The sequence below is a fragment of the Colius striatus genome, chromosome 5 (assembly GCF_028858725.1).
Source record: "Colius striatus isolate bColStr4 chromosome 5, bColStr4.1.hap1, whole genome shotgun sequence".
NCBI classification, from domain to species: Eukaryota; Metazoa; Chordata; class Aves; order Coliiformes; family Coliidae; genus Colius; species Colius striatus.
The window spans coordinates 50,803,935-51,037,646 of NC_084763.1; the positions used below are offsets into that span (position 1 = coordinate 50,803,935).

Genomic DNA, 233,712 nt, shown 5'->3' on the forward strand with positions numbered 1-233,712 from the left:
TCCCTGTCACTCAGATTGCAGTCACATTTAATTTAGGCCTCGTCTTGCAGACCTATGTATCTGTAAGAAGTCCTCACCCTCTTATTGTAGCTGTGAGGTTTTGTGCTATTTCTTTACTAAGAATTTCAGTCAGTGTTGATTTTTGATATAGTTTTAGAGTACTCATAGCAGAAATTGTCATAAGAATTTACTCACCCATGTGACTTTTTTTTTATAGGCTTTTTTACCACAGAACACAGAAACCATTCAAATACAACCTTATTTCAGTCTTGGTTAGCACTGTATATTGATTGTGCGTCTGCTCAGTTAGGCCAAGTGGGAAACATAATTAGGAATAATAACACCTTATTGTTGTATGATAATTGATCTTATTAAGTGGTTTTAAGAGCTGCAGTACTCTTGAGGGTTTTTCAGTATTCAACCCTGGAGATACAATCCATATGACGTGGAGAAATGAGATATTGGTACCCTTTAAGAATGTAGTATGTGGGCTTACATTTTAAAGTAAGTAGTAATAAATATTTCAGGCACCTCCATCAAAAAAAGAAGAATCCTAGTTAATTTTCAGCTTCTGTCCTTGCAGTTTTATAACCCATATAAAATAAAAATATATAGTTTACAAAATAGGATTTTTATATATATATATATACTTCCTTTTGTAAAACTATACCTATTTAAATACATTTGAAATGTTGCCATAGGTAAATTAGAAATTCTGTTCTAACACTACGAAAAAGGCAAAATACTTTCACTTTTAAACACACAGCTTTGTAAACTCTGCTTCTCACTGCCCCCTCCCACTTCCTCCAATTTGGTTTTGTCATCATTCTGGGCAAATTTTGCATCATTTAGTCTGATTGTTTTCAATTTAAAGTAGTCATGGTGTTAAAATTGGGGATAAAATTTAAAGCATCTTCTGTTCTTCCTGATTTGTTTCAATGCAGCTTTTTGTGCAGCTAATTATTAAGGAATTATTCTAAACTCAGGAAAGGACTTTAAAGGAGCCATGTTTCTTGATTTTAAACTGTACTCTACTCCAACGCCACGATATAGAAATAGATTTACTTTGGAACAAACTACAAATACATTCGCACAGTTTGTGACAATTGTCTACTTAGAGGTCCAGGAACAGACTTTCACTCCCAGTTATTATAAATCTTGTCCTAGGCGTTCTATTTCATCAATCAGGAAATCAATGTCTTGGTGAGTTGCTGCGGGGTTTGAGATGACCATGCGGAAGAAGTTCACTTTGTCTCCCAGGGGCTGATAGCTCACCATGGTTGTGCCATATTCCATCATCCTGGCTTTTATCACTGGTGCCACCTGCAGCATCACAAAAAGTAGGGATGATGATGATGATTGAATATTGTTTTCATGATTACCATCATCCTTATTATAACAAAACACAGAGTACATTTTTACATTTAAAAAAAAAGATGAAGAGCTAGAAGAAGCAGCTAAAAGGAAATGACATCCAATATTGATAAAAATATTAACTTCCATTAAGGATTAAATGTATCACTGAAAAGACAATGGGTTTATCCTCTTTCTTTGTCCTGCTCTTAAAATCACCGGGACTTTCCCCCCCTACTTTCTCATCTTGCTGACCGGGACACAGAAGCTGTTTTTTGTAGTGCTCAAAGCATGTTCTTGTAATCATTTGCCATCTCTTTTTTGTATATAAGAATGCCAGAATGTATGTCAGAAAATGGTATTATTGAGCTTTTGTTGCACTTTGCTGAGTTTAGTGACTGCAGTTCACAGCAACTTCAGTAAATACACACAGAGCAAACAGGCGCTCTAGAGATGAGGCAAACCCAGGGAACACCGAACCTGGAAAACAGAGTCAAGTGGTGCCAGACTAACCTGCACTAAAATGACCACAGAGGTGGCATTTCCCAGACTATCATGAGGTAACCTTGCTTCAGGAGATCATTTTAGGGACTGCCTGCTGCAAGGGTTTCACTGCTCACTGCATGATGTCCAACACTGCTTACCTTCATGAGGCGGCTTGTTCTTTCCTCACTGTTTTCCATGCTGCGCAAGCTGGGAGGTATATACCAGAAGCAGACGTTTGTGTGCTGAGGCTAAACACAGTATAATAATGGTTTACACTGTAAGAAATGCTCATAATATCTGAATTGCAATTAAATTCACACCTTCGCTCTCTCTCATACATCACATTGTGACAGCAGTCAATGGTTTTCATTATTGTGGTCCACTGAGAGTCATCATCGTTATTAATGTAGAAAAGATAATTTTAGGCAATTTATTCCCAGGGTGTCAGATGTGGAAACACATCATCCAGCTGTGCAAATTTATTTATGCCCTACTGAGAGGCATCTAGATTTTGTAGGTGTTGTCCCCTGAGAGGCTGAAGGGATTGTGTGGTTAAGGCAAGAGTCTGTTAGAGACTATTTAGAGGTGAGTACCATGCCATTTACTTTTATAACATGACAGAGCAAAAAAAACCCCACAGGAGCCACAGCTGGTGCATGTGACAGTCTAAGATTTTCTTACATTCAATTAAGTTTATTACTTTTCAGTTTGATTCAGCTAGCTGCTGTATTAATATGCATGCATCGCTACATCTTAGCTGGTTTAACTTAGATGGGAGCACCAAGTAGAAAGGCATAACGTGGGAACTAGTTGTCATTTTGTGTATTTTTGCAATCACCTAACAATTGCCTGCCTTGCTATGTTCCTCTTTGCTTGATGCTAAATGTGTGAGTTACAGCAATTCCTACAGCTGTCCGTTCCTTTACCCTTCATAAGACCCAGTGGACCAAATGTGATGATGTGTGAGGTGGGAGAAATAAATGACATAGTGGCATGTGGGTATGAGCCTGTGATCTCTGTTTGAAGAAACATAGTGACATTTATCCCCGTGCTGCAGAGCACTTAGGTATGCAGTAAGTGATCACTACCAGTGACCAATGTTCTCAGAGACAAAAACCTTCCAGGGCAAGTACAGAGAGTAACAGTCGTCATAAGTAGGAGGAAGAAAGATAAAATCAGATCTTTTTTCTCTCTTTTACAGGCAAAACATCAGTTAACTTTTTAACAGAGGTCTCTGTTGGGCCTCTCCCCAGCCATCACATCTGGAAAGGGTTGCCCACAAGGAGATGGGCAGACACAGGACAGGTGGGTGCAGCTCAGAGGTGCAACCACACAACCCAGGCTGTACCATCTTACCCTGGGCATTGCACTCCAGTGGAGCACCTGACACCCAGGGTCCCACCTCAGCTGAGCTCCCTCCACAGAAATAACATGCCTAGAGACATTTGCACCACACACAGAGGGGTCACCTCTGCCACATGAGCCAGGTGGGCTCATGGTGCTACACACCATCAGAGTAGGGACTGCAGTGCAAATGGTCCCTCCAGGTCACCTCAGGTCTCTGCAGGTCCCCTGTGCCTACCCACTTGAGAATACTGACAAAAGTGCTTTGCACAACCCAGTTGTGTGGGGCACTGTAACCCCCACTTGTAACAGACCCCATTTTTAGGAAACTGCACCTTGGTTTTATTACTTAAGAGCTGAGTCTAATTGAGTGTGTGCTACATTAACCTGAGATGTCAGAGTTTAGTTTTAGCAGGGTGAAAATGAGCAAACTGAAATTTATGCACAGCTGCCTCATCTCCCTTGTCCCTGGACCCCATGAAGAAGAGAGATATCAGCACAACAACAGGTTTTGTTAGAAAGGACACTGCCTTCTGTCACATGCTGTTTGGTTTGAGCTGTTGGTAGCATCTCAACAGGTGACTAAGGCAGTGCTGTTGACTAGCTGAGAAAAAGAAGCTGGGATACATACCTTTCCATCAAACACCATTTCATACCCTTCTCTGTTCTTTATTTTGTTGTATAGGTATTCTGCAAGTTCCAAGCACTTATCAATTTGTGCTTCAAATCCTGTGGTTCCCTTTAGAGAGAGAGGGAGGAAAAGTTATCTAATTATCTGCTCTGTGAATTGAGAAAGTGAAAGGACCACGTAGCACTTACTAAATCATCACAACTCTCAGAACTCTCTGTGGGACTGATTAAAGGTATGATTCTACGAGTCAAAGCACACTTGCTAAGCAGAGCTCATTTGTCTCTAGCTCTCGCCACTGACTCCTCTATACTCATATACCCTGCAAAATAAGCACTGAGTACTAGTTTGGTTCTCAGCAAAATACTTCTAACATATCCAATGAAGGGTGCCTTCGGTGGATTTTTGCAGAGGCTGAGAACAGTTTAGGACAGCCTAGACTGGCACAGAGACAGTCTGTAGAATTTACAGAGTTCTAGACATGAGGTCTCCTGCTATTTTCAGAAGAGGGGATTTTAATCTTCCATGGATGATGAGCTGGGGGATTTTCCAATAATAATTCTTTTTTTTTTTAGTTAAACACAGAAGGAGTAGATAGTAGATAGCTTTTAGAGCCCAGCCTGATGCCTGTGAAAATGGATCATTTTGTTTAGATACTGCCCTGCCTCTGTAGTGTTTTTCTCTTTTCTTTTCTAACAGATGCCATATGAACTCAGAAGCTGGTTTTAAGAACTGCAGCAAATCTTGTTTTTTCTTGTCTGGCAGAAGTTATAATCCTTTCTTTGTGACATCATAACTGTTCCTGCAATCACCAGCTGTGATGCCACAAACAAAGGATCCAGTTTTATGAGGGATGAAGGGGAATAAACAGCTGGAATAGATAAACTGTTTAAGTAATTCACATCCTATTTTGTAACATTAATATTACAAGTGAGGTGTGAGAAGAGGAAAAGCAGTTCAAAGGATATTGAAAAAATGGGGTTCAGAAGAAGAAATTGCTCAGAAATGGATACATGTCCCTGCTAAATCTATTCTAGCAGTGGAGAACTGAGTCAAAAGCCCATGTCATTATCCCTATATATAGAGATCTCAAAACAAGGTAGAGGTAGCACAGCCCCAGGGGAAAGGCTTGGAGTAAAAAAAGAGACATGTGGCTAAAATTGCCTTCCACCAGAGACCTCAGTTAGCACAACAGCTATGTGACCACAGAACTTTGCATCCTCCTTTACAGAGTCTCACAGCCTTCAGCTACATTTAATGTCTGTCTCAGAATTGTTTTCAGCATTTTAATGAAGCACATGAGGATCTTTAAGGCTTTCTGGAAATGAAAACAGTGATGTCATCTCTGAACAAACCTGAGGCAACTTGACATAACAGATGGAATAAATATATAGAACAAGTTATTTAGAACAGTTCTACAAATACAGATGAATTAATCATCAGAGCTGGTGTGTTCAAATTTCCCAGCAAACAGGTTTTTGATAAGTTTTCCTCTACTCCTTCAAAAGATGACTTTGTATCTGCTGCATACAACGAAACTAGGTATTCCAGTCATTAAACACTTGCCATATTTAACTTCTGAACGTCATTAAAACATCTTTTGATTTCCAGAAGTCTTTGTAGCAGCATTCCTAGGTATATGATTTATGCTGTTAAGACTCCTACAGTTACACAAAGCAAATGCTATGCAAAGCCATGGAGTTCAAGTTTCAAAATCATGTGTGCTGCTTTGAAGCTCAATTATTAAAAGGAGCAAACCCCAGAAAATAATAATGTTCTTTCTTTCATGTTATATGTGGGAAAATCAGGTCAGATATTTTCTAAAATGATGATTACAGGAAAAAAAAATCCTTGTATCTGGTGTGCATTATTTGAACACAAACAAATGTAGTGCAGGCAGTCCTACCTTTGCCCTCCACATCAGCCATAGCTTGAAGACATCAACATGCCGTCCACATTGCAAAGCTTTGTCTCCTGTGTCATAAGACAGGTCATAGTGCTTGTCTTGTTGAAAGAGGTAGGAAGCATGCATTTGATTGCAACTCTGCATCAGTCCCTTATAGAAATAAAGAAACAATAAGTGATCTTGGTACAGAGGTTATCACTGTTTTAAGGGTTGCTTTGGATGGGAAATTTGCTCAGTGAACTAAGTTTTTCATATACCATTCAGTGCCCAGGACATCTTGGTACCTGAGCCAGTAATATGTAAAAAAAGAAGAAGCTGGACCTAATGCTTCCTAGTATCATTATGCACAAGTTCATTCTCAGATGTAGCTTTTTACTCTTTGTTCCAGTTCCTTTTCCTCCTTTCCTTGGAAGACATATCTTCTAGTTGAATCAGACCAAGCCAATTTTGTGACTAGTCTAAATGAGACCACACCACTTTTCTAATTGCTTTGGTATCTTAAATTCTGATTTTCATTGTTTTCCTTCTTTGTAGGCACAGTTGTTTTCTGCAAAGCCCTCAGATGCAGATTGGATGCTGAAGTGGTGTGGAAAGCTTTGAACAGATAGAGAGCACGTGGCCTTCAAACAGCTAGCTAGAGCTATTTCAGGGTTGCAAAATACCATTCTGAGAGGCAGCTTTGTGGGAGGGCCAGAAGCCAACAAGGTGAAGAAACCCAGGTCATGAAAGTGTGAGGATTCCTTTTTACCTTTTTTAGTGGAATGCAGAGAGTCACATTCTAGCTCTAGTTAAGTCCTCAACCAAGTTTAAGCTATACCTTTGGGCTGTTTCCTAAAACTGCAAATTTCAGTCCAAGAAGAATCAAAACTTGGCTGTTTATCATCAAGTCTAATCTTTATGTGTAACTCAAAACTGAGATAGTAAAATGGGATGGGAAAAAAATTACTTTTTCCTAATCTGAGCCATCTGTTCTCCCTAGACAAGGATGGTGCTGACTTCAGCCAGCCAGGATTTGTCTCAGGCAACTGACCCAGAGGACAAATAAAAGCCAGCTTCTCTCTTCCTAAATGCAATCACTTTGTGTACAATCTGTTGTACAGCTGTTATCAAAACAGCAACCAGCTTTTTGATAGCTGGTCTAGTAAGTGGTGGTTGTGTAACAGCTGTCCCATTAACTGATGGTTATGTGAAAATTAAGGCTCGAAGTGCAATCCAAATTCTAGTACTAAATGAAATGTAGTACTAGAATTTTATTCCAAGTGAACTTTGTGTTCCATTTTTAGTTCCATGTTCCCCAAAGTGGATAGATGGATCAGAGCTGGGTGAAAATATCAATCATAAAAGACTAGAAAGTGTAATGCTGCCTAGATTGTGAACCAAATGTTTTGCTGCATGCAAGAGGGTTAGACTTTGCCTAAAGTTACACTTTATGGTACATAGTAACTAGTGGAGTTATACAGCTATACACACACAACTTAACTATGGACATTTGGGATAGAAAGCCACAAAACTAAATAAAGATATTGCCATTGATGGATCTATCATTTCTGCTTGACAGCTGCTTTAATTCGTTCTGCAGTTCTAGCCTGAGCATGTAACTAGTTCTCAGTTGCTTTTATAATCCTCATCACAGTTATGAAGAAAACATCCTGAATTTTCAGAAGCAAAATATAAGAAAGGATCTGAGAAGCAAGTATATTGGGACATACCTCTTCTCTCACTAGCAGGGCTGAACACTGCAGTGGGACGCCCATCATCTTGTGAGGGTTCCAGGTCACCGAATTGGCCCTGGGAGAGCAAACCACATGAAACTCAGACATTGTACTATGGTGGCAAAACCATGGAGACATTTAGAAATAAGAAGAATAATCATGAACATGTAGCAATGCACATATTTTTCTGAGCAAGCAAAGCTGAAAATATTCATGGCTGATATTAGGAAAGCAATGCCTTCACAAGGGACCTAATCTACTCTAGTTGGTTTTTGGATATCAATCCTGGCAACTTACCATGGGATAATCGCTCTATCCACTAAATCAGTGTTAAACTTTCTGGGGAATCATCTATACTTCATAAACATAGGGTAAACTTCCTAAAAACACCCACTTGACTGATGAGCTTTGTAAAGTCACGCAGCTGATTAAAGATGCAGATAGGAAATTGGCAAATTAGCAGATTCTCTCCCATTGATTCCAGTTTCAGCAAAATGTTAGTAAGTAGCTCGCACTGCAATTTCCTTTAAATACTTCTGCATACCTCCAGGTCTCTGGGTAACTTGGAAAGCATGGCCCAAAGTAATTTTTTCTCATTGCTCTGCTGATGGTAAATTTTCATAGCTCCTTAATTTTAGCTTGACTATGGCAATTCACACAACTGTAGGACTGGGTCCAAAACTAGCACAGTAATAAACATAGAGCTGATCCACTCTTTCACTAAAGAGTCTGATCTTGCCTTCCTTCAGGACACATTCATTACAAAAACAGCTGTCAGCCCAGATCATGTGAACAAACAAGGTGCTGTCACAATACAGCCTAGAGAAGAGGCATTTGGGACTGTGACAAAGGGCTGAATGGAAGATTGTCCAGTTGTTTATTATTTTGATTTTGTGTTATGCTTGACTGGATAGTTTTTAATTACTATTATTACCTATGATCATTAGCTGACAGATTACATTTGCATCCTATTTGGCAGGCTGTCAAAGATTCACAGTATACAGGCTTTAGTGTAGTGCAGTAATTTGAGTTTTGATGGTATAAATTGGTATAAATCAGACAACCAGGGCACTCAAAAACTTACAAGGCCCAAGACACACTTGCAGGGAACATTCATAGGAAAAGTGGTGAGTATGTTAGAATCTGGCAGTATTTTCTTTTGTAGCATTTGGAGACAGTGCTGTAAGTTTAGGCATGTCCTTATCATTTCCTGCCAAATTGCTTCCTCTCCTTCAAAGCAAGCAATTCCAAAATCCACATGGACATCAGGCAGCATTTCTATGCTTTATTCTCCGCTATTTAAATAGGACTGTGCAAGTGCCAGATGCAAAATCTGTAGGGAATAGTCTTCCACAGGCAACATCCAGCTACTTGGCTTGGCTTTTTGAATATTTGGCAACCTTTAATCATCTCAGAGTCAATTGTCTGATTACAACACCAAAGCTAATGATTCTGAACATGCATTCAGGTCTATGAATTTTCTTTGATCTGATCCTTTTTAGCTGTGCCTATGAGGAATCAGGCAGAAATCCTTTAACAGACTTCTAGGTAATAGTAGTGGCATGGGTTTTCTTGAGCAAAAAGATTATTTTCTGCCAACAGCCAGATGTTAATTATCTGCCTAAGGCAGATATAAATTTGCCTTAAAGGCCGTTTATTTCCTCAATTACATCCCAATTGCACACAGAAAAAAATTAATTATGTCAAATAAAAATCCACTATTTTTCATTTGTTACCAGTTATTCTGGGCTGTAGTCATCAGCATGTGCTTGAAAAAATTGGTGACTGAGACAATGAAGTGATAAAGCTACATTGGACCACAAATGTTTTTTAAAAGCATCTCATGTTTGTCCACATAACAAAGCATTAAAAAGAGGAACATCTTTCCTTTAGAGAGTTCAAATGAGTGACAGGAGAGATTCAAGACTGTCAGAACCTGGCCCTCAGCCATTATTAAAAACAGACTGAGGTACATTCACTGACCAGCCACTGCCCCAGGAAGGATGCCCAGACCCTGTAAAGGAGTGCTCATTCATCTGCAAACATGTTTGTCTCACACAGCTGTCATCCTTTCCCAAGTCTCTGGGAGAGGAACATCAGACTGAAACTCCTGATGGTGGCCAAACCTATCTGCCCCAGAGACCAGGGGACATGTTTCCTTCAGGATACCTCGAAGCAGCTTGAAATCTGCCATGTGAGGTCCAGGAGGCATGTGAGGACTGGTAAAACAGTCTTGCAACTCCTCCTGGCATTGACAGGAATATTTTTACTGGATTGGCTGTTACCACAAGGATGTGGATACTCAGAGAAGAGCGTGCTCCAGTTAACACTTGCTCCTTGTACCTTTCTTCCCTATCAAACATGAGTACAAGCTCCAGGTCTCTTCTATCCAGGCCTGTAGTGACTGGGTTGTACTGAGGTATTTACCATGAAATGTCACATTTTATTAATTCATTGCCAAACATATGGAGATGGTGCTTATCAAAGCACTAGATAAAATCCCAGTGCAGTTCTGGATATAAAGCATATTAGCTGGAAAAAAAATTCCAATATAGATTCAACCTGAGCTTTGATTCCAGAAGAATTTGGATAAGGATTTGGGAGGCACATTCTTTTGTTCATACTCTGTCCACACAGTCAGCTGGGTAGATTTTTTGAACTTTCTGAATATTTCAATGTATGTTCTCTTAATGCACAGTATCTAAGTTTGGAGTGCTAGAGGCACTCTTAACTAAAGCAAATTCTTAGAACCACTGGCTGCTTTCCTGTTTTTGCACTCGAGATGTATGAGAAGGGAATTGAATCACCAAGGTATCCTCCTAATCTTTAGAAGTAGGATGGGGAAGTTGTTTGTAATTTTAATTGGCAAGGAACAGCAATCTGGTTTAGAGATAAAAAAGACAGAAGGGAGTAATAATTTACTCTCAAACAGCATGAGCTGCAGAAAAGACACAAATGTGAGAGTAACTCCATCTAGCCTAGTATACTGTCTCTAGCAAGTGGCCTAAATAGGTGCCTGGGAAGAACTAAAAAGAGGGCAAACATATATAAACTTTATCTAAATATTCTCTGAGCTCCTACTCATTTGTGGCTCACAGAAGTCATGAATGATTTTTGTTTATCTTTCCTTGGACACAGGTAAATCTTAACACTTTATGACAAGGAGTTACACAGCTTAACTTTCAGAAGCTTTCAAGTTTCTGTATATCATCTGGTTTTAAACTTAGTCCTTCCAGACTCTGAAATGGATTATCATCACTTATATTAATCTATGTATCTGTAATGTTCATGAGCTCATGAACATAACTGTATATACACATCCAGACAGTGTTTTACTCTGAAGATGTCACTGACAGCCTGGAATGGGTATTCTCTCCAGAAATGACAGAGCAGTGGGCAGTGACTGCCAGGACACACATTCAAACTGCAGATGCATCCACCTTTTATACTTAACACTTCAGCATACAAGACCTCCAAGATTCATCTCTTAGAGAAATGCAATTGCTAAATCATGCTGGATACCGAATCAGAGAATACTGCAGAAAGCCCTCTGGACCTGTGAGTGTATGCTGGAAGGAACAGAAAAGCAAAGAAGAAATGCCTGCTGTATGTGCTACAAAGCAAAATGCCACACTACTGTAGCATGGAACAAAGACACAATGATTCTTCAACTGAAAGGACAGTCTGCATTATTTCTTCATACTGTATCTTTGAGATAACAATGATTTTTATTTATAGACATTGCTGTGATAATCACATGTCAAAACCCACTTTAATAATGTTTAACTAACGTTACTAAATCATACCTTTCAACGCCATTTAACTTCCATTTGTGTTTTCTTGACATCAGCAGTCCACCACCCCATGCTCCCTGGAACACAAGACACATTATCTTAATGAGAAAAGAACTCTGCTTTTCTCCATGATGACATCTGTGCATTCACATCAGTTTCAGGCCCTTTCATTTTTCTCTTGCTGATGTGGCACGTTCTAAAATGATCAGGCAGATGGGGCCTGAGGCATTAATTGTGATAATGATTTTCTTCCAGTAGCTTGGAAGCAGTGGTTTATAGCCCCTCATCTTATCTCCTGCTAACCCCTCCCTTGCCACTTCCTCTGGCACTGACACATTGGGCAGCCCCACTCTGTAATTTGTAGAGCAGCTCCCCGGCAAACGCCCTTTTCTCTTTTAGTGACTAAGTGATGATAACAAACGAGACCGAGATCTCAACTGCTCTGGTGAGTTTTCAGCACATTTCAAACAACTACTGCTTAACCCTACTCATTTCACTTTCACACACAGAGATCTGGGACAAGGAGGCACTTCATGTGACTGAGAAGTGCTCTAAGGTAAATGCGAACTCTTCCTTTGGGTTGGACGCTTTTGGCTGACACAGTAATCCAAAAGCAAGATATCTGGCCCTAAGGAAACTCAATCACCAAACCTTTCTGGAGAAAGAATTTGCAAAAATGACACAAAGCCACTCTAGGGCTGAAAGATGGTCTCTCAGAAAGATTTATTGGCACGAGGCCAGATAAAGCTAAGTAGCCAATCTGATAAATTTCTCGAGCATTTGCATTAAGCTGATCAGCAATTTGTGGTGCTTTGTTTCAGACAAGTGTAGACTTTTCCTCATGTATACATTTTGCAGCTGCTGCAGAAGCCAGTGCTCAGTATGGTTCTTACATATTACTAGTGGCATTTAGAGATAAAGCTGAATGCCAAAACCACTCAGACTAGGTAATCTTAAGTGTCTCAGTAGCTATACTATGACACAGTCACAGGTCATAAAATGTCCCCAGCTTTGAGCCTTTCAGAGGAGTGGGAAGTCAGTGCTTGTGTGTCAGACTTAATTATGGGATCCAGATACAATGGGGTTTGTACAAGATTACACAGTACAAAATGAATACATTAATGCTAACACAGGAGCATTCATGTAATCCAGCCCACCACATGATACTCACATCCACGTGCATCCAGACTTTGTACTTCTTGCAGATGTCTGCAATAGCTATGAGAGGATCAAACGCCCCGTACACTGTCGTCCCAGCTGTGGCACTCACCAGAAAAGGAACAAATCCCTGCAAGAAAGCACACAGGCAAAGTCAGAGTGCTGCAGCCTCCTCCACCTGCAGCAGCCTGAACTCCTCTTGTGAGCCTCCACAATGAGCCCACAAGTGTCTCCTAGAGGACATTCCTCCTGCATTACACCGGTTTTCCTTTAGATGCCAATGATATTATAATTTCTACCTTAAGGTGGCAGCAAACTTCCAAACCAGCAACCTATTAGGCTACATGAGACAAAGGTTCACACGAGCAATTCTGCTCCACACCATCACAAAAAAGTGTGCTCTTCATGATATCACATCTAACAAATCTCACCCAGGCTTGCATTCGGTTGAAGAAATAACTCTGGTGGCCTGTGCCCTGAGCTGCACTGTAACTAACCCAGAGTGTGTCTGAGTGTGTGGTGGCCCAGTCCTGTCAGTGGAAGCATCATGTTTGATGATATCTCCTGGGATCAGTGCAGAGGGCAGGTGAGAGGATAAGATGGCAATCTCCTCAGAGGCCAGGAACCATCTCTTGGATTCCCTGTGCTAAACACCGTCCCTCACACAGGAGCGCTCACTGCCTGTCACGTGGTTTTTATACTATGAAGTCTTTAGTCTGCTATAATTTATAGCAAAGTTTAATTTTAAATTCATTTCTAATTCTATTGATTTCATAAACAGTACTCAGAGCAACAAAGGCAAAGAGTAGCTTGACTTTTTGCAGAACTAGGGTTTAACCTGTCAAAAAGGTTACTAACTTCCTTCTGCAATGGTCAGTAGGTTTGAGTGGCACACATTTTGCCTGATTTTTTTATCTACCATATTGCTTTTCTTAGAAAAAGTGAGCTTTTAATGAAGATTTGTGTTATTAATGAGCTCTGAATGCTGTGTGTATAATGAGTATTTACATAACTGTTGTTGAAGGCACAGGGCTGAGTTCACTGCATCTGATGCTTTAATTCTAGCTTCTGTTAATGAAGCACACAAGTACTGCATTTTTAGAGATGAGTGGGTTTTAGTTTATCTTCCTTTGGTTTGGTGAGTCTATGAGCAATATTTTCAATGCATTAAAATACATACAAATTCCCCAAATGATTACTCTGTTTTTGTCAATATTCAGCTGAGAATCTGCAGCAGAGGCTGATAATACAAAAAAATCCCCAGGATGTTCTGCAGAACAACATATTTAAAACAACCATGGAGATTATAAGGTAGTTTTAAGCCTATTTTCTCAGCAGCTCTTGCCTCATTAATTGTTGGGCTATATTTCTGAGAAATAAATCAAAAGTTAATGGGCAAGCCTGTGTTGTTTTACCAAGGAAAGCAAAACAACTAGCTGTAGCTGGTTTGGTGTTTTGGTGGTTCTTTTAGGAAGCAAGAAGGTTAGTAAACTTACTTTTTGTTTGGCTTCAACAATTCTTCTTTCAAGGTCTGATGGGATCATTTTCCCTCTGGAGCAAGAGAGAACTATGTCAGAAATCAGCTCTTGCTGTTGACTTCTTCACTAATAAGGAACAAAGCAACTTTTTCACCCAAGGCTTATATGGCATTGAAGAACACAGAAAGGCACCGTCCATTAGTTAGTTTTTACCCTAATGATTTTGTCAACCAGTTACTATATGGTGATGGTAACTAAGAAAAGCTATCTTATGATCACCCCATTAAAGACAGGCTGCTCCATCTCCTGCTCCTGTTTGATGTCACAACCCTGGGAATATACTCCAGGCTCCCAGGGAGAGGCTCAGCCCAGGGTCTCAAGAAGCTTGTTGTGCATCAAATGCCACGGTTCTCTTTCAGCAGATACAGAAAATGCCAGCTGAGCTGCATGGCCTTGAGCAGAGTTGCCCAACTTTGGTGTAAGCAGTTGTCTCTCGTGTTTCCATCCCAGGGATGAATTCATATCAGGGCAACTGTCCCATGGTTTGGTGCATTACATGTTCACATTTGCTTTAAGCAGGATACAAGAAGCTACTAGTCTAGACTCATTAAAGACACTGTTAAGCCCTTTATATTGAGAGTGTATTTGCAACATCTTTCATATGAATCATTTACCTGAGACTCAGACACAGTGATATAAAGCTTGAAGAATAATTTATGAAGTCCTGCAAATTAATTAGGCACAAGATAAAGCAGTGATGATAATGAGTATTGCAATTAAGATTTCCTTGGCTTTAACAACAAACAAGACTATCTAAGAAGAGGTAGCACAGGTAACAGCAGTAGAAATGTTGGAGCTCCACTGGCTTTAAATGTTGTCCATTTAGATTAACATTAGTTTTTGAAAGACTTTCAGATTTTTTTCTTCCATTAAGCACTGATTTTCTATTGTTATTTAAAGAAGAGTAACAATTACTAAAGCTCAAAATAATAGTTTCAGGGAAACTAACAAAACCATTGGTTGATTTGGCATAAAAAATCCTGAAGTGTTTTCATGATATTTGGACAGATGTAAATTAAAAAAAAATAATAATTAAAAAAATCATTTATATACTCAAAGGGTTTGTAAGTTTTCATCCTTACACAGCTCACATTAAGGCAGTAATTATTTCAGCAGAAATGGATTTGTAATTGCTGAGGTCCTTGCAAAATCTGTCCTCCATTTCACTTAATCAAAACACTAGAGGAACTGAAAATAAAAAGCTCTGCAAGTTTAAAAATTAGCCCTGATTTTTCTTTCAGAAGTTCAAGGTCTAAAGAGTATTCAACTCATTTGGATTGGGATCAATAGGGGCATAATGAAAAAACCCACAAACATGCCAAAGTAAGGCCATGAGTTCTTCCTCCAAACATAGTTTAAATGTTGGTCTTTAAATTATGCTGACTTACTGAGCTTCTATGGTTCTACTGAGCACAGAAATACACCCAGAGCTGGGCAGATCCCTTCATTACCCAATTTTTTTACCAAGGCAAACGATAATCCAGTCTCTGGTCACATCTTGTTCAGGACTTCATGGCCATGAGAGAGCAATGTGAGAGCAATGCCAAGCTTTAACAAAGAGCAAGCAGTAGGTTGGCTTTGAGTATAGTCCAGGCACATGCTGGAGCACACAGCACCTCCACTTGAAATCTAGCAGAGCAACCAACAGCATTGCTTACTTGCACAGTATTTTCACATGTTATCCCTGAGCTCAGATGGCCTGCAATAGCTTAAATGCACTACAAAATAAAAGGCTTATCCCTAGACAAACCTCAATCAGATGATGTATCATGATTTGTGCTAGGCAGCATCAGAGACAGGAGGGCTACTGGGTGAGGCATGAGAGACAGCAGCAAAAGGGCACTCGGGATAGAATGAGTGTTAGTGTCAAAGTCTTCTCATATTACCCACAGCTGTACACAACCTTCACTGCTGCCACATGAGACTGAAGTGTTTTGACCCTAAGCTGGCAGCTCATATGCTACTGCTACCAATATGTCTGTGTGGTAGTACAAGAATCAATGGAAATGTGTGGCTGTCCAGTCTGGGGTATGAGCAAAACCACTATTTTCTTCATGTTCTCCTGGCTTAAAATTCACCACACCTTTACACAATCCCATAATACAGCAAAACCAGGCAAACTTGTCAGGTGTGGGTCAGGATAGGGAACATCAGGAAGCATGTTTGGTCATGCCAGAATCATCAAAAAGATCTCATGGTGTTCCTTCAGTCTCCCACAGGTCCACACATGCACAGAGAGTCATCTCCACTGTACCAGCCCACATCCTGTGCAAACAATCAGCTTTGTCCCAGGGGCATCTGTTGGGATCTGGCAAGACATGCAGTAATCAGAGTGGGCTGGGTAAGCATTGTGTTCTTCACAGAAAATCATCACACTCCATTTGCACAAGAAGAAAAGGAAGGCATGACTTCATTGAACCACATCTGCCTTCAGTGAATAGAAACAATCAGAGTTTTAATTTTGATGTGTGTTGGTTGCATTGATGTTATTAACTCCTCTTCAAGGTGTGCTCAGTCTTTTCTTAATCAACAGATATTAAGTCCATAAGTCAATCTGCAGGTGTTGTGATTGCACTGCAAAGCACTTAGTTGGCTCTCTTCTTTTAATGTGAGAGCAGAATATTTTGATAGCAGTAAAATGTTCCATTTATGTGAGAGCCATAAAGAATTCCAGACCTTATAACAATGATATTTGGGAATCATAGTAAGAGCATTTTCTGCTGAAAAGAATCAGTATGGATTGTTGTGGTTTTGTCTCACAGAAAGGGTTTTTCTCCCCTTAAAAGTGGAAAATCAAGACATCTTGATTTTGTTAATACATCTTTGTTTTATCAAAATGGGCTTTCATAGAGAATCTAAACCTTTTAGGCCAGTGAGTTAAACAAGAAGTCATTTACTAGCAGTTTTGTAGAGCTTATGGGACAGGTAGGTTAGGCACCTGCTGTGCTGCTCCTTTCCATGAGCCACCATCCTCCTTGGCCTACGCTGCCCACAGTGCTGCCAAGACCCTTCTCTCCACATCCCATTGTAAGGGTATCCCCATGAAGAGCACCACAGGAATAGTCCCCCTGAGAAAGACGATGGGGGCATGAAGTAATAGAATCACACTTAGCAAATGCTCCTCAATATTTTACACCTAGAAAAGATCCACTTCATCTCATTTTAACAGATCAAAATGTGAGTCTCCAAACGTTCCATTTTGACCAAAACAAGCTTCTCCCTGGTTTCTTAGCAGAATATGTAAAAAAAAAGATTGTTAGTTTGATATTTTGCTGCCCTTCATGATGAAAGAAGCATCAGAAATCCCTGAGGGAGGGATTTTAAGATTTCTGATGAGCTCCAAAACCTGACTTGTAAAGAAGCTACTGACAGAGCCACTTCCTCAAGCTGGATAAACCAGTGTAAGGTTGCTGAAGACAACAATGCTACAACGAATTACACCCACTGACTGCATCCTATATGATCTCTACAAGTTGGACATCTGATGATCCTCTTCTATGTAAGGATAAAAAGAGCTGTGTTGTTTGGCATCTTTACTTACCTTTCATCGCATCTAATCAAAATCACACTATCTGTACCAATACCCAAGGCTGCAGCTCCTTTCTTCACAGAAAAGTGACTCTGAAAAAAAATAGATTTGCTATTATTTATTATTTATGTTATTATTTCTTATCTAATTTAATATACAGCACTACACTTGTAAACCCTTCAGCAAGTAGTCCCACACAGACAATAATTTGATTCATGGCCTTTTTTGGAAACTGATCACTGGAAATTGAGGCTTAGTATCAGGTCACTGCAGTCAATTAGAGAAACAGCAATTACTCTAATCTGGATTTACTCCTGGATTATTAAATGTACATTTGTGGCTGAAAATGGACCCAAATTCTGTCCTTGATGCACACCTGCAGCTTCTACCGCTTGTACAGATTCAGCTATGAATTTGATTTACTCAAAGAAAAAATTATCCCCTAGGGAATTCATTTAATTTGTGGCATCCAGAGTGATCTGCTTCTGCTATGTAACTTCTGGACAAAAAATACACTGAGAGAAATTAAGATAGGAAGTCTAATTGTGGTCTCATGCCAGTGAAAGCTAGTAATAACTCCCATTAATAGACCTACTGAAGTTTAAAATCAGAACTAGGCTATTAGTGAGACTATTAGTTAATCTTTATGTACAGAATAAAATGTGGAAGTTATATACAGGAGAGCTATTCAGACTTCTCTAGCTCATAGGACTTTACTCCTGAGCCAGTGTTGCCTTATAATTCTAATTTAAATCCTAAATAGTTTTAGATCAAATTATATCACCAAGAATCTGATTTTGTATTAACTCAAACATGGCTATTAGGGTTATAATACTATAAAAAAGAGCCAGGAGATAAAACCTAACAGGGCTTTTTAGGCATCCACAACATTATAGAAGAAAAGAAGACATATAGTCATCAGAAGACCACAAAGTAGAGAAGTAATCACTATTGCTTTGTCAAGGGAGTACTGGGCTTCAACAGTAAGACAGCAGCAGAGAGCTGTAGAAAGAGAGAAGAACACTATGGTTATACACATCTGCTTCACTTAAAGGCTGTGAAGTCAGTGGGATTTTACTGCACACTACGGGGCTCCATATGTAACACTTTGAGAAATGAAACTAAATTCTAAACCAACTTTATGAAAAAGAAGAGTAAAACTGCAACATGTGCATTCAACTTAAGTGAAAGAAACCCTGTGTTTTCAGAATTGTTAGAGGGGTTAGTTTTCACTGAGACTTGACTGCCATGATTAGGTTTGTTTAAGAGTTTCCACTCCAAATTCCTTCTTTCCTATGCCTGTATCTCACCAATTTTGCTGAAATGCTTCAAGTTTTCTTGATGCCCACTGACTTTTTCAGACATATTGAAGTTCAGATTGCTCTTGAGCCATGGTTCCCTGAAGATACATGGACAACATGAAAACACTTCTTCAGGTAAACTATTTTTCCTACTACATTAATTTTTTTAAGGCAATGAGTTGGGACACTCTCACCCATGAGGCAATATATGAATCATGTGTATTGAGCAGACATTGACCTTGTTACCTAGCCCTAAAATTAGCTTTTAAGGTCTGAGTACAGCAAACCAGCTTAGCCCCTGAACCAAGCACATTCTAAAATGTAAACATTTTGGACTGTCTTTTGCACAAGCTGACCAAATGAAATGAATGCACATTTTAAGTGTTCTGCTGAGTTAGTCTGGGTTCATTGGGGGCTTCCTCTGCATTCTGGAGGAAACGGGCACCTCCAGGGAAAGATTCATCCAGCATCAGGGCTGCTCTTTTGGAACAGGTGCTGAATGACATCAGGTGAGGAGATTTCTGCCCTGTGATATATGCTGTCTGTAAGAGTGGAAAGTGTACAGCACCTGCACATGCCAGCACTCTGGAAAAACTGGTAGATGTTTGATTTTAACACACTGTTATTGTCTAGCCCATTAAAACCACAAGTTCATGGTATGCTGAGATTATATATGGAGTTGTCCTGGTCTTTCACGTGGGGTCACAAGGTCCTAGGAAGTACTTGTGTATTGAACATCACAGGCCTGCTCAGTCATCACATCGATATTTCTCATGGCACGCTCCTTATTTCATCAAACCAAACTTTTGAACAAACACACCTCCACGAGCTTCATCAGCTCCACTAAAGTCAGTTCACCTTTTCCAAGTAAAAATGCACTGTAGATTAAAGCTTGGGCTGTGGCCAATCAACAAACTTCTATACATAGAAGATATTGAAGGCACTTCCCAGCCTTGTGGGTCTCCTGAGCCCAGTGGTGCAATAGTGCAGCTTTATGAGAGGGAGGAGGAGAAGCTGTGGGGAGATTACCAGCATCAGGTGGCTTATAAAAAAATTCCAAGTTTACAAAGATATCTTTGAACTTTGCAAAAAATGAAACAGAGATAGAATATTGCCAGAATAATGACAGTTCATTGATATGCTATGTGAAGCCAAAACTGAATTTATATACTTAAAAAGAAAAGAATCTGGGTTTTATGAATGTATTTAAAAATTAGTTAATGTATCATACTGGGTAATATATAAAAATAGGTAGAGACATAAAAGTAAAGAGTTACAGTTATATTTCACTGGATTTTGAGTCAATGACACTATATTGATTAATTTTACTTCTTATTCCATTCTAGTAAAAATAGATTCACCATTGAAATTTGTTTTTCTGATAGAAAATGGAACTATTCAAAGTGCTTTAAAAAGAATATACAGATTTGAATAGTTTACTATGAGGAAGAAGATTGAGTCCATGTGCTCAAAGGCATCCACTGGAACATGGCCAAGCTCAGCCAGCTCATAGAGAAGCCTCATGGTACTGCTAAAACAGCACTGGGGAAAAAAAACAATGAATGTAGTACTGATAGCTCAGTTGTCTGAAAGCTTTTTAAAGACTGAAGGGAATTCAGTGGGCAGGAACCAAAACAGGTTTAGGGCTAAATTGGGAAGAAAGACAGAAGTCTATACACAGAAAGGCAAATGCAATTACAATTTCTAAGCAAACTTTGAATATGAAATTGCTCAATCTGTGTACACAGTCACAGATATATGACTGCTGTTATGTTTTTGTGCCTCAGAGTAAGATCAGAGGAAGTACTTCAACTACCCCAGGATGAAAGTAAAAATGGAAAAAAATATAGTTATAAGAGCAAAGAAAACTTTCCTAATGACAATGAATAGTCAGATTTTTCATTTTTTAAATATTCCTGGGATGATGCTGAAAATTTGTTTGCCTGGGTAATACAAAAGGTAAACATAGTAAAATATAAAGCTCAAAAAGAAGGAAAGACTTGCAGAAATATGCCCAGTTAGACAGAAATACTGACACATTCATCTGGGTCAACGGGGAAAAGCACATTAATTGTGACCCCTTTGGGAACACAGAGGCTACAGGCTGTTCAGTCACACAAGAAGGGAGCTTGAACATCATTGTTCACCACACACCCATGTGGGAGTTATGTCTTATGGTGGGAGAAGAAGAGTCTCACCATAAGGTCTCTGTGGCTGTCACTGCAGCTTTTTCCCTCCCTCCTTTCATGAGCTGCTAAAGAATGCATGGAAGACTTCAAAAAACATTCCCATAAGAGGAACTTAAGTTTCTATCTGGAAAGAAGTATGGCTAAAATTCAGTGGTGAAGGAGAAGGTAAAGACTATTAGCCAGTATTAGTGACAAAAGCATATTGTTGGTCAGGAAAAAATTTGATGCTTTTGAGCTAAGGGGATTTTATTTTTGCCTAAAATTTCAAATGCTGTGAGATCTATTTGCCTGATAGCCATTTTTTCATAGTTAGTTTCACAAAGTAAAAACACAGTGTAAATGTATTACAAGTGCAATGATTAATAAGCCTTCTGAAAAAAGCAAGAATTAGAATGATTTAAAATGCTAAGATGCTGAAAAATATGGCACTGTTATCTTAAATGGACAGAGTTTCAATGTACAGATGCTTCTATTTTTATAGCTTGCTAAATTACTTGCTCATAATCTGGCATAGTTGAAGCTGTCAGGAAGAACCATCCTCATGCTGTGAGCCCCAAAGGTTTTTCAAATTGCAGTTTCTTGCTGCTCACACAAATCCAGAACAGCACAAGCTCTGTGGAGCATGCTCATCAGAAGTGAGTTCCTAAATGCTGAGGGAATTGAGACATTCAGAAGATGAATCTTCTCCCAGGTCTGCAGGTTTGGTCGCTAGCAGCCTGGTGCCCAGTAGACCTTAATTCCCAGCCTCACCCCATCAGCTACATACCTGTAAAGGTAATGAACATGCTTTCCTCTCCACCTCTCCTAGGCTTTACACAATGAGGGATCCCTGGGTGTGTAGGCTGAGCTACTTAACTTTAATCATTTAAAAATCTGAGATAGGTCTAGGCTTGCTGTTTGGACTCCCTCAATAGTAGGGAAGAAAAGGTACCTCCAGAAGGCACTTCATCCCTGAGGCTTTGGCATACATTTCAGAGTTGTGTTCTGCAGATCTTTTTATGGACTATAAAAAAATGTACAGACTAACTCAGAATATATGTTTACACTTTAAGTGATTAATGTTAAACAACATGAATCCTTTCTTTACCATCTAATTGTAAGCTATAGCTTTTCTTTCATTTATCTACAAAGAGAGTATATGGTGTCCCATCACATTTTTAAATACACTGTAATGACATATATGTTTGCTACTGTTTCCTTTAGCTACTGCTATTCGGTTTTTCAAGTTGTTTGTTAATATCAGGAGAGAAATGAATATAGAAATGTTCCTGCACAACATACATTCATTGTTTAAATATATAACTTGAAACTATTTTTCTAATCCAGAAGACTCAATCATTTTTTTCCATTATCAATAGTTTTACAGCATTATCTATGGATATGAATTGTTGCACTAAGTTCAGGAGGATCCTGTGACACTGTAAAAGTCATGAGATATTGACCAGATGAAGGATTAGACATAAATGATGAGTGTTTCCTTTGGGATAGGCTGTCCTAGAGCACTACTCTTTTTTTCCTGGAAGATGGTTTTACTTTGATTTGAATGGTGTTACCTGAATTAAGCTACTCCTTGAATAAGATCAAATTTTCAGTGTTTCTTCCTGGCTTTGAACACCATCAAAAAGTTCTTTTTGAGTTATTATGCATTAGGTAATGCAAAAGAACCCCCAAACAAAAACCTCAGAAGTGTGCACCCGTTTAGTTTCCTTAAGTGGAAACAAAACTACTCCCTATGCACTCTGTACACTCAGAAGTTCAGTTTATGGAAAACATCATCTCCAAGCTCCTCAAATCTTTCTCTGGAAGCCTCACCACATGGGTCACCATTTGGACTGCTTCTTGGGCATGGCAGTCCTGCAAAAGGTCTCCTAAGTCACCTGGTCAGAGGGTAACGCTACATGCCATGGAAGTGGTGGGACTAGAGGTCAGCTTCCCGTTCTACACAGAAACCAAACCAAAATCTTCCATAGATTGTGTGAAACGGAGGTCTATCTGCTTTGAGACAGAAGCAATTTTAAAATCTCCTTTCTCTAGTGTCAAGAACTCCTGTATCAGGCTTCAGAAACTGTTCAGACAAAAACTTTACCAAAGCCAGCCTTCTCCCATAGTGATCAGTGTAATTTGCTGTATTCCCTGCAAGTAATGGGGCTTGTCCACAGAGGAAATTCAGCATGCAAGAAGCCAAAGCAGTGATTTCTTGCTAACTGCCTCCTCTGATCTAGTTGCTGTGTGGATGCTACATGTCATAGAATCACAGAATCATAGAATGGAAGGAGTTGGAAGGCTCCAACCCCCCTGCAGAAGCAGGTCCATCTAGATCAGGTCACATAGGAACATGTCCAGGTGGGTTTTGAAAACCTTCAGAGAAGGAGACTCCACACCCTCCCTGGGCAGCCTTTGCCAGGGCTCCAGTAAAATAGTCTTTCCTTATGTTTAAATGGAACTTTTTGTGTTCCAGCTTCATCCCATTACCCCTTGTCCTGTCACTAGATACAATAGAAAAAAGGGATGCCCCAACCTCCTGACATTCACCATTTATATACTTGAAAACATGTGCTACTGCTGTGAGGATACTCCCCTATCATCATAGACAAGCCACCTCTCACAGGCACTCCGGTGCTCCCCTAGAGTATGAGGTCCCTCTCAGCATGTCCAGCTGTTCTACAGTGCTGTCACCTCATACTTCTGCAGCAAACACCCTGCTGTCACAATCCACAAGCAGCTGTTACAAGCCACAGCAGCTCTCTGTGTCCTCTTGGGTCTCTAACTGGGTGAAGAGTCCCCTTTTTGTCAGATCAGACTCAATCACCTGCTAGTTCTTACTCTTCATTTTCTTTTCCAAAACTTGGACAAGAGTTCTATTGGTGTTTCCTTGGAGAGCACCTGAAAAGGCACTCAAGGAGCTGAAAGAGGAGTGGGAAATGAGGAAAGCTGATGTGGACTACATGAGCACAGTCTTGCTGGGCTGGGGAACAGAAGAGATGAAGAAATCTCTATGTGTTTCCAATTATGTCCAGTTTTTTCTTCAATCTCTAAACTGTGGATTGAGTCCATACAGTCCTCAATTAAGCACTGAGTCCATGGAAAAGCTGCAAGTCTCTCAAGCTATTTTTATACTGTCAATGAAAAGGACAAAGGCTGGTTTTTATCCTGAACCCAACTATTTCTCTACAACTAAACTTTTCCCTTCTGCACCCCTTTCCTCCTCAGCATAGACAAGTTTGACCTTTTTACCTGCCTGGGTTGTCCCTGTTCATACTTTTCTCAGATATTGCCGTACACTGTTTTAAGAGAGTACTGGCTGGCCAGGTCAAAATCACAACAGTGAATGGGTTAAAATTCAGCTCTCCCTTTCAGCCACTTTCTCCACCCTGAAAGAGGAATGTGCTCAGCTGAGCACTCACAGCAGCCTAAAGCTGGTGCACTGGGACACAGGAGGAGGCCTTCATCTTAGATTTTTCATTGTTTTTGAAATGATAAGACTATAATAGGTTTTTACAACTGGCATCCATCACTTTTACCCCTCTGAGTCAAGGTCTCCTGCGTCATGTGCAGTCCAGAACAGCTGCCCTGAAGGACATCACTCTGCTGCACCGCTGCAGATGAATGAACCACTGACAATGTGTTGGTGAATACAGAGGACCCAATTAAGTCCTGACTGCAAGTGCATCTCAGTGAAACGATACCTGGGCCAAGACCGACCCAAGAAGTTATAGTGTACTTCACTGGTGAAGCAGAATGAGAGATAAGTCACAGTCCTACTGAACAGCTCGGGAAGGATCTGCTTACTGGGAATGTTCACAGTTGGAATAGTCACATAACCTATTTTAGGCACATAATGTAGGTTGTGTATGTCAGGAGGCTGATATGTCAGTATGCCCAATGCACAAAAGTAGGTGAACCCCTCCCAAAGGTGATTTAGAAAACCTAAATTAAGGAATATTTAGGTTCCTAATTTGGATGGTCTGAGTTTCTCTCCAGAGATGTCTCTCTTCACTGGTGCAGAGCGTGAGGCTCCTAATTTAGGAACATGGTGCACTTCTAAATTAGAAAGGGAATTACTCAGGATCTGTGAATTGCTCCTGCCTTCCCATCTCCCCCACTGGCAGCTGAACCTATGATGATATGAGATTGAGGGCAGATTCTGATTACAGTATCTGGAGGTAAATGTGGTGTAACTTCATCCATGTATAGCAATGGAAGCTCTAGACTGGTAGAAATGAAAGAAGTCTGATCTGAGATGCTGGAATTCTTGTCTTAGGATTGCTGATATTGGAATCTTTGCTTCTGACTGAAAATTTTGAGACAAAAATCTCCAATTTTCTAAACATATACAATAACTCCAGGCTTTGTTTACTGTCATGCCATTGCATGGAGAAATGACAGTACCCTGCTTATAGTCTGCTTGTTCCATGGCCATCATTTTAGAAGAGCATCCAGGTATGTCAGAGAGAAACCAAAATCAGACTGGGGAGTCTAAAAGTAGAAGATCATCATGATGTGATGAGACAAATGCCATTCTTGTATCTTAGTATCTATTCAGGTTCTGCATGACATTTTCTAACCAAAAAGAGATTGTACTTTTAAGCCTCTGCAATTCCTGTTACAGCCTCTGCTATTTTGAGGCTCATCCTCATCCCATATCCTTTAGGCAATTAAGGGTTAAAGGGTATTGTCTTCACTTAGCATGATTTCTTAACTTTCCCAGAAGATGTGCCATTACATAGTTTACAGAAAAACTCAACTCAAGAAGGGCAAAGCTGCAATTTCAAGATACTTTAAAAATGTAATGGGTTTCAGATGCTGTTCTATGGCTTCTCTAGTATATTTGACTTTGGAATGTTTAACTTGCTAAGGGAATTGATTGTTCCCTGGCATGAAAACACAATTATTTAAGCTCATTTCAATATTTTTAAATTGATAGCACAATTTGGTTCATTGTTTAACATTCCATCACTGTGAATATGATGAAATTTTCAAATGATTAATAGGATTGGTTATTTTAAATAATCATGCTGAAACTTATCTGCAGGACTTATTAGGTCTGTAACCCCCATATGAACAAATGCATCTCTAGCTGCACAGCCAGCTTTGGAGAATTGCTATTCATTTGTAGAATATCCCTCTTTTGGACTGCTTTGGGGAGGATTATTCTGCCACACGGAGCCCACAGTTGGGTATTGCATTTCATCCTACTGCCATGAAATGCAATCAGACATTTCTGACCTGGTTTTAAGACACTTAACTCTTCACACTTGTACAGAATAGAAATGTGTTCACTGATAAGTCAAAAAAATGGCAGTGAGGAAGCTGTTGTTACCCAAGATGGACAGCATGCTGCTGAGCCTCAGCCACGAAAGAGTGCTTTTTGGCTGAGCCCACACAGCTGGAGAGACATTTAGAAGTGGACTGTGAAGCCCAAAGAGAGCTCACAGCCTCTGCCGGGTATAACCCTTCCTCTTTCTCCTACATACACATTCTCCACCATAAGCTGCTTTAATTGGCCATAAATCCAAAATAAACCTTCCAATACAGAGAAAGATATGACCTGTGTGGCTGTTCAAACAGCAAAAGCCTCTGCATTTCTCCTATGCATACCACTCTGATTTCTCCTTTGCCCACCTCCCCTCAACTCTTGCACTGCCAGACCCCATCAGTGTCTATGACAGAACCCTGTGTGCTGAAGCTTTTGCTTACAGGAAGAAACCCACAGCAAAGCCCAGCTCCCTCCAGGCATCACAGCTGCTTTCCAGTACACACCCCATGTATTTCCATCCCACTGTCTTCACCTGTGTTATCACCCTCTCATTAAATAACAGCAGAAGTGGTTCTGGCTAGAAAAACTTTGACTCAAAGTAATTTGATGTTCCCCTAGAATGACCCAAACAAAAGACATTCCTGGCAGGCAGAAAGTGCTGAAGCCTGATGATGAGCTCTCATTGTTTGATGTCCTCACCATTCACATTGACATTTATACAGACAGGAGTGAGAACAAAAGAAATGAAGGTGACTTGTAGACTGCTTTCCCTGGGTTTCAGCCACAGATAACCACACAGCTCATCCCTCTATATACCAAAAAGCACCCCCTTCTCATTTTTTATTCCCAGTGGAGTAACAGAAATGAAGACAGTTGTCTACAAATCCCCCTTTAGCTATTTTCTTCATCATAAATTCATACAAGCAGACATAACAGGAAAAAACAGAAACACATACATGTTCTGATGTGAAGGCAACCAGTCTGGGAATAGCTGCCATTCCTTTTTCTTTAACTTCTGGGAACATCTTGAAACGGGCAATCAACATAGCATACATGTTAGATATGGCACCACCTGGAGTCCACAGTAACATACTGTTACTTTTTCTATGCATTGTAATACCATTGCAGAACAAACCACAAGTCTTGCTACAGTTTTTTGCAACTCTAATGTTGATGTTTCTGCCTCATGGCAGCCATGTAAATTCTTCCTGACACTCCTCACTGCAGGGTTGGATAATAACAGAATCTACTACACCCAAATAACAGTTTACACAAAAAGTGCTACTGCAAAAAAATATTGGAGCTTCTTTTCATCCTTCTTTTTGCTACTATTTCTCCTTTAGTCCCCAGTCTTATCTTTCCCTATGTCATCAACACATAATCCTCACTGTGTTTCACCTCCCAAGCAGATGCCAGCACAAGGCAACTTCCCAAGGGGCTTCCAAGTGCAACCTCATTTGTGCTTTCCCCTCCCAAATCAGGGTGGCATTTCATGACCTGGCTCTGAGGAAACCCACACAGTCCCAATAGACACTATCTTCTGGATAACTGGAGTGGGGTGTGAGAAGGGAAAATGGTCATTCTAACAAATATTTATTTGTCCTCTGATGGGAACAAGAGGAAAAGATCCTTAACATTAGCCTTAAAATCACTGCCACGTCTTAGCCTCAAAATACCCATTTCAACATGAATATTTTAGCCACTTTGAGATGGGTATCAGACAACAGCTCTGCAGTATTCTGTTCCCATATTTCAATTGTCAATGCATATATTAAAAATGAGCACTTTTTTTTCCTTTGAGATTTTTTACAAGCCAAGCCTCTGTGTCTACAGTGGAACAATGTTTGGTTGTACATTAATGCTGCATGAGCACTATGGGAATACAATGTAGAAACTGAGGCAGAGACTGAGTCCGGGTACATATTTATGCACACAGACACACACACACACAGACCTGTATACATAAAATCCATTGATTTTATGCATATATATCTTTTTAATAAAGCAAAGTTTTATGTTGTTCACGGTTTTAGGCTTTTAAATGAACAGGTCAGAGTGCAGCTGAGGTAGAGTTCAACTAACCCAACTTTCACGCATCTAAGAATGGAGTGAAGAGCACATGACATGCACTTCCAGAAGATGATTCAGCTCATCCTAAGGTAGCTTTGTGGTAGGTGAGATGACTTGCCCTGTGGATGCATCAGCCCCTCTCTTGAATATATATAAATATGGGAGCTGCTGTAACTAGCCCAAGGTAGACACTCAGTACTTGGACAGTTGTAGTGAGATAAAATCCACCCTTTAAGCAGATGAAAGTAGCTCTGCTGAAAGTAGTGACCATGCAATGAAAGCATTGCAACATGTCACACCAGCAGGGTATATGTCCTGGGAAATTTGATATGATTTTGACTTTTGTAAGATTTGTATTTATCCCACTGGATATACATATTCTGGTTTACAGCCCACGGAAGCTGTGCCCTTCATTTCCAATCAATGTCCTAGCTCTGCTCTTGCAGTGAAGCTGTCCTTGCTCTGAGTTTTCCCTGATCTCACTGGTCCTCCTTAGAATCCAGGTGAAAATGCCACAGAGAGATGGCATTACTGACATGGGGGTCAGTACAGCTCAGGCCTTTTCTTACTCTTTCACCTATCTTGAGAGGCCTGAACATATTTCTACATTTCCTTTCACAAACAACAAAACAAGAAATAGAGAGATGAAGAGGAAATGCTTGGATAGATGCCATATAACAGCTGCTGTTGATGATTTAGGTGACTGAACTAAGGTGACCAGGTTGAAGCAATTTGGCCTATCTTGTCCAAAGTCATTGGCTCAGTGTCAAAAGAATGAAGACTGAAATGTTAAGTTTCTTTAATAAAAGGCTTTTTTATTAGTATTTATAGCCTAGTTATTTAACCTCAGTCTTACTAATAAGTCCACATTCTGCATTTAATTTTACAGCTGTGTTTACACCCATAGTTAATTGCAGGCAACAAAACACACCTACAGTATTTGGAGAACCTAATCAGGCCTTTATGTTCTGTATGTATTGATACTCCATATTTCATTTCAAAGAATGTGGAGAGGAAGAACTTTTTCTTCATAACAGCGAGGTCTTCAGCTGAAGCAGTGACAGTTTGAAACAAGAAGACAAAAAGCATAGGGATGATTTTGATTATTGACTAAAAAAGCAGAACTTGCACATTGGGTACTGCTGCTTTAAGAGAGTGAGTTAGAAAAATGGACTTTGCACAAAGCAGAAATTGCAGAGAAAAACAGGATGAGAGGTGGCAGCACTGCAAACAAGCAGCACAGGTACATGCCTGACAGAGAGCCTGTCCACACGCAGGTTTCAACTAGATGAAGTGAGCTTCTACATCTAGCAACACCCTGCACCAGGTCAGGTAGAGACCTCTCATAGGCTCAGGAGGGACAGTAGTTCCTCCTCAGGCACCCATCTTGAACATAGCCAGACTTGGGCAGACCTTTCAGCCCTGCCTGCCACCTGTGCCTTGTCCCTGCCCAGCAGCTCTGGCTGAGCAGCATTGCTATTGCTCCTCTCTCCCCTCTTAAGACCCCGACCAGCACGGTGGGGCTATTGAGGCTCAAGCCTGTGAGGTGAGGAATTGAAGACCAGTTGTATTGAGTCAGGCCAGGGACTGGACAGTGACCAACCACTGTCCAGTTTTCAAAAACTTTGCCTTAGGTCCTGGGCTTGTGACACACATTTAGATGCCGCCCTATATGATGGAGGCCATGATTTTGGTCAGGATCTCTAAGCACTACAGTAAAAACTGTCAGAGCGCTTGCTCCATTGCTTTTTAATTAAGATCTCAAAAAGAAGTAATGTAAATTCTTCTCATCTTTTTCTCCACTTCTGTGGAAAGGCCCATGACAAAACTCCTGCACCACTTCCCATGAACGCATTCATACGTGAGAAGTTAAAGATGAGCCTTGCCCGATCTTTCACACAGCATGAACTTGATCCTTCAAGCCCTGGGAGAGCTGGACATCCTAGGCTGTCGTCAGTGAGGTCTTTCCTTTTCTCAGTAGTCCAAACACTCTTTCCCCTCTCCATTAGGTCAATGAGCTTTCTTTCCAGAAGGGCTCCTTCCCCATCAGCTCTCAGTCTGTTCTCTTTTGACAAGTCAAGATGCTTTGGGCATTGTCAATTCTTGTAATTTTTTGTCAATTTTCTGACATAAATAGGCCAAAATTTTTAGCAATGAAAGTCCAAAGTAAGATAGGAGGTGACAAAGAGTATAAACAAAAAGACTAAGTGGAATGATTAAAAGAAAAAAAAGGAACAGTCTTAACAATGTAGTGTTTGTCAGAATCAATGGTTTTTCTACAGTTAATCACATTCATTTTTTGCCTTACTGACTTGCTCTGAAGGAACCAGGTTTCTGAGCCTTTAAGCAGCCACCCAAGAAGCCCCACTGAGCTCAACAGGCCAGCTCACACATGGGAAGCTAAGCACATACTGTAATGTTGGCAGGATCTTACCAACTCCTCTAAAATTGCTTAAAGGGATGCTACATCTTTACCTCTTTCCTCCAATTTCCCCTGCGGTGATGGAGAGCATTGTTATGTTTCTTCCCTTCATTATTAAAACAATTGTCTTTCTATGTCATGTAATCCATAAAAAGGGGGGGGCAAAGCAAAACTGTAAAGCAAATGTCTCTTCTGATTACATTCCCCATGTGCCATTACAGCTGCTCATAATGCAGTGCAATTTGCTCAAACAGACCCTTATAATCACATCCCTGAAATTCATGAACATGCAATACTTTATCTCAAAGAGGCCACTGGTGGTTATTAGCAAGTGTCCTCTCAAACATGCACATTTAATTATGTTTACTCTTTAACTATAGGAGATGTCATACAGCATAGTCTGAAAAAGAAAGAAAGCTTTAAATGTTATGTACCAGGTGAAAATATCCCATCGCCACAGCCCCCTGGCCAGCCAACCATCTCTCTCATTTTCCTGAGTGTGACATATTCCAAAAGTACAAACACTGGAGCAATTTCATAGGTGAACCTGAAATGTAGTAATGTCCATATTTAATGCTTTCATCTACAACACTAAAACATCTTTTTTCCAGTATTATGTTACATTACAGCCACAATAAACTCTATCTTGCACTGGGAAGAGTTCTGTTTTACAATGCTTTTGTTAAACTTCCTTCTGATTTGACCTCAAATGTCTAAAAGGGTAATTGCTGAGAGCATTTGATATTTCATTTACACACATTTCAGTGAAATAAGTCTTGCCCATCTCCTCCAGGCTCAAGCCTTTGCCCTGTGTTCAAGTGCTGCTGGGCAGAGCCAAACCTTCACCTTGCAAAAACCTGTGTGCATGTCTAGGAGCATACACATCTGCAATCTTATTCATGATGACAAAACAGTGCATGAAGCTAAGCAATTGCACAAAAATGCCTCCTAGATCCAAAGTTGAAAAAATTCCAGAACTCCACAGTTAAATTCTGCACTTGTTTCTTACAGAAAGCAATGGCTCTAACTGCTCTGAGTATCGATTGTTTAAACTCCTCTGCATGAATGCAACTATTCACTTAATGCATGTTTTGTTTTATATATTTATGCATGCAAAAATGCTACAGTATTTCTTTCTGCACATTTTTTTTGCAGGTATCAAAATCAACATCTTAGTATGATGAAATTTTGCAGAAGACAGCCTACAGCAAAATGTTGAAAGCCTTCAAGTAAAGAATTGCAGTAACCATTTGAAAAGCAGACAATTGTTTTGCCACCACCTTAACATAAAAGTATTCTTCCTTTCATTGAGCTACAGCAGCTAATATTTTAGAGTATACTGTAAAACTACAATAAATATGATTACAGAAAAAAATATCTGCTACTTACATATTAGTATTTGCTGCTGATGTCAGCCAGTCTGCTGCCAATCCAACCATGTCCAATCCAGTTGAAAGTTGATTAAAATATCTAGGGTGCCCTGCATAAGATGGAAAATGTTGTCAAAAGGCTCATCACTCTGAATGAAACTATTCAGTGCTGAACTGTATGTTTACCTCTGGATTTTCTATAGAGAAGGAAGTGCTTTTAAGGTATGAAACAAAGCAAACAGCAACAAATACATTTCTCGGATAAGGCAGGATTTCTCTTCTTTCTCATTCCGGACTCAGTAAAATCAGAGTAATTACACTGAACGCAGAATAATGAATTCCAACATTCCCTATTATCCTCTCAATATGGCTTGAAAATTAGCACATCATTGCCTCACAAAAATAGCTGTTTGCTCCCGTTAGTGTGTCACATGTTGTCGCTGGATGTGTTTTTGCCTGGCTAGGTTTGAAAGGCGTGCACGAGACACCATCTGAAGAGCTTGCCAGCACATATAACATCAGTGATGAATGGCTAATGATTATAATAGACAGGGTGAAATGAGAAAATGGAACATTTTGGTGACTGTTTTGCACATGACTCAATGGCTGATGATTGTAAGAAGATGGCAGGGAAGGTGACGGTCCTTGTCGTTTCTTCTCCGTGAACTTACAAATAGCCTGGCTGCTCACAAGAGTGATTTTAAACAAACCCCATGAAAACCAGTACTGCTGCCCCAGCGGAATTATGCACAAGATATACTCAATGAGCTGAGGATAGTCCACTTACCTGGTAATCTAAATGGCTCTCTATTATTTTCTAAATCCTGCTAGATATTTTTCTTAAAAACTTGCCTAGAGCCACTAAACCCAGGAACCATTAAAACTCCATTTTTACTAGTTGCTCCCTGCAAGCCCCTGTTAAGTGGCATAATCACCAGTACAAATTACAGATTATTCACAATCACTCCGAAAGGAAAGCAGCTTCTGCTTGGAAAACATCTGTCCTGATCCACAGACAACCTACTATCATTGCCATCATGGAAAACAAAAGACAGAGCAAGGTGATTGAGGAAACACAGACCCAGTACCAAGAGAAAACTTATCTTTGGTCTCCAGTGGCCTCTTATCAGGCACGGACACATGGCTGGCAGAACAGCACCAGGAATTGCTCCCCAGCTTTCACCTTGTGGTTCACAAAGGCAGAGGAATCAGGCTGTACAGACAGGCCAGAGCAGGGAATAAGGGCTGGGCAGAGGCACACACGCAAAAGCCAGCTCCCTGTATCCTTAACCTGAGACGAGCCCCATGCCACTGCCATCCAGCCTGACTTGTGCTTTGCATTGAGCCCTCCCTACGTGAGACAAGAACTGCCACCTTCCCCTGGTCCAGGCTGCCCAGGACAGGTGGCCAAAGCCCCACAGGCTCTGAGGAATGCTGCTGAGAGGCAGCAAAATGGACTAGATCTAGCCTGCATGCTCTTGTGTGGAGTAGCTGGGCCTGGGGCACACATGCACTTTGCCACTGCTGCCAAACCCACACAAGAGACTGCAGCTCCCCTGACAAGGGGATTTTGAGAGAGATTTCTGTATTTATAGCTCAGGTTCAATCTCACAGCCAGGCTCCATGTGGGTTCCCAAATTCTGCCAGAAAGAAACAGAAAATTAGGAGCTGAAAAGCTTTTGGTGAATATGAGCCACAGGAAGGTTCAAAGAGGCCAGAAAAGAAACCCCAAAGCCACACTGAAAATAGCAGTGGGGGAATAGCAGAATCCATATTTACAGCTGCAGCATCTCAGCAGCCCTCCATCAGCCCCGTAACCAGCCCCAGGCAACAGCCCTGTTGTCACTGCTTGTTTCTTCAAGGAAACCTCACAGCACACCTCCTGCTTTGAGAACCTCAGCAGGAACAGGGCCAGCTGCATGCAAGGTGTCAGGACAGCCGTATCCTGGAGTGAGTAAGGTATGGGAAGCAGCATTGGACTCCTGCAGAGATGTTAGCAGAGGCAGAGCAGGAGCTGCTGCTGCTGGCACAGCTGCTGGCAGAGCCTTCGATACCTGCACCTGTAACACAGCCCCCTCCACCCAGCACCCTTGCCTTCTGCACCATGGATGTAACACATAACAGCTGAGAACCTAACACCTCAATCTGACCCCAGTCTCAGCTGCAAGGGTTTGTCTGTCCTCATGACACCCTAATATGTGAGCAAGCTCTCTTCCCTTTGGCTAGGTGGCTGCAAAGATGTGGCTTTGCTTAAAACACAAGCTGCACTGGTCAGGTAAGAAGGGTGTGTGTGAGATGCTCAAAAATTGCCCCCCATGTGCTATCTGCCTGAAATGTACATCCTTTGTCACGGTTGTCACTGAACAAAGAGGTGACTGGAAAAGAGGCTGACAGGGTGCAGAAAAGGGTGAGGGGTTGAAAATAGGAAATTACTGCTTACTGGTTGGTTTAGCAGCACAACATATTCACACAGATCCCAGAGTAACTGGGCAAGAATCAGAGTTGAGGCACTGGGACAGCCAAGGCCAGGCTTTCCATGCCAAGGACATGCCTTCACTCCATGCATCCTCCTCTCATGTATGCTCCTGCCTCCACCTGATTTTAGGCACAGACATCCTGTAGCATGAACACGCATCCTCATGCAGCCTTGACAGGGTAAGTGATGAGAAAGGCCACGCAAAGCCAGACAGCACAGACAGAGACACAGCGACAGCACCAGGCTTGGCCTTGCTTGCAGCCCCACCACATGCACAGCCTGCTGCCGGCATCAGGGCCGGCCAGGGAGCAAGGCTGGGCCAGCACCAGCTCCTCACACCCTTCCTGGGCTTTCCAAGCCACTCATGTTTCAATTCACCAGGGCAAACATTGCACAGGAACCGAATTTCCTATCCATCTTTCTTTCCATCTTTTTGCAGGTGTTGTCTTTTCTATTCTCTCAGACAAAATCCTCACTGGGGGTGGATGCTGGTACCTGGTAAGGGGGCAGAAAGCTGTGTGTGGCTCCCCTGAGCCATGGCATGCAGGCAACACCTGGGACCATCCCACACCCACCCCTCAGCCAAAAAATCAGCCATCCGGCTCCTCGAATACCAACTGGGGACCACTGCTAGGACTTGGGGATCCAGCTGTGAGACTAATTTAAGTAATAAAATTCATTTTCCAATCAGCCTCCCGGGCCCCTGCAGCTAAATGTAAGCCAGCCCCCTCCCCCTCCTTGCCAGCCCAGGAGAGGCGGTGTCCAAAGGGTCGATGCTGCCTGGAACCTCACCACATTGTCTTCCCTCTGAGGGTAATTCAAACCTTTTGCTCTGAAGCACATGCCAAGAGCTCCGGGTGTAAACTCTGTGTATTTTGTGAGCTTCCCACCTCCTCCAGGTTGCTGAGGAGTGTCGGCAGCTGAGCAAGGCAGCTCTGCACCGTCAGCCAAACCCCATCACACTGTCACGTCTCACACAACCCCCCCAGCACCAGTCTTTAGACCTTGGAAACATCGTTTCCATTAAAATAAACAAAAAAAATAAGAATAAGGGAAAGTCTCATACATTTACAGGGAAGAAAAGAAACGGTAATATTGTTTTAGAGGGTCTCTTTTTTGGATGCACAAAATGAAATAGGTCCATTATGTGAAACAGGCTGTAACAAAAAAAGGTTAACAAAAATCGCCTAAGAAATGCTATTTGATTTCCCAAATTCACAGATTCTGCGTTTCACATCCTTCTGTGAAAACATGTTCCCTGTGCTCCATCCAGACACATCACATGGGTCACTGGACTGATCGACTTTGTTCCTCTGGACATCATTTATCTAACTATTTATTCTGATATTTTACCGACAGCACCCGACTCATGCATCAAAAACATTCAGCTGGACATTTCTGCCTTTAATAGTGGAGAATTACTCAGATTTCCCGCAATCTTTACTGCTAGCAGCCTGTTCCGTTCCCAAAAGGTGACAAAACCTGGTTTTTGTTTCCCCCCCAATCTCTATTCACAAACCAGCCTTTTCTCTCTTTATGTAACAGCCACGCATTTATTTTAAAGCAATTTCTCAGCAATTCAAATTCTCACCAAGAGCTCCCCGCACTCCCCATTATTTCTCAATCGCAGCTGTAATTGTAGCTCCGCTTTTTGTCTGCTCCGCCGCGGTTTATTTAAGGTGGCCCCGACCGCGGGACCGGGGGCTTCCCCATGGCTGGGTGAGCCTCATGCTGCCTCCCTGCAACGAAGCCCACACGGGGCACGACTAACAGGAGGTCCCAGACAGATAGGAATCAAGCCATCCCTGCCCTTGCCAAATGAAAAAACAACAACAACGAAAGGCTAGTAAAACAATTCGGGTTTTGTTTTTACTGCTTGAGCTTTAAGTTGGAAAAAAAAAACCCTCTCTGTTCTCCTGGGCACAGGTTTGTTAAATTCTCCTAATTTTATGTCCTGCAGGTAAGGAGAGAGACAAGCAAATGGCCGCTCAGGGCTTCCATTTACAGGATATTGACTGCGATTTTGGCTGTTAAATGGGCCGGTTCTTGCTGCTCCCCTCCCATTATCTGCCCCCGGTCCCGGCTGCCTCCCACGCCCCACGCAGCCCCGCAAGGGCCGATACCGCGTCTTCCCGCCTAATGTGAAGGGGGAAGCAAAGAGGAAAGTCGCCAAGGGGGTGAAAAGGCTGCTCGGTGGCACAGTCGGCAGCTCCGACTCACAGAGGCGTTAATTGTACGTGAGAAAGAGTGTGCGATGCTGCCCTGACAGTTACAGAGCCGCGGTCGCCGGGGTATTTCATCATTTAGGGAAACAATTTCTGCCTCTGCTAGAAATTGCTTGGAACTGGCAAAATACAGCCCTTGCTTCAATCTTTAACATTTCAAGAGAAAACGAAATGATACGTTGAATCAATGGGTGAGACTATATAGGGTAGAAAATGAGCATGGCTATTACCTGTCTTAATTGCATACTTCAGAGTTGTTCTGCAGTTCAATAAAATTTCTTCCAAGGTCTGTGGCTGGTCTGCCAGTTCCCAGTTATATTCCTGGAGCAACTCATTTGGGTAGTGGAAATCAATAACTTTTGTCGATCTATCAAAACTCTTCGCCACATACTGAAGTAAAATGTCCACAACGTCTTGTAGGAAAGACATGGTTGTTACTTCTGCATTGCATGCCGGCAGAAGATCTGGGAAGGGAGACAGAAAAAGTTAACTTCATTTTACAACCGTACACACATCTTTAGGACAAAGGCATCTCCCGTTTCTGTTTAGGAAATCTTTTCACCGTGGTCAATACAAACAGACTTCGTTTCATTTAAGCAAATTGGTAACACTGTATTTTAAGGAATTTTCAGAGCCATAATAGTTAGGTTTTAATGTCCTGTCCGACGCAGCAAATGTCACCCACAGTATGTATAAGACCAATTTGTAGGACAATGAGAGTTGGAATATTAAAAAAAAGGGAGGGGGAAAAAACCTTAGGGAAAAGAAAGGCTGGGAAATAAACGCTACAAGAAGCTTGCTAAAAGCTGCTGTTTGTCTTGTGATAAAACATCTTCATTATGACTCTCCAATGCAAGTAACTTGTTGATAATTCAACGCCTTTTTCCGAGACGATACTACACAGTCTCTCAAGCGCACGCACTGACATCTTTTGTTTCAGGGCTGAGGCAGAGCCGAGCTGTAATGGAAGCCTCTCATTCAGGGTAACCCGGGAGGGCTCGGCCGGTAGCAGGACGGGCGAGGGGCGCCTGCTGCAGCTCTCCCTGCCTGCAGCGGGGCGGGGGGCAGCGGGTCCCGCTCCCCTCTGCCGACGGCTGCGCTTCTGCCGGTGCGTTTCCGCGGGGAGCCGGGAGCGGTGCAATAGTGGAGACGCTACCTCCAAGGTCAGACAAGATGAAGTGCAAAATTACCTCGAATTAAAATAAATCAGGAAGAGCGTGCTCTTTCTCCCTCCTCCCCTCAAACCTTAATTACATCGTAAGGACTTCAATGAGAAGGTCTCTGCTGTCAGTATTGCTCAGAAAGAGCAACCTGCAGGCTTCAGCGCGCCGAGATTTTATTGTAGGTTTTTTTTGGGGGGGGCTTTTATTTTTGTTTGTTTTTTTTGTGGCGGGTTTGAGAAGCGCCCGGTGAGGTGCCGGGGAGGCAGAGGAATGGCCCGGGACCGGGGGCTCGGAGCTCCGCATAGTTGCATCCGCGCAACGCAGACGGAGGCTATTTCCCCACTGAATCACTGGCTTTCAGTTAGTTGTAGAGATGCAGCGCGGACCAGGAGCGCCGTTACCTGTTGAGTGCAGAAAGGCGTAATTCACCTCCGCTTTTTGGCAGCCGCAAGGTTTTTTGTCGCAGGTACAGGCCGGTCGCGGCTCCGCTGCCCCCGGGGCTGCCTTGGTACCGGTTTCCACGGGCTTTTCGGCATCTCCGTAGAGCAGGGCTTGACAGTGACACGGACACACGACATCAGTACCAGCGCATCATCACCCGTACCCCCCATCTCGCCCCGGGGCATGGCCCGCGGCCGCCAGCCAGCGCTCCGCGGGCGCGCAGCTCTGCCTCCGCCGCGGGCTGCCGGCGCCTCCCTGCCCTTACCGCAGAGTTTGTTCCCGATCCCTCCCGTGAACTTCTGGGCAACCTGACACCAGGCTCTGGCTGCAAAACAAAACCGAACGGAGAGTCCGTGGGGACGGGTGGAGGCCAGGGGCACCTCCTCCGACACCTGGTACTGCTCCCCAGGCACCCTCTACCCGGCCGAGCCGGCGCTCCGTCCCGCCGGTCGAACTGCCACAAAGCGGCCTCGGGCGACCGGGCAGCGCTGCCACGGCAGCTCCGCGGCTCCGTCGGGCCGGTCCCGCCCGGCTGCTCGGCGTCGTTCCCCTTCCTACCTGTGCCGGGGCTCTCGGCGGCCGCTGAGCCCTCCTCGGCCCCGAAGGGCCAGAAGCCGGAGCCGGGGCTTGCCATGGCGCAGGCGAACCGGCGGGGCGGGCGAGGAGCAGCGAGCTGCAGCCCAGGCGGCCTGAGCGAGTGTGCGTGAGTGTGAGTGTGCGGGTGTGTAAGTGCGCGCGTCTGCGCGAGGCGGCGGCAGGCGAGGGGGCGGGGGGACCGGGGCACGCGTGGGTGGGAGAGTCTCCCGTGGGCGCCCCCGGGGAGCGCTCCGCCGAGCTGCCACGGCTGCTCTCCGCTATCGCCACCGGCCGCTGCCCCCCTGCGCGGGACGGGACGGGGCGGGCGGCGCCGCGGGAGCCGGGGGCCGTGCCCTGCCGAGACGGGCGGTGGAGGTGACAGTGAAAGGTCCCCCGCACCCTGCACTGAAGGGCCGAAGGGGACGTTCGGGGCAGCCCCGAGCCCTAGGGGCAGCCTGCCTCGGGGCTTTGGCTGCCTCCGGCGGTGGAGGGCGAAGCGAGATACCTTCTGTCTCCTCCACCGCTCCGACGGCCCCGCGGCGGTGCAGCCCGGTGCCCCGAGGAGAAGGCTGGGACACCGGTCCCTAGGGCGACAGAGAAGCCCTAGTCCTATGAGAAGTCACCCTCCGCTCCTCACCCTCTGCGCCGGGGCATCCCCGTGGCTGGGAGCAGGGGACTCCTGGGCGGCGAGGTCTGCACAGCCCCTCCGCAGGCGGCGAGCAACGCGGGGAGTCAAGGGACGGGGCGGGTCGGTCATCCCGAACCCCCGCCGTCCGCGTGGCCCGGCCATGCCCGCGGCGACCGGCAAGGTCCCGTCGGGCCGGGCAGCTGCCGGAGAGGCCAGTGTGGGGCTGGGGCGGGGGCTGTTCTCGCTCTCCCCTCCCGCTCCCGGGCTGGGCAAAGGGGTCTCGGCAGCGCTCCCGGGGCGGAGGTGGAGGAGCCCTTCGTGACGCCGCAGCTGCCTGGGGCGGCCCCTGGCTCCTGTGCCTGCCTGCTCCTGCATCTCTCCTGGCATCCCCGGGGCGCTCCCCGGGTCTCCCTGCAACCCCCCAGCAAACAACCACTTCTTATTTATTGCTCCCCGACGTTGTTTCTCAAGGCAAGCAAGACTCCCTTTTTCACCCAGCTGGTTCTCCGTGGAAGCATTGAGCCTTTCCTTGCCATGGCTGCCTCTCCTCCTGCACAGGAGGGAGCTCAGGCCTTAACCCCAGGATGGAGGCAGGTGAGACCATGACAAGCCAGGCAGTCCCCCTAGCTCCTTGCAGCCAGGCCTTGGGCTCTCCCAGGCTGTGGTCAGCTGCAAGCATCTCCCTCTGCTTTCTGAGTGCACCCATACTAGGACTGTTTACCCATGAATCCCATGGAAATATCTTGATGGATTAGAACACTGGCATGGTGGGAAAGTAAAAGAAAACCAACCTAAGCCCCTCTTTGTGTGAAACGACAGGTTTCCAGATCACATCAGCTTTAAGGAAATGCAGACAGGAGCTTGGGCTTTCCATGGTGAGAGGCTGCTGTGAGCTCTTCTCTGTCTTGCTTTCTCATGCCCCCATCCACAGTGTTTCATCAGACCTGGGTGTAATTCAGACACAACCAACCGTATCACTGCCTTGTGCATTTTTATTTACTTTACCATTTTAATAATACATGAGATAGCAACTTCCAAACATTTCAAAATTTGAAACAATGCATTGCAAATTTTACATAGCAGCAAAATTTACTTCCTTATACATAGCCTTATAACTAGTTAAAGATCAGGAAGCAATGGCTACCTGTCTCTGGGGAAAGGGCCAAGTGTATGTGGGGAACATAAACCCAACCCCTGTGGCTCACTGCTGCTGCCAATCACAGTGTTTAGGAGAGCTAAGCAAGGGAGCAGAATGAGGCCTTTATACAGGTATCACAAAATTTGCCTTCTCTTGCTTTGCAGCTGGGAACATGCAATTATGAATCCTGTAAGGAAGCACAGCAATTATGTGTGTGGTTTCTGTGAAATAAGGTCTTTTGAACAAGGAATTGGGGGAAAATTTGAACATGGTGGCCATTGTTTTGATTTCCACTTAATTTCTACTGGAAATAATTAAGAATGATCATTATATTTAGGCAGCAATCAGCCAGACAGCATATTTCTGTTCCTTTCTTGGCACCCCAGAGATTCAGATTCCTAAAGATCTAATGCAAAGGAGAACAAAAAAATAAAATCACAATTTAAAAGTTCATCACTTAGTCACAAAGGTCAGAGGCAGAGGAGAGGGATGGGTATACTTCCCATGAATGGACATCTCCAACATAAAGATTATACACGCAATATTGACCTTTATAACTTGCTACTAGCTTTGCAGTAAAGTCAATAATGAAATAAAATGCCATAGGATGCTATCCAATTAATCATTTATGTTCATTTTCATTAGAGGGACACTTGCCATAAACAGTTCATCCCAAAATTTAGGCATTGTAAACCTAAAATGAGCAGAAATTCCCCTGTGGTATTCTTGTATATCTTTTTTTTCATGTAAAACAATTTATTGGAAACAATAACTAAGGTTTTCTGAAGGTGCATATGGGAATCTGAAAGCTCAGCTAGGGAACTATAAACTAAATGATCTATTTTAATTGGATGAGGCTGATGAAATGCAAAAAGAAAGGAACACACATATAGGAAAGTAAACTAGATTTAAGCTGTTAATATCTAATAATTTGAAGGTATAGCAGTGGTATCCCAAAGAAAGCTGATTTTTATGTTCATTTGTTTTTAAGTATATGATGTGTGACTGGCAGTGTCCCTTTGCAGTGGTGTTGGGCTGTCAAACAGTAATTCGTATTCACATGAACACACATGTAAACTTGAAACATTGGAGATATTCTTTTTTTTTTTAAAAAAAAGGAAGCACATGGTATAAAATGATAAAAAAGATTATGCTAATAAAAGCCAAATGGCAGCAGGAACAACAGCAGCAGCTAGAACTGCTGGATAAGGCGCCGGCGCTGTGAGGTCTTCCGCAGCAGTCGTCTGTAGTCATAGGGATTATCTTCGGTTTTACTCTCTTCCAGGGGGCTTTCTGTAACCCTCGACCTAGGGATTAAGCACAGAAGTGTTTTAGAAATGAAAGTAAAAACATTTGACTTGGCAAACACCCCTAATCGACTGCTTAACCTCCACCCTCCTGGGAAGCGGGGGAAAGAAATGACTTTGCTAGGCCTCTTCCTGTGCTGCATAAAGCGGGCACCTGGGAACAAACACATTGTATACTAAAAGCAGATGAACACAGAGAACAACATGTTCTTCTGTGAAGGGGACATAATGAAAGGGCATAAAAACATTGAGAGCATGGAGGTTCTTTGCAGTAGCATTTGCCTGATGGTTACTGAACCAGATTTTCATTGGCATAAATTTGTTTGCTCTGTTTTTAACCTGCCTCTGGAGCTCTGTGCTAGTGTCCACCTAATTTATTGGGTTTTTTATCCAGATAATAAGATGCATTTTAGAAGCTACTTTTGACAGGCTGGAATGGTGACCTGGCATGAGGTCTTACCACAGAGCGAGATTAAAAATAAAACTCAGTTATTGAAAAAGTATATTACTCTGCAATACTCACAAAAAATTGGATTGTTCTACACTAAAGGTGTGACCCACCACTGGGCCAACACCAGAACTTTAGCTACACTGCCAAATAAAAAATGCTCAAGGATTCACTTCTGTGGAAATGACTGTAGGGTCTTTAAACCCAAGTGACCCCATACTGAAGTTCAGAAATGCTTAATAATTGCATTCATCTGCCCTCAGAGGTAATAGTATAAATTTAAAAGTTACAGAGATTTTTTTTCCAGTATGGCTAATGAGGATGCAATCAGAGCAGCACACAGTAAAAGGCAAGCAATTCCTTCTAGTAAGCTCAGTGGCAAAATTCTCATTCATCTTAACCAGACTTCAGGCTGACAGATTTGGTTAGCCAAATTTAGTTAGCCAACCTGGAAATGCAACATTTTCCAAGGGATGTAAACTACATGGTAATTCCTTTATATTGTTATTTTTAATTCCATGCCTTCACAACACCTTCCTAAAATGAATTTAGATCCTACCTGAAAAAATGCCAAAAATAAAATACATAAGGGGCACAAAATATCCTACAAACATTTTCTCTATTACTATGGATACATTTTCAAATTCAGCAATCATTCCAGGTGCAGTGTTTCCCTTAAGCCTTTGACCTACATATATAAAGACACAAGAAAATACAAATACATCAATATACATAAATGTGTGTTTGCATGTGCTGTGTGTTCATGCACTGGGAAGAGTGACAATCTGAATTCCCTTAGCCCAAGAGAGGCCACCCTCTGTGGGAAGAGAGGAGGTTGAGCAAACCCTCTTAGGGTTTTTTGTCCTGGCTCTCCACCTCAGTGGAGTCCATGCAGGCTATGAACACATATGCTGCTACAGGGCAGCAGGAAAAAGAGGCAGCTAAGCTGGTGTCTTATCTGCAGAAAGCAGGCAGAATCTCTAAAGGTCCCTTCCAACCCCTACCATTCTATAATTCTGTGATTCTACGATCCACTCTATTTAAAAGCTAACTGTTCAGAAATACCATTTATAGGTTCTGTTTTAGTTTGAATCGATTTTAAATCAGAGATTTAGAGCAGGATGTCTATCCATCTCATCTGGCATTTGTGAAGCCAAAAGGTTGCAGGTAGGTTGAACACTGATCATATACCAGCATTTGTCCCTGCTGCAGAAAGGCAGGAGATTTTCAGCTATTCATTTTACCAGGTGATTTTTCAAGATTCCACTAAATAAAAAATAGATTTATGTCTAATTTGAAAATGTATCTTCCTTTTCGTGAATCTTTTGAATATCTCAACAAGGATATAGAGCATTTTTTCCCCCCCTGTTACCATTTTTATGAATTACCTCTCAGTAGCTCTTAAAATAGAAGTCCTGCGCTGAAGTGGGTGTCTCTTCTTTCTCGTGGTAGAACTGCTGTCCTTTGAGGTGGAATCAGTAGATGAAATTTCTTGGTAGTAGAAATCTAAATCTAGCACTTTGCTGAGACTGTCAATAAATAAATGCAGTAAGTTAACAGTTTCACTTTGCAATATTACAGTCAACATTCAAAATCCAGGAAATTAAATATCGTTATTGGTGTTCACGTGTTGGGGATGAAAGGAAAAAGATGTATCAGCAGAAGAAATCAGTTGCTGAAATGTGACTGCTGTATGATGCAGAGATTGAGAATTTTGAAAGGTTAAATACTTTTACATGTTCACAAAGCAGATATATATGATTGAAATTGTTTGGGCTTGCCATTATATTGAAGGGAGAGGCAATTTATGGTGTAAACAATCTGATCTATTTCAGATGCCTCTTTGATGGACAGAGAAATAATTTTGCTAAAGATGACTACTTTTTTTCTCTTAGTACAAGAAGAGTCTAAAGCAACTAGTTGAGATATCAGTGTCAATAATGCAGATGTCCTTTATTTTGTTAGATGAAAGCTATCCAGGGTAACATATGCACAGAAAAATTGCAATCACAACATCTGGTTTAGAATGGCTAGGGAAAAAAGATATATGTTAAAAGACATCTGAATGAAGCTCAGGATTTAATTCTGCTGTTGGTAGGAAACATTAATATCTCATTGATTTCAGTTGTTATGTTCCACTAATACAGTCAGCACGTGCTGAAAGAAGATGCAGTCAGTGAACTGGTTAACTAGATTTAAGATGAGTGAAGCCTAACTGAGGCCAAATGAGAGAAAACACTATTTTGTTTGTTTTTTTTGTTTTTGCTAAACAGGAAACAACAATAGGTGTGAGATTTTTTACAGGACCTAAATCACATCAGAAAAGACATAGGCATTAAGTGAATCCTTTAAGCAGTGACATAATCAAATGCCATTTAGACTGTGTCTCAATGAAGCTAAATGGTGTGAGCACATATGATGTGCATATAATCCCTTAAGATACATATTTTAGATACAGAGTTTGTGTTCTACAGCCTCAGTGGAGGGTAGTGCTGAGCCCACTCATCTTGCATCTATGGCCAGGCTGCCACAACATGCATGCTATGGTACCTCAGCAATGGCACTGGGGTACCTCAGCAGTGGCACTGGGGAACAGCAGGAAAGCTCAAGTATAGAAACGCAAATAAGAGAAAGCTGTGATGTATGTCAAGGGCTGTGAACCAGGTCTACACCACGTGTAAGGATCTAAGATAAAGAACAACAGTGTTTGTCTATCACTTGCTTATTTCTGCAGAGGACTTCAAAATAGGTTGGTTACACTATGAAGAGAAGACTTCTGGTGGAAATTTCAAGGCTACTCCCCTTTACCTGTTATTAACAATTATTAGTTTCTTGTGATTGATTTCCAACCAGTCATCTATTTTTAGGAGACAATTTTAACAATCTTTGTATTTTTACTAACAAAAAAAGAGAACTGGTTGCTCATTTACTTTGACTGGAATTTTAAGCACCTTCAATTATTTTCTGTGTCAGAACTATCTTTGATGTGGACCTTATCTTAACATATTATTATGCTTGTGTTGCCATGGTGAAGGGCCGTGCTGTAGTAAAACTGCACAGCTGATTTCTAGAATGGATTTTTCTCACTGAAAATTGTGTATTTTAATTTTGTATATGAAGTCCCTCCTGTAAATCACCAAATTACCATGATTTTTAAATGCTTTATTCTCCTGGTTGAAGTACAGCTAAGAACTGTTTCTAGGGTACTGAAACAACAACAGCAAGATAATGAAGAAAATTACCTTTCTTTTCTTGGTTTCCGTTTTTCGTCTTGTATTGATTTCTGAGAAAATACAAAGTAATTAAAAAATACTAAAAGGAAAACTTATGCAAAGATACAAATTAATCAATATGTCAAGTGGGAATTATTTGTGTATCTTTCATTAAAAGAAAATATAGGTAATCTAATTTGCTAAGCAAGAAAAATCTCTTTTCGGAATCTTTGAGACTGAGAATGGGATTAACAGTGTTACTCCCAAATTTCAGTTTCCATATTGTGAGAAGAAGTAAATAAAAGAAGGAAATAGAATAAATAGAAGAAGTAATGTGGATCAGACAAAAGAAAAAAGACCTAAAAATTTCAAATAGCTATAGCTGTTTTAATGAATTTGACAACACTGTCTCACTAAATTTACTGTGATGCCATGAGAATTTCCATGAATATAGGCAACACAGCAGGAGCAAGCATAACCCTCTTCTCATTAATGTCAATGCAGCCTTGTCACAGGGTTTAGTAGAACAAAATGGACAAAGGCCCTGTTTAAAGAGCAGCCTTCTAGGTGGCAAAAGCACCTTTAGGATACAAGAGATCGAGAAATGCAGAGGAGAGGAGACTTAGAGGGAATGTGAATAATTTCTGAGAATAGATTGCTGTCCCTACAGCCAAAACAATGCAATGCATCTAACACATCCCACTTCAAAAGCCATATGTGTAAGTGCAGATAGTCTTAATTTTGGTCTTGTGTGTATTTCTTGCAAATGGGTGAAAACTTATTAGAATTACTGACTGTAAAGTCACCGAGGATCAGAAATCCTGATGGACTCAGTAGGCAGGCAAATGGGCAAGACAGAACTGAAAAATGATAAGCAATAAGATGCAATTTTAAAATGACAGGCTGATTTAAAGAAATATACTCCAAAATAAACTTTTAGTGCCTTGCATGAGCAGTGGGTTATTACCAGGCTTCATTTATACCTCTGTACCCCCTTAGCTCATTTGATATGCAAGGAGATGAGTGATAATGGGAGGTGTGTAATTAATATCGGTAACATGATGCAAGAGAAATATGTGGTTTTGGAGAAGTCAGGAAAAAAGTAATTTAAAAATGCACTGATATTGTGTGCCTTCAATTTCAGGTGATCTGGGTTGGATAATCATCTCTGAATACTTGCAGGACACAGAGATTTTTACGAAGGTAGAAAATCCCTGATAGCTGGGAAAGCTGACTGCCCTCGAGTATCACAAGTTAGAGCTCAAGGACTTAAAACTAGAGTCTAAGAATTTAAGAACTAGTGGGTCTCCTTTCTAAGCTCCACTGTACAGATATTTAAGCTGAACCTTTCCCTTACCAGTGAACTTAATGTCAGGAAGACAGCCTTCTCTCTTCCACATCTTCTTGAAAAATACAACTAATTGAAGGGAACATTGCCTAATACCTTGAAAAACTGCTGCTAAAGATTTGTTTGAAAATTCCCTGGCATTACTGCAGTTTTTGTTTGCACTGATGTGATGGCTGGTATCTGATATGGACCTGGACATGTAATAAATTAGCTTTCAGAAAAGACTATGTTCCTGACTATTTAGTCTTGGCTTTCTAAATATGCATTTAGTTCAGAATTAACCTTCTCTTCAGAAATCTTATTCTTAGATGGAAATTGAAGAAAATGTTTTCTTTTTAGAATACCACTGTTCCAAAGCTGTGTTATTTCAAAGCCTTCATAATAAAACATAGCCATATTTGTCTTTTTTTGCTATGCCAGACGCAACTCTCCCTAAAGGCCCTGGTGACACCTTCTGTTGAAAGGAGAAGCAATTGCTACGGTTAGTTTATTAGCTGAGCTCTCACCGGCTGTTAAAATAGGTCACTAAGATACAGGCACCTCGAGCAAATGAGTTTAATTGCTTTTTTGTTGGAACTGCTTTCTGAACCTTTTATACATTTCTCTCCTTCTGCTTACTTTTTTCCTATATTTAAGGGCACTGAAGTCAAGAGTGGAAAGCTGCACTTGGTATCTGAACTTGGACCAAAGGCTATATATAGAGGCACTCAAATCCATTAGTCTCCCAAGCTGTTTGTATTTGCCAATTCCTTCATAATCACAATCTGACACATTTGTAAAGGAAGTTACAGTGTGCATACTAATACAGCCTATTTTAATATTTGCACTCTCTGCAAGATCAAGCACTAATTTAGGTGCTCAAAATAGCTCTCCGAATGAACCTGTTTCTGTCCCACAATTTACACAGAAACTACAGAGGCCAGGCACTTAATTTGGATATTGAATGTTCAAATGCTGCTTATGCATGTAACAAATACACATATGCTTAGGTACAAAACTAAAATTTGGACCTAGGTCCCCAATCAGATTCACCTCTGAACCTCAATTTCAAGTCTAGTTTGAAATGTGAAGTTTCTGGCTCGCTTCTTTTCAGCAGGACACAGCTTTTATGCTGCATTAGAAAAGAATATAGGAAATTGGGCAATTAGAAAGAAAGTTCAGGAGGGAATTATTTGGCAGTTTTAGCTTCTAAAGCTTGCTAAACTCACATGTATTAGAGTGTAGTAGCTGGAGTCTTCTGGATTATTTAATGTCTTGGGTTTTCGTGGCCTCCTTGGGGGTCTCTGCATTGGGCGAGAGTCTTCTACTTTGGCTGCAACTGTAAAAAAGCAGAAGATAGCAATGCTTATTTCTTCACAGAATGGGAGAAGCTTTTACAAAAACAGGAGAGAACTTCACCAAAGACAGCCAACAAAAATCCATGTAGCCACTTCTACTGGCTGCAGTAACTCAAGAAAGGAAAGGAGAATGGGTTTATCCATTTGAGTCCTGACTATCCAGAGGAACATAGGCCACATAACAAAAGTCAGGCTGGAACAGCCCAGCAATCTGCCTGTCACAGGCTTCTCCTTCTGAAAAGGGCTGGTGCTCCACATTCAGGGTAATGCTGAAGGGTAGTGGCTACTAGAAGGCTACCATCGAGGAATAGGGCCCTGAGCAGCTGCGACGATATTTTTTTCAGACTTAAGTCAGTCATAAAGGTGCTGAATGAGGGAATTACCATTAGACATCTGATTCAGAGGTTGGTACATTATCATGGTGTAAATTTTCCTCAATGTCTCCTGCTGAGGCTGTCAAGTCAAATCATGTACTACCGGGCAACACAGTGTGACCACGTCCATTGCATCCAGTGTAATCTAGTTTAGTGTACACAACTTCTGCTTTCCATTTCTACAGAAACTTTCAGCAAACATGTAAAAAATGCTTTCATTGTAAACAAACACTGGAAGCAAAATCAAGATTTTAACACAAAATGGAACTGATGTCCTCTGCAGTCTCCAAACTCAGAGTTAGCCACTGACTTGTGGATTATGTTGGGTGGCACATGGACAAGTAGAAAAATGTCTTGGATATTTTCCTGTTAAAAATCTGTATGCAATTCTGACAGTGCTAAGATATGGGAATTCTAAGGGTTCATGGGCTATTTGTCATAGCAAACATACCTTACATTTGGAGACCACAGGACTGGCTCTGAGGGGCTGAGAGACCACAAATGGTGTGTTCAACTTACATTCAGCTTCAGCTATAGGAAAAGTTAATTAGAGGCTACAGAAATTCCTTCCTGATGATGGAGGAGGGGGTTGCATGGTGGCAGAGCACTAATGGTAGAGATGGGTCATAGGGACACGTACAGGGTGATGAAAGAAGTCACAGCATAATGTTCAGGTATGGTGAACTGTATGTCCAGGTATATTGCATTATCCAGTGAAGTTTTATATTGTCCTTATCCCATCACTGAAGTACTCAGAGGACAGTCCATGAAAAAAACATCTCCTTATTCATAAGTGAATATAGTGTGAGGGTGGAATGACAATCCAGGTTCCAGTGAATTACTGAAGTGTGTTCTGCTGATCTAATGTTCTCAAATATGAAGCAACTTTAACTCCATAACCCAGAGATACTAACTATGTGTGATTGAGTCTTGGAAGAAAGGACGTATTTTGTTCTCTAATGACCACCAGAAACTCTTTCACACAATAAAAATAAAAGCTCACCCTTGTACATCAGACATATTTTTAATTAAGGAAGTAGCACAATCACATAAAAGGAGAAACAATCAGTAATACATCAGTGTTGACTCCTGCAAAATTAGCCACGTAAGTTGTGTTATGTGTGATAAATAAAGGCTTGTAAAGGTCATGGATATGCAGAGGAGCCAGAATGAATAATGTTAATTCCAAATGTAGCTGGATAATGATTCCATTTATTGTTTTAGTTTCTTATCTGAAATGCAGACTGCTTCTAGTGTAATGAATGAAGAAATATCTTTTAACATTTTGTACTTAAGAGAATAATGGTGTTTTTCTAAGCCCCGGTACAGATAATTCATGTTGAATAATGAAATTCAGATGCAATAAATTCATTTCAGTAACCTGTATTAAATATAAATCACATTCTTTGATTTGAATAGGTATGGCAGGCCTGACTGTGCTCTTATGTGGGCTGTTGTTACTTTGCTGACCACCTGGTGTTATTTGAGTTTCCATTTGAGAGAGAGTAGAAGCATATCTTCCCTATTCTATTTTTAAACACAACAGGAGCCTAAACTGGAAACAATACAAGAAAAAATCCCCCTTAAAATACAGTGTAGCTGAATAGAAACACCTAACCTCTTGTCTGTAGGACAGTATATAATTGTGTCAAAGATCATGATTACATGAAAATCTGGAAAAAGAAAATTAAGCCAAATTGGGGGCTTTAGGAAAATCCTAAAGAGAAGGTTCTCATAATACCTAAAAGATGTTTTTTTATTGTCCCTTAAGAATTCATCACCATATATGCTGTTAGGTTATTTAATTCATCACTGTCAGACACATAAAGCATTATTGTATTCTAGACTACAATTATGCCCACTGAAATGACTTGTACACTTCTTGCACATGTGCTCTTCAAAGATGACTCCTCTTACACTCAGCAAACATCATTTTGGCAATGAGAAGGGCTTCAGTAAAAAATAGCTTTTCATCTTGGCTCATGTGTTGTGCATGTATATGAGCTATGCAAAAGAACTGAGGGGACAGAAATACCATGTTAGGGCAGAAAGCCTTCTAAGCTTGGACCTTCATTGTTCCTTTGTAAAATTACACAGAGGGCTGAAAATGTGATTCTGAATTTTGTCTCGAAATTCCACAGTAAGTAAAAAATAGTTTGATGGGTTTAGCTTGCTTTGTTTCATGAGAAAGTGAACCTGTGATTTCCTTCTGCACTTAGATTTCTGTGTTCATTGCTACTGAAATACAACTGAGGTGGTAGTTGTTCTCCTAAGTAAAAAGGAACAGGACAAAAGGAAATGGCCTCAAGTTGTGCCAGAGGAGGTTTAGCCTGGAGATTAGGAAAAACATCTTCACTGAAAGGGTAGTTAGACACTGGCACAGGCTGCCCAGGGAGGTGGTGGAGTCACCATCCTTGGAGATATTTGAAAGATGTGTAGATGAGATGCTGAGGAACATGGTTTAGTGATGGGCTTGGCAGTGTTACGTTTGGGATTGGAATTAATCTTAAAGGCCTTTTCCAACCAAACAATACCATGACTCTACATTCTATTCGATAACTCACTGCACAAAGTAAAATTTGCTTTTTTATTAGTTGCTAACAATTGCAGAAATCATTTCCTTCATAGAATTAAAAGGGGAAGGAAAATTAAATACCCAAGCCTGATAAACAGTGAGTTTGCTGCACTTGTTTTCAGATGGCCTGTATCTTTCTCCAGTAGGCAATGAAGCATAAAGGAGTAAAATAATTCACTTATTAATAGACCAATTATGTTGCTTCCAGAGTCCATTACAAAGAAAAGGCTTTTATGTAAGTCCAGATTCTGCCCAGTGAAATGTCTTATAATCTATTTTTACTTAAGAGTTCAAGAATCTCTAGCAAAATCTGGCCGTGTGCTTTGTATTTAAGAGGAAAATGGATGCCTTCTATCAAACAAACATTTAAATAGATATAAATATATATAAATAAAACAACATTGATATGAAAACCATTCACAACAGTAGCTGTCAAAGCACTTTGGAAATGTTGGGTTGATGCTCTCATCCCTATCCTACTAGCAGAGCAAATGAGATGCACAAAGCAAGACACACCAGGGATTATTTATGTCCCAGTTAGTCATTAACACAGCCTAAGGAGCTGGACTGAAGGACTATGTTGTGACTCCTGGCTCTGCAGCCAGCCCATTGCCTGCAGTTACATCTACCTGAATAGGTGCTGTCAGTGCTGTGACACATGCCTTAGAAGCAATGTGTAGGAGAAACCAGAAACAAAAGCAGTTGATTCTGCACAGAGATTCCTTTTTCAAGGTTTTACTAAGAGGACGGCAGGTCAAACAAGTCGAAAGGAAGGATTTTCCTCAAACTGCCCAAGTGCAGGCAGTCAATACTCACTCAAAAGAAAGAGGATTCATCCTTGTGACCTGGATGCTTTGCTTTTGAACCTCAACAGTGAATGTCAGCCATGCTGTAACTCATGCCCAGGAAGTTAAATCTCCCTAGTGTCCAAATCTAAAGCAGACTTTTAAAACACTTGATCAAGTGATAATGGAAAGTTTAATAAAAGTTAAGGTCACTCTCCATGAGAATGGATGAATTATGGAGTTAAGAGTCAGCTGTGGCATGTGAACAGCGTGGTTGCCAGTTAACATTAAAGGTTTAGTACATCTAAGGAAAATCCCTTATTTCTATCAAGTATCTCAGCTAGCTCATTTAACACTACTCAAAAGTTTCTACCTAAGTTACACACACACTCTTTGATCCTATAGTGTCCAGTCACAAGGTATTGCTACTTTCATACTCAGCCCTCACTGAAAGCTCCAAATACACTGAAAAAAAGAGAAATGGGACAATGAAATTTAGGAACAGCTTATTCAATATACATATATCCTGACCACCATCACAAACTACAGAAACTATGGAGAGCTGCATGTGCTTCAAACATTCAAGGATGAACAAGAAATGCTTGAATAAAGATGATTCAGCAACAAAAGGGCTGCGTCTGTGCATTCTGACATACAATGATAAGCTCAGAAGACACCAATCTTGAGGAATCAACATCTGTGAATGCAACGTCTGACTTACAAGAGATCTTATACTGAAGACTGGAGAAATAGTGTGGTTACAGCTGTGATAAGCATCTAAGTGATGAAAGGTCTCTATTTATTAGGCCAGCTGGAGAAACAGATAAACCTGTCTTCATGTCATTTAAGTGAAATATCACGTGTTTGATTCAGCGTTGTCTCGCATCTTATGAGGACAGGAGTATAAAGCCAGATTCAGAATAAAGCAGTAAGAAAAACAAGAGTAATGATTGTATGGGACTTGGAAGGAATCAGAAAAATGCAAATATAGCAACTGGAATTCCAGGATTTGATAATGAGAAGTTAACAGGTATTACTGCTTAAAACATTTATGTGCATAATTTTTATTGTTCTAGTTGTGCACGGTGTGAGAATGTAATTACTCAAGTTTGGGATTTGTACATAGAAAAATAGAAAAATAGAAAAATTTGTACATGCTCTGTAACATTCTGGTTAGTAACTTTTAGGTACTTTTAGGTACTGTTAGGTACTTTTAGGTACTGTTCATTCATGGGATATTTACCACAGCCAGATTTCGATATTATGGTTGACAAGTGCAAATTCTTAGCAATCTGGAAAAAACAGAGGGGTTATTCTGGCACAGACCTAGAATTAGGAACTGCAAGTGACCAAGAGCTTCCCATCTGAATACAGGAGGATATGAGAGTGTTTGATCTCTCACACCTAAGTCCCACCAGCTCCACTAAGGGAAGCAGTTTCAGTCTCTGGCTGACACTAATACTCTCATTTCTGAGAGTCTGGTGACCTGAGATGATTGCTATTTAAGAGTGGATGTATAACGAAAATATCTGTACTCCACTTTTGTGGATTCCTCAGTCTTATGCTCTGACACACATCTGATTGACTCCCAACATGTCCTGACTGCATGGTGTTCAGAGAGCCCAACAACACAGCAGAAGTGCTTGACTATGCTTTTCCCCAGTACCATGTCTTAGTGCTTTCTGCCTAGCTGTTCACTTGCAAAAAAAGACCTGCTAGTGAATACTGCTCTGCTCACCCGGTACTACACAGGCTTCCCTTTCCCTGCAAAGGCTGTCCGTGAAATGCCCATAAATAGTGCTGTGGCAGCCTACAACAGGAGGAATCCTGGATGAAAACCCTGCCTGTCTCACTACTTTGTGTAGCTGAAAAGATCCTCAGCTGCACTGGAGTTCCTCCTATCACGTGAATTTCATTCTAAATATAGAAAATTCTCTTCCTGGGATTTTGTACTTGAGCTGTCATTTACTACTTAGAAGGATGAGCACCATTAGTCATCTGGAGAAAGAAGAAAAAATTTGCTGTCATCATGATCAAATATCCCCCACTTCAGGCTTTGACCTCAAAAAACTTGACAGCAGCCATTTGTGCATCTATTCTGACATCACAGTAACCTAAGGCACATTAGCAATCCAAAGGTGCTGTCCTGGGATGCAGCCACTACGTTTAGCTGAAAGCATTTAGCAAGCAAATATAACTTAATCAGAAACTTGAGCCACAGGGAATATTGTTTATACCAGGAACCATGTGCAGATTGCTTTATGCATTTTTCAAAATAGAAATAAATTCACTTAGGAACAACTTCACCTTGTGGGTTTAAGATTCATTTAACCTTTTTGATTGTGTTCTTTAAACTGCAGGCTTTCCCTTTTTATTAAAACGCACAGTTTTGAAAATCTGAACATTTACCACAGTACTCCATCCAGCTGTTCCACAGTTCCTCCCCTTCTGTGGGTTGCAATGCAATAAAATATTTAATCAGAGGAGTCAGTAAGTTCTCAAACTGAACAATGGCCACCTACCCATGGATGAAGGGGGAAAAATATTCCTGTCTGGCATACTGCTCTAAAACAACGTATAGAACTAGTGAAGCTGAGGAATCAGTGTAAATAAATGTAAATGACTGAAGCAATTACAAATAGGTAAATATTACATGATTTAAAGAACAACTAAAGCTCAGCAATCCTTGCCTTCATAAGGCAAAGGTAGCCTTAGAGGGAAATCTGCAGTAAAAGCACATCGTCCTGTGAATGCGTGTGTATAAATTGTACCATAACACATTATGTAGGCAAGAAAGCAGGAAGGCTCCTCCATGTTTAATAGACAGTGGATCACTCACGACATCTGCCTGCGTCACTTTAGCATAATAGCCTCTTGTACATTACCTTCAGTCTTTGTTTTGTGTAGTTGGCTTCCTATATTGCACACAGGAAGAAAGAATGATAGCCAGAATGCTGATAACTTCCATGTTGTAGACAATACAACCTAAACAAACTGTACATAGGCATATTTTTACTTAAACGTTCTCTACATCTATTTAGACCATGTTTGCTATAATAAATAGCTACTTAAGACAATTCAGCTTTGTGACTGAGCTCTGCAATGCTTAAGCTCCATCTGGCTCAAAGGCAAGCTGGGGAATTACTGCTGTGTATTCTCTTAGTTCATTACCTTGTGTGTTGGTCCTAGTTGGAAATGAAACAGTTCTTCTGCCATGTGAATTATGTTCGAATGTAGAAAAAGAAAGTCCACATCCCATACCAAGAAATATCTTTCAGTGAACAGTTAGAAGTTATAAATATGGCCACAGGGATGTGAGAAACTAAGGCTCAGGTCCCTGCAGCCATTGCTCCACACTCCAGATGAGCAGCTGAACCTGGTGTCTATTGTCAATCCCGTAGTGTTGTGGAGAGTGAAACTTCCTATCACAGTCAGGAAGGCTGGCAGAACACAGCACTTGGCTGGAACTCAGTTGGCCTTCCTTCATGCTTTTTAAAAGAGTTTTAAAGCTTTAAAGTTTGGTAAAAGTCACTTTTATGTTTATCATGAGTAGCCACACACACAAGTTGTACAACGTACTTGGGTTGACAACAGGACACAGAAAACACAAACTGGGGTTGCCCAGCTGGGCAAGAAGGGCCAAGAAACCAGACCCAGCTCGAAGTATAAATCTACTACTTGCATGAAGAAAAAGATTGGGAACAAAGTTCTGTCTCCTCCGGGAGGACTGGCTTTGGGGTGGTTTGACTTAGTGGAGAAGAGCATTCAGCAAGCGAGTTGCTGGACAGCAGTCGATAGACCAGAAGCGCTACATTGGCTTGAGACAGAAGGGTCAGCTCATGCTTTACAGTGTTTAAGGACTGGTAGGACAACTTTAGGTGGGCTGTGCTTTAGTGGCACATTTCTCCAGTGAGTTCAGTCATTGCTTCTTAGTCAAAGAGCATCCACTATTTAATTTTAAGTGCATTCGGCTTTGAAAAGAGTAACTCTTCCTGAGCTCTATAATCACCTTGTCTAGATGCTAACTTGCAGCAGTTTAGTCAAAATCAAAAACATGTATTTACCATAGGTATTTTGAAAAAAAAAAAAAGCTAAAATTCTGTATGAATCACCTTGGAATAAGCATGCCTTGACTACAAAGTATGTTTTAATGTATATAAACACGAGTATTTGGGACTCTCTCTTTGACTGTTTTAAAGTTCATAGAATCAGAGAATAGTAGGAGTTGGAAGGGACTTTTAGAGATCATCTAGTCCAACCCTTCCCCAAGTTACAATTACTATTGCTGACATTTCTTGTAAAAGGCAATTACTGAAAATAGCAAACTTTCTTTTTTTATATCCATAAGAAAAAAAAACCAGAGAGGGCTTGTAATTCATCAGGATTTTCTTACAAATTTTGCCTGATGCACAAAAGACTGCTGTCATGTCACACATGAATACATTTGTCAGGAGAAAACAAAGAAAAAACAATCCTCCTGTTGTTAAGACCACACAACATTAGCTTGTAAAAATCCCCTTTTATTTGCTTTTATTTATTAAAGTGAGGCCAGTTTCTTCTGCAACTCAGCAACTGTTTCAGTGTTGTTTTAAAAAGCCTTTTGACTTGATTCAAAGAAATGTATGACATCTTTCATGTCAGTGCTCAAAAGGATACAATGCAGCACTTTCAGACATTTTACCATTGGAAAACTTCTATATTATGACAGCACAGAGATTTAAAGCAGTGGGACATTTTCAGAGACAAAGTGCAGTGGTTGATTGGTAACCACTTTAAACAGGGTTGCATGAGCAGGTGACAAACTCTGGTATCTTTTTGCCTTCTGAAGCAATGTGAAGGGTAGACTATGTTCCATTTTGCACAAGGCATGAACGTTCTGGTATATTTTCACCTGATTTACTTGCATAAGTAACAAGATCTTTAACTGATGAAACAGGGATTTGTGTATTCTCTTTCCCTCTAGCTACCTTTCTTCTCTGGCTTCTGCAGGAAAATGTGTAAGAACAGGAGTTACTTTCCAATGGATGCATTTTTAATTCCTCAGGTTTATCCTGTCAAAAATCATCAGTATTTAATAGACAACTCAGTACAAACCTATTAATGACAGTCACAAACATTGCCCTGTCTTTAATGAAAGATCATGGCACCTAGCTTTCCATTTGACATTTGCTTTTTCTTGCAGACTTTGGTTTTGGAAACAGACAACTACACAATCTACCAACAGCCAGTTTACACTTAGAGGTTTAGCTTTTGTAAACACCAAGACCTCATTTTAGCAGCTGACCAGTTTGAGAGGACTGCAAGTGAAGTACTTTTAGGATCTCTTCAACGTAGCTAACACGTCTCAGCATACATGAGAAATGAATCCACAATGTCATATTGAAAATAGTACAATTAGCTGTGGGCAGGGAGGGACAGTCCTGGATCTGGTCCCAGCTGTGCAGAGGCAAGCAGAGATCTTCCCCAAAGGCAGTGCAGTGGCATGGGCTGGCACAAGCCTCCCTGCAGAAATGATGACCCACCAGGTCACCTGCCACATTTGCCCTCATCTTCTTCCACATCTGTGGCCCAAAAAAGAGGCTGACGAAATCTCTTGTTACATTTATTCCAACTGAAGAAGCTTGAGTAGCTCACTCAGCTCCTTGTGGGGCATAGCTCTTAATGATCTGCATGCTCTAAATCCTGTGCCTTCCACCTTTATTCTCCTGGTATTCCTTCCCACTGCCACCTAACCTACTCCAGGCATGCTTGCATTTTGGGAACTCCCACTGCCTATGTTAACTGGAACATAAATAACTGTGGAGCCTGTTTTCAGAGGCAATGTCTACTTAAGTGTTTGAACATCCTTCACATGAGGAAAGGCTGTGGGAACTGGGGCTGTTTAGTCTGGAGAAGAGGAGACTGAGGGGAGATCTTATTAACATTTACAAATGTCTAAAGGGTTGGGACATCCCTTTTTTCTATAGTAGCTAGCAACAGGACAAGGGGTAATGGGATGAAGCTGGAACACAAGAAGTTCCACTTAAATAGAAGAACAAACAAATTTCACTGTTGAGGTGAGGGAGACCTGGCACAGGCTGCCCAGAGGGCTTGTGGAGGCTCCTTCCTTGGAGGTCTTCAAGACCCACCTGGACATATTCCTATACGACCTGATGTAGGTGAACCTGCTTCTGCAGAGGGGTTGGACTAGATGATCTCTAAAGGTCCCTTCCAACCCCTACCATTCTATGATTCTATGATTCTATGATTTAAATGGATGGCAATTGTTAATGAAAATTCTGGTTTAATTTTAAGGATATACCCATCAACACTGGCAGGAGTTACAGGTTTTGATAACCTTAGTTGCATTTGTAAATAGATAAAGCTTTACTCAGCATACACGTGACAATAAACTGTTTGACATATATTATCTAAAAAATATTTTATCTCTTAAACATAGTCCCCTGTCTTACCATCAGCACACACAGTTGAACAATATATGAATAAAAAAGAGACAAAGTGGAATTTTTAGCAAATAAAAGTATTCCTAGAGATGCTATGTCTCAGTCTCACAATGATTACTTTACCAGACTTAAGGAGCACTGAAACAACATCCCAAGAAAAATCATAAATATGTAAATCTCAATGAGCCTTGACTACTTCTCTGGAAACTATGTTCCATATGTGTACTGATCTGGGGCTCAGTCTGAGTTACATGAGAAGCCAGAGGTAACTTGTACTACTTCCTTTGCCTTTAAAAACACAACTAGGAGTCACTTCTTGACAGTCCTGTTTAGAAATTCTGCTAACAGTAAGGTTCAACGTTACCTGACTGACAAACGTGAGAAGACAGTCGGCCATTAGCTTGCTTATCTTTGGACAGCATCACAGGTCTCAGCTGATGTGACAAGATCATTTCATTCAATTTTTGCTGTAATGCTAAGTAGTCTTCAGATAACTTTGATATCTGAAAAACATAACACAGTAACACAATATTTACATTATTCTATAAATTAGTATCCATGTTCCAAGGTAATTAAAGGTAAAATAGTGGACTAGAGAATGAATTTTAAAGGTATTGCTCTGCCTACTGCAGTGTAAATCCCCACCACACTTGCTTCCCCACCCCCTTAAAAAAAACAGGACGAAAAAAAAGGTATATAGGAAACTCCACATGCAACTCCACTCCTGCAGCTACTTTATAGTGGTTCACACGTGAGCAGACAGTGCACGCTGATGCAAAATAGCTTCTACAGCTGTAGGCTGCACATATGTGAGTCTCTGACACTGACACAGCAATTTTTAGTTTAATTTACAGAGACATTTCACAAGTTGGCTGAATTAAGAGCCTTGCCTTGCAACAAACAGAGGAAAAGCTTCTGCATTTAACCTAAACCAGGTTAAAACTCAAATAATTTTTGCCAGTGCTCTTTGTCCTTCTCTCCATCCTGAAAAGAGTATTTTCTCTTGCAGCCCCAAATACTAATTTTTATTGAAGACTCGTTAAAAAAATGTCAGTCTTAGTTTAGAGAGTAAAATCTTGGTGCAAATGAAACCAGTAAAATAACTCTGTCATTTTGTTATTGCTCAGAGTATGCACTTAGTATACAGCTTACAAGCTTCTTACCTGCCGCGAAAAGGCTGCCAAATCACAAGCTTCCTTCTCCGAGTCTCCTTTCAGTGTCTTGGAGCCTTCAGTCTCTGTAGTGGTGCTTTCCCTATCTTTTGTTGTTTGGGGGTCATTATTTTGAACGTGTACTGCTTCTGTTGGCTCCTTTATAGTTTTCTTTTGACTTTTGCAAGGTAGTTTCCCTTCTTTTCTGAGTTGTCCCCGCTTTTTGTAACCCCGGTAACTGCTCTGAATGACCACTGCTGCTTTCTCTTTGTCTTCTGCATCTTGTTTTTCTGCCTCAACTTGCTTCCATGAGCCTCTTCGTGACTCTTTTATTATAATTCCTTTACATCCTGTAGGCATCACTGCTTGATGTTTCAGGTGGTTTCTTTCCACATCCCTGTCAGTGTTGGGCTGGACCACAGCAGATTCTTGCTTTTGCCCATATGCATTGAGTATGTCTTGCTCATCTTGCTGGGAACTGGGTGAATCACTTGTTGTGATTTTGACAGATTTGCTGGACAGCCCATCCAAAGAGGCCTGTTCTCCATCTTCACCAACACATTCAACTGCAGGGTTCTGCTTCCCAGATGCTCCCTCTCCTTCAGTAGATGTTTCCTGTTGCTCCTGTTCGTTCTCTGTGTCACTGCATCCAGGGCACTCGCTGTCAGTAACAGCATCAGCTTCATCTTGAGTCTCCTCATCTGTTGCTTCTTCTAGTGTATCATTTTGAGCTGGCTGCAGTTGTGCTTCAAAGAATTCCACAACAGATAATTCTTCTTCTGATATTTTTCGGTATTGTTCTTTTGTTTTCTTACGGACTCTGTAGCCTCTGTAATGGCTTTGAACAATGACAGCTGCTTCTTCCTCTGTTTTAGGAAGGGCACTCTTCACTCCAGCTGGACTTTCCTCATTATCTTGAAGTTTTTCTTCCTCTTCCTTTTCACTAACGGATGCTGCATTTTCAGCTTGTTTCTTTCTAAGTGAATCCCTAATAGAATACAGTTTTGGGGGAAAATTATAGCTGAAGAAGATAAGTGATAGTGCCAACTTTACATCTACCTTTGGTAGTGCTTGTGTACTAAATGGCAACTTGATACATTGCAACATGGGAAAATTATAGTACATATAGCTGGAATTAGTTCTTAAAGTGAAAAGGGACATCCCTCCATTTAGGTTGCATGAGGGCTGATAAGTTAACCTAAATTTTAACAAAAATACATGCTAAACTTTTTAGCACCTCAAGTGTGTATAAATACTCACAATCCTAAGTGTATTAATAAAAGAAAACTGCCTCAAGTCACATTAGGAATGCAAAAATAATGCTCCTAGGCATAGATTCAGGCCAAATTTAAAAGCTCTATTCCCTAAACTGTCTTTGTCACTACCAATAAAACTTCAGTGCCAGATGAAATCTGCCACTCTGTTGCTTAAGAGTCTCTGATTCCCTCTGAAAGATTCTGGATTCCTTCACAACTGTTTTCTACCTCTCTGGCCTACTTTCCACCTACTTAAATGCTATCTCTGAAAAAAAGGATGGTGATGGGGAAAGTGTTATTATCTCCATTTCAGACTACAACCACATTGCAGAGATATTCTAAATATGATTCACTTCACCTAACTTTTAGCTGTTGGATCTGAACAAGATATCTGGGTTCCTGCTGTCATCATCCTTGCTTATCTCAGTGATTTAGACGAGGAACTGTTCCTTGTAAATGTCTATTTCTCACTCTTGTCTGAGCATTTTTCATGATGAACTAGTTCCAAAAAGAGACTCCTCTACAAATTACAGGCAAGCACAATATTGTCAATCTTTCTTCTAAAGAAGCCTTTATTCCCTGAGTTCAAAAATATGAGAAAATTTACTACTGACATTAAAAACCTCTATATCAAGGTACATTACCTCTGCATACTTATCTAGAATATTCCTGATTTGTTTCACTTTTAGCTTACATCACTGTTCTTCAGCAGTGACATATTTGAAAAGTGGCATATTTGAGTGACACAAGACAGAGAGAATAATATTACCTCCTGCTTTTGAAGCTCTTCTTCTCCTTATACCCTCTGTAGTGAGACTGAATTGTTATCGCTGCTTTGTTTCTTGTCTCAGTTAGCTCTTTTCTCTTCTTCCTGATTAAGTATCCTCTGGCAACTGATACAAATTGTAATACAAAAGCCTCAGGCAACAACCAATGCACGTCCCACACATTTCAGAGAGTCAAATGACAGCATTGAACAAACAAAAGAAATACAGACCAGGGTGGTTATTATGATTACGTTTCATCTGAAATTATTCTGTCCCACAAAACTTTTTTGGAGATTCAGAAGGCTGTATGCATTCTATATGAGGACAGAAACAAGCTCTTTCTTTGTATTTTTGGACTAAATACAGGAAGATGAAGAATGAAGCAGAGCACAATGCTATAGAAGTACCTCTGGAATACTGCGCTCTCAGCTTCCTATACCCGCTTTGCCTGAGTCAGGCAACTGATTTGACGAAGTCTTTAATTTCCCATGGAAATGTCTGATTAGCAGGTTGTAGAGATTACCAGACTCTCTTCTGGCACAGGTTTGGAATAGCTGAATATTCAACAGATTATAGAAGAAATGTAAATTTCATAGCTCAGCAGTTACAGAAGACTTAGCTTGTCCTCCCTTCATAAAGACTCACTACTCAAAATGAAAAAGCTCAGCATGAAAGATATGCTAAGCTCCACAGTAACCAGGTGTGCTGTGCCAAAGTCATACTTGCTATTTGTGCTTTCAGGCAGTTACAAGTTCAATTTTCTGGTCTGAACCAGGATGAATAAGGACTCAAATATAGTTCTTTCTTGAGTCATGTCAGTCCTGACTAGTCACTAAGAGCTTGATGCAGTTGCTGGCACATAGCTATCTAGTGCCATCTGAAGTGGTCCAGGATAGCCAAGCCATCTACGTGGAGCTGGCAGAAAGAACAAGACAGATGGGACTCTCTGGAGAGACAAAGTTTGGTATACCATATGAAATAAAGCTGGAGGCCAGGCAAGGTAACCTAGAGCATCTCAAATGACACTAGATACCAGTAAGGGGCAAATCAGACGAGCATTTGGTGCTTTGGAATAAAATGAATCAAACACTAGGTACCTCTGACTGTAAGAGTTTAGACACCTAGGTCACTTTTAGACATCTACACTGAAGTGTCTTAATCAGGAACAGAACTGCATTCAGAACGTTGCTTCAAAAATTCCCAAATTTGCAAATAATTTCCTAATGGGAACCAGCACAGTCTCCACAGTGCTGTGATTGGTACAAGTCTTCAGTTCCATGGATTCTGCACAAATCTGCTAATCCCTGGCAAAATTAAAAGAACACAATGTTTTGTCAAAATATTTCTGTTGAACTCTAACTCCAAATGTAGTACCGAGACCATGGGAACAGAGGACTCGGGTGATTTAAACAGCCATAGGAGATAGTAGGCAAGGGAGCTGTTACTCCAACTGTGCTGAGAGTGTTTTCCATCACAGAGAACGGTCAAGCTCACTGAAGAATACGAAGGGAACATAAGCAATGTGTTCTAATACATCCATATAGCTTCATGCTAGGTTTTATTTGCTTTAGCATTCCCATAACTTAGACAACCTTGGGCTCCACTAGATGCGGTGGTTCCGTGTAAGACACACCATACAAAAGCGACATAAATTCCATCTTGATATCTGGATACACAGTAAAGCAACCCAAATACTTATTGAAAGTGGCACGATTGGTTTTTATTCTGCAGTCTGACAGGGACTTAGAAGAGCACAAATTGTAAAGCACTTGGAATACTTCTAGAGTTTCTTGGACATCTGAGCCAATCCTCATTCCACTTTCATGCAAAAGCAACTCCAGAGGACTTATTTTGAAATAGATCAAGACATTGGTAACAGATGTGACAACATAAGCTGGCTGGTCTTTTAAGTCTTATTCTGGTTCACCTTTGACATTTCCTGAGAACTTTGCTGTGCTTTCAAACTGGAAGATGACATTTGTATTGCTTTAGAAATGAATGGAGGGGACAAAAGTGAGAGCACTAAGTAAAAATGGACTTCCATTTCGTTCTGGCTTCTCATGCACTGAAAAAAGTTGAAATGAAACTGCACACAGGACAGAGAAAGTAGACAGGAATAAACATTGGAGAGATCACAAAGTGTTAAATTAATACTTCTGCATTTCCTAAATATCCTACTATAATTGATAACTTTCAGATGTGTAATTATTTTTGGCACATTACTGGATTTTATTCTGGTTTTAGATTGTTTTTTGTGCCAATGAAGTTCTACCAACTGCAATGAAATGCTCTTTGGTAAACACTAACATCTGACAGTGATTAAAACCAGCACTGGTGTTGGTGTATACTTAAGAAGATGTATCTGAGGTAGCTTACATCTAGATAGCCTGGATACCAGCAGCACTGGCTTATATTTGGATTTGCCATCTTTGTAATTACTGGAAGTGCTGTGCAGATTTGTGTCAGCTATTTCCAGACTCATGCCTTTCTAATTGTACTGCTGCTGATTTCAGAGCTGCCTTGACTACTTCAGTCTCAGGGACATCTTTGCAGGGACAGGGGAGACTGAAATGTAGGGAGGAAAAAGGGATGTCACATAGTATACATCTGGGCTCAAGGTGGTTATTGTTGCAGAAGATAAGTGTTTTGCTAGCTTAGATTGAGTGATGGCAAAAAAGAATCAGTGTTGTGAGAGAAATTACAGCATGCAGTCTTCTCAAACACAACTATTACTGATATATAACAAAATCTATTCCTAATAGAACAGCATGCACACACACATTATATGCAGACAATGTCATACGGGGCTTCATCAATACCAGCTGTACTACTTAGATATATCTACCAGACTAGGAGTGAAAAAGCTTGCTATGGCATTTAACCAGCTGTGGAAAGTGCCTCTAAGCCATTTTGAGGTACAGGTAATGGAATACATTGACCCATTTTAATCACTGCATATACTTATATGATAGATAAAAAGAATGTATAAATGAGCATAGTGAATCATCATAGCTAGGTAATAGCAAAGAACCTGAATTGACACATTGGATGGATAACACAGTGAAAGCCATGAAAGCAAATAATTCTTACTTGCTTGAAGCTTAGTAATGAATTCTTCCACTTTTTTATTACGTTTTGCATTTGCGTATTCTTTACGAGCAACAAACCCCCTGTAAGCTGAAAAGAGATGTCTGAAATGAAATAATGCATTGGACATACAAGAAGCTGTAAGATTAAAAAAAATCTGGAAGGAATTACAGACCTCCATTAAAATATTCAGAAATATTTTGCAGGCTTTACCCTTAAAAAAAAAAGCAAACAAGCACAAACAGTAAATTGACATAAAAGCTACATTTTTCTAGTGAGTAAAGTTACTATGAATTAAACAAATACAAAACTCAAGAGAATCAGAATTTAAAATAACAAGTTGTTTGGAATATCTTAGAAATTTCAGTTGATGTCTCTGTCAATATTGTCAACAGTGTAATTGGTCTTATCAAGGATAGTTAATACCTTTTATTTTCATTATTATATTATACAACCTTGTCAGTGTGTGCCAGAATATTATTAATAACAGCATCATCTGTGCAATCATATCCTCCTGTTGTCAACATTGCCTTTTAAAAGCAATGCTGATAAACATAACTGCAGCAAATAGATTGTCTTACCTGGTTAAAAGAAATTTTTCTTCATTAGAACAGATATTACCGAGTATAAGATATTTTGTCAAATGTAACAGCAGGAAAAAAGCAAAATTCACATCCAGCAGGCACGTCCATCTATCAACTGCACACATGCACTAGCTTTAAGCAAAATGTTAAATGTTTTAAAGCCATTACCTGACTGTATTTTAATAGCACTCCGTTCCCTTTGTTCCTTTATCTTTTTGTATCTCCTTGAACCCAGCCACCCTCTGACATAAGCTTGAATCAAAATAATCATGTCAACTGTCTCCTTCCGCATTAAATTTAGCTGCTCCACGTGATAATATTTGAGAAATACCTTAAAAAGAGTAGGCAGACAAGCAAAAGTTTTAGTTACCCTCACAAGCTCTGTGTTCACTCAATCCATTTAAAATCAACAAGAGCTACAAGCTGGTTTGAAATGATGAACAGATTCTTTAGCTTTACTACCTAAAGGATCATTCTTGTTGAAGATGGCAATTTGATTGTTTGGGTTACCAGTTTATCTTATTCTCTCTTTCAACACCTTTTGTCAGTCTCCTTCTTCAGGCCTTCATGGAAAGATGTTTTAAAGTCTCAGTGCAAAACCTCAATCTGTAACTGTGAATCTGTTTTCAAAACTATGAGGCTGGCAGTTTTGCTAGCCTTACAAACTTGACATATATTACACAAATGTGATCCAAATTCAGAACCTTCAACCTCTCTGCTTTCCAATTTCAAATCCAAGGCATGGTTTGTTTATGAAATTGCTTTTGTGAAGCATGGAACTCACATAAACTCTGCAAAACTAGTCCAGCAAAACAGGTACAAATACATTCCTGGTGTATATTACAATAAAATAAAATGTGTAGAAGGAGCTCAGGCAATTAAGACAATAGTTATGCTTATTTTGTGGAATTCCCCTGATCTTTGATGTCTCATTGGTACATACACAAGTTAACCCTAATTAAGTATAAGCAATAGATCCCATATCTCAAGATATGCTTTGGGTGCATGTTGTGTATTAGCCTCACCGAGATAGCAGAGGGAAATAAAAGTTGAGGAGGAGGTAACTTCGTGGCTTTTGTCCCACCTATCCAGGAAGATGTCTCAGAAGAACAGTTGATTTTCTACACTGAAGTTAGTTTGAATAGCTTAAAATCCATCTCTGTCTCCATATCATTCTTGAGCACTTCTGTTACATTAGCTAAGAGTTGGTGGAGTACTTGTCTGATGCTTCTTTTCTGTTAGTTGTGGGTGGGTGGGTATCCCTTTCTAGCACACTGGAGAGACTAGTGAGCTAGGATCAAAAGCTTCTCCCTACTTCACATATATGGGTTCATCCTGCTATGTCCTCCCCTGGTGCTCAACAGTCTGCCACTGGGGCCTCAGGCTGGAAAGCCAAGAACTTTTCTTATCCTTTTGTGAGTCTGACTGCTCCAGTGAAAACGCAGAACTCTTTTAAGCTTGGACTAAATTCACTGGGATACTTACTTTTTTTAAAGAAAATGCAAGCAGTGTTGTTGTCACATACTGCTTAGCACTGTGGCCTCACTAAAGCTCATCACAATTTAAACACTTCACAGGATTTCAAAGAGATATCAGGGAACAAGGGGTGGGTTTTTTTTTAAACCAATAAAGACCAAGATCTAACCCCCAAAAAGGCAGCTACAGTATAATAAATATTACTTTAGTTTTTCCAAGGACCCAGTTGTCAAGGTGAGCCTTTTCCAAGATGGCAGCACAGGTTTCTGGGCTGACTGGAGGATCATCATTTGTTTTGTAACAGATGAGGTAATACCTAAAGACAAATAGATGATTATTCCAATAACAGCGAGCAATAGGTGTGAATACATTTAAACCATTAATTTCAATAATAAAAGGCAATGCATGAAAAAAAACATAGCACTGAAAAAATCAAAACAGCATATGAAAGAAAGTGCTGTGATTTATATGCAGTACTGAGAAACTCAGTCAAAGTGGATGAGTGACATATTGCATGCCCTGGAGGGCTGTTTAATTGTATACCAACACCAGAAGGCAATCAAAAGTGTGCAACGCAAGTGGAGTTGTGCATGAGTTCTTTGCTGCTCTGCTTCTAAGCATTATGTGAAAGTGATTTCTGTGGCAAAAATAGAAATAATTTTAAAGCTTTCCCACCTAAATTAGCTTATTTCATAGCAGAAATGCCAGGAAAATGTCGTATCTCATGGGTTGTACCATCTACCTTTGAGATAACTTGATCTGAGATGCATCCCAGCTCTTGTTACCTGCTTGGATTCAGCTTTGCAGATCCTTTTGGAATGTATACATGCTGTTATGACATATCATATATAAGCATTTAATCTGCCAGACTCATACATCAGAACTAATTCTGACTAGGAAAGGAGGTCAGGATGCTCACGCATAAAAATTACCTGTAACGTACCAGCTCAGCTGCTGGGTACGAGAGTTCTTGTGTGTTCCAGGGCTTTCTAAAATGCTGGATGAATGAACCATACCTACCTTGGGTCTCTTAATTCAGGAAAATTACATTAATTATGTCTGCTTCCTAAGAGTACATTCAGTTTTTTTATGGTGATTCAGCCTTTACATACCAAGCTTGGATTGTACCAGCATTAAATAATGGGAACAATTTCCTCATGGAATAATAGAAAAATAATGACAATGTTTATTCCTGCATTATCATCTATTCCTACAGCTCCTTTTTTCCCTTTTTGCTACACAATGAATCTTCTTGATTTTTATTCTAATAGAGTAATTTTTTTCAGGTAAAAAAAGGCAAGGAGATAGATTCTTAATAAAAATGCTTTTTTTTTTGAGGGCCATATCCTCAGTGCCAGAGATTTGCACAGTCTCACTGCAATCAGGGGCAAGCTCTGTTGAGAACTACCCTATCTTCACTGTTCCTCTCTTTTACCTGAAAAGTATTTTTTTATAACAAACAGTGACCAAAAGCACACCTTGCTAGGGGTAACTCCTTTTCCCACATTGCATTCCTCCAAAACAGTAACAGTCCCAGGGTGCAGTGGTTTTGTCTGGGACAGGTTTTGGTAGCAGGGGGGCTACAGGGGTAGCTTTAAACAACGAGCTGCCAGATGATTCCCCTGTAGCTGATAGGGCCAGTGCCAGTTGGCTCTAAGATGGACCCACTGCTGACCAAGGCCTGGCCAATTAGTATTTGAGGTAATGCCTCTGTGATTAACATATTTGAGAAGGAGAAGTTGCTGTATAGCTGCTAAACTGCAGCAGCAGCAGAAGGGAGTTCAGAATGTGAGAACAACACCTCTGCAGACAACAAGGTCAGTGGAGAAGGAGAAGGAGGAGGTGCTCAGGCACTGAAAGAAAGACCCCCCTGTGACCTGTGGTGCAGCCCATGGTGAGGCAGCTGTACCCCTGCAGTCCATGGAGGCCACTAGGGAGCAGAGATCCACTTGCAGCCCCCGGAGGAGCCCACGCCAGAGCGGGTGGATGCCTGAAGGAGGCTGTGACTCCATGGGAAGCCCATGTTGGAGCAAGTTGCTGGCAGGACCTGGGAGCCTGTGGGTAGCGAGGAGCCCAGGCCAGAGCAGGTTTGCTGTCAGGACTTGTTATCTTGCGAGTGACTCATGCAAGAGCAGCCAGTACCTGAAGGACTGTTCTCCTAGTGGATGACCCACGTTGGGGCAGGGTGTGAGGAGCTGCCCCTGTGGGAGGCTCCATGCTGGAGCAGTTCATTAAGAACTGTAGCCTGTGGAAAGGATCCACATTGGAGAAGTTTGTGGAGGGCTGTCTCCCATGGGAGGGATCCCACACTGCAGCAGCGGGAAGTGTGAAGAGGCCTCCCCCTGAGAAGAAGCAGTGGCAAAGTCCATCTTCAATGAATGGACTGTAAAACCTGTTTCCTGCACCTCTGAGTGGGGAAGTAAGGAGAGTCCTGGGAAAAGGGAGGGGTGAGGGGAGGTGTTTTAAGATTTGTTTTTATTTCTCATTTTCCCTGCTCTGTTCTGATTATTCATTCATATATCAAACCAATTTTGCCCAAGTTGAGTCTGTTTTGCCCCTGATGCTAATTGCTGAGTGATCTCTCCGTGCTTATCTCGACTCACAAATTCCTCATTATATTTTTCTCTTCCCTGTCCAGTTTAGGAATGTGAGTGATAGAATGGTGTGGGCATCTGGCACCCAGTCAGGGCTAAACCACCACACAGGGTTATTCTTTCCAGAAACCACGCTATAAACCCATTGCTTTGTCCTTCCTCTCTTTCCTCGTGTACTTGCAGCGCTGCTGCTAGCTCTCTGTTTCTAGTGCGCTACTGCTTTGAAGTGCTTCTGTCTGAATGGGTGTTCCTTGCTTCTTGCCAATTCTCAGCTCCATTCCACAAATCTTATATCTGATTGAGGCAAATACTCATCAAGTCTTTATTTGTCTTGTATGAAACAAGTACAGATTAAGTACTCAGGATTAATTTTTTGGGGTTGGAGGAAGGAGAGGCAGCTGAAGGAATTCTAAAATCAGAGTGAGTATATTAATCTTCTTAACGAGTGAGTAATGGTGGGTTTAGTGACTTAGTGGTAGGCTTGGTAGTATTAGGTTAGTGGTTGGAGTCAATGCTTTTAAAGGTCTATTCCAGCCAAAACAATTCTATGATTTGAATACTTAGAAACTATATTTTAAACAGAACTATGCACTTAAACTTTTCAGCCCTAGATTAGCGATATCAAATCATCACTCACTGTGCAAAAGTAGATGCTGGACAGTTGTAAACATCAGGTGATAGTGAAATTCTAGTGCTTCCTGGATGCTAAAGCTCCAAATTTTCAGCTTTAATTTGAAGCATTACATTTCTAAAACTCAAGTTTTGATGAAAACTTGCAGATTATATGCAAGACAATTTTAACCCAAATGCACAGAGAGCCCGATGAAACAATCATCCTGAGATGCATCATCTTCCCCTACCAATCCAGAACATGTCACTAACCTTGTGCCTGAACTACTCTTTGTTACCTAGTCTGTAATCATCTTTGTCACAGGAAACATCTTTGTGTTTTTTTCTTTAAGGACCATGCTAAAGACGTTGCTGATGCTTAACAAACAATGGATAGCAATGATAGGAGAGAAAAAGGCTTCTTCACATCAATGTTACCTTTTTATGAAGTTAGCAAACAGAATACGGTGTGAATAACCCTGTCTTCGAATTCTGGCTGTCTCCAAAATTCCTGTGTAACGCAGCTGAACCAGCACTTTTTCTTTATCAAACTTCTTTGCCTGACGGTCATTGTTTGGCTTGATGCATCTGACAAAATGAGGCTGGCCAACGACCATCTTGGATAACAAATCCATCAGAGAATACTGCAAGAAAGTAACAAAGTAACTGCTACCAGGATATTTATAAAACTTCTATATAGGCCTATAAGTAGCCAGACTTTTACTTCATATGATCAGAATCATATCCAAATCTGTTCACACTTCAGTAAGCTGGTACTTTAAGGGTAAATGAAGTAAATGACCCAACAACAATTCTAGCTTTGACAAGATCTCTAGGTTACTAGCATATACTACTTGGGAGAAACAGTGATTCCAAATGGATATACCAAATTCCACCCAGAATATTCTCACAAGCTGCTAAAATGTCTAATATAGGAGAGAAACTCCTCTTACACTTATTTGCTTCAGTTGGAGCCTTGTTAGGTAATTACAGCCCACATTTTCTTTTTGCTGTTGTCACCTAAAATCCTTATTCACCCAAAGAGTAAATCATCCATCTACAGATGGGAAGTGGAAGGACAACAAGCCAGTAAATATTTCCATCACTTCGTCAGACTGGAGGAAACTAAGGCCACCCCAGAAAGGGGCTGCTTAAACTGCTCTAATCTAGCACATTCTGTTCATTGTATAGGCTGATGGTAATACTATAGCTGCCCTGCCAAGAGGAAACTTTAGATGGGGGGCAAAACTAGAAGTACACAACATCACAATTCCAAAGCTGCACTTTTCCCCATCTCACCAGGGCACCAGGCTAGGAGAGGGGAGGCAGTCTGTAGCTTCCCATACCAACTGAGGCAAATCTAGCAGTAAACAACCTTAACTGTGTTTGTAAAATTGTCCCATTGGAGGATCTTATTAAAACAGAAATGAAGAGATTCAACCTGACTTAACAGAAAGAGGCAGCCAGGAGATAATGAAGTTCAGCAGTAGGTTGCATACATGAAACTAGTGTAGGATGTCAAGAGCCATATGTTTCCTATTAAAATGTGCAATTCCATTCTGGACAGACACTGCACCACGCAGCAAAGTGCTTAATTAGCTTCCTGAGTAGTGTGCCAATAGAATACAAACAAGTAGGACATACTAATGGATGATTTTTTTAACCACTTGGTCTGATGTGGCAGATGCTTTTCTCAATCACTGGTACATTTCTGTGTATGAGTAAACCAGTGGGGCTGAAACTGAATCTTCCATTAAGAGCATTACCTAGCATGACCTGAGCAGGGATTTCCACTACAGAAAATAACAACAGAAAAGTGTAAATATAATTAACTCATTTACAGCCTCTGATGCTGGATGTGCTGGTAATGCATTGAATCACAGAAATTAGGTTTGGATGGGATTCAATAATTTTTTCCATCAAGAGCTTTAGAACATTATGCAGCTTTGGGCTACGAGGACACCTAGCCTGAAATAAGCCTTTGTGGTCCATGAAGCTGCACAATTTTATCTACTAAACAGAGATCTTGCTCCTTACCGTTCTCTGTCACAGATATAAACAAACTCTTACACATCATAAATATCACCTCAGTCATTTTTGTGTTTTTGCTGGGACATATGGCTAAATAAGAGTTGGAAATTCAGAGATAAGTCCAAGTGAACCAACTCTGTACAGAACTTTGGAAGAAAGAATGGTCTTCATGGCTATTTTCTACTGCAGGACTAGCAACAAAGTCAGTCAAGAGAACTGCTAAAGAGTCACAAGGATGGACTCAGGACAGCCTCCTAGCAGTGAATACTAAGATCTTTCTCTGGAGCTCATGCTTCAAATTAATTTTGCTCTCTTGCTTCTTAAACTCTTAAAGAAATGCTATACAACTGATGTCCAACCTTCTTTTACCTCCCTTGGTGGAAAAACAAGCAAGTGAAAGATTAATATCCATCATCATATATCATCATGACAGAAATGCAGCTGTGTAATCAAATACAATTAAAGATGAAACATCACAAGCTCCTCTAGATATTTGTACTGCACAGACCAGTGCACCATACACGCAGTTCACAAACATGGTTCACTGTTGACTCTAAGTCAGCGGGTGCATTTCAAAAGGTGAATGAATAAACATTCATTCTACTCTACAAAAATTTACTGAAAGATCTGATATCTTACTCTAAAATAAGAAGCGACTGTCTGTGTTTTCATGCTGGTTGTCTCTCTCGGGTGATGTCCAGTATCTCCCGCTTCATTCTATACAGGTGAAGAAAGAAAATCACATTTTAGCTCTGTTGAGTCTGTAGTGCCCTTTCCAGTGCCACAACAAAGCATCCCTCAAGAGGACCTCTTTAATTCTTAAAAAAGTATTCTAAACAGGAAAAGTTACAGCATGATCACTAGCACAAATCAGTGAACACCAGTACATTACATCACTTTGCTACGCAAGACACAAACGTTCACACACAGAGGACACAATTTGATAACGGAGCATCTAAATGCCCACCACAAATAACCTGACAATGTCTGAGGTCTTGTTGGCTATTTCATCACTGTTCTTTTGGTAGTTCTCTAAGAAACTTGACTATACTGCACACCAATATCTTAATTTGTCATTTTGCTACAAAACTGCTATTTTTCTCTTTTTTTTCCCCCTGAAGTTGTCATAAAACTATATCCAGAAAGAAGGGAAATGTTAAGTTTTTACCTCACGGAAGGAATATGAATTGCACAACACAAAGATATCCAGCTAAATAGAAAAGAAAATAGGAGAGGGAGAAAACCAAGGAAGGGGTTACTTGCTTACTTTTAGTACCAATAAGAGTATTGCCTTTCTAGTTCAAATTAGGATTGGATGCAGAATCACAAAATCAGTTTTCTTACCTTTGCATGACTGATTGATTTCTGAGGGGTCCACATTTGGTAATTGATTGTAGTTTTGCTTTTAGTGTGTGCCAGGTTACCTATAGGAAGATAAAAGAAAGTAACCTACCAAAATGCTTAAATCTCATCTAAACTAAAAACCATACTAAACCACCTCATTCATGCCCCCAATGAAACCATATGATTATAAAGGTCATTGAATTTTTGGAATATGTTCTCAATTCCCCTTTGCCTCTTTGGATGGAACAAGCTCTGAAGTTGCATGAAGACAGAACATGGGCTGAATTTTCTTCTTTCAGCACTTATGTCACCTCCTAGAGCAAAAAAAAAAATGAGCAAATAGACATCTGCAGAAGGTAAGAGATACACCTTAGAGCATCCATGTGGTTTTATCTGAAGGATATTTTTGTACTGGTGTAGTTATAAGGCTACATATATATTAGTTTAAAAAAAAAGTGCTAGCATCTTTCTCTGTCCCTGAGGGCAAGTGACATGACATGACTGAAGTCTATACAGCTAAACTCTACATTTCACTATTGTTTTAACCTCCTGGTAAAACTAAGGTTGTATCTTTCCACAGAGCTTGTTGGAAACCATTCCTGGCCTGCGCTTTCTCTTGAAGTGTTCCTGGGTAGTTCTGGGAGGCATGATAACAATCAGATTGGGCAACCCTGTGGGAGTGTTTCAGCTACTATTCACTGGCCCTGTTTGGTTTACTAGCGTAGACATATTCTTAAGACACTAACCCTGGAACTCTTAATTAAGTAATACCTTTATTATGATGCCTTGAAGGATGAGGTGCACTGGAGTGGTTTAGACAGACACTGGTCTTTTAAAGGAATAATGAAAATTCTGCAGATCTTTCCATCATGTCACTCTATGTTGATAAACTTCAACAGTACTGCATACTGACATTGCTTCTGCTGATAATACAACACCTCTGGAGTCTCAGTCTCCACTAGGACAGCCTGTAATCTCTCTGTGCTCTGCTAATACCAGTGAGAGGCAGATAAGTGTTGGATAAACAGCTGTAAATATATAGCATGCCGAGCTAATGCATCACATATTATGTGATGATATCAAGTGCTAAACTTCCCTTGGGCTTAGCTGAGTATCACAGGGTGGGAAGGAAAGAGAGGATTACTCACACCTAACTTTACCTATCTGAAAATGAGATGTCTACAGGATCCCTGATAAATTCAGTGGAGTGAGGCACCTTCAGAAGAGATTTATCCCATCACAAGAGAAACACCTGAGACAGGCAAGATGGGTTGGTTGAACTGAGCAAACCTCTACATTTCCACTGATTCTAGACTAATAACAGATCAGAAATCTAACTTTCAGTTTGCTACACCTAGATTGTTTCAGTTTCAAAGGCTACACAGAATGTTTCATAAAATCTAACAAAAAGACTAAAACAACCTTCACAGTTACCTTGCAAAACATTATATAAGAGTTGAGATCAGTTCTTGGGACTATCTGGGCCCTGAATTTAGTTCCACAGAAATTGTAGCTTATTATCTTAGCAAATATTAACAAGCCAAAAAGTTCAGGCAAGGAAATAAAGTTTTCCCAGGAACATTGACTTAAAACAGACCTTCAAGACCAAATTTTGCATTCTACTAGCAAAGCTGCCTTTGTGAAGAATAGGAGGCTTGACAAAACCCTGGTTTCTGCAAGCTACGATAACATTTTAGAGAAATTACCATTAGGCTCTTATCAATTCGTTTTTCTGTTCTGCTACTACTACATCTCCCATGTATTTGTAGAAGAAAGTAATGTTGTAATATACTTACTGTATGGTGCCAATGCCATTACATAAGGAGTAATACACAATGATAGCAAACTGGTTGTAAGGAGACTTACCCATCATCCTAAAATGGCAGGTAGGACACTGTGTAAGGATCTGGTTCAGCTAAGGTGCGACTTAGGAGTAATTTCTGTAGAGTTAGTCATATTCCTTCACCCTAACTTACAAACTCCCCAAGGAAGTGCTCACTACTAGGACCCAACTAGTTGCCTATTGTAAAGGATTACAAGACTTGGGAAATAGAGGAGTCTCTCCTCACTCTTTGCAGCAGATGTTAGGAGCTCCAACATTGGTTCTCTGCTACTTTAGAGAAAAATTGCACTGAGACAAAACAGGCCATTTACATATGCCCTGTCCAAAAAAGGCTAGTGACTTACCTGATCCTTTCTGTCCAGTTCTCAACTCAAGGGATGCACTCCACTCCCTGTCTTGCTCCCCTACCCTGAAGAGAGGACCCTGAAAGAAGTCTCTACCACTTCCTTGGCACTTGACCAGACCAATCCCTCCCCTGCAGCTTGAGATGGTTGGGGCTCCATTCTGTATAGATTCTAGGGTTGGAAAGTTAAGCCACAAAGTGTATAATGTCATCAGCAAATGGTCATACGAAACCTAGCAGTGGTCATCATGAAGGTTAGAGAAGAAGAAGATTACCATAATAGCAATACCTGTTTTTGTAAGAGGATGGGTTACCAACTGTCGTGTCAGATTGTTTTCAGATGATCGCAGTAGTAGCACAATATCAGCTGGCAGAGTATCTCTATTTTTGGCCAGGAATCCACTTGCATTATATAGAACCTGTTTAAAAGGTGCATTTATGCATCTTCTGGATTTTTTAAAAGTAATTATAAATTTAAGCACTCATATAAAGACACACAAATAGCTTTTCAGCCATCAGACTCACTCTTATTTAAGTCTTTCTTTTGATCCCTGAAAGTTCTAACTTTTTCATACTGAGAATCATTATGATGCAGATCACTAAAAGCAAATCCACCATTCCAAAGTAGCCTGAGGTATTTATTTTCCTAAGGTATATATGTTAAGCTTAGTTTTAGCCAGTATGGGTTTATCACAAGGACAAGCATATTGTAGTCCTCCTTTATACCAGCACAGTTAACAATGCACTTGATTTCAATCGTATCACACAGGATTACCCATATGACTTAACAGTCTTTTTATCTCATCCATACTGTGTCATAGTGGACCCAGGATTTACCACTATTCCTAGAGATCTCTGAGTTAATTGTAGAGGAAGTTTGCAAAATCACAAACTGCATACAGGCAACTGAAATATCTCAAAGTTCCAGGAATGGCATACCTAACTCAAAATGTACTTCCAGGGCTCTTAATGATGCTATAAAAGGCTTATAAGAAAACCTGGTCTGTAAAGAAGGTTAGAGATACTGGTGTATTTAATTTAGAAAAAAAGCCCTCATACAACAGCCAAGGAACAGTCTTAAATTCCAAAAAAAGTCTTTGAAAGGAGGAGGAAATATCCAGTTCCACAGTATACAGGACTAGGAATAAGGAACTTACAGTACAGAAATGGAGCTATAAGTTAGATAATAGGAGAAACTTCCTAACAAAAAAGCTTGTTAAACACTGGACAGGGTTGACCGGGCGCTGGTGGAATCCTCATCTACAGGTATGGTACAGAGAGAGCTGGCTCTCCACTCCTCAGTGGTGAGATATGTATGCTGGTGAAGTACAGATCATCTGGAGATGAGGTTCGGAGGGGTTACTGCAGGCCTTTTGTAGCTGGCTCTTATACAAGGAGTAAAGTATCTTCCACCAGCTGACGTGCAGTATGTTGCCTGTTTCTAGGCCAGCTGCTCCAGCACTGGACAGATCCAATACAGTTTCCTATGTTTCCTCCTACAGTTTCCTCCTGCTATTTTTTAATTTTTCACGAGGGAAAATAACTTTTCAATTTACTTTTGATGTGTAAAGAAATGACACCATTTCCATGTCAGGCCTGAATAGATGTAAGCTGAGAAGTAAGCCAGCTGACCTATGCTATTTCCTTCCAACACCACCATTCCACAAGCCCCAACTGATATCATTTCATCTCTTACCTTTCCTGCATAATGATAAATCCCAAAGGTTAGATCTACTCTTTTGGGTCTCCAAAAATATTTTGACTTCAAATTATCTTCAAATTTTTCTGAAAGGAAACACATAACTTCTCTTACTAGAGTTACTGTACAGTAATTGTCTTCTGAAGCTGTGTAACTCTAAGGATATTGCCCAACTTCTCAGACAACACAGAGGCACAAAAAGACTGTTTTTTTTTAAGGACAAAGATATCATAATGGTCTTGTAACAAAAGGCCCAGGATAGAGAATATGGGAGCTCTTGGATCAGTTAGTTACTTTGTACTGTTTTTTTTCTGTGTGACCTCAGAAGATTGCTTCCCTTCTTAAACATTTGATCTTCATGTCTGAAACAGTGTAGTAGTCCTTCCAAAGGATTACCTGGGGAATTGTTAGGAAACATTTACCAATTGATTGAGGACCTCTGTACTGTAGACCATAACGTATGAATATAGAAAGACAAGCAGCTCATATCATTGCTTTAGTGTGGGAGCTGTTACTGGATGTTGTTAGGTTTTGTGGTTGGGTATTGTGTTTTGTGAGAGTTAAAACACCCATCTTACACTTTGCATGCTCAGAAATGAGGATAAAGCTCAAAAAACAAGGAGAAAGCTGCATAGAAACCTGTGTGAAATTACTCAACTGTAACTACTCAGTGGCACTGAAATATTCAGGATCTGAACTACAATATATTGAGGCATTTTGATTTTAATTTCCAAATAGAAAAAAACAGGAAGCATGATTTTCTGGAAGGCACTGAAGTAGGTTTCAGCCATTACCCTTAAAAAGCACTAAAGTTTGAGTTCACATACAGCTCATCAAAAATCTCAGAGCTGAACACAACACAACTTTAAGAAGCGTTTCTGGCATAATAACCTACAGTTTTTGTTCAATTTGATCTTTATCCTTCAAGTTCTGTAGATAAAAATTCCTGAAGGCAGAAAAATTCAAAACCTGGGTCAGCAGCCTAGGTTCATTGGTATTCTTGATGTTTCTCAACTTTAAAGATACATCCATCCCTGCATGTGTGCCTCCGTCAAACATCCTGCAAGCCTGGAATGTGGCTCACTTAAAAACATAAGTAGCACAGAGCCTAAACTGGACATGTCCAATGGAAATCTAACAGGGAAACATCATGCAAAACTGCAAAATACATCACATACTCACCTACAAGTGTCTGATCTGTTGCTTGTGGGAATCGACTCTCCTCATCCAGCAGGGACAATAAACCCATTGGTTTCTGCAGGAACATATCTAAGAGGGGTCTGTTGTCCTCATATTCTATAACTCTTGCATCAACACCTTCATACAGGTATTCATTCTGTAACACACAACAAAAGGCATGTTTTCTCCATGTACACAGAACTACTTCAGGAAATATTTCACAAACCCAATTGTAGTAAAAAAAACTACACTGAAAAAAGTATGATCAAGGGATAAATAAATCAAGGTTTTGCAGGAACAAATGTCAGTCGGGATGTATCTCATAGCTGGGCTATAGATTTTAATCTGGTTTTGGATATGTAAGTGCTTCCTATGGCATATTTGGTAAAATAAGATGCTTTCCAGTAATATACAGGAATTAAAGGCACTTAGTGGATGAAGATAAAGTACACTGTTTGCAGATGGACACCTCAGTGTCTATTTACTTCTCTCTTCTACAATGTGAAAAGCATTTTTTAATCATTTAGAACTACATTTACATTCCCAAATCATTGCTCAGATCTATGTGATGTAGGGAGGCTAAGATTTAGAAAAGTGACTACAGATTACAGTGGCCTTCACTTGTTTGATCCCCCTCCTCAAACAACTGAAAAAGTTTTACATGGAGAAGAATGGTGCACAGGCTTTCTAATAAAGAATGGCATACAAACCTTCTAAAAATTAAATTGTCTCAGGTTAGCTTCTGTAACATTTTCACTCCATTTAAGGAACTAGGCAAAGGGCATCTAGTGGGGCTGTTTTAGGGTTTTTTTTTTTCCAAAGAGTGCAAATATCTTTGGATTCCCACTAGACTGAGAAAAATCTGTACACAGTGTACTGTGATGGTTTTATCTTGAAAATAATGTAAATTATAGCTGAGGAATATAAGAATTGCTTTCTTTAATCTTTCAGTAAGGCAGAGGAGAGCTTTAGATTTACCAAGAGAAGGATGCTCTACAGACTGACACCTCGTCATTATTTTTGCCTGCATTATGTTATGCAAAGGCAGGTGTCCACTCCACCGTGTTCTCATAGATACTAGAGCTGCCTTCAATCCTGTGCAGGCTATCCTGTGAAACACTTAATTAAGCCTTTTGTTCTACTTTAAAAATCATCCCTCTTTCAAAGGACAGGAGTTTACAGAAGTGTTGTATTAATGTATGATGTTAACATCATAGTTGTCCTACCCTAAATTCATTATGAGAAGAGTTTCATAAACATGAATGATGGTTGATATCAATGAGCTCAAAGACCTCAAACCCTGAAAGATCTTTCCTTACGTGTCATTCACTTGAGTCTGAATGAGTGAAGAAGGCAATATATTGAGCATTTTAAAAAGAAATTAACTGCCACATACAATAGAAAAAGCACACATTACTGGACTTCCTAGTCCTTAATCTCTAAGACAGAGAGAAAGTGCAAAAATGAATAAAATCAGTAACACTGTTCCAGAAATATAGGCCCAAAGAAATAAATCTGCTGATTCATTTGAAAAAGAACACAGAATATACACTTAAACCCTTCCAATACCAGATTGATTTAATTTGCCAGGAAACTCGTTGCTCTAAGTGGAGGTTAAGGCTCAGTTTATATGTCTGTACAAGGCTGTAAGCAGTAAGAATGTCTCCTAAAACCCCACCAGGGCTCCTCATCCCAGACACATAATATTAACTTCATTCATGTCTCCCCTGGAGCAGTGGACAGGTGGAGTTTTGCTTTTTATTTTAATCAATGACTTGAGTAGCAGGACAAGACAGGACAGTAATAAAGGTATCACTGATAGAGGCAAGAAGTTAATTATATACCTGTAGGAGCTAGTGGTAAGAAGGGAATGAGTCCCTGTTATCTTCCAAAGATAACACCAAAGTAGGGGCAGCTTAACTGAGGGCTACAACTCTACCAACATAGATGTTACATTCATGAAACCAACAATTACTGCTCAGGATTATCAAGACTACACTTATCAAGGGGGGAAAGGGAAGAGATTGCCCAGGACAAATCTATCAAAGTGTTTCTGTGACACTCAGATGTCCTCAAACAAGCTCTCATAGACAACCTGTCTAACGATTAACTTTTTCCAACCTCAAATTGTGAGGTTATGAGATAGGCTGGTTTAGAGAGTTGATAAAAAGAGTTCTCCTTGAAACTGGAAAGAGGTCTATAATAGCTGTATTACTACATCACAACAGCAACATCTGCCCCTCTCCATGCTCAGCCAGTGTGCAGGGCCTGACCTCCATGCCTGCAGTGTACATGACCATTCAGTCTCTTGTGTCTGCACCTCGACAACTGGATGAGTGTCAGTGCTGACAGACTCAATGTCCACTAGGATATGGAAAGAGTTCACTCCATCACTTCCCATGGGCTCCTGAAGGATGGCTGATAACCAAATCTTCCAGCCACCAGTACAACAGATGGGTCAGAAATAAGAGACCATATTACATTTTCTTATGCAGTGATGGTCTTCAACCATATTATTAGGATAAAAACAGCAAGGATAAAAGCCTTAATGATGCACAGCATAAAACCATAATGAAATAGATCTTATTTGAATTAATAAGCTGAATCAGGTACAGGATTCTGTAATCCTCCATGATGTTTTATGACAAGAAAACTCCTTAAAATAGCAGCTGCTCATTGAAATTCTAAAGCATAATCCACTAGAAAGCATTTCTATGGATGGGATGTCAAAAGGAATGACTGAGTTACACTAATACTTGGGCTCTAATCTCATCTCAGTACTGCATGGTATCTTTTCTGTGATCAAAACTAGGAAATAATAACTTTTGCAACCTGATATCAGTTAATAACAAAATAATTATTGAATGCATTAGGAGATGGCCCTCATGTTGAATAAAAAAAAAGTCATGGCATTTTTCTGAAAACACGACATGATGATGCTTTGGTTTAAATGGGAACACTGGAGACTTGTTCAGAATGAACCCCTTTCCAGCTTGAAGCAGAAGATTAACTTGTCATATGAGTGTAAAATAAACATTGCATATACCGAATGCAAAAAGTAGCATTCTTCTTACAGTGAACTTGTCACTTCCCAAAATGTTTTATGCATTTGACATTGTAGCTCTTACTTTTTATGGAAGAATCACAAATGGGAAAGAAATGGGAGGGTTGTTTTGCTGGACAATGTTATCTGCAGATCATGGAGATGACAGAATTAACTTACACTGATGCGTTACATGTAAGGGAAACACCTTGAAGGACAGGACTAAAGGTGCAAAAGTTGTGCTTTGTTAAATATTAACCTAAAAAAGCTTGTACAAGTATTCATTTCACTTAACTACAGACACAAAAAAGAAGTGACTAAATTGAGATCCCATGTTTCCTTCCCAGCCAGTGGAGACAAAGATGTACCTATTTGTCTCCACTTACTATCAGGAATTTAAAATTATACTCTCTACTTCAGCCTTTTTGTTAAATTAGGGAAATGAGATTCCATCCAGGCCTAAAAAATTGCAAACATTAAGTCAACAGTAAAGAATATATTCTCCTAATTTTGACTTGTGTTCTCCATGTTGGCATGCAAACACTCTGCTCTAGCAGATACCCTGAGATTTGGGAGGTGTTCCTTCCTTCTATTCCTTCGCTTCTAAGGCCATATTTTTTTGTGCCACAGTTCCAAGAAGAGTAAAACCGAACACTTTTCAGATTCAGATACCTTCCCTAGTTGTATGACCACTATTTATTAGGTGGACATGGGTTAACTGACAACTAGACTATAATTAACTGATTTAGGTCTTGAATTCCCACTAGATAAGTAAAATTTCACGTAATCACACGTGGTATGGAATTGAATAAGGCAAAACAGGGAAAGAAATGAAACAAATAATGTACCTGGAAGTTTTACTTCTCGAGGGAAGTGTAAAAGAAATTAAATTCTGCAGACTTCCTTGAGTAAATCTGCAGGGTGCAATGCCATGTCAGTCTGGGCTAAGCAAAAATCAATGTAAAGGTCTCAGAGACTGCTGCCATCAGCCTTCACCTAAACATAACTCCTGTCTTTTAGTATTAAAGATGCAAACCCTCACATATGTGTAAAGCCAGGCAGACTCATCAACAAAGGGCATTGATCATCCTATTGTTTTGCTTACAAAGTGATAATTTGTATCATTAACAAGAACAATTTCAGTCATATGTTTTTAAAAACATTTCCTTCCATGCATAGAATATTTAGTAATCATACTTTATATTTCCCTGCATTTGCAATCTTGTATTTACAATTAAAGTCCATCACTGGTGTTAATACAGGAGAGTCCTTACAGTGAGCAGAAATAATATTCTCAAGCCACCTGCTTTCTTGAAGACTGCTCTTGTGATATAAAACTGGAATGACCACGTTATAAATAGTGAAAAGTGATGTCTAATGACTATGAATCATGCTGCAAATCATCCCATGCCATTAAAATGGAATGCAGAATAATATATTTGTCATTTCCTGACTCTAAAAGGGGGGGGGGATATACACCCATACTTGCATGAACTTAATCTACATAGCTCATTCTGCACTGCCAGAGTAATATTTTTGCAGACTGATACAAGATAATATAATGAAGTTTGATATAATCTGGTGTAGTGGTGAGTGGTGTCATGTAAATTAGACATCTTACTGGGTTGATATTACAGACAGGATGTGGACACTTGTAATAGGAATATTAAGACTGGTATAAATGGAATATGAATGGAAATGTGCATATAAGCACCAGAACAATGGCTTGTGATTTGAATGAAGAGCATTTGTTCACAGCAGTAAAATTGAGAAAGTGGTGTTTACATCGAGACCAGAAGGTCTTCACTCACAAAAGAACACAGCGCAGACAGCAAGTGGAACTCTCTGAACATGGCAACAGGAGAGTGACTGGAAGGTCACAGCACATCACATACATCCTTCCTTTACCAGTGAGCCCACTAAAGAAACAGACTGTAGGTATAAAGATGTATATATTACAAATAAGCAAAGACAGGTAATGACCTTGCCTAAAGATTATGGAGGTTGAGAAAAGTCAGGTTCTTAGGCAAAGAACTGCACTGTAAGAACAGATGATTGCTAGAGGGTGTAAGAAATCTGTACAAAACCTATTTGAATATGAAGAACCTAAGAGACATGATGATTGATTTTCCAGCTGGTATCTGTTCTCTGTGTTGTTTACATGTGCTCCTGGTCAGGTCATTGGAACAGTGGGAGTGGGTAAAATCGGCATACATAGAGATTCTATAAATAAAAGTCACCTTCCCCTTCCATAACCTCTGTAATTGTCAGAATTTCCCACAGAGAGAAATGGGTAAACTCTGTGTTGTCAAATTCAGAAGTTTACTTTTCCCTTGATCTGCTCAGTAGCAAATTAAACACCCTGACCTCTCCCCAGCTAGGCACGAGCAGGAGAGCAAACTGTTCCTACTAGATGGTGACACCACAAACCTCTGCATTAATATAGGACTGGCCAAAATGTTCTGTATTAGAATACCTAGAAACAAGTACAGGCAGATCACACCAAGTAGGAACAAAGTCTAATTAAAAAGAGAAGGAATCTAAAGATAATATTTGGTTGTCCAGAGGTAGGGTCAGGAAAGCCAAGGCAGGTCCACTAACAGTAAAAAGGCTGCAGAATGGGTATGGATGACATGGAAAAGGATGAGAGAGGAAATGTTTTCTTTGCCTTGGTTTTGACTGATAATCACAGGTTTCTGAGACCAGAGAGAAAGTCTGGAGTGAGGGTTACCCTTGGTGAGGGTGGACCAAATCAAAAAACATCGGAGCAAAGTGGATGTATGCAAGTCCATGGGACCTGATCAGTGCCCGGATTTGTCAGTAATAAATAACATTGTTGCGGTCTGTGTTATTTCCATCTTCCAGATGTTACACTCAGCAGTTGACAAGTGCTTTTGTGTGAATTTATGTACTCTCACATAAAACTTTAAAAACAACTACAAGGTCTTGAACTACAAGATAGCATTTCCTGAAATAATCATAAATGGGATAAAACATTTATCTGGTTTAAAATACACATAGATGTATACAACTCTAGACTGATACGTCCATGTACACACCCACATACATAGACACATTCCATATTTGCATCTGTCTCATCCTTAAAATAAGCAGTGGTTAACACTGAAAAAATATTCTTTTTCTACTCATAATTAAAATTAGTATTCAGAAGGATTTTCATCTCTGTATCACAAACCCCAATAGCTTCAATATAATAGAGAAAACATTATTTCAACTAAAATTTGAGTTTTGACTACTCTGCTTATACAGAATTCTGGAATATTTCTATTTTCAGCAAGAGAAAGATGTTTTCCTGGACATGTTATTTTTCCAAATAACAGTATTAAATAACAATTTAAAATTGTTCAATTTACTTCTTTTGGAATTATTTACAAATTTGAGATGGTATTTTTTGAAGTTCTTCAAACTCCTCTTCAAGTTTACAAACTTTTATAATCATGACTGTTCCTTTTTTCTGTTTTACATCAAACTATTTAGATTAAATCTATCATTATTTAGCACAGATGGTCTAGTTCCTGAATAAGAACAAAATAATTGTGAGATCTTCAGTTTTTAATAATGGAATTTTAGTGTTAATTAAGCTTCTTAGTAAGCTATTATGAACACTGCACTTTAAAAATTATGCTACCACTTCTTTATTTTCCTGTAGAATCAAACATCTCTCATTCCTCAAGAAAAAGCATCTGCATCAAACCGATTATCACTGTGTCATGTTGCTTAGATACTGTAAATTTCAAGTGTAATGCATTTTATGCAGGCATTTTACTTGCAAATATCAACCACTGCTTCAAAGAACACATACCCAGAAAACATTTGTTATAATCTGTAATTTACAACCTATTTTGGAAAAGGAACAATGTAGTTTCTAGAGACAAAGTTTTACACGTTCAGCAATATTTAGGCTTTATTAAAATATTTCAACACATACCTGTTCCCAGGCAAAGACATGTTGATTGAAGTAGAACTGAATTTGTTCGTTGGCAATGTTGATACAGAGTTGTTCAAAAGAATTCTTTTTGAAATTCTCAAAGCCAAAGATATCAAGAATTCCAATGTTCAAACCATCATCATTTCCACTGCAAAGATGAAATAAAAATTTCTCTTGTGGTATCCTTGTTTTACACTGACCATCTTAATTATTATTTCACAAATAGAAAGAATTGGACATTATGCTCAGTTAAATAGGATAAGTTTTGCTAAAACAGATATGTCTTACATTAATTTTTTTGTTTGGAATACATTAAATGACCATCAGTTCAAAGATGACTGTATTTGCAGACTAGATACACTGAATCACATTCTGAGTCAATTGATAAATGTATAGATGATTAAAAATGTTCTTTTTAAACTAATATTCCCTAGTTACTATTCTATTGTAAAAAGCTAACTACTGTACAGAAACAACATGTTCTTTCTGTTTCTCTCGTAATAAAAGAGGCTTTACTCAACAGCATCTTGAAATTCAGATTTGCTGTTATTAAATATTATTTCTTCATATTATTTCCCTCATGACTGATCATTTTAACATGAAGGTCAAAAGAATGAATGGCTAGACCTTTTATACATCTAAATGATCACTTTAAGTACTAGTGTGTGGTATGCATTTAAATTACTAAGTATTAGTAGTAAGAACTTCAGTATGAAATTTTAGCCAGGGCATTCTGAGAGATGTGTGGTCATTTCTGGAAAAAAAAAAAATCTAATATTTGTATTTATTTGCTGACACAAAAAAATTAAGAGGATCTAATTTTATATCAACCCGAAATTAACATTAGTGTCTTTTCCTAGCTAAATTAAACAAATAAATCACATTCTATCTCTAAAAACCCTTTGAGGGGCTATCTGTCATCAATTAATTTTTTTAATAAAAAGTTTAAAACATAGCCTCAAGATGCTTATGAATAACACTTGAACCTCTTTGTAAAGTCCATCACAAAAAATGGAAGCTTTTCTATGTGAAGGGACCAAATCATAGAACCATAGAATGGTGGGGTTGGAAGGGACCTTTAGAGATCATCTAGTCCAACCCCCCTGCAGAAGCAGGTTCACCTAGATCAGGTCGCATAGGAACATGTCCAGGTGGGTCTTGAAGACCTCCAAGGAAGGAGACTCCACAACCCCTCTGGGCAGCCTGTGCCAGGGCTCCCTCACCTCAACAGTAAAGTAGTTTTTCCTTATATTTAAGTGGAACTTTTTGTGTTCCAGCTTCATCCCATTACCCCTTGTCTTACTGCTAGATACAACAGAATAAAGGGATGTCTCAACCTCCTGACACCCACCCTTTAGATATTTGTAAATGTTAATAAGATCCCCCCTCAGTCTCTTCTTCTCCAGACTAAACAGCCCCAGTTCCCGCAGCCTTTCCTCATATGAAAGATGTTCCATTTCCCTGACCATCTTGGTGGCTCTGCACTGGAATGTATTTGTTGATGTTGCCCTGAATTTGGTGAGTCTTTCATTTATTTAGAAATACAGTTTCAGTGAGTAGACTGTTGAAGTCTGTCCATGCCATTCCTCCTCAGAGCTAGGTAGATAAAAAACAGCAAATACAAATTATTTTTCCACCACAAGGTAGAATTCTGAGGGGTGTTTTTTTTGGTGAACGTTTCAGGTCAAATCTTCTCCTGCCTCACCAGCATAAGCTGGAACACAAAAGTTCCACTTAAACATAAGGAAAAATTATTTTATTGTGAGGATGAGGGAGCCCTGGCACAGGCTGCCCAGGGAGGGTGTGAAGTCTCCTTTGCAGGTTTTCGCAACCTGCCTGCACATGTTCCTGTGCAATCTGATCAAGGTAGTACTGCTTTAGCAAGGGGGTTGAACTAGATGATCTCTAAAGTTCCCTTCCAATCCCTACAATTCTATATAAGTATTCAGTTTGAGAAGAGCTCTGTAACAGGTTCGTGAGAGAGGCACACTGGCTAGCAGTGCTGCTCCATCTATTGTGAATTTTATTACTTAATGATTCAACTTCTGTTTATTGCTGCTGTGCTGTAAACAAATATTTGAAAGTGTAGAGAAATTTTAGGATTGCAGCCTTGGCTTCCCTCTGATGTTAAAAAAAATCCAGAAAATACAGATTTGCACATCAATGCTATTTATTACTGAAATTCCTCTTCTGGTAGTTGTAAGTTTGCCCCTTTTCACTGTTATTATCAGCCCAAGGGGCCCTGACCTATAAGGTCTGTAACACAAGCTACATCATTTCTTCTTTGATTAATTTGCAAAATGTGTTATAGTATCATTCCAAATATCTTTCCTGTGTCTGTGTTTAAAGTATCAACTCGTAAGGGTAAGGTGGACATTAACCTCAGTAAATGTGTTTGGAAAATATTCTTACAAATATATGAAATTATTCTCATAACAGAAGCAACAGCATCAGTGCAAATAAGAGCAGAATTTGACCTATATAATTAACAGATCAAAGTCAAAAGTTGACCCTGAAAAAGTACACAGGAATAAGTAGTTGTTATGTAATTCACAAAAAGTTAAATGAGTAAAGGTCAAGCAGGAAAACAACAGATGCCTGTGCTATCCATATCTACTGTATTTTCACTGAATACTATGAACAGGATAAAACCTTCTTTTAACATAGTAGTGTCATAGTAAGGTTATAGTTGGAGGCTCCTTCCTTGGAGGTCTTCAGGACCTGTCTGGACACGTTCCTGTGTGAAATGATCTAGGTGGACCTGCTTTAGCAGGGGAGTTGGACTAGATGATCTCTAAAGGTCCCTTCCAACTCCCATCATTCTGTGAATACTAAATGCTCTAGTGTAGATGACCTCACTCATGTAGAAAAATCTCTATTATGGAGAAGCTTCTTTTACCTTAAATGTTTGTCAGGTTTGAGTAAAGTGTTGATGCGATTGACTATCCAGCTAAAGAGGCGTCCATACAGTGCTTTGGCCATGGCATCTCTGACATCAGTGGCTTTTTCCACAGTGTTGGGACGAATAATTGTTTCTCCTCGAGTCACTACACAATGAGAGGTGAGAGCTTCTTGCAGTTCATCTGCCTGAATACACAGCAAGGATGCACCTTGGAAGGAAAGTTACAGGCATAGCTCAGAGGCATATTTTGGAAGGAAAAATACACATTTTTGCCATCAAAGTTACGAGTGCAATGCATTATGATTAAGGGACAAATCAAAGCCTTGAACTAGGACTGCTGAGGGTGTTCACACCAAACAATTGTCAGTATTTAATTTAGCCACCAATCTTTCTTGCTTTCACTGCAGTCAGAGAGTGATTTAAAGCAGAAGCCTTTAGGTTCTAAACTGCTTTTTCAAAGAGGCTATTTCTCCAAACTGCCTACAGAGAAATGCTAGGGATTCTAGGTGATTATATCAGGACTACATGAACACTCCTCTCCATTATAATCCACCCATATAAGCCACTGCTGTTCTCCTGCTCTAAAAAGGGGGTACATCTTTCTCAGTTCCATATATTTTTTTCTCAGAATCAGACTGTCAGGGGTTGGAAGTGACCTCTAAAGATCATCTAGTCCAACCCGCCACTAAGGCAGGTTCATCTCAATCAGGTTGCACAGAAATACATCCAGATGGGTTTTGAAAACCTCCAGAGGAGAATAAACACCCTCCCTGGGCAGCCTGTGCTACTGCTCAATAAAGAAGTCTTTCCTCGTGTTCAAGTGGAACTTCTGGTGTTCCAGTTTGTGCCAGTTACCCTTTGTCCTATCACTGGACACTACAGAAAAAAGACTTGCCCCATCCTTTCAATACTCACCCCTTAGGTATTTGTAAGTCCTTTATTTATAAAGGTATTTAAAAACACCTTTTGCTATTTATAAGGTCCCCTCTCAGCCTTCTCCAGGATAAACAGCCCCAGGTCTCATAGCCTTTCCTCATCAGAGACATGTTGTAGTTCCTTTATCATTTTGTCCTCCACTATACTCTTTCCAGAAGTTCCCTGTCTCTCTTGAACTGAGGAGTCCAGAACTGGACACAGGACTCCAGATGAGGCCTCACCAGGGCAGAGTAGAGGGGGAGGAGAACCTCCCTGAACCTGCGGCCACACTCGACGCATCCCAGGATGCCATTGGCCTTCTTGGCCATGAGGGCACATTGCCTATTTATAGCAGGAAAATATGTAAGAAGATAGATGGAGACTTCATCATCTCACCACTTGAGATTCTCTTTCTACTGAGAAAGAGCAGCAACTTCCTTGAGCATCTTTGCCCCTTTTCCTCCTCTGCTTCCTGGTAGCCTTATATAAGGTAAGGAGTCCCTTCCAAACAATGAGAGACATATTTCAACAGGGACATGTAATGAGAATCTGAGAAAGAAACTGGGATAAAACCTGTTCAATGAGATAATGAGGTTCTCCATCAAATCTTCTAATAACCTTGGAAAAATTCCAAAGATTTTCTTTTTGGGCACCTGCAACATTAGTCATGTTTCCTGAATGCCAGTGAACTGGGTACTCAAATAAGGTGCATAACATGGACATTCTTTTCTTTTTGCATTTAATTATTCTTGCAAAATTTCAATGTGAATACAGTTTTCACTGATAACTCCCTTGCAATGAATTTGCTATCAAAGCACTAAAGAAAAACAATCTCAAATGAAGAAAGAAGCCACTCACAATTCTCAAGGGCTACTGGATTGGAAATGTTGCTCTTGTCAATCATATGTTCAGATACCACTGCAGAAAACTCAATGTTACCCACGTTTAAAATGGCAGCCAGGATACTGTACACACTTCCAAGTTCCTGAAAAATATATATTAAAAAAATCAGTACTTAATAGTCAGATAGATTCATTACTTTGGTTTGTAATGAATGAGTTGAGCATATATGTGTGTTATTTCCTGTTGTATGCTATATCCCCACTACTTCTAAGAATACTCTTCTCAGCAGTTACTCTCTGTCCTATACTCAGCACAGTCTTTTAAGAGAAAGATGCTTGAAGAGGGCAGGACAAACTATAGCCTGATCTCTACTTGTTGCCAGGACAGGAGTGACATGGAGTAAGGGAAGCACAAAACAGCATTGAATATTATCCTCTAACACTGAAAGAATTCAGAGGTTATTTACATCCACCCTTCACTGTGTCTTCAGGCACAGTTGTATCTAAAAATGTAATTACTTAGATCAACCAAACTATAAAAAAATCTGTATCAGTGTTTCTTGGATCATGGAAATGAAGGTACTCCAAAGAATAGGTCTGCAATGGCTCCCACCAACATCACCAGAGAAAGTTCCACCAGGAGAAGAATGAGACCTCACATCTCTGATTTGGCAAAGCAGTTTATCCTTCAAAATGTCAGTTAGGAACTGTGTACTCACCAAAGCACTTTAGTATGGATTTTACTTAAACATATTTAAATTTCAAATGATTTAGTAGGTTCTGACAAGGGATTCTGCTTTACAAAAGGCTAATATTAGTCTTGACAGTGAAATGATACATATGGGAAATTATTTAAAGTACTTACTTAGACAAATGAACTAGTCTTTTCAATTAACAAAATAATCACAGAATGGTAAGAGTTGGAAGGGATCCCTACAGATCATCCAGTCCAATTCCCCTGCTGAAGCAGGTCCATCTAGATCAGGTCACACAGGAACAAGTCCATGTGGGTATTGAAAACCTCCAGAGAAGGAGACTCCACACCCTCCCTGGGCAGCCTGTGCCAGGGCTCCCTCACCTGAACAGTGAAATAGTTTTTCCTTATATTTAAGTGGAACCTTTTGTGTTTCAGCTTTTTTCCACTCTCCCTCATCCTGTCACTTGAGACAACAGAAAAAAGTGCCACTCCATCCTCTTGACACACATCTTTTCAATACTTGTAAGTATTAGTGAGATCTCCCTTCAGTCTCCTCCAGGCCGAACAGTTCCATGTCTCACAGCCTTTCCTCATAAGAAAGATGTTTCAGACCCCTCATCATCTTGATGGTGCTTCACTTGACTCTCTCCTGAACCTCTCTGTCCCTCTTGAGCTGGGGAGCCCAAAACTGGACACAGTATGCCAGATGTGTCTTTACCAGGGCAGAGTAGAGGGGTAAGAGAACGTCCCTCAACTTGCTGGACACACTCGTCTTGATGCATCCCATAATGCTTTAATTGCAGGTTTGACTTGGAGTTGAACTATGACTTTTCACCTGAATTGTGAACGTTTATCACTACACTTGATGACTTCTGAGTACTTTCAATTCAGAAACGCTGAGGTGTTGCTGTAAAGCAGGTTTGGTTTTAAGCTAGAAATCTGTGACAGTATATATTTTGAGGAATGTGGCAATTAGTATTCTATAAATAGCAGGTTTGTAAGTTTTATAGTAGATTTTTAAGAAGCAGTTTTGTAAATTTGATTGGTATTTTATAATAATAGTTTTTTTCATAATTGCAAGCATTTTATTCCTCATGTTCACTAGCTTGCTGGTACCATGTCAGGCATCATTTACTGAGATAAAATCCTTAATTGCCCTAGACTACTTGATCTTGTTTTCAGCACTTTCAGAAGTTAATTTAACTGTTAGTAAATTAAGTATTTCAGTGACAGCAGGACAAATTAGACAAGTTCACTGTAAAAAGTTATTCTTAGTATAACTGGCACACAGTTTACTTTGGTTTTAAGCAATCATGTTCATTTTAAGCTTAAGGACACAGAAGAAATGCAAAGAACTGGATATCTTAACTTCTGCCATTATGCTGTACAGTATGGATAGCTGCTGATATTTTTGTGCCCTTTTCCAGAGTGTTTGAAATCTGGCTTGATCTGTCACATGCAACATGATTTTTGTTCACCTCAGGCAGTCCTTTCCTATTAATTTTGCCATGCGGCATGAAATAAAACTGTGTGATTTTAAGACAGGGAATACTGACAGTAATTACTATCAAATCCTGCCAGTCAGTTAAAAACAGATTTCAAAGAAATAAAGCACTGTTTATGTCTCAGTTTTAATTAAAGCAGAGAAGATGTTCTGCTCAAGGTTTTCTCCTAAGAAAACATGGAATATGCTCATATAGAACCTCCTCTGTGAACTGTGATGAATGTGAAAGCTTAAAGTTGCACTGCTAAAAGTGAACTTAGAAAAGGAACTCATTGTCTTACAGTATATTTTTCTCATTGAAAAGAAATTGTCTCTGCACATGTATCCTATAGTAAAACCTCAGTGAGAGAAGCAGACTTCTCTGTTCGCCAATGCAAACACAGCCTCTGACAGGCAAATACAAATGTGGGCAATGTAAGACAGGCTAACGTGGATGAGGCTCACATGTACCCACAGTTAGATTGCCTATGGTACTCAACCTGCTTTTGGAGCTGTGGGGGTTCTACAGGTAGGTAATTCTTTACAGATTCTGCTCACGATGGCTTGCTGAGTTAATCAAGTGAAAATCCACACTAGAACTGCACAATGCAGCCAGTGACCTAGTTCTAAATGCATCTTCAATATGTAAGGAAGGTCTCTTTTGGATGATCAGAATTGTTGTTTCCATCCATCCAAGTGAACAAAAGAAATGGGAACAAAAACACACTTGCTGCTTTTCATGGTATAAATTAGGCTTTATCAGGGTCTCTGGTGCTGTGACAGAACTGGCATCAGTGCTGACCTGAGTACATCCTTCCACACTGCTCTGAAAAGGTGCAAGTATGGGTGTAGATGTGATAGAAGAGGTGTGATGTTACTAAGTGCACTTGTGAATAAGCATATAGAGAAGAAAGAGACTGTGAACTCCACTGCTACTATGACTTAATGCAAAATGAGTATGGAAGAACTGAATAGGTGAGTCACAGAATCACAGAATCTTAAGGGTTGGAAGGGACCTCGAAAGATCATCTAGTCCAGCCCCGCTGCCAGAGCAGGACCTCCTAGAGTAGGTCACACATATTTACATTGAGGGAAGACAGAAATATTCAACTGAAGTGACTAATTTTCTGTGAAAAGCTCATTACTACATGAAGTTTTGTCAAACAAATTAAAACATACATACATTCTGCAGCCCTAGTGCCACATTTCACAGGTACTACATGGATCATACTTCTACTGTAGTTTCTGATAAATAAAGTCAGCAGTAAACTACAGCTGTGATTTCCCACTTCTCCAGAGAAGAGAGAACTACCGTGCAGGATGGGGTTTCCTTCCCTTGCATCCTACTTTACAAATCCAGAGGCCTGTTTTTATTCTAAGTACACCAAAGACAGCCTGAGGAGAGAGGTTTAATGGCCAGCAGAGCAATGATATAAGATCATAAAGAAAGAATGAGTTCAGATAACGTTTAGTGATGAAATTCACTCCAAAGGGATGTAAAAATCATCATTCAATTTTACCCCCGGAGTAGTGAAAATGTATTGAGTTCATCAAAACTCAGATCAGTCCAATGTATTTTTAAAGCTCTCACCATGGACTTCATCTCAAAACAGAGATGAGGCTTATATTCACAGGCTTAAAAATTATAGGCTAATAAACAGTTATAACATCGTTTTCTATGCATTTAATTTGCAAAAGCCTTTTTCCTCCAATTACTCAGCTGTGCTGTGTTCACTGATTTCAAAGTGTTGTTGACTAATACAATTTTATTTGTTTATCAATGCCTTGAAACCTAAAAAAAATGCATGTGGCAATATAAGTTGATCATGTAATATCCTAAAACATAAACATTCTACAACTAACAGAAGAAAAGAACAAGGGAGATTATTTGAGTGCTTTATATATATTTTTCCTTATTAAGACAGCCGTTAAAGTTGACCAAAATAAAAGGTTAGCAACTCACCTCCAGTGTAAAACCTATGACTTTGAAACACTGCTCAATTAATTCAAATTGAGACTTATAAAAGCTGTTGTTCATGAAATCTTGCACTATTCGGAAATGATCATTTTGCAGATATCTGGAAGAGTTGATGGATACAGAGTTAGAATGTAAATAAGGCTGAGAATTCAGTGCTGCATTTCTTAGTAATCAATTCACATGAAAACAAACTGCATTACCTGGGAGGTCTATATTCTGGCAGTTTATAATGTGCCAGCTTTTTCTTTTCTGCCAGACCAGCATAAATATAATAAAAAATATGGAAATTTTTTTCTCCTCTGAAAAAAACAGAAAAAACAAACTGGTTTAGTAAAATAACTGTGTTACACTTACTGATGACATACATGCTGTTATTAAATGTGATTTTAATAATGGGAAGGCTCGTGCAAACTGACAGAGAACACTGACAGAAGCTTTATTACACAAGTTCCTGTGAACATCCTTTCTGTGCCACAGTGTGTTTGTTCTGAAGCTTCCAGGGTGATACATACAAGACAAAGATGGATCTGTTCTGCATTTGGCCCATAATCCTTTATAACTAAATCTTACAAGATGCTCCAAAATGGAAAATGAGCACTTTGCAAACAAATAAACAAAAGAGCTACAATACTAGGGGAAACTTAGAGGAATTAAATCCATGTGATACACTTCACATATTACTTCAGATTTCCACAAACTAATAGCTGAACTATTAGAAAGTTTTTCTCTTTTTAACACATTCTGATACACTTTATATATCACATGTGCATTTAAAAAAAATGTTTGAATAACCCATGAGGCAATGAAAAAAAAGATCAGGAGTAGTTTTCAGCCAGCTTATAGATTTACAAGCTATTCATATATTGCTGTAAGAAAAAATCCCAGTACTTTATTCCTGTGTCTTGATCCAAGATAATTTCCTGCCCTGTAGGCCTGCTCTGTAATCTCCAAATGAGGTAAATGATAATTTTTATACTTACACTGCCTGATGGACAACTCTGGATTTTTCAAGGAGATACTCTGATATCTGAGCTCCTACTACAGTGCCACCACAAGTAAATTTCATTTCCAAGTATTTTCCAAATCTGCTCGAGTTGTCATTGATGATAGTGCCTGCATTCCCAAATGCTTCTACAAGGTTATTCACCTGGAGGATCTTCTCCTGTAAGGTCCTGTTATTTGCCTGGATATGAAAAGATACTGCTTAAAATTATCAGTAATTGTTTAAATATATTCATTCTGAAGTGTTGTTGTAATATCATGTCAGAAATCCCCATGTGAATCATACGGAAATGCATGTATATATCATGAAACCTCTCAGAATTCAGCAATTTGCAGAACTAATGGCTGGCTGGAAGAGATAACACCACCAGAACTAATCCATTTCAGTGGTTCAGCATTCTGAGACGGCCATGCTGCTTTTAGGATCCTTGTTAGCATCTGCTTACTGCTGCACTGCACCATACCAACAGATCAGTTTCCTTGCATCTCACCAGTAACATGTAAAAATGACATTTAAATTAGACAATGTGTGGAAAATCACTACCATCCCAGACCCACTACACAATGATAATTGTAATTTCCCAGAATGACTATGTCCCACTGATAGCAATATCGTTGTGATTTTATTTACTACAGTTCAGGTGATTTGAAGTCTCAATTAAACAAGCAACAGACTAAATCATAGCCCTCACTGCAATGGGCACTTCCTCGTGGAATCCCCAAATTATTTTCAAGTGACTCTAGTTCAGAAGGGAGGGAGGGGAAGATAGATCAGTGTCCTGTTCCAATCTGACCTTGCAGAAGTTCTTTGGAAAATGTTTTATGGTCTTGCTCCCCACTGCCCAGTCCTTAGGTTCAGCCAGTTAGGCCTAAGGCAGCAAAGCCTTACACAGGCATCCACTTTGAGACATACCTTGCCCAGGACGGTGAGCTGCTGAACCAGAAGATGGGCACTTTGTGTCTTGCCAGCTCCACTTTCTCCAGAAATAACAATACACTGCAGAGAGTAAAAGTGCGACTCTGAGCTCATTACATATCTTTCAGCCTAGTAAAGGATATAATTAAGAGATCTCATCTTTACCTGATCAGAATTGTAGGTCACCATGGACTGATAACCTATGTCAGCAACAGCAAAAATATGAGGAGGGTTGGCGGTTCGTTTGGCTCCAATATACAGTTTGGAATGCTAAGTGTAAGAAAAATGAAAACATTATCAGTGCCCCTGAACTTTTTTTCATCAGAGTTCAGTTTAATTTTCAGATCAGTGTACAGCATGCTGAGGTTACCAGCAGTGATGTGTTCTGAGTGAGCTGTTACTGCTCACTATACCATGAATATGTGTGTACTTAATAATATAAGAACCGCTAAAAAAGATGAAGCACAATGTGATGTCAGCCCTGATTATGCTATGAAACTCAAATTACTGGAAGAAAAGTTAATGTTGCCAGACATCAAGGACCACTTCATAATTTTGTTTTGTTTGTACTTCACATCCTTTTAGTATTTCTGCATATTGACATTGAAACTCCAGACATTACTGCACTTTCAGTATCTGATAATTAATAATGTCAGATTAGTGTGTGATCAGATGTCATATCTATCTACTTTTGTACAATGAGGATGCAAATTAATCAAAGTGAAAATTGTACAGGGTTGCTTTGTGAACTGCCTGATCAATTAAATAGCTAGGGCTTCCCCATCTCTTTTGGGAGGAAATACACTCTGACTTCTAACTTCAGATGTTTACAGAAGTAATCTTTGGGTAGTGGAGGAGAAGGAATGTTCCCTCCCACAAACAGAGGTAAGATTCACCTGAATAAATGCACTTATCTGTACAGATACTACTTCTGAACTAGCTGCTATGGACAGCTAGTGCCTTTACACTCTGTGGGGTTCTAGTCAACAAATCTCATGAAGTTTACAACAATTTATCTAATCCTAGAATGAATCTTGAAAGTCACTAGAATAGTAACCTCAAAAATTCTATTTCTATCCATTGATTTAAAGAGATGACTTGCTCAGATATAGATGTTTGCACCTTAAACATGATACAAACATGATCTACACTAAAGACATAAACATGTAAAAAGTAAAATCAGTGCTAGTTTAAAAGAACCAAACCCAAATTTTCATACCTGTGAAGAATAAATATCTATGTTCCGAAATGGATTGACAGCAATGAGAATGTCCCCAACATATGTGTAGATCTGATCCTTGGCGTAACCCTTCTGCAACTGCTCTGTTACTGTATTCTGATGGAGAAAAAATAAGAACATTGAATCACATGGAGAAAAAAAAAAACACTAGGAAAATGTTTAAAATAGTTCTATAGTTACAATGTGTGAAGATAGAGAGGGGAGGTATTAGTAGTCAGGAATACAATTGATAGCGATAAAAAAGTGAATAGTACTTTCAAACATACTGTCATTCCTAATTTATGTCCAAACTCACTTTGGGCAAGGTATACTTACAGGTTGCTAAGTAGCTGTAGAAAAATGAGTTTAAAAGTACTGCTGTAATTCAATTAATCAAAGGTTTCCATGAGACAGTCCTGTTTTCATTTCTAACACTGGAGCTTCATGTAAGTCATCAAGAAAGAGCCATATGCTCGAATTCATAATATTATTTCTATATTTACAACCAGTCTCTACTGTCATTCTTTGCTGCTTCAGAGCCAGTTCTCTCTGAACTAAGAAAAAATGGAGTCTCACTACCTTCTGCAGACACATACAGGTATATATACATTTCACACAGCATTCTCCTAGAGAAACTGGCTGCCCGTGGCTTGGACAGTCATTCTCTTCATTGGGTGTAAAATTGTCTAGATGGCCAGGCCCAGAGAGTGGTAGGGAATGCAGTTACATCCAGTTTCTGGCTGGTCACTAGTGGGTGTTCCCTAGGCCTCAGTGCTGGGGTTTGTTCTGTCTAACATCTTTGTCAATGATCTGGATGAGGGGATCGAGTGCACTCTCAGTAGGTTTGCTGACAACTCCAAGATGGGTGGGTGTATAGATCTGCTTGAGTACATGAAGGCTCTTCAGAGGGACTGGGAAAGGCTGCAGCAATGGGCTGAGGCCAGTTGAATGAGGTTCAACAAGGCCAAGTAACGGGTCCTACACTTGAGCCACAACAACTCCAGGCAATGCTACAGGCTTGGGGCAGAGTAGCTGGAAAGCTGTCCTGCAGAAAAGGACCTGGGGGTGTTAATTGACAGTCGGCTGAACATGAGCCAGCAGTGTGCCCAGGTGGCCAAGAAGGCGAATGGCATCCTGGCTTGTAACAGAAACAGTGTGGGCAGTAGGACCAAGGAAGCAATTGTTGCCTTGTACTCAGCACTAGTGAGGCCACACCTTGAGTATCATGTTCAGTTTTGGGCCTCTCACAACAAGAAACACGTTGAAGTGCTGAAGTGTGTCCAGAAATGGGTAACAAAACTGGTGAAGGGTCTGGAGAACAAGTTTGATGAGTAGTCACTGAGTGAGCTGGGGTATTTAATCTGGATAGGAGGAGGCTGAGAGGGCACATGATACCTCTGAACAACTACTTGAAAGGAGGCTGTAGTGAGGGGGGAATTGGTCTCTCCTCTGAAATAATGAATGATAAGACAAGAGGAAATGGCCTCAAGTTATGCCAGGAGAGGTTTAGATTGGACATTAGGAAGAACTTTTTCACTGAGATAGCTGTTAAGCACAGGCTGCCCAGGGAGGTGTTAGAGTCTCCATCACTGGAGACATTTAAAAGATGTGCAGATGTAGTGCTTAGGGACACGGTTTAGTGGTAGGATTGGCAGTGTAGGATTAGTGGTATGCCTTGATGATCTTAAAGGTCTTTTCCAATCAAAATGATTCTATGATTCTATGTAAGGTGTCTGGTTAGGTTCCCGATCAAAACAGGAGATCGAGCTGGACAAAGAAATTCAGATCAGCCTTGAGGATAGTTTGATATGCTCAGAATGACCACTGGAACAGAACAACCAGCAGCAGAGGACTACAGAAGGAATTTCTTTCCCTCCACATCCATCTGTTCAGTGTTGTGCACTGTGTTCTGGTTAATGCACTTAAAACCTGAATTCTCAAGAGCTGAAGAGGTTACATCTTCACAGGAAAACATAAGGAGAAAACCTTGGTTTTCCATAGCTTTGATAAACTCTTCCCTTTTTTATTTTGAACTCTACCTTGCTTTTGGCCATAACCAGATTCACATCAACAGAATTACTTAGGAGATCTTCTACCCTTTTTGAAATAACATCTTGCACTGATAGGTCTCCTTCTGATGAGGTTATCTCAACTGGAAGAAAAATTTTTAATGGGAAAAAGGAGACAGTTCTGAGAAGGTGCCATTCCTATGTGAAAGAGATTTTAAATTGGATTTGATTTAGTAAAATATCACAGTCAAATGATGCCTTTAGGTAGACACTTCCTGAGGACTTTCCTGAGTATGCTCCACCTTTGTGGAGATGGGATATATGTCCTTCTGGCTCATCTGGCTTTTTCTGTGTCTTCTCTTTAGCTCACATTGTTTATATGCTTCATGGCAAAAGTTAAAAACTGGTCTTGCTAGCATATGGATATTCCTAATATTTAAGAAGTGCTTAGAGCTGAGCTTTGTGCAGTAGATGGTTTAGATTAGCTCAATTAATACTGACTAAACATTAAGCTACTATAATCAGGCTCTTGGATGACAGAAGATGTTCTGTGGACTGTCAGCATTATGTAGTTTACCAGTTCAACAAACACATTTAGTATTCTGGACTGACAAAAATACAATATACCAGAGAAGTTTTACAGATAAGAGAATGTGAATCACAGTCTGTGCACAGCCCATTAGAGGAAGAATGACAGTTTGTTTACAACATTGATGGCCTCTAAGACCTGCAGATAATGTCCTATGGCACTTCTTTCTGGTTTGGAAGCTTAAAGCATAAACACAACAGACTTCCCCACTCCCTTACATGTCTTCTTCTGCTCCATTATTTTTGAATTTTGACAAACCAGTGAGATTTGTATCTGTAATTTCATCAAAAGTTCACCAGAAGGCACTGACAGGTCAGAGCTTCAGCTGACATAAACTGGTCTCAATGAATCTCCACACTAAAGAAAGACCATGAGAACCCAGCCTTTGAGAAAATGGTAAGCTACTGTAAGAGAACTCCAGATGTCCAAGCAACTGGGAAGAGAGTGCTTGTTCTTGGACCTGGACCAATTTCAGGTTGACACATCACTGCAAACCAGATATTTATCATAGAATCATAGAATGATAGGGATTGGAAGGGACTTCTAGAGATCATCTAGTCCAACCCTCCTGCAGAAGCAGGGTCACCTAGATCAGGTCGCATAGGAACACGTCCAGGTGGGTCTTGAAGACCTTCAGCTGTAATTTAGCTGTAATAAAATCCAGTGATATGAATCCTGTTAAGCAAATGATGCTATATAGTGCTTGGTCTAAGGCTGTAACTGCAGAGGATGTTTTAGCTTTGAGTTGGAACCATTCCTGACACAAATCTCATCTAAAATATTCAGCATAAACTCATAAAATGTCATTGTACACTTACACAATTCAAGTGTGACAGTATAGTTGAACTTGAAAATCAACAGTTCACCACTGTGTTTGAATATGTGATTACATCTCTACAGGAAAACATGAAAAAGGAAGTTCTTACCTCATCCAATACCTCCAAGGTTGCTAAATCATCTACCTCTTCCTGGTTTGAAACTAGTGACTTACTGTAGTTTCCTTTCTTTGTATGAATACGTTCAAATCTAGAAAAGAAAGACATGCAATTTCCTGATGGAAGGAAACACCATAGTGCATCTAGAACCACCCTGAAAGCAATTCAGCCAAAAAAATTCCCAGCTTTCCATTGTTCTAAGTTAAAACAAATGAATATTTCAATAACAGCACAAGATATGACTTCTTAGCGCAGCATAACTATATTTGACAGCTCAAAATCTATAGTTTGATCCCACAATCGATCTTTTTCACTCTACAGATCCCTGCTTGATCACATTCCTAGATCAGCTGCAAGACTGGAGCTATGCAGTACAGAAGAAAAAGAATATGTTTATAAAGTGTGTAACAGTCAAACTCTGGCACCTACCCATAAAAAAGAAAAATTATGCAAATAAAAGTTATGAAGAGGACAAACCCAAAGGTTTGTCATGAAGTAGTATGGCAAGGATGATGCAGACAAAGCATTCAGAATGGAAAAATTTCTAGCTTAAGTAATGACAGTGTTCCAAAGCCTGGATGAGAGAACCACGTTATACAGAAAAGTACTGTAGAACCACTGAGGTATATGAAATACATCACGATTAAGAAGAATTTTCTTGGAGTCTAACAGGAAAAAAAACCCCAAAATACATAAAATGTAAATTCTCATACGGGTTAAACTTCAATTAAGTTTGGCTTAAAGTGAAGTTTCTATTCTTTTTTACTCAAACCAAAGAAAACTTTATGCAGTCTTCTTAACATTAGAAAGAAAATTCCCAGAGACTTGGATCATTCTCCATCCAAGAGGAAAGGTATTGCTAAACAAAGCAAAAAGAGCAGAAGATGCAAGGTTTACAACTTGCATTAGACTTGCTTCATGAGGTGGGAGAAAATCAGGGAAAGGCAAATTGGATAAATAGCAGCAGAGTTCACAAATTAAATCAAGCTCATATATGCAATATAGAACATACTCAGAAAGATTATCAAGTAAATCTGGTCTCTTGACTTGACCTCACTCCTCTTGATACTATACGTACAAAGGCACTTTTGAAACACATGGAATGTATACCTTCATAAACTGAGACAGTAGGGAAACTGTTGTGTGAAACATGCTCACCCTTTACCTTGATTCCAGACAAGACTGGGAAAATCCTTTCTATTTAATATTGATGTTTGGGTAGGTTGCATGAGTAAAAGCAGTTAGGTGTTTTCTACACAGGCAAAAACTTTAATATACAGTGAACAGAGGATGGGAGAAAGAGGGCAGCTGCACTTCTTTCAATTACTCTTGTCTCTAATAAAGTTCTCTGAGGGTGATAGAATGTCCTGTCCTCATTCAGGCGCCAGTAATGGTACAGTTTCTTCCTCCCTTAGGCAGGTGCCAGCTACCACTGGACTCTTTCCATTGTCCATAGTGCAAAGGCAAGAGTTTCACACCCACAACTGACTAATTCTGCAACCTTAATATCAAGACACAAACATGTAAGATTTTATTACAAGAGATAGCATAATGTCATGGTCTTTCTGCTAATATTGCAGCCCAACACCTCAGGTGGATGTTAAGTGACCAGGAAGAACAATGAACAAGATGGATCAACAGGATCTACATTGCCCTGATGGAAGAGAAGGACCAAGTTTTGCCACTTTTATACCTAGCTATTTTGCAGATGACTGTCAAACTGTTGTTAAGGCCATGGAGCTGCATGGGAAAGCAGTCTGCTTTCAAACATTTTATTCAGTATTTTCTATGGGCCAAAAAAGCCTGTTGTAGATAGTTGTAAGGATGATGGTGAGACCAAATTACATGGAGGTGAAAAACCGTGGGGATACTACACAGCAGAATACCAGAGCCTTATTACTGCCATGCAGCACACAACATGCAACACATGAGCCTATTCCAACATGAGCAGTGTAAATACACAAGAGATGTAGGAGGGGTGCATGTCTATAGGGGAAGAAAGACAGCTTTTTCTGTGACAAACCCATAACTGGGCTGTAATTTGGCATGTATTGAAATATATTGAAGGCGAAAACACAGGAACACAAGCAGGCAGCATCAAAAGGGACGAGTCTGGTGTAAAACAATCACATCTCTCCCAGGTTTGACCAGTTCTTTGCTTTCCTTTAGAACACGTTTGTACTGTGAGAGCTGTCCTGGTAGCAGTGTCCTTGCAATAACACTGTGAGACAAATTTTGGTTGTGTGTATACCCAGGCTAAATTAAAAAGTATGTGGTAACATACTCTTCAGCCTTGCATAGTCTGCTGCTGCTTGGTTTGCATTGACCAGCTAAAGGTTATTACTGCATCCAAAGCCAGAGGCGCAGGCATTATCCTACTCCCTCGATAGAAATCTGTCCCTCTCTAATCCACACTCCTAATTATACATCCTTCTAAAAATTTTAGTTGAAAATTTTAATATGCACAGTTGAAACAATTTCTCTTTTGTTCCTCCATGAAGGTCACTTTGTGTCCAAAGGATGCATCTAATATCAGCATGACTTTGAGAAAAACCTATCAACATGTACACATCAGAAGGATGCGAGAACTGCAGGACTATGTCAAGCTCTGCTATTCTATTTTTCCCATTGCTGAAGGAAGATCCAAAACAAGATATCTGTCAAGTTATGCTTTCCATTCCTGGTGGAACTGTTACACATTGAATGTTACTGCATATCAGTGAGAGAGTGATATTTCCCAAGATTTGTTTCAATTTCCATGTATCATTTAATGTAGGAAGCCATCCTTCCTTGCAGGAAGGAAGGGGAATGCTCCAGGGATGGAAACTTTTCTTTTTCTATTTCTTTTTCTGTTTTTTCTTTTAAGGAAACTATCTCTACTTATGCCAGGAAAGTTTAATTACATAAAATTGGTTTTCCTGTAATCCTATTCAGCTGACATTATAACACTAGTGCTTGTTAAACCAGATTATATTCTCCACTTTCCAGAGTACAGCAGAGCACCAGATTTGCAGAACACAATATTTTTCTGCTTTGCTGTCAAAGGGCACAGACCCCTCAAGGACAGTTATACTGCTTCACTTGCTAAAACTCCAACCACTTAAAAAAACCCCACATCAGTGCTGTTGACATCAATGCTGAAATTTCATTATCGTCATGCACACAGACATTGTGAACTGAAATAACCACGTTTCTCTGTTCTGAAATTATTTGTTGCAGGCATGCTCAGCAAGCAATTCAAGCAGCTAAAGGCCACAAACATCAACCCAGTATGGACAGCAAATATTAGTTGAGGCAGCATTGTTTCTGTGCATCCTCCTTCACACCCCCCTGACTTATCTTTCAAGATTCAGTTAAATCAAAATGAAGCAACTGCAGCTTTTTCTTCTTCCAATTGTCAGAATGTATTTAAAAGATTTCTGATAGTTCCAAAAATACCATGAAAGGAAAGTGTGACTCACGATGCCCTGTTGAACTCTCTGCCTAAACTGGTTGGAGAATCATCTAGGGACTAAAAAGTGACAGGAAAAGGGTTGGCCTTAGACTGGAGGTAATGCAGAAACTAAAAATAATCAAGTTTTCTGTAAGGTGAAGGTGGGAACAGCTGTAGACCTTGCAGCAGTTACAAACAGCATTAAAAGTGACAAAGAGAAAATAAGCAACATAGAGAAACCTTGCTGGCAACTCTATTTCTCTGGAAGCTGCACAGTGCGATATTAGTTCATACTTCAAGTCCAAATTGTGTCTTCAACAGAAGTATCTGTTGAAATACACTCAAATAAAACTATAGTTGTATATTTATGCAAAATCTTTACCTGAATTTAGAAAAGTGTATTGGAAAGGCTCCAGCTTTGTCTGCACAGGGCTTTGCAAACAAACCTGTGCTCCCTCTATGTTTAAATGATTGCACAGCACCAGCTGCAGTCTCAGGCAGCTGTACTCAAGCTTATGCAGTGTTGCTGAATGCACACTGCTGCCCATCAGAGCTCCAGGGCTTTAGATTCAGAGGTGACCCATATTCAGTCAGTTGGGTCATTTCCTGCTCTGCACAATCTGTTTGCTAAGCCTGTGCTGGTCTACCATGCTCTGCAAAAAAAAAAGCAGATTATTGGTCCTTCATAACAGCCTCAAGAAATGGCTGTATCCTTGACAAATTGCAGGGAAAAATATGTGTTCTTAACTGAGCAAATAAGAGACCTCTAAAAGGACTCTTTGGGATTAGTTCTTTATTGCCCTCATGAGTCAGGCTTATGGTCTTTGGTCAGAAGCAGATTGAGAGGATGAAGGAGAAGCTCCAAAAGTAAGAGATGTCTGGAGAGGTATCCCACCTTCAGGAGAAATGGGTTGCTGGGCAAGTAGACTGACACAAGAGTAAAGTAGCAGTTGCAGAGTATTACTGCCAGGAAGCCCTGAACACAGGAGGAACTTTCTTGGCTTCAGGAGGTAAACAATTCTTCATTCAGGTATGGCTTCTGTCTCTTGTATTGTATGGAAGGATATTCTTATTCTGCTGTAGAGATGTGTATTAGAAGCATATGGTACTGGAGATCTGCTTATTCTAAGGCCTGTGTTGCCAGAAACTCTTTATTGCTTCTACAGCCTGAGGGCAGTTTTGCAGCATGGCCATCCTATATAGGAGTGTCCTCAGTGCAGCAATACACATTCCTTGTTGGTACAACAAAGCCTCACTGAGTTATAGGACAGGAAGAAGCGGCTTGAAGTGCTCAAGAATTAGTCTGGAACTCCAAAGCCTCAGGTTTAAGCCCCTATTCTGATACAGATTTTATCTGGAGACCTTGACCAAGTCAGCACTGGACTCTGCTCCTCATACCGCCTTTGTCAAGCTAGTGTGGTGATCTGCTCTCTGCTACAGTTTGTCCTGCAGGGCTGAGCTTGAAGGACTGCTATCAGCTGCTTTCTACTGGCAGGATGAGTCAGAGAGACAGAGAATATGCAGAAAATAAGTGACATAAGGTTGGCACAAGCAAGGAAAGTCATGGAAGGAAAATATCTGGTACTGCCTGCTTTTACAAAAGGGTGACTAAATTGATAACCGCCTTTGTGCATGTTGTATGTGAACTTACCTCCCTCAACTTTCCAAATAGTTAAATAGAGCAACTGCTTAGCACCCTGTCACTAGATTTCAGTGCTATCCTATATGGCCAATATAGAAGGACAAAATATTAGAAGAGTGATTCAGCTCACTCAAAAACCCTTTCTTTGAATCACTTTTCAGTAGAATGGGTCTCTTTCAAATAGTTATTTAAAGAGCATGCAAAGATGAGGCTCTTAACTTGGGGACCAGAGTCAGCTGCTGAATCCTAGGTGCAGTGAATATCCCTCACATATGCAGCTCATTCTGGAATGAGTCATAATTCCCAGGAAATACATGTTGTACTAATCACAGCATATTTCTGCAGAGATTATTGTAAAAGCAGTCAAGATTAAGACAGCCAAATAACTCACGATAAAAGTCTTACAAGCCTGACTGTCAAGGCGTAGATGCGACAGTTCTGAAGGCCATTTCAAAGACAGCTATTTCTGTTGCAAAGTAAAACTCTTCACAATGCAGGTTTTTTCCCCTCATTTGGCCTAGCAAGAAGTATATTTTTAGAACAGTTTTTTGATGTATGTTGCAGCACTCATTTCTAATAATTATTTTCATCACTGATTATAAAATTTAACAGTTATATTGTGATTTATAAGAACCTAAATATTGAAGGATTTGCTAACAATTAGGGGGAACTTAAGTTTCCAAAGGTGAATGATCAGGCTCAAATGAGGTTATTGTTTTTTCATTAGAGAATTGGTCTTATTTTCATTAAAGATTGCACAATGAAATCCCTTATCATGCTTTTTTTGTCACTAGGAACACAAAGATGAATTGGAATACAGTATTTAATGAGCTAGGTGGTCCTGAGGATTGGAGTAAGAGACACAGGGTGAAGTTTATTTGTATAAAACCTCAAGATCATACTACAACAGACTTTTTTCTATTAGCTGTTAAGTTCATCAATTTGAAAAGACTGAAGAAAAAGAAGTTTGAAGATGACTATGAGCCATGAAGCCCTCTGTAAAGAGGCAAAATCCACTTTATTAAGCTGCACAATGCCATAGGCTTTTCTTGCCATAGCCATGACAAAGGCAACTCTTTCAGAAGCCCAAGACCACTGTCCTGAAAGTGACTCTCCTCACTAGGAACTCACAGTTCAGTGAGAGCCCAAAAGTTAAATGAAAAAAGCCAAAAATTAATCATACTTAGTATGCAACTTTGCCTGCTTTATCTCCTCCCTAACACAAATTTATCTCCTATAGCTTAATTCATTATTCCAAAGAGTGGATTTCAGAGAAGTTTGGTCAACATGCTATGGGAAGATGTTAATGTATCAAGGGATATTTTCTCATGCTCTTCCCACTGTAACTTCAGTCTGAGGACTGAGCTAGGAAAGGTTAAGTTGAAAACAGATATTTTTAGCACAAAGTGATGACTTTAGAGAAAAATGTATTGCATTTGCTTGAAGTAAAAGTGGCATTTGTAATGAAGTTCATTGCTAGTATTCATGGGTTTTTGAGTGTCAAGACTGCTCAAAGACTACTGAAAAAACAGCACAGTCTTCCATTGCCTTCACTAATTCTGGAGGAGGTCTATGGCATACTGCAGTTTAAAGTTTTATCAGCTTAAGCTGAGATTTCTCTGGTTACTCAGGTTAGTGGACTCTCTTCCTCTTGCTATGTGTTTAGAAAGGATGCAGTAAAATGCAGTATCTAAAACTAGGTTTCTCTTCACTAGAATAACAATCATGGGAAGGTTCAGATTGCCCAGTGAAATGCCCTAATGACTCAGTGACTCATAAACGCCAGAAAATATCTCAGGTATTTGGTACTAATGGGAGTACTTGTAGGACGGTTCCACTCTCTGCCTAGAGATCACATACCCTTCCTGAGCAGACATAGCACACTAAGGTTGCATCTGATGATCTGGTCTTCTGCAAAAACCTCTGAAAATGTAACATAACCTAACATGATCTTTTGTTTTTTAACTATATTAACTGCATGTTCAGCAAATAACAAGGTAAGATCACAAGCACATCAACAAACTACTGCAGAAGGCAGTCAGAACCAAACTCCACCTCAGCATGCTGGGCAAAGAGAGTGATTTGATTTTAAGTGAAAATAGGAATAGTGCACACAGGAAGATCTAGTGGTTGGACCTCAGGTATTAACTGGAATTTAGTTGAATTTGGAGAGGAAACATATAGTGAGAAAGAAATTGCATTCTTTACCTTCAGCTTTAAGTCAACATTACCAAATTTCCTTGAGTTTATATGCCATGCCCATTTATACAATGTGACACAAGTGAGAGGGTCCCTTTCATCAGTGGAAAGAAGAATTCTGTAATCTTAAATGTATCTGCCTCCCAGTGCCAAGTAGGAGAGCTGTGCCTTCAACTTATGGCCTGAGAGAGCATGAACTGGAGCTCAGGGGAGAGCTGTACAAAGAAACAACTAGTGAAAGTCCAGGAATTCTGCAGTAGGGCCCCAACAAGCCAGTGTAAAAACAGCTCCAGAACAGGATAAATGAGAAAGCTAGGTGATTTTAAGATGAGACTCTTCCAGGTGACTTGTTACACAACCTATGCCTTGACCCTGCATCAGATCTACACGGCACTTCTGTACAGACAGTGCTGTTGACACCATTTGCTCTGTGCAGATTGGAGGTCAGAAGATACATATGATTAATATAGTTTTTAGAAGTATGACTACTGAATTCAAAGATCTATGTATAATCTTTTTATCATTCAACAGCAGAAAAAACAAATGCTAGTCTGTAGCAATTCCTTTACAGGTCTGGAATAATAATTTCTTCTGAAGTGAAATGATCTACACACTTCACTACAGTTTCAGCTACTGCAAAATAATGTCTGCTCTTCTTGCTTCTATAGAGATAGCAATAGATGTTAAGATAGGTATTCTTACCATTTCTAGGAGAAGGCTAATCTTTTTATGCACTGAAAGATAATATTTCAGCAAATGTAGTCAATAAACATGTTAGAGCTGAGGTGATTATAGGTACAATGTCTTCAAATTGCAATTTTTACTTGCAGCCTTTCATACTACCTTCATTGATCTCAGATATGAAAAGATTTGGTAAAATCAGTTCAAATGAGAGATAAACTAGTGTCAGCCTACTTGTTAGTGTTGTAAACTACTAAACTGAGACATGGACCAAGTTTAACCATGCTATTTAAATTATACTCTTAGTTAAGTAAGTTTGGGGGGTTTTGCACGGTTTCAGATAATAAATTATTACTTCTTTTTCAGGAAGAAAACTCTATCTTCCTTTGGGAAAATGTATGTAGAAATTACACTCCATCAACTGTAAATGCATGGGTAACTTCATTCCATAGAAATATATTCCCTTAAACTCTGATTCCTGTGAAGAGTGATCAGTTAATAAAATATGTGTAAACAGGATGGAGAAAGCACCAATAGCTCATCCTATTCCTGTGCCATTTGACTGCTCTATGCACATGAAATTGGGCGACTGTCTTTATGTTTGTATTATCCAGGAAAAGAAAGGTTATGTAATTTGTTTTATGCACATCTACATGAAAAAAATGAAAGGATTTTGGAAAAAAAAAAGAGTAGGAGTTGATGGAAAACAAACATATGAGTTCTGTAAAATCAGTAAAAAGCTGATGATGCTTGATGGACTTAGAAACTTGATTTTCAAAAATGACTTATGCTTTGAAAGGACCAGTGTCACAAGCGTTATCACAATTTAAATTCATATAATTTAGTGTCTTATTGTTTCCCTGTGTTTTATAAATAGATACTTTAAAAAGTCTGGAGTATGTTGCTTTTTCATGCTCAGTATTGAAATGGGATAAGCTTATCTCAATTTCAGGATCTTTCTGGATTAAGCAAATGTCAAGTGTGCACCATAAAGAATATACAAATCCCGTCTATGGCTTCAATTCAAGCCAATATTACGATCTTTTACCCATAAGCATAGGAAGGGTCACACTAGTAGTATATTGATACTAATCTACTACAACTTACATCTAATACATCAGCACAGTGGCTGGATTTTTTTTTAATTGTAAAACTGAGCCAAGCCATTTTCAGTTGTTTTCAATGAAAGCCATCAGGTGCTAACTGATTTATTCAGAATTGATGTTAATAAATACCAGTAGAAGAAGGAAAATATCTATTAAATAAAACACAAGATTTGAAGTTTGGAAAACAAGGTCTGGTACTACTTTCACTTCTTTCAGTTGGTAGCATCCAATTCTTGCAGGCACCTGACTAGTTATTTTTAGCATACTTGCTTAAACTAAACATCTGACCATGCAAATGTAAGAAAATATGAAGTATTAACTTCACCTAGCCTTGGCTTTTTGATATCTGTGATTCTAATCTGCATTTTGAGTCACAGGAGACAGAAGAGATACTTCTCAAGATTGTTTCATCCCATGGGTGGAACACAGTGCCCTTCCCTTTCCATTGGTTTTACAGGAGGCCCCAAAGTTTAAGCTATCTATTTTTTGGCCAGCCATAGTTAGGAGAGGTGAATCTTTCTCTGAGTGCCAGCCATTCTGAAACAATTAAAGTACCAAAATTGTCCCATCCAGCCTACTTTTTAGCTACTTTTACCTTGCCTTTTCAGTGACTCCCATTTGTTGATGAACATCAATAAATTCCATGAGTTGCCTTTGTAGCACGTTTTCTTTTCCTTCAATTTGCTTAATAAAATCATGCTGCAAAAGACTAGATACTGTCGGACGCTTCTCATAATCTTTAGTCAAGCACCTGTGCTGGCAGAAAAAGCATGTGATCATTGAGGGATTGCTGTTCAGTTTTGAAATCATAGAATCATAGAATGGTAGAGGTTGGAAGGGACCTTTAGAGATCATCTAAAGATCATCCAACCCTCCTGCAGAAGCAGGTCCACCTAGATCAGGTTGCATAGGAACATGTCCAGCCGGGTCTCGGCTGTAGGTCATTCACGCTTCTGTAACAAATACATCCATCTTAATCACAACAGCTCTGCACAGAACATTGTTAAGATTTCACAGAACTGGTGAGTACAAGAAGTTAAATTACTGCATTTTAAAATGATATATTCTTTAAACTGAGAAAAACAGAAGCATCAAGTGTGTTAAACTGTTATTTCATGTTTTAAATCTAGAGCCTCACTTGGAAGTCAAACTGGATTTGCAAACTGTGTTTTTAAGGAAATGTATTAGTAGTAACACATTACCACAAAGAATACAAAGATATTTTACACATGACATTTACACATGTTCCATATTCAGCTACAGTGTTACTCACTTGTTAATGAAGTCATTGAATTCAGGTGACCACAGTTCAGGCTGCTGTAGCGTTGGAGGAGGATTCCTGCAAAGGTCAGTGTGGTGATAAGTTAATAAGCTACTCACTTGGCAAAAACAATGTGTGAAAGCAGGCTGAGTAATGAGTTTTAGAAGGCCATTGAAAAAATATATTGATTTCCACTGGTAAAGGAGCATGGGTAGATGACATAATGTCTCACCAGCTCTCCTTTACATAACTAACAAGGAGAATTAGCATGGAGATGCTTTACCAAGCATAGCTCAGAATCACTGTAATTTCTTCAAATCGAATCTATAAATGAAAATGAAGCTAACAACCCATTAGTCACTTGTAACGGCAACTTTCTCTTTTCAAGCCTGAAACAATACACTTTCCTAGGATAATTTTTAAAAGAAAATTCTATTTTGAGTTTTCCCAGAAGGACTGAATTAATCAACTTGCTGCACAAAGTGTCAGAAGCAACTAGCTCCTTATTAACTATTTCTCACTCATCGGAAGGTAATTAGAAGTGAAAGACTAAATACAGATCTATTGGAAAGAAATACAACTACTTTCTTTTCTATTGTTAGAGCTGTTTATTTTTGGTGGCAATTTGGCCCAAATTGTTTTAACAGCCTTCCTCCATTCAAACAGAGGTTTAACTTTCACTTAGTCATGAAGACAAAAGGAATGACCTATAGAAAAGGTAACTTTTCTGTGTATTTTCAATCAATCATCATAACTGCCTTTCTTTAAGTGCTGAGTAATGTTTACTCTTATCACTTTCAAGTTTTTATGTAATGTAGTGAAAGGGTGTTGATCTTACATTTGCTCCCAGGGCAGAAAGGTGCCAAGTATTTGTAAGGACATAAGCCAGACGCTTTTTTGAAGGCCTAGCTGAAATTGACTGACCACAGCAGTTTATACCTGCTTTCTCCATAATAAGTTAAGGTAAGAAGAGCATTCATGCTCTGAATCAGTGCCAAGGCAGACAAGATTTCTTAAACCTGAAGGTAATTTAAACCAATTTGGGTGACTTGGCTGAAAAGGACTTGAAGCACTCATGTGTACTATCTGGTCTCTAGTTTTGTGGTACTATTAAGAGCAAAATCCACAAACTGCTGTATGATCATCCCCTACATGTTTTTTGAAATGCTCTAAGTGGCACTTTGGGTACTTTTATCTCCAGCTTCAAAGAAAACACAAAAGAAGTTGCTATTTGCACTGCCCAAGGACAGCAACACTGAAACTGCCAGGAAAAGCACAAGCTAATGAAAAGTGGCAGCCTAAGTGTATGTGAGTGGTGGAACAATACTTTGCTTCAAAGGACACGACATAACTCTGAGAACAGGTATGGGGACTGTTCACCACAGTGGTATATGCAGACTTTGCATTTCTATCATGTTATTCTTTGTAAGAGAATATGTGGGGGACAGCTAAGTCCTGTGCTCATGTATTGAGCAGCAGCCCACTCAGAAGGCCTTAGGGGTGTTTCTCAAATGTAGCCACAGACAGTCAGCTCTGAACTTCTCAATGTGCACAAATAGTTGAAGCAGAGGCTGCAAAAAATAAAGTTGGACAAAGTTTTTCTCAGTTCCTCTAGTAAAATAGTATGAAGAAACTCCACAAACTTATAGTTTGAAGAAAGCATCAGTTAAGAAAAAGTTTGGTTTAACCTGGGAGAAAAGAGATACATCAAGATATTACCTTGGTATTTTGAAGAGTGCCCTCATAGGGTGCAGATCAGCAAGGGGTGGATCTCCATCTCCCAGCTCTATTGCCGTAATACCTAGTGACCATGCATCACACCTGGCATCATAGGAGCTATCTAGCTGCTGCTCACAGGCAATCACCTGTTGGAATAAAAGATTGGAATGGTTATTGGATAGCCAAATGCCAGTTGGCAGAATCTTTTTCTGGATGGAGAGACTCAATGAAATAAAGAGACTTGCACACATTTAGCAAGGTAGAACATCATTTTAATGAAAAAAAGCAATTAAACTAGAGAAAGCAAGTGTCCATGAACACCAGGTTCTCTGACCACATCCTCTGTAATCCTTGCAAAGCTGCAAATCCTTGGCTTTTTCAGCTAAAGGTGGGAAACTGCATCCCTGGGCTGAGAGAAACAGAAGGAAACTCAGCAACCCTGAATCTCTTTCCTATCAGTTATTCCTGCAAAATAACTAACAGAGCTCTACTGCTCTATCTATGAAGTGAAACAAGCAGAAAAGTGGAAGCTGAATTTGCATCTCCTACTGGGTCCTTATTCAGCTGAATCAACCAACTTCAAGATCAAGCTAATTTCTCTACAATGCGTTTGCCCCTGGATCACAGAGAATCAATCTTATTTTTATCAGAGTAGTTTAATGTGCTATAAATAGATGTATATGCATGTGTTTGTGTATGCACAAATAGTGTAAGAACATAGGCTTCTTTATAATGAAATATTTTTCCAGCCTCAAGTTAAAATGTATCTTTATATGCTTCAGTTTCACGCCAGAAAATTCTCCAAAGATATAGAGGACATCCTGATAAGTTGTAATAACCTCTTTCTTTCCCTGCTGTCAGCTTTAAAAACTTTCCAAGAGTAGGAATCAAAACCAGAAGCTACAATGTGTCACACTTCTGTCCACGGGGAGATGAGGTACCTATAGTTCCACAGCTTGGAAGGCTGGAAAGTATCAATGGTAGTACTCTCTCCTCTTTAACACTTTAATAAGCAATACAACATCTTGCCCTCTGGCTCTAACCTTCTAATTTCAAAAATAAACCTTATTTTAACTTAATCTTTGCAAATGTGTAAGAAAAAAAGGTTTGAAACATTTTTTTAAAGGACATTGCTATTTCATTTGGTGAAAGAGCCAGTGGATATTATGACAAAGAAAGCAGAAATGCAGAATGCAGCAGCTTGAGTACCAGTGACAAAACACAAAAGTTTTGAAACATGAATCTAACCTCTGGAGCCATCCAGAACGGGGTACCCACGGAGGTGTTCCGACGGAGACGAGTGCTGGTCAGCTGAGCAGACACACCTGGAAGAACGAAGGGAAGATGTAACCAGAGCAACTGCTATTTCCATCCAGGACAGCTCTTCTGCATGGTGACATCCTCATCTTGTAAAGCTATGACTTCCTCTGCAGGTGAATCTCAAATACAACTTTCCAGTTATCTGGAAAGAGAGGCTGAGTTCTGAAAGGTACTCAGCGCTTCAGGTGAGGTTCTCTGCATCCTTTGCTTCCAGTGACTTTTGCAGGACCAGGATTTAGTCTCAAATGAGCATTTCATTATCTGGCTGCATATATTTTCACTGTCTAATTACAGTTTTTTGATATCCTGTTTTAGGAGAGCAGTAAAGCACTTTAGGGGGAAAAATAGTACTGTACCTTCCAGAGGTTCCTTTTTTCTTTTAATGCTCAGTACTGACACTAGACCTTTGTTTCATTATTTATATATTTCACATTTAACACTATAAGATACTTATCCCTATCTCTTAGCTGCTCTGTCATAAAAAAGAATCAAAACAGTCAAAGCCCAAAAATTCTTACAAAAACCAGAAGTCTCTCCATGCTGAAAGCACATTCTCAAAGCAACATCAAATGCCTGCAAATCAGCTTTGTAAAATGAGCTGTACTTTAAGGAATTAACTATTTCAGGACAAGAGCTGGAGAGTGAACTCTGAAGTCTAAAACCTTCTTATGGTTTTAACTTAAAAGATGTTGAAACATTAGGAATTCAAGTGGGCTGAAGCACACTTTTAACAACCTGCCACCATTTTCCTTCCTTAGAATGCAAAGGTGTAGTTATTGAAAATATCTCTATTGTGTGTCTAAGGGAAAAAACACAGGAAAAATACATGGGCAAAACCAGCCTTCCAGCTAGCATGTCCTGAACTGTTATGGATCTATCTATTGCAATCACCTGTGAGGTCCACACTAGGAGAAAAACGGCCTCTTCACTAGCAAGACCTGGATTTGGGTAGTAGCCAACTGTGAGTTCCACAAAAGCATTTTCTGGAGTGTTCAGCTCTGATTCCCAAAGTATCTGCATTTGTCCACTACAGAAATGCTGGAAATAAAGCAGCAAGAAAGATCTCACCTGTTCCTTTGAGGCAAACACAACCATTGCTTTTGTGGCTGCCTTCCTCTAGTCTATTCCAGGCTTGAGAAAGTTGAATATATTTCTCTGTGCCTGCAGAAAATCTAACATACAGTGTTTGCACCATAGAAAGGAAGGACAATGTGAGTCTTGGCACAAAGGCCATCAATCCCATTTCAGCTCAGCTAAGCAGGAGCTTTGTTTTTGCCACCTCCAGGAGCTGTCTAAGGTCCAGCTTCCAGCTTACGGGGTCTGTGGCTGCTCCAAGCCCTCAGCCAAACACATCATTCAGAAAGCAAGGAGTAAGCACACATCACCACAGGTCTTGTCACCATTGCAGTGATGCCAAGGGACATCACTATGTGATCCTCAGTTTTGGAGGGAGAGAAGGCTACTCTCCCCTCACCCTTTCTACATGTTGTGGGAGTCCCCTGAGCTAAGCTGTTTTGCAATCTTGGATGAGTAAATGGGAATCAGATCTGCAGGCAAAGAAAAAGACTAATTTTGTATGATTCCAGTGTCTGATTTTATAAATAATCATAACTTTCTCTAGAGAAAAGTAAACAAAAATAATTAATAAACAAATCTATTTTGTAAACAAAATATAAAAGGAATATTAATGTGCACAATCTTCTCTTTATGCACACTTGGTTTTTTTCTCTTTGAACTGTAACTTTAAAATAAACAGAGATTTTTTCTTCTTCCTCTCCCTTTTTTTTACTTCAGTGAAAAGCTGATTTAATTTGAACTGTTCACCACTACTTTCTTTAAGCTCTTGGTTTTTTTGGTGTGTTTTTTGCTTGTTTGTTTTTATCCTTTTGCTTTCAGCAGTAAAGTGGCATTTCAGATTATGGAATGTAGGTCTTATGACAAATGATATTTCCTTGGGCTTTTTCTGTGTATAGAGGAAAGATGATGTAATTCCACACTTAGTAACATTTCTTCCAGCATTTCAGTAACCAGTCAAGCATATAGCTGGCCAGCTTTTTTTAACTTGTATATTTTCTAATAAAAACATCTTGCTCTTTCCCCTTTACTATTTCTTTCTTGCAAAATGAGTCAAATTTTCTCCTATAAAAAAACTATGTCAGAAACCAGTGTTTTATGACACATAAATTGTAAATCTTATGAAAGAGACGAGCTTAATTAATAAGTGTATTAATAGTACCAATGTATACCATACCCCAAAAAACGCCATTGTGCATACAGATGGAAAAATTGTCTTTTTCAGGGAGTAGCTTACTAATAAAAACTGGAAATTAGCAGACTTACACCACGAGTATTACTCAAGCTTTTCATTGCAAAAATTGGCAGATGGGAGTAACATTGAAAGTAAAGCCACCTACTTATGACCCTGGCACTCAATTAAAAAAGAACCAGGGTAGAAATGAGCTCTGTGTTATGAGGAAAGATTTGTCTCACAGTAGAACCCAATCTGAGCAAATGCTGTTCTGAGCTATGCTGCAAGGCAGCACTTTATCATTTTATGATTATGTTCCATGACAGAAGTATTCACGTTGTAGTGGTTGATGATAATGGTGAGCCCTAGAAAACTCTACTAAATTCACATTCAGTATGAAGCAGTGAGACTGCATTCCCAACAAACTAGCCACTGTATTGATGCACAGAAACACAGACCCTACTCCAAAGGGCTTACACTCCAGCTATCACACTACCTCTGGCTACCTCTTCCATAACCCTTCATTTGCGCCTTCAATGTCCACTTCCTTACCAAAGCATCCTCTGTGTGACTTTCCATTAAGAACCTACAACTTGATAATTCCTCAAGCTAGTCTCTGGACCAAAAATTGCTCACACTGTTAACTCTGCAGATCTCAATAGGTTCAAATGCTTTGAATTATTTTCCACCTTTTTAATCTCCTCGAGAAACAGTCGTAAAACAGCAGCAGCATCTTACACTGTATTCCCCTTAAGGCTGCTGACAGATATGTTTTGCTGTTCATGTTCCATGCTGTTTGCTGAAAAAAGTGGTCTCTCCCTTCTTGCCTCTCTGTCTAATGGTATGAAGGCAGTCCTTCATAAACCACTGAAGTCCACATTTTCACCTGATCTAGAGGGATGGGATTCTAACTGTTTAAAGATTTCCTTTAGCATCCTAGGCTTCACATTGAGAAACAGTTGCAGTTTTGGTTGGGATGCAGATGGGGAGGTAACTATTCCCCATGAAACAATGGTGGGGCCATAATTCAATTACTCTGTAATTGCTGTTATCTTTGACACTGTCTCATTTCTTTGTTTGCTTTTTTCAGCTTTTATAGGTGTAATGATACATACTCAGATAGGACAATTTCTGACAGATAAGACAAAATATATACAAAATGCTAAGAAGAAAAATACATATAACTCCTTCATACTTCATAACGGCAAAAGAAAACAGAGAAACAAGAAGATTAAAACAAAGCAATTCTGATAATCCAAATGGCAAATGTCACAGGACACCAGGCACACAACCACAAGCAACTGCACTGCAAGCATGGTGGTAGCACCCCCACTAAGACTGTAAAGGGAGGTCAGAGGGCTTCTCCTTTGTCTACTTACCATAGATAGAAAGCATAAAGGTATTTAACAGAAAGTGTTACTAACAGGCCATAAAGACTCAAGTGGTTGGTTTGATGACTTTACAAAAGATGTTGCAGAACATTTTTGAAACAATATCAATACTCAGAATTCCTTACAGACTATCAACTGACATCAAAAGCAAACTCTTAAATGAGAAGAGCACATAAGCAATATTGCTTCCTAGGTGAGCTGCTGACAGTTCATGCTTGAGAACTTCTGCCTAGTGATAAGTGCTCAGATTAAAACCAGAACTAAAATGGGTTCTGATAACTGACAGAAATCAAGAACAGGAAATGAAATTGAAATGAGGAGCCAAAAATTAGAATGTTGAGCAGTATTTTACGTTGAAAGGCGCCACATTACATGACGATGAAGCGTGACTTCCTTTTCATAAATCCATGCTGCCCATTTCCAATCACTTTCTTGTCCTTCATATGTTTAGAAATTATTTCTAGGATTATGTGCTTCATCACCATCCCAGGGATCAAAATGGGGCTGACCAGCTTGTAGTTCTCTGAATCATCCTCCTTGCCCTTCTTGAAGATAGGAGTGACAGCAGTTTTCTTCCAGTCCCCAGGAGCCTCCTCAGTCTCCAAGACTGTTCAAAGCTGATCAACAGTGGCCTTGGAATGACAACACTCAGTTCCCTCAGCACTCTTGAGTGCATCCCAGAAGATCCCTTGGACTCGTGTATGTCCAATTCATTTAAATGTTCCCTAATCTGATTCACCTCTACTGATGGTATGTTTTCTTTGCTCCAGACTTTCTCACTGGTTTCAGGGATCTGGGGTTCTTTAGGCCAGTCTTACAAGTAAAGACTATGGCAAAGGTGACACTAAGTGCCTCAGCCTTTCTCACCACATCCCCTGTCATAGAATCATAGAATCATTTTGGTTAATAAAGACTTTTAAGATCATTGAGTCCAACCACTAGCCTAACACTGCCAAGCCCATCATTAAACCATGTTACTCAGCACCTCACCTATGTGCCTTTTAAATATCTTAGAGGATTTGTGCAGCTACACATCATCTTGTGCAGTATGCTGGTGAGGAAAAACCTGTCTTCCTTACATATTAGATTTCACACTCTCTGTCACTTTTGAGACACAAAAAGGACTTTTTTTTCTCCCTGTATGACTGGGAAAACCCTGGAGATTTTTCTCCTTGTTATGTGACATATTTTTCCTCATAAGATTATCTGTGTTACTGGCAACATCTCTGCTGATGGGATAGAATATTTAAAATACCTAAGGATGGAATATTTCAATACAAATGAGTCATTGGGTTCGACTTTCAGATAAAAATGAGTGGTGGATTTTAGTATATACAGGGTTTCTAATAACCTCAAGAGATGACTATTTTGCAACCCATAAGAAAACAAAAAGGAAGTCTTCTCTGGCCAGAAAAGGATATTTTCTCACTTCATGTGTCTCTGGCATACGACACCAGTTTTCTGTGTCAAGCTTCTTTAATTTTTAAGCCATCAGTGACATCTTTATGTGACTTAGTTAAAAAACAGATTTGAAAGACCAAGTGAACAGCTTATCCTGGATACAGCATTTGGCCACATGATTTCTTTTTTTTGTTACTGGACAGCACAAAGGTTTTCATTCACACATGGCCCATAAAATACACTTTTAAGGATTAAGCCTTCAACAAAGAATTAAACATTCAACAATGAAAATGCTCCACAGCTCAAGTCAATGCAATCCATCTTAGCCCTGCTAACCCTGGTTTGAAAAATTTGGAATGATTTGATTGGGTTCAAAGCAGTTTGACAAGTTGCTCATTAGGAAAGCTTTCTTCATTGTCTTTTGCTTTTATTGGCTTCTGCCATAGTCCCCTAGTAAACGCTTTTTAGAAGCAACACGTGAATGTCATGCTATATGGTATTCAGAAATGACAACACAATAATAGTCTGGTTTTGATCTGAATCAGTGAAGCAGACAGCTTTATTATGGATGCATGCTAGAATGACTAAGGCAAATAGAAGTCTTGCTATGATTCATTACTCCAAGCAAGCTGAGGGCAGAAAGAAAATTATTTTCTTTTTGAATACTTTCAAATTAAATTATTTCAATTAATTGTTTCATATTTGCAGAATGATTCAGACAGCATTTATAGCTAATGCAGGGTAAGAAGAGACACAATAGGATATTCTGACTACGCTAGAGTAAGTAATACACAAAAGTTTGGAAAATTACTCAAGGTCGTGGTGAGCTCCCCTTCAATGTCAGCAAGACACACAAAGCTGGGAATCATCATATATATTTAAAGGGACAGAGATCAAAACATCCTTCCCCAAAATGCCCCAGTACTGAAACCTGGATCAGTCACAATTGACTTCTCAACCTATTCACTGAGCACAAGGTGGCTCTAGACTCCCAATCCATTGCAGCCCAACCTGTACTGCACGGATTTGCAGCACAGTCCTGTGAGCTTTCTCTCACTCTGCAACGCCACGTGCCACACAAGGCTTGCCAGACTGATCTGTGATCAACAAACTGCATCTATCAAGCCTGGTCAGGGTAGGGAAAGACCATAGCACTGTGTCATCACATTGGAAGACAAGAGTTGGTGAAGTGCCACAATGAAAGGATGAAGCTCAGTACTGTACTTCCCTACTCAACATCTGACCTAAGATTTCAGATGCTTTCCTCACAAGCAGAAAGCTCTCTCATGCATCAGATGGCTGAGCATTGGGTTAAGTGTCAGGTCGAGCATCAGGCTGCAGGCAGTGAGCAGTTACACTGGGCATCACTCATTTTCTGTATTCCTTTGCTGCTGTTCTCTCTTTTTGTTGTTCTATTAAATTGTCTTCATCTTAACCTGCAAAGCTTTACTTTTTCCTCCTGATTCTCCTCCTCATCCTGCCAAGGTGGAGAGGAGTGAGCACCTGTGTGGTTTGGTTGTTGTCAGTTGGGTTTAAAACACGACAATCGTAATAAAACATAACAAAACTACCTATGCATTCTAACTTTATGTTAACCAATTGTTACTGGTCACTAGTAGTGGCAAAGTACTACTAACATTCTATAACTTATAAGGAAGAAATAGCATATCACTACTGAGTCTGTGAACAGAAAGTGTTCAGAGTATTACTACACACTTTTTCCAGAGGGAAATAAACCCTAAGAAATTGAACTCAATTGAATTAAGACATTAACTTAATACTTTCATTTATTATTTTCTAAATTAACTTATGTATGCATTTCAAAATAAAAGAGAGTTATTATTAAATGCAATGAAAAAACAGTGTCTGTCAATTGGCCTGTTTCCATAAATTGTGATTTTAAATAACAGTAAGGCCATCCAGAAATGCCAGCACTAAGATTTCCTTAGCTCTTAACTTTGGATGACTTCAAATAGCTTTAAAAGAAGAATGATTATTCATTATTATCAAAATAATAATCCCCTTACATTCCAAGCACAAAGGCTAACCTCTGTCCACCTGCAGTTTCCAAACTGCATGGAAGAAATGTTTCAAGTATTAGACAAAGTAATGCCAGTTTTCAGTATGTGTAAATAGAGCAACAGAGTATTCTCCCCTCAATCCATTTTTTCCCTCAGTGACTCATACTTAGGTTAATCTCTAGTTGACTTAAGATTCTATATATCTGCAATAAAATTGTGCTAGCTACATGCAAAGTGTGATATCAGAAATTGCATTTGTAATGCCAGGATAACATTCACACACACTTTCAAAATTCAATAGTTTTAACATCTGAAACTACAGCAGAAAAACTCAAACCAAGCATGTTGAAGTACAAAAATCACCTTACTTTCACTATATATTCCATTAATGTTACATGTTTTAATGATGCAGTCTCTTTATCCACAGTACTAAAGAACTCCTTGAAGTCATTCTATTAGCTGCACGCAGCACAGTTTGTACTTTTCCACAATCTGCCAGCAGCAGTGAGATTGTGTTACCTTCTTTCCATGTCTTCCACTGGAACCTGCTGTAACTATAACAAAGCCATAGATCTTTCCTATGTATTGCTTACCCCAGAGACTCTAATGATGGAGTATTTTAGATACCGTTAATGAACTGCCTATGAAGAAACTGAAAATGGACAATGCCAATCCTTTTCCATATCCTCTTTCCCACAGTGACAGCACTGGGCAAACTGGGAAGAATCATGAGATCTCTGCAGTTAGAAATAGGCTTGAATTCCAAAGAGTTAATGAGTCTTCCAATATTTTTATTTTCATTACGGGAACCTGAATATTTCTAATATCCATCTAGAGACCTGATCTAGGTGAACCTGCTTCTGCAGGGGGGTTGGACTAGATGATCTCTAAAGGTCCCTTCCAACCCCTACCATTCTATGATTCTATGTCTGACTTTTTTATTTCCCCAATGACCTTTCATAGTAATAATATCAGTAGTCTAATTACATGTGGTATGAAAATGTGTTTTCTTTTGATACACAGAAGACTATGGCCTTCAGCAAAGAACAGTGCTGCTATGCATTTGCCTAAGTGGCAAATGTACAACTTCTGCTTACATTTTTCCTGGAAATTTCCAAGGCAACAATTGCTCATCCTGAGATATTTCTAGTTTGTGACAGAAGGCTTCAGAAGTCCCATAGAAGTATGAGCTACCTGTCTTCTTGTTCAAGACGGTCAGCCTACAAGGTCAACCTTCAAAAACATCAGCATTATACTCTGCTCTGTTTAGCTGAAATAATCAGTTGCCACATGACTGCAGATATTTCAAAACTTTTAGTGGAAAAATGGTTCCTTCCTCCATGACTCCCCACACGTCAGTGACCTGTCTATTTTGCTGACAGGGAGTTGTGTCCTCCAGGATCCTCTCCTTTCAACAACATACAAGCATGTAAAGTTCTGGCTTTCAAGCTCCAAGACTCACTGCAATGGCAGGGGTTTTCAGAAACATATCAAATCTTTCAAAATGAAATGTACTTGGACTTTTTCAGACCAAAGTTAATATAGTCCTGTGTCCAGTTCTGGGCTCCTCAGCTCAAAAGGGACAGAGAACTTCTGGAGAGAGTCCAGCACAGGGCCACCAAGATGATCAGGGGACTGGAACATCTTTCATACGAGGAAAGGCTGAGGGAACTGGGGCTGTTTAGTCTGGAGAAGAGGAGACTGAGGGGAGATCTTATTAACATTTACAAATATCTAAATGGTGGGTGTCAGGAGGTTGGGACATCCCTTTTTTCTATAGTAGCTAGCAACAGGACAAGGGGTAATGGGATGAAGTTGGAACACAAAAAGTTCCATTTAAGCATAAGAAAAAACTGTGAGGATGCGGGATCCCTGGCACAGGCTGCCCAGGGAAGGTGTGGATTCTCCTTCTTTGGAGGGCTTCAAGACCTGCCTGGACACGTTCCTATGCGACCTGATCTAGGTGAACCTGCTTCTGCAGGGGGGTTGGACTAGATGATCTCTAAAGGTCCCTTCCAATCCCTACCATTCTATGATTCTATGATAATAACAATAATAATCATACAGCTAAGTTTCTTTTCTCCCATTTTTGAACAGTACACTATTAGACATCTTACAATCTCAAAATGGGAATTGTGCCTTAGACCAACATTATTTAATACACAAAAGGCCCTGTGCATCCTCCTGATTTCAAGAACTCAAATTGAACTGAGAGAGACTATTTAAAGAAGTAAGTATTTGTAAGCAAATGTTATACACTCAGCTCCCTATAAAATCGGTTACACATTGCAAGGTGCAGATGAATAAATGAATTTTTATTACAGATGAGGTATGCTACGTGTGCAAGTGACTTCAGGCCAGTTCTTCAACCTATGAAACAAGGTCAAGCAATGACAGATATTTAGGCAGTAAAGGCTGCACATAAATTTGTCACAAGACTTTCAAGAGGTATCTAGCATAAAATTAATTTAGATTTACATGCTAGAAGTTTTTGAAAATTTTATCAGATGTTTTTCTGCACCTTTAGCGGCTGAAATTCCTTTTTAAATATGGATCTTTAACATCAATCCAGAATTCTGAGAAACAGATGTAAAATATTTCCTTCCCAGAGCACTGATAAGCAACTATGAATACAATTAAGAATATTTATAAGATGGGAATTTAGGTCACACATTGCTTGTTTCGCTTCTATACAATATATTGTATATCTGTCATCCTTAAAAGTGCTTCAGGGAATTCACTTTAATGTAAATGTGTACTTTTTTAATCAAATCTCTATGTCATCCTGAAAAGGTAACAGCTACACTTGAACATAGTGCAGCTATTTATTATTTGTATTGATGTGGCAGAGGGTGCTACTTCCCTGAAGCATAAGTGCTGCAATTCTCAGCCACAACATCTTTCCACAAAGGTTTTCTACCAGATGAGCTTAACAGCTAATTCCCACAAATGTCCAGGCATTGAAACTGCATTCAGTCAACTTCCTTCTCTTAAAAGATGGACCTTTAAGGTATCTACAAGTTTATGAATTCAGAGACCAAAGCTGTGATCATGGTACGTCTTTGGCTTCTGCTATTTGTTATCTGTAGTAAAAAAATCTATTTGGTTTATCTGTGCTGATCTAAATTACCACAGTGGATGGAGAAGACAGATATGCCTGATAATAGCATTTCCAACTTCTTGTGGCTTGGGCAGTTTAAACTAAAACTTCAGCTCCTTCATAAGTAATTGAGAACCAGAAGCATTGGTGTGAAGTTATAAACTCATTTACTTGATTTTATCATTAATCTATCAACTGGGATTTTTTTTCTTGGATATGAGACTGTTATTGGAGTGATTAAGCAATACTACAGCAGAATATTAAAGGAAAGCAAAAATTCCATTCTTCAAAGCTGTCTGCCATGATAGTCTTTCAAAGTCTTCCTCATCTCTAACTACCAATATGTCTACCGAAGGCAAACAGTTCAGACACTTAGGACTTTGAGAGAGCTTTTCTACACACTTTCTGTGTCACCTCAAGCAACTCTGTCTCTCAAAGCTTCAGCTCTCCAGTTGTTAACTGGGATTTACAGTAATTTACTTCCTTATAAGTGTGTTGTGGAGGTCATCCGTTACAGACTGTGCAGTATTCAGAAACTATCGTCCCAGCATACATAAATACCTATGACACAACAACCATAAGGCAAAGAGTATAACTTGTGTCACAAAATGAAGCTTCTGGAAAATCAGTACTGCTGCTCAAGAAAGGGCTCATGATAGTGGTACATTAAACAAAGTACAAAAAGAAGAAAGGAAAAAAATCACTCTAAAATGTGATTTAATTCACTGCAAGTTAACTCTTTTCCCTTATGACTCTTAACAAGTTCCTAACTGTACTTAGAAGACAGAACAGGACACAAGTTTAAGTAATATGACCACATAATCTATAGACTGACAATAAGTCCTTTTCTAGTATTGTGCTGCACAAGACACATCACAGCTCTGTCTTTCAGATATAGGTTTTATCCACTTTTTTTACATGAAAATCATTATAAAGAATACCAGGGAAGGAGAGCAAAAGGTTCTTTAGGAACATCTCATCATCAACCAGTATGCAGGAGAATGGAGCACGCAAAATTATCTTGGGAAGGGCCCACTTCCTCTGTCAAGTGTGTTTGGTGGTTGAAGGAGTCCTTGATCCACTGCCTCTGCTCCCCTCTCCACAACAGAAAAGCTGTGTGCATGCTAGAAAGGGCTATGTGATTATTTGGGTTGGTTTTGTTTGTTTGCTTGGCGCCATGGAATAATTGGTTCAACTTAAACCCAAAATTTTGCTTCCACTGAGTATTTACCGGGATCAAGTGAGTTTGTGCCTGCACACCCATTTCATTCTGTAGCCTGCAGATTCACAGCCTTATATAATAAAAGGGCTGTGAGTTTCAGCACCTGATCAAAAAATTATGTACAACAATTTGCAGCAGTGCCAACATGAGAGATTTTGATCAATTCCCATTCCTGGCTAAAAAATACTCTTGGAATCTGACTAATGTGGGGTTTAATCCTCTTAACTAGAAGACACAAATCTCACAAATCCCAGCTGAATACATTAAACATCAGCCTGAAGGGTGAATGGTACATCTTCCATGATGATTTTGTGAGGACTCTATTTTTCCTATTTGCACTTACTCATTATTGGCTTACAGATTGGTTTTGGGGAAGAGAAAAAAAACCCAAACCAACAAACAACTAACTCAGAAAATTGCTATCCATTCCTAAAGGGCAGTTCCTATATTCCTTGGAGAAGCACTGCAGATACTGCCTCTGTTCAACCCATATAGATGTTTGTGTACGTCTTTTTGTTTCTTGTGCACGTTCTCATCTGTGCTTTGGCATCACAGTTTTTCTCACAAGATTTTAAGATTAGTTTTCAATTACAGCCTTAGCAGTAGATTGCAGTAACTATGGAATCAAGAATTCAAGTCCTCATCCCTACAGTGTGTATGTTTTGACATCTGCAAAACATTAATTTTCAGAAGCATTGATCCTCAACAGCTCTAATTGCCTTTAGCACCTTAAAAAAACTAGTATCCATTGCACATTCACAAAAACCTGTGGGCAAAAATACCGATTTTGCCTCAAATTAAACTTTCAGACTATTGGAAAATAGCAGTAAGTGTACAGCAGATAATTTTGGAAGGCTGAGGCTTTTCAACAGAAGATTTGATGTGAGGAACAAAATCATGAACATTAACACATGAATTTTCAGAAGAATTAGTAACCATAACTGTTGTGGGGCTTTTGTGTATGAGGTAATGAGAGTTGCATAAAGACAATCTAATGGCAGGAAGATATTGAGTTGAAATCCCATGACCACTTTAAAGAATTGGTATGTATCAATTGAATAAATCTCATTAAAAAACAGGATGATAAAGGGAAACTAAAGATAATTCATCTGCTGAATGGAATTGTGATACTTAACAATTGCCTGCTTTGCTATGAAGTAGTGACCCATAAATGGAATTTAAATATTACAAGACAGTGTGCTACCAGAATAGAATAGTTCATAATAACAAGCACTGAAAAATTTTATATTCTCCTTATATAAAACAACAGCCAATAAACTTTTAAGGCAGATCATTGTGGTAAAAATGATATCACAGTGACGAAGGTTGCATCCACTTACCTGTGTCTCTGCTTTTCCCTTTTGGGGAAACAGATGAGATCATTCAAGAATCAATTTAGGCCTAACACACTTGAACAGATCTTTTTCATTTCATGACAGTTCATAGGTTTAGAGTTACCAAAACTAACTACCTGCCCTCGGGTAATAGCTCATCATTTTGTTTCAAATCAAACTAAGGAAGTATATGTGGCTGAGGTGCAGCTCACACATTATTCACAATATCTAGTAAGTTCTAAGTCATCTCATATACAAAATGAAGCTTTTGTCTATCAGCTCCTAATTCCACTGAACCAGCATATGGTCCTGGAGGAACTTAACATCAACTTTATTTTGAACCCTATTAACTTGCTTTGCCACTTCATTTACTTTGTCTGCCTCAAAGCATTTGGCACTTACTATACCACCGTGTTATAACTTCTTCTTGGTCACTCTATCAAAAGTAGCATTAGCAAAATTACTAGAAAATCCAAAATTGCAAGAACATGGAGTCTTTGAATATTTTATGTCTATCAAGTTAAAAAAGTAACTTTGGTTATCCAAGTGTTTTTTAATGAATCATAGAATGGTAGGGGTTGGAAGGGACCTTTAGAGATCATCTAGTCCAATCCACCTGCAGAAGCAGGTTCACCTAGATTAGGTCACATAGGAACATGTCCAGGCAGGTCTTGAAGACACTCCAAGGAAGGAGACTCCACAACCCCTCTGGGCAGCCTGTGCCAGGGCTCCCTCACTGAAACAGTGAAATTGTTTTTTCTTACATTTAAGTGGAACTTTTTGTGTTCCAGCTTCATCCCATTACCCCTTGTCCTGTTGTTAGCTACTATAGAAAAAAGGGATGTCCCAGCCTCCTGACACCCACCCTTTAGATATTTATAAATGTTAATAAGATCTCCCCTCAGTCTCCTCCAGACTAAAGAGCCCCAGTTCCCGCAGCCTTTCCTCATATGAAAGATGTTCCAGTCACAGAACTCAAAAACTTCTTAAAAACATAATTAACTTTTTCTGACTTGCTTACTCTATTTTATTTTCTATACTTCATATGTACAACCTTGGTTGTACATATAAGTAAGCACAACATACCAAAATCCACAAGCTTGACTCCTCCTTCAGTGGTCAAAAGGATATTATTTCCCTTAATATCACGATGTATGGTTTTGTTTTCATGTAAATGCTGAAGTCCCTGGAAGGTGAGATGTAAACATTAACTTATTTACTAACAGCTATGTTCTCTGTATGACATTTGCAGAAACAAAAAGGTAGCAGAAAAGTATGGAAAACCATTTTTTTTGGTGTTTTAATCCAAACCCACGGAGATGTCACTCTTACAGGAGAAGCACTCGGCACACCAAGAAGAATAGATATTTTTTAATTGCCTCACTTTATGTCAAAAAGAAACTTTAAGATAAAAGCAGAAAAAAAATCCCATGGTAAATCTATATTATATGTTATACTTTTAGAGTATAAACTCCAAGAAAACTGCTAAGGCCTAAACTTCACTGCAGAAAGACAAATCAACAATGAAAGATACTTGATTGTGATTAACCAAAAAAACCTTTCTTGCAGCAATGTTTGAAATCAATAGATTTGTTTATCATTTTGCTGCAAAAATATTTTGGATCCAGACATAAAAAGCTGAAGAGTATTTTGGATATATTTCTTCTATTTCTCAAAAGAAAAGCAATTTTGAGAAAGAACTGTATTTACTGAGGAAATTAACAAATGTTCAGAAATCAATTTTCATTGTCTTAATAATGAAACAAATATATTAATTGTTCTGTACCTTGCCTGTTCAAAAAGAACTGTCTGAATTACACATTACTTCAATTTCATTAAACACTGCTATAATACAAGATAGTGAGCTGTGTCAATATGGCCATGATCTTCATTCATCTGAAGAGAAATATATGAGCTGAATATTGACCGAGAGCTTATCTTACCATCAGAGCTTCATGTAAAATGTAAGCGATTATAAGTTCATTCATTCTTTCGCCTCTCTTCAGAAATCCTTTCACAAGATCAGTCACAGATCCACCATTGCACAGCTGCAAAACATCAGGGGAATACAAAAAAGAACTATTGCATTAGTCACCTGGTTTTAGTAGTTGTATTTGTAACCAAATGAGCTCCTATTAAAGTGGCAAACTGTAACCTTGTCCTTATGTCAGTTATACAAACAACATACATAGCAACTTTTGCCATTTTTTTCACTGCTTTCTGCATTTAATTCTTCTTACCCAAAGACAAGTACAGCAGTCTGTCTCTTTGTTTTCCTATATACATGATTGCTTTTCACTGGAACACAAGTAGCTTATAGTGCAATAAATTTGCTGTGAAGGCATGTTCTGTGGGGCATGCTAAGTGTTATATTCACCATGTGCAACTCCCCAGCAATGCAGATTATTAGAACATCAACCCTCATGTACAAAAGCTACAAACAACATAAAATGGATTTAAGGTACCAGAAGATAGGCAGAAGAGAAATCCTCCCAGTAAGAAAATCTTCTAAGGGAAAAGCTGCCTTCTTTGCCAAACAGCACTTAATTCCTAGTGTAGAAGGATGTTACACACAAGGTATGGGCATCATGGAAGATGTTGAAAGCACTGTGGAAAGAAAGATCTCATCTCCCATTGAAATGAGTTGGGCCACAGGTGTAAGAATAATTATAGCCCTTGTGGCATCAACACTGTCAGCCTCTTGTTCCAGAGGTAGAGCCACACTCTACTCTGGACAATCCTTATTCATGTTTAAGGTCCAGTTAGACTCCTCTAAACTCCTGTCCAGTACATATAGGAAGCTGAGGTTTGGCCTTGCTCTCTAAAAAAATTAGTGACACACATGACCATCAGATCAGTTTAGACTTGCAATATTTCATATGTTCATTTTTATCACTTGGAATTTTTCTGCAGGAAAATGTAACTTTAGTGACTAAGTGTAGCATTTCCATATCCACAAAGATGAAATTGGTATTTAAGCCCTTAAACTATCCATAATTCACCTAAGAATACTCAGTGACTGAAGAGCTATTGCCTCTGTAAAGGAGTAGTGGCTTCCAATACAACAGCGAAACAAATTGTAAGTTTTATACTGTATCATTCAATAGCTTTTCATATAAAATACCCACATAAGACATTTTACCAATGTGGCATAATACACTAATTCTTTTTGACTATATATTTAGAAGTATATTCAAATTGAGGGCATAATTTATTAATAAAACCTTTCAATTGCAGAACTCTGGATATCAGATATTTTAAATATGATTGTTAAGACCTGCTTTTGTATACCTCTACATTTTTTTTTCTGTGTTGCAATTACAAAGACTTGTATCTTACTTAAAAGCATTTTATACCCCTTGGCATCCAAACACAGCAATAATTTTCTGACTACCTTTAGAATCCCTGATTTGCACTGAACTTGCACCACATGAATGCCTACCCAAATACTGTTCAATATGTAAGCTTTGTTGCAAGATGTATCATCCATCAGGTCAATGAAGGTTTTAGTCTGATAGATGCTGAGATCTCTGGCAACAATCTTGGAACTCAATCTCACACTTACTTCAGTGGGACAATATGCATGCTTAGAGAGGGACGTACTCATGTGATTTAATGTTAAGATTAAGCATTGGACCAGGGTCAGATTCCCAAGCAGGATTTCATTTACTGTCTTAGCCATGCTGGTCTGCCTTCTCCACTGACTTTTTCTAGTTACCTTTTTTAAACAATGACTTTATCTTTCTGAGGTCTTTATTGTTTTGTAACATTACTGACATGTTTAATCAAACTGAATGGATGATGACAGTTCTTGTTAATGGAATGAACTTGCATTTCAGGGCACTGAAACTGCCTGACAAAAGAAAAACTGATTGTGAAATAAATTACACATATGATGTTCTTCAAACTATTTTTCTTTATTTTCTAGTATTAAGGTTTTGCTTGTTAAAATTGTTTTCTCTCCATCACTGGACATCTTTCTGTTCAAGGTAAAGAAAACTAATCCAGAAAGGAATATACTCTTTTTGTGAGTGGGAAAAGGTAGAAACTATACCTCTGAAATCACCTTCTTCAATGTTTAGGTGGTAAAGCCAAGACTGAATTTATTTGCCTGGGCCAGCAATGTCAATTTTTACTTTCTTAAACATGTCACTTAGCTAATTTTTCTACCTCTCTCATAAGATATAAATCCCTGTTATGAGAGAAACACCTTTATTATTAGACAAAACTTATCTAAAATATCAAGGCAAGTAAGATACCAAAACTGTGATTATTTTAGACCACACTGAATCTGAATCTGGTTGTATAAAAGGTCAACTGAGCAGGTCTTGAAGAAAAAAACAGAAGACATCTACATCACCACAAAATCCTCCACTGACTCCCCAAGGCAGAGCAGCTGCTTAGCAAGATTTCAGCTGAGGATGTCACAGACACGGGTTCTTGCACGCACAGGGCAACTTTCCTTTTGCTACTTCTGTCTCAAAGAATTGTACTTACGTCGAACAATTTGTATTTTTCTGAGCCCACCAGCATAGAAGGAAAAGGGTAAAAAAGACTAGGTGTTAGAATGCAAGTAGCTATAAGGAGGAAAGGGATTACTGGAATACAACTACAATTAGAAAAGGAGATTATGGCAGATGCTGTAAGTGTCTGCTTTGAGCTGCGTGGGGCAGGAGGGGGGAATGCTGACGACAACAATGACACAGGTTAGTATTAATCTTGTTTTAGTTTGCTACAGGCTAAACAAGCCCTCATGAGTAAAATCTTGCATCTGGTTTCATTTCCTATTTGTACTGTCTGTTTTTGGCAGGTGAAGCTGCCACGTGTTCCTATAATCATGCACATAACTACTACTATACACCTGCTTGACACAGTGCTGGATCATGTTTGCTTGGGAATCTGAGTAGACAAGGAAATTATCCTTGGGTATGTTGACCAGGATCCAGTTCATGATATTAAAACTTAAAGGGGAAAAATATCCTAAACCATTACAATAAAATAATCACATTTTCTTACGGTCCTACAGTAAGAGATTATGGGATAAATATTATTTAGCAGTACTACCACACTGAAAGTTTCCTGGGCTGTTGTTAAATGTTGCAGCTTATAATTATGATCTCTGCTGCTTCTGAGAAGCATGCTGTCCACAGTGAGAAAAAGCAACCAAACAAAAGCCGCATGTAACCTCTTATCAAAGTTACTGTGTTTGAGTTAAGCAAACTGTAATGTTTGGATGACAAGAAATCATGAAGTCAACAGAGATGTTTTTTTAAAAGATCTTTGTAGCTTCCAGTGAAGCATCCAGAGAAAATTGGTGCTGGTAGCTATTATTTTGTTGCAAGCACTGTGAATTTAACATGGCCAAATAGCTAATCAGTCTGTGTCATTATTCCACATCATTTGGCAAAATTGCTTCAAAATACCTTGATGAAGGGCACTAAAAGCAAAAAACAAGAAACACATGGAGAACTGAGTTGTGCCACAGGGCAGCTTCCTAACCTAAAGGACAAAGTAACTCACCAAATGCAAATGTCCTTCAACCTGTTATGAGATATGGGCTCTTCTGGGAGGGGGAAGTAATAATTCTCTTTCCTACACTCCTCAAAACACAGACATACACACACATTCTCTCTTGTATGCACAGACCCATTTCTTGTGGTTTCTATCTGTTTTATGCTATCTATTTTTAAGCAATTAGTAATCCCAGGAGGAAAATGAGGTATGGGAGAAGTGGTGGTGGTATCTGTTAACTCAGGTTGGACAGCACAAATAGTAGAAGATGTAAACTGAATGGATTTTCTGTTCGGTTCTCAAACACCATATACTCTGGTATGTAAAATGCATTAAAAAACAAAGCCCTTCAGACTGAACTGTTTTTAGGAAGTCTCCTAAGACTATTTTCTCAGCAAAGGTCAGAAATCCTCTTTTGAGATTTATACATGTCCAGCCTATGAGACGTGGTAAGGGAAGATATTAATGATTCTCCCACAAGGATGTTATTTAGAAAGGTCATCTTGATAACTTTACACTGATGAAAATTGCTTATGTACAATGTTAGTGTCATGGTTGTGTATGGAACCATTTCTGGTAAGGGGGAAGGGGCTGTAAAGATGTCTCCTGTAAGAAGGTACTCAAAACTCTCCCCAGCTCTGAGCCAGATCCACTGCTGGGGCTGAGCCAATTAAGTGCCTCTACAATCACTTTTTAAGAAGAAGAAGCCAGAAGACGAGGCTTCTTTCTGTTCCTTCTGACTGTCTGTTCTTCCTGCTTTTCTGGCTGGTGGTGGTGCAAGGAGCTGGAAGAGAGAAATGACCATGCAGACCCCAAGGGTAGTGAGGGAAGAGAGGAGGAGGTGTGCTGGAGCACAGACCCCGCTGCATCCTGCAGCGAGGAGTGGTGAAGCAGAGGTTTGTTTCACTTCATAAAAGTCCCCATGCCAAGGGTAGTGACTATGCCCAGGAGAGGGCATGTCCCATGTGAGGGACCCTGTATTTGCAGAAGCTGTAACTGCTGGGAAGAACCCACACCAGAAAAGTTCATTAAAGACTGTGTCCCGTGGGAGGGACTCTGTATTGGAGCAGGGGAAGAATGCCGGGACTTCCCTACTTTCCTCTCTTGAATACTGGAGTCTGTTTTGCCCAGAACTGTAATTGGCAGTGAGCCCTCCCTGCCCTTGTCTCGATCCACAACAGCCTTGGTTATCTTTTTCCCTCCCATCTCGCTGGGGCCTCTGCCATCCTAACAAGGGTGGGGGTGGATGGAGGCAGTCAGCAAGAGACTTGTGGTGCTTCATTGCTGGCTTGGCAAAACCATGACAGTTAATCACTTCTTCTATTGTTCCCTTGTGCTTTAGAGGTATTTTCTTTACTGACAGTATTTTCACTGCCTGTATGGACAGAATGCAAATATTACCTACAATCACAAGCAACTAAACATGGGGTAAACTGAACCTCTCAGGCTACTTTAAAAGGAGTGGAGAAAACAAACGTGCTTCTCAGAGGCACACAGCAAGGGATGAGAGGCAACAATTGCCAACTGTGTGATAGTAGATTCCTATGGGACATAAAGGAAAAATTTTCCCACCAAAAGTAGTTAAGGGCTGGAATAGATTACCCAGCAAATCTGTGTTATCTCCATCCTTGGAGATATTCAGAACTTGAAGAGAAAAAAAAAGGCCCTGTACAAATCTGTAACATTGAAGTTAGTCATCTTTGAGCAGGGGGCTGGAGCAAATAACCTCCAAGGTTATTCCTGCCAAGGTATAATTTTGTATGATTCATAATATTTGGATTTTTAAATAGTCCCTAGTTTGGATATTTATACAGCAGAAACACAGGGAACAGACTAAGGAAATCTTGCATACTCAGACCAAGGGAAAGCATAATTTTATAGAGGGCTTGATCCATGTGAAAACACGCCAGAGAGAGCTGTAGCTCTGACGGCCATATATAGTTGTATCAGGAGAGCTGCTTATGTCTTGGATGGGTTGTGGAGTCTCCTTCTCTGGAGACATTCAAAACCCACCTGGATGAGTTCCTGTGTGACCTACTCTAGGTAGTCCTGCTGTGGCAGGGGAGTTGAACTGGATGATCTTTCAACATCCCTTCCATCACTTAAGATTCTATGATTCTGTGTGACTCCTCTACAGTTAGCAAAAGGCACCTCCCTTGTGATTTTCTAGCACTCAAAAGGCAGCATGACATACAGTCCTCCACCCACCCATCTGCCACAACCCTGTGCTATTGTAATCGAGCTATTAGCATGCAAAGCAATCCTCAGCTATAGATTTATAAAACAGTATGATCTTAACACATGAAATGTCAGTTAAAATTGCCATCACACCACAGTCATCCAGGTGTTCTTTGTAGGTCTTACTCATTCCTCATCTGACCCAGCCGAGATATTTCTCTCTGTTCAGCTCTCCTAGATTCTGATGACCATTGGATAGGGATTCAGTATCAGCTTCACTTTTAAGAAAACCATCAGTTACACTTTCATTAGGACTATTACAGCCTTTAATCATCCAACTGCTCCTGATTTATTCATCTGTACTAAGCTGGCAGGTAACACTTGCTTGCATCCTGCAGTTGTCAAGGTGCTTTCATCTTATTTCAGTAGCATGGAAGTGAATAGCAAGGCAACTACAATTACTACCTTTCCTAGCTTTACAGGCTGCACAGACATAAATGACAGGGTAGCACATCACATATGCACAACTTATGGCATGTGTGAACGATAGCTATGAAAAAGTCACATTGTCCAGTCTTGTTTTAATGTAATCACACATAAGAATGCTAAAAGCATCTCAGGCACTAATATCTATTTTTCCCCTGTTGGAATAGATGAATAATCTCATCTGTTCTACTGAGAGGTACAGCAGTGCTACCAGTCTCTGAGCTGGCTTGTACCTTCCTTTTACTATTGACTCCTCTAAGAACAGAAGATTTGTGGCTGCTTTGTTGCCACAGAAGTACAGAAACATAAGGCTAAAATGGACCTTGAGAAATAATATAACTCTCTGCATTTGTACTGTGTAGAAACATGGTATTTTCAGATGGTCCCTGACAGATATTTGCCTAACCTGCTCCTAAGGGATCTGAGGGAGATCCAATCTAAGTAGTTTGAACTGCTATCCAATCTGAATCTTTTTTGCTTCCAATAAAAGTGCTTTATTTTTGCCCTTCCCTCCAATAAACTATCATTATTCTATATTTAACATCATCTCTGTCAGACTGCAGTCACGATATACCATTTTCCTCATTTCTAGGCTGTACAAAGTTAGCTGCTGTGACCTTCTGAAATCATCTATGTTTCTAGATTTAGACTGCCTGTAATTTGCCACTGATGTTTGTGACATGCTTTGCCCCAAATTACATTCAGAATTCCTTTGGAAGCCTTAGCTGGGAAAAGGAAAACAGAACAATGTCCACTTTGCAAAGAATCCCTTTTTGCATTCCCATTGCCTAGTCAGGTACATCTCATCTCTTCTCCCTACTGATAGCAATACTTGCATATGATTCTAAAAATTCCCTCTGGTATTCACAACTGTGATGTTATTCTCCAAGGAGACTGTAATTAAACTGGTTGTCCACTCCTGACTTTTTATGTGGACTTTGTTTCATCACCCAAGCTGTTAAAGAACAGAAACAGACCAAAGGTAGATGCCCACTTGTGATTCCCCCAGCTCCAAAGTGAACTACTGAGTCCAGTTTTATGAGAAAGAGGTTATCTGCTTTTATGTGAACTCTCTCTATTTTTCTCAGAAGAATGTCAAACATGGTAGGGACCATACCAAATTCCTACAAAAGCTACAGCTCATCTATTGCTTCCTCCTACAGCTACACTAGTTACCCTGTTAAAAGAAGAGATCTTAATTTGATTTGTTCTGGTCCAATCCAGGTCAACCATTTACTACATTAGTGGGCACTGGGTACTTCTACAGTGGTTTCTATTAATTTGTTCTGGAATCATTGTGGGTATCAAAGTTAAATAGACTGGTATTTCCCTAGCTCATTATTTTCCCTTACTTTGTAAAGACGTGTATTAAACATTCTTGTATCTCATTTCTATCTCTCCACATTAGTCTTTCAGAGCTTATCCTTATATGCCTGTACCTCAGCCATGAACTTTCTTTTTGCTGTATAAAGCATTCTGAAATATTAAAAGAAGCAAACCTGATGCATTCTTGCTCATCTCTTACTGTGCTTTCATCTTTTATCTGCGTTAGATAATTTGCAATTTTATGTTTGTTGTCTTTCAATAACTGCCACCTACCCTGCTTTCCTTCACTCTTGGACTATTTTTACTAAGCATAGGCATCAATCAGTTCACCAAGCTAGGTGAGACTTATCCTACAGTCCATTATCCTTATGCTGTTGCTCCACTGTCCTTTCCTCAGGAAAGTGAACAAATATTTTGGGACCCTTTTCACTCAAATTCCCTTCCAACCTCAGCTTTTCAGAAGAGATCTTCTTTATTTGAACAGAATCAACCTGATACAGCCATTTCTAGCATCACTTTCTTTGCTTTCTGTCTCCAAGACAGAACTTGATGGAGTCTGTCCATCTCACAATCCTGGCTGTCACACAAGGTCAGCTGTAACCAGATTAACTCCTATTCTCTGCCTACAGTGTCTTCACAACTGTTACTGCCAAAGAACATACTCCACTGACAGCACCTAACGCCACACACAGATACTTGAAGGTCTTTGGGAAGACATAAACCAGTTTCTTCAGTGGGGCAAGGGTTTCAATACACAGCTCCTCTATGTGTAGAACAGTTTTAATTTCACCTTAAACATAAGAAAGATGGGCACTGTGGCTCCTATTTTTCCTAACAGTACAAGACATTCCTTAACCAAAATAAACCATAGCAAAGCTCTGTGTTTTGAGGTAAAGCTGATTGCTTTCAATGTAGCGTGAACAAAACGTATCACTGAAACAGATATCTTTCCCAAGTTATTTAGCTTCAGTGATCACAAACCATGTGATATTTATATTTTTGCTTTCAGACATCATCTAGCACCTCCAGGGCTGTGTTAGTCACAGCCTCACGGGTGTTTGTTTGTTATTTCTCATTTCTTCACCTTCAGTTTGGCTTTAAACTTCTTATTTTATTTGTCATGTGCATGCATGGACAAGACAGTGAGCCAGAGGAGAAGTTTGCTTATTCCATCTTATGTAAAGCTGGCCTTCACAGCCTCTTATATTTCCCAGTTAGGATATTAATACCTCTACCTCACATTATGGCCAAAATGGAAAAGCCACACATATGCCAATATTGTATTTTTCTATTTTCCTCTTTCAAACTCAGCACAATTGAATGAAACCACCAGGCTTTACACATACAAGAAGAAAAAGAAGTAATTCCCTAAAGATGGATTTTTTTTTTCTGTTCTAAAACATTTGTAAATGTTTTTATCTCCAACAGAATAAAAAAATGCAGGTAGGTGGTAGAGCTGTACAAAAGGTTTACTGGGCACAGAATTCCTCTACTAGCCCCTTCCTGAAGCAAATTTCATCTTGCACCATCCTAGAATCCACATTCTTTATGCTGTAATACATTTACATCCCCACATAGTGGCTAATGAAGAAATTAATGTATGGCCTGTGCACATCTTCTCCCCAAAAGCATATACAGCTGAAGTGGTAGCAAGCTATTATTATGAATAGTGTTGAGAAAAACAACTGAGATTTACATTAACAGATGATACATTTACAACAGAAATTCTGAAGGAGCTTCAACTGTAACTTCACATTCTAGCAACAGCACAACACCCCTGTCATTTAAAAAAACCCCACACAAAGAAATGAAAGGACCATTTTTCAAAATCAGAGTTAACCTAATTACACAACTGAAAGGCACTTGTTGGTAAAGAGTTCAGGACTTTCTGAGCAAATGCAAGAGGTAGCTTACCAAGACAGAACATTTTGATACAGAAAGCAGCATAATTCATCATTTTCTTATTCACAAGAAGCAATGGTAAAAATACCAATTGAGAATGCAAACCCAGTCACTTGGTTAGGGAGAAAAGGCAGGGCCTAAGTTTGAGATCAGTAATGTCAACAGAAGTATTTTTATTGACTGCTGCAAACATCACCGAGGCTCTGGAAAGCACATGGGGCAGCCTGTGGTAATAATGAGCACTTCACAGCTTTTATTGCCTCCTCAGAACCGTGTTGCTTTTGTTCACTTCTCACCAATTAACAAGTGTTTCAAAGCACCTTCCTCTTTTATAGTATCATTTCTATACAACTCAGGCTTCAGAGAGTAGTTCCAAGTACTACCGTGTCCACACTACACAACTCATTTTATGTCTGTGTTCCTACATGAAGACAATAATTTAGTGTAATTCACTGCAATTTAAATTACTGCCATAGAACTCTTCTCTATTGAGTTTGAAAGCATGTCTGGGGAAGCACAGATCCAAATAATGGGGCTTGTCTAAAGGCTCATTTTACAAAAGGAGTAGATCTGAAACACAGCCAGAAGGTAATTCATCTCCACACAGAAGCATGGACAGGTCAGCTTAACTACTGCAGGAGCTGTCTTATTCTCTCTGGTGACTAAAAAAGGAGCTATGGCAACTCTCATGGGACCCTGATGCATCAAGAACTTCCTAAAGGACATTCCAACACACTCTTAAAGAGAATTTTGTAAGAACAAAAGGGATGCTAAACCCAAAATACTTCTTTTTCCTTGTCTAAATAAACTACTGGAATGATTAAGTGGGAGAGACTAGGTCAGATAGAATTGAAATTACAGTGCTCTGTAAACCAATCTCTTCCTACTTACTGTCTGTGGAAGAAAGTTTCTTGCTTCCAGAGTTAGCTTTCAGCAAAGTCAGCAACTTTCTGAACTGCAAGAATGCTCACATTCTTTCTAGAGCCCAGGAAACTTCTTTTTGTCACTACTGACATCTGGCTGGCTGCTTTCTGCACATCCTGGCTCCTTATTCCTAGCTATAGTATTCTTCTCCCACTAATAAAGAATGTTTAACAAAGAATGAGGGGAATCCTCTCCCTTCAAAGTCCATTTACTCCAGTCACTCCCTTTATAAAGGGAACCAACATGTAAACTGGGAACAAACAGAGTAAAATTCTACTTTGAATTTAAGCATTTAACCCTCTGACTTAGCTCAAGCATTCTTACAATGATTGAAGTGATAACCCTCTAAAGCTAAAAGTTGGGAATCTGGGATGTAACCAAAAGCTATGCAAATGTGGGTTTTTTAAACAACCTCATATCTTTAGTAAAGATATGATCAAATCTAAAGTGTACAGAAAGTGATGTGAAATAACAGAATATGAGAGGCAAAGTATTCACAGGCTATTTAATTACATAGTGGAATGATAAAATGCAGCATTTTTTTCTGGGCTTTTGCTGTATTCCATAAGGAGAAAACTTGTTAGATGTTACTCAGACTCAGCTTTTTGTATGTGTAGTAGTATCCAGCAAGGTGGGCCATAACATGCTCACCAGTTGTTGAAAAAAAATCACAATGTAATATGAAATACTCATTGCATAGAGAAATTACAAGTATTTACTAAAACTTCGAAGCATCAAATTATAGTTGTAGCCACACATCTTTGATCTTGAGAAAATAGGATGAAATTCAAGAGTGAAAAACTGCTATAATTGAGAAGCAAAGAAGGATGCATTAGAAATGGAGAAATAAAGGCTAATGCAGACTTGTAATGGATCAAAATACTCAGTGTTGGTCTGAATGGAGCAATTACAACCAAAGATATTACTGAAAAATGACCCATGTTGAGAAATACGACAAAGCAATTTCCAATTGTTTAATTTTTCTTCTTGATATGTCACTTGGAAAATATGTGATAATAATTAGAAAACTGACAACTCCCTTCCCCCCACCCTCATAAAATGAATGATGCTAATTCTGAGAAAGTTTCTTGTTTTACAGTAAATCTTTCATATAAAAAAATGGTCCAAATCTGCTTTAATATTATAACTCCTCTTATATATTCCATTATACAGAACAACTTCCACCCAAAGCTTCTTTTAAATTCCACAAACTTCCATTTATTCCCTCAGATGGAAACCTCTGCATATAGCAACTGTTGCATCTAACAAAAGCAAACTAAACATGCCAAAAGAAAATCCTAAATAAATTATCAACCTGTACCACAAGGCCCTCTATTTAATGTAAAAGAGAAGTAACCAATAGAGTCATGTCCCTAGTTTATCTCAGGTAGACTCATCTCTTTGAAAGACAAAATGAGACCATTGGGTGTTGCTTCTAGGCATTCCCACAGATTTCTATGGGACACACACCAGCCAGGGCTTGTTACTCATAGAAAAATGCATCTCACTGAACTGGAATTTTCCCACTTCCACCAATAAGAACAATTCTAGTTTCCAGACTCTTGGCCATTCCTTACAATTGCACTATTTTTTAAAGACAAAATCTTCATTCAAATGGAGTTAAACAACTGAAGTGCTACCAATGCTTCAAGGACATGAAACTGCCTGCTAAACTTTAGATATACTTGTCTAAGTCCCACCATGCAACATTCCAGAAGGAGATTGCATGATCAGTGTCTGCCCAGGCCCTGAGCCTTCCTGCAGGCTGCAGGCTCTGAAGCTGCAGATTTTTTTCAGCCAAACGTCTTTTCACATCAAGAACAAGCATTAGCTGCTTTGCAATCCTGACAGCAGCTCCTCTCCCTCTTCCACGCACTGAGAGGTGACATGAGGAGTGACAACGCCATTAGCTGAGGAAGGAAAGAGCTCAAGCTAATGGAGAGAAAAATGCTTTACTGCTGGCCATCAGGACTCCTACACAGGGCTGGAAAGCTCAGCAAGAGACAAGGAGAGAACTAACTACCGTGCTCTGAGCTTTTATTTTCTATGCCCAGCCTGCTTTGGCACAAACAGCACTCTGAGGTGCTAGTCTCTGTCTGGATGCAGAAAAAGCGCAGTGTCTAGTGAATAGTCTCGCTCTGTTGCCCATGCTGGGGTGACCACACATTCTCACTGTAAGAACCATACCATACCCCTGCCCCACACTCCTTGCCCTTTCACACTGGGATATGGGAGGTAAAGGCATGGCACTCCTCGTCAGGGAAGATTATCTAGATAAACATATGTTTTAACATATTGATTTACTTAGCACGCAGAACTTCTCAGTCCCTCTACAGAGCCCATAAGATCAAAATTAATGAGTCAGAAGTAAATATATTGCTGCCTGTTGCAAAATTTTAGTGTCTTGTATGTTTGTGGGTGTTTGATTGCTTTTTTAAATACAGTTTCTTGTCTCTTCACATTTTACATAACCCAGTCTCCTAACCCTCAAACAGCTGAAGTCTCACCCATAGATGATAGATCTCTGCCTTTCTTTATGTGTGTGCAGGTAGGAAACGGATCTGAATCTCATAATACATAGTTACAGTTATCCTGATCCTTAAAGTTCACATTATGTTTCTGACTCTTTTAGCCTCACTTTTAAAAATATATCAATCTTACTTTGGACAGTGGTTGCTGCACTTTTGTTGCTGTGAATCACACAAACTCCTAGTATCTCAGCTGAAAAAAGGAATTAATTCTTACTTCCCCAATGCAACTGAACCTGCTACTTCTTTAGATGCATAAGGACAGACAGGACCCTCACAGACAGGACATTATATAACTGAGCAGACAATTTCTTATTTATAAAAACAAACAAACAAAAAGAACAAAAAAAGCACTTCAGTGAATTATTACGTGTGATGTTGAAAAGCAACAAGCTCAAGAACTCTTCCATGTATAGTAGGTCAGTGAAGGATTCAAAAGTATCAGCCACACAAGATCAGGGCATTAATTATACTTATTTTTCTCTGACACAAACGGAAATTGTGGTGTCACTGTTCATTTATGAAGATGTGAGGAAAGCTTATACATATTTCATGAATTCTAGGGCGACCACAGTTAACATTTGCAAACACCTGGAAGCATCCAATTTGCTAAACTTCCCTCTCCAAACACCAGATACAACAGAGTAACAGCATAGCAGACTTACCCCAGGCCAGATGCAGCAATGCAAAAGTATTGTCTGTCATTCTTTACTTTACCCAGGAGTTACTGAAGCACTGTCTCTTGGCCTTGGTAAGTTCTTATCCCTACTGAAGCACTATCTCTTGGCCTTGGTAAGTTCTTATCCCTAACCAGTCACCTTTGACCACGCCACTGTCCCCCTGGAACCTTCATGCTGGCTGCTCCTTCTCAATCACATCAGATAGGAGCTAATTTCTTTTACTGTCAGTACCTGTAGCAGTTCTAATACCTTTCTTAAGGCTGCAATGGGTCTACCCCTATCCTTGATCAACTCACAGCACTGGCATTCACCACTGGCATCCATCTCTGGCTAACCACAGGACTAACATTTTTTCCCCTTCTGCTTTTCATTTTTCCTTTTCTGCTTTGAGAGAACAGCCAAAACAAACAGAAAACCACACTGCTATCCTCCTTCAAATCCTCCTTAATAACTCAATGCTGACAAAGGCTTGCAGCTGCTTGATATCACAATTGATTTCAGTTATGCCCTTGGTTCTCCACCTCTAAATCCATTTGTTCTATTTGGCTTAAAGCTTTGAAGGCTTGCTTTTAGGATTGGAAACAAATGATATCCTACATTCTATGCTGGGCTTTCCATCTCTGGACAAATTCAAGAATGGTAGTTCTTCTAAAGATCTGCATAAAACTAGAAAGTATTTATATTGGGGGATCTCAGTTTGCTGTATACTCAGTATATGGGACTCACCGGACAACTGCAACTGCCCTTAAAGGGCAGTTAGTGACTGAGTATGAACTACACTGGTTTGCTACCCTGTGCTTATCACAAAGTAACAGCCTTTGTCAGAGGGGTTCCTCACAGTTCTTCTTTGTCTAGATATGCAAGCTTTCCCAGGCCAGGCAAGCCACTAGAGGTAATCTAGTAGCAACAGACTGCCATTATCGTGGTACAGTAGGTTGGCAGCTTGGTACACTGGCATTTAATTCCTTTTTTTCCCAATATGAAGCTACAAAGTCCTCACTCAGATTAAATGGAATCCACACCATGTGTCTGTACTGTCTATGATTGTGAAAAGAGAACCAGGGGAATGGAAGCACTACAATTTTCTGTGTCCTAGTTTAATTCAGACTCCTGAGAGCTTCTATTATCTGGGTTTAATGGTTTTGTTCTTTCTGAAAAAAGCAATACAAATAGAAGAGTCCCAAGGATTTAAAAAGATCATTTAGGTATTTGTGGATTTAAAAATTATCCTCTTGATTTTAAATTAAAAAAAATAAAAGTCAAGTAATGAATTTGAATCAGTTCAGGTAACTTTTAAATTAGCAAACATAACTGACAACTGTAGCAGCATCATCCTTCACGATAACTTTTATTTTGAGCTACCAGTGTCTGGTTAGCAGGTTCAATTAACATCAAGAAACATCTAGAAGACTGAATACAAAGTATACCACTTTGAAAGACACAAATAACTGATTTATTTAATGCACTTCTTTTCCCACTTTATAAGGGTGAGGGCAAAGAAAAGACTAATACATTGCTTCTTTAGAGAAACAGGTTCCATACACAATCTATTCTACATTTCCACATGATTTCTCTGATGAAGACTCAGGCTTATTTCAATATGTTTTGAATAGCCAAGCACCTCTATAGATTGTACTAGCTACTCAAATATTGTTTGTGAAGGGATTTTTAAAGTATCTGGTCAGAAAACAGAGCTTGCAGTCCATTGCAAATTGTCATATATTCACATGAACAGGAGTCTCAATTTCTTACCACACATTTATTTTATCTGAACCGAGAGTCAAGAGTATTGTTATTCTGTACACATGTATTCCTGTTTCACATACAGTCCTCTAGGCAGTTTCCTTAAAAACCTCAACTGAGAAAATTAGGTTACTTTATAACCAAAAAATGATAATGTTGCTAAAAGGTTTCATATTATTAATTTTCCTCTAGTTTTTAATTATCTTTTAAAACCCATGTTCTATACTAGTCTCAGATTTAGGTCCTTATCAGTGAAGATGAACACAGCATACTAACTTTACACTTCTACTACAAATATACAGATACTTTTACTGAAAGGAAAGCTTCACTAAGCTCACCATTGGAATCTATTTTAATACTGCCACATATCCACATGTACATACAGCTGAAATCCATTGCATAAATGGACCTAAAGCTGCAGTGACAGAAAGCATCCACACACTCCGTACTAGCTCATGCACATATAGCTTGGCATGCAAAGAGTAAATATAAATCTCACAGTCCAGATGTAGGTTTGTGGTTTTTCACATTAAGAAAATAAATCCATGTAAAATTTAAAAGTTAGAATATAAACACTTGACTGTTTCCCCAGTCTGTACCATCCTGGCTGCTTGGGATCCATCCTTTTCAGGCAGATGTTTCACAGACAGAGTTTCAAATGCCCAGCAGACATAACAGGAGCTACATTTTCAGAGATGTTCACTACACAAAGATCTGACATCTTCTGATGTCATTCTAACCTAATCATTTATTGTGATTTCCAAAGCAAACTGTTCTTAAAACCATCTTCCCAATACTATCTGTAAAAGCTTCTAGAACTTAAGTGGTTTATAGAGCTTGTTTCCAGGATTAAATACCATTATATCACTGAGATATTTGCAGGAGATTTGCATTCACTTAGTTGAAAAATAGAATTAATTCTTCAATCTCAGCCTTATCAAACACTGACTAAACGTCAATAAACATCCTGATTGTTATGAAAGGAGGGGAGGAAGGTTTTGCAGAATAGGTGAATCTATGAGAACAGTAACAAGAAAGCTCTTTACTTCTAGATTGGTCAAAATTAAAGACTGAAATACACAAATTACAGTCCTTACCTTCCTATGACTCCATTTGAAGAAATCTTGCTGGTTTTAACAGTATTTGGAAAGCAGCCTGGTTGTATTGGCTTATTTATCTATTTGTGTATTTACTTGCATGAAAAAAGCAATTCAATTAATTAATTTCTATCATTTCATTTAGGAAAAAAAGTCATCATAATGTTTTCTTTAACTGTTAGGTCTTAGTCAGATTTAGGGAAATGTTACTAGAGGTAGATTCTCATGACAAAACTTTCACCAAAGAAAGATCTTAGGTACCAAGTCCTATGAGGTCCTATTAACTTCACACTATCAGTATAATGTCAAAATAAGAATACTAAACTCAGAGAAGACCATTAATTCAGATCAATGCAAAGAAAACGATAGCATTTACCACGTCACATGCAACCACTCTAAAGAAAAATATCAAACAAATGACTTGAATCTTATCCATTGAATTTGTACTCAGCATAGGAATCACAACTGGATGAAAACTCTTATTTTGAGAGTTATTTACCTCAAGAACTAGCCAAAGTTGGTCTCCATTTTTCACATCTTTCTTATAGTACATGCCGTAGAATTTGACTACATTGGGATGATCAGAGAGAGCTTTCAAAATGTTGTACTCAGCTTCAATTTCTTCATCAATATCCTAGAGTCATAAATGAGAAATACATAGAGTTAACAAGTAAATAATGATACCCATTTAAAAAATAGCACATAGCACTTTCTGGCTATTCAAATATAGTTTGACACAACACAAAGAAAAAAATCAGAACATGAAAGTACCATTTTCAGGGCTACAAAGCTCAGTTCTGTTTACTCTATACAAAAGAGTAATCTGGTTTTTTCACTTGGTCTTTATAATTTTCAACTAATGAACATGTCAGGTTGACAGCAGCCTACAGGAAAATGGAGAAGGAGCTTTTCAAGGCATCTACTGAGCTATAAGAGTTGTGGGTTTTTGTCAGTCTTTCTGGTTTCTTACACAGTGAGGGAAACCCATTTGGAGATGAGAGATGAGACAAATTTTGCCAACTCATGCACAAGGTGCTCTGCAAGCTCTTACAGACTAAACATGGATGCTAGCAATAGCGTGCACTGGATGACTCAGGTAACCTTTGCATCTATGCATTGGAATTGCTCATTGAGGGACAGTGTCAAACTGTGTTTCAGTCATGATGAGAAAACATTCAATCTATCACACTATAGGTTTAGGGCAGAAGAGCTGCAGTCATTTCCCCATGATGTTCAGATCTCAAAAAATGTTAACATGCTTGTTTCCAGACTTAAACCATTTGTAATGCAATTTGTTATTTACACCCACTCAAAAAGAAACAGAAATGAAAAATCAATTCTAAAGGAATGCCACCTATGAAGTCCACTATCCTTACAAAAGGATTTCATATCAATGAAAAGCATCTGCTCAGTGCCAAAAGCCTGTCTCACCACGACCAAATGGAAGTGACCGTGGCAGAGATATTGGATGCTTTTCATTCCCAATGAATGACACTCCTTGTAGTTTTGTCCACCACCACAGCCATCTGCCCCTAAGAGGACTTTGCTCACTTGTTTCTTATACAGGTTGCTCCAATGCTAAATCCAACTCAAGTTCCTCACAATACCCTTTTGTCTTGAGGCCAGCTTGACTGGTCTCAAAGAACTTTGCCTGTAACCAGTATCTTCAGGAACTGGGCCATTAAACTTTCATATTGAGATTACAAGTGTAAGTCTTCTCACAAGCAAAGGTTATAGAGATTTTTTTGAATTAGAGTAGCTGAAAAATAGTAGAAATAAGAAAACTTATTTTAAGTTAATTTTCCCATAAGCACAACACAGAATACAGCAAATAAAAGGGAGATGCAAGAAAGGAAGAAAGAACCAAGGCCCTGAAAGTAGCAGAGGAAGGAAAGGAAACCAGTGGAAGATGAAAAGTGATGGACAGAGAAAATGCATCCAGAAAATCAAAAGATTATAAAGCAAAAAAAAAATCCACAAGCAAAACAATCAAACAAAATTGAAAAGAAAAAAAGAAAAAAAAGAGTCAAATGCCAAAAACCTACACACAAAATATACAATAGCCCTGGCTGTCATGGGGAAATTGGAAGACAATTAGCCCACTGTTCTAGTATGATTTAATAGGTTTCCATCTCCTGAGGAGTATTCAGATTTTATGAGATTTTTACATTATAAGGAAAATCTATGAGAGAGAATGAAATGAATAGAATATTCATTCTGTGCATACTAGAAAAATCTTCCTCTGCATTTTATGAAGGAAGACAACCTGAAATGTTTGGTTGAGTTGAATGTATTTACCTGCATAGGATTGCCTCTTTTAGAAATGGTAAAGGAATTATTTTCATGTGAATTTGGATACAGGACAATTTAGCTAAGAGCCCTGAGGTACAGTGGTATTTACTTAATAGCTCTGAGGACAAGACAGAACATTCTTAGTTACATCTTCATATATTCTCATTTCAACACTTTGATTTTCCTGCTTCAGTTTCAAAAAGCTGAGCTGTTATTCAACACAAATAATCTGGAAGCTCTAAAGGATTAAACTGACATCACTCAGGATCATGTAGTTTCCCAGTTTAATTTGGAAATACCAGTTAAATTAAGTGATATAACCCCACATTTTTTTTCTGCTTATATTTTCAATCCACCTCTCAAGTGGCACAATTCTGGAACCACTTGCAGGAAAAAAAAACCACGTAAAATTTTTAAAAGAAAATACAGAAAGTATCTTTTTTTCATTGCAATGGCTCCCTCTGCAGCCATTAATAATACTTTCAGTTAAAAAAAATAAACCTGGTTTATTACTTTTACTCTACCTCTAAAATAGGATTGTCATTTTAATAGTGACACAGAGGTACAGCAGCTACTCCAGACATTCTGTAAATAGGAGGCAGCAAAGAAGAATAGTATTCACAGAACAAAAAGAATATATTCAGTTAAAAGATTCAAGTCTTGGAGTGTGATGTTGATTGCTTGACTGATTTTCATTTTTTCATTAATAGAAGGACCTTGTTTTCATCCATTATACCTTTTCCCTTTCTTATGTTGCATCTTTATCCATTTTATTTCACCCATCCATTCTACTTCCTTATCTCCTACTTAATCTATTTCTCTTTTCTCTAGCATCAGCTTTACTATCTCTTCTTTCCTCTTGCCACCATCCTTTACCTTTTTCCTACAACCTCCAAAGTCTACACATTATGGAAAGTTTCCCTGATGCTTTCAGTAATCCCTGAGACTGTGCAATCCCAGAGACTGTGCAATGGAAGCACAACTCTACACTGCGAGTACAACAGCTGAGCTCGAAGGGGCCTCTTGAAACAGTAACAGCTCCTTGTCCATGTTTTGCTGGTTATTGTTCTCAAGAAAAATCCCAAGCCATATGCAGCATCACTGAAGTTAACGGGGTGTGCCTTTACAAACCAGACTAATGTTCTTCCTTCCCCTTTGAGTATTAATCTACCACCTAACAAATGTCAGTTATTGAGAACAAAAACATACTCTACACAATAATTCCACCTCCCAGGCACCTGGTCCTATGTGTGCAGGAGCTATTGTCTTTGTATTTTCCATTTGAAAAGTTGAACCCCTCTGTATTATCTATGTATTTTGGCAGGTTCTGAAAACACAGAACCAACAAAACCAACAAGAATAAAGTATGCTATTTTATTATTAAAGGATCTCAGCATGTAACTCAGCTAAAAGCATGTATTCAAAATAGATGCTTGAAAGTACATCTAAAGCACTTATGCAACTTTCTTACTGACTTAGTATGTAAAAAACAAAAAGAAAAAGGGAACAACAGTAAAATTAGGAGAAGCTAGGACTCCTGGTACTGAAAAGGAAAATAATCAGCTCTGTCTATAAAAGTAGGAGATAAACAATGAGGATTCAAAAGTAGAAGTAACAAAGTGTTGGTATACTTCTGACTTCAATCACCTCTAAGATCAGTTATGATATGAAAAATGCATTCATAGCTAGCCTGATACTTAGCAAGTTGAAGCAGTTTCTTTCACTATCACTTCTACTGTAAATGATCTACCAAGATTAAAAGAAGACTACATACATTAATTTACAATTAAATAAGCACAAACCAAGTAGTTGAAGTAGCTTACGTGAACAGGATCCAAAATTTTGACTGCTGCTTTGCTGCCATTTTTCTTATTTAACACCTTGAAAACTTTTCCATATGTTCCTTTGCCAATAGTCTCAATTATTTCCCAGGTATCAGAAGGATCAGGAAAGCTATCAAATATTATTGTTTTCCCAGTCAACGGAAGCATCTCAAATGATGGCTCCTAGGATAAAGAAATTCCAGTGTTCACTCAACAAATGGATAAGAATGATTGGTTTCCTACAAATATGAAGAGAAAGACATTCCAGTCTCAATCACTAGAAATGTTTTTGCATGTAGTGCGCGTGTACTGAAAGCACAAAGAACAAGAAATGCTGTAATTCATACAGATATGAGCAGTAAACACAATGTCAAATGAAGGGAAATTCAAATAGTAATTTGAATAAAATGATAATAAAGTCCATCACAAAATCCAAAAGAATTTGACTTCACAATCAAGAATCAGTCAAGAAGGAAAAAAACCTCCCCTAAAACAAAACATGTTAAATAACAGAATTAGGTTCATTTAAACTTTTACAGCAAACAGTTTTATAACATCTTACTATTTCAATTTTTATCTAGATGTCATAAGGCCAAGCAGATTGAAGTGGCAGATCTTCTCACAACGTTATAGTCTTTCGACAGCCAAAGCAGCATCATGGAAAATGTGTTTACTAATGTACATTCATTAACAACTGTTTTACATACTGTAAAGGAAACACCTTTTACAATGATGGAATTGTATCCATCACTGACCAGGTTACACCTATGCCCTGGTCAATGATGGATACAGTTCCCTTATACATGCCTTCAGAATGACTAACTTTCCAGCAGCCATGGGGATAAAAACATACTCCTCTAGACAAACAACAGAACAGAAACCTCACCTTTACCCATTGTTAAGAGCAATCAAAACCTCAGTAGAAATGTGTTAAAAATTACACTATTATATTCTTAACTGCAGAGCCAAGACTGAAAATGAGAAGGAGCAGGGAAAAAGACTTGAACCCTTAGCAAGTAAGCAAGCAATAAATGAGTGACCCAGCTACTGAATGCTTAAGTCCCTCCTAAGAACAATATGCAGTAAATGCACCAAGTTTGAGGAGTCATATTCATATATCCATTTTATAATTTTTTATGTAATACTTTGGAAACAGACTACAATGGGATCATTCCTGAATTATTTCTTTATAGAAACAGCACAAATCTACACATGCATCAAGCATTTTATATGATATTACTCCATTGCCAGAAATTGCACCATAGTACCATGATACCATAGTACTAAATTTTTTGATGATGAAGGGAATGACTTCAATTTCACTTTTGTCCATGGCTTCCAGAACACTAGGCTCACTTTCTTTATTCATCTTCTTATTCACATAACCATGTACAACTCACTACATCTGCAGCATGTATATCCACTACACATACAGTATCCATATGAACTAGAAGCAACTGAAATGGGCAGCTATGCAAACATACGTTGTTCCAGCTCTTTCAATTATCTGATATGCATCCTGGCATGTCTTGTATGCTCAGACTAATTTTCTGCTGGATAATACAAGCTCGCCTGGGGAACACAGGGCTCAGGATTTCTCCCATTATTCTGTTCTTGGTTGATTAGCTCATTGATAAGTGTTTTCCTCTCCACATCATCCTTTTTTTTTTTAATATATACATTAGTATTACCAACTTCTATACCCACTCATGCAGAAAAGGGGTGAAATATCCTTTTAACATCAGGAAACCTTCATCACTCTGTTGCATACTGAGGACAGCAACCAGTACCAGCCCAGCATTTTGACTTCAAGGGCTCTGGAAAAAAAACAACCCAATTTTATCTGCTACAATAAAATATTCCTCAACATAAATCCAGGTTTAGGTCAAAGTAAAGATAGAGGATCAAGATCCAGAGACATGGAGCTGTAATATGTAAATCCTCAAATTTCTATTCCAAATTCAAACTTTGCTTTTTTTTCTGTGCAGCCCTCCTCCTGGGATTCACACAGACATAACTCAGCCAGGACATTGACTGCATTCTCTTCCTAAGGCATTACCTTTTCAACTCATGCCTAGTATTTATCCATGCTTGTGAGCTTCACCACTACCAGGCAAAGTCATTTTTTCCCCAGAAAATATACACAAAGTAGTTATTTTGTAAAAAACATTTCTTTTTTTTACCTATAAAATAGCACCCAAATATACTCCTGGGTATTTTTTTAAAAGAAAAACCAAAACCATAACACTTTATAAATAACTTTGTAAGTAGTTCATAATTGGAATTTCACAAAATAATACCCAAACTGGGGATGACAAAGGGATTAGGATTCATAATCCCAAACTCTTGCTCTGAGAGACTTAACAACAATAGAATTTTCAACATTGCTCTAGCTGAACTCCAGTTTTTAGAACTAAGGTTAACTATTTGTTTAAAGTTTTACTAGATACTCAATACGTAACTAGTGGTTTTTGGGGAGAAAAAGAAACAGTAGAGAGCTATCCATGGGCACCTTCATATGAACCTAGATGTCCAAATCATATTGCAGTCTATCTACATAGAGATGATTTTCAGAGCATATTGATGATTTTCATTCTTTTACAGAGTAAAGAGTCTCTGACCTGGGCAGCTTACAGTAGGAGATATGCAGGAGGTGAAGAAAGGAAGATTCATTTCCTCCCCTTCAAAGATGAGTACTTAAGATGCAAAAATGCAAAGACCAGCTTCACATATGTGCCAGAGCCAAGCAGGGAACTCTGTTACCTTGAATCTCCAAAACTACCTTTAAGCAAAAGTCCACTCCTCTGCACAGAGGTTTTACAGCAACTCAAACATTCTAAGAAGAAAAAGTATATCAAAACCTGCCACTTTGGACAGCTTCCCAGGCTTCATTATCTTCCTATACATTAATAGAATGCAGCTGAAATTCATTGACTCCCAGTATGAGTTGCTTATTTGTCTGTAGAGACTGGCACAAGAACTGAGAAAGGGCTAAGGAAACATGATGCTGCAGGTGAGTGCTACCAAAGAGTGGTAGAGACACTGTCATATGCTTGTATTTTCCTCTGCAAATCACACCAGTTGCACACCATCTTATCTTAAGACAAGTCACTACATACTTAATAATAGTGCATTCAATAGCTGTCAAGCTTAGTTCAATAATTTGAGTGCTACTCCAGAATTATACACCCTAATCCTTTGTCTTTTGACTCCAAAATCATAACTTGAATAAGTTTTATTGAACATCATATTTCCTCAGTTCTACCACATTTAAGAACAAGCCCCTGTGGATAAATTGTTTAGCTTCCACTTCTATTATTAAAAATAGATTAAATAGAATGATTTCAAATGTTCTGTGCTGGGTGATGAATAATGTTTTATTAAATCTCAGTGAAGTTGAGGAAGCTGATAATGGTTGACCTCATATTTCAGCAATAAATTGGACTGTCTCTGGAATACATCTGGATGCCCAAACAACAGGGTAATTTATCATACCCCTCACCATTAAAAGTTTACTTTAAAAAAAACCCCTCAACTTACAACTTGATCTGAACTTCTGAGCTAGGAATGTACCCTTGACTCTCTACTAAAAACCCCTTTTAACACTTTTGGTGTTTAAAAGCATGACAATTTATTCAACTTCTCCTCAGATTTTGGCTAACCTAGCTCCTGCCAAGGCCTGATGGACACTGGGAGCAGTGCCATTAGGTCAAAGGAAGAGCATCATGTAGGCAGGAAAAGTGGCCAGAAAGAGCTAAAGGGCCATTATGCACAACTGTCCCCTGCAAATTGCTGTCTCCTGGAGCCATTATCTTTTGTCTGGTAGTTTCTTCAGAGTCTGCTAACTTAGAGAAATGGTATAGGCCAAACCTCCAAACTGGAAGGTATAAAGCATCATCTTACCCAAAAAACTTCTGAAGCAGATCCAACAGCAGATGGATTGCTGAGGCTTTCTTGCTTCCCTGGTGTGATACAGTGGATGCCTGCACCATGATGGAGGAGGAAGGGATGAGCATGCTCACCCCCAGCTAGGCAATTAAATTTGGTTGGGATTTTATTGCTTCTAAGTGCATGAATTAAGACCTAATAGGCTACAAGTTGTGAAACCTTGTGGCTTGGATGGTGAATAAGTGAATTCACGTGACAGACCAGTCTGGGCAAAAGGGGACTGAGCCCATGTTTGATTGCTGTATTTCTTAATGAGTTCATGAAATAAAGTTTAAATCATAGAGCACATTGTACTGTAAACTTTTAGAGATCCAAATGCACCATGACAGTGACAGTGTTTCAATTCAGGGTATTTGGGACAGGAAAAAAGAATTTTGTGTTCAAAGATGACAAGCCAATATGATTGGGTTTTTTTGGTTTGTTTGCAGTTTTTGTTCCTCTGAGAGTGGAATCTGGTGCCAGTGATCTAGCTGCCAGTTATAAGAACAAATCAGGTGAGAATTCTTATGAGTCAGCTCTGGGTCAAGGAAACCACAAGCCAGCCACACTCATCACCTGAAAGTTGGCAGGTAATGTGGATATTGATGATGCACAGAAAAGGCAAGAACCATTGCCAGGCAGACTTTGAATCCAACGACCAAACCCTAAATTAATGTAAATGCAGAAACACTTCAAAGCATTGGGAGTCAAATGATACATTTAGCTTAACCTCAGACAACATGTTTCTTGGGCAAAATTCAGACCATATATATATTCACCTTAGGGTTGCTTAAGGAGCAAATTGATGCATTTTTGAGGGTACTTTTTAATGTCCACTCTCTGAAGGGCTGGGTAAATGCTTCTATTTCTAAAAACAGTTTTCCTCTTTGCTAACTGTTAACTAGAGACAACTTTTCCAACAAAGCAAGACAGCTTTCAGAGAAACTTGATGCCTCAGGACTCCTTGACCTTTGTAAAACTTCCACGTGCAGTAGAGAAACAGTACTGTGTGGTATCAGTACCTGATCTCCTTCTATTGATAAATGCATATTGGGTGTCCACACTGACATTTCATCTGCTGATTATTATTCAGCTGATCATGACACTTCGACTTGCAGACTTAAGTGGCCAGCCCTGCTCATGGGAAGCTCCAGCTCTTCACTCTCTGAACATTCTCAGAAGGAAATGGTGGAAGTATTAGGTTCCACCTTGGCTTTCTTCCATTTTCCCCATGCCCTGCAACAGTAGATGTCCTATTGCACACTGAGGTTTACAGTTCTTGGGAAATTCCATCAGAAGAGGAGTTTTGTAAGCAATAGGCTAAAAAATCAGCAAGGTCTGTAAGCATTCAGTCTAATCTCTTGCATAAAGGCTACTCACTGGATGATAAACCTTCATATCTGAAACACGAGATCAGTATGGGATCCTATTTTTTTAAGGCAACTTTTAGTTCTAGGAAGAAGGTGTGAAAAGAACACGGGAAGAAAATGCTAAATTTCATTCTTGTCATCAATTCTAAAAGCTCTGATATTTTGGAAACAAGAGCTAAAGATTTTTGTGGCAATTGCCATCCAACAGACAATATTTATGCAAGTGCATTACAATCATTAAAACAAGATTAATAACTGAGGGGGGAAAGGTTCATTATCAAATTGTATTTGGACCTTGTGCCACTACAAGTAATGAACTGACGTTAGCAATCCATGAACCGAATATTATCCAACTCATATTGTGGCTCCCAGAAGAGCAGCATTGCAAGTGATGAAAATAATTTTTCAATGACTCCACACTAGATCAATATATTAGCAAAGAACAAAGCTAAAGCATCACTTAATTTTCCTATTTTAACACAGTAAAACTTTATAAGGTCATTAACAATCAATATGGTGCAATCTCATCCCCTATTTCTCAGAATTTCAAACAGTGAAATGTCAACTCAAAATTCATTTAGTGACCATATCAACGAGTTTTTTGCACTGCTTGAAATTAAGGTGATGTAGTAATTTGATAGCAAGATAAGGAAGGCATTACAGATAACAAAGGAAATCTGCTGGCTCTTAACATTAGCAGGCAAGAAGTTCGGAGTGTGAGAGCACGAGGATGCGTTTTGGGCACTCTGTCCTGCTGAGGTCACTCTACCAGCCTGACTGCGAGCGCTTGCCCTGCTCTAGCCGTGCTGCAGCCCTGTCAGCGCTCCGCAGTTTGCCACAAGCACGAAGCGCTCCAGACATCTCTGCTGAGCACCCCACACAGCTTCCTCACTCACTCATGGGAATAAAGAAAAGAAACTAGAAACAAGCTGGATTCACCCTGGGGCCGGGACGCGAGAGCCCAGGGGACGGGGGCGGGGGCCGGTGCCAGCCCGCATCCCCCACACGGCTCTCGGGCCGGGACCTGCCCGGGCCAGGGCAGCCCCGCCACGCACCCGGGCTCGCCTGCCCGCCCCGCACCGCAGCTGCCGGCGGGACGCAGCGGCGCGGCTCCTGCCCACCACCCTCCGGACGCCGGGCCGCCGTCGCCAGGGGATCGGGCGGCCCGAAGCCCCCGGGGAGGCGTAGCCGGCGGGCAGCGGAGCTCCCGCTGCGGCGGCCGCCTGCGGAGCGGGGTTACACAGCGACGGCGGAGCCGCCACTCATCGGGTCATCGGCCCCAGGACCCCCCTCCTGCCCGGCCCCGCCGCTCCCGGGCCGGGGATTACCCGCAGCGAAACGTCCGGATTCGCCCTCCTCCTCCTCCTCCGGACGGCCCCGGCTCGGCCGCAGTCCCGCCTCGGGGTCAGCGGCGGATGAGCGGTTTGCCCTGCTAATCCCCAGCAAGCACGGGCAAAGCCGGGAGGGCTCGGCCCGCCCCGGGCAGGGCGCGGCGGAGGGCGCCGGGAGAGCCCGGCATCCCCTCCCGGCGGGGAAACGGGCAGTTGCCGAGCTGGCAGCGGAGCCGTCCCGGCCCCGAGGGCCCGCAAGCAGCCGGGGAGCCAGGGCCAGCCCCGTGCACGGGGGATGCCCCGCTCTCGTTAGCCACCGAGCATCCAGGCAGGCCACGGACTGAGCAGCAAATCGCAGCCGTGGGGATGCCGATGGCCACGCTGCCCCGTCTAAACCCAGTGGGCTTACCTGGTCCACTAAAAATGTTTGAGATCTGCTGCACGCAGAGCTCACGTTATTACCCGTTGCAGAGAGGTAACTAGCCAGCACCAGAACAGCATAAGCAAGATACAGGATGAAGTCACAACAAAAAATACTCAAAATATGGGAAACCGATGAGTTTTATCAGTACAACTCTTATGTGATACATGAGACAGGGTTTCTTCAGGGGACCCCTGCCACATCCACTGCAAAGCAGCAGCCAAACTTAATCAGCACCATGGACCACATACCTCTACCAAAGACTTCACATTGAATTCATCTCCTTCCGTTTTTCTAGTAACATGTGAATCTGTTTTGTGTTCCCAGACAGGTCTGAGAGTAGGGGAGTTGTTTCAGAGCTACCTGTGCTCTATGTCTTTCACAAAAGAAGAGACCAGATGGTTCATGGTTGACCTTTCCACGTGGATATATCCACAATGGGAAAGGCTGCCATCCAGACATCAGTCACATGGACAAAGTACCTGATTTTCTCACAGTAAAGAGTTTTATAATCAATAGAAACTCTGGAAACCCAAAGTTAACAACCATGAGCCAGATATTTGTAAGGACAAGAGGCCTCCTTAGTTCCCTTCATCAAAGCACTACTTCTTTACTCTATAAAAACTGTTAACATTTTTAGTGTGTGTGCAGCATTACACACATGGGAATCTACAAGGGAAGTCTTAAGGTGCCATATAGTCTTTATTAGCTCCTTTCATTGCTGGCTGCTCTGTCCCTTCATAACCATTGCTCCTTATAAAAGTACAAAATGAGCTTCCTAGTTTTATTATCCCATTTTACTAATTGGGGTTGAAAGCACTAGCAGAATAGGCTAGTTGTAAAAACATCCATATTTTTTAGGTGTGAATCGCTACAGGAGCAGCATTGTGCAAAGCACCCAGTTCCCTGAACAAAGCTCTCATCTATTTTAGTTGTGTTTATGAGTGCCTGGCACCCACTGCCTTTAGGCTGTGTGTCTGGCTGGATGGCAGGTTACATGCAGAAGCATAACCAGAGTGCTCCATGAAAAACTGCAAGGAGCCCCTCAGGGAAAATCCAGGAACAAAAATGGGATAGTGGACACTCATACTTCTCCTCCTGGGTAGAGCTGGCATGCATACAAGGCCTGGTGCAAGGGGCTGAGAAGCACTTACACACAATCTTTAGAGCCAAAAAAAATATAGTAGCTTCAGCAATAGGTTCTCGTCTCCCTTTCCACTCCTAGCAATGCTGTTCTTAACCACAGCTGCCCACTTCATCTGCTTTCAGTATCTGTGTGCCAAAGTCACTGTCCCTTAGCTCTGAAGACCTGAAATTCCCTATGAGCATTCTCTCTTCTGTCAAAGGAGCCTCAAAGGCAAAAATCCATGGTGTGACTCAGTTAACTGAGTCAATTTGGAGTGAAGCGTTGTACACAATTTGGTCTTCTGCATCAATTATTCAGGTGAACTGGTCTTTGAAACTCCCCAAAACTAATATCATTTAGATGATGCTGAATGATGTGCAAATAATGACAGCCTGTTGCTGCAGAAAGGACACTAGTTTAAACCATTAAATGTCATAATCATCCTCTGAGGCCTATAAAGATAGACACTGTTCAAAAAACCAAGTTTCAACCCTTAGTGAATGACAATGTATGTGTCAAATAGATACTAACTGTGCTCAAAAACTTAGGCAGGAATTAAGTGATATTCAGTGTCATGCAGCCTAGTCATGCTTCTTTATTTTCAGTCTTTCATGTTGTTCTTCAAGGAATGGCAGGGGTTGGAAGAGACCTCTAGAGATCATCTAGCCCAACCCACTTGCTAAAGTAGGTCCACCTAGATCAGGTCACATAGGAATGTGTCCAGGTGGGTTTTGAAAGTCTCAAGAGAAGAAGACTCAACAAGCTCCTTGGGCAGCCTGTGCCAGGGCTCCCTCACAGTAAGGAAGATATTCCTCATGTTCTAGTGGAACTTTGTGTCCTAGCTTGTGCCCATTACTGCTTGTCCTGACACTGAGTGCTACAGAAAAAACACCTCATCCTCTTGACACCTAGCCTTTAAATATTTATAAGTGTTGATAAGATCCCCTCTCAGTCTTCTCCAGGCTATGCAGCCCCACATCTTCTTTCTCAACAACAACATGCATTGGCTTTTGCCTCTCTTTCCTAAAAATGTATTGCTTTGCTTTCTCTAGAAAGATTTCAAAGTTCCTGAGCCCATGTGTATCCTCCCCCTCCCCTCAAATAAATTTTACCTAAGGATAAGTATTATATATTGACAATATGTAAATATACTTGATATGAAGTTGTTGTGCTTAATGCCATGAGAAAGCAACTATACTGCACTATCTTTTTAACAGATTGTAACTAGATTGTTTTCAAATTGTCTCCATCCCTTTCACCATAGTTTTTTACTTCAGAAATATTGTAGGTGTAAATCTAAAATCTGGTTTAAAATTACTATGTGAGAAATGTGAGAGCAGTATAGACAGGCACCTTTTCAGAGCATCTTCAACACTAGCTCACACTAGACAGTTGCTTATAGAATTAGTTATTACTCTTCATTGTAATACAATGAACCAGGAGTATACATAAGTAGAATGGATCTCTTTTACTTCAGGATTGATAAACTAAGACTTGTGTGTTCCAAGAAGCTTCTAATGACAAAAGAAGAAAAGATACTCCCATGATTAAGGCACCAAATTAAGACTATGTTTTGTTTAGTAAAATATTTCTTGTATTGTGAAAGTCCTTACTACATCCAAATGAAGTCAGAGTCCCACGGTGCTGCACACTGTGTGGACTCCCCTACAAAAGCATCCTCCCACTACTAGGCTCTGAATTCTGGATAGACCTCAGATATGAAGGGTTGATGGGACCTAAAGCATATGTTCTCTCTTTTCATCTGTTTTCCTTATAATTGAGCTTTTGATACCATTCTATCAATGCAGAGGTGTAATGGCTTATTATGTACATATTCAAACAACAAGTGACAGAAAAAGTTCAGCAGATATATAAATGACAAGAAAATAAACAAGCACGTTTAACTAGCAGAAGAGAGACAACCACCACTATAAGAATGAAAGAACTTACCTCTCTGGGGAGCTGCTTTTTGACCTCTCTAGTTGCTTAACTGAGCACAGCCTGTAGCAAATATGAGGAACTCCTCCCCTTTTGGTGTTTATTACCGAGAAACAATACTTCCTGTGACACCTGAGTAAATATCCTGTAGGAGAACCACCACAAAGTTTGTCTCCAGCTACCTTATTTATTCCTTTGATCATAAATACCATCCACCATAATGAATTACCAAGCATGCCCAAAAGTATGAGTTATTGGTTGAATGCATAGATTTCTCTGAAAGCAACCCTGAACTTTACCAGACATTTTCTTTAGTTGATAAAAAGAGCTCTGTAACCCCTTTTGAAGGTCTTAGATGTGTGATCCTTGTAATCACATTTAAGGGGCTGGTTAGCTCAGGAGATTTTTAATAGGATACAAAACCTTTCACATCAAACCCAGATCAGTGCAGATGAAAAGTTGTGACTAACAGCTGTTTCATGTTTTGTGATCTAACCTGATTCCTAAATGAGAAATATTTGTATTGCTTCAAGTTTGCAGAGTGTGTTTTTCAGGCTTTTTAAACTGCACATGTAATAGAGAACATTTGACAAACAGGAAAATCATTAAAAATCTTGGTGGTAGTTAATGAATCCAATTAAAACTGCAACCAAAAGAGTTTTGAAAATTCCCACTCCAAAACTATCAGCAGAGTCTCAACAAGCCTGTCAGCACAGGTGAGGGTTATAGGAAGCAAAAAGCAGGAACTGCTGGAAAGTAGGAGTGATGTAGCCTTCACTAAAATTTCCCTGTTTCAGCTCCTGTCATTAGGCAGGTAGCACAGCAGCATTGCCTTTGCATGGTGGTAGCCTAACTCACACGTATTGATTCCCACTCAATAGGGAAATATATGCAAGGTATTGTGTTGAAATTTCACAGCTCTTTCTACTTCACTGGGTTTGAGGTAGCAAAGTTTTAGGGCTTTGCAGGTATTGTTTTCCATCTAAGGCAAACCCAATTTGAACTCATGTTTTAAACTCAATTTAAACAAAATACTTTTACAAAAAGAAATAATCAGGAAAATAGGCATTGGCACGTTTTGTATATAAAAAGTACTCTAGTTGTTCTAAGGAAACACAGGAGAGAAGATCAGGGAACAAGTGATAACTGTAGAGACGATCTACGCTACAAAATGGCTTCTGGTGTCAGCAGTTACTTAGAGTACACTTATCCCTTCCTTGGAATGCACTGATCATCAAAATAACCTTAAAGGATTTTGCTTACGTGCAGTGATGTGAACTAATAAGAAGGTGGGCGGGACTTCTGAGGATTGCTGCTTTCTGCATACCTGGCTGCAACATAAAGTGCAGGGAAAGATTTAGAGTTGTTGTACTGCCAGTTCCAAGTGTGCACAAGAAATCCCTCAGAGTCATGACACTGGCTTGAAAATAGTGGGATTAAAAAGCTAAGCAATAAACACCAGCCATGTGGTAGTATTGGTCATGTAGGTCATCTTGTTAATACAGCAGTTCCCCTACTAACTGCTTCAAGATTTCAGGTTTGGAACTTTATAGTTTTTTGCACAATATTTTGGAATCAGTTGTATAGAGAGTCTGGTTTATATCTTGGAATAACAATGCCTATCTTATGCACAATCCAAGTGAACAAAAATGTGAAATATGTGAACTGTATTTCTTTACAGGTGTATTTATAACCCCTGAAGGTTTAGGAAATCAGCAGTCTGTCATTAAGAAAAATACCCATTAAACAAATGTCACTATTGACATTACTAAACAGAAATGTACTTTGTTATATAAATGGGACTGAACTAATCAAGTATCACAAGCATCAACATATTGATAAAGCTGTTGAATTGATGTTGGGTATAGACATCCCAAAAAACCCAAACAATCCAGTAGAATCTTTCTATAAGTTTATTTATACTTTTTTTTTCTACCTTGAACTAAAATAAGACCTAAAACCCAGAAGGTGTTCAATGTAGAGGCTCCTACATCATATATAGCTGGTATATGTGTTCACAGAATCACAGAATAGTAGGGGTTGGAAGGGACCTCTAGAGATCATCTAGTCCAATCCCCTGCTAAAGCAGGTTCATGTAGATCAGGTCACACAGGAAAGTAGACAGGAAGGTTTTGAAAACCTCCAGAGAAGGAGACTCCACACTTTCCCTGGCAAGCCTCTGCCAGGGCTCCCTCACCCTCACAGTAAAGCAATTCATTGCAGCCCAGGTGCTGCCATGTAACCACGTTTATTGATGGGACAAATAGAGGATCTACTTGACCAGTAGGTCTCCAAATCCCTTGCTTGCTTTTCTTCTACCTGACATGATTTTTTTCAGTCAGCTTTGGCTAGTACAGAAGATTCTCCACTGTCACAGTTCCCACAAACACCCCTCACAACTCTTCAAAGTTAAAGACATTATAGTTTATGTAAGACTGACTTCTCCCAAGACTGAGTCAATTCCAGTAGCCTTGTCAAGAGTCACAAGGGACCAGCTCCTTAATCTGTGGATTAGCGGGACGTTGAGGTTACCATTTTGAAAAATTAAGCTTCTAATCCTCATGGTATGTAAGACACTGTAACAGTTATTCTAAATATTGAAGAACAATATGGAAAAGAATGAAAACCTTAATAAATTTCCTTAATTTTGTTATGTCTTCTTCTTTAATACCACCATTTTAAAAGGAAATATTGTGATCTTGGAGGGATATGACTTGTGCAAACTTGAGGCTGGAATGCCTCAAATTACTATTCATGAACAATTTCAAGTTCAGAAAATCACATAATATGCATAATACTTCCAGTGGATGCACAGAATGTTTCAAGTGTTCATTGTTGTGCTCATTTTTCTTGTATTTTACATTGTTTCAGATGTACCAGGAGCTTGCTGTCAGTCTAGATCATCCTTCCCTTGGAGCCAGAGGTAACAAGCACACTGACACTTCACAAATCCACACTTCATTAATCCCAACAGTAGTAAAATAACAAACAAACAAATAAACTAGATAATTCTCTTTTTCTCTGAGGTGAAAAATAGATGGGTGGTTTGTATCCCACTAGCTCCAAATGAAGAATGACAGCAGAATCCGAGAATAATCCGAAAAGTTTGTTTTGAGGTTTTTCTCCATTATTCTGGCGGTGCTGTTATGAATTCCTCTGCTTCCTAATCCAAAGGCACGCCACAAATGAGTTTTACAAGCAGTTTCCTATTTGTGAGCCTGTCACTAATCTCTGAGGATGTTCCAAAGATAGCCCTCAGAGGATTTGGATTTGACTTCTTCTTTTTCTTTTTAATCCAGTTAAGGAGTGTAGCAAACAGTGACACAAACAGGATTACATTTGGAAGGGCCTCATGACTGGTTACGCGAGCGGCACACAGACACGCTGAGCTCCAGTTTCCTCATCTGCAGATTGCTCTTTTCTTAACTGATTGTAAACACATTTGAAATGAAATATTTAATTTGGAAAAATTACAGAGTTTAGGGAAAACAAAAAAAGGAAGAAAGGAGGGTGGCTGTGTGCCATTGTGATTTTTAGCCTTTTCTCTGTCTCTACCCTACTTTTGTCCCAGTGATCTACCAGTTAACCATGTGTAACACCTCCAGTACTTCATTCTCCTGAATGATGGGATGATGGTCCCAATTGCTCTATTGATGTCCATCTCCATTATTTATAGATCCTCCAATTTCTCCCATTAACTGCAAAATTTATCAGAAAATATTTGTGCTTCCCAGCTATTGTCAGAAAAAAATATTTCAGGACCAAGACTAACTGATACAGGCTTCCATTAGAAACATACCTTGTTTTCAATTGTTTTTAATTTCACAGTACATTTTTAACCTACAAGTATCCAGTTTTTAATCTGTCCAATGGTGATGGACTGAGTTTATATATTTTTAGTACTAACATAAGCTATCTAGAAGGACTGGCTTTGATGTGTCATATAAGTGGCTGCAGTTTGTAGGGGTCCACATTTAAGAAGATACCTGATAATATATTCTGTCAAAACCACATGTAAGACTTTAAAGATAAACTTAATAGTCCCCCTGTGTTTTTCCAACTAGAGTCTGAGTCCTCAACTGTGTATTATCTTTGCTGTGTTATGGTTGGCATTATAGAAAATGAAAAAATGTTTTACAGAATGTGTTTTGTATGTTGATGTGTAATTTCTACATAAGGTAGTGCAGGTTTGTTGCTCATGTACACTTACGCCTCAAATGGTATCTGACACGGTTCAATCTGATCTGTAAGTCAATATGGTAATGTAAATTGTCTGGAGTAAAGCAACTTACTGAATAAGACAAGATCAAAAGGATTAAATCAAAAGGACAATAGTAAAAAATCCCTTGTTTTCTCCTTTACATTATCTAGATAACAAAGACTGTGGTGTGTGTATTTGTTAAATAATATACCTTTGCAAAGCTGAGGTAAACTTATCTGTCTGTTCTTTAAAACATTTAAGTTGCAATTAGTGTAATGGTCCAGCAGTTACTGTCTATAGCTGGTCTTCAGTGCCAAAATTAGATCTTTAGTTTGCCTTTTAAAATTGCTTTTTAAAAAGGATTGCTAAGCAAACCTGCCAAGGAGAAATAATGGATCTAACCACGTGCAACTTTTCAGTCCTGAAGATGAAAATGGTGTTTTTGAAGGTGCTCTAATGTTCAGTGGCATAAACTTTGCTTCTAAATTCAGCAGCCTTTGCAGCTTTTAATGCTGGACTGTCTCTGATGAATAGCTCATGCAAAGTGAAATTTAATTTCAGTCCACCCCAAATGATGAGCATCATGTAGGTGACAGCTTTTCCCTCACAGAGTCCTGTGGGAACTGGCCTTTGAACAGAGTACAGTGTCTCAAGAGATAAGAGAATGGGAGTGGAAATATGTTGCTAGAAACAGAGGTTTTGGATGTTTCACCTCCTGCTACAAAGCTAGGCACTGAGAGAAAGAGCATTTCCCAAGGTACAATCTGACCTCAGTCCCAGCAGGCTGAAGCACAGCCTGTGCTAATGACTGTTCTTGACTTTGCAATCATAATGATGTTCACTTCAACTAAGCTGTAATATAGAATCATAGAATGGTAGGGGTTGGAAGGGACCTTTAGAGATCATCTAGTCCAACCCCCCTGCAGAAGCAGGTTCATGTATAATAAGTTATAATAACTTAAGCTATTTCTCCTTCACCTTTCCTTATACAACTGTGAACTCACAAACACACTATTGTGAAAGACCAGCAGAAATTCTCATTTCAGTTGTCAAGCCAGACCCAAATTAAGAATTAGGATAGGTCATTTTACATGGGGCTGGCTTATTCTGCCTTTGCCAGTTACAATGCTTTTGTAACTTTCTTTGATGAAGCTGAAATTGGTCACTGCTGGAGATCTGATGCAGGCCTGGATAGCCCACAGGTTGTTTCATGGCTATGGAAATTCATTGTTCCCACTGCAGCCACTTGGCCTCAGGATTAGAGTGTTTTCCTGCCCTACTGTTGCCTGCCACAGTCTCCCGTGGAGAGACCGTGCAAAAGTCTCAGCAAAAGCCAAGATTGTCTCATCTTTCCCCTTTTGCTAAAACACAGTAGTTAATCACTGCTTTCACACACAACTGAGACAACAATGCAATTTTTGATTGTTTTACTAAGCCATGCAAAGGTCAGAGCTGCTGCTGCTATCCTGTGTGCTCTACCATCCTCACAAGGCCTGGCTGGTGCAGAAGAGGTTGTTTTTCCTGGAGACAGTTTTGTGTCCTGAGGTTCTAGCTTTGATTGTGGCAACTACATTACTTAGCAGGGACCACAGGACACAGAGAGAAAAAGAGCTCAGAGCAGCAGGGGGTAGACAAGCGTTCACTGCAGAGGCACAGCAGAGCAGGGCCACCCGCCGTCTCGCCTGCTTGCATCTGACAATTGAGCTCAGATTTCTACCTTCAATTCTGCACGAATCCAAAGAAAGGAGCTGTGTGTAGCAAGCAGAAAATTGCCCCCAAACTTTCTGGAAATATAAACAATTCATTTTTCTTTTAAAAAGGGACTGCAGCTTAAATCTTGCCATGCAATGCAGACCTCCTGACTGCTCCGTTCCTAAGGACAGTGAGCCTGATTCTATGCTACTGGTACCTGTCTGACTTGAGAAGGAAGTCCAATTTGCTATGTGAAAGCTATCTTATCTGGCTTAATGTTCTGCTGCATGCAAGTAACGCACAGCTAATTACTACATTTGTATGAGGGAGTTCAACATGTGACTATTTTCTAGTTGCGGAGCAGATGTGAGTTTCTGATTATCAGATACACCTGAGATTTACATTCCTCACCCCAATCACATTGAAGGCAACTGTAAAACCTGTGTTGCTTTGAAATGGGCTAGAGATTGATCCTTGACAACCAATATGTTTAAATGAAATGAAGTTCTTTCTCTTACTGACTCTTTGGATACATGACAACAGTAAGGAGCAATACTTTACATTTCCTGGCATTTTTTATTCCTAAGATTTCTGAATATGCCACAGTCTACAGACACATCATCAGCCCATTGCAAAACGGGTGGCAGTAGGCAGTAGAGATCTCCATGCTCACAGACAGTAGGCAAGGTTTCAGTTTTGAAGTCTGATACAGAAGACCGACTGCACAGAAAGCCACAGGGCACCTCGGATGGCTGCCTCGGAAGGAACAAAGCATGGGATGTGATGTGTTTTGCACCTGTTATGCAACAGAGAACAATTTGCCAATTAATTCAGGTAGTGTTAGGGAGAAGAGATAACATGTCTTGGATTTCCTGCTCTTAATTTATTGAACAGCTAGGCCCTTGGGACTAATAAATAGTATGTCATCAGCCTGCAGGAGGTCTACAGCTTCTGATATAGTAGAAAAACACTGTCTTCCAGAATGGAAAAGTATCATTAACTGATGCAGATCTTGCATAAAAAACAACTCTGATGACTATTCAAATAAATGTTCTTCCTTAATTTTAAACTTTGTGAGCAAGGTACATGGGGTGAATGTTTATTCATTTCTTACCCCTCTATTTCTCTACAGTGACCAGCCATGAGAAAACAAGTTAGGAAATAACCTTTCCATCACTTTCTCCTGGCACATAGGTAACAGGAGACTCATTTCCAAGGTAATTCTTACATGGAACTGTGTCCTAAGACCTAGGTCACAAGCTGACGTGACTTAGGTCCTAAACCACTACTGAGGGAATATGAATATAGAGGACTCTTTGACTTTGTGTATTTATGTAGGAAATAACTGAGGAAATAATTAATGTAAGACTAACTCAGTTGTTAGCTTCTTTCTCTCTGTAGCTTCATTAATAGAGATTGGAGAACAGGTAATACAATAGAAAGTCTTTTGGCTTGACAGTGAATTCCCAGAATCTTCTCACTTTCAAACTAATAAATAAATCAAATGTTCCTTATTCATGAAGATGGCAGTACCATCTTACAGGGCTTACACTGATGCCAGGTGCAGTTAAACTAAGACAGAGGGTCTTACTTTTGTTTTTTCACTCAGGAGTAGAGAGCTTATTGAGGTACTGGCTGTTCTACAAGTGGTAATATTTTTATGCAAAAAGGCATTCCAAAGTGAACTAATGCTGAGTTCAATTCAATTCAAAGAACTGCTTCTGGTTCATTCTAGTTTATACCATATTTATCAAGCTTGTCTCAACTATCCTAACCATATTTATCAAGCCTGGATGATTTTACACCTCCTAATTTGTAGTCCTCTCGTGAGGTACACTAAGATGGATTTATCAAGGACTCAGTGGAGTTGTGGTCAGTTTGAACAATAAACAACTATCCTGTCTCTTCTTAGTACATGCATTATCTCTTCTCCTCTCTTTTAAAGTAGGAAGCTCTGTCTTCACTAGCTTAGGAACACATCCCCAGCCTGCAAAAGTTGTTTCACAATGTGCTGAGGTTCAAGTTTTATCATGAGATTCAGGACTGAAAGCTTTAAATCAAACTGTAGACATGTCATTTTCTAGTTGAGGTAGTTATGCTTTTTTTTCTGAGAGAGGAGACTATCATCTGAGATGAAAGATGTGTACTTCATCCTACAGAAAACTGAGAACTAAACAAAACCTGTATAGTTTGCAAAGAGGATGATGTGGCAGCCTGTAAAAACCCTCAGTGTTGAAGCACCTGGTGGTGAAGCCCTCCCAACACAGACTACAGTGCTTACAGTCAAAGATGCAGTGACAAATCAGAATTATACCCATCTTCCAGCCTTCAAACAGCTTCTGGCATATCAACATGATTCATGTGGCTTCCAGGCAAACCTTGTAGGTAGTAGCTTTCTTAAGGTTCTGTCTGGAGCTGCTAAAAAGATTCATTCCAGCTTCTGTCAGCCTTCTCTGAGTCTCCTTCACCTTTGTCACCCTGGGTCAGAGCGTCAGGTTTGTTGTAATTGAGGTTGGTTTCTTTGGATTTCCTCCTGATTTCTAGATCCTGCTAGCAGGATCAGGGCCTGTGCTTTTGTTCTCCAGACAGCTAAAAATATCTTTTCTTCTCATCTATCATATGTCCTGCAGTTTATAAATCCAACTAGATAAATTGGGATGATCAATGACATTGATTATAAGTTATAAATTTGCCTTTACAACTTAACTGTGAGCAACTTCTTGTTCAAGAAGAAAATCAAGAAAGTTACTTTAGATAGACAGCAGAAACCTTTGTCCAGCTGCATACAACACCAGTAGAATGAAGACAAAAAGTGTGGAACACTAAATTCAAGACTCATTGTTTTAGAGAACTGTCCTTGGTGCCAAGATAGTTTCACTCTCAGTTCAAGAAGATGACTTGCAAAGAATGCAACAGAGCACACTGACTCCACAACACTACTTTAATTAATCTCACAGAGGTCTGTAGACAGCATACAGCTGCCTCCAGAGCAGAATTTGTCCTACATTGCTATTGAATGACCTGTCTCTGAGTCATCAGGAGATTTTTGCAACTAGCTCCTATTAACGCTAATGGGAATGTGACAAATTAATCTCTCATGTAGAGATGGGAGAACAAATCAATTAAGTTGCAGAATAAAAACATTGTCAATGTTTGAGGAACTACAGAAGCCTGAACCATATAACAACTGCAACAATCAACACAATAATACTTTTGGCTTGTTAGTACCCTCCACTCTAAGATGAATACAGGTACAAAGGCAATGCAATGTGTCTCTCTGCTCCTCCACCTCTGCTGGGATTTTTCCTTGTTAGATCGTATTGCTAAATGGCAAAAGCATTATCTCAGCTTCTAAGAAATCCTCAGAATGAGTAACATAAATATTTAGCCTGAAAACCACATTGTAAGGGCAGAATTGAAAATAAGACAATATAGCAACAACATTAAAAAATTAAAGAAAGAAATGAAAGCATTAATTACATTTTCTTTAGTAAAACAACTTTTATATTCCCTTGTTTACACTTTAAGTATAAGCAGATATTTGCATCATAAATGCAAACATGCATATTTGCACTACTCAGTACATTACTTTTCAGCTACTCTCTCTTTTTATAGTGTGAGTTCATAGCTTTTTTCCCAATAAATATTATGTTTACAGCTGGGCCTTTCAGTCTGGTTAAAGCAAAGATTCTTCTGAAATCCTGCATATTTATTGTTATCTGGGAATGAGTCTTATGAGTATGTCTTTCAAATTTCTTGCTCCACTCTTTAAAATGGTAACACTGGAAGGGAACATCATAGGGACAACTGTGAGAAAGATTCAGATCTCTTGACTGATTCGTACAGCACACATAGGTATCTAAACCAGGAAAAAGGCAATAAAGTCAAATGTTGGAGACATCTGAACATGCTGCAAGGACAGATGAGATTCTGGGTCATGGATGTTTAAATGTTTCATATCTGCCCGTAAGAAGCAAGATGTTTATTGTCCTGTTCTGCCATTTGTATATCAGTGAGTAAATTACTGTATTATAAGAATGTGTCTGGTGCACTATGTGAGCCAACACAAACCTCTGAGATGCAATATGTGCAAGGGTGCTGGATGGCTTCAGGAAGGCCATCCTCTCCTGACTGTGTCTGCCCAGTGAAGGTGAGCGACGTGTGCTTCCATGGGTGTCCTTGCTGATGCCTTGCTGTTTATGGGTGGGACATGGGTTTGAACAGGCTCCCTGAGGGGCCAGACTGCAAGGACCAGCTTCTCCTCAGGTTTCTCCCTACTAGTGCAGTGGGAGTGTTTATAAGACATCCCAGAGGCAGCCCTGGTGACCACACAGGAAGATTTGGGAATGCTCTTCAAAGGCTCTGTCTGGATCACCCTGTTAGGGCAGCCTTCCTGAAACTATAGGTATTTCCCCAGGAGACATGTAACCTTGCTGGATTGACATACTGGCAGCACTTTTCATCTGAAATGAGGAGTTAACCAACTCAGCTAATTTTGCTGCATACATTTAAATGTCAAAAATAGTGCTGATGCAAAAGATATAAATAGTGACTTACTACTGTAGCTTAATTCAAAGCCAATGGAAAGGTACTGCAAAAGACAAAAGAAAAAGTCTCCTGTGGTGCACCAAAAAGTCACTCCTGTGGAAATCAGCAGGTGCCTGGATGGTCTGGTTTGACATTGGTATGCTGTTGAGTCATGAAGTGTCTCTGAAGAGTTCTGTTCTGCTCTCTGAACTGAGAATGATGCCAATGTGGGTGAAGCTCAGAGTGGTTCCTCAATGTTTGAGGACCTACCTCATGTAGTCTGTGGATGCCTTGGGGATATTTCAAAATACTGAGGATCCCAGACAGAAACATCATAGATGTCATAGAATGGTAGGGGTTGGAGGGACCTTTAGAGATCATCTAGTCCAACCCCCCTGCAGAAGCAGGTTCATGTATAATAAGTTATAATAACTTATGCTATTTCTACCTCCTTCACCTTTCCTCACACAATGGTGAACTCACAAACACTATTGGAAAAGACTAGCAGAAGTTCATGATATCAAGGCATTTCTTGAGGAAATGAAAGCAGAGACAGCATAGAAAGGAAGAACCAGTCAACCATGCTTCAGGAAGCTCTTCAGGCACTAGAATAAGCTAGCAATCATCCATTTCTTGTCACTGCTACAGCTGCATGAAATTTATTTCTGTTTAAAAACTCCAAAAAGTCCAGTCTGGCCCCATTGAAGGAGCTAGAAATGGTTGTGAACTCTTAAAAAAATAGTTTTGGGATGACAGTTCATCTTTCAGCTTACCTACTTGTATTTCATTTGCTATATTTTTCAAATCTGTAGAATATATTCTTCTTGTGAGTTATACTGAACTTTTTGTTTAACTCAGATTTGAGTCCCTCAATTTGTCTTCTGGCCAGCAATTCAAGCAGCATCCATCATGCAGTTCTTTTGCTAGACCTTAATATTTTTCCTTCTAGCAAGGTAAAACCTCAGGACTCTGGGAGTTTTGTGTTTTAACATAATCTTGCTGTGCTTGCCCATGCTAGAGGCAAGAGCAGGGCAGCTTCTGGTACTAAACTCATAAGCTACCTTCTTGGTTTGTAAGATCCAAAATGGAGTTTCTAGATTTTGTCTAGATAAAGTTACCCATGGTACCCAGCTACCCACCTGTTTTTATGGAGATGATGTGATACCTCACAATGAGTTTTTCACTTTAAAAAATGACAGGCCATGGACAGGGATTCAATATCAGGTCTGTGGCTTAGCTGCATTAGTCTGGTTTGCCTTAATAACTATCTATATAAAGGTCTAAGTTCATTTAATGTGTACAGAAAATAGAGACATCTGCAGCTAGCTAGAGGCTACATCTAGGTGCTTCATCTGTTGCTTTGGATTTACTTAGCAGCACTTCACAGGCTGCTAAAAGGATAAAGAACTGTGCTTTTGGAAGGGGGAAAAAGGCTGTTGCTAGGTGCTTCATCTGTCACCAAGGCTTGAAGTTCAGTAATTTATTTTCTTCCCTTTTAATCTATGTCCTGTAGAAGGTTTAGAACTTAAGCACAATGTAGTTAAGAAACTTCACTTTCTCACTTCTGCCTTGGAGCTGCACTCTGAGATTATGAGCTGCTAAGAGAATTTCTTTCAAACTGCAGAAATGAAAAGAGGATCTTGTAATTGTCTCATCTATTTTATTGCATTAGCCCTGGGCTTAAACTTGAATGTGAGGCCAATCTCCCAATTTACCCTGCTGCCCCAGTTTTGGCACTTTATCTTCAGAATGAAGTGAGACAAGTAAGTCAGGAAACAGCAAAATATGGGAGGATACACTTGGCTGAAGCTCAGCCTCTGTCACGACAGGCACTGCAGCTGTAACTACCTTTAACAATGTCTGTGGAGAGCTCTATTCAGCACTGGACTGAAAAGAAATATCAACTTATCCACTTAGGAATACCAAAATGAAATAAGTGGGATGGTGATATTCTAGATAAAAATGTATCTGGGAGTTCCAAGGCACTATTTCATTTCAGACAGGGACCTGGCCCAGGGGATGAGTCTGGAGCAATCATGGTGTGTCATTAGGTAAGAAACATAGCTTCCAGAGATGAAGATAACTCCTAATGAAATCCAGAGGAAATACAGAAAGCAAAGTGAGTAAGAGTTGTCCAAGCATACCTACATTTCTGATTGAGTTAGCAGAAACTTCACCTGAGTAGAGACTAACTAATCACATAGGTTTGGACAGTCGCACACCACAGACCAAGAGATCTGCAATGGAGTTGGAACCACAATATGCTCACTCTGCATGGGTTTCCAGATCTATGAAAACCATATAATGGCTGCAACTGATCATTACTACATTTTCTTTCGCTACATCATCTGAAAAAGTATATATCTATGCCTGCCCATGTGCAGTCACACGGGACTGCAGAAAGTCAAGACTGAAGTGGTAAAGTGTGCTTGACAACCAAGGCACACTGACATGTATGAGAGATCTGTATATTGAGCAATGTTAGAAATACACACCATCACTTTTTTAATTGAAATAATCCCAGGAAGAGGGCCAAACCTTCAAAAACATCTTGGGTGAGGTGCAATAGATCCTGGGGTAGTTAAAAAGAGCTGTAATATGTCAGGAAACTAAGACAGCAATGACTACCTGACAGATACCCTGCTGCAAGTGGGAAAAAAAATGTGAAGCCAAGATGGAGAGGTGAACCAAAGCAACAAACAAGTGTTCCTGTATGACCTGATGTAGGTGAACCTGCTTCTGCAGGGGAGTTGGACTAGATGATCTTTAGAAGTCTCTTCCAATCTCTACCATTCTATGATTCTATGACACGAAGCAAAGCAATACCTCTGTTCAGGAAAAATCATATATAGTGAACCATAACAAAATATTTTAGAGCAATAGAGTATCACACAGTGCTTTAAGCAACCCAAGGCTCTGTGAGATACCAAAGGGTAGAAGAGCCAAGTATCAGCTATCCAACCATGAATTAATATTATCAAAGATCTGACCACTGGTAACATGTGTCTGTATCCAAGAAGAACCACAATAGCTTTTATCTCACTCCTGTCTTGCTGAATCAACTTTTCTGACTACATTAAATATCCATTGAACTGGTCTAAACCTTTTGTAAATGTCTCTCTTCCATAAAAAATGGAGTTTTCTGTATTAGCTCTGACTACATTTTTATGAAGCAAGATAAATGTGAGTTGTTAACATACTTGTAAAGCACTTATTCAGGTTTCTAGGCTTGAAGAATCAAGCTAAGTATGTCAGTAAGAAGTCTGCGTGTAGCACACACAGCATCTCTACCACCATATCTTAATTCCTCCCCTCTGGGATTAAATTTTAAGGGAGATTGTCCTGCAGTGCTCCCAGAAAGTAGTTAATGTAGAGTGGATATATGAAAGGATATCCTAGTTGGACATAAAGATGAAAGATCACATTTAAGGCACCAATATGTTTCTTGATTCCTGTCATACTTAGTCTGTAATTACTTGCTGAAGGATAGAAAAGAAAGAATTTCAGGGGGTCTGTTAGCTCTGTGTTTTCTTTAAGTGCCCAGCAAACTTTTGCTTCATTCTGGAGAAACCTCATCCTGGAGTTAAAAGTCTACAACTCCAGTCAACTTTGTAAACTCACCAAAACTTCTTTTTAACTACTATTTATAAATAAAATACCATTTTTCCAATGAGTAAGAGATGCAGTTTTCCAAATTATGTCTGCATATACAAATATAGATATTTTCTGATATGGATGCAGGTTGCCCTTCAGAACAGTCACTGGGTTGGATTGGATGTTTCTTGGCTACCTACAGTTTTGTGATTCATACCTGGAGCAACGTACACACTTGTATAGTAATTCATTTTCCCCTATTAAGACTCAGCTTGAAATTCCAATCAATAATAAAGTAGAAATGCAAATGCTCTGACCAGCTCTCTCAGATTACCCACTGCACAAACATTTGCAAAGAGCATCCTAAGGTACTTAACTGTGAAGCCCTGTGCAGTAAACTGCTCTAGTAAAATGCCCTACGTCAGGGGCAGGTTACAGCTAACTCTGGCAAACCATGTGAAACAGGTTGGGAAACTGTAATGATCATAGATTACCTTGTGTCTTTATTTCTAGAAATTACTTCTATCCACTCCCAATATTTTTTTATGGGAAGTACTAAATGAGCCTACAGTTCAATAGATTTATGTGAAAGACTTTTAAACGTTCCAGATGAGGCAAAGGTAATGGCAAGTTACAATATACATATGTGCACATTAACCACAACTGAAAGAGAGTTCATTAGTGTGGTTCCTGGCAGATGAGTAGTAATGCACTCCCTATCTTACAGTTCACACCGAGATGCACAGAGGATTGTTACAGCCAGATGAAATTACAAGGAGCATCTCCCTACAATAGGGCATAATTATGCAAAGAGAAAATGGGAAGTTGGCCCTAATGATCCTTTCTCATTCTAAATTTATATGGGATGGGAAATCACAGACAGGTAAAGGCACAACTCTTCCTTGCCCAGAACATCACACATTGTTTTATACAACTACATCAGACAGGCACTACCTGCTGCCTTTCTGCAGGATGCAGATCTCCTTCTCTCAAACACTAAACCAGCCTGGCCATATTTATCTTAGAACTGATACAGTTACAGCAGGTCTAGGAATCCAGCATGTGCAGCATAGCTGATGCCTCAGTTCACAAATAATAACATTATTATTTATAGGAAGTCTCTGAAGGCACCTTTTCCTTATGCACACTTAAGTAAAAATGACTATGACCATTTAGGTTTTATGGTCATGAAGGGCATATAATTTTGACTGTATTTTTACTGTTTCCTTTTGTAGCTGTGTTATTCTCCAGAAGTGTGAGTTACTTACTGATCACACACTATATTTATCTAGCAGCATTTCTAAGAACATATTGGTCTCAGGTCACTTTTCCTTTCCTGTTTCCCACAAGTCATTCCCCACTATGTTCACCCACAGTGAAAGGAAGGAAGAACTTATGTAACCAGGACAGGAGTTACCAGGCTGAACATCTGAGCCCTTAAACTAAAAGCATCAGACAGCCTTTGGCTTAGTTCTCTAGTCTGTAGGAAACTCTCTTAACCCTAAACATGTGGACAGCAGTAGACATAGGAGCACTAGTGCTGACACACAGAGGCTTCCTCTCCATCTAGCACCCTTTCACTGTCATCCTGTGATGCAGCAAATGCTACACAAACCCTTTTGTTCCTGAATCCTACTTTTCTCAATACTCATCTTCCTCACAGGGCTTTTGTATTTTCCTCAGCCTTTATGCCCTAGTGCCCTGTCTCTCAGACACCTTCATCCCCAGAGCTGGCTTTGTGGCTCCAAGGAATGGCACAGTCTCCTCTCCTCTAGAGGGTTTCTTCAGGCCAGGAAGGGAGGCATCAGGATGAAGAGCAGTCTTCCACCCTGCTGCCCTCTCTCTCATACCCTTTCACAGAAACATACTAACACAGGATAACCAAAGAAGCATTTTAAACAACTGTGCAACCCATTCCCTCATTTAAGCCAGAATTTCTAGATGGGGTCTACTCTAGCTAGTATGAATTACACTGAAACAGATACAATGACAGACAACTACTAGAAGACATTTCAGTTTCCAGACCTGGGACATTTTGGTAGATATCAGTGCAGTTTCAACTTGCAGTCTCTAGATGAAGAGACCAAAATTTTGCAGGAGGCAAGGCAGGCTGCAAAGTGACTGGGCTTCCTCCACATCAGATCCCCTCTCTGCTCTTTTCCCAGTGACTAGAGGAGACAATAGCAAAGACTTAAGGAGCGTTTCCTACAGAGATATTCAGCCCTGCTTTAGAAATCACTGATGTCACTAGGCATCACTTTTTCAGAGAGAGACCATCAAGACACGAGGAGGGTAATGACCAGTGAGTCAGGAGCAGTGATTTTGTTGGCTCTTGAGTGCCTGCCCAGCCCAGCAGGTGGCAATCCCAGCAAATAGCTCAGAAATCAGTGCTGGTGTTGGGGTCTAATTCCCCTGCAAAAGGGAAAGGTTGAAAAAGTACCAGAGCTGCAGCCACCCAGCTGTCTGCATCTCTTGACCACTGTTGCCTGCACTAGCCCGTCGGCTAAGTGTGAGAAGGGAGGTGGGAGCAAGGAACTTGAGGGAATAGTCCTCTTTCTACCCATTTTGGGTCAGCTTGTGATTCAAGAACTCTCCTCTTTTCAAAGATTTGTACAGGTTTAGGGGAGTGATGGGATCGAGCCCTGTTAGAAAGAAGAGTTCTGCAGAGCAGTGAGATTCTGCAGACATGGGGATGTGGAAAGACTCATCCTGGGAGGACTGTGAGTTAAATCTTGTTAATGTCTCTCTTTTTTCTCCTGCCTCACTTTTACAGCTTCAAACCTTTTCTAGGCCCTCCTGGAAGAAACTTTGCAGGTAAGAGAAAACCAGAGCAGATTAGTAGTCAGGCAATTTCTGGATGCTTATTTCCTCTACTAAATAAAGTGACTCACTTCTAAGCTCCCAAGTACACTGAGTGTACATTTCCCATGCACTGTGGTATCAGCAAACATTTTTACCATAAAGCATATTAGCTAGTCATAAGCTTTTTTTTTGTCTGTAATTCAAAGGAATGTGTGGAAACCCTTGATCATCTGCATAGGTATTTGGTTTTTATTCTAGGCAGTTGATTATCACTGAAGAGCAGAGACAGCACAGAAATCATGCAATACCAAGTCCCACTATATCACTTTTCTATATAGAAGGGAAATTCACTATTAGCTGTGTAAATACATATGACAAATCAAAGAAGAAATAACGTACCTATATGAGGCAATCTTTCAAGGAGTCATTTGATGTTCTCTCCATCAGCAGCCCTGCTCAGCGAATGACTTAAAATAGTTGTACTGTAGTAGACAAATCTCATGGAGACAGAGTCATGGATGAATGCTGTAAGGTCTGCAGTCTCTTGGCCAGCCAAAGGTGATTAACAGCAACACAGACTTGTGTAATGTTCCTTAAAAGCTGCTGCAGGCTTGACAGGGCAGAGGTGATTCCAGGAAGTGTCGTGAAGTGGAGATCTGTAATGTCCTAACAAGACTCTCTCTTCTAGGGACATTCCTTGTTCCATGCTAGAAAGAAGTGATTGCCTGTGATGCCTTGTCATTGTCATACAGGCCATCACTTACAGCACCAATGGATTCAGGAGGGAATATTCAATGTTCTTTGAAGTACATCTACTATTTTCTCACTAACCTACAGTAACAAGATAGGATCAACATGAGCCCTCAACAAAGGGGTGCCATTTCTTGACTCTTCACCTCCTCTTCTAAACTGCAAGTCTTCATCCTTCTGATTCATCCTTCATCCAATGATTCATCCTTCTACAAAATGTAGGATTCCATCCTACAAATATGTATGTATGGAAATATGTTTATGTTTACATATATATGTAAACATATATATGTTATATATAAATGTATGTAACCAATACCCTTTCCCTAAGCGTCCTGGTGCACTGTCATAGAATCATCAAATTGTTTTGGTTAAAAAGACCTCTAAGATCATTAAGTCCAACCACTAACCTAATACTGCCAAACCCATTACTAAACTATGTCCCTCAGCACCTCACTGTCATGGCCTTTCAATATTTCCAGGGATGGTGACTCCACAAACTCCCTGGGCAGCCTGTGCTAGCAACTAATAATCCTCTCAGTGAAAAACTTCTTCCTAATGTCCAATCTAAACCTCCTCTGGCACAACTTGAGGCTGTTTCCTCATGTCCTATCATTCATTACTTCAAAAGAGACACCAATCCCCATATCACTACAACCTCCTTTCAGGTAGTTGTTGAGAGCGATCATGTCACCTCTCAGCCTCCTCTTCTCCAAACTAAACACTCCCAGCTCCCTCAGTTGCTTCTCATTAGACTTGTGCTCCAGACCCTTCACCAGCTTTGTTGCCCATCTCTGGACAGGCTCCAGCACCTCAATGTCCTCCTTGTAGTGAGGGGCTCAGAACCGGAGATAAAGGAGATGGCATGAGTGACAACACTGACTTTCCCATGTAGTGCAGAAATATGCTATCTGATCCAGAGAAAAAGTCAGAAATAATAATTAATTTATAATAATTATGGGGTGTGAGGTGGGGAAACTGGTCAGAGTAAGAGGTTCAGTGCTTTGAAAGAGCTGATGATGTCACTTTTGTTATGACCTTCTATTTCACTGAAGGGAAATGCACAGGGTATTTCATACTGCCACTAAGCCTGGGAACAATTATTGCAGTACATTGGACCAGGCATACAGAAATGTTTAGGCAGAAACCTGTTAGTTTTATACAGTCACATATTTAAAGTCTCTTCTACAAGCTAGTTGACTCCCTGGTTTTCACACGGCAAGTATGTGCAGGCAGTGAATAGAGCTCAGTGTTTTGTGGTTGTGTTCTACCTTTGAACTTGATAATTCGCCTCTTAATCGCCTTTTCTGTAGGAACTGGCAGCCTGCCTTTAGCCAGAAGCAATGCCAATGAAATTGCATTTTGGCTTTTGAATTTTTTTGGTGGGTTGGGGTTTTTTTTTCCATTTTTGAACTTTTAAGGCACTGCTCAATCTCGAATTTCATCTCTCACTACCTGATATTCAGCTGCAATGACAGAAATAGGGAAGGAAACAAGTTCCAATCCATCTCACAACATGGGAAGAAGTTATTCCTCAGAGTCCTATGAATCACAAGATCTTCTTGATTGTTGTTTGGGAAAAACAAGAGTAACAGCTATATATCATAGCTGTCTATTGTTGGGTATAAATGAATAGGTATTTCTAACTACCACAGCTGATCCCTGGGGATATTTTGTAGTGCACCATTAGAAGAGTGGCAATATTCTCACCTCTTCTTGTAGGGCAGCTCTTCCACCCCTGTGACTCCTGGGCACTACAGAAGCCCTGAGATGAGCTCACCAGAAATGAATGGGCTGCTGAAGATGTAGGAGTGCCAACATGCAGAACATGTAATGCCAAAACTCCATCTTGCTCTTGGCATTGTTTCTATTAATGTGCAACATTTTGTTGGCTTTCTTGCTTGCTGCTGCACTGTGAGCCAATGACTTCAGATCACCTGAAGATCAAAGATATCCTTCCTGTATTGGGCTAGCCAGTTCCATGCACCAGCATCTGGCATGGTTTAGGTTGTATATCAATATGGACAGTTTTGTCTATCTGCAAACCTGGAGATTTCACTGTGATTGGTGAAGATGTTGAACAAAATTCATCCCAGGAGTGGTCCACATTGTTGACTTTATTCCATCCTCAAAAGTGATTGTTAAGCACTACCACTAAGTTCTTGCTCCTGTAAAAGGACCTTTACTCCAATCCTATGGAAACCTAATATATTTTATCATTTTGGGGAAGAATATCAGGCACTGAGACTGGTAGGTGGAAGCCTGTGCCCTTGTGTGGATGGTTTGTCAAGTAAGTTTGTGTCACTTGGTGATACTGGCACAGCAGGCATGGTAAAAACTGATATTATAGTGAAGATACAAAATGGGTCTGAATGAGGAAAACTGCCAATGGACAAATCCCACAACAGAGGAGATCATGACTGAGAAGAAAATTTATCTGCTTTCCAGAAAAGGAAGGAAATTGACAGAGAACACTGTAGGGCTAAAAATGTGGCATGTAAAGTTAGTAAGAAGAGATGCTGCCATCAGTTACATGTGACCAAGGTACAGGTACCACACATAAGGTTTGAGAGACATCTAGGCAGCCTCCCTGACTTTATCTGAGGAAGCTATAAACATCAATAGGTCAGCAGGATATAAATGCAGTAAAAACCTTCGCACTCAGTAATAAAAACAGGGATTTAGAACTTTTTTCCATTGAAATTTTCCAGATATCAATGCTGTGTCAGCTGTAATGGGACATTGCTTCACCATCATAGAGACATATCCTACCAACAAAACAAACAATCCCCTCAAAATCCAAACCCCAAAGGCTAGATTTTAGGGGTTTTTTTGGCTACACAAATTACAGCCAACATGAAGCAGAGCTTCAGCAAGATGCTCAAGTACCTCATCTCTGAAAGGGGCAGAGATCCAGCCAAATAGAGTGATCTTTGGGTAAGAAGCAGATGTAGAGCGATGCTGACTTTGATAAGGTTTTATCATACACACCTGCATGTACCATAACATATGAAAAATGATGAAAAAAGAAATCAAAGGCAAAAGTCTGTGAGAATCATTAATCAATGATGAGGAATAGAAGGATATGAGACAAATCAAAAAAGCACATAAGAATGACTGACACTTTATCACATAAGACTGATATGTCACTTAATAGAAAAGAAGGGGAAAAAAGAAAAAAATGAAAAGGATCATACTAGCACAGTTGACACTTTCTGTCATAAACTGTGAGGAATGAACAAGGACTATTCCTACAAGAGGAAAATGGGGCTGTTACTGCCGTCTGGGTAGGCAACAGTGGAAAATTCTCAGCATGTGCAGGTTTCATCAATGGTGTGAGACACAAGACAGATGGTGATACAGAGATCTGCAATAATGACTATTGTTCTATGTTTTCCATAGTGTAATCATTCCCAGGCTAGAGGTCAGACTGAAATGATGTGTGGCTCAAAAGATTAATGTTTCAAGAAAAAATATTATACAAGGCTTTATGAAGTTGTCCAAGATAAATAAAATGATGGAAAAGTATGTGTCAGAATCCCTAAACACCTGGGGAGAGGTTTCCAACAAATTGGTATTTCTGCCTAGATGGCAGATTGCTGATAGAATTGTGTTTGTCATGGTTTAACCCCAGACAGTAACTAAGCCCCACACAGCTGCTGATTCACTTCCCACTGGTGAGACTGGGAGGAGAATCAGAAGGGTATAAGTATGCAAAACTCATGGGTTGAGATAATGGCAGTTTAATAGACAAAGCAAAAGCCAGATACACAAGCAAAGCAAACCAAGGGATTAACTCCCTGCTTCCCATTTTTGAGTAGGTGTTCAGTCATGCCCAGGACTGCTGGGCTCCATCACACACAACAGTGACTTTGGAAGAAAAATGCCATCACTCCAAATGTGCCCCTCTTCCTTCTTCCCCTAGGTTTACATGCTGAGCATGATGTCATATAGCCCTGGATTTCCCTTGGGTCAGTTGAGGTCAACTGTTCTGGCTGTGTCCCCTCTCAGCTTCTTGTGCATTCCTAGACCAATCCCTGGCAGGGCCGTGAGAGGCAGAAAAGGCCTTGACACTGTGCATTGTTCAGCAACAACATCTCTGTGTTATCAACACTGTTTTCAGCACAAATCCAAAACATAACCCCATACTAGCTCCTTTGAAGAAAATTAACTCTATCCCAGCCAAAACCAGCACAATCTTTTAAAGGCAGAAGGAGACCCTTGTCTTTGGTTATGACTTCTTGCATAATATAGCTGCAAACTTTCATCCAAGAGAATATTCTTTAGAAAAACAGGCAATCTTAAGACTTCAGATGGAGCAGCCTCTACCTTTCACATGCATTAATTGGAATAATTAACTACTACACAACATTAAGGTTACATATATTATCAAGTTGATATTGTCCAGTTTTAACTTCTCACTATTAGATTATATTGCCTGTCTGTAATCTGACATTTTGACTAAGTATCCTTTTTTCCCAGAAACAATGAACCTTGGTGCTGTAAGAAATCTTCATCCCCTCCAGATGCTTACAGACAGCAGTCAAGTCAGACAGTGGTCTATAAAAGGTAACAAAACCAATTTCTAACATATTACTGTTCCACTTTGTTGTATTTGATAACTTAAAATTCCCAGAGATGAAATAGCTTCTCTCTCTTATTTCTTTTTTCTCTAAGAGTTCTCTCTTTGCCTCCTATTCAGAATTTTCCTATAGAAGAACAGATAAAGCTAGATTATTAGTGCATCATCTTGCCAGAAGACATTGAAAATTGCCTTTTGTCAACAAGTTTCTGGGTGATATTTCTCTCTCAGTCTATAATAGTGCCCCAGCAAAGCCTGCCTGCCTAGATGAGCATTATGAGAACACTTTCTATGCAGAGAGGGTAAAGGGAGAGATGTCTTTGGAAAGTAAACTAGTATTTTCTCAAATATTATTCTTTTTCCTTTTCCTAGAGGCATCTCCTTCTCCCCACCTTGTTATATCCATTAGAGATGCATCTTTGCTCATTGATTGCATTGTTTCTAAATCATCTATGAAATAGATTCTCCACCTTAAGCTGTCTTAGTCTCCATAGAAGCATCAGCCACAGAAATGTATTTAATTATATTATCTAGAAGGACCTCATACCAATGTTTGCTGCCTGCCTTGTCTTGTACTAGGCACCAGTGTGCCTCTGCTGTGCTTCTCAGATATACCTGCCCTGCCATCACATCCTTCCAATGGTACTTGAGTGTTGAAACATCTGTTCTTTCACAGCCAGCATCACTCTTCTCCTTCCCACTTTCTCATTCATCTCCTGGTGCCCTGCACCAACAGCCTACCTGGCCCAGCCCCTGCCACACTTCAGCACAGGCTGCCCCTGAGCCACTGGCTGCTGGAATTCCTCTTGAAATTACTGCTTCATCAATCAAAGAGGAATTTGGCTGATTAATAATAGGTACAAACATAACTGAGTTAAAATAATATATTATCTCTATTAATTTTATCATATTTATGTTTGAAAAATACTTAGAACAATCAGAAAAGAAAACCTGCCAATGGCACAGCCTTAGCCAGCAGGGCTACCCCTCTGTATCCTCAGGGACAGAAGACAATGCCATAGAGAGGGAGATCAGACAAATCCCATCCTTCAAACAGGAATTAACTTAAAGATCTAAAGATCAAACAGATTTCTTTGGAGGACAGTCTTGTATTGAATTTCAAAATATCTAAGGAAGACCTTTACAAAGTCTATGAGAAGCAAAATGTCTGCATTTAGAGTACAAGTTAAGAATGCAGGTTATTTAATTGTTCTGTTGCCAGGGGACACCTAGTCATACAAATGCTCTAAAGAAGCGCTTTACAGGAGGAAGGAGTAAATATGATCATGCAGATGAACTTCTCCATTTGCTGCTGGATGCCCAGAAACTAGAAGAAAGAGTAGTAAATCCTACATGACACACAAAGACCTTTTGGTGAAGGAAAGGCCTTGTTTATGTAAATACCCATTTCTTGCAATTTAGCAGCAGCTGCTAACGACAAGTGTTTTAATTGCCACTGCACTATTCCAATTACTAATCTCTGCTTTGTTCCTTACTCTCCATGGACATGCTGTAAATTATTATAATTTATTATGATGGACAGCATTAGAATGGCATCTATTAGCACTTCTATAGTTGAAAGACCCTCATAATGTCTATTAGCCACCCTTGCAGGTGATGGCAATGATGAAGGGGAGGGACACCATCATATATCTACTGTGAGTGGAAATTCAGACAACTGAGTAATGCATAATTGCACTTTTCTCTTTTTTTAATTCATTCATTTTAATTCATTTTCCCCTTTTTTTCTCTCTTCCACACATAAATATTGAAATATATGTGAACTCAGTCATGCTAAAATCCCTATAATAGGGTTCTGCAATATTTCATTGCATTCCAAAGTGTTTGAAAATCCAGCATTTTACAGACAATGAGTTCCTCATATGCTTAGTGCTGATTTTTAGTACTTTGTTTCAAATATTGAAAGAGAGTAAATTAGCACTTTTAAAAGGTAGCAGAGGGCTTATTGCACAATGAGTGGCAACAGAGTAGGTTAAGGACACAGACAGCTTCCCCATAACCTTGCTGACCCCTGCAAGCTGTAAAAATCAATAAGAGAATAAAACCAATTAAGGAGTACCAAGAAGTTTACAGAGGCTGAAAATGGAACTACGGGATGCAGTCATTGATTTATTGTCACAGGGTGATCCCAAATAATAGATTTATAAATCTATTGTTTGCCATTGGTTTAGTTTTCTTCTTTAAAGCAATAAAATACAAGGCTCTCCTGATGCAGGTGTGTTAGGTAATTATCCTTGGGAAAGGTACTTTTGTCCTCATTGCTCTTTAAAATACTTGAAGATTCACTGAGACAAAAAACAAATGACTGAAAATGGTTTATGGCTCAGTAGGTTAGAGCATCATTCTTATTCTGTTTCTGTATGAGTGGGAGGAGATATAAATGTTAAAAAAGATCTGTAAGAAAGGGGCTTCCTGCTATCACTGGTTCCCTAGTGATAAATACTTTAGAGAAGAATCTCTTGAGAGATGTCCTGGTCTTGAATCCATGCAGAGCAGAGCACCAAACCTTGCTCACCTCCACTCCACGTCCATTCTCCTAATGACCTAGCAAGGTGTCGTACTTCTTCCCTCAGCTGCTCTGTGCATCTATCCCTTCACAAGGCTCCTTTTTTTCTCATGTGTACCAAGATGTGATGATTTTCCTCTGCACCAAAGGGAGGGATTTGCAGCAAAGTGAGTGTAAGGTTTTCAGGACTATGGTTGTAAATGCACAAGGCCAAGCACTTTGTGAAGGTGTTCTGGTCCAGGACACTGACTGTCTGATATTCAGTTTAATGCCACTGGTACAGGGTGGATCCCTTCTCTGCATGTTTGAATTGGCTTCACGTTGCACAAATTTGATCTCTTGAATTGTGGCATTAAACAGAGTTACCCTTGAGTGAAAAGGTCCACAGCTATGAATGCAGGAGTGATAGCTACTTGCAGTCAGGATGTCACAACCATTACACAAGGCAGTTGCCTTGATTTTATTTGAAATATCTCTAGATTTGGAGGAAATTTTCCAGAATTATGTCATATTTAGGCTCTCTAGCATCCCTCCTGGGTAACATATTGACTGTTCTTTCTCATTTCTTGGAAATGGGATGCTCCAGCCCAGTGTAGGCATCCTGCCCAGATGTGAGTTGCTCATGTGTAGTCCTCTGTAGACCTCCAAAGTCAGAGCTGCTGTGGGATACAGCTGAGCAATTCAGGAGTGCTTTGGCAAATGAATAGTTCCATCCTTTGCAAAAAGCCCTTTCTTCACTTTTTATTACATTAAATGTACAGTTCTGCCAAAGAGGTCAGACACAAATGTGTAATCCACATCCCTGCCCTCATTGCTTCACTGTATGACATGGGGACTCTGTACCTGGAGAGCTACACCAAAATGCAATTTCTCCTCTGAACTATTTCTGTGCTCTATTCCCATAGGTGCCCTGCTGGTGTCCTTTTCTTCCCAAACACGATGCATTTGGGATATGCAGTTTCTCTTTCTTGTTAACACAAGCACAGGAGGTGTATAAAGTACAACATAGCTGACAATGTCAGTACAGGCACATTTAATTATTTAATCCCCCTCTAAAGGAGAAGGGTTAGTGAAGGTGTCAAAATAGCTGAACAAAGATCAAGGTATGGCTGAGTTTTGGAATGGAGAAGAAGGAACAGAGAAAGGTCATTAATGCAATTGCTCTGCTGCTGGTGATATGAGAGAGGGTAGTAAGTGCTTTTGGGAAAATATATCAAAACTCTTTGCAAGTAATTTCTTTTCTGTCAGTCTTCACATCTCCAAGACACAGGCAGTTCACAAGATCAAATTGGAACTTGTGTGTACAGAGAAATCCCTTGTCTTAATACAGGCTTTTCTAAAAATCCCTCTGAGTTTCTTGCATTGACCCTTTAATCTTGCCAAAATACATGAAAATTCTGCCATGAAGGTCTAGCAAACACTTTCAATGACTTTGGTTATGTTTGATAAGAAGTTATAAAGATTATTTAGTTAATCTTTGCAAACATTCTAACGATAAGAAGTGTCAACTACATGTTACCAATAGCAGTACTTATATTCCTAAGTTGTTCTCTTTAGTAGAGAAATAGGTACTTTAGCTAAAGCTGAGAAAGAGAAGGGAAGTGAGTGCCAATGGGCAGATTGATATTGATCACATCCCATCACCAAAACTATTTCAATGGGAGGGAGATGGAGCCCTGGCACAGGCTACCCAGGGACGGTGTGGAGGCTCCTTCTCTGGAGGTTTTCAAAACCCTCCTGGATGTGTTCCTGTGTGACTTGATCTAGGTGGACCTGCTTGAGCAGGGGAGTTGGACTAGATGATCTCTAAAGGTACCTTCCAACCCCTACCATTCTGTGTTTCTATGACAATCCTTTTTGTAAAAAAACAAATATAGCCTTTTGTAACATACAGATGAACTAAAGAAAGAAAAATATCCCATTCTCCCAAACACAGAAGGATTAAAAGTTCCTCTTGAAAATAACTATCTTACAAAAATGGGGTTATGCCTTGATAAACAGTCCAGAGTCAGCACTCCATTCAGTGATATTATACAAAATCAATAGACGTGGCACGTGCCTGGTGATGAACCATTTATGGTTTCCTGCTAGATACTAATAATGGTATGAATTTTCTTCTAATTAAATTGACAATAGCTATTATTTTCAAAACTATCTCGACTGATGCAGTTTCACATTAGCTAATAACGTTCTTCCAATTGGTTTCTCACCAATTTGTATGTTACCACTTAGTGCTAGCGAAGCATGACACTGCCAGATGTGCCTGCAGAACTGAAACAGGGGCACACAAGCAGTGAAAACCTTGCAAGTTCTTCAGCTAATTGACATTATTGTGTGTCTGGGAGGATGGAGAGTGATCAGCAGAATAGTAGTTTGTTCCTTGGACAGACTTCTACTGCAAAGCCCCAGTCACAGTATCTTGTTGAACTGAAGGGCCTTTGGCAGGAAACATTCCCTGTGGTTTAGTGTGAACTTTTAAAAGATTCAAGTTCTTTATTGACAGGAGGATTTTAATCTTTACTATATTTACATGTTATATTAGAATCCAAGTAAATCTCCTGGGTGAGATTATTAGATTTTACCTTATCTGGTTGGATACAAGGGTTTTGACAGTGGGAACAGGAGAAAGATTCTCTCCTTACCCCATACACATATCCCCCATCCAAAGACCATCTTATAGGAGAAAATGACAGATAATTTTTTTAAACCAGTGACACACAATTGTCTAACTTCTTGTGGTTCTTTTCTTTTTTTACTTCTTAAATATACAGCTAGCATCTGCTTTACATTAGAAACATGTGTGGGCATTGATACTGAAATACAGAGGGATTATTCAGGTTAGGTAGCAACTCCTCACACAAGCATTCCTCAGCTCCAAAGGTGAGAGACTGATTTGCACTTACCTCCATGTCTCAGAGCACGATGGTAGCACCTGCAAAGCCACTTTCTAAACTACACACATTGTTTTGCCCTGAGCAACCAGCCAGGTGGTGCCACAAGGATGCTCTACTGGCAAACCAGCTGGGAAACCATCTAGTCACCTGCAGAGATAACACACTGTCCTTGCCCTTGTTGTGTTCAGGGAAATGAACTTACTCCTCAGATTACTTATTTCCTTCCCAAGAAATTCATTTGTTGCATGTGGCAGGGATGATAAAGGCCAGGAATGCAGTGACAGCCCATGTGTCAGCTGTTACTGGGGGCCATGGAGAGGAGCTGGATGGGGCAGAGGTGGGACATGGGCAGGACACCCTGACCAGCACTAACTGGCTGCTACAGAGATGCAAAGATGAGCTGTTGAAGCTCAGCAAACAGGAGATTTGAAATGAGTCTTTCTTAAAACAGAGAGTGTAAGAAGACATGGGACCAAATTGTTATAGGTGAAATGTCCTTGATACCACCACTTGAAAATGAAAAGAAATCTTGGATTTCTTTTTGAGATATTTGCCCTGTTTCCTCCAACTATTGCAAGTGTAATGAGTGGATAGTACAGATATTAATGATGGAGAGATCTTCCTCCTTTGAAATATCCAGAGTCATACAACAGCAAACACATCAGCCTCTTTCTGCCCTTACAATAGACTGATATTGCAGTCCCATGATGCCCATCACTTACCAGCCACATCTCAGGTCTGTCAGTTGCTCATCTAACATCATTTTTCTTGACAAAAGGAATGGGTGGATAACCACTTTCTGTGTTGGCAGAAAGAGTGCCATTGCAGTCGCAGAGCTGATGAGTGAAGCAGCTGGTGCTGAGGGCCAAATGTCAATGCTGCCTGCAGCTGGGGGCTGTTTTGGGCTGCCTCCGAACACCTAGGGCTGGCAGAAGCACCTGCAGAGCCTAACTTCTGCTTGACTTCAATCAAAAGAGAGAAGGCTCTCGGATTATATGGCATGATAGGTGGTGATGATTTGCTTAAACAGCACTCTCCTGATCAAAACCATGTTGCTGATGTGGACACACACTAACTAACAGAGCACAGAAATGGCTCAGTCAAGGAGAAGCCCTGTCTATGACAATGGTCAGCTCTGGGTCCTCAAAAAGCAGGAAAAAGTACCTCTTATGATCCCTATAACCAATAGTATAACACTTTAATATGCATTTGGGCTTAATCAGCCTTGTCACGGTAGCAGGATCTGGCTATATGAATGAGGGATGTGTCTTTTTGGATCTTTAGGACATGTGGTTTAAGTGAGTTATATAAAAAGAAAAATATTTACACTAGCAAAACTAGAAATGCTGAAACATATGGAATATCATTTCTAACAATCTGAGAGGAAACTGTTGCCTAATAGCAGTTCTTGTCTTCTCTTTAGCAAGGCTAATCTTAGTCTTCATTTGTTTTCCAAATGACATTACTATTCAGTAAATAGAATATGAAGCCAAGGAAAGAAATTGCACAGTTTCTGGCAAACTTTCTTCTCATCTTGCTCAATAATAATTCTTATAATGATTTTATTCATAAGACACATTAAGGTTTTCCTTATGGTAAAATTAAGTGCAATGGGAGGTGAATGATCTGTTCCCTAAATGCAAAGCTATAAACAATACATCTTGCTCCTACATGAAACAACCATATTTATGCTCCAGACAGTCAATGACTGAATCAGAAACAACCATTCTGATGAACTCTGGCATTCAATTCTTCCTTTTCATTTTGTTTAATGGCAGAACAGAATGTTGGTTTAATAAATTAAAGCATTGAGATGTCTACATACAGAGATTCCAGAATGTCAGAAAGATTGATACTGAATTGCTGGGTGTAGAGTAATCAATGTCATCTGAGACATCAGGATCCAAGAGTCAAACATGACAGTGAACAGATGAATTTGTGCCCTGTTTTATTCTAAAACATGTGCCATCATCTCTACTTTTCCACCAGACTGAAGGGGACTGGCTTCAGGACTAAAAAGATACTGTGGTGTGAGCATTCTACTGAATTTGGGTGTCCTATAAAAACAGAGGCTGGACATAATTTGCTGAGATTTTTCTCTAGCGGAAAGTAAGTTCTTAGAATGGGAGGGAATACTCTGAAAACCAGACTCCTGAGGAAAGCACCTGGGGTCTGAGGCTAGAAAGCAACATGTAGAAAAACCAAATGAGCCCTCTTAGTTCACTATTGCCTAGTAAAGGTATGTTGGGATGCACCAGGACATACTTTGAGGGAAGAAGGATAACTGTAGTAAAGCCTAATAATCTTTTCTGAACCAGTTGGTTTTTGGAGGAGGAGGGCAAACAGTGACATGCTCACTTGGGGTTTGACACAATCCTGAACCCAACAAAGGACACAGAGAACAAAAAGTAAGCAAGGCAGCAATGACTCAGATCAAAACCTGGCAGCTTTGGGAGGTGAGTGATTGATGTGCTGAGAGATGAGTGACTACTGTGTTTGTAAAAGGAACTGAAATTGTTTTATATTTGCTTGGCATTTGTGGAGGGTCAGTCTTCTGGGTTTATACCTGTCACCTAAGCATACTGAGGAGATTTGAGGGAAGAGAACTTAATAATAAATCTGCTCAGGCTGTATGAGTATAAAAGGTTCTGTAATAGCAGTTGCAACATCTACCTGCATTATTTTTGAGAAGTGCTCACATACAATTTATGGTGTGATGTTTAACAACTCACCAAACCTAAACTATGTTTAATTGTACTTCAATAATATGTATTGCTTTAATCAAGGCTATGGCATGTCCATGACACAGCTCTTGGAGAACAAATGTCCTCACAGATATTTTGAAGGTAAAATTAGTTAAATGCATGGGGTCATTAAGCATAAAGAGGACGTGTAGTCCTATTCACGTTACCATAATAGAGTGATAAAAGGAGTATGTTGGAGAGCAAAGCAATATAGCTAGGCATGCTACATTGTGTCTGTCTCACAGAGCATATTTTCCTGAAGTATGCTGAATTTTATGAAGTTTTGCCAGTGAGGTCATTTTAAGGATTATCTTTTGTTAGCTTGGGAAAATTGATGGTAAGACAGAGAAAGTAATGAAGACAACTCAGGAGCGTAGCACCGTGTCACCCTACTCTCCTGTTAGTGGAGAAGGTGGAAAGCAGCTCTGATGAGGCAGATGTAGGCCACTCTGATCTGAAACATGCAGAGCTAGGAAGCCATGCTCAGCCCCTAAGCATTGAAATGCCTTAGGTAAGCAGAAAGAAGTTAGAGACCAAAACCATCAAAACCATGCTGAGCTCTGAGCAGTACTGCAAATATGACTGCTTGGCTTACTCAGGACTCTGCTGCCTGAGAATAAACCTAAACAGCTAATGATATCTACTTCTTTCTTTGTTTCTCTATCTGATTTCCAATAGACTAGAGGTCAGGAACCCATGTCTCTTTAGTTCATGCTGGTTTCATTTTTATTGGTGGTGGCTGAAAGAGAATGTGATCAGTGATGAAGTCATGTCTCCCCAATGAATGCGTTAATCACCTAGTTCAACACAGAGAAACAGCACATTGAAAAGAAAGAAAAGGTTTTGACTACCTTATTTTCATGTATATGTATGCTTATGTGTGTGCAGATGTATAAAAGCTTATGTTTATTTATACCTGGTATGGCTGTGGAGTTCCAGATACTTCCTTGAAGGAAGGAGTATATACTCTTTTTCTGCCATGAATTTACCTCCTGAACTACACAAGGGAGAACATTAAGACTTACAAAGCTATTATAACTGACAGATTAAATTTCATGGGGATATGTGTTTTAATTGATAACCATAAAGACAGTGCAGTAAAGGTTATCTTGCAGCTGTATTTGGAAATCCCTTTCATAACATCACTTAATTCCTCTAGAAGTCATCTTTAATCAAAGAAACTCTTTGCTGATTTTATTACATATATTTTATCTGAAAGTGACCGCATTTTGTCTTGCTGTGACCTTATCTTATGTGTGATCCAACAAGAATGGGAACTCATTTACTTCCCACAGATCCTTTTACGTCATAGATTTTCTATCCCCAAATAGATTAACCCAAGCATATAACCCTTTGCTATGATACACTGAAACCCCTGCTCAGGAAATGGCTGGCACATAATGGTGTCCTCAAGCAGTTAACTACAAGATGTTAGAAAATTGTGACAGAAGCTGGTTTTTTTCCTCCCATTTTTGGAAAACTGAGATGCTGCAGTGGGGAGGTGTTGACAGAGAATCAAAATAATATTGTTGTGTCACTTGCTACATATAGCATGGAATCATTTTCATCATTAAAAATAGAAGAAAATAAAGACTCTGTTTTTTGTCCTGCAATACTGGGTCATGACTCTCTCGAGCTGTGGGGGGAGAGCCCTCATTTCCCCATCAGTGGCACAGTTTGCCTCCCTTCACTCTATCAAGTATCCACACCCTGACTGATGGCATCATGAGAAATAGCAATTTAAAAATCTCCCTAGGCTGTATAAAAGCAGCACCATTTCAGGGAAACACAGCATCTTGGAAGGCGATTGGACTGGCAGCTTTGGTGTTTCGGTCTGTGTTTCCCCGCTTCCTTTGTTAAAACGTACCGTCTGCTCAGCTGTGTGAGGCTATGGGACTGACAGAAGAGAAGGAGGACTGCAGGGCAGCTGTAGGGGTGACCCTGTGAGCACCAGAGAAGTCAGAGAGAGCCCATTTCCAGCTACAGGACAGGCAGTTGTCATCACATGGCTCCTGTTCTGACATGCAACATTGAAGAGCAGTGAGCAATAAAGACGGAGGGCCAGCACCCTCTCATTATGGTGCTGAAGATAAGGCAGAGAGGCAGACACCTGGGGGTGTCAGAGGCATGATGGGCAGCAAGACTGTAGAAGAGGTCCCTAAACCAGGAGTAGGACATGCAGTCTCTGGCTCCAGGGTTCATGGGATGTACACATGACAGTGTCCCAGTGGCTGATGGAGTTCAGGCTTGTGGATCTCAGCAGGAGCCAGAACACCATCACTGACATCCTCTCAGCAAAGCACTGCCAACCTTCACTTTGGCATCTCACAGCTTTTGAATGTTTCTTCCATCCCACCAATGTTCTGTTACACTAATTTATTTGTGTGGGGTATCAGCAGACACACCGAGCTGTTGAGCTTTTTTCTATCCTATTCAAAGGAGAACGAGGATTTGTACCATTTTCCTTGCACTATTTTTTTCTGGGACAGTTACTGTGTTCATTAAACAACATATCAAATTGTTAGCAAAGAACAAGTGTGCATTAGGCAGTATATCCATATTTTGCATGAAAGGACAAGTGTTAGAATTACTTTCAGGGGTGAGAAGATGTGAAACGAGCCCTGTTAAATTCAGGTTGCTTTACCTTCATTGTCCCTGTACAGCATGTGCCTCATATGGCCTGAGCTGCAGGTGATGATTAAGAACCATCAGACTACATTAGAGATATTTAGTACCAAATATGTGTGGAAAAAGCATCATGAAAGGTCAGTGGGAAAAATTATGGAGCAAATTCAGACAAACTAAACTGCAACAGCTTGCTCAGACCTGATGATTTCCAGCCAGTATCAATAGATCTAGTTATCAAGTGATGTCATGCATTTAGATATCCAAAAGTTATTTGACAAGGTCCCTTATCAAGGGGCTTGTCAAGTACTTCAGCTGTCAGGGACAAAGCCCTGGCTTGAATAAATTGATTATTTAAAAGACAGTAAGAAAGAAATGCAAATAAATGGTCAGTTTTAACAGTAGAGGTGGTTACCAGTGGTGCTGCATAGTCACAGGCAAATGGAATAGAGGTGAGCAGGGAGGTGACATGACCTGATGGTGACACAAAGCCTTCAGGGAGAAAAAGGCAAGGGCTGATTGAGACAAGAGCAACAGATGAACCTGCAAGTGCTGAGAAACTGGGCAAAAAAGTAGGAAATGATGTTGCATAAAGATAAATATAAAACACAAGGAAAACATTTTTAACTGACTTGAACAAAAACTTGGGCTGTAAGTATCCCACTAAAACTGTCATTTCAGAGTTACCAGCAGTTGAAGAAATGCACTGAACATGAGCAGTTACAGGAAAGGAAAAGAGATCTAAGCAGAGAACATGGGTGTGCTCCTCTACAAATGCATGATGTGTTTGCATTTGACTTGTTTATGTCATTCTGATCCTCAGAGTCCAGTCCACAGAGGAGTCCACAGAGTCCATACTGGAACTGGAAGAAGTTCAGAGAAAAGGAGTGGGGTGGTTATTGGTACAGTGCAGTTTCCATTTAAACACTAATTAAGTACAGTAGGATGCTTTTGTGTGGAGTAGCAATAAATGAAAGAGTAGTCTGTAAAGGCACAAGTGACCTGAATAGAGTGAATATAAGAGTGAGGAAAGAGTAGATGGACTTCAGCTGAAAAAAATTGTAGGCTTCAAGAAGATGAGATGAGGTACAGCAAAACTGTGTTACTCCTTGCTGCAGAATTATGACTTCTAAGTGTTTTTTTCTGTAGGAGGAAAAATCCAGGAAGAAAAATCCACAGACAGAGACTAAATATGAAGTTATTACTGTCTCAAGAAGTGTCTGAGGGTCAAATTTTCAGACACCGGAATGACAGAACCAGGATGCTTCATTCCCAACTTGCCCTTACCGTTTCTAGCTACTAGGCACTGCTCAGGGCAGAGTCCTGTGCTGGCTGTGGCTGTGGCTTGGCCACTAGTAAATACACTTTTCCATATTTTACATTAATTATTTAAATACAAATATAAGAAAATGTTTTTTAAAGTGGCAAACTAACAAATGTCTTACAGTGCAGTAATGGATCCCATGGTAGTTGCTGTCCTACTAGTGTCTACCTGGAAGATACATTTTATTATGCTTTGTCCATCTATAGCAGGCTTGAACACTTTAACCAATGATAAGACTCAAAAAATGGACTTTCTGTAAACCTGCACTGTTCAGTCTGGTAAAGGAGTCAGAACCAGTGCTTTGTACCTGACTAAGCTCCACATCTCTGCTGGTTCAGAACAGATTGGAGACTGAAGAACCACTGTACTCATGTTAATTCACCAGCTAGGATAAATACAAATTATTTGCTTATGTAAGATTAACAAGTTAAATTATTGCTGGCCTTTATGCTACTGTTTGCAGAAAGTACACTGGGGCTTCATTATTCTTCTATTACTTTTTAGAATTGATTCAGATTAATCAGAAAGCTCCTGAAACCTTTACATAGTATTAGAGAGATTATGCTAGTTCATCAGCATTTTTAGCCTGAGTTGTCTGACTGCATAACAAGTATATACCCTTTCCTGTTCCCCTCTGAGAACTGCACTTTCAGTGAATTAAATATATGGAGATTGAAAAGTTCAGAGAAGTAAAAATGTATTAGGGGGAAAAAAAAGAAAACAAACAAAGACAAGTACCTACTAAGTGACTTCAGAAGCGTATAACCTCCCTTTGGTCACTGGTTAGAGACCAGACAGTGTCAGTGAAAACATGCCTGACTTGAATGAGCAACATGCACACTGAGGAAAATCTACTGTAAGGAAAGGAGATGTTGCAACACACCTCTTTGGAGATAAATTGAGGAAACAAACATTCTCCCCAGGCTGATATTTTTACTCATCTTTTGGCACCACATACCATGTGATATATTTAGAATATATCTTGAAGCTGTGGTGGGTACAAACCCTATAGAAATCCATCCCACTACATTCTGAAGAGCTTTTCCATAAAATAAATATATTCCTTTCCCAGTTGTTTTCTTTGTATATGTCTTTTTTTAAAGGTTTGTGTTTGACTAAAGCTTTCTCCTTCAAAAAACAGGCACTGAGAAAACATCACTGCCAAGAAATCCTAATCAAGATTTAGAAGAGCCTGTTGCTATGGAAATTGCTGTGGCTTCGTGTGCTCAATTCTGCTGTGCTGAAAAACAGGCTGAAAAATCAGAAACCTCTGCCTTGAGTAAAATAAATCTACAGAGTAAACCGATTGAGTTCATTATGTCAACAATACATTAATGGTGAATAATTTGCCTTTATTAATTATGCTTTCATTGGCTCTTTTTATCTGTAGGCAGAGGCGCTGCCTCCCCCACAGGCAGGGGGATTGCAGCAGAGAGGATTATTGGCACCCAAAATGAGTTTGCTGTTTTGCTGAATATATGTTTAGTTGGAGTGGTTGTATCTGCTTTCACTCAGCAGTGCTGACAACAAGGGCTGAGAAATCATGGCTTAACTGTGCAAAAATTAAGAAGTGTTTGGAAAGCAAAGGCACCCTGATCCTGGGGAGTGTGTGTATGCAGGCTGCAGTCAGGGCAGATGTTTATTCTCGTGAATGGGCAGGGTCTCACAAAACCTCAGCAATGCAAAATACCTGTGGCTGTTTATAGTATATCTGAAATTAATCCAGATACACTGTGCAGGTACCATTCCTATCCCATCAAAGTCTACACAGCAGCCTGCATCTCCATCCCATCTATCTAACAAGTCCCCTGCACCAGTTTTGTCCTTTCAGCTCCCTCATATTCCACTGATTCACTTAATTTTGGCCTTCTAATAGTCAATAAATATGCTTCTCAAATTGAGGAGAAAGCATCACTTTGTACTGAAAAAATTGAGCACACATTCAGAAGTAACAGAGTCTAATCCTCAGTCTATGGCAAGGTCAGTTCTTGAGAATTTAACAGCTTTCATTTTGTTCAGTTTGACCCCTAGGTAAAAGATTACTGAAGATATGAATTGTTGTCTGTACCTGGAGAGCTAAGGGCTCTGGAGGTGAGTCAGAGTGATTTGCACTTCTCTTTGCTCCTGCCTCAGGATGTTTTCTCTTCCAGGTAGATCTCACCTCCCCACTTTGGCAATGCTCAAGGATGTGGAATCTAGAAATGAAAGCTCAGTGCCAAGTGACTCCTGTGAAGCAAGATGAGCAGATTCACAGCCATTTTAGGGTTGCTCGTGGGCACAGTGAGATTGTGGGTGCAGTGGTAACTGGGTCCTTTACAGAAGTGGCTTTACCCTTTTTCACATGCTATGCAGGATTGTCCTGTGCATGTATAGCTCAACTGTACTTACAAAGTGCAAAAGTTGTTCTTCTGGTTACCCTGCACCTAAATATATGGTTTTTAAATCTGGGCAACCACTTGACTACTGCAAAGCCTTCATGCAAAAGGTTTGTGCATCTGACCTGCAAAGCCTATGTGCAAAACTACATACTTTACAGCAAAATGTAGTGTTTGATGCAGAACATAGAAAATCCCATATTATACAGGATGCCTAAACCCAGTGTTGTCAGACGGATGTTGAAAGTCTTTGACCTGTGTTGAAGGAATCCCCACCTTACCACCAAGCAGATTCAATGCAGCTCCCTGCAAGCCATCTCATACCAGAGATAACTGGAGTAAAAGTACTTTGAGAACTAGAACAAAATTGTCTAGTTATCCCTACAGAAATGCTGCACCTTTTAAATTAATCTGATACAGCCACAGGAGATAAAAAAGAAACAGGAAGAGTTAAGTCCAATGTTGGTAGAAGGACATGCTCTAAAAGCCTGATTATTGAGATGGAACAGATAAATCTGTTACTCTTTCTCTAAATATCAACACTGCATAATTAGCAGCTGCTAAAATAATGGAAGCCAATTGAAGAAAAACATGGTATGCTCTACATTCATTTATTAAATACCTTATGTTTCCAAACAGAGCTTTCCATATTTGCTGCAAAACTAAGTAGCTTCCTGCTCTACACTACCGAGCAAAGATGACAGCACTGAAATGAGCTATTACTATTTCCATCAGGAAGATATAGGGAACTAGGCTGTGTCTTTGAGGCAAAAATATATATTCATCAAATAGAAAAGCTTTAAAAAGCAGCACTATCTAAGATATCAGCATCCCGTCTCCCTTGGAGACAGCTAAACCCCCCATTTATCTAAATTATCTTGGTAATATGACAGAGTGATTGCTCACTAATGGTCAGTAACAGTTTTCTTTGTCATTTTCCTAGTCATTACCTCCTCAGAATGAACTCCAGAATAAACTGCTGATGCGTCGTGACTAGAATATAAAGCGTAACGTTACAGCACAGACCCTTTCTATTAAACTCACAAACCCATCCGTTGGACTTGTGACACTTTCATTTATGAAAAATAATACCCATCTATTACAAACCCTGATGAGCTTAGAGACATTTTATGCTTAAAACAAAAGTAAAGTAATATTTATTTTGCATAGCTGCCTTCTGTTTCTTCCTTGTCTCCCTACAGCTACTCACACATAGGAGCATCATTGAAAGAAGGCTAGTTTTGTAGATACTATATTTCATGGTCCATTCAGCTGCATGTTTTAATTTGGATGTTTAAGTCTATTTGCCCTTTTTCAGGAGCTGGAGAGAATCACTGATTACACAGTCTGCCCGAAGCTCATTTCCCCTGCTGAGTTTCAGAAAAGCCCTCACAGAAGGCTTGTGCATGTGGCAGCTGCTTATTGACTTCTTCTCCCCTTGAAGAGTGGAAATTTTCAGTGCTGAGATGCACTGCCTTTATTTCAGATTAAATGGAGCTGCTCTGTTGAGCTTCAAACACGGAGGAAACAAAAAACTCAAGCAGAAGTAGCAAAGGAGACAAAGTGCTGCCATGTGAAACTGCATGGTTTTGAAATACTGCTTCAGCCTAGAAAAACAGCATTAAGGTGACCATCAGGTAGGATTGTGCCACACAGTCCAGGATGCATACTGATCATTCAGGGTGTCCTGAAAGCTGTGGAGCTTCTACACTGCATCATCTGACCATTTTTCCAAGAGGGGATCATGTGTGCTGTGAAAACGAGCATTGACAACATGGGCAGCCATAGAGGGCTAGAAGTCCTTCATCCTGTGAGCTCTCAAATGCTCTTGCAGCCTTCCTAAAAACCACATGCACAGTAAAGTTATACATACAATAAGCCATCAATACTTTTCTTTAACCTCTGCTGTAATTTAAAGGGAAGAGAGGATCATAACACTCTCTGATTCCAAAGAAGTCAGCCTACCTGAAAAAGCTGATATTTCTAAATCATTAGGGCTCAAGGACTTGAAGAGTGAAATCCAATTTATCTTTCTCTGAAACAGGTCACCAATCTACATAATTCCCCTTGATTTACAGAAGAAAACTGTTTATCTTTGCTAGCCTAGCTTGACCGTGGAGTTTAGTTCAGGTCCTAAGTTTAGCTAATCCAGAGGTGCACAGTTTACAAAAAGAACAAAGGAAAACAAGGCATAGGTCACTTAAAAGCATGCAGAGTGTTGTGAGGTGCCTTTCAGAACTGACCCCTAAGAACAGGCAGTGCTTATTTAAATGCAATCAGTTTCTTCTGAAAAGTGCCATCTGGAAGTACCAGGAACTCCCCTGCATTGGGAGCATCAGAGCAGAGAGCCCAGAGGGGAAGAAGACTGTAGCTGGGCTTATGTGCTTAGCATTGTCCCAGGGCTGCACAACACTCCCCCCACTAAGGTTTTGGCTTGCCTGTGTCGGTGTATGATGCAAAAAGATTGTTGCCAGCAGGCTTCAGGCACTACTTTCCAAGCAATACAGCCATATTCTTTCTGTTTTAAAGGGAGGGAAAAAGACATGGAGTTGAAGTCTAACTATGATTAGACTTTTTGAGTCCAGTCTGTCTCATTCCTGCTGCCTTCTCTGAAACACGGTGTTGAAGATTTGCATTTTTCTGTGTGTATGCAAACAGTAGATCTTCTTGGCAGGCAATCTATTTACCTTAGAGGACAATGAAGGACTGGCACAGAAAGGAAACATTTTCCCCTGCCAAACTGTCAGTGCATCACAGCTTGTCATGTCTATTCAAATTCTGTTTTCTTATATTCAAAAAGACATCTACCACTTAAGTGTGATCAGCCTCCTTGAGGGCTAAGAAACGAAGCAGTGCATCTGTTCCACATGCTGAATGGGCCATGAAGCTAGGGCTGGGAAGGGCTGAAATCATCCTGAACCATGAGAGTCCTGCCCCATGGGGTGAGGGAGTTATGCCTTCAGTTTATACAGTAAGAATTCCCACCAAATCCATGGATTAGCATGGACTTACTTGTTATCCAGTATTCTGAAACTAGATGAGTTACTAAATTTTCTAGGTGCAGAGTAAGAAACACAATAGGAACCTGAGAGTACAAAACCCAACAGGCTGAGCTGGCCAAAAGCTCAGACTAACTCATTGTCATATCTCTGGTGCCCAGCATTGTGTGGGCATCCACATTTGGCATTTTGTGGCAGCAACCGAGTTCCAGTTTAATTATGTATTCTGTGTCAAATTGCTTCAGTTTTTGAGACTTGCTGGAAATGTTATTTAATGCCCTTTAGATGTTGCATGTGAGAAACAGTCACTAATTTTTCTCCTTCTCTACACTCCTCTATCTCTCCCAAGTCAAGTTTTTTTAAGCTGGTCTTATAAGGAACATATTCACATAGACAAGACTTGAATATTAAATGACCAATTTGCAAATCAAGTAACTTAATGAAATGTTTTAAAACAAAGCTAATATAACTAAGAAGAATAACTATTTGAAGATGGAGATCAGTTCAGATAGCTCTGAGATGGATAATTTCCACTCTTTAGTCCTCTGCTCTTGGAACAAATTCAAGAACTTGCTGATGTTAAAAAATACATATTGCAATAAAGGAGCAGTAAAAATATCAGCAGGAATCACCTAAGTATGTGTGGGAGAGGTGAGAGAAGGCAGGAGGAAAGGGAGAAGAAAGAGTTTAAGCTAGCACAGAAAATTGCCTTTCCAAAACCATTTGAACTCAGTAAGAAATTAATATATTCTACATATTTCCCACCATAATGAATTATTTTTGCCTCAGGCTGCCAATCAGTTCTGCTAACAAAGATCCCAAACCTTCAAATGTCTTGCATCGTGATTTTACACAAACTAAAAATCTGCACTTAAATTTAACAGAGGGTTAGGGAGAGCTATTGTGTAACATTGCTAAATTTATTGACTAGAAAAGTGGCAATGGCTAATTTATAAGAAAATAATTTCATTCTACAAGGTGATTTAGACTCTCTGCCTTTTATCACTGTGTCTAAGAACTTAGCAGGCTACTCGAGCACAATAGCACTTTTCAAAATGCACAGTAGATCTGCAGACAGATATTTTGGCCCTTGAGGAGAGTTTAATCCCTGTTTACACAATCCTGAACCCAAGCTTCCCAGTGGTTGTGCCTGAGGAGGGAAATGAGGTAAAAGAAATAGTAATACTACAAAGAAACACCTCTATCCCAGCTTGGCAAAAGGAGAAGTCTAGTAAGAAACCAGCCATATGCCTGGGATATGTCCTGATGGTGTTAGACCTAGGTGCTAAAGGAAATGCTCACTCACCAGCTGAAGGCTGGGGAGACTTCAGGATATCTCCTTTGGAAGTGAGAGCATAGCATAATCATCACTCAAAAGTACCCTTGTCACAATATATGAAACATTTAGAGGAACTCCATGCTATGGAGGTTATCTGTTGAGCTGCAAAGATGGAGGAAAAACAGCTCAAGTAGAAGTAAGTAAAGGAGCCAAAGTGCTACCTTGTGAAGCTGCCTGATTTTGAAATACTGCCTCAGCCTAGAAAAACAGCATTAAGGGGACCATAAGGTAGGATTGTGTCACACAAGCCAGATGCATACTGATCATTCAGGGTGTCCTGAAGGCTGAAAGGCTGGGGAAATGCTGTGGAGCTTCTACACTGTGTGTCTGACCGTCTTCATCCAGTGAGCTGTCAAATGCTCTTCCAACCTTGACAAAAACCACATACACAGATAAGCTATACATGCAAAAAGTCATCAATACTGTTTTTTTTAACCTCTGCTGTAATTTAGAGGGAGGAGAAGATTACAACATGCTCTGACTATGAAGAAAGGAGCAACTTCAGCACATCACCTATGGAAATGAGAGCACAGGGTAATCATCACTGATCCCATAGTGGATGCTTCTCTTAACAGATTGGCCTTTGAAGTAAACAAAAGATACCTCAATTTTCAGCATTATACATAGGGTTGTAATTGCAAGGAAACCAAATTTTAAGGAAGTTTTGGTATTTTGAAAATGAACAGGAGGCCTTTTTGACCTTAAACGACACGCACAACTCTCTAATCCTCTCAGAAGCACCCTTGTCACGCCACACAAACAATTTAGAGGAACTTCAGGCCACTCTAAAATCAGGTGGCATATGATTAGCATTAAACTGAAAAACATTTTAATCCTGCTGCAAGATTAAAAGAGCTGAAAAACAAAGTGGTGCTCCTGTCTCCCTCTGAACGAAATAGTTAATTCAACAGAAACGGGAAGCTCTAGAGAAAAAGTACCTGCACATTGGGGTGGATGAGAGTGTGTCTGGAGGACTTGTCTACTTTTATACATCCAGCTATTGTCTTCAGGGAGGTTGCTCTGAATCTGTGTCAGTGTTGCTGAGAACAGACTGGTCTCCAGCTGCCAGACCTTGCTTGGTTCAGGAATGGCTTATCTGTAGCTCCCTAATAGAGAGGCTTACAGATAAGTGGCTCAGCTTGGTAAAAGCCACTTTATAAGCTGCCTGCTACAATACAAAGCTTCCTTCTTTGATTAAAAGGTTCTAGATTTATAGGAAGACATCAGCAACAGGCCTTCTTGTCAGCTGATGAGAGCACACTGTTTTATTAGAGCAGAGAAGTCAATAGAAATTTATAGGCTGAGTCAAAAGTACTTTGATGGAGCTGAAAAATCTGATTTTAGATATTTGTACATTATGAGTTGCATCCTGGACCTAAAGACACATATTGAGCACTTTTTAAAATCTTCCCACATTTACAATCTCTGAACACAAAACTGAAGTTATGCTGTTTAATTGTGACAACAGGCTGACCATGGTTGGCCAAGACTTCCTCTTGGTGTAAAGGGATCAAAAGTGCTCTGAAGGTGACTGTTTCTTTAGGCAGGACTGAGGGATCCTTGGTGATAAAGCTTATAATTCTTGCAACCCAGAAAAATATTTGAAGTTCCTAAACATAAGAAAAAACTATTTAACTGTGAGAGTGATGGAGCAGTGGCACAGGCTGCCCAGAGGGGTTGTGGAGGCTCCTTCCTTGGAGGTCTTCAAGACCTGCCTGGACATGTTCCTGTGTGACCTGATCTAGGTGAACCTGCTTCTGCAAGGGGGTTGGACTAGATGATCTCTAAAAGTCCCTTCTGACCCCTACCATTCTATGATTCTATGAAATCCAGGTCATAGGCTGAAAATATGAGGAGGTGTTACTGCCATCCTACCATTCTTTCATTATTTGATCCGTTTAACTGGGTCTTGAACCAAGACTGGACAGGGATTTTCTCTTACTATTTGTTTGTACAGTATCTATAATATGTGTAATGATAAGAAACAAAATCCAGCATGCTGGGCTAAAATGGAATACCTATATTTATTCAGCGATCCATGAGCCATATATCATGGCATATTTCCATTCCAGCTGATGGAAATAATAATATATTGATGGAAGATGACAATTCAACATATAAGAGAGAGAAAAATCAAAGGGAACTTGCAGGTTCCACATCCACACTACTTGCTCCAGATTCCTGGATTTAAGATTAAAAAATCTTAACCAGCATTTGATGGGAAATGTGCTGCAAGAGGAGCCCTGATGCTGTGGTATCAGCTGCATGCCTGTGTGAGCCATGCTGATGTAAGCACCACGAAACACCAGCTTTGCTCCCATCAAGTTCAATGGGAAGAGTCTTCACGATTTCAAGTGTCATGAAATCACTCCTTTTATTTCTATGTCAGTGTGGGATAGTCCTTCTCCAGGCAATTCTCCTTCAAGGTAATCTTTGTAAGGGAGCATGCACATGAATAACAGACATTAAATTGACTTCCTTGAAAAAAAGATTGAGCACCCAGATACCTACTTTTGCTTCAGTTACATCTTAGCTTTACTCATGTTCCTATCACTTTACTTTGAAATTAGTGCATGAAATGTAATTTAAATATGTGCCAAAGATCTAAAAAAGCCACACATGTTTTGTCCTGTATTTACCAAGTGACCAGCAGCCTCCTGAGTCTGCATTTTTGAAGTCTGGTTTCAGGTTCTATAATAGATGTGTACAGGCAAATAACAAATCCTTAACATTAAGCTTCAATGATCACTGGTCATTTTTTAAAATATAAGCTGCTGGCTGTGTGCACGAAGGTGCTGATGGGATCAGGGTCCAGAGGTGACTGATGACTGATATCTTCTCAATAGTCCCCAAATCCCTAAGGAGATTGCCTGACTTGAACTCTAAATCTCTTCAATTATTTCTCAATCTGCCTGTACTATCAGTTTTACTGAAAACAAAGAAACAAACAAACCAAAGTTGCTAATTTTAAATTGATTGCAAATGCAGCAGTAGAGCTAATTATGCCTAATGTTGCAATGCAATAAATGGGTCACAGCAGAGAAAGGAAAGTGCTTCTGGCAGCTCAGTGTTTCTAGGATGAGTATGAGGTGAATGTAGCCTTTATGTTAGGAATGTAATTCTGATGCCGTCTTCCCAGAATTTTAGGGGAGGTGTTGCTGACTCCTCCTAAATTCTGTATACCCATGGAGAAAGGCACTGTAGGTAGAAACCCAGCCCATCTTGTGTAGGAGCCTCTCCCTGCACCAACTGGTTGGGGAGATCTAAATAATCATGAGGGTCATCCAGGCCATTGCAATGGGGTGATTGCCCCTTCCACTGTCATAAATAGCCAGAGGGATATGGTAGGGGCCATAACTTCCTGGGGGTTTGGTCTGCCTGAGCCTCTTGTGAGGGCTGAGTACTAGTTAGGGTACTTCTCCAGGTGTGCAGGACCTGCTCAGCTTGAGTGGAATTGATCTCTGTCTCCCATGTTTTAGGAGAGCATTGAACCCATCAGAGCAAGGGATGTGCCGATGAAATGACTTTTCTTCTGAGTGTGATCCTTGGTACAGGAACTCCTGAGCCACATAGCCTAATGAAGCCCATAGAGGAGGACACCTGACTGAGGACATCTGCTACCTGAGGCAGGTGGCTGGGACCCTGTCCCCAGCCTATATTACTTTTCATTCCCTCACAGTCCCATGCAATCTGGGAAACTGGCACTGAAAGCCCGGTAGAGTTGAGCAGTAGATAAAGTGTAACTTTATCCTTGCTTTAATACACACGTTAAAGAGAAACTTACTGCCTCATGATTTTAAAGTGGCTCTACATCAAGTCTTCCTTCATCTTTTGTCAGACAAGATAATGATTGTGGTGCTCATTTTTCCCCTTTAAAAGAAGACAAATGGAGACTTTGCAAATAACACCATGGCCCTTGAAAAGATGAAGACGTACATATTGAACAGATGTAACAGCACTTCACTAAAGATCTCCAAATACATGAAAACCAGCCCCAGTATAATATTCAAGATGGAAAAAAACAGGATTCATTTTTTTCAGAGATGTTCTCTGAAGGAAAATCATCTCTTTTTGTTTGAAAATTGATCCTTGGAAAGTTTTGCCCAGGTCTGCATACAGCAATAGTGCTCAGGGTGTCATGGCAGCATTTTCCTCAGAAGTGAAAGCAATTTGAAAGCAATTCATTTTGAAAGCAAAACGCTCAGTCTGGAACACAGGAGGTACCAACGCAGAGATGGCAAGACAGTAATAGGCTGCTGTTCATGCAACTTCTTTCAAGTGTTTTTGCACGTGATTTGAGAACAAAATGTGGGCTCCAAGACCCTGGTGGGACTTCTCATTTGCTAAAAGTTAAGCAAGTGCAAAGGTTGTAGGAAGAAGTGGGCCCACATCAAGATAAGAATATTATAAGACATCTTGAAGATATTTGTAATGACTTTCAATCTCACCCATGTTTATGGTAGGTGCTGCCCTTGCCGTCTTCAGTATCCCTCTTGTATCTTCCTCTTTTCCTCCTGCAGTGATCAGGCAGCTGTTTCTCTCCTGCCTCTCAGAGGTCAGGAGCCTACAGCTGAGTAGTATTTAGCAGCTTCAAAAAGCCAATTAGTGAATGAGCAGCTGAGAGCAAAGTCCCATTGCTCAAATGCATGTCTGATGTACCGATCTAAAAACAAGCCCATGCAGTCTGTGAGATGTGACACTCCATCACAGCCTCCACTTTGCCTTTGCTTGCTGCATCCTCCCAAGTTATGAAGCAACGCAGCTTCAGAGGATCACCTGAGCTATCAAAGTAAGCCTGCCTACCTCCCAAGAAGTAAAACAAGTAGCCATTGAAAAATGAAGGAAGATCTTTGTGTGTGTGTGTGATGATTCAACGCAAATAGTTGTCTAGACAGAAGCCTAAGACAAATCAATACCTGTAATAAGGCTCGTCATGCTCCAATAACTGCTGCAATCTGCATAGAAAGACATGCTGGACAAAAAGGAAACCCATGCTCCTGAGGGAGAAGCACTTAAGAATACATTTTCATTAAGTGAAAATGATTTGCTGGTGAAAGATTAAGCCAGTTGGCAAGCAGACAAAAGATGGATGTATGGCAGGGAAAGAGCACTAATAGGATGCAGCTGACTTTGTGGTGATGGTGGTGTTCAATGTAATCACCAGGAAACACTGCAACTTTGCTCCTTTCTTATCAATCACAGCTTCCTTTCAATTCCTTTTTAAGACTCTTCCCACTACTCCTACAGAAGAAATGAAAAACAGATCTATCAGAATATAGCTGGAAAGATTATTTTTCTATGTTTAATTAAATATTATAAAGAAGCACATTTCTAAAAGAAAAATGTGTTCATATAGTCTGGGTTGGTTTTTTTACCCTAAATGTGTGGTTAGGCTATTAGAGATAAGAGCATTTATATAAATCTGATGAAAATGCTTTTTCACTTACATTTCAAAGAAGGAATTGGATGGATGAATCATGCAAGAAAAGAAAATGAGACAGAAGAAAAGGAGGAAACCAAAGAAAAGGAAAGAAACCTAAGAAAAAAGAGCATCATAATTACAAACAAAAAGAAGAGTGTTCACAGCTCACTGTAGCTTCATGCCTGACAAAGAGAAATTAAAATGCAAGACATTTTGACCATTTTACTGCAGGAACAAGAGCATGAATCGCGTGTTAAGGGACTGAGGAGGGTTCTGAATGCTTTAATCACTGTCCCTGGCAAACAACTCCTCCTTGACAAAATGTTCCAGATGGAGCCTGACTCCCATTGATGTCCATGGGTCCCATCAATGTCCTTGGGAAGCTGAACCTGAAGAACCTGGCACCTTTTAAAGCTGATCACCGTCAGCATCGTGTTCCTGCATTCGGTGTGACTCTGTGCTGTGACTGCTGAGAGAGCTGGTACAGAGGAAGCATTTGCATTCCCTCTGCTCGCTCTGCTGTGACTAAATAACAGACTTACAGTGGGGAGGGTGGCTGTCTCCATCGCTCTGCCTCCTGCCAGCTGATCTCCCAGCCATTAAATCCCTCCCTCTGCTTTCCAACCAGCAGCAGGCAAGAGCCAACAAGCCCCAGCCCGAAAGAGAACAGCCTGGTTGAGACAGAGTGAGTACTGTGATTTAAATGGAGAAAGTCAAACAGTTGTCGATGGAAAGGAAATGAGTTGGAATCTAAATCTAACTAAAAGAAGCTACACAGATTACTGAAACTGTAAAGTGGATTAAAATTAGGTCCTACAAGAAAATCAATGGAAAGCGATAAGGAAGTCAGCCAAAATGATGGCAGAAGCAGACAGATGTTCCCGGAGAGCTTATTCAAGAGAAGCAGTCAGAAGTAGAGAAGAGAATTTAACTGAGTCAATGACAGAAAAAGAAAGGAAAAATGGAAGAGATTAGAGTCAAAGTCCAAGGAGCATATTTTTGAGAAGGTTTTAAATCAACAAACAGAACAGAAAATAAGGGGGAAAAATGAAAGAAAACAAAGAGGCAATTTCAGTTACATCTAGAGCAAGTGGAATTAAGTGCCTGTGAATAGTTTTGTATACCATACCTTTTTTTTTACATAGAAGCAGACTTTGATTGACATGCAGCTGTTGTTTGTCAGAAAATAGGCTGGGGTTTTTTGCCCTGTATATTCAAGTATAAAGCCTCTGAAATGCATGTGTTCTTATTCCATATTCTGGAAAAAAAACCCACTTTTTTCTTTTTCTCTCTCTTCCCTTTTATAGGTTCATCCATTACAGAAGTGCTGCCCCAGGTTGTGGGCAGCTGGAGCTGCCTTTGTCCTGCCAATCTCCTCCAAGGGGTCAGGGCACAGGGAGCTTGACCCAGGGCAAGCCACCTTGGCTCAGGAAGGCTTTACCTTTCCTTGGCTACACCTACAGTACCACTGGATGTCACTGTTGTTTCAGGAAAGACAAAATCTCACAGCTTTTTGACAGTGTTTAGCAAATAAATACATATGTATTGGTATGGATGGTAAGGATGGAAATTACAGAACGACCCAGCAACCTCTGGCTCTCACTCCCATTTTTGATGGCTATTTTACAGTGATTGTTGTTTATGGGTCCTTTTGTGGCAGTCTGAGAGACACCTTCACCATAAAGGGTTGCATTCTGCAATGTAGAGTGTGCTAGAACTGCCATAATTGTGGGTTTGATTTTTTTGCTTCCATTTGTGTTATTTCCTGAGAAATATTTTAACTCACCTCAGCTGGGCTGAGTGCTGATGGAGGAGTGAGCTGCCTGGGGAGCAGCAGCAGCAGCCACTGGTGTCTGTCTGCAGCCCTGGAGAGCCCGATAGTGCCAGGGCACAGCACAGCATCTCAGTCAGGAGTTCACTGGAGCTGCCTGTTTCTCTCCACCATTACAGAAACTCTGTCCCTAAATCAAGCACCTCCTGTACTACAAGGCAGAGAGAAGCTCAAAGCCCATTTCTTACAAAGGGAAAAGCTTTCTTTCCCCCCTACCAGTTGCCTGAGGTGGTATTCAGCCAGCCAAATGAAGACATATAACTCTCTTTAAAGTCAGTGAAGAGGAACAGGCAATTCCAGGAAGGTGATTCATCCCATCTGAAGGAACACTTCTAGCAGACAGGTCAGGTAAGTAAAGGCTTACAGGCACCTATTTCTGCCCACTGATGCTGCAGGAGCCTTAAAAGGCCAGCTGAAGGGTAGATCAGTCAGACAAGAAGATTCCTACTCATTTTACCTGCTATAGGCACCTCTATAGCACTGTGGTTTTTTTAAACAGTATGTACACCTTTCCCACATAAACGTCACTCCACTATTAATGATCTTTGAGAGCTTTCTAGGTATCTCCCTAACACTAAACATGTCAGAAAAAGCTTGCAATGCTGAGTGACCAACGCCAGGAGCTTTGCTATCCCCTCTGGGACTGAGACTGGTTCAAGACAGTCCTTGTTAGCCCTGGTTGAAAACATGCCAGGAGCCGATCTGACCATTTAGCAGAATGAACAATGGCATTCTCATGCCCAGCAAGGATCCCAGTGCCATTTCATTATTAGTGCTGCAGCCTAGGTGTAAAAATATATGTTGGTGGCAAGTACATAAAAACCAGTTTCAGGACAGCCTCCAGCTCCCAAAGGCTCATCTCCTATATTGAGGACAATAAAATTGTTGTTACCTACAACAAGATATGACATACAGTGCTAAGAATTGATCCTCTAGTTGCATGTAATTAGTCTGGCTCTGTCAGCTTTCTCCAGCTCACATCCATATGAATTACAAGCAACACTGTTATAGACTTCTTTATGACTTCAGTGACCTCATTCAGCAGAAATGGTCTATGCAATGAGATAGCAGCTGTGGACTTCTACACAGAAGCACGATATCAATGTCCAGCTCCTCTTAAGAGAGTCAGGCATGTCTGAAGAGAATAAATAAGAAGAATAAGAGATTTCTGATAGTTACCTGAATCACTTCATGGAAGATAACTAAAAGAAGAGGCAAGGCTTGGGAATTAAAGACTAATTACTCCAGTAAAGACTTTGCAAATTTGGAGCTAAAGGTCATGAACACAGGCTGGCCTAAGAGATTTGCCAATTTTGATTAAGAGTAATGCCACAACCACTAAGTGAAATAATGCGTGCTGTGCAAATTGAATCAGAGCACTCCTCAGTCCCTGCTGTTTCTAACACTGCTGTTTTCATCCTGTGTCCATAAATAAAGGATTGTGGAATGGCTGCCATCATTTAACAGGGATCAGCAAAATGTGTGAATCATGCAAAGTTAGTTTCAGTGAATCAAAACAAGAAGACATTTCTGAAAATGAGACTTCCAGGGGTAATTGCTTGGAGTGGAGCTCATCTGGGGTGTGACAGGTAATTCTCTCATTTCTCCACAGCACATGCTTCTAATATCATCCATGTCTTTGGGCTGCTGGTCTCTACAGAGACAGAGAAAGGAAACTCATCTCCCAGCTGTGTGTACACATACCCTAGTTGCATCTTCTGGATATTATTTTAATTGCCATCAGTAGGCTTGTATCTGTCAGGCAGCTGAGGGAACTCCTCAGAGGTATGTGGTGCTTCTGGCCACACAGCTGTGGGCAGCTGAACGTGCCCTGCTCACCTCATGGGCACGTTGCCAGTCCCAGGGTGCCTCAAGCGGAGACAGCTGTGCTGCCTGTGGTGTGTATAAAATTCAGCAGCATGCAGAGTGCCCAGAGATACGCTGCAAGGTGTGGGCCAGGTAGAGATTACAGCCCTTTGCCTCCTTCAGGGCCATAGTGGTTGCAGGAGAGTAACATTCCTGCACCCTCACTCCTTCGCCCAGTCTGAGTCTCCCCAGGGCAGAAGGCAAAGTTAAAAATGTCAGGTTTTGCATAAGTGTCTTTATATGTGTTTTCCCCCAATTTGCTACCATTATTCCCACTGCCCAAAGCATAACTAGTGATTTATAGGAGATGGAGCAGCCTAATCCTGCCTGGGAGAGCTCACACATGTTTGCTTCCCAAGCTGTTTCATGGTACACCTCCCCATGGCTGCCTTGGAGCTTCCATCCTCTTCACGCTCAGGCACTTGGAGACAGCCCCAGGCAAGAAGCTGAGAAGCACTCTGTCACACTCCACAGCTCAGGGAGGCTTGGACACTGTCCACTGTGGTGCAGGACTCCCACCAACCTGGGAGCTCCTCCTTGGGGCTCTGGGCATGCAGAGCCATGAGCCATGAGCCCTGGCCGTGCTGAGAGTGTTGTGGGGGCAGGTACACCGCGAGCTTCAGTGGGAAGCTAACGGCATCATCACTGCCTGGCATCCCTTCAGAAAGATTTTGCATCTGCTGTTATCTCCCCGAGTTCAAGGGATGCAAATTAAACAGCTGGTAGCCACTAAATAGGTATTTCTTGCCAAAAATATCTGCTCCCTGGGGTCTCCACCTCTCTTGCGTTTGCAAACTGCATCAGATGCGTTAGTCATTCTCCAAAATGTGCTGACGCTGATACCAGTATCAGGCAAGAAGTTCCCAGCTCTCCCTGCTTTTTCCCTTTAATCTCTTTTTTTCTCATGATTTCAGGCTTTTGCTTTTACATTTCTAAGCAATTAATTTTCTGGCTCCCACGTAGGTTCAACAAGTGTGGAATGACTGGCAGGGTCCTGATAAGGCTCCATCTGGTTGCTACTGATAAGGTAATCCTGTGGGCTGAGGGGCAATATCTCCAATAGGCTTAAGAGGCAGCAGCCTAATCTATTTGCAAGAGAGAACAAGCCCTGCAGCCTGCATTGTTATTCCATGGGAACAATTGGGCACAGACAGCACTTTCACAGTCGAGGTGGGGAGGCTTTCACCCTGGCTATGTTTCCCCTGGGAGTGATGATTCACCCAGTGCAGTTGTATCCTCTCCCAGAAGGAAAAGCTTTGCTTTGTAACTTGCCCCCCAAACCCAGGATTTCTGAAACAAACTAATTATCACTTTGATGCTTTACCTTCATAACCTCTCGGGTCCTTACTTAATCCTCTCCACAGCAATGGGAAAAGATGGCTGTTGGCTTGGTGGGTTTGGGGTTTTTTTATGTTACTTACATAAAACTGTTGCAGCTATTGGGTTGAGAATGTAGGGCATGTTGAGAGCAATCGGGGTGTGCTCAGAGTGCCCTCTGCAGATGAAGGGCTCTGTCCTCTCCTCCATGCAGATTTGGGTCTGTGGTCACAGCCTAGAGAGCTGTGCAGGCATGCAGTGCACCACCTTGCCACCCTCTCTGTGTGGTCATGGCTGGTGGCATGAACCACAGTGAGCCATGCCAAAAGCATCACAAACCCACACCTGCGCCGCTCTCAGTGCCGTTTCCCATGGATGTAATTTTGTGGGATTTCTTCCAACAGCTTTGCAGTTTATTTTATTGATGATTCCTATTCCTGGCTTTCACTGTGTGCTTACCCTATTCAAATGCATCCTGTAGCTTCCCCTCAGCACAACATGCAACCGTACGCTGCAGATCCGGCAGGTGAGTCGTCCTCCCAAAGGCAGCCAGGCAGCCAGATGGTCCCACTGTAACTCCTTGGGGAGCTACAGGAAATAAGAACCAGCCTGGGGAAAGTGAAGAGCACATTTTCAATACAGTCCTCACCTCAGCAAACAAGAGGGCAGTGCTCTGGCAGAGGAGTTTACCCATGTGCAGATCAAGGTCATCGCACTGCCACCACACCAGGGCAGGCATGACATTGAGGCACCTGAAATGGAGCAACCACCCCATCCCGGACTTCATGCTCCAGCAACGAGCAAAAGCCACGTCACTGGCAAACACAGCACTGCTTGCAGCAATGGGAGTTACCACATCACTGCATCAGGCTCTACCTTTGCTTCTGTCAGCCACAGTCGTTTCTGCTCTGTGCACAATATGTTTGCCTATATCTGAGAGGGCAGCAGCCAGCAGCAGCCATTCAAAGGGTGGGAGCAGGGAGCATTCTGGCTCTCTTTCAGGATTAAGCTTTTCTTCTTTTGTGCCTTTCATATCTGCTGGTGTCAGATATTCCACCATCTGCTGGTGAGTGGAGCAAAGGAGCTCATAGGAGCCAGAGAGGATTTCTGCCATTGTATGTCTTCCTGTGGGAAGGAGGTGTTGCAAGGGTACCTTGGCCATTTCTGGTGCCAGGGCTCCCTGGGGGTGCTGAGAGCCCCTCACCCTGAGAATCCACTGCAGAAATCACTGTGCCTCCACCCACTGCACAAGAGAGGGCTCAAACCCAAATTCATCCTAGAACTTGCTGAGGGCACCAGCATCATCCCATGCAATCAAGGCATTGTGATGCCAAGGTGATGGACTTACTGAGAGATCACAAAGTGAAGAGTTGAGGAGGAGAGTAGGCAGGTGACCCAGGGAGAGGTGGCCCTGGCAGAGGATGCATAATGGGAGATGAGATTGCTCATCATGGGCTGGTGGTGGTGGGCTAGAGCTGGTGCTCACCCTCAGCTGTGGAGGGAATGAGACCAGGAGTCTCAGTTTTAACCAGATACATTTTTTTTGTCCCCAAAGTTTATGGCATTAATGGATGTACCAGATAAAAAGTTATTATCAGGCTAAAGCATACATATTTGATTCTCCACTCAGAGAGTGCTGCACCTCTACTGCCTCCCTTTTCAATCCCCCAAGGGCATGAGGCCACTGAGACAAGACTTCCAGTTCCCAGTTAAGAAACAGGTCACACCAGTACTTTTAAAACTGACAGCTTGGAGACACAAAGTGTCTCTTCCTCCTCCCAGTTCTCCCCATGCCCAGCCCCAGACAGCCCCAAGGAGAAGAACTCTGTATCTGCCTCATTTTTCTGGGCTCCAGCAGAGCCTGTGCCACCACCAAGCCTGCATTCACACCACACACTCTGCTGGGGTGCTCATGTTTGCACTGGAGACAACAAGTAAGGTGGGAGTCAACACCAATAATTACATGGAACAGTTTATGTGTGGCTAATACACATGGCTTTTGGGATGAGTACAGGGCACAGAGGTGATGGGAGAAGTCTGTGTGCTGTCATCTCTTCTCAGAATGGATAAGGCCAAACTTCTGACTACTTTTGCACCTGGGTAGCTTGTCTTGTGTTAATTAGGTGGTGGAAATTGAGGATCCATGTAAACAAGTTTTAGATCAGACACTGCTATTTAGCTCTGCTTCAAGTCCTCTCTATAGGGTCGCTTCTTGTCAAAGTGAAGAATTAAACAAAGGGGGAAAAACCTAAATAGTGATTATGAAGAACAGTCCGTATTTAATCACAGCTTTCAATTCAGACTTTATAATTTAAACTTCAGTAATTGTCTTCATGATTTTGGCATCTGCTTATCCCAGCCTACACACTATCTTTGAACTAACAGCATGGCTTATCTTTGCAATTAGGCATTCAGTGTAGCAACAAATCTTCAATTTGATGTGAGTCAGCTGCTAAACCAAACAATGTGTCACTAAACAAACCAGTTTCCTCCTGACCTCATATGATGATAATAACGACTTGTGAAACCATCTTGAGATTTCTTTGGTATAATTTGCTGGTTCTTTCTGACACACTCATTTTTATAAGTGTAATTGTGTCCTGTATTAGAAAAGGGATATAGCAGTATGCAAACAATTGATAGTAGCCATTATCATGGAAATGCAGGCAACCCACCTTGAAATCAGTTGCTAAAAAGCATAACTTTCTAAAAGTGTGCTGTGAGTGCAGGATGAGCCAAAGTTGCACCTGCCTCACCTGTGATGGGAGAGTGGGGATGTGGGCTCTGGCTATGGGGTTTGGCAATGCTAGGGCAAGCACTCCTGCTGCAGGTGGGAGCCCTGTGCCTCTACAAGCCAGCCACACGCTTGTTCCTCTGCATCACAAGTGTCTGCATGGGCAGCCTTCATTATAAGTATTGTGTAATCTTTAGTTTATTATAGTCAAGGTGACCTTTGGTGACAAAAGGTTACAGTGCCTAGAAACTCTATCTCTGCACTCAACCAGAGAATCAAAGAATGGTAGGGGTTGGAAGGGACAACAAAGAAGAGCGATGCTGGGGCGAAAGTTGTGATCCACAGTCCCAGGGCAGCTGGGGCTCCCAAAACACACACCTCTATTCCACACAGCTGGAGTTTCTCAAAGCTGGATTTGGAGTCTTGGTGGCCACAGGCAGCTGCTTACAGCACCCCATTGCAGCCATGCATCCCTGAAGCCTGCAACACACAGAAATTGGTAGTGTCATTTTGAGTGCTTAGACTTTTAGTGCTCCTTCTCCTCAGCTCAAGAAGCTCCACCACAGCTCTTTCTCAACTGTAGCTGAAAACACTTCAGAGTTTTTTCACTTCAAAGGTCCAGCTGTGAGACATGAAAGTGGCTCTGCATGGGTTTTGCTGTTAGCTGCTGACACAACATAGATAGTTGTCCTCATTTCAGGCAGAAACACAGGCTCCAGCATTGAGCTGATGCTGCTGCCTGCCACCTGGGTCTGTGCCTCAGGGCTTCCAGGAACTCATAGAGGCTTATCTAAGCAGATGCTTTATTGCAATGTCTTTAGTGGCATACTCTCTCCTTAGCTGGAGGGATCCAGGTAGAAAGTCACTCCTCTTTCTTCCCATTCCTATCTCTTCCCCAGCTCCTCGTCCCTTGGTATACACTCGCTCCACTCCTTTAGTGACTCTAACATGCACAGGCAAGTTTTCACATCCATGTGTCAGCTGGTGTCAGATGAATTTTGCACCTTCTGCACAGCACAGAATGAACTTGGCAATTTGAAAAATGTGGCCCAGAAGCAGTGTAAGAGGCAAGATGTAGTCATGGTGGTCTTCTGCAGTCAGGTGAGCATGTTAACCTAATCATAGTATTTAATTAGCTGAATTGGATTTTTTCATTGTACTGCACTGCTTTACTTCAGTTCTGAAAATGATTTCTAAGGGTTAAAATCCTCCTTTAGCTTGTTTGAAGCAACAGAGGATTCAGCATTAGGTACGGGCCATTGCCTTCCTGAATGAGCAAATGAACCCTAATAAATAGGCAGGAGAGAGTTACTTAGTAACATAAATTCACATTTCAATCAATGGAAGTAAGGTGAAATAATATGTCACTCAATTTTGATAGCAGTGTCAAGAGAAATAGGCTTCATGCTCTATATTCTCTTTAATTACTGTCTTTGGCTCAGAAACTACAAGAAGTACAGTGAATACTATTACTTACAGCTGCTGACCCATAAAAGAAGCAGAAGGATCAGATGCAGCAGGAAAAAGGCAAGAGTTAAAAACTCAGTTGCTTCTCATAGAAGTAAGGCAGATTCCAGGATAGATGACATTCACTACAGAAAAGGCAACTGCTTAGAGAGACCCTGAAGGGATGGCAAATCTCACTTGCTTGGATTATATGCAATTTAAAAGTCTGACTATTGCAAACCTTCACATTTGTTTAAGTGCATCAGCATTACTTCTGCAGCTTTCCTGGAACAAAGTCTCCTCCCAGCCATTGCAAGCCTGGAAATGCTGCCAAGTTGCCAAACTGGCTCATTAACAGACAAAAACTGAAACAAATCACCTTATTCCCTTTACAATGGGAGCATGATGAGTATTTTCAATTTTGTACCCTCAGATTAATTTGCATCACATTTCCACATCTGTCTTCACAACTGTAGTGATTTTTAAAAACATGATAGCTGAGATGTTTATATATCCTATGGCTTCAAGAGCTGGAAGAAACATGCTGCATGTCATAGGGCTCCCAGTCAAGTCGTGTCACATAGCTGTAGGAACATTCATGCCATTACATGTTGCCCTAAGAAAGTGAAGCTAAATAGGTCACACCTCTCTCAGACACTTCAGAGAGATGATCACAGAATCACAGAATGGTAAGGGTTGGAAAGGATCCTTAGAGATCATCTAGTCCAAATCCCTTGCAAAAGCAGGTCCACCTAGATCAGGTCACAATAATGAAAAGACATGGTTTCCTCCAAACTTGTGTCAGGGGTTGTTGAATAGTACTAGCACAAAATGAAGACGTTTCATGCAGCTCACTCCAGCCAAAATCAGCTCAGCTGTTGTGAGTGGTGGGTTTGGGGTAGGAGGATGCTCCAAGCCTCCCTATTTACTCATTCAGACCACCACAGCTGGTGTGGGATAGGGGATTCCAAGAGTGCCACATCCTACCACCGAACCCACATCCTTCATCTCATTTGCCTGAATGCTCCTAGGAGCCACCCCTGCTGGGACAGCCAACAACTTACTTACTGTAAATGTTGCCCAGGAAAAGTTTAGTGGCAGGCAGGTTTCCTTACAGAGCTCCAGCTGTAAGGAAATGGCAGGCCCAGCGAGTCTTCCAAATATCTCTTCAATGTTCTTCTAAGAAAAGTGTGTCATACCTTGCAGCTTAAGTCTTCTAGGACTTTGACTTTAATTAAAGTGGAAGATACCAGCTCATCACCTTTGTCTAGTCATTATAGCATAGAGGATGTGCTGCTATGACTTCTTACAGATGCAAAACCCCTGGGAGGGAGCTCCTCTTCCCTGTCTGCCTGCACGAAACACACAGAAACAGCACTTTTGACATTATGAATCCATTCAACTGAGACACAAGTGATGTGCCAAGTGGAATGACACCAACAAGGCTTTTCTTTGCACCACTGACCTGAGGGAAGCTTCTCAGAGTGATACTGTTAGTCAAGCAGCTTTGCCTCCACAAAGTACTTGGCTTGAGCAGTACATGATCTTGGGAGGTTCCCATGGGGGTTACCAGGGCACTGCAGAGAAGGAGGACAAACTCGACCCCAAATTCTTCAAGCAGAAACTAATATTTCAGTACAAATTTCCATGGTAACTGTGTCTAAATTGATGGTTATGAGATGTTGTCAAGACTGAAGTGCCTGAGGGCAGTGAAAGGCTGACAGGGAGAAGTGTGCAGTGATAGAGCTGGTACTGAAAACTGATGTCACAGTGTGTGACATCTTATTAAAACCCCACTTTGCTCAGCTTGACAAAGTAAGTATGGTCCAGGGTATGGTATCACTCTGCCAGCTCTGCTGAGTGCTGCAGCAGGTACAAGGGCAGGCCCTGCTTCCCTGCTCTGCCCCATCACCCCCTGCCTTGCAGTTCAGGTTCTTCTAACTCTATCATTGCAGGTATGATTGACTTGGAGCACATGTTATCCAGCTCCAAACAGGGGACAAGAAATATAATGCTTATATCAAGCCATCTAGGTCTGAAGGTACAGGAACTGCCCATGGGTCTGGTCTTTCAAACCTCACAGTGCACGTCTCTTCCCAACCAGCAAAGAAGGAGAACTGGCACCTTCATGAGTGATTACATCTGCTGATGGCTCTGCTTTCTCCCTTTTACATAGATAAGCCCAAAGCAAAATGCCCTAGATATGCTGCTTGAATATCAGCAGATGCTACTGGCATAAGAACAGGAGGTTCATGAGCTTTGCAATTTTATCACCAGTTTCACCTGCTCAGGAATCCCAACACATGTGTATAACCTGACAGAGCTCTGACAGGTTTGCTGTGCTTTATTTACCTGAGTAAATGCTATCAGAATACTGAGAGCAGCCAGCAAGGGCAGTGCTTGTACACATGGGTGGTATAGTACAGGAAGGAAAGACAAATGCATCATAAATCTGTATTTTAGAGCTGCAAGGCATCCATGCTCACAGCTGGCACATTTCAGGATGTTGAATCATTTATATTGAATACCCATAAAGATAAGAAAATTGGTGATTACAGTATCTGATTTACACTGTCACCATGCCACATGTCCTAGAACATTTAGTCACCTACTTTACACTTGTACAGAGGAGTACCAATTTTAGGAGCAAACATTTAAGGTGGAGCTTCTTTTGATTATTACTTTTGTACAAGGGACAGCAGAGCAGACTCTGTCTGTGTTTTGGATACTGCAGGAAAGGGCATGGGCTGTCAAAAGAAAAAGCTAACTAGGCTGGCTCCATCTTATGGTAGCACAGAAAATATTTGAGATATGAGATGGAATTTAATATCCCTGAGGATTACTTTAAAATCATGGTTTAACAGCAAGCACAATCTGCTTTTGAAGTCAGAGTACACCAGCCCTGAGGACTGTTTCATTAGCCCCATGCAGCCTTTCAAAATTCAGCCTTGTTTGTTGAGCATTTGGTGCCATATTGTATTTTGCAGCTGGGATCACTTACACTTGCTTGGCAACTGTATTCTGGCACTATATATCATTCTATGATTTTCCTACATATTATGAAATGAGTGACTAGAACAGTGGGAGCTGCAGAGATCTATAGTGTCAGGGTATTGACACAGTGAAAGGTGTGCATGTCCCACACACAACAGGACAGGCATCCCTACTTGAACACTCGGTGTTAAATGGGCATCAAAATCTGAGCCAGACAAGAAGATGACAACAGAGTGGACAACAAAGGAAGCAACCTGAAACTGATGGGAACTCATGACCTCAGTGCTCACAGTGACCTGGGAACAGGCAGCCCATGAAGCTTTGGTACAGCAGAGCAAAGCCAAGGTGTTAACTCAGGTGGCTCTGCCTTTATACATTCAATACACTGTGGCTGGGCAGAGAACACCAAATGGCACAAATACAGACAAAACAAACTCCATGAAGAACTTTTTGGTCTTAATCAGCCACAGTTATAATATCCATGAAGCTGTGGCTGTCCTTGCAATCTCCAGGAGAAACCTGATCCAATGACTGTCAGTTGGAGGGAGAGAGCTGGCCTGGCCTTGTTGGCAAACCTATGCATCAAACTGTGAAGCCCACAAACCACCTGCTATAGCAAATCTTAATGAAAAAAAGAAAGAGGAAAATGCATACACAGAGAAGTGTTTTCAAACAAGGACATAGAGAGGACCCATGTCTGTGTTTTCTGCAATAGCTACTCAGTAAGGTGGAAGACAGTGGCTGTGGTGCCACCAAGTATCTGGCAGCACACAGGCTGGCAAGAGGTAGGCTTGTGGGGATGCTAGAGGGACATAAGGTAAGGGGGAGAAAGAGAGTCCTGGGAGGTGTGTAAATCCACTGTCACTACTGCCCCTGTCAAGGCAGATAAAACTGCCTGGAAGTAGTGAATAAACAATATAAACCACAGTTGACACTACTGTTCCTTTTCACTAAGACAGAAACAAAACCAAAAATTTGGGGCCTTTTTCACTTCTGAATTAACAGTAGAAGTTTCTGAGTTTATTCTGTCTCTTTCCAATTGTATCCATCATAGGAAAGCCAGACTCCATTAATCTGTCCCCCTTGTACCTCTCCAAATAGGACCATGTCAACTGTATTAGCATCAGGAGCTTTCCACTAGTGCTTGGCCAAAGATATCTCTGAGCTCTTGGACTAACCATAGCAATCCGCCTTACTGAGAGCAGCCTGGAGGAGGCCATGGAGGCCAAAGCAGACGTCTGTCTGGATGTGCCATTCACCTCAACAGTGTTGTCAGAAAGGCAACTACATTCTGGTCTTATTTACATGCAAAGGGATGTCATTTGACCAACCTTCATTCACAGCAGCAGGAGACAAAGTTAATGTTCTCCTGAGGAGGAAGAAGGTGGCAGTTGTGCTACCACAGTTCATTGCCATCACCTTATGAGGGTGACATCCACCAGTGATGACAAGAGTGAATGAGGCAAGTTCATGTGTCACTATGGCCAAACCATGTCAGATTTGTCCAGATTTCACCTTCTAAAGTAAAATTTGTTGCTATTTGACTTCTGTCTTTTCTTTGCTGTTGAACTGGGAATAGGCAGAAGATGGGCTTGTAACTGTGAGGCACAGAATTTCCCCAGATTCAGATCAGACACAATTCAAATGTCAAATATAAACTGAAGGAGGAATGGGGAGAGGCAGCAGCTGCCAAAAGCAGAGCTGGCCCTGATATCCACTCTCCTTCTCCTGCAATGCTCTCTCATGCCAGAGGAGAAAGGAAATCCACAGTGGGCACCCCAGCCAGCATGTTCTGTCTGGCATATGCTTCAGAGCACGACTTATTTTATGTACCTCCTTCTCCATGGACTGATGGAGACTGGCTTTAAGGAAAGACCTCACACCTTCATGGGCAGTCACACACATTTCCAGCACTTGTCTTGTCACATAACTGCTTGTCTCTGTGGGTGTTATTGTTGTGTGAAAAGCAGATTCATTACCTGGTGTGCAACTCGCCACTAATCACATGCTCAGGAGAGACATTGATTATTCCTTTCAGGTTTTCCCAAGCCCAGGTGCTCTTGGGTAATGCCACAAATCAAGTACACTGACACAAGTTTCTGTGCTGTATTTATACACTAAAGTTACAAGGTTATATTATCCTAATTATGATGATTGGCCAGTAATTTGCATACAATTATGACGTTGCTGTGTCATTCTAAATGTCCACTATACATGCTTTAAGAGTGTCTTCAGTGGTTTGTGGAGGTCCTTCAGGGCAGGTGGTTGCCATCTCTCCCTGTCAGAATTACCATCCAACTAGTTTCTTCATGGTTTGGCAGACATAGGCTGTTGATTTCAGTCTCTTGACTCTGCTTCCCATTAATCCTGCACAGGTTTCTGCTCTTGAAATGCATATGCAATAGTGAATTGTTTCAAGCTTAATTGTTCTTATGATGTTCTTAACAAAATGCTCCTTGTTCTTTTGACATTTCAACATCATTATGACCTGGAGTTTTAGTGGTCTTTTAAAACTTCTTCAGAGTATTTTCATTTGGTGTCAGAATTTACAAGGGTGACAGAAGAAGATGAGAAATTGTATTTAGGTTTATTCTCCTTCTGGCCTCTCACTGAACTTCTCAGCTGAATGCTTCCTAGTGAAATCTTATTTAAATGTATCTAAAGCTCTATGGTCTACCTTGGCAATATCAGAATGCTGGGAACTAGATAGAAAGAGTTAAGATCAACACCATACTGCAATTTCCATTGCTGCGATGCAAGCATGTGACTTTTCCTTGCTCTAGCCCTTCTGCCACCACATTTTGGACCTCTGGAGGTCACTTCAAACCTAAATGAGGCTCTGATTTTACAGCTGCTCAAACACAAGCTTTTATACACAAGTTTGCAGCTTGGACTGAATTACCTTCTTTTGAGGCATATTGATACTTTTAGATTTCTTTTCAAGGATGTCTCCTCAAATAAAAATCCTACAACCTTTATTCTAGTCACCTAGAAGATTTATACCTGTCTTTTTTTCTGAGATAAGAGGGGCATTCAGTATGGGAAAAGGGAAAACAACACTTAATACGTTTCCTATGATATTTATTGAAATTAAATCTAAAAAGTATTTTATATTAAATTTATTACCATGTTACCTTCTAAATTATATGGAAAACTTAGAGACTGCTTTTGCCCCTCTTGGTGTCCTCTTCCTTTTTTTTTTCCTGGAAACTATCAATACAAGAAAATAACTAATGTAATTTTAACTGCTTTTTTGGTGCCTCTTTTTCATTATATAGTTTACAGGAGCTTGGGAGGGGGGGCAGAATTTTCCATAGGGAAGCACTTCCACCGAAGAAGCAAAAGCCCATTTCCTAAAGGAAAATGGCACACATTTCTAGAGAAGCAAGAAATTAGTCATGACTCATTTGGTAGCCTCAGCCATCATGGTGCTTGGTGGGAGAGAATGTGTTCAGGTGCTCCGTGGCAGCTGTTGCCCTGCCAAGAAGCTGGCCCCATAGTGCACCACAGAGCCCAGGAGCCAACAGACTGACACCACACTGTCTCATTTCACAAAATACAGGTGTTTTCAATCAGAACTTTGATTTCAATAGTAAATGATATCATGTAGGTTGAAAAAAACCTGTTCCAAAACTTGTTCTTGTCGGGAACCTGTTCCAAATTTTTCTCTCTTCTAAAGAGCATTTTCCAACTATTAGGAGCCCCCATGAACCCCATGGCACCTCAGACCAGAGAAGGGAACCCACTGGCTGGCTGTCCCAGGCATTTCCCAAAGGCAGAATTTCCCTTAGAGGTAGGGAGTCTGTAGAAAATATGCCTCAGCTGCTCTTCACATACCCGTGCCTTTCTGCTTCCCCCTCTGACCCATGAGAGAGGGAACAAGGCTGATCCCATGTCTCTATCTCGCTCTCATACAGCAGTGGAAATATTTCCAGAGTAAATATCAGCCTTTGCATATCTGTGAATTTCTAAATCTCTCCATTCTGTGTGGGCTTCACTGGTTAATAAACCAGTTTTACAAAAAGAGGACACATTTTTTAAGCCTGTTCTCAGAAAGGAATAGAAAGTAATGCACGAGTAATTGCAGGTCATAATAATTTAGATACTTAGAGATAACCAACAAAACAAACTACTCTGCAAGTGCTGTTCAATAAACCACAGACACTGAAGTAAATCCAGCCAACTGAAGCTATTAAAAATAGAACTGAAGAAATCATAAATTAGAGCAGTATCACAGAGCAACTAGCCCTTTGCAAGCATTTGGTTTGGAATCAACTATTTTTATTCACTGCAGAGGGCAATTTTCCCTGTGCCAGCCTTAAATAATAGTTATCCCTCAGTGATTCTACTGAGAAAGGAGAATTGATCTGCTGAGAACATTTCATTCTGCAGCAAAGTACATTTGGAGTATAACTCTGAGGGTAGACTGAATGAAAGTGAATATTCCCCTTGAATTTTCAGTGGTAACCCCATTCTAGAGGAGACTGGATGTGCTCATCTTAAGCCCACATCTCTCCCTCAAAGCATGACTGAAATGCACATGGTGTCACACCCTTTGCTCAAAGATAAAATCTTGAAGTTCAAATTAACATCCTCACCCAGTCATCCAAAACCTCTCTGACCTCTCCAGCCCTCTTTTCCCCCTGGGTGACCAAAGTCCATGCCACTGGGGTCGTGAGCTTCCTCTCACCTCCCACACCATCCCCATTCACCATGCTTTTCAGTTGCTCCTTGTGTACCACCCACCACAGTGGCTGCACCTCTGCCACCCACACCTACACTTTTGTATTTTATATAGCATTGCAAATATTTTCTTTTTGCTGATTTCATTGAAATTGCAGGTTTTAAAGCTAATACAGAAAGAAGATGTAATACCTATGAGAGAAACAGCTGCCACTGTAGAAGACACCACTGAAACCATAGGTTGAATTGCACCTATGCAGAAAATGTGTGCAGCTCTGAGAGCTTTGGTGAGGGGAAGGAATGAGGGCTGCTCCTTTGCTCACCTGTGCTGCTGTTCCTATAGCTGAGGAATAAGATACTTTTTAAAAAGCCTTCACTTTGTTTTAAGTCATTTGTGTACAATTTGGCAGTGACTCCCAGCTCTCAGAGAGGTGAGCTATGCTGGGTGACCGCTTGCCTTCTAGAAGCTGCCATTTAAAACACTTTCTGGCACATCTCCCTTTGGTCCCTACTTTTTTCAAGTTGTTTGTGCTCTCTTCAAACAGTAGCTGCTAGATACACTGATCATCTTAAGTACTACTTTTTTAGGCCTATTTTATGCTGTTATTGTATGGGGAAAGAAGGTGACTTCAAACTCTACTCACACTGTGGCATGTGGCATTGCTTCTGTTAGCCACTAGTCTCCCACTATTAATTCCTGAATATTCCATTTTCCTCTTTGACTGCTTATCAAGAATAGGGCCAAGGTTTTTCTAGGACTCTAGTATCTTACTCTCACTTACTCAGGGTCCATTTGATGCTTGTGACTTGTATTTTGTCTCCTGCTCCTCTTCCATCCCTGCTGCATGAGTAACGCATGACCACCTGCACCATCTGAGAGGATTAGGTGGGCCCCTGCACAATCTGGCACCTTACTGCAATCAGAAACTTGGTATCTTTCAGTTATTTGTTGAAAAATAAATCCTCACTAACTTGCAGTTCAAATGCACTCTGGGTGTCAGAAGAGTAGAGGTCATAAGGAGCTGATATGTTCCAAGTCTGACGTCCCCACTGTCTCTGCTCTACTTTTCATTCCTTTAACCTGTGTGTTTTGCCAAAGGACAACTTTTGCTTTTATGATGAGACTCCAAGAGCTGTATTCCATGCTCAGATAGATATTCTTCCTTTTCTGTCTGTGTCCATCCTTGTTTGGGAAGATAATTTTAAGAGTGGAAAATGTGGTGCTCATTAGTCTGTACCTTAGACAGATATGGTTAAATCATACCTTCCTCCACGTCTAAAACCAATCTGACTTTATGTTTGTTTGCAGACATCTAATCATGGATGTCAGACCTTTGGGGTTTTTTTGCCATAATTCTTTACTTGCAAGGACTTTAAAAGCACTGAGACATGAGCTGTCAATGCTGTTTTGTTCCACCTGATGAGCTTCCTTGAGCCTCGTGCATCTCATGCCCAAGCAGGGCCTGGCTAGTGCACCAGGTGGCTGACAGAGAAAGCAGCAGGCAGCACCTGTCAGCACAGCATGCTGAAGCAAGAAAGAGTCTTTTAAGTCCACACCTTCATTTTTCTCCCCACTGTTCTTTAACCTTTGCTGTTCAGTGCTTACAAGCAGTGCAGTGCTCTGTGCCGGGGCTGAGTGCTCAGCATCCCGTACTCATGTAGAGGCTGAGGGCAGACCCTCAGAGCAGTGCATCACCCTTGCAAACTCTTCTCCAAAAACTAAGCTGTAAAACACCTTACTGGAAATACAGGCAGTTCCTCACTCTGATTACCAAAACACTACCTGGAAACAAGACACTGGGAAGCACAGTAAAGACGAGAGGCGTAAATATGGCATGGCATCATTATCACTCACTTGCACCTCTCTTTTCTGTTATTTTGCAGCCATCACATAAATAGGGGCATTTTACCTTCCAGAGCCATCTACATCTTTTGCTTTATGTTGCAATGGGCTTGGAAACCACTTGGGGGAACTTTTTCCATTGCAGTTAATGATAGATAAAGAAATTGTGTCATCACAAATACTTACCTATCTGACTCAGCTGCTTTTAGGAGCACCGATTAGCTTAGAAATCCAGCAGATTTCACAGAGAAATTGAGTGCTGAATTAAGCACTGAATCGGCACTGAAAGAGGTTTTGTTTTTTTTCCCAAGTCTTGAACTGTGTCTTGACCTAGAAAAACGGGGAAATGTTATTCAGTGGCTAAACAGGATTTTGCAGTGCTGGATGGTAACTTATAAACAGATTGGTGTCACTAGAAGCGGTTCGACACATACCTGCTTAAATCTGGTAGGGCTGTTTCTTTCCCCCCTAAAGCCCCTTCGTTTACGGTATTGGTTGTGCGCTCGCAGGCGGGAGCCGGGATGAGCCCCACGAGCCGGGGCGAGGAGCGGAGGGCCGCGGCAGGCGCGCTGTGGCGGCGGCGCCAGCAGGGGGCGCTGTGCCCCGCGGAGCTCTGCGGGCCGGCGGGAGCCCGCGCGGGGCCGGGGCCCTGCGGCTGCCGCTGCCGCGCCGAATGACGCCCCGCGGTGCGCAGCGAGCGCTGCGGGGCCCGCCGGCACGGCTTGCGGGGAGCCTCCGTGGGGAAGGCTACCGAGGAGGAGGCACGGGGACAGCGGCCATGGCCACCGCGCAGCTGACTGCCGTTACAGTGCGCTGAGCCATCGGCCCCGTCCCGCTGCGGGCACACGGCAGCCGCAGCCAGCCCAGTGCCCCTCGCAGCCCGTGACTGCCGGCTGCTCGCAGTTTCACCGCTCCAGCTCCTTCCCAGCCTGGCTGCCGGACACCCAGCACTGCCCCGGTGCCTTTTGCGCGTTGATTCACTTTTCCCCTCGGATGCTCTCGTCTCTGCTGCCTGCCCCGCGGCTGTGTGCAGCCTTCCCTGGCCGGGCTGCCCAGGGAGCTGCAGGCACCAGCATTACAGCAGACCTCTGGCTGCGATTTTTCCCAGAACACCAACACGGCAATCCAACATGCTCCCAACAATGGCAGAAACAAGAAATTACCCAGTATTGTGCCCAGCCACTCCTCTTAATTCCTAAAACTGTATCTAACTCGAGGGACAGCTGTACTTAAATGGACTATTAAGGCCTTAATTCATGCATTTGAACAAATATCTCAATGCCTTTTACCTGTGGCAAATCATGGAAACATCCACATATGTTCCAAGATGATCAGGGGACTAAGAACATCTTTCTGATGAGGAAAGGCTCCAGGACCTGGGGCTGTCTAGCCTAGAAAAGAGAAGACTGAGAGGGAACCTCATGCACACTTACAAGTACCTAAAGAGTGGATGTCAGGAGGATAGGGTACACCTTTTTCTTTAGTCTCTAGCAACAGGACAAGGGGTAATGGACATAAGCTGGAACACAAAAAGTTTGTCATGGTTTTGTGTGGAGCTGTTTCTGGTGATGGGGAAAGGGCTGTAAAAATGGCTCCTGTAAGAAGTTGCTTGAAAGTCTCCCCAGCTCTGAGCCAGACCCACTCCTGGGGCTGAGCCAATTAGACACCTCCATGATCACTTTTAAGAAGAAGTCAGAAGAGGAGGGTTCTTCCTTCTTTTCTGGCTGGTGGTGGTGCAAGAAGTTGGAAGAGAAACAACCATGGGGACTCCAAGGGCTGACACTCCCCTGTGTCCTATGGAGAGGAGTGGTGAGGCAGAGATTTGTTTACACTTCATTAAGCACCCCTCATCAGGGACAGTGACTATGCCCAGAGAAGGCTGTGTCCCATGTGTGGGACTCCACATTCACAGAAGCTGTAGCTGTTGAGAAGAATCCACAGCAAAGAAGTTCATTAAGACTATGTCCAGAGGAGGCTGTGTCCTGTGGGAGGGACCCTGTATCTGCAGCAGCTGTAACTACTGGGAAGAACCCACACCAGAGAAGTTAGTTAAGGACTGTGTCCTGTGGGAGGGATCCTGTATCAGAACAGGGGAAGAATGCCAGGAGTCGTCCTGATCTGAGAAGAGAGAAGCAGCAGAGACTATCTGTGAGAGACTGACCACATCCCTCATTCCCTACCACTATGATTCTATGATTGTGTTCTAGTGAAACCAATGGAGCTAAGGTCAATGACTGAAGTTCAGCATGAAGCTCATTTCTGTCCATAACTGGGGCCAGTGAACACTGTCCTATCTCACTCCACCTTGTCCTCCTCCTCTTCATCTAGTAGGACCAAGGGCAAGTGCTCTGAGCAGAAGTATTTTACTCTTGCAGGCTGCTGAATTCTGTGGCAGAGTGCCCAAAGTGCAAGTGACTACAAGAAACCAATGGACTGGTGTGAGAGAAGAGAAAAACAAAGCAAGGGGGAAAAAAAAAGAAAGCAAAAAGGAAAACAGAAAGAGATCATAAGAATGTCCTCAAAGAGTCTTGTCAAAGGAAGCCAGAGGGGCCAGCAAAGCTGATGTCTGCTGCTCCCCACTGCTGCAGCCCCCAAGGAAAGAACAGGGAAGCAAACACGCAAGGAGCAATATACCCAGAGGATTTTATTAGGAGTGTCTGCCATAAGGTAACTCTCTAGCACTGGAAACAGGAGAGTTAATGCAACACATATGTGCAAAGATAATTCCTGTATTTATATTTAATTTTTCTTCCCAGTTACATAGCATGAAGCTCTGACAGTAACCTGCAGAAAACATTGCTCCCTGGGAACTGCATACCATACTGTGTAGCTGAGACCTTCAGAGTCATGTGTAATTGAACCTGAGGCACCTCATGGTGGCTGAGTGCTGATGAACAGACTGGGGGTGTCATGTCAGCTGTGTAAAGGCAAGAGAGCATCTCTTTGGACTGTAATGGGTTTCTAAACCACAGTGACTGGTGAAAAAGAGACTCGTTAGCCCCTAGATCACCCACTAACAATGGAAAGTGGGGCCAAATCTCCAAAAAGTGAGCATTTTGGAGGCTGGGTATCAGCAAACATGCATGTCCTCTAAGAGAAGGGAAGGTTAGATTGCTCAGAGGAGAAGGATCTCTCACTTTGCTGCTATTTTAGCACTCTTTCTGTATCCAGAAGCCAAGCTGACCAAAACCAATCAGGATAGGGGTTTGATGTCCTAGACTGCTACTTCAGTGGAAAGTGGATTTCATCTATGCCTCTCAATGTGGGAGATGGGACAAGCACATAATCACCACTGAATATTTGTCTCTCCAGCCTGCTGCTTTTCTTACTGAAGCCATGGCAACACTCCTCATCAGCACTGCCCACAACACAGGTCAGCACTCCCCAGGATGGGGAGCACCCCAAGACATGCTCTGAGTCCCCATTTTAGCTACCTTCTGAATCATGAACATCATGACCAGTGCTGATGGCCCTTTCCTCTAGCCTCTTTTTTGGTTTTGGCATGACTGATTCTTTTAACATTCAGTTTTTCTCCTCTACCCTTTCAAGTTGTGATTTAGACAGGAATTATGCCATAGAACCTATTTTTTAGTTGTCATGTTTTACCATGGGAACCATCCTTTTGAAGACTTCTGGGACAGATACAATGCCATGCAAAGGTGGCTTTTTCAGAAGCCACAGGATATGTCCTCATGGGCCTGATGGCACATGTGTTCCCAGCTCCTCTGGAGAGAAAATCCAGTCTGGTCTGCCACAATAGGGCAGAGAGTTTCTTAGTAGTTGTAGAAATTGTTTTCCACTGAGATCAGAGATAGTCCCAGGAGAAGATGTGACAAACTTGAGATCTGTGAGGAGATTTTCAGATGGCAGAGGACAAATAGAGCACTTGGAAGTCCCAGTCATGGGTATAAATTGCTATTTGTAAGGTTGTTTTTTGTCATAAATATGATTTTGTGGTCCTTGTCAGGTCATTGGACAGACCTCAGAGACTCAAAGCACAGCAGGGCTTATGCAGCTGCCATTGGTGGAAAGTCATCATTTACAGGAACTTGCACTTTAAAGGCTTGGCTTTTGATCAGACCATCAGGGAACTTCTCCCCATGAAAAAATAGCAGATTGGCATTTGGTATTTCCCTGGTATGGCTCTGCATAGTTAATAGGAATCAAAAGGCATTGCCATGCCAAAGATCAGAGGCCCAGTGTTGCCTGACCAGCTCTTGACAGGGCTGCCATTTGCCCAGCAGCACTGGCAGAACTTGTAAGAAGCTCCCTAGGTTCTGGCTGGGAAATCTTGGGAGCCTGAATATTTATATCACCCTTTAAAACGTTTGAGTCACAGCAAACATTACATCTATTATGACAATTTTTTTGAATAGAGATTGAAATGATCATTTTTTCCTTCTTACTGTAGGAGCACATTTTTCTTTGCCTCCTAGGCTAGAGGCTTAGGGTTGCCTGGTTACTCTGACTCAGAAGCTCTGTGAGGTGTCTCTTGGTGAAGGAGCAGATACAATTTGGCAATTAGAGAAGCTTGATTTGTCATCTAAATGTAGAAATCCTTAGGAAAAAATAACCATTTGGAGAGCAGTTGTACAGAAACTGCAGTGAGAAAACAGAGCATGAACAGTGCTGGTTTGCCTATTGTAGAGGCATGAAGGTCATTAATAATATATGCAATAATTAGGATCTCTTTTTTTCCCCCAGTATTCAATTAATAGAATCCTGTTCCTAGCATATATGAATTGCAAATGTGATCAGAAAAGCATTTTTGTTGAAGATTTCCCCCACGGACTAGTGCTATAAAAAGCCTCCATTCAGCCGGCAGTCTATTCATCTTGGGCTGGAGTTAAAGGAACATGATGTATTCAGGTGAGGGCCACAGTGCAGCCACCACAGCAAGCTAAAAAGTGTCTTACCTGCCTAAGTGTTTGTGTGTGTGTGTGTACATACATATTTATATTACATATGTGTGTATAAATGCATGGAAATGTTCTTATGACTGTACATTTGTGCTGATTCTGGAAATCTGTAATGGCAGAAATGGTTTCATTTTGCAAAGTATTTCCTTTAGAACTGAAGCTATGGTGTTTTAACAGTTGCTTCATAGATGCCCTTTAGTTGTTTGCATTTGGATGAATGGCAACAAACACTTTAAGAGCAAGGAGAGTATTGAATCATCAGGAAGGTGGGGGATGTTTGTGTAAAAGTGGGATCTGTGGACCGACAATTTTGCTTGGAGGTTCAGGGAGCAGAAAGGCTCAGACAGTGCAAACTCTAAAAGGTCAGGATTTGATTTAATGAACTTAACCTTCATTAAAACAAGCCTTTTTTCATGTAGGATATCCCCTTAGGCTTGCTTGATTCAACTAGCAATAAATGCAGAACAAACAGAATGATGTAAAGTCCCTCCTTGTAAATCTTGCCATGGATTGAATCAAGAGTTGCCAACTCATTTTACATAGCCTAAGATCAAATTTTGGCTACCAATACTGGATCTAGTAGGGCTAAGGTAAATCTGTGACATTGTGAATGTTCCTTTATGCCCTTGTGTAATGCCCACTACTGTAACCTACATCACCAAAGTCTGAATCATCACGTGTAATTTCTGCACCAGATTTGCTCTCATAGACTCACTTCAGGCATTGCTTAGTTGCAACAGGCTATTGGCTTAAACATCTCAATGCTGCTGGGATTTCCTGCTTCTCACAGTCCACTTTTTTTCAGCTCTTAACATGCAATGGTTATGAGAGAAACAGAAAGCAGTAGATGTTTGTCCTCTTGTCATTAAAAAATAGGGATAACTCAGGAAAAATATACATCACCCAGGATTATTTTCAGTAGTATATAACTGGCTGTAACAACTATTTTAAACGTGAAATAGTGAAACTGTTAGGCAGTCATGATATCATGAGGTTATTGGCAGAACTTTGCCAAAGAAAAAATGTGTCTCACTGGTATCTTACCTAAGTTGTTAGGTTTGTTTTGTTTTGTTTTTACCAGAATCAACTGCACCTAATGAAGCAAACAATCAGAATAAACACGTTTTCAGCATGGCACAAAGTGAGCCTACAATATTCACTGCAGGAATGATATGTAATCTGCTTACTAACTACTGCAGAAGTCCAGTAAAACAAGGTAATTTGCAACCAACATCCCCTGCCTCCAACTTGCATTAAAATGCAAGAAACAGAGAAGAGTTCGGGAATACTTACTACAGCAAAGCTGGGTGAGCAGTGAGGTGGAAGATGACATGTAGAGTGGTGACCGGCGGGAATAATTGGGGATAACAGCAGTCTAAGTTAGCACTGTCAGTTAAAAAACAGGTATGTAGTTCAGATGCCCAAGATGAAAGGTCAGTGGTTGTGGCAGCTCCTCTCCTATGTGTTCTAAGAGACCCTCAGAGCTCCATAACCTCCCAGAACTGGCAGTGCCCCAACCTTGGTGTCCCCGACACTGCTCAGCATGCATCGGCAGAGGAGAAAGCAGCAGGGAGAATTAGATTAGGAAGATATAGCACTGAGTGTTTGCTGCTGCAGATCACAGAGCAGCAAGCTGACTGACCAGAAAAGGATTTAAAATCCACAACAAAGCAGGATTTAACAACAGCAGAATGAACATCAGTGATAAAGTTATTCTGAGTGGGCTATGTCCCAACAAGCAGCTTAATCTATAATGACCCATTAAAGCAATGTTTGCATCCCTTCTTGAGGATCCTACACTTGTTTCTTTACTCAACCAGTCTACTTGATGAGATATGTCTGGGAGACAAGAGATATACAAAAGCCAAGATGACAAAACTTGTGCTACTACATTGAGATTCACTCCCATGTTTAACAACATTATTCCAACCACTGATATGGTTTTGACTGCTATATGCCTCATGTTCTATTTTCTGAAGATAATATCCATGTTAACTCTCAGGGAATCATGAAACAGAACAAACTTCACCAGCTGGTTTTGTATGTTTTCACTGATCTCATGTATGCAACACACTTTGTCTACACAGATGGCTTATTTAGGAGGACTTAGAGAGAAAATTGCAAATCAGAGAAGCATTATAATATGCACATAATAGATATTTTTATTCCTGACTGTAAACTCTTTTTAGTTATTAAGATTTGTATTTGCCTTTAGTCAGAAATATGCTTTCTCACATCTTTTGCCAGTCATTTTTTGTCTCACAAAAGTTGCCACAATAAAGAGCAACTTTGCATTTCCAGGTTGTCTTTCTGCAGCAAATGACCCCACACATGGTATTCATAGGATTTCAGTGATTCCTATTGCAGCAGAGGAAGGACACAGTAACACTGAAGTGGAAAGCCAAAGGAAATATCTGTTTTTACGCCAAATTTCTCACAGCGTCAAGTGTTCCTTCATAAAGCTGCTAATACCATTGTAATCCAGGAAGATTCATTTAACAAAACAACCTGAAATACACACAAACACAGAGAAAGAAAAAGCCTTCAGATTCAACTCTGAGTGTAACAAGGAAAAACCAGAAAATATAATGTAGAGGAGACTGACTTCTCAAGCCCTGAGGGACCCACATGCTCCTATCAGAATTAGGTAAATACAGCTGCTGCAACATTAGTCTAAACTGCAGCCCTCAGAAGCATCAGGCTGGTGGCAAGCTGCAGAACCCATTTCTGCACTTTTGATTTGATTTCAGTACCAGGAAATGGATTTTAATGTTGCTTTTTCTTGCCTAATGAATGATCAAAGTTTTCCACGTCTTTGGATGGGAACATGCTGGGCACAATTTTTTTTCCTGGTCTGTGCCCACACGATGCATTCACATTCTCCCAGTGGAGCAACATTTGAGCCTCAGAGAAAGAATAAATACATCAGTAAGAGGCAGTTGTATGAAATATACATCCACATATACAGCTGTGAGGCTCTGGCCTCATACTTGGAGCTCCTTTTTACAGGCTAATCCACAGCCTGGTACACTTCTGGCTTCCTACTGTTTACCACTTTTTAGTCACTTCATTACATATCTGGTGCATAATATTAATTATGTTCTCAGCAAATGAATTACAAACACCAGTAATGAGGGAGAAATAATCAAGAAGGAGAAGGAAGTTTCTAGTGGGCAAATGGAGCCTCCCACTGAGAATTCTGCTAAAAATATAACCTTTTGCTAATTGATAGAGTGACTGGTGTTGGAGAAGTTGTTTTGCACCTGATTTAAATAGAGTTCAAGGAATACTTACATCAGACATGAATTAGAAGTGCTTATTGTGGGGTTTTTTCCGAAGCAGTGTTGTAAAAAGAGTATTTTAGAGACCCTGGAAACTCAGCAGCGAACATCAATGCTCCAGCTGTGTGGGAAATGGCTGAGACAGTGAAGTTCCATATCGTTAAGTGGCCTAGATACTCATCCAGGTACATCCACCACTGCATGAAGGAGAAATTGTGATGACTGCCTACATCCTTACTCCTTAGAGACCAATGCTGATATAAAAAAGGAGGAGGAAATGAGGAGAATTAATTCACCTGCCCAGTGAAGGGCTTTCTGTGAAACCTGCAGTGGAGTTGGTATAAGTTTGTAAGATTTCTGAAATGAAGTATAACAAAGTCCCGGCTGGGTTTCCCAGGCTCTTCTGAAGGATTAAATGCACATTGCCGTGGATTTTCTTGTGCCTGAAGCTGTGAATAGAGAGTGACAGTATTCACACAGGACCCCTGAGGACCTTTGGATCCATTCCTGACAAAAAGCAGGCTCCATGTATGTGTTGCTGAGTGTAGGAGTTAGCTGCTCCTCTGCCGTGAAAGTATCCTCCTCCAAGTTATTTTTGTATAGCTGCTTTTTCTCTCAGTATGTGCAAAGTCTCAAGTTTTAATTGCCTTCTGATGTCTGAGCATTTAGGATTGAAGTTCTTATGATCCTCTTTGCAGCTATTTAATTAATATAAATGAAAACTGATTTTTTTCACCTAATAAAA

General features: G+C 40.4%; 2 protein-coding genes across 2 annotated transcripts; both read right to left on the bottom strand.

Moving 5' to 3' along the window:
- Nucleotides 1-1,149: 1,149 nt before the first annotated feature.
- On the bottom strand, nucleotides 1,150-38,996 carry GAD2 (glutamate decarboxylase 2). Its single transcript, XM_061996517.1, has 16 exons — nucleotides 38,921-38,996; nucleotides 38,628-38,687; nucleotides 38,323-38,472; nucleotides 36,989-37,222; nucleotides 32,077-32,167; nucleotides 31,122-31,234; nucleotides 27,152-27,267; nucleotides 17,461-17,540; nucleotides 13,878-13,932; nucleotides 12,395-12,511; nucleotides 11,236-11,300; nucleotides 7,427-7,505; nucleotides 5,718-5,867; nucleotides 3,815-3,922; nucleotides 1,998-2,087; nucleotides 1,150-1,323 (listed from the first exon to the last, which is right to left on the bottom strand). The coding sequence occupies exons 1-16, from the start codon at nucleotides 38,994-38,996 to the stop codon at nucleotides 1,150-1,152; spliced, it is 1,758 nt and encodes a 585-aa protein (XP_061852501.1).
- A 2,900-nt stretch (nucleotides 38,997-41,896) lies between these two features.
- Nucleotides 41,897-149,711, bottom strand: MYO3A (myosin IIIA). Its single transcript, XM_061996826.1, has 35 exons — nucleotides 149,544-149,711; nucleotides 145,928-146,062; nucleotides 128,997-129,101; nucleotides 128,140-128,239; nucleotides 114,265-114,341; nucleotides 113,017-113,162; nucleotides 111,310-111,375; nucleotides 110,632-110,787; nucleotides 100,967-101,066; nucleotides 97,443-97,559; nucleotides 96,389-96,493; nucleotides 96,221-96,304; nucleotides 95,286-95,488; nucleotides 94,506-94,604; nucleotides 94,291-94,405; nucleotides 90,164-90,290; nucleotides 88,388-88,598; nucleotides 85,489-85,636; nucleotides 78,500-78,653; nucleotides 77,315-77,403; nucleotides 75,908-76,037; nucleotides 75,620-75,790; nucleotides 73,433-73,512; nucleotides 72,728-72,805; nucleotides 70,496-70,701; nucleotides 67,059-67,170; nucleotides 65,547-65,709; nucleotides 64,798-64,884; nucleotides 61,710-61,833; nucleotides 59,697-60,672; nucleotides 58,898-59,036; nucleotides 48,228-48,337; nucleotides 45,702-45,742; nucleotides 43,848-43,988; nucleotides 41,897-42,011 (listed from the first exon to the last, which is right to left on the bottom strand). Exons 1-35 carry the CDS (start codon nucleotides 149,709-149,711, stop codon nucleotides 41,897-41,899), a joined length of 5,178 nt encoding a protein of 1,725 aa, XP_061852810.1.
- Nucleotides 149,712-233,712: the final 84,001 nt, after the last annotated feature.

Bases quoted from the DNA above. Each gene is read 5' to 3' on its own strand.
- GAD2 (XM_061996517.1), bottom strand. From the start codon at position 38,996: ATGGCAAGCCCCGGCTCCGGCTTCTGGCCCTTCGGGGCCGAGGAGGGC. The intron at 27,268-31,121 runs GTACATAACATT...TGTGGACTCCAG, and splicing joins CGATGGGATATTTTCACCTG to GTGGTGCCATATCTAACATG. The intron at 17,541-27,151 runs GTATGTGTTTCT...ATTTTTTTTCAG, and splicing joins TTGCCTTCACATCAGAACAT to AGTCACTTTTCTGTGAAGAA.
- MYO3A (XM_061996826.1), bottom strand. From the start codon at position 149,711: ATGCTTCCGTTGACTGGGAAAACAATAATATTTGATAGCTTTCCTGAT. The intron at 94,605-95,285 runs GTAAGTATAAAA...TGTTTTTTTCAG, and splicing joins AGAGTTGTCCATCAGGCAGT to AGGAGAAAAAAATTTCCATA. The intron at 48,338-58,897 runs GTAACGTTGAAC...GCTTTTTTACAG, and splicing joins TTCTCACGTTTGTCAGTCAG to TTGCAGCCAAAGTAGAAGAC.